The sequence below is a fragment of the Suncus etruscus genome, chromosome 15 (assembly GCF_024139225.1).
Source record: "Suncus etruscus isolate mSunEtr1 chromosome 15, mSunEtr1.pri.cur, whole genome shotgun sequence".
NCBI lineage: Eukaryota > Metazoa > Chordata > Mammalia > Eulipotyphla > Soricidae > Suncus > Suncus etruscus.
Genome location: NC_064862.1, coordinates 45,348,629 through 45,636,986, shown reverse-complemented (window position 1 = coordinate 45,636,986; position 288,358 = coordinate 45,348,629). Strand labels below are relative to the sequence as shown.

The following is a 288,358-nucleotide window of genomic DNA, read 5'->3' as shown; positions in this document are numbered from 1 at the left end:
TTCCTGGACATATATTCTCGAGACTAAGACCCAGTCATCCTGTCTCAAAAAACTGGGCAGCCCTCCACATCATCAGAGGACATTCTCATCTGTGTCTCCTCCTAGCCCAGTCCAACAAGACTGAGATCAATAGATTCACTGAAACCTGGTACATGGAAATTGTACTATAGATATCCCCTGCCCTGAGACAGAGACCCTAACAATGGTCCAGTGCCCCTAAAATTAAAATCTGTCAAAAAGAGGCTAAACCTACCAGGTATTATAAATCTGCTAATAGAGAGAAACATCCTAATTAGTAAGGAACTTGTTCATGTAGTGATAATAGATTTTGAATATGTTGAAGAAATAATAACTGTAATTTCTTTCTTTTTTTTTTTTTTTTTTTTGGTTACACCCAGCAGTGCTCAGGGGTTACTCCTGGCTCTATGCTCAGAAACCACTCCTGGAAGGCTCGGGGGACCATTTGGGATGTTGGGATTCTAACCATCATCCTTCTGCATGCATGGCAAATGCCTTACCCCATGCTATCTCTCCGGCCCCAATAACTGTAATTTTCGTGCCAACTGTTTATACTATTAAAAAGGAAGAGTGCATTACCCAGCTTCTTTTACTCCTCTTTGTAATTACCTGGCCAATCTGATTGCCCTAGGATTGGAAGCTTCAGTAGCATCAACTCCTTATAATCTTTTTATGGCATTTTTTCTCTAAGCTTAGGCCAAGTGGCCATTTATAACCCTTGATATTCAAGGGAAGAAATTTAAAGTTCTGTTTGGCATTGATGCTGATGTTCTTGTCACTTCTTCACAGCTCTGACTCTGTAATTGGGCCATGCAAAAAATACTTTATGATCTACAAGAAATAGGTTAATTTCCTTTTTTCTCTGTCCAACAGAATGCTAGATGGCTGAAATGCTTTGGTCCAAAAGAACAGGTGGCAACCTTCCAACCATATGTAGCTCTCCTGTCCTGAAACTATGGGGTCGAGGCCTACATAATCAGTGCCATGATAATTATCATATTCCTCCACCAGCTCCCTCTCTAGCCACTAATTAAGGAGCCACATCTTTTTAATTGGGGCCGCTGTAGTTCAGCACCCTTCACCTTTCTAGGATTCAGTGAAAAGTATATGATCCTTAGTGGATGCTGCAGTAGCCCTTTAAAAACACAAACTTAAAGGTGTTAATATACTTTATAGTGAAACATCTTAAACTGGGACATATTAAATCCTCATTTTTAGAATGGAACTTTCCTATTTTTGTTATACAAAAAAGTAGGACAAATGACAGTTGTTAATTGGCTTAAAGAATGTTAATTCTGGGGCTGAGCAGTGCCTTGTGCACTCTAGTCTAGGATGGAACACAGTTCCATCCCCCAGCATCTCATATGGTCCCCCAGGCCAGGGGCGATTTCTGAGCATAAAGCCAGGAGTAACCCCTGAGCATCACTGGGTTACCAAAACCAAACAAACGAAGAATATTAATTCTATTATGGTTCCCATGGGCTCATTACAAACAGCCTTCCAAACCCACTGGTTATTCCTAAAGATTGGATATTGATTGTAATAGACCTAAAACACTGCTTTTATAACATATCTATACACCCAGAGGACTGTAACTATTTTGCATTTTCCATCCCTTTCTTAAGTACTGGCTTCTTCTGTGTAAATTCAGGTGGACAGTTTTATCTCAGGGAATGACCAGCTCACCTACCATATGCCAATATTTTGTTGATATTGTTTTACAGCTTGCTCGTGCAAGGTTTACCCATTCTTATATTATTCACTATATAAATAATATCTTAATTGCCTGTTATAATGACAGGCAGCTTCAGATATAACTTGAGGCTATGATGACTTGCCTGGCAGAATCTGGTTTACAGAGTGCAACAGAGAAAATTCAGAAAATGCCACTGTTGAATATTTGGGCTTTGTTCTGGAATGCACTACAGTGCCTCCACATTTAATCTCCACTTATCAGAAAGATATCAAAACTTTTAATGACTTTCAACTGTTGCAAACATTAATAGATACCTCCAAACCTTTGGAATCCCCAATTCTAAGCTCATCATTCTATTCCTCACCATGAGGGGACTCCACACTGTATAGGCAAGGAACATAGACCTCAAAGCTCAAAAGGAATTAGACTTTTTTCATGGACCAGCTCCAAAAGTCCTCTCTTTCCAGATTCACCTTGGAGATAAAGTATAGTTATTGATCATTCCAATCGCCAAATCTGCAACTGTTCTCCCCATAGCTCAATTATTGTCACATTAGAATGGCTCTGTTTAAGTAACAAACAAGGTCTGCAGACAAATGAATTATGGCAAATGGATGTTATATATGTTAAACTTTTCCCAAACATACCATATATTCATGTAATTGTTGGCACTCATTATTGGTTCATATGGGCTAGCCCTATTACTGGTTGCTTATTCCTTTTTCCTAACATCATTTTTATGTCATTGGTGTTCTCCATACCATCAATTCTGATAATGGCACAAGCTACAATATTGAAACTTTTCAATTATTTTACAACAAATGGCAAATCAAAAATGTTACTGACATCCTTTACAATCCTTAAGAACCAGAATTGTTGAATGTACTTACAGAACTATCAAAACTCATTATTAAAATATAGGAAAGAAGACATTACACCACTTGACTGTATATCATTAACACTATTTTTACTAAGCTTCTTGAATCTATGCCAAGGAAAGCCCACACAGCTACTGAAAGACATTTTTAAGAAACAGGTTCACAAATAGTTAATTCGCCTTGACTAAGAATAAATAGCTGGAAGTCTACCCACTTGAGGGAAAGTATATGCTTATATTTCTACAGATGGCAGCCCCACGAAGAAATTATGGATCCTATTATGCCTTGTCAGAAGCAGAACACTTACAAAAAATGAAACCAAGTCACAGATTTCTGCTGAATGGGATAAGGAACCCTATAACATAAAGAGTTCCTGCTCCTCCCCAGATCTAGCGCAAGAGAACAAGAAAAGGAAACCAGTAGTGACTTTAACAGTTAATAAGGCCAACTAGCCAACATGTCACCCTAAAGCAGAGATCACTGGGATTAGGAGTAATCAGTTTCAAAATTTTAGTTCTGTTTTTTGGGGAACTAGCCCAGCTCTCAATGGACTTCATATCTTCAGAAACACTTGTTCAAGATTATAATGTCTGTGTAACGCTCCATGTTTGGTTGATTATTTTATCCAAAACCATTATCAAGATGATATTAACAGGCCAAATCTGTTGAGTCATAAATTTAAAGTGGCAAAAGAATGTGGCCTCATTTTGAAAGCACTGGGCAGGAGAGCACAGGCATACTAGCCCAAAATACTTTAAGATAACTATGGGAAGGTCAATGACAAATTTGCAGGGCATAGCCAACAAGATTCACATGAACTACTTCTATTTCTGCAGAATGATCCCATGAAGACTTGAACAAAGCAGATAGGCAGAAGAGACACACACACACAACAAAATAATGAACATCTTTATGCAGAGTATGCTTGGCAGAGATACAAGCAGCTCAATCAACTTATTATTTTTACACTTTTCAATGTCAATTCAAACCCAGAATCCAGTGCCTTACCTGTCACAAAAAGTCTCAGACATTTGAGACTGTTATTCTTCTATAACTGCCATTAGTGCCCACAAGCAAATGTTCACTCCAGAATTGCCTCAAGTTATTTTCCAAAGAAATAAAACTGACAGAGAACAGGTTTTTTTTTAAATTTATTTAAACACCTTAATTACATACATGATTGTGTTTGGGTTTCAGTCATGTAAAGAACACCACCCATCACCAGTGCAACATTCCCATCACCAATGTCCCAAGTCTCCCTCCTCCCCACCCGACCCCCGCCTGTACTCTAGACAGGCTCTCCATTTTCCTCATACATTCTCGTTATTAGGACAGTTCAAAATGTAGTTATTTCCCTAACTAAACTCATCACTCTTTGTGGTGAGCTTCCTGAGGTGAGCTGGAACTTCCAGCTCTTTTCTCTTTTGTGTCTGAAAATTATTATTACAAGGGTGTCTTTCATTTTTCTTAAAACCCATAGATGAGTGAGACCATTCTGCGTTTTTCTCTCTCTCTCTGACTTATTTCACTCAGCATAATAGATTCCGTGTACGTCCATGTATAGGAAAATTTCATGACTTCATCTCTCCTGACAGCTGCATAATATTCCATTGTGTATATGTACCACAGTTTCTTTAGCCATTCGTCTGTTGAAGGGCATCTTGGTTGTTTCCAGAGTCTTGCTATGGTAAATAGTGCTGCAATGAATATAGGTGTAAGGAAGGGGTTTTTGTATTGTATTTTTGTGTTCCTAGGGTATATTCCTAGGAGTGGTATAGCTGGATCATATGGGAGCTCGATTTCCAGTTTTTGGAGGAATCTCCATATCGCTTTCCATAAAGGTTGAACTAGACGGCATTCCCACCAGCAGTGGATAAGAGTTCCTTTTTCTCCACATCCCCGCCAACACTGTTTATTTTCATTCTTTGTGATGTGTACCATTCTCTGGGGTGTGAGGTGGTACAGAGAACAGGTTTTATTTTTTTCAGTCACTGAAGAAAGCAGTCTAAAAAAGATAAATTTTGGAAATTACACCTAATACATTTTAAATGCTTTTCCTATGAGGGAAGATGAATACAAAAATTATAGACCTATATGGACTTCCTCTTGGAAAACCTTGACTTGTCACAGTGTTATTGATTCTAGGAACAACTCCATAAAATATAACTTATTTTCTGCTTGAATCATTATTGTGAAATAGACAGGTCATTACAATGCTTACTGTAAAAATGAAGTGAGATTAGGCTGGTTTACGTTGGCATCCCCACCTCTTCTTTGAAATCTTCAGCAGCTTATATTTCTCTTTTATGTTTCAATGGGGCCTACAGGAACATATTTAAAAGAAGTCTGTAATAATGTTTGAATGCTTTTGTCCACAGAATTTTCTGGAGAAGATATTTGGATACCATAAACTCTCATTATGGTGTTCATTATAAGAATGTTTTAGTAACTTATTTTCAAACTAGTATTTCTGCAATAACATTCTAATGTTTTTATTCACAGAAGTCTCTGTACAAGGAAGTTGGAGGGCCCAGATGCACATTACACTGTCTACACTCTAAACTTACATTACATTGATTATTATAAGAATATTTTAGCAATGCTCTTTCAATTCAATACATCCACTAAAATGTACTAATATTTTTACAGAAATATATGGGAAAGGAACTGAGTACTGTACTCACACTACAGTGCTGAATGCACTTAACTACAGTTCTCATTTTAAGAATGCTTTAACAAATTATTTTCAATAATTATGAAATTAATTATGTCATCAAAATGTTCTGTTTTATTTTCCAAATAAATCTATGAATAAGGAACTTGAATGCTATAGGCTCTTATTACAGTGCTTATTATAAGAATGTTTTGGCAACTTATTTTTAATTTAAATATGTCTGCAAAAATGTTCTAATGCTTATGTTCACAGAACTTTATGAAAAAGGAATCCCTGAATTCACACTACAGTACTCTTAACTCTTATTACAGTGATCAGTATAATAATGTCTTAACTAATTATTTTCTATTTAATTATGCAAAAATAATATTTAATTATTCAAAAATATTCCGTTTTTGTCTACAGAAATTTATGGACAAGGAACTTGGATGCCATAGACTCTTATTACAGTGCTGATTTTAATAATATTTTGGAACTTATTTTCAAATTAAGTATGTCTGCAATTATGTCCTAATGCTTTGTTCACAAAATTTTATGCAAAAGGAACTTGGATACTCTAGACTCATAATACAGTACTCATTGTTCTAGACACATGTTACAATTATTAGTATAAGATAGTTTTACAACTTTGAAAAAAAATGACTGTGATATTCTTAAGACAGGATATGAAAAAGCTGATTGGTTTGAGAATGATGTATGTATAGTCTAACCTATAACACTTTTACAACCAAGTCCATGAGCAGTGATTCCCAGGAATTAGCTATGACAGTAACTGGCTTAAAATTTTCTCACCACTTTACTTGATAACTTTATATTTATGAAACGCTTGGTCTCATCCCCATTTACCACCCTAGATGGGTCAGTCTTATGGATTAACATATTGATTGATCTTCTATGTATGTGTGCACATGTGCGTGTATATGGTGGCTACCTTTGTCCGTTTAATGTCTGTGTTGCACATAGTTCTTCTATTTGCCTTTTCCCCTGCCTTTCACTCTGCAAAACCTTTTTCATTGTTTCCCTATGCTCATATATCCTAGATTTGTTGCTTTCCCCAACTAAATCTCCACAGCTCTACACCCCTTATGTCTGGAGCACTGCCCCACCTGAACCCTTTCCACTTCTCATCACCACGGACTGCTGCCCATGACCAGAATCCCGCGACCAGAATTGGCTTTTTGAGTGCCTTGGCTCAAGGACTTATCTCGGCTCATGACTCCACCCAGCAGCTGCAGAACATTTCCATCGCCTCCCTGACTGACATCAACCGACAAATCACCTCATTGACTGATGCAATAATCCAGATTCTATCCATCTTGGATATATTCAGCAGACAAAGGAGAAATACGTGTGTTTCTTTATGTGTATTTCTGTATTGGAATGCAGTATTGCTCCTTTGGACTTGTTCAGTAGAAAATATTAGAGGATAAGTGTACTTATTTGTGTTTTTCCAGAAGGTGTTGTTATTACTCTTATGTATCAGGAATTATAGAGCCTGACATCAACTGAGGGATAGAGATACTACAACCTAGCCTTTATAGTTCCCTGGCTACTACTGTAGCATTATCCATTTTTCTTTTTGCCTAGACCCAGAAAAGTGTGGGAAATCTTATATAAAAGAGAAGTTCCTGTCTATTAGGGATAGAACTTCACAATGTGTATGCTGCACATGGGCCTTTAACCCTGAACATTTGTCATACTGTCATTTGTCAGACTTAAGCTTCAGTTTTCTGAGATCAGCTGCACACTCCCAAACTTTGGGTTCAATCACCAGAACCTAGGATAAGTTTCAAGCCATCCTGGCAACAAAGAATCCAGGGCATGCTTTGTGACTCCTGGCAACAACTGGAAAACTAGGGCATGCTTTGTGACACCCCAGCAATGACATAGGACTTATGAAGAACCCAAGGAGTTTAATTATAGAGCCTGATTACAGCCACCACCATGAGAACTTTTTCCAGGACCTAGAGAAATATTCTTTGAGGTTAGACAAACTTAGACTGCCTGAAGCCTGCAACTGGAAATATGATCAAATGCTTCCTGAGAAAGGTTATCCTGCTTTTTTGGCTAAAAGGTTTTTTTCTCTTTTATTTTCCCAGTTTTTAATGTGCCTATGCAAAATACAGTCACCCTTTCAGTTACTCTCTCATATTTTTGCATTTTAGTAAAGGGGAGATGTTGGATAAACCAGGCTCACACTTAAATATGATGTCTTTTACATGTTAAAGACCCACCTGGGTGAGAAGAACTTCTAGCAAGGTTCTCACCCTTACCCATTTCACATCCATGGGGGTGACCTGATCTTCCCAAAAATACTGCAATTCTTGCTGGCCTCTCTCATTCCACCTGGTGGAAAGTTCTTCTGGCATGTGTTTTATCTGTCTTCACCCTCATTTGTATTTTTTCCTTTGGTGGCCCTGCTCCAGATCTGCTTACCCCATCCCCATAGGATTATGGTTTGTTTATTTATTTATTTATTTACAGATTATAAATTTTGTTTGTGAGCTATTAATCTAAAAATCTTCATTATTTTGTAACATTATGTCTACAGTCTCCCTCTTCTCAATATTAATCTTATTATTAAGGCTATTTCATTGGTAAATCAAGCTCTCTCCCATTTTAATGTTTTTGAAGGTTTTTAAATATATAAATAAATTGAATATTTTGAACTCTGAAGGTATCATATCTTTGGAAACTAAAAACATGTTCTTGGGGCTGGCAAGGTGGCGCTAGAGGTAAGGTGTCTGCTTTGCAAGTGCTAGCCAAGGAAAGGACCATGGTTCGATCCCTGGCGTCCCATATGGTTCCCCCCAAGCCAGGGGCAATTTCTGAGCACTTAGCCAGGAGTAACCCCTGAGCATCAAACGGGTGTGGCCCGAAAAAAAAATTGTTCTGGGAAGCCCATCTTAAGTAACCTGGCTATTTCATCCATTCTTTGGTATGCCATTCAATGGCTGTGTGGAGCTATTCATAAGGGACCAGAGGCATTACTTCTATACATGCACTTTGACCTAGTAGTGGCCCTCCAGGGCATGTAACTGTTGATATAACAGAGAGGAAACAGGCTCTTAAAGTGTATTGACTTAACCTGGTTCCCACAGAGCTGCAGAGGAAAAGAGTCCATGCTTGAACTTGTATCTTTGATTACAAATCGAGTGCTCTTGTTCTCCTGCAACAAATCCAGCCTGTGACTACTGTTTATATTCATTATTGTTTCTTCCAACTTGTTAAAGGAAATAGCTCAAAGAACAGTACATTCTAGACTGTGGTGGTTTCCTCCCAGCCCTCTGTCAGCCATGCAGAATGTTCCCAGTGTTGCCACCAGTCATGAGCAGCTGCCAGCCTGGTTCCCTTGTGAATGATCAGCTTCTGGGCAAAGTCCTGCTGAGATTGGCTGTCTGAGGCCTCTAAACCAGGTGGCCCATTTCCCAGCTCTGTTGTTAGCCAATTCCAAGAGTTTCCCCTGAAGTCATGAGTTCTGACTATAGCTTTTTCTAGATCTTTTTCTCATTAACATTTTTCACATACTTGTAGCTTTTAATTGTCATTGAAAAGCATTGTGGTCAAATAGTTTCTCACTGTTCTCCCAACTGGGGTAGGCAAGGACACATCTGAGCAAAGGCAAAGTTTCACTATTTTTTGCTGCTGAGCCTGGGTCTTAGCCTCATGGCAAAGGAGAATTTTGTGGAATTGTAACAGGGTGGGTGCTTGTCTGAATGGATCAACAGAAAACCCAGAGGGATACCTAGAAGGATATAGTCTTGCATCCTACTTCCTTGGTTCACTTCCCAGCATTTCAGAAGCCCACAACATGGCAACAAGAAAGGTTATTAGCAATACTGAAATAATACAATAAATCCAATAAAATAATATAACAAATAAAACAAATAAAGTAACACTTTATAGAATTTTATTCAATCCTTCTGAATATAAAATAATAATTAAAACACAAGTTATGGAGCCGAGATAGTAACTGGGGTAAAGCATATGGTAGACTCAGCTTTGATTCTCAGCACTCCTGAGTTGTTCTAGGAGTAATTCTTGAGAACTTCTCAGGGTGGCACCAAAGAAAACAACCCAAAACTAAGAAACAATAGCCCTACACCAATAATTTAAAGTTGCTACTAGTAGACATATTCTATTCAATTTTATTTATATTTAACATGATAAATGCTACACATATTCTATATATTTTTATGAGCTTGTAAATATGTACACACTTTGGATACCATTACTACAACTTCAAAGCTATCCACCAGGCTCTATGTGTCCCCTGCTTACCTTAAGAGATAAGAAGTTTGGTCATGAAAGCACCTCCTATATTTTTTTCAGAGCATAGTACTGTAAAAAACAAGAACTAAGTTGTCTGGCGTATAGCTAATACTTTTTCTCCTTGGAGCTGTGACTTTATACCTTTTTAGTAGTTTCCCTTCTCCATTATTTTCCTCTACTTCTCATAATGTATAATCAAGCAGTACTTATCCTCATCAAATGCTACTACCTTTAGATGCTTCTATTTTGTAAATGACAAGATCTCCCTTCACGAAGGCCGAATAATATCTAGTTGTTACCTACATAGTCAATATATGTTTATCAGATATGGTCACATTTTCTTTATCCTTACATTAGTTTGTGGACATTTGAGTTTGTTTTAATCTTTTAACTATGGTAGATGAACACATGAACATTGAGTGAAGGTATCTCTTTAGGATCCTGCTTGAATTCTTTTGGACAACTGATATAAGGGTTAAAATAAACAGAATAAGGAGATAAGATTTAATATATATTAAATTATAGGTCTAGAAGATAATAGAGTAAATAAAGATATATCACAATATTCAATAAAATAATGGTCAAATATCTCTGGATAAAATATTCTTATATTTGCAAAGTCTAAATAATCCTAAGCAAAATTGAAAACAAAGTGCAACACTGTTTTATGGTGAAAGAGCCAACCATTAAACCACAAGTAAAACAATATAGGAACAAAGATAGGCATTCATAGAAATCGATGGAATTATTGATAAAGTTCAACATAGTAATAGACTTGATGCTGTAACTAATCAGAAGATAAGCATGAACACTGGATAAGGGCTCGAAGAACTTATCAGCACAGTTTTTTGTGTGTACTGACTGAAACTTTATTATGAAAAAAAAACACTTTGGATTCACTGTCCACTCAACTGTACCTAAAATACTTATAGTATTTATTTAAGTATTGGTATAATGTTCTTTCTGAATTGGAATGTCCTAATAGCTGTTTTTTATGTTGAACTCAACTCAGTGACCCAAAGTCATAAAAGATGTGCCAAGGAACATGAGAGATTCCACCATTTTAGAAACTTTAAAATCAATCCCAAATCCAACATTTATGTTGGACTTTCTTAAAGTTGGACTGAATTTTAAATAAAATAGCAACAGCCAAGACAATGGGCATTTTCCCCTCTGGCAGTAGCACAATGAGAGCACAGTTGATACTCAGCCCAGAACATTCCAAGTGAAGTAACAGCAGGAAGGAAACACTCAAGCTGAGATAATTTTCATTTACTATATGACAGGTTGTTCTAACCTTCAAAAGTTAACCTCTTCAGTATGATCTGGATAGATTGGAATAAGGAGAGCATTACAAGTCATTTGAGCCAGATTCTGCAATATTGGATATTCTTTGACAGTTTTGGAATATGACCCACATTATATAGTCTTTTTATATAGGCTCAGGTTGTTAGATCCTGAGCAAGTTCTGGACCTCAGTCAGGCTGGCCAGAGGTTATCTGGTTGCTGGGGTCCGTTGTGACATGCCAGGTGTTTGCTTGAACAAATGCTCATATATCTCTCTTTCTTCTGGTGGGGGAGGGGTGCCCCAGCCTACAGGGTATCTCTTTGCAGGGGATCCATTTGGTGGGTACCCTGCTAGGGTGGCAATCTCAATGGGGTCCAAATCTGTCTCTGAGAGGCCCCTGTTACATGTCTCATTTCACCCCCAGCAGCAGGATTCCAGCAATTCACTGATGGGAGTCTTTGGACAGCTCAGAAAGTGGCAGAGCAGTTTTTTATACACTATTTTCTTTTACCCTCCTATTTAAAAATATTTCATCACCAGGAAATACAAAGTTATTCACGATTGTGTTTCAGTTGTACAATGTTCCAGCACCTATCCCTTCACGTGCCAACTTTCCTCCAGCAATGTCTGCAGTTTCCCCACCCCACCAGCCCTGTTCCCAGCCTGCCTCCTCTCCCCCCCCCCCCGCCTCCCCTCCTCCCATCTTAGACTCTATGGTTTGCAGCACTGTTACTGAAGGGACATCATGCCTCCTTTCAATACTCAGTTCTTGTCCAGAATGATCCCTTCCCACTATCGTTGTCATAGTTATATTTATTATGTAATAATTTTCCTACAACATGGATGTTGCTTGTATTAGTGATTTTTTGAGTTTGTTTTTGGACCACACACAGCAGTGATCAGAGCTTACTCCTGGATTTATGCTGGATTTATGACTCTGCTGGTGTGGGATCCTATGTGGCACAGAGTATTGAACCCATTGCTACATGTCATATCTACTTGTGCTATCTCTACAGTCTGATATTATTGTTTTAATAGAAGAGGAAACAGGTATTAGAAAACTCCCCTGAGGGCTGTGGTGATAAAGAAGAAACAATGCAGATGAGCAGATGAAGTGGCCAATTTAGGTGCAGATGCAGTGATTATTCCATCAGGGCTAATTGGCAGAGTTAATTGGAAGGAAGTCCCTGCTCATATACCTGGAAGGAGAGAAGAGCTTTAGAATGTCCACAACTCCTATCCTCCTTTCTTCGAGACTAGGGGGTGAGACTAGTGAAGACAAATTCATACAAGCCTTTTAGGGCAGATGCAAAGAACACTTCAAAGATCAGAGAGATTGAAAAGAAAACTCCACAGGAAGAAAGAAGGGAGAACAGGAGAGATGGAGAGGATGCTTCCCTTAGAAAAAGGACAGGAAAGCTGGCAGATAAGCAGATAACTAAGTCCTGGGGCGGAAGAACAATAGAACCAAGACACCCAATGGGTCCAGCTTCTATCCTCTACTCAATTCCTTTGACCTGTCTGTTGAGACCACATACGCATCATCACCTCCAACTGATTTTTCCTTCAGTTCTCTCAACCTCGCTGTCTTCCACTCATATCCATGTCTCAACAAGTCTGTGTTTAGAATAGGAAGGAATTTTATGAGACTCAGACAATCTAGTTAAATTTGTTGCTTATGTTCTTTTCAGAATGTTTCCTTCCCATTGTGATCCACACAATAAGTAATAATTAAATGGTGGCATGTGTCCAGAGTCCTCAACTTTTGCCCTACATTTTAGAGAAAAGTACCCCAGGGATTTCTGTAATCTGTGGGAGGCAAACAACTGATCTTGGATCTTTGTGTAAATTATAACGTCTTTGGCAAGTACACAACTGCAAGAAAATGGTTCTTATTCTTTGCCCTTCCCAAAATATCCTCTGTAAAATAAAACCATAGTCTACACTATAATAAAATTGACCCTACATAGTAGAGAATTAAGAGAGGAGAACTATGTGATTTCATGAGAATAATGTTTTTAAAGAAGTTAGGGGAATATTTCAGAATATTTGGGCCAAGTTCCTTGCTTTTGATATTATGCTGATCAAGATACATATCATATGGTTATTATAAGATATGAATGTATGCTGATAAATTTGATTTATTTAATTGTTCATTTAATTAACTCTAATTGGTTTCTTTGTAAAGTTTTACAAGTAAGTACACAGGAGTAATTTACATATAATAAGAAATGCAAAAAATAAAAAATAAAAGCTGTTAGAAAAGCCACTTATTTCCATTCAAATATTTCTCCTACTTTGTTCTCCAGGTAGAAGTTCCTTTATTTTGTAGAAGACCTATCATTATCCTTGTGGTATTTAAAGTTTTTAAACTGTATTATACTTTAAGTAGTTACAATGCTGCTATAATTTATGGTATCAATATTTAAAATTGACACAACCCACCATTATCAAATTTTCCAGGACCTTCCATTACCATGTGTCATCTCCAACCTAGTCCTCTTCTTTTCTCTCTCCTCTTCTACTTGGTAATTGGTTCTGTATTCCAGTGCCAAGGGCTTGCTTGGCATTGTACATTCTTTTGTATTGTCTCTATGTTCCATAGACAACCAAGATCACTTCATATTTGTCCTTTGCCATCTGAGAAATTTCACTTAACATGATCCCCTGCAATTCTGTCCAAGTTGTAGCAAACTGCCAGATTTTATCATTTCTTGTAACTACTTAATATTAAATGTGTACAAATTTCACTTTTTTATTCAGACATTTGTCATTGGACACTTAGGTTCTTTCCTTACCTTGGCTATTGTACTCAGTGCTGCAGAGAACGTAGGTGTAAAATATATCTTTTTGAACTGATGCTTTTGGGGAGAAGGTGGTGAATGTTAAGTGGAATCACTGGGTCCTCTGTACTTCCATTACTGTTTTGATCTCTGTACTGTACTTCAACATTCCTGCTAGTAATGACTAGAACTGTTTTTGATACATTCCTGCTAATACAGGATATTTCTAGTTTATATATAAGTACATATATATGTATATATGCCATTCTCACTGTTGTGTGATGATATCTCACTATTGTTTTGATGTGCATTTCCCTAGTAGAGACACTAAGTATCTTTACATATTCCTATGGTATTTTGTGTATCTTTTATGGAAAAATGTCTATTCATTCTCTCTCCAGTTTTTGATAGAATTATAAACTTTTTTGTTTTTGAGCTTTGTAAGTGTTTTATATATCTTGAATATTAGTCCATTATCTCATGTACTATGCACAAATATTTTCCCAGTCAGTAGGGTGTTATTTAATTTTAGCCAGTTTATTTTACCATACAAAATCTTTTTGATTTGATGTATTTCCATTTTTTATTTTTTGTAATCTTTGCCAATATTCATATCATTAAAAGCATATTTGAAATTCAGATCTGAAGTTTTTGGCTGGAGTTTATTTCTCAATTTATTTTATATATTCTGCTATAATCTTGAAGTCTTTGAAACACTATGAATTGACTTTTGTGTAAGGTGTGAGATTAAATGATTCTTTCATTTTTAACTCTTTTTTTTTTTTTGCATATGACCATATGACTCTAAAGTTTTCCCAGCACCATTTGTTGAAGAGGCTGCCCTTACTTGACTTCATGCACACAACTAACTTTTCATAAGTCATTGTCTGTAGGTATAAAGAGTTATCTCTAGAATCCCAATTCAAATCCATTACCCAGACAGTCCATCCATATTTCAACAATGTGCTACTTTGGTTACTTTAGTTTTATAGCATTGCTTCAGGCCAGAAGAGAAAATACCTCCCAATTTCTATTTTTATCACAATGGCTTTGTATACTTGGGAGTTTTCTGATTTTACTCAATATAATTAGTGATCATTCTAAGCCCTTGAACAATGTCACTAGAATTTAGATGGAGATTGAACTAAATCTGTGTAATAATTTTGGTCAAATGTTGATTTTGATGATACTTAATGCCTCAAAAGTTCCTCAAAAAGTTGAACAGGCATCTTTCGTAATAGCTTCTATACAGCCAATTTTATATTAATACCAAAATAAAATATTTATCACTAAAAATTTCCAAAACAAATTCTCTAATGAATATTGATACAAAAAGTCCTTAACATGGGGGTGGAGTGGTGGCACAAGCGGTAGGGCATCTGCACGCACTAACCTAGGACAGGCCGCAGTTCAATCCCCTTGGCACACCCACATAGTCCCCCAAGCCAGGAGCGATTTCTGAGCACATAGCCAGGAGTAACCTCTAAGCCTCACTGCATGTGATCCAAATCCCCCCCAAATCCTTAACATATTGTTAGTAAACTGATCCAAAATATGATCATATCAATCAATATTAAAAAAATACCTTTTGATGAAATCCAATATCCATTCATGATAAAAAACCATAATAAAATATACTATTTTACATTTTATTATTATTCTATTTACTATTAGAGGTTATAACTGCAGCAACTTTGGTTTTGGTCTTTTGGGTCATACTTGGTAGTATTTTGGACTTAGTCCTGGTTTTGTGCTCAGGGATCACTCAGGGTGGTACTCAGGGTAGTCAGTGGAGGGATCATATCGGATCAGCCACATGAAAGAAAAAAATACTTTAATCCCCATACTATCTCTCCAGCATAAATTTTCTTTTTTATGCTTGAGTTCCATCTTTATGGCTTTGTGTTATAAAAATATTTTATGGAATTTATATCTTTGTGAGTATTGATACTTGAATTGTGAACCAGCATATAATCTATCTATAGAACATCCTGTGTGTGAAGGAGAAGAATATTTTTGGGAGAGTAGAGGGTCTGATTCTTTCAATTCCTCACTAAGGTTTTGTTTCTTTTATTGATGCTCTGTCTTATTGTTTTGTTCAATGAAGAGAATGGGGGCAGTAAAGGCTCCCATTACCATGTGTTGTCATGTGTATATTTCCTTTGATCAATTGGCTATTGATCTGTAAACTTTGCTGCCCTTTCATTGGTGCATGTTAATGAGAGTTAAGTTCTTTTGTACTATTATTCCCTTAGCCAGTATATAATATGATTTTCAAGCTCTTGTTGTTTTTTTTAGTTTGAATGTCCTTTGGTTTAGCATCAGTATTTCTATCCCTGTTTTAATTTGGTCTCCCATCATTCTTTCACATAATCTGTGCTTATTCTGAGAGTGTAAATTTGACTCATGTAAGCAACAGAGTTTGGATCAGTTTCCAGATCCATCCAGTCACTTTGTCATCTTATGGGACTCCAATTGCTGTCTTTTCTTGGGAGATAATTCTTTGTTGGAGGTCGTTTTTATTCACTTCTTTATCTTTTTGCTTAGAGATATTTGCTGAAGCTCATATTTCTTCCTTTTTCTGTGAGATTTTTGTCTCCCTCTCACTACTTTAAGAAGACTGTCTCTGCCTTTGATTCTTGCTGTTTTGATTACTATGTATCTTGGTGTTTTTCTGTTTGGAATTACTTTAGTTGACAATCTTTGGAACTCCTGGATCACTGCTCTAATCTCTCTTCAGGTTGGTAAACTTCTCACCTATTATTTCCTCAATTAACCTTTTTTATTTTTACCACTTTTCCCCCTCTGAATTCCAGATTCCATGGTTGTTCCTCATTGTTACTTCAATAATATTTCTCATATTCTCTTTTATTTTTCTGATTGTATTTTTTACCCCTCCTTTCTTGATTACCGTATGTTCAAGGCCATTGATTTCAATTTTAGTTTTCTAAATTTTGCTGCTGCAACTTGTTAGTAAACTAAATTATTTCATTTAAACTCATTTATTTCTATTTCAATGAGTCTTTTTTAAAGACTTTTATAACCAGGTACACTTCAGAAAAGAGAGGACACCTATCATTATTGACAGACAAAATATCTAGTGACCAATGGAGGCACACAATGTGATAATTTATTTTATTTTATTTTATTATTATTTTTTTAAATATACCCAGCACGGTGCCCACTGGTCCAGCTTTTCGAAGCTCTCCTTGTTCGCCTTGGCTGGCTGCAGGAGCTTCCCTGGGAGGGGGTCCATGCCTCCTGGCCAGCACAGGTGCACCAGGGACCCGAACTTGGAGAGCAGCATCTCCGAGGAGCGGCGCCTTGCCTCTATTCGGATCGAAGACACTGACTGAGCAAAGGATCAAGCGAGCAACCAATGCCTCCCTCCACATGGCGCCCACAGTGGCCCCAGTGGAGCCCCGCATGGACGACCCGGACACGCAGCACACTCCACAGGCCTAGCCGCTCTCTATTTTATTTTTTATCTTTTAGTAAGATGATTAGAATTTTTATTTATTTTTTTCAAGTTTTACATGTCAGTAGTCTGACATTATTACTATAATATCATTTATCTTTATCATTTCCTCTTTGTAGGAATATTTTATTCTTAAGATATAGAACTATTTTCCTCTGACTTAGAAAGGAGACCAGAATCAGTAGAATAACTCAAAACTTTATTCCACTTCAAATATCTATTTCCTAATTTTTAAAAAGAGCACAAAAAGAAACAATAAAAATCAATGACTATTCCTTTCCCTCTCCTCAAAAACAATTTGAGGAATGTTTTTGATTTGGCTTCCATTTGTGAAATTTCCCCAAGTAATCAAGACTTACACAATGACACACATGCTAATGCCTACAAGGGTCATCCAGGGTCTCATCTGTGAGCATCTCATGGTCATAGGGCTGTCAGAAGGGAAATGGCACTACCAAGATGCTATAACTTGAACTTGTCTTTGAGTTGACAACAAAAGGAAACAGCCAATTTTAATCCTTAAGAATATGTATATTCAAAAAGAAGATAGACATGAAATTGATTTTGAGGGTTCTTCCAAGGATAAACAGAGACTTAAAGATCACTCCTGACAGTACTCATTCAGCTATCTTGGAGGAATCAAAGTGTAGGTGATGTGTTGCTTCTCAAGTACCAGTAAGGACCACTTGGTAGTGATTGTGGTCCAGAGTTCTAACTTGAACCCTGATGTAAACAAAATAAACTCTCCTGACCACAGAGCTATCTCATGTACTGAATTAGCTTTTAAAAAGTTACTTCTTTGTTAGGGTGCCTTACACTTGATCCTATGATCTTCGTTGTACCTAATAAGGAAGAAAGATTTTTTGTTTTGTTTTGTTTTGTTTTTGTTTGTGTTTGTGTTTTTGTTTTTGTTTTTTTGGCCACACTCACTTGACACTCAGGGGCTACTCCTGGCTATGCGCTCAGAAATCGCCCCTGGCTTGGGGGGACCATATGGGATGCCAGGGGATCAAACCGCGGTCTATCCTACACTAGCACTTGCAAGGCAGACACCTTACGTCTAGCACCACCTTCCAGGCCCTGGAAAAAAGATTTTTTATCTCAATTTTCCATCTCCACAGAGGTGGAAAATACAAATTTGTTGAGTGTCATTGTCTTAACATTCTGAGTGCATGTTCCCCGTTCAGTCAACATGAAGGTGGTTTGTCCAGGATAGTAGGGCTCCATTGCCTTTAAATGGACCTCTACACCCTCATGTCCAGTGTGTGGCCCAACAAAGAGTTTTTATTATAGTTACTCATCTCTGCTCAGGTTTTAGGGGTAATATTTTATTATTTTAATGTTAATACTCTTTAGAAGAGTTTTGAAAATAATTGCCATGTGTTTCTTTCCCCAAATACCCACATCCCTCTACTGTGTAAATCTACAGCTGTTCCTTTGGCAGACTCTTTTATAAGTTTCATTTTGAAAAGATTCCAGAAAGAGAATTATTGCCAAGACCAGTTATAAAAGTTATTCTCACTACAAAGTAAAAACATTATAATAAAAGTCCACAAATACAGATATTTTATTCAACCTTCCCACTTTGTGTGTATTTTATTTGTTTTATATACTTTTCTTTTCCAATTGGGAAAGACTTTCAGACAATCAATACTCATGAATACAAAGCTTGTTATCTGAGTATTTTGCCATTAGTGGGTTTCAAAATGACTCATTTTTCTATCAGAAGATTTAATGAAGTAAAAAAGCTATTAACTGCTGCACTTCTGGAGTTTTTTCATTTATGTTTAAATTCATGAGAGTTTTCTCCTTTAAATTGAAAGTCCAAGATTGTAAAAGAGCATGAATATTCTGAATAAGTAAAATTTATCTATATAGCACCTAATATTTAATTAGTTGGAAATTTTGAAAAAATTACACATATTATGAAAATAATACCAAATAAATGATGGCTAAAAATTGTAGATAACACAGATGAGGCTATCCTGCTTTCATGTTTTCTTGCATGAGACAACTGAGAAAGATCGCAGCAAACATAATCTGCTCAGGAATCATAAGCAAGGTAGGCTGTCTCAACCAAAAAATGGTGGAGCCTGACCCATGTCTTGTGCTTGGGCACAAGGAAACATAAAAGGCTACTGCTTCCTCCCTGTCTTTTTTCTGTTTTCCTTCATAATACAACTGATAAATAGCCCAGCAAACATAATCTTCTCATGGCTCATAAGAAGATAGGCTGTCTCCACCTGAGAAGGGTGGGACCAGAGGAATGCAGTCACTCCACTTGGCTTTGCAACCAAGCCCATGAACCTCACCCTTATACATAGTAAAAACCACATCACAAGAGTGTCAATGGGGAAACAATTCAGGACAACGCCATGCATAAAAAATAAAGATGGGAGCTCTGGTGACCTAAAAAATACCAACAAGCTAGTTAGCTTCTCAGATAAGGAGTTTAGAGAAGAAATATGGATGATGTTCATAAAACTCAAAGAAAGAATAGAACGAGCTGAACAGAACACAAAGTTAGCAATCAGAAAACTCCAAACTGAAATAACAGGACTGAAAACTCAGTAGATGAAATGAAAATCTCAATGGAAAGCCTCTCCAACAGCAGCTGAGGACAGAATCAGTGAGCTGGAAGATGAGATGCAGAACAATTCCATACAGCAGAAGAGATTGGAAAAGAACCTTAAAGCAAATTGTCAGATAGTGGGAAAAATACTTAAATAATGGGAACAGATTAATATAGACGTCTTTGATAAACTCAACATAAACAACAACATAAGAATCATTGGAGTCCCAGAGACCCAAGAAGAAAATTCCCATGAAAAATCAAAGTCAAAACATTATTACAGAGAAATTCCCAGAGCTAAAGACTGCATGCAATGAAAATACTGCATGTCCAAAGAGTATCATCTAAAAGAGACCCAAAGAAAAGCACCCCAAGACACATCCTAGTCACAATGATGAATCACACAGATAGAGATAGAATACTAAAAGCAGCAAGATCAAAAAGGGAAATTATACTCAAAAAAGCATCCATAAGATAAACAGCAGAAATACCCCACACAAAAAAGCCCTCAAGGTCAGAGGCAGTGGTGAGACATAGTGACAAAACCCAATAAAATAAATGCTTTGCATAGAATACAGCACCCAGCCAGACTCACTTTCAGGTTTGAAGAAAGTATACATAACTTCACAGATTAAAAACAGCTCAGAAAATTTAAGACTCAACACCAGCCTAAAAAGATAAACTGAAAGGTCTACTTTAAGACAAAACAGATCAATAGACACACCAAACTTCTACACTAAGATGGCAATTATTTCTCTCAATGTCAAAGGACTAATTTCACCAGATAAGAGATACAGAGTGACAAAATTGATAAAAAGCTGAGAAAAATTCTGCTGCCTATAAGAAACATCTGAATAGTCAGAACAAATACAGACTCAAACTCAAAGGTTGGAGGAAAATTATCCAAGAAAACAAGTCCCTTAAAAAAGCTGGAGTGGACTACCAATTCTGGCCAGGCTCTTTCATGAAATTAAAAAAACGGGTACACTTCCAAATAGTTTTTATGAAGTCAATATCACCTTGATACCAAAACCAGACAGAGCTGCTGCCAAAAAAGAAAATTACAGACCAATATCCCTGATGAACACAGATGCAAAGATCCTCAAAAAAAATCTGGGCAAATAGAATCAAATGCCTCATCAAGAAGATCATTCAGGGCCAGAGAAATAGCATGGAGGTAAGGCATTTGCCTTGCATGCAGAATGTCAGAGTTTGAATCTCGGCATCCATATGGTCCCCTAAGCCTACCAGGAGCAATTTCTGAGTGTAGAGCCAGGAATAAGACCTGAGCACTGCCAGGTGGAACCCAAAAACAAATATAAAAAAAAAAAAAGGAAAAGATCATTCACTATGATCAAGTAGATTTAATCACAGGAATGCAAGGATGGTTTAACATTTGTAAATTTATCAACATTATACACAACATCAACAACAACAACAAAAAAATAAAAATCAATAGACGCAGAGAAAAAATTTGTTATGGTCCAACATCCATTTTTGATAAAAAAAAAACTCTCAGCAAGATGAAAATTAAAGGAATTTTTCTCAATCTAGTAAAGGCCATCTATCACAAGTCAATAGCAAATATCATCTTCAATAGAGAAAAACTAAAAGTCTTTCCTCTAAATTCTGGTATAAGACAGGGCTGTCCTCTCTCATCACTACCATTCAACATAGTACTGGAAGTACTTGCTATAGCAATTAGACAAGAAAAAGATATCAAAATAATCCAGATAGGAAAGGAAGAAGTCAAACTCTCACTGTTTGTAGATGACATGATACTCTACTTAGAAAACCCTAAAGACTCTACCAAAAAGATTCTAGAAACAATAGATTCCTTTGCAAGTGGCAGGCTACAAAATTAACATGCAAAAATCAATGCTCCTTTTATACAACAATAATGACAGGGAATAAATGGACAATAAGAAAACAACCCCATTCACATTAGTGCCACACAAACTCAAATACCTTGGAGTCAACTTGACCAAAGATGTGAAGGACCTATACAAAGAAAACTATAAAACCCTGCTCTAAGAAATAAAAGAGGACATAAGAAAATGGAAACACATACCCTGCTCATGTATTGTCAGGATTAACATCATTAAAATGGCAATATTCCCCAAAGCATTGTACAGATTTAATGCTATTCCTCTAAAGATACTCATGACATTATTCAAAGAAGTGGTTCAAACACTTCTGAAATTCATCTGGAAAAATAGCTAAAGCACTTCTTGGGAAAATAAATATGGGAGGCATCACCTTCCCCAACTTTAGACTGTATTACAAAGCAATAGTTATCTAAACAACATGGTATTGAAATAAAGGCAGACCCTCAGATCAGTGGACTAGGATTGAGTACTCAGAGAATGTTCTCCAGACATACAATCACCTAATTTTTGATAAAGGAGTAAGAAACCCTAAATGGAGCAGGGAAAGCCTCTTCAACAAGTGATGCTGGCACAATTGGTTAGCCACTTGCAAAAAAATCGAACTTAGACCCCCAGCTAACATCATGTATGAAGGTAAAATCCAAATGGATTAAAGACCTTGATATCAGACCTGAAACCATAAGGTATATATAACAACATGTAGGTAAAACACTTCATGACATTGAGACTAAAGGCATCTTCAATGAGAAAATTGCAAACAAGTGTAAGCAAAGATAAACAGATGGGAATATATTAAGCTGAGAAGCTTCTGCACCTCAAAGGAAACTGTGTCCAGGATACAATAGCCAAACACTGAGTTGGAGAAACTATTCACCCAATACCCATCAGATAAGGGGCTAATATCCAAAATATACAAGGCACTGCCAGAACTTTACAAGAAAAAAATCTAACCCCATCAAAAAATGGGGAGAAGAAATGAAAAATGGAAAAATGGGAAGAAGAAATGAACACACTTTGATAAAGAAGAAATGGCCAAAAGGCACATAAAAATGCTCCATATCACTAATCATCAGGGAGATGCAAATCAAAACAACTATGAGGTACCATCTCACACCACAGAGATAGGTGCACATCACAATCACAAAGAATGAGAACAAGCATTGCTGGCGGGGATGTGGAGAGAAAAGAACTCTTATTCACTGCTGGTGAGAATGTCATCTAATCCAACATTTATGGAAAGCGATAATGAGATTTCTCCAAACCCTGGAAATCAAGCTCCCATATGATCCACTATACCATTCTTAGGATGATACCCTAGGAACACAAAAATACAGTACTAAAATCCCTTTCTCACACCTATATTCATTGTCGTGCTATTTACAGTAGCCAGACTCTGGAAACAACCAAGATGCCCTTCAACAGATGAATGGCTATAGAAACTGTGGTACATATACATAATGGAATATTATGCAGTCATCAGGAGAGATGAAGTCATGAAATTTCTCTATACATGGATGTACATGGAATCTATTATGTTGAGTGAAATAAATCAGAGGGAGAAAGATAGCCTCAGAATAGTCTCACTCATCTATGTGTTTTAAGAAAAATAAAAGACAGTTTTGAAATAATTTTCAGAGACAAAGAGAGGAGGGCTGGAAAGTCCAGTTCACAACATGAAGCTCACCACAAAGAGTGATGAGTGCAGTTAGAGAAATAACTACACTGAGAACTATCATAACAATGTGCATGAATGAGGGAAGTGGAAAGCCTGTCTAGGGTACAGGCGAGGGTGGGGTGGGGAAGGGGGATATTTGGGAATTTGGTGGTATAAATGTTGCACTGGTAAAGGGGGTTGTTCTTTACATGACTGAAATCCAACTACAATCATATTTGTAATCAAGGTGTTTAATTAAAAATATTACTAAAAAGAAATTAATAAAAAGTTATTAGGTTAAAAAAACAGCTGGAGTGAAGGCCGGAGTGGTGGTCCAGTAGCAAGGCATTTGCCTGGCATATGGCTGACCTAGAATGAACCACAGTTCAATCCACCTACATCCCATATGATCTTCCAAGCCAAAAGTGATTTCTGAAGGCATAGCCAGGAGTAACCCCTGAGTGTCACAAGTGTGGCCCAAAAACCAACAAACAAAAAAAGATGGAATGGCCATATTAATATCGGATGACTTTACCTTTAGACTCAGAAAAGTTATATGGGGCAGAGATTGACATTTCCTAATAATCAAGGGTATGTATAACAAAGAAATCACACTCCTAAATATATACACACCGAGTGACCAGCAAAATATTTAATACAATTGTTGACAAATCTAAAAGAAGACATCAATAGCAACACAATAATAGTGAGAGACCTCAACACTGCCCTGTCACCCCTTGATAGGTCAACCAGACTATGAAAAGAGAAATGAAAGAAAGTGGACTAGTAGATATATATAGCGCATTCCTTACCCAGAAAACTTGATACACATTCTTCTCAATGCACATAGGTCATGCCCCAGGATAGAACACATTCTGGCCATAAAACACACCTTCATAAAAATCAAGAGAATATAAATTGTACAGACTCCCTACTCAGATAAAAAGGTACTAAAATTAGAACTGAACTACAAGGCAACACATAAGAAAAAATTTAACACCTGGTAATTAAAAGCTTACTACTGAACAACCAGTGGATCAGAGATGAAAATGAAAAGGAAATAAAAAAATTTTCCTAGAAACAAATGACAATGAAGACACAAATTGTCAGAATTTAAGGAACAAAGCAAAAGTAATAATAAAAGAAAATTTATAACTTTGCAAGCACACATCAAGAAGCAAGAAGTGGCCTACATAAATAACTTAATGACACAGCTTAAAAATTAGAAATTGATCAACAAAAGGAACCAAAAATAGGTAGGCAGAAGTAAATAAATAACAAAGTTTAGAGCAGAAATCAATGTAACAGAAATTTAAAAGAACAATCAGAAAGATCAACAAAAGCAAAAGTTGGTTCTTGGGAAAAATAAACAAGAATGAAAAATTAATAGCAAAATCATGAAGAAAAGGAGAAAGGGAAATTTAATGAACTGAGTTAGAAATAAAAAGGGAGAGATCACTACAGATATTGCAGAGATTCAAAGGGTAATCAGAGAGACTACTTTGAGAAACTCAATGCCACAAAAACACAAGAACCTGAAAGAAATGGATAAATTCTTGGACTCTTATAATATTCCATGGTTAAACCAGAATGATCTAGCATATCTAAACAGACCATCACTCCTGGGGAGATTAAAATGGTAATCAAAAGTTTTCCCAAAAAGAAAAGCCCAAGGTCAGATGGATTCACTAACAAATTCTTTCAAACCTTTCAAGAGAAACTATTACCAATCTTTTTCAGGATCCTTTATGAAATTAAAGAAACAGAAACACTCTAAAAAAGGTTTTATGAAGCTAACATCACCCTGATATCAAAACCTGACAAGAATGTTTCATTAAAAGAAAAATACAGACCAATATCCCTGAAGAACACAGATGCAAAGATCCTCAAGAAAATCCTGGCAAATAGGATCCAAAGCCTCATCAAGAAGGTCATACACCACGACTCATAGATTTTATTCCAGGAATGCAAGAATAGTTTAACATGCATAAATTAATCAACATAACACATCATATCAAAAAAAGAAAAATCATATGATCATAACAATAGTTGCAGAGAAAGCATTCGATAAGGTCCAAAGTCCATTCTTATAAAAAAAAAAAACCTCTTATCAAGATAGGAATGGAAGGAACTTTTCTCAATATAGTCAAGGCCATCTACCACATGTCAATGGCAAGTATTATCCTCAATGGAGATAAACTAAAAGACTTTTCCCTAAAATCTGGTACAAGACAAAGCTACCCTCTCTCACCACTCCTATTCAACATAGATCTGGAAGTTCTTGCCATAGTGATAAGATATCAAGGGCATCCAGAAAGGAAAGGAATAAGTCAAGCTCTAATTGTTTGCATATGATGTGATATTATATTTAGAAAACCTTAGGGGCTGGAGAGATAGTATGGAGGTAGGGCATTTACCTTGCATGCAGAAGGATGGTGGTTCAAGTCCTGGCATCCCATATTGTCCCTCGAGGCTGCCAGGAGCTATTTATTTATTTATAGAGCCAGGAATAATCTCTGAGTGCTGCTGGTGTTATTCAAAAAGAAAAAAGAAATGAAAAGAAAACCCTAAAGACTCTAACTAAAAGTTTCTAGAAACAATAGATTCATATAGCAAAGTGTCATGCTACAAAGTTAATACCCAAAAATCAATGGCCTTCTTATACACCAATAATGATAGAGAAGACATGGACATTAAAAAATCAATCACATTCACATCAATGTTGCACAAACTCAAATATTTTGGAGTCAACCTAACTAAAGATGTCAAGAACCTATATAAAGAAAACTACAAAACACTACTTGAAGAATTAAAAGAGTACACAAGTAAATGAAGTCACATACCCTGCTCTTGGATTGAGAGGATTATCATAATTAAAATGGCAATATTATCCAACGAATTGTACTAATTTAACTCAGGATACCTATTCTTCAAAGAAGAATATCAAACACTCCTGAAATTCATTTGTATCAATAAACACTTACGAATAGCTAGAATAGCCATTGGGAAAAAAATATGGGAGGCATCACTTTCCCCAACTTTAAATTGTATTACAAAGCAATAGTCATTAAAACAGCATGGTATTGGAATAAAGACAAACCCTCAAATTGGTGGAATAGACTTGAATATTCAGAGAATGGTCCCCGGACATACAACCAATTAATCTTTGATAAAGGTGCAAGAAATGCAAAATGGAGCAAGAAAAGCCTCTTAAACAAGTGGTGCTGGGACAACTTCCCAGCCACATGTAAAAAGAAAACTTGGACCTACATCTAACATCATGCAAAAAGGTCGATCCTAAACCATAAGGAATATAGAGGAACACATAGGTAAAACACTGATGACATTGAGACTAAGGGCATCTTCAAAAAGGAAATAGCACTGTCCAAACAAGTAGAAGCAGGGATAAATAGATGGGACTATATTAAGCTGAGAAGCTTCTGCACCTCATAGGAAATAGTGACAAGGATACTAAAGCCACCCACAGAATGGGAGAAACTATTCACTCAATAACTATCAGATAAGGGGCTAATATCTAAGATGTACAAGGTATGGACAGAACTTAATCAGAAAAAAATCTAACTCTATCAAAAAGTGGGGAGAAGAATGAACAGACAATTCCTCAAAGAAGAAATACAAATGGCCAAAAGACACATGAAAAATGCTTCACATCATTAATTATCAGGAAGATGCAAATCAAAACAACATTGAGGTACCATCTCATGCCACAGAGACTGGCACACATCACAAAGAACAAGAATAGTCAGTGTTTTCATGGATGTGGGGAGAAAGAAACTCTCATTTACTGCAGGTGAAAATGCTGTCTTGTTCAGTCTTTATGGAAAACAATATGGATATTTCTAAAAAAAAAAAAAAAGAACTGGAAATCAAGCTCCCATATAATCCAGCAAAACCACTCCTATGAATATATTCTAGGATCACAAAAACACAACACAAAAATGCCTTCTGCTCACCTATATTCATTGCATCACTATTTACAATAGCTAAAATCTGGAAACAACCCAGATGCCCGACAACAGATGAGTGGCTAAAGAAACTGTGGTACATATCCACAATAGAATACTATGCAGCCATCAGAAGAGATGAGGTAATGACATTTTCCTATACATGGTAGACATGGAATCTATTATTCTGAATAAAATAAGTCAGAAGGAGAGAGATAGACACAGAATAGTTTCTCTCATCTATGGGTTATAAGAAAAGTAAAATACATTATTGTAATAATACACAGAGATAATACAAATGAGGTCTCAAAGATTCAACCCACAATATGAAGCTTGCCACAAAGAATGGTGAGTTTAGTTGGAGAAATGACTATACTTATGACCATAATTATGGTCGTAAGTGACAGAAATAGAATGCCTGTCTTGAATGCAGGGTAGGGGTGGGGCAGGAGAGAGAATGGAGGGCATTGGTGGTGGGAATATTGCACTGATAAAGAGAGGTGTTCTTTTTTTGTTATTTATATAATTGAAACCCAACTATGAACATGTTTATAATAATGGTTCTTAAATAAAGATATAAGAAAAGAAATACAGATGACAATAATAGTTGGACATGTTCACTCTGGTCAAAATTGGGAACTGAAAGGGAATAAAGTGATATGCATGATATACCTTCAGTGACAGTATTGCAAACCATGGTACCAAAAAGAAAAGAGAAAAAAAAGAAAAAAAAAGAAATTTAGGAGGAAATGAAAGAAGAAAGGAAGAAAAAGAGAGAGGGGGGGGGGGGGGGGGGGAAGGGGGGGGGGGGAAGGAAGGAAGAAGGAAGGAAGGAAGGAAGGAAGGAAGGAAGGAAGGAAGGAAGGAAGGAAGGAAGGAAGGAAGGAAGGAAGGAAGGAAGGAAGGAAGGAAGGAAGGAAGGAGAAAGAAAAAATGCTATAGAGGCAGGCTGAAGGGCCAGAAGGAAACTGGGAACACTGGTGGTAGGAAGTATACACTGGTGAAGAGAAGAGTGTTGGAACACTGCATAACTAATATTCAATTATCAACAAATTTAACTTTACATCTCCCAGTGATTCAATTAAAAGATACTCAAAATGTAAAAACAAATTAGATAAAAATTTCACCTGATACCTATGGTCCATAGAATATTTTGTAAATATTTAACACTGAAAAATTTTTTTGCATTCTGGGGCTATTAGAAACATCTGGATTAACTAAAATTTCAATTGAATTGAGCATACTGTATTTTTGCCTGGTGAGCAGCCCTAAAGAGAAAGAGAGCTTATTCGGAATACAGGTGAGACTGGTATGAATAGTATTGAACTTGCTGCACACTGTCGTGTTGATGGCCAAACTCCTCCAGACTTAGTTACTCAGAGATACACCTGTTTCACGAGCTGCCAGAACATGAACGGATGGAAGGGATGTCACTTGTTCTGGAGCCCCTCCTCTCTCAAGTGGTGTCTGCCCCCCTCACACACTTTGATCTCACTGACATCCTTCCTCTAGCAGGCTTAACTGAGTTCTACATTATATAGAAATGGTGCTATTCATGCAGGCAATATTTACTGCATACATATTCTTCCATCTCCACTATGGAGGAAAGCGTGCAAATTAGAAACAGGCTCTTGACCTCTTGCCACCGCAAAAACAATGTTTCATGAATAGAAGATTTAAGGCAGATGAAAGATGTGCTCTGAATTCTAGTGGGAATTTGCTTTTATTAAACTGTAGTTTGGGTCTGATTTCACTGCTCAGCTTCAAGAGCAAAATAATAATAATAAAACAAGAGATTTTAACTTAAGTAATTTTCTACAATTAAAGTCTTCTGGAATTTTTTGAAAGTCCTATTATATTAAAATTGGCCAAATATAAATGCATTTTCCACTGACCCAGCCAAGAGGAGTATATTTGCCATCAGAACCTTGAGGGCTGGATTCTCTAGGACAGGAATCAGGATTTTCATTCTGGTTCATTCTGGCTGAAAGTTGAACAAAAGGGGCCTTCTTCAGGAGTTCTGCGGATACAAAAGTCCTTCTGGTCCCTTTCTCATCTTCAAAAATAAAAAATTTAAAAGTAGAATAAGAATCATGGAATATGTAATTTTACAAAGGTAGAAGTGATACTTGCTGTCCAGGTGATTCTCACACACAGAGCCCATCTTTGATGTCTGGAACTGGTTGAACAACTGCATCTACAGCCTCAGCTCCAGGGAGTATCTGTTCCTTCCATATTGGTTGCCAAGTTCCCTCTCCTGTTTTCCCGCCTTACCAATGCCAGGCTTCCTAGTGAATGCCAGTCTTAGTTTTGGTGGGCTTGGTGGATTAGATAGTCCCTGACTCTGTTTTATATCCCACATAGAAGAGAGATAATTCCTTCTGTCTCTCTTCTTAAGACAAACTTCACTCAGCATTCGTACTCTCCGAAGCTATCCATAAAGCAACAAATTGCATGATTTCATCTATATTATAGACAAGTAGTATTTCAGTGTGTGTGTATATATATATATATATTTATATACACACACATAACATAGTTTATTTATTCAGTCATTGGGTTTTGAATACTTTGTTTCCAAATTTAAATTACTGTGAAAAGTGCTAAGATAAATATAGGAACATAAATGTATTCCTTAAAAATTTAAGTACTGAGCATCTGGTTAACAAAAGAGGTGAAAGACTTATACAAATTAAATTATAAAATAAACACTAAGATAAATAAAATAAATAAATAAATAAAAAGATTATCAAAAAAGTGAAAACATTACTCCCATTTCTGGATTTAAAGACAATGTTGTCAAAAATGGCAATCTTGGGCTGGGCGGTGGCGCTAAAGGTAAGGTGCCTGCCTTGCCTGCGCTAGCCTTGGACGGACCGTGGTTCGATCCCCCGGTGTCCCATATGGTCCCCCAAGCCAGGAGCAACTTTTGAGCACATAGCCAGGAGTAACCCCTGAGCGTTACCGGGTGTGGCCCAAAAACCAAAAAAAAAAAAAAAAAAAAAAGGCAATCTTTCTCAAAGCATTGTACATATTTAATGAAGTTCCTGCAAAAGTTCCCATGAAAAATTTAAAGACATTGAACAAATCTTGTTAAAATTTATGTAGAGTAATACCCCTTGTACCCAAAGAAATATTAGGAAAAAAAATGGGAAGCTTCTCATTCTCTAACTTCAAACTGTATATAAAGCTGTAGTTATCAGAACCATGTGGTACTTGAATAAGGACAAACTCTAATAAAATAGAACTGAAAGTCCAGAGACAGCATATTGACTGTTAATCTTTGAAAATGGGAGAAAAGTGAAGTAGAGTAATAAAATCCTCGATAACAAGGGGTGTTGGGAAAACTGGTCAGTACTTGTAAAAATAATAATTCAGACTCTTCTAACATCATGCACAAAAAATGAAATAAAAACTTATTAAATACCTTAACATATAACCTAAATCTATATTGAGGAAATATCAGAAGAACACTTTGTGTCATTGAATCTACATGTATCTGCAATAGGTGAACACTAATGGTCAATAAAAGCAGGAAAGATAAACAAAGTCGAATCCATCAAACACAGTAGCTTGTGCACCATCAAAGTAATTTTACTCAGAATATAAAGACATGGAAAAAATATTTGTCCACCACACATCTGACAAACCTTAATATGCAATTTATATAAAACACTATCAAAATTTTATAAGAAAAACCCAACTATCCTATAAAACATGGGGTTTCCCCTGCACTCACACCAACACTTGTTTTCTTTTATGTGTATCAGTGTCTCTGGTGTGAGATGATATTTCATTGTTGTCTTGATTTTCATTTTCTCGATGATTCAGAGCATTTTTATCAAAATCTTTTTGGCCATTTATATATCTTTGAGAAAGTTTCTGTTCATATCTTTTTAGTTTTTGATGAAGTTTTTTTTAAATAGTTCTTAGTGCTTTATATATCTTAGATGCCAACCAAGATTGGTGAGGGTCAAATAATTTCTCCCAGTCTCTAGAGTGTCTTTGTATTTTGGTCATCACTTCCTCTGAGGTGATTTTTTTCTAATTTAAAGTATCCCAATTTGTTCATCTTTGCTTCTGTTCCTTTGTTCAATAGTGTTGACTGGTTAAAAATGCTTCTAACTTTAATGTCATGAAGTGTTCTACCTATATTTTCCTCAGTGCACTTTATGGAATGTGGTCTGATATAAATGTCATTTAATCCTTTTGATTTGATTTGAAGCATAACTTTTTGTGGTGTTAGAAAGATGTGTTCATTGTTTGACCATGGCCAAATTTTCCAATAAGATTTTTTGAAATGATATTTCACCACCTCAAAATATTTTGCCCTTCATTAAAGATTTTCTGTGCAAATACCTAAAGATCTGTCTCTTGGTTTTCGATTCAATTCTATGAATAATTCCTATGCTATAATCTCATGGGTAAAGGGAAAGTGGATCTAGAGCAGGGCTGCTGCAGGAAATAATCCAAAACAGGCTAAAGAGAGATGAAACATGGGTCTAGGGAATTTTCCACCACGTGTAGCTAGAGGCAGAGGCTGTATGGGACCACAGTATTTATTGAAAAAATGGGTAGAGAGAACCTGTCTAGAAGTTTTTTCCATCCAAGTGGATCTTGGACTAGTAAAAGAGGATGCCATTATTGTTAAGGGTAATGGTCAATACACCATAACAGTTTAGGGTAAAGGCTGGTTTATCCAACATCTCTCTATACTGTGTTTACTAAAATGCAAAAATATGAGAGAGGGACTGAAAGGATGACTGTATTTTGCATAGGCACATTAAAAATGGGGGAAATAAAAGAGAAAAATCTTTTAGCCAAAAAGCAGGGTGGCCTTTCTCAGGAAGCATTTGATCATATTTCTAATTGCAGGCTTCAGACAGTCTAAGTTTGTCTAACCTCAGAGAATATTTTTCTAGTTCCCAGAAAAAGTTCTCATGGTGTTGGCTGTAACCAGGCTCTATAATTAAAGCCCTTGGGTTCTTCATAAGTCCTATGTCATTGCCAGGGTGTCACAAAGCATGCCCTAGTTTTCCAGTTGTTGCCAGGCGTCACAAAGCATGCCCTGATTTCTTTGTCACCAGGATGGCTAAAAACTTAGTCTAAATTCTGGTGATGGGTACAAAAGTTTGAGGGTGGGCAGCTGATCTCAGAAAACTGAAGCTTAAGTCAAATCAGTATGACAAATGTTCAGGGTTAAGGGCCCATCTGCAACATACAAGTTGTGAAATTCCTATTCCTAATAGACAGGAACTCCTCTTTTATATAAGATTTCCCACACTTTTCTGGGCCTATGCAAAAAGAAAAAAGGATAATGCCACACAGTAGTATTGGGGAGCCAGGGGACAGGCTAGGTTGTACTATCTCTATCCCTCAGTTGATGTCAGGCTCTTAATTCATGATAAATAAGAATAGTAACAACACATTTCCCCCAGAAAATACAAATACATTTATCCTCTAATATTTTCTACTGAACAAGTTCAAAGGAGCAATACTGCATCCCAATACAGAAATATAGATAAAGAAACACACATATCCTCCCATTGTCTGCTGAATATATCTGAGGTAGATAGAACCTGGATTATTGCATTAGTCAACGAGGTAGTTAGTCAGCTGATGTCAGTCAGGAAGGCGGTGGAAATGTTCTTCAGCTGCTGGGTGGAGTCACAGGCCAAGATAATTTCTTGAACCAAGGCCTACTCAAAAAGCCAATTCTGGTCACGGGATTCTGGTCGTGGGCAGCAGTCCATGGTGCTGGAGAGGGTGTGTGTGTAGTGGTGCTCCAGCACATAAGGGATGTTGAGCTATGGGGGTTTAATTAGGGAAAGCAACAAATCTGGGATATATGAGCATAGGGAAACAATAGAAACGGTTTTGTAGAGTGGAAGGCAGAAGAAGGGAAAAGTAGAAGTATGTGCAACACAGACAGACATTAAACTGACAAAGGTAGCCACCATACACACACACACACACACACACACACACACACACACACACACACACACACAACATAGAGGGTCAATCAATATGTTAAGCTGTAAGATTGACCCATCTAGGGTGGTAAATGGGAATGGGACCAAACACTTTATAAATATAAAGCTGGCAAGTAAATGGTGAGTAAATTTTAAGCCAGTTACTGTAATAGATAATTCCTGGAAATCACTGCTGGTGAGGGTAGACTTGCCTGTCAAAGCATCATAGTTTAGATTGTGCATATATCATTCTCAAACCAATCAGCTTCTGCATATCCTGTCTTAAGCATATCACAAAAGCTTTTTTTTTTCACAAGTTGTTAAACAATCTTATACTGAACATTGTAACAAGAGTCTCTAGATCAATGAGCACTGTTTTTTTTCCTGTAGAATTTTGTGAACTAAAACATTAGGACATAATTGCAGGCATATTTAAATGGAAAATACATTGTCAAAATATTCTTATAATGAGCACTGTTTCAGATTGAAGTTAAATTGCTAAAACATTCTTTTGATGAGCACTTGCTGTAGTAAGAATCTAAAACATCCAAGATCCTTGCCCATAGATTTCTGTGGACAAAACATTAGAACATTTTTGAAGACATAATCAAATTGAAAATTGAGAATTAAATGTACTGAACACTATGAGGTTAGTGCAGGGAATATGTTTCTGTAGACTGCTGTGAGCACAAACATTTGAGAAATTTTGTAGACATATTTAAATTGAAAGTAAGTGGCTAAACATTCTTAATGAATTTGAATAAATTGAAGTTGATTTGCTAAAACATTGTTATAATGAGCACTGTAATAAGATGGCATCTAAGTTCATTCTCCATAGATTCCTGTGAACAAAACAGTAGAAGATTTTTACAGACATAATTAAATTGAAAATAATTTGTTAAATCATTCTTATAATGAGCACTATAATAAGAGTTAAGTGCACTGAGCACTATAATGTGAGCAAAGTATTTAGTTTCTTACCCATAGGCTTCTGTAAACAAAAATATTTGTGGATGTACTTAAATTGAAATGTATTGCTAAAACATTCTTATAATTAAAACTGTGAATTTAGTGTATATAGAACACTATAATGTGCATCTGGGGCCTCCAACTTCTTTTTCCATAGACTTCTGTGAGCAAAAACATTAGAATGTTATTGCATACTAGTTTGAAACATACTAGTTTGAAAACAAGTTACTAAACATTCTTACAATGAGCACCATAATGGGAGTCCATACCACACAAATTTCTTCTCCAGAGATTTCTCCGGACAAAATATTAAAGCATTATTGGAAACTTCTTTGAAAAGACAATTAGGTGATCATCTGCTTTAATTTATGAATCTGTATCCATTGCTTTGGGCCCATTGAAGTATAAAAGAGACTATAAGCTGCTGAAGATTACACAGAATAGATAGGGATATCCAAAACTTTGATGATCATCGATCTTAAACCAGGTTAGTCTCACTGCATATTTACAGTAGGCAATGTAATGACCTATTTCACCACAATGATTCAAAACAAAAAATGAGTTATGTCTTTGGTATTTTCTTAGAATCACTAACAATGTGACGAATAAAGGGTTTTTAAAGGTTTAAAGGAGAAGACCATATAGATCTGTAATTTTTGCTCACACCTGCCCTCATAGGAAAAGCGTTTTAGATTTATTAAAAGTACAGGTGGTTGTTTCCAAATTTCTATTATTTTTAGAGAATTCTATTGCACTATGCAGTGACTGAAATAAAACTTGTCTGTCAGCTTTTGTTTTTTGGAAAATAAATTGAGGCAATTTTGGAGCGTACATTTGCTTGTGGATGATAGCGGCAGAGATAAAAGCATAAAAGTCTCAGAAGTCCAAGATTTTTTGTGATAGATGAGGCACTAGACTCTACCAAGGGTTTGAACTGACCTTGAAAATGTATAATAATAATAGACTCATCGAGCTGCTTGTATCTCTGCCAAGCATGCTCCATAGCTTTTAAGTCATAAAGACGATAATTATTTTCCTTTTTATGTCTTTTCTGCCTATCAGTTTTATTCAGTTCTTCATGAAGACAATTCAACCATCGTTCATGAGAATCTTGTTTGCTATCCCCTAAAAACTGATCATTGATCTTCCATGGTTATCTTAAAGTATTTTGAGCTAGTACGCCTATGCTCTCCTGCCAAGTGCTTTCAAAATAAGGCCAAATTCTTCTGATACTTTACCTTTATGCCCCAACATAGTAGACCTATTAATATCCTGGTAATGGTTTTAGTTAAGTAATCAGCCAAACATGGAGCATTACACAGGCACTGGAATATTGACTTTATGTAACAAGTGTTTTCTAGTTATGAAGTCCAGTGGGAGCTGGACAAGTTCCCCAAAAATCAGAACTGAAATTTTGAATCTCATTACTCCTAATTTCTGTAATCTCTGCTTTATGGTGATATGTTGGCTTGTTGGCCTGATTAACTTAGAGTTACTACTGGTTTTATTTTCTCTTTCTCTTAAGTAGTCTATGTTGGATCTGGGAATTAGCAGAAACTTTTCATATTGGAGGGTTTCTTATTCCATTTAGCAGAAATCTGTGGCTTGGTTTCATCCTTTGTAAAAGTTCTGCTTTTATCAATGCATAATGGGACCTAGAATTTATTGGTGAGGCTGCCATCTGTAGGAATAAAAGCATATACTTTTCCTCAAGTGGGTAGATTAACAGCTATTTATTCTTTGTCAATTTTTTTTACCTAAGTAGGTGAGACAGCTATTTTTGAACCTGTACATTTTCTTGAAAGTGTCTTTCAGCAGCTGTGTAGGGCTCTCCTTGGTGTAGAATCAAGAATTTTAGTGAAAATAATGTTAACTATACAATCAAGTGATGTCATACCTTCTTTTATATATTTTAATAACTGAGTTTTGAGGGTTTTATAAGTACATTCAACCATGCTAGTCCCGAAGGATTGTAAAGGATGCCAATAACATGTTTGATTTACCATTTGTTGTGGAATAATTGAAAAGTTTCACTAGTGTATGTTGTGCCATTATCAGAATTTATGGTGTGGGAAACACCCATGACAGAAAAAGATATTAGAAAAAAAGAACAAACAGCTGTAGCTTTTTCAGAAATAATAGGGACAGCCCACATAAACCAATACTAAGTGTCAACAACTACATGAAGATATGGTATATTTGGGGAAAGTTTAATATATGTGTATATATATGTATATATATAAAACATCCATTTGCCATAATTTATTTGTTTGCAAACCTCAGGGGTTAGCTCTGGCTAAATGTGAAGTATAATTAATGGTGTAGAAATCTGACATGCCCTGGTAATTTGTCTGACTTTCTCTATACAATGTGATAATACACATAAAGGCAGTATACTTCTGTAGGGTTTGGTGCTCTTCTATAAAGAATGTAATAACAGCTGCCACCAGGTGATTGGCAGTTTCATTTTCTTGGGGAATTGTCCTGGGGATGCCAGAATAAGATAAAATATGAGGAATGAAAATAGGCTATGAGCATTTAAAAAAAAAGATCTTGTAATTACTGAAGCAAATTCTGAAATACATGGTTATGGGCTTTTAAGAAGGCTGTAACATCATGTAAGAGGCTATGAGCATTTTTGCAAAAGATCTTGTAACTGCTGAAGCAAATCCTGAAATACATGGTATGGGCTTTTAAAAAGGCTGTAACATCATGTTATACCCATCCCCCATTCTTCCTTTGTAACCTTACCTACTAGTAAGACCACCCCATTTCTGAGAGGGGTCTTTGATAAGTAACAAAAAGGTTTGCCTCAGAGGCAGGAGAAAGATTTGGAGGGGAGATTGAGAGAGATGCAGCAAGGGAGAAGCAGCAGGAGGAGATATGGCTAAAAGAGGTTGATTGCTTAGCTGATTATGAATCTGGCTTGAAAGGTTATGATAGGCCACACATGTTGGCTAGGGCCTTGAATAAAGCTGATGTCTCCTGAAACCTGACTGCCTGTGAGTTTTTTCCCCGTTGCTATTCTGAACCCTCAGACCCACTGACTGAAGGAGTTGCAGACGCATGGTCCAAGCTGGAGGAGAAAGGCCTCTCACCCTCCATCTCCATCCCATCACCATCCAGCCCCATTCGGGCTGTTATTCTACATAATGGCACTCAAACTTTTATTTGAACCCTGGACCAAGACATCATGGTGAAATTCCTGTTCTTGTGTTTAATTTTGGCTCTATTCGGCTGAAGTGAGCCCAAAATATTGGGATATTGGGCCACATGGTGTTTTATTCAAAGATGGCCAAGACCCCTTCTGGGGGGGCAGAAAGGCCAGTGATACAGGGGAGGTAAAAGCTTGGATCACCCCCATCTGAGGCCCAGGACTGCGATTTTGCTGCAAAAAAGTTCTTTTTCCAAAGACCTCAGCCTACTAAGAGACTGATGGAGAGCCTTGATTGGAAAATGACAAGAAAAAAGACTTTTTTGAAAGCAGACTGATCTCTAGTATGACCTTCAGCTCAGGCATGGATTTTGACTTTGGATATTTTGGACTCTCAGCTCAGATCACCTGGACCTTTGAACACCCAGATACGCTCACAGCAGCTGCCCGAGCATCGGCAGCAGAAGTGGCAACAGGCAGCAGATCACTCTCAGCAGAAAGCACTGGACTGCTCCCTCCTCCTGGCGCAGGGCTGTTTTGCTCTGGCCGCAGCCATGTGGCTGGGTGGGGCAGAGTAGTGGCTGAGATGCGTGTCTGAGTGTCCTGACAAGCTACAACTTCAGAGTAGGTTCAAACCAGGCAAGAAGCTCATGAGCATGCCAGAGATAGCAGGAACGTGTGGCTCCCAACTGGGACCACCCGTGTGTTGCTAAAGCCTGGGGTTCTCCAGGGTCCGGGTTCCATGGAAGTGAAGCCACATGGTGAGCAGCCTGGGAGAGCCCACAGACATTTTACATCTGGACAATTTGGTAATGGAATAAATGAAACTTTTCACGTTTCAACAATTTGGTGATGGTATATAAAAAAAGGAGACAACAGATAAGCCCAACTGAAAAATCTGTTTTAGAACTACCTGCATCTAACTGTTTCGGGTGTATCTCTTGATCTAAGTCATTTTCTTGCTGATTTAAAGGTGCTTTATGGTTTTCCATAATTAATGTTTCTAATTGTATAATGTTTTACTGTGTATTTTGATGTACTAGCCGGTTTTCAAAATGTATTTTCTGTATGAATGTTCTTGTAATTTGGTTTAGGGAAAGGTTGATAGGGACAAAGTTCCAGGAAAAAATGCTCAGTTAAATAGCATTAAGAAGAATAGTAACAAGAAAGTTCCAGGATAGTGCTTGGTAAATAAGCATTAAGAAAATTTCAAGTTACAGGTATATTTTGCAGAAATGTTATGTTTATGGAAAAGGCTGATATGTTAATTTTCATTTTAAACTTTGTTGCTATGGAAATATTAAGGCTCCAGGCAGAAGCCAGGAAAACAAAGGACAACCTATGCTCTTTTGCTTTTATTTGTTTTAAGAAAGGGGCAGATGTTACCCCATCTCCCATTCTTCCTTTGTAACCTTACCTGCTAGTAAGACCAGTTCATTTCTTGGAGGGATGTTTGGTAGGTAACAAAAAGGTTTGCTTCAGGGTCAGGAGAGAGATTTGGAGGGGAGATTGGGAGAGATGCAGCAAGGAAGAAGCAGCAGGAGGAGAAATGACTGAAAGAGGTTGATTGTAGGGCTGATTATGAATCTGGCTTGAAAGGTTATGATAAGCCACATATGTTGGCTAGGGCCTTGAATAAAGCTGATGTCTCCTGAAACCTGTCTGCAGAGCACATCCTTGCCACTGTCCTGAACCATCAGACCCACCAGCTGAAGGAAGTTGCAGACACGTGGCCTGGGCCAGCATAGAAAGAACTCTCCATCCATCACCATCCACCCCCTCCAGAGCTGTTATTCAACAGCCTACCACATATGCTGAGTAATGCCCCATGTTGCATGGGCCTGACACATGAGAAAGTAGGTAAATTAATGTGGTGAGCCATTTGTTGCATTTGTTGGGAGGACTTAAAATTTTTAGAAACTGTTGTGGTCAGCAATGGGTAGCGATACTACCAGTCCCTAAAAATATGTAGTCTATGTAAAAAGGGACATGTTAGCGATGGGAAAGAATGAATTACTAAAAAAAATTGCAAAAAGTGTTCCTCTTAAAAGATACCAGGTTATTCCAGCTAGGTAATGGAAAGAAATTTATCCTGAGAAACCAGCTAATGCTCTTGAAGAGCCTCACTAGCTCATGAAAAATTATAATTCTTTTCGAGATTCTACTCTCCAGGGAGGGATCCCTTCCAGGGTAGATTAATGGGTTGATGAGCTCAGAGTTAGAAATTCTAAGGGAGGAGAAGACCCCTTTAATGTCTCCCAACAGTTTTTAAGAATCATTAAGTGTTCTGAGATTTTTTTTGATAGATGGAAATAATCTAGGGATGCACTGTAGTATGTTCTAGAACATAGCCCAAATATTCATATGAGGCAATGTCTGAATTTTCATTGTGGCATTCTGTAAAGCAGCTTCTGGCAGGTATGTATTCAAATCCTTATATCATTTCTGAAGCTCCAGGTCATTAGAAAACACAACGTCCATATATTGAATAATATAAGTATGGGAAAACCTTGCATGAGGTGAGTAGGTAGATGAGTTGGTCATTTTCTGAGGTAAAACTGTCCACTGAAATCTACACATCGATGTCCTATAATGAGAGGAAATGGAAAATGGAAAGCATTTATACTACACTGGGTATATAGGTATGTTATAAAAGCAGTGTTTAGGTCTATCACAACCAATAGCAAGTCTTTAGGAATAGCCACAGGAGCGGGGAGGTTTAGTTGTGATGAGCCCATGGGAACCATAGTAGAATTAACATTCTTTTTTTTTTAATTATGACAACAAAGATGCAAAGAAAGAGGACAGGGTAAAGTTACAGTGGAAGCCCAATCACCCATAAACAGGATTCTCGGTAGTCCCATCGATGATATACCAGCCTTGAACTTTCAGCCAAAGAACATTAAGGAAAACAAAACTGAACCCATGTACAATACAATTACTTTGTCCCTCAAATCCCCAGTTGTAGTACATATTATTTCTTAGCAGCACACCATATAATCTAAAGACATTAGACTTATGTAACTCCTTAAACATTGAGGGCAAAGTACATTTATCTAGTTCCATGCACATGCTTACTAGTTTAAGTTAACCTCAAAAGTTTTAGTCGGTTGTTTTTCTTAAGGATTGGAGTCAAGGGAACATAGTAAAAAATGGTATTAAAGTGGCATTTGTTTGCATAGGCCCACCAAAACATAAGGGACATGGAAAGAAAAATTATGGTCTAAATACAAGGAGACCCTACCCCTGAAGTTTCCTGGCACAGGACTGACTCTAGGCTCCAGGCAAACTAGTTTGTCCAATTCAAGTCATCGTCTGTAGTGGCAATACACCTCCATTCCTCACATAGTCTCTGTTGTTGGTATCATGCTTCTGTATTAAAGATCCTGGTGTCTGCATATCCCATATTGCAGTCAGGATGGTGCAGATCACTTAAGGGGCAATAGAGAGAACCATGTCCTGTAGAGCAGGTCATTGTTGTTGTCACATCTTCTCAGTGTAAACGGAAGTCTCTTTTTAGGAGGTCGATGTCAGACCCTTGGTAGTGTCTTTCCTGGTAGAGGACTGCTTCCAGCTGTTGCTATAAAAGACCTTGGATGTTTCGTAGATAGCTTGCCTGGTTCTGGCGTGAATGGAGGATGCCCATTCATCTGAGGCCTGTGCCAGGTCATTATATCAATGTTCAGGGTGTAAGGTACATTGTACTGAAATTTATTAGATAAGAACTTATCTGTATGTATAGTGTTTTCCCATTTTAATGTGTCTATGCAAACAAGGATCAATGCCATAAAGCATTATTGGTGCATCTGGAGGCAATAGGAACAAGACCAGCAATTTCCATGACATAGTTCAATCATAGGCATCAAACTGAGGGACAGTTCCACCAACAATCCTTACTGAACAGCTTACAAAGAAAAGACAAGATGAAAAGTGGATAGAAACATCATGGTAGAAGAATATAGAGAGAGTTACAGCCATTAAAGAAAATACCCATAAAATATTCAAAAGATATATGTGTTCAATATGTGTTCAATTTGTGTCCTTCTAAATAATTCTGGGATTTGTTAGATCTACTGTATGTCTTTGGTCAGAGATTAGAACTGTATGTTACTGAAGTTAAGAAGGGTAAATCTGGGGTACTGATGGTTAGGAGGAGCATATGTTCGCGCTGGGGCACTAGCCCCCGCGCGGTTTTCAAAATGTAGACTGGTATGAAATTGCCAGTGACAGCCTGAGTATAGCTGAGTAGTTATCTGCCACCCCCCAAATCAAACTCCACCCCCTAAGCCAACCTCTGGAGCTTTGCTTTAAACCCCTGGATCTGATTTGGTTGATGCATTTCACAACAACAGACATCACATTGTCATACGGCAGGCATTTACTACAAAGGGCCTGCTGATGGATAATGCAGTGAAGAGCAATGGCCTTCTCTACACCCTCCTCTTCAAGTTTTTTTTGAACATGTGCCACCAGTCCATTTTTCTTCCCTGTCATCAATGGCGCTCCAACGGTTATTATTCCAACAAACCTCTTTCATGGCAAACCTGCATTCTCAATGGCATCACACAGATGCTGAAATATCTCATTAGCGGTGGTCTGGCCATGCATTGGAATTATTGTGAGCAGCTCCTCTGTCAATTCAAAATTGCAATCAACACCACGGACATAAATTATTAGCTGCGCAGTGTCTGTTATATCTGTGCCCTCATCAAGAACAACTGAGTATGCATCAAAACATTTGGCTTTCTCACACAGTTGATGATAAATGTCACTTGACATGTCAGAAATGCGCTCTGCCACAGTGATTGGCAGAAAGGCTGATTTTGCTAAACTGACCTTTCTTTTCCAGACAGATAATACTTGCAGCCTGTAACATGCATTTTTTAACAAACTCTCCTTCTGTGAATGGTTTCCCTGCCTTAGCAATCATCTCATTAACCATGTAACTAGCTTTGACTGATGCAACATTCTCTTTGGTTGCTTTCTTGAAGAAATCTTGTTGCCTCATTAGACATGCTTTAAGACTGGCAACCCGCTTGGCTCTCTTATTTCCTTGATATTTTGCACATTCCTCAGCATGTTTAGTTGAATAATGACGTTTCAAGTTGTATTCCTTGTGCACTGCCACTTTCTCTGAGCAAATAAGACATGTGGGGATGCCCCTGTGCTCAACAAAGAAATACTGCATCTCCCACTTTTCCTGAAATTGTCTGTGCTCATCATCAATCTTTCTCTTTACTGTAGGCTTTGATGAAGTCATGATGAAGGTATGATAAAATCTAATTCTGTAATAAACTTCTCTCCCTTCTCCCCTTTCTCCCTTAGGCCTCTGATAATGCAAGGGACAGCGCGCAGGAGCAGCAGAAATGACGTCTGCGCTAGGTGCAAAGTATTTGCGATTATTCGCTTACCAAATATTCGCAATAAAAAATTGCATTAGTAAGAAAAAAATCGCAAAAAATCGCATTAAACATTCGCATACCCCAAATGGAACTGCTCAGGGTATGCGAATGTTTAATGTGATTTTTTTCTTACTAATACAATTTTTACTGTGATTATTTAGTAAGTGAATAATCGCGAATACTGCAATATTTGAAGGCCGGCCACAAAATGTTGTATGGAGGGCCTCAAACGGCCCGTGGGCCGCGAGTTTGAGTCCCCTGCTCAAGGGGATCATTACCTAATCCACCAGAGGGTCATCTCACCTGCTATTATTGAGGCCCTCTCTAGTCCCTGTCCAAGCACCACGTGTAATTAAATCCACGTGTCATGATCCCACACGGGAGAACGTAGATCTGGTGCAGGAAATAATCCAAACCAGGCTGAAGAAAATTTATACATGAAGCATAGATCTGGGGACCTTTCCACTGCATTGAGTGAGAAAGACTCAGCAGGACCACCCCAAGAGCAGGGTGTCTAAGAATACAACTTAGTTTTAGCCAAGTCTATCAAAAAAGCATCTTAACTTACAGGCAAAGTTTCAGCCTCACAACACTCTCTTTTGCTGTCTATTGCAGCACCAGGCTGCTTCTGACCAATCAGCCATAAATCAGAAGTTTCTAGTGAGCTTCATGGAGGATGATTCGCAGAACTCAAGGAATACATTCATTCAATCAGTATTTTATAAATTTGCCTTCCAGTGTACTAACAGATACTAATCAACAAAGTGGAGATTCACAGAGCAGGTCCCAAAACAATGGAGACTCTGTCCTTTTGGAGCCTGGGTTCTAACAAAGCAGCAGCACCAAAAGCATTCTGGTTTTCCAGCTTGAAAAATCTGCAAAGTCTCTAGTCCTGGTCTTGTATGAAGAAGTTAGTAAATGCATAGGCATGATTGATTCAATCACTGACATTCCAGTTCCATCAAGACTCTTCTCCTGAGGACCAATGAGCTAATCTTTTACCCTGCTGACTCTGGCAATCAGACCTATTCTAGAGTTAATTCCCTACAGCTACAAATTCTACAAAAATCCATTGAGAGTAACAAGACACCCATTTACATTTGATTAAAGTTTAGGTAGTTATTATGGTGTTAAAGTTGTGGTATAGCCACAGACATCACTAAAACACCTGTTTCTGTCCCAAATCTTCTCTGAGGATCACATTAGAAAGTTACATGATGAGAACCCAGAATTTGTCCACACACTGTCAACTGTTGTTAATTTCTCATTTTCATATTAAATTATCCCTTTTCCTACTAGTTCTTATGCTCCTCAACACAGGAAACTCAGAGTGGGTGTCAAACTACTAAGTGCCACTTTTCACCCAGAATCTCTTTTCTCCATGGTCAAGCATTTTGTCATGACACCACATTTTCCCCTCCAAAAGTTTTCTGAAGAAAGCTGAAGGCAGCTCTGTGGAACACTGATTCTTTCAGCCTAGAATTCCAGCCAGCCTGAGTTAAGATAAACTCTTAGAAGACATTTGAAAAGAAAAATATTTTGACCATTAAAATAACTTCTAAATAATAAATCTCAAAAGGCCTGGATTGTGTTAGGCAACTTTACTTATCTCCTGGCTTACAGGGCACTTTTCCTTGTGCTTAAGTTCACTTAGCAATGACAGTCTCATGGGGATCTTGGACAAGAGGTGGTCTGTAAACAGATACTGAAAGCATGTCTTAAATAGAGATACTTTCTAGCTTTATTATAGCCCCCTTTTACTCTGTTTTCTTCTAGATACCAGACACAGAGTTGGGAGAAAGGTGAGCATGGGAGGGACCAATAATATGCACGTACAATAATATGCATGTCATTTAATCCTGGGCATAATTTTCTTCTCTATCATTAATAATCATATTTGTAGAGTTATGACTGGTCCATCAGCTGATTCGGTACTAATTTCTTTCACAATAAAATATGTATTAATTTCTTTCACAACACATATATATGTATATTCATATACACACAGAGAGAGAATCTCATATTACAGATGAGGAAGAAAATGGGCCACACTCACCCATATCAGCCTTCAGATATTCCACCACATATCTATACTTGTTCTGTACCTTAGAAAATACAGGTGCTGATTAAAGTTGTTTTCTTCTTCTAGTAGTTTTGTGAAATTGATATAAATTAACTTTCTTCAAAACTTTTCTCAGTTTCTGGTAGCTTACATGATTCATTCTCCATATCGTTTTACAAAATAAACTTTTTTTTACAAAAAAAAATGTTGTTGTTCTCTTTTGTTCACTTTTTAAGGACACACCATATGGTCCTCATGACTTACTCCTGGATCTGTGATTATAGAAGCTATTTCTGGTGATGCCCAGGGAACCATATTATATGCAGAAAGAGCATAGCAAAAGAGATAAAATATCAAACTTAATCATTATATATTCCTATGTTATTTATTCTGTAGTTCATACTAAAAACTCAAGTTTAATTTCTTTATTTTGGGTATGGAGTACACTTGCTATGCTTAGGGATTATTTCTGCTTAGGGATTATTTCTGGAAATATTCAGGAGACCATATTCCATGCTTGGTATTGAACCAAGGTCAGCCACTTGCAAGGCCAGCTCCTTACCTGCTATACATCCTGCTCTGCAATGAAATTTTTATAGTCTGTTAATTCTTGCTTTTTTACCTTTACCTGTTTCTTTTATTTACCTTAAAAATAAGAATATCCCTCAAAAAAAACTAGAAATTGAGCTTCCATATGACCCAGCAATACCATTTCTAAGAATATATAATTGGGGCCCAAAAACACAATGTGAAAAAGCCCTCTCCTCCAGAGACTGCCAGTTTTCAGCTGCATGGTCAGCGTACCTGTAATTTTTTTATGTATTGGTTAACAATTATGTAGAGAATAGAGTGAATCTATGGACCAGGCCAAATGCACACTTGGCCACTGTGTTTGTCAATAATGCATTTTTTTTTTACTGATTCCTCCTATGTTATACCATTGAGCACTTTGAATTTAGATTTATAATTAAGAAGGTTTTATCTCCCTCCATAAGATGGCCAGAAGAAGAAAAATGGAGAAAGACTCCAGGCTGATTCACTTGAAAGCCATTTGATCCCAACTTGAAGAGTCCTCTCAAGTCAGGAGCCACTTCTCTCCAGCTCCAGACCAAACAGATTAGAAAGAATATAAGCAAAACATTCAGATGCACCACTAAAGTTTAGGGAAGGAAAACCCTTACTTGACAAACATTCAACTCCTTGAATGTTTATTTAGTTTTACAGCATTGGTGGCACCAAGCTAGGCAGACAGATGGATGGGGCTTTTCTGAATTTTTCTGTTTCTCAAGAAGAAACTCACCAAACTATTTTAATTACATTTCTAAGAGGGAACTACGTTTTCTCATCAAAGACCTTTGGTGCCATATTAAAATTAAAATACCTTTTTAAAATAAAAAAATTATGTTGTAACTAAAATTAAATATTTCTTAATAGTTTTTATTTAGACAGACATGAAAATGTCACTTTCACATACATTTAATAGTAGGATCTAAATGAATACTTTTTGTTCATGCCTTTAGCATCTTGTTGCTGAGTGTCCACTACACAGCAATATCTGAGCTGCAACTCAGAAGTTTTTGTGCCCTGTTCCTCAAGTAGCTCTCTTATTATTGTGGGGCTGAACACTACAACTCTGAGCACTGCCATTATGTGGAGAGAGAAAATGAAGAAAAAAGAATAAAACTAGAGAGATAGTAAGAAAGAAAGCAGAATAAAGAGATATAAAGAAATAAGAAATAAAAGAAATGAAGGGAAAGAAAGACAGAAAAGGAAGGAAGGATAGAAGGGAGAAAAAAGAGAGAAAAGAAGATAAAGGAATAAAGAAAGAACAAAAGAAAAGAGAAAGGAAGTAGGAAATGAAGAAAAAACGGAAACAAGATATATAAAAACAGAAAAGAGAAAACTTTAAAGAGAAATGACAGAACTGAAGAATTTGGTGGGCAAAATGAAGAACTCACTCCACCCCTGTTCCCAGCATGCATCCCATATTCCCTTTCTTTGCTCCCCAGGCTGCTAGTATAAGTGGTCCCCTCTGTGTCTAGCTTGTTGTAGATTGGGTATCGATTCATTGTCGCTGGCTTTGGATTTGGTGTTTAAGTCTGATCATCTTTTATTTCTACTCAATGTTCATATAACTGTTTGGCCTTGGTACATTGCCCCTGATTCAATGTCATTATGTACCTAAAATATTACTGTGAAAGATTTGTAATCCACTTTGGTCAAAAATAAAAATTACTTAAAAAAAATGAAGAACTCACTGGAAGGCAGCAGCAGCAGATTATCAGTAGCTGAGGACAAAATCAGTGAGTTCTAAGACAAGATGCAAGCAGCTGATCCATAATCTCCGGTGGACGTTAGAAACAGAACGGGGTTTGTTTGACTTAACAGACTCCGGGCTCTTTTTAAGAAAGTCAGATTCGGGGCCAGCGAAGTGGTGCTAGAGATAAGGTGTCTGCCTTGCAAGCGCTAGCCAAGGAAGGACCGCAGTTCGATCCCCCGGCGACCCATATGGTCTCCCCAAGCCGGGGCAATTTCTGAGCGCTTAGCCAGGAGTTACCCCTGAGCATCAAACGGGTGTGGCCGGAAAACAACAACAACAACAACAACAAAAAGTCAGATTCAAGGTAGATTGACTCTGGTAACAGTGTGAATGTACAGACTCCTTTCTCATTATGATGATGATGATGACTTTTAATCTGCAGCAATATTACAAACTAAATATAATGCCTGTAGCCAGAAAAATATTTCTAGCATTTCTGGCAATCAACTAAAGATATGTAATAAACAAACCTAAGGGACTCTCAACCCAATTCCCAGCAGACACATGGAATTAAGTATTTCAGACACCCAATATTTAGAGTCAACAGACATTGAGGAGGAAATGTTATCTGATGGGTATGGAGTGGGAACTTTCATGCATGCTTAATTCTACATAATTTCTCTCTAGCCATGGTATTCTTCCACAAGAATTCCCATGGCTGTGAGCATAAAAGCCAGTCAGGTACCAAAACCCAAAAAAGCATATCTAATTCCAGGAATTAAATTATCAGCTTAGCCAATATCACTTTTCCAATACAAGGAAAGTGTTGACAGATTTGCAGCAGAAAAAAAATGCAATTTACTTAGAATAAAAATATTTGGTGCAAATACAAAAAGGGGGGTATCTAGAAGAGTCAGATTCATTGTGAAACTGATGAAGCTCATGTTTCAGGACCACTTACATGTGTGAGTTCATGCCCAGGTTATGATGGGGGCTGATAATGAACATTCACATCCTTATCTAATTCTGTATTATTTTTCTTAATCCTCCACATTTTATAACTTTCACCAAATATGAAACCTACATATGTTTTAGATTTCTAGAGTTAAGATAAACTATAAATCGACAAGAAAAAAGGCAGAAATAATGGTGGGAAATGTAGCTCAGTGGTAAAATGCATGCCTTGCGTGCAGAACTAAAGTCAATTCTAGGCATAGCCAAAGAAAAGAAAAATATAAAAAGCACAATAGAAAGACAGGAGAATTTTTAAAAAAAAAATTAATAGAAGAGTAAAGGCAATCATGTGTGAGACATGTCCCATGTAAATGTAATTAGGAATATGTAGGCTAAATTAAAATGAAATATTTTCTCAAGAAATTAATGAATTTCTTTTCTTTTTTTGGTTTTTGGACCACACCCAGTGATGCACAGGGGCCATTCCTGGCTAATCTCTCAGAAATCACTCCTATCTTGGGGGTTCATACGGGATGCCGGGGGATCAATCCGCAGTCCTTCCTTGGCTAATGCATGCAAGGCACTATACCTCTACTTCGGCCCCAAAATTAATGAATTTCAAAAAATCCTTGGAAGATATTTTAAAGATACTACCTTTAAATCATCATTCAGCTTCTAGAAATATGTCCAACAAATCTAAAGGTCCTTGTCAGTACTTTTTGAAAGTCAAATTATAAGAAACCTCTATGTCCAGCATTTGTATGGGTATTTCTTTTTTGGGAGTTGGTTTTTTTGGGGGGTCACAGCTGGTGGCGCTCAGGGTTTACTCCTGACTTTGTGCTCAGAAATCTCACCATGCAGGCTCAGGGCACCATATGGGATACCGGGATTCAAACCACTGTTCGTCCTGGGTTGGCTGTGTGCAAGGCAAATGCCCTACCACTGTGCTATCTCTCTGGCCCCTTGTATAGATATTTCTATATTCTGCTTTTAAGAGAAAGACATGTATATGATTATTAAGGAAAAGTCTACCAGTGAAGAACATAGCTTACTTGTGAAATTTAACATTTTAAATAATATAATATAGATAGCCAACTATTCTCTTCTACATTAAGACTCTCTAGAAGAAAACTTGAACCAGATAGAATTGCCAAATTTATCCATTATTAGAGGTAAAAAGATGAGGCAGTGATGGGAAAGTTGAAGCTGGAGGGCAGTTTTCTGTATCTTGTTGCACAGGTCTTTTCTAACCTGAGGGATTCAACTACCGTGGAAGACAGTAAGTCAGTACAAACACTAGGAGAGAAGAGGAAAATACATTCTTTTCTTGAATCTGTGGTGCCTGGATATCTTTTATTTACTTAAGAGATCTTCCCTATTCCAGTGCTCCCACATAGACACTTGCCAATCTGAGCCTACAAGCTCATGCAGTGCATACATTTACTAGAGCTCTGCACTCAAGGGGGGCAGGACTCTTTCTGCCAACCCTCTACCTAGACCCCCAGTTTCTTCAAAATACTTCTGTCATGATGCACTGCTACAGCCCAAAATGGAGTATCGCCATGGGTGTGAGATAGATTCTTGGGTGTGTGTAGCCACTTCCGATTTCAGAACTCAGAAGATGGTCCTGTCCAGAACTCACTGAGTCAGCAGCAAGACTTTCCTGGGTTTCTGATACAGAGTCCATCAATGAGGCAACCAAGCTACGCCTCCAGGCTGAGTGGACAGTCACAAGGGTAGAGCTCAATATAGAAAGATTGGCAGAGACTGCAGCAGGGCTAAGGTTGTCCTTCAATGGAAGAGGCTGTGCAGGTGTGTGGTGGACAAGCAGAGAAGTGAGGAAAGCATCAGGAAGGACTTGCATGGGGAGAGGAGCTATAGGCTGATGACAGCCCATATACACTGGTTCCCAGAGGGCTGGGTTTCCATAGACAGAGCATAGTCCGTATACCAGCAGCTCTGCTTGACTGTGCTACACATTCTGAGAACTATTTTGAGGATTCTTCATACAGGGCATGCAGAGAGTCAAGAAATAGGTATGGACAAATAGGGGACATTATGTGTCTGTGGTTTTTCTGGCATGAGGGATGCTGCTGAGTAGTCTAACAAAGATGAACAGAAAAGGAGTTGAGTTTCAAGGATGCTTGAACAGTCTCTGAAGCTCAAACTCTCGGGCTTATATTCCAGTGTAAAGAAACTTGATGATGGGAGGAGGGGACTTTCCAGGATGCATCCCGGGTCTGGCTGTGGTAGGCGCTCACTACCAGGACTCAGCACTCACACATCACCACCTAGTGGTGAGAAGAGTGAGTAGCACTGGCTTCCCAATAGATAAAGCAAAATTATTCATAAAGGGGCCGGAGAGCTAGCACAGCAGTAGGGCAGCTTGCCTTGCATGCAGAAGGACGGTGGTTCAAATCCCGGCATCCCATATGGTCCCCCGAGCCTGTCGGGGGAGATTTCTGAGCTTAGAGTAAGGAGTAGCCCCTGAACACTGCAGGGTGTGACCCCCCCCCCAAAAAAAAAAGAATTATCCATAAAGAAACATTTCTCCAACCACTCAAATTAAAAATACATTGTTACCTATTTTTAAAAAAAATCACAGTGAGTATTCTATCTTTCTCTGGTCCTGGCTTGGTGACCCATCTATCTTCTGTGTGGATGGAGATTCTCTTGGTCCCCTTCCTTATCTGAGAGCTGTGCCATTCAAGCAAATATTTTTCCTGAGATAGAAAAGGGTGTCCTCTCTTCACCTATAGAACTGGCCTTTGTTCAATGAGAATTGAGAACTTATCATTCTGGAAAGAACACTTCCATTTATACCTCATTGATCCTAAGGTTTAGTATGAAGTGAAAGTGTCTAGTGAGACACTTTTAGAATTATAAACTCATTAAATATTTGATGATAAATTAAGTAAAATGCATGTATTTTATGGTAAATTATGATATGTACTTACCTTTTTAAATATTTTTATTAGAGACATGTAATAATAGAGATTTGATTTTGAATTCCTGGGTAATATCTCTTCCCATTCTGTAGTAGCATTTTACTATTGACAGACCTTTGAATATGTTATGCCTTTACCTTCCATAATACCACTGAAAATAATATTATAGGTACCATATGAAACCAATATAACAAAACAGAGAACTGAGCTTTGTAATAACTAATGGACTTGGTTAGGAGAGACAGTACAAGGGTTAAGTCACTGTCTTTGTATGTAGTTCAATACTGTGCTATATCTCCCAAGCTTTACTAGGAATGATTCTTGAGTATAGAACCAGGAGTAAAACCTAAGCACAGCCATATGTGACTCTATTACCCAACCCCCAAAATAGCAACCAAAATTATTGAACCTGCTTTTTGTCCTCTTTTCCCAATTGATTGATGCCTATAATGATCTCTACCAGATAATAATTTAATGAATCTCATAGAATCTTTATTAGACTTCTGCTTTAACTGTTCAATTACCCAGTTACATTCCTCTGTCTATAAGTGGCAACGGTTTTTGGAACAATCAAGAATTTAATTGAAATATCTGTTAAAACTGTAATTTATAATTACTTATAAAAGGCTATTCAAACGTGGCTGGTACTTCTTGCAGGGTCTTCCCCTACCCACTTCCACATCTTACCACTAGCCTTGACTCCCTGCTGTCCTGTGCAACATCTCAGATCTGTGTGTGTGCAGAGAAAAGGACCCTCTGAACCTTCCCAGCAACCTTTCTCTTCCCAAATAGCACAGACGTGGTTGAAGACATTTCAATATATATTATATATTTCCAGAAATATTGACATTAGCACTTTCTTCTCCAAGAAAATATACAACTCAAAATATACAACTCAGTTGAACAAACCAATGAATTAGTTTGAAATATTTTTATCATACTTAGATGACCTTTCTAGTTTAGGAAAATAATCTCTAAAGCAGATATACCTCTAACCACCTTTTATCAGTTCAATACATAACTTTCTTAAACACCCAGAAATTCCAGCATTCCAATTCACCAAATACAAAGAACAATGGGGAAACTAAGGAAAACACCTGTAGTTGGGGATATGGAGAGAAACTCTGGCAAATTTCCAAGTCCACCAAAATTCCTGAGCCTTATAGATGAAGACCTAAAATCAACACATAAGGTTTTAGCAACAGAAGAAATCTAGGAGTAACTAGCCTGAAAAATTAGTCAATTTATAGATGTACAATTCAACCAACTCAAAGAAGAATGCTTTCAGAAGATGATAGAATTCATACAAATGGAACTGAAGGATAATAAAACATGTTAGCAAAACATAGGTAGCAGAATTACACAGATGGAAAATCATATAGACAAACTTGAAGACAAATTACAAGCTAGCATTGATAAAGAAGTCTAAAAGGAAAGGAGAGACAAAACAACGGAAGAAAATGTAAGGTACTTAATGAAAAAGACAAAATAAATAATTTCTGAATTATAGGAATTCCAGAAGGTAAAGAAAAGGGGAAAGAAAAAGAACACTGGTAGGTAGATAATAGTAGAGAATATTCCCACTCTGAAAAGAGGCTGCTGTACAAATCCAAAAGGCAAAAAGAATGCCAAACAAAATAAATCCTAACAGAACAAAACCAAGACATAGTAATCCAAATGGCAGAAAGAAAAAAAAGAGAGAATTGGACTTTTTCTTAAAGTAGTAAAGGAGAAGAAAACCCTCAAGTATAAAAAAATAACATAGAATTAAACCAGATCTTCCATTTAAAACAATCTAGGCAAGAAAATAGTGAAAAGACATTCAAACTACTGAAAGAAACAAACTTGCAACCTAGAGTATTACCCAGCAAACCAATCATTTACATGGGAGGGGGAATAAAAACATTCTCAGACACAAAAGAACTTGCAATTCATGCTAACCAAATCAACTCTAAATGGACCACTCAAAGATAAATTATATAAAACAAATACCAATTATAACATCAAAAACCTTACACAATATAATGGCACAACAGTTCTTTCTGTCAGTTGTTCCTTTAAATGCCAATGGACTAAAACTTTCCCATCAAAAGGTATAGATCAGTGGATTGGGTCAGTAAACAAAACCCAGCCATCTTCTGCCTGCAGGAAACACTTAAAATTTCAGGATAGACACAGGCTCAGAGTAAAAGGTTGGAAAACAATTGTACAAACTACTGTGAAAAAAAGGCGGGGCAGCCATAATTTTATCAGACCAAATGCCACAGCATGAACTTTTATGGGAGCTCAGTCCACCAGATGTAGTCTCAGATATTCCTGGTGGGGTTAACTGAAATAATCCCCACGGGGTTCCTCAAAAAACCCACTGAGGATGCCTTTTTCCCTCTGCATGGATGGTTGAGTAATTTCCAAAGAAATGCTTGGCATTACATTTTCGGTCATTTTGGCTATCTCTCCTTTGTAAATCTCAGGCAAAATTGTGGCACCTATCAAATAATTTGGCTTAGAAATTCCAGCACCAAAGATTTCAAGAGAACCCCTTTTCTGGATATTATTTATAACTTATAAGTAAAGACAATGTTTTTTCTCCTTTTTAAAAATGTCCTTGCAGCTGATGTTTCTGGTAATCAATGGCAAAGCCAAATTACAGACTCTGCACTATAATAGAGCCCAGTCCAGTGAAGATCAAGTTTCTAGATATTTCCTACTTTTTCCTAACCTTTGTTTTGCATTTGAGGTTAATTGTTAAAAACTGTCCTGATTGTTACCTTTCCTTTTACAATTAACCTTGCCTTGTTAAGGTAATCATCCTTCTCTGCACCTCTGACTGTTTTATCCTATAAAAACCTCTGTTTGGAAAATAAATTAGTCACACTCCTGCCAGAAGATGTGTTGATCCTACATACTTTGTATGTGGTCATCATTTTTTCGACATTATCCCGTTCTGCCACTTGTGCTCCCGCTTTTTTCTCATGAAGGACTTCACCCCATTAGAACTGCAGCACCAAATTGTATTCAACATCAAGAAAGTACTTAGAGACAATGATGGACACTACATATTGATCAGGGGAACAATAGAGCAAAAAGCATTTATCTGATCAACATGTATGCAACAAATGTAGAGTCAGCAAAATATGTAAGGCTCAACATCAGTAAAAAAAAAAAAGATAAACACTACATGATCATATCATTTGATGCAGAGAAAGCATTTGACAAAATCCAGCACCCATTCATATTAAAATCCTCAACAAAACAGATGTTTTTAAGATAGTAGCAGCTATCTATAAAAATCTCACAACCAACATTATTCTTAATGGTAAAAGACTGAAAGTATTTTCACTAAGTACAGGCACTAGGCAGGGATGTCGACTGTCTACAGTCTTATTCAACATAGTATTAGAAGTCCTAGCAAGAGCAATCACACAAGAAAAGGAAATCAAAGGAATCCAAAGATAAGAGGAAGTCAAACTATCTCTATTTGTAGGTGAAATGAAGATACACATAGAAGAGCTTAAAAAGACCACAGAGAAGCTCCTAGAAATAATAAACCAGGCCCGGAGAGATAGCACAGCGGCGTTTGCCTTGCAAGCAGCCGATCCAGGACCAAAGGTGGTTGGTTCGAATCCCGGTGTCCCATATGGTCCCCCGTGCCTGCCAGGAGCTATTTCTAAGCATACAGCCAGGAGTAACCCCTGAGCAATGCAGGGTGTGGCCCAAAAAAAGAAAAGAAAAAAAAAGGAAATAATAAACCAACGCAGCAAAATGGCAGGCTACCAGGTCAATACACAAAAGACAATGGCATTCCTTTATATAAGTAATGACTCAGAGGAGAAAGAGATCAAAGAGTCTATCACATTTAAAATAGTTTCCAAAATTAACAAGTACCTAAGAATCAACCTAACAAGAGAGGTGAGAAACCTGTACCATAAAAACTTCAAAATGAGACCAGCACAGTGGCGCTAGAGGTAAGGTGTCTGCCTTGCCAGCACTAGTCTAGGACAGACTGCGGTTCGATCCCTCATCATCCTATATGGTCCCCCAAGCCAGGAGCAACTTCTGAGCGCGTAGCCAGGAGTAGTAACCCCTGAGCATCACCAGGTGTGGCCCAAAAAACAACAACAACAACAAAAAAAAAACTTCAAAATACTTCAGAAAAAAATTGAAGAATACCTATGGAAATGGAAAAACATTCCATGCTCAGAATTAGAAGAATAAATATCATCAAAATAATCATATTACCTACACTGCTATATAGATACAATGCAATTCCTATTCAAATTCAGACAACATTCTTAAATAACATAGAACAATCAATTATAAAGTTCTGTGGAACTATAAAGGACTTAGGACTGCCAAATGAATATTGAAAAACAAGAAACTGGGAGTCTTCTTATTCTCTAATTTGAAGCTTTACTACAAAGTCATAGTGACTAAAACAGCATGGTATTGGAACAAAGACAGATAAGAAAGGGTATTTTAAGACCCCCATTTCAAGAAGGATTCCAACTTATTTTAGATTCTTTTGCCTGGTACAGAACATTTTGTCAAAGTTGCTTTGGCTATTTTTTATACAAAAGTTTGGTAAACAATAAAACCCCAAAAGAACATAGAAAGACCAACACATTATGTTTACACAAACTAGACCACCTAGCAATCACCAAATTAGCTACCCATAAGTTCTACAAAGCCCAGGCAAATGCAATAACTAGAGGAGGTTGCAAATTGAGGGAGAAAAGAACCCAAGATCAGAAAAATATCACCCAATGTAGTCTATTGCATTTACCTCAACATAGTGAGGTAGAGAATTACAGCAAGTAAACGACTCCCCTCCTTTTCTCCTTTGGTTACCATGACATGAGTCATCAATACAGCAGGGCAGGACACTGGCTCTGGGTCCACAAAGGAAAACATCTGGAAGCCAAAAAGTTCAATGTTCTGGATTTTGGTCCCTATTTTATATTATCTATACCTGGGCATCTCAAAGTAGATACAGAGATATCCTCTGAAAACTAGTGAACTCAAACTTAAAAAATTTTTAAACATACAAACACCCTGTTGTGCATAGTAGGGCTAGCCCAATCCAGAAGGATGGATCTGGGATGTAAAGAGTGCTGAACCCCTGAGCCCTGGCATTAGAGGTCTGGTAATATTCATCACACACAGACCTCACTTGATATTGGCTTCCTCTTGGTGCCTTTAAAATGGCCCAGCCTCCCCTAACTTCTCAGCACCACCTTTTCTGTTCAAACCAATTTCCAATCTTGGGAAATCAAGTTATAGAATCTATGGGAAAGCCCAGGGAATACCTTGCCCCCAATGAAAACTTAGGGTTTCCAAATGATTTAACAGCAGAAAATCCAGCTTAAAAAATGAGGTAGTTCAATAGTCTATCCACTTCAAATATTTTATTCTCCATGATGATCAAACAAAAGTATTCCTGCTGTGCAGACCAGGAGCTACTGTTGATTTATTCCTGTGATTACTCATGTACCTGAGAACACAGTGCAGGAATGAGGGCCTTAGATTAAAATACACAAAATACAAAACCAGAATATTTATATTACAAAAAAATTAAAATGCACATGATAGATCATTCACACAGAGCTAGTGCAGTTAGCATCCTGGAGAAGGTAGGACACACACGGTGCAAAATAAATTCATAGATAAATTTAATATCTCAGAAGTCAAACTTCTTTATTATCTCCAATCTGACATTTCTAGTCATTCTTTTGTGATTCTGCTTAAGTGCAAAATGCCTCTGGGATGAGGGATCTAAAACACTTGAGACATAATTAGATGCTTTTACTCCCATCACACAAGAAATATTTATGCATTTTCTATGTTCTGCCAAAATAATGTTTTGTTTTCCATTTATGGAGTCACAAGATTTGGGAACAGGAATCAAGTCAGCCTACAAAGTTGCATGCCTTGCTGACACACACTATCAGAATGTCTTCTACAAACCAGAATGCCTTCAAATAACTACCATCGTATGCATTGCCAAATAATAATTATTGATTTTTGTACATAGCCTTGCAAACATACCAAAATTATAGAGATTTAAAGACAAAATGGAAATATATTACTTATGAAAAGAGCAACAAGGTTCTCTGGGTCTTTGAGTGTATGTTCTGAAGAGATTGAGGTTCTGGGAAGAACAGCAACTCATTCAATATCACTTAAAATCAACACAGCAACACAGAGTTGCAACCTTCTGTCTTGTCACACTCCCTTCACCTGCTCAACTTTCATTTTATATCCACCACTTGGAATTGAGACAACAACTTGTTTCATCGTCTTGGAGACACTTTTAAAAGAGCCGTACCACTGCTCATCCACATGGGCTATCACCTGGATTACTTCGGTTTCTCATGAGAAACTATCCCTCTCCTTCCAATGTCACTGCCAAAGCTTATTCTGTATTCTTATGAATATTCCAGGACACATGACTTCTATCCAAAAAATGCAGTTGTGTTCAAGAAGAGAAAAGAAAATGCTTACACAAAGAAGAATTGGTCCATTTTCCAAATACTACTAATTTCCACAAGTAAACTTGCCAAGGCATTGTAAGACTGTCATATTAAGCTCAGAAAATGACTGAAAGTTGCACTTGAGTCTAAATAGCCCAATTTTCTTTCAAAAGATGCTCTCTGAACAAAAATAAATCTGAAGAAAATGTAACAATGTTTGATATGTAAGAATTCTCCAAGAACTAAAGGCTGCACCTTTGTTCCTTTGTTCTAGCAATGACATGTCTTACGTGAGAATTATGTATCTGCAAAATGTAAAGACTAAACGTTTCAAAGAACTGTCAGTTCACTTCCAGAAATCCCATGCAGTTGAGTTTTAAATGAGCTTGTTTTCTCTATTACTTCAAGGTGTTTGGAGGAAATTTATTATTCATCACACCATTTATATGTTCTATATCTCCACTTATATTTTAGGTTCCAAATACTTAACCCAAAAACCTTACAAGTAGATCACAAATTTTAAAATGTGATTTGGTGAAAGTTATATTAATGTGTAGTGATTAAAGTAAATTTCTCAAGATTATTATTACATTAAATTTCTCAAGATTATTTATAAAAAATATAAAAATATAATAGAGGTCTGGAACAATTTTACAGTGGGTAGGGCACTTTTTTATGTAGCTAACCTGGAGTCAGTCCCAAATTACCATATGGTCCCCACCAGGACTAATTCCTGAGTGCAGAGCAAAAAATAACCCCTGAGCACCACTGAGTGTGGCCCCAAAACCAAAGGAGGAGAAAATTTTAATGAGCTGCTAATAAATAAATTTAACAAATTCACTTCATTGCCAGCTACTTTCTAATTTTGTAAGAAAATTTTATAAAAAGTACATAAAGTTTGCTGACTAAATTAATAAAACATTTAAAATACAGAAAAAAAAACTGCTGCTCTAAAGAATTGGAAGCAATGGTGCTTCCTGCTGGCAGGTCAACTTAGCATAAACTCTTAAAAGTATTTTGTTAATAATTATCAAGAATTGCACCTTTGAGCAAGCATTTAACTCTTGGGGTGTGAAATATGCATATGCAAAATGATTGTATTTTATGTGCAGACATGGGAATTTCTTGCAAAATAACTTTAAGGAATACTGGCTTTTATTACTTCCATTCAGTATTCTATTGACATAAGAATCCCTATGGCTTTGCTTAACAATGCTGTATAACAAAATTAAAAAGTGTTCTATATTACGTGTTCATGTTAAATAATATCCGTTGTTTTCAGGGTAATCTTTTTTTCTGAAACTCTTCAATGGTCAGATGATTTTATGATGTCCCATCTTCTTTGCACACAAGAAAAGTTAAAAAGTGTCAAGAGTGTTTTACTTAAGAGAATAGTTTGCAATTCCAGAAATCCAAGAATATCCCAAATCAGTATTTGAACTAAACTCAAACCACAGTATTACTATGTCCCAGGATCTTTGAGGTCCTTAAATAAGTCAGTTTAAGAGGTTTTAGTTTTACTAGAAAGGCAGATAAATGAAGAGAAGGATGTGACATTTCTAGAAAAGTAAGAATATAAGTAGTGTGATGAAAGGCAAAATGCCCCACAAGTTAGATTATTTTCCTGAGGAAAGTAATTTGTATGCACTCACGAACAAACTTAAAAAATAATTTGTGTTGGCACCACATATTACAGTAACAGAGAGCCAGAGAGGAAGATTATTAGGGCTTTTTCTATTTAAGATATTTAATAAAGGCAATTGAAAGGTTCATCTGAAAAACTTTTTAGGCGAAAACATTTTAGGAATGCTATAGATGAAAAGAGGAATATATAGAGTAATGATAATGCACAGGGAAGTATATAAAACTGGAGATGTATCAAAAATAAAATGAGACAGAAAAGTTGTGTTGAAAAGAAGTTTTTAGCTGTTGACTGAGATATAATTATATTATGTCCTAAGGAGGGCATTGTTCCATTTGGAGCCTTGCTGGGATATCTTAAAAATGCCACATAGGCAGATGGAAGTTTCAAACAAGAGGTTAGGTGAGAGATACATATTTTCAGCATGAAATGAAATTGAAACTTGAAATCAAGACTAAGGGATCAGAGAGATAGTACAGGCTGGCAATTGCACTTCACACGGCAGACCCAGGTTCAATCACCAGCACTGAATGTGGTCTTCCAAGCATAATCAGCAAGATCCCTGAGCACTGAGTCAGAGATAAGACCTGAGCACTACTGGGTGTAGTCTCCAAATTAAAAATATATATATTTAAAATAAAATTTTAAAATAAAGATTAAGATTACTATATTAAATGTACATGGTATATGCTAGTATGTTATATGCATGTGCCAAACAGTGGGTGGGCTGATAAATATAATAAATTTATTTTAATGCTTTGGAAGGTTGAAATCATGATGATGATATATTAACCATCTGGAATCATCTCACTTCCTCATAGACACATGGTTCTTATGTCTTCCCAAGGGCAAAAAGTCCTATAGCTTTCTTAAGGACACTAATTAAATCCTAAGGCATCAATACTCAAGACCTAATCACCTTCCAAAGGCCTCATCTCCCAATACCATCATATTAGGTGTTATGGTCTAATACATTATTAATTTGATGAGGACACAACTTTCTGTCTAAAGCAATATCCTATATATATACTAGATAATGTTGAAAGATAAAAAACTGGAAATCTAAGGACAATGCTATGTGGGTGGAAGAAGAGGCAAAAGTTAGAACTGATTGAACTCAAAACCGGAATTTCAGATAACAAGTTCAGGAGATGTGCAACTTCCCATTTGATACAGAGAAGTTTTACTGTGATAAAGGATAAGGAAAAAGGATAAAATATAAACAGGATGGGGGATTAAGCAATAGCACAGTAATAAGGTGTTTGCCTTGCACTCAACCAATACAGGACAGATCCCAGTTCGAATCCCAGAATCCCATATGGTCCCCCAAGCCTTTCAAGAGTGGTTTCTGAGTGCAGAGCTAGGAGTAACCCCTGAGTGTTGCCGGGTGTGACCCCAAAACCAAAAATAAATAAATAAATAAAAATAAATAGGATAATGGAAAAGCTTCCTATTACCTTGAAGAAGCCTTCCAGCCTCATGAGAATGTGACAAAGTTTAGAGACCTGACTCAGTTTCCTTTGTTTTCTGGAGGCTATAAGTTAGTTAGACTTGGTGCAAGAAAATGATACCAAATACAGAGACCAGCATATAAAAAGCAATGGCAGGTCATCATGAAATGCCAAGTTAAATTAGAGGAAACAGGCTGACACTCCCTGTATATGTTCTTCGAAAAATATTCTAAGCTTATTATACTTCCCTAGGCACCAGCTCAGACAGCCAGAAGTGGGTTCAGGCAGACCCTTAGGGGTCCTCAGGCTTCCCCCCTCCCTCCTTACTCCAGGGGGGAGGTACATGGGGAGGAGGGCAGGCAGATATCTGGCTTCTGGTTTCCCCTTTGATTCTGAAGACCAGCTCTTGCCAGGTATGGGGTTAGGGGATGCCCCATGCCGGAGGCCTTCTCCCTAGCCTGGGGAGTTATGGGATGCTTGGCAGGCCCCCAGCTGTCCCCCACTTTCTTCCCTGGACTCCAGGCCTTTCCTGGGTGCCAGCTCAGATGGCCAGAAGTGGGTTTAGGTGGACTCCTAGGGGGCCTCAGGCTTCCCCCATCCCTCTATACTCCAGGGGGGAGGTGCATGGGGAGGAGGGCAGGCAGATATCTGGCTTCCTGTTTCCCCTTTGATTCTGGAGGACTGCTCTTGCCAGGTATGGGGTTTGGGGAGTCCCCATGATGGAGGCCTTCTCCCTAGCCTGGGGCATCCTGGGATGCTTGGCAGGCCCCCAGATGTCCCCCTCTTTCTCCCCTGGATGCCAGGCCTTCCCTGGGAGCTGGTCCAGGTGGATTCTTAGGGGTCATCAGGCTTTCCTCCTACCTCTCCCTACACTAATGGGAATGCACTTTGGGAGGAGGGAGGGCCATTCTAGCACTGGTTTATGTTGGGACAGTCACTGGAAATTTTTTCTCCTTGGTCTCCTTTTGATAGTATTGTATGCATATAGTTTATATATGCATAATATCCATCTTGTATTGTGACCTTGATACTGCCCTACAAAGCTCATTTCTAATATTTTACTACCTCAGTCCCAATCCTTATTTACCCCCATCTACCCATGTAGGTGCAGCTCATGACATGAAGCTCACCACATAGAGTGATGAGTGCAGTTAGAGAAATAACTACACTGAAAACTATCATAACAATGTGAATGAATGAGGGAAATAGAAAGCCTGTCTCAGGTACAGGTGTGGGTGAAGTGGGGAGGAGGAAGATATGGGAAATTGGTGATGGGAACCTTGCACTGTTCTTTACATGACTGTAAACATACAACTATAATCATATTTGTAATCACAGTGTTTAAATAAAGATAATTTATAAAAAATATTCCAAGCATATTATACTATTAAAATTGTATTATAAACATGTCAAGATGGGTGCCATCCTGATCTACCAGCAGCACCCAGACCCACATTACCCCCAAAGAATGGAGCCAATGGAACACATGCCAATGAAGGTGAGCTGATACAACACCAAAGTGTGGAGCGTGTTATGCTCTACTGGCACACACACATTATTGTGGCTGCCATCTAGACCCGCCAGAGTGCCTGAACCAATATTGCCTCAAAGAGAGGAGCTCACAGAAGCAAAGCAATGGACATGAACTCACCCCACACAGAAGGGTGGAGCCTGATCCCCTATTCAGCCATGTACTTCTCCTAATCAGTTAACTCCAGCACAACATGTAGAAAACACCACACTACAAGTGTGACTATGGGAAAATAATCAAGTACCACCATATAGAGAGAATGAAGTAATTTAATGCCATCTTTTAGTTGGAGTTTGTGTCTCTGTTGATCTGTCTTGTCTTAAGATAGACCTTTCAGTTTGTCCTTTATGGCTGGCTTTGAGTCTGAAGTTTCTAAGTTGTTGTTTATCCGTAAAGCTGTTTATCCTTCCTTCAAACCTGAATGTGAGTCTGACTGAGGAAGTACTCTTGGTAAAGTATTCATTTCATTGAGAATTTGTCACTATGTCTCACCACTGCCTTTGGACCTTGAGGGTTTCTTTTCTTTTCTTTTTTTCTTTCTTTTCTTTTCTTTTCTTTTCTTTTTCTTTTCTTTCTTTCTTTCTTTCTCTTCTTTCTTTTTCTTTCTTTCTTTCTTTCTTTTTCTTTCTCTCTTTATTTTTCTTTCTTCCTTTCTTCTTTCGTTCTTTCTCTTTCTTTTTTCTTTCTTTCTTCTTTCTTTCTTCTTTCTCTTTCTCTTTCTTTCTCTCTCTTTTCTCTTCTCTCTTTCTTTCTTCTCTCTCTCTTTCTTTCTTTCTTTTCTCTTCTCTCTCTTTTTCTTTCTTTCTTTTCTTTTTTTCTTTCTTTTTCTTTCTTTTTTTTTCTTTCTTTCTTTTTTTTTTTTTTTCTTTCTTTCTTTCTTTCTTTCTTTTTCTTTTCTCTTTCTTCTTCTTTCTTTCCTTTCTTTCTTTCTTTCTTTCTTTCTCTCTCTCTCTCTCTCTCTCTTCTCTTTCTTTCTTTCTTTCTCTCTCTTCTTTCTTTCTTTCTTTCTTTTTCTTCTTTCTTCTTCTCTCTCTCTCTCTCTCTTCTTTCTTTTCCTTCTTCTTTCTTTCTTTTCTTTCTTTCTTTCTTTCTTTCTTTCTTTCTTTCTTTCCTTCTTTCTTTCTTTCTTTCTTTCTTTCTTTCTTTCTTTCTCTTTTTCTTTCTTGTTTTTGTTTTTGGGTTACACCCGGCAGCACTCAGGGGTTACTCCTGGCTCCACGCTCAGAAGTCACTCCTGGCAGACTCAGGGGACTATATGGGATGCCGGGATTTGAACCATCATTCTTCTGCATGCAAGGCAAAAGCTGTACCTCTATGCTATCTCTCTGGCCCCCCCTTGAGGGTTTCTTATGACCAATATGCTGTGTAAGGGATGTTTCTTTGAATGCAATTTCTCTTTTTGATTTTGCACCTTTCAGTATCTATTCCTATCTGTGGGATTCATCACTGTGACTAAGATGTGTCTTTGGGAGCATTTCTTTGTACCTCTTTTAGCTGTACTCTTTGGGCATGCAGAATTTAGTTGCATGTAGCTCTGGAAGTTTCTCTGCAATGATGTCCTTGACTGTAGATTCTTCATGGGGATTTTCTTCCTGGGTCTCTGGGATCCAATTATTTTTGTGTTGTTTTTGCTGAATTTATCAAAAACTTCTATTGTTTCACATTATTTGTGAAACAAATTATTTGTTTCACATTATTTTAGGATTTTTTCCATTGTCTGATAGTTTTATTTATGAGTCTTTTCTAACCACTTCTGTTGTATGCAGTTTTTATGCATTTCATCATCCAGTTCACTGCTTCTCTCTTCAATTACTGTTACTCTATTGGAGAGGCTTTCTAGTGAACTGGTTTTCATTTCACTACCATATTTTTCAGTCCTGTCATTTCAGTTTGAAGTTTTCACATTTCTATTCCCATATCTTCTTGATTTTTAATTGTGGCGTGTTTCATTCATTCCATGATTTCTTTGAGTTCTATGATCACCATTTATATTTCTTCTCTAAAGTCCTTATTTGAGAGGCTAAATAAGTGGTTGGTACTTTTTGAGTCATTAGAATGACCATCTTCATTCTGTAACAATTGCTATAGTTGCTGTGTGTTGTTTTCTATATCCTGTGCTGGGGTTCACTAACTAGGAGGAGTGTGCAGCCACTCTGCTCCAGTCCATGGCAGTACCCTTCTGGCTCTTTCCCTTAAGCCCTGTCCATTCACTTGGGGTGCATTGACTTGTCTTCCAGGCACCAACATCTTGGCCACTGCTGCTGTCACCAGAAATTAGGCTTTGCTCCTCTGGCTCTTTCCCTCCAGTTGTGTCCCTATTCCTTCCTTATGTCATCATCTATGTCATACAACAGTTCTCCACACTCTGATGGTTTGACTCTCAAGTATACTCTTTGACAAAATATGATGTTCCTTATATCCAAGTGGCCACACAAAGTGGGAAGGATTCATGAGAGGAGCCAACTTCTTAGCCCTAATGTCAACAAAAGGCAGCTTAGAGTTAGGCAATACAGAGGTTGGTGTATTTGATAGTGTATATGACCCCTCTTAGATTGTGCATAATAAAAATTAACCCATAAAGGATTCATCCAAATAGCTAATTGGTATATATATATACATACATACATACATATATGTGTGTATGTGTGTGATGCCATAAATCATGATAAAGAACTTCATAAAATACATGAGTCACTGTAGGCCACAAAAATAAAATTGAGTATTATCTTTTTTTCTCATAATCCACATTATTTTAGTCCCAAGTAAGTGATTATTTTTTTTAGTTCACACTGTCATCACAACATTTTACAGATGTTTAAACAGTTGCTGGGGTATTTTTTTGTTTGTTTCTCTTATTTAAAGAGAAACTCATTTACCCCATTATAATGTAAATAATGACAAAAGAAAATTTAAAAACATTCTAAATTGCTTTCTTTATAGAATACTGCTTTGAACTTCACTTATCCTTGGTTCTATGATTGCATGGCACATTAGAGATTTTGATATTGCAATAACATATAGAGCAAAACAGAAACTGCTGTTTCAGAGTTGTGGCAATTCCTCTAGAAAATATGATGACTAATAATTTGCTGATTCATCAAAGCATATTTTATTCCTGATATTTCCTTCTGACCCTCTTTTGACATTTTACTAACAAGCTAATTCTGGTCTCAACAAAGTCTTCACTGAATTACACAGAACACAAAGGAAGCGATTGTCAAAGAATACAGTAAGGGAACAGCAAATGGTTAAATGGATCAAAACTAACATTGGGGCCCGGAGAGATAGCCCAGTCGCGTTTGCCTTACAAGCAGCCGATCCAGGACCAAAGGTGGTTGGTTCGAATCCCGGTGTCCCATATGGTCCCCCGTGCCTGCCAGGAGCTATTTCTGAGCAGACAGCCAGGAGTAACGCCTGAGCACTGCCGGGTGTGGCCCAAAAACCAAAACAAACAAACAAACAAACAAAAACTAACATTGGACTACAGAACTGAGATTACCTTGGTGAGCAAGGAAAGGTGGCAGTTGTCCTTGAGACATTGGTGAAGACAAGCCAGCATTCAAGTGGTGGGTTTGGTGTTGGGAAGACCTATGCAATAAACTATCACTTATACAGCATCGAATCCTGATAAAAAATGTCAACAAATATGAGATTTGTTGCAGGCAGAGAGAGGGGAAGACCCTGATAATGTATATTGAGAAAAACATGTGTCTAAACCCTAACCCAGCCCAAAAGTACAAAAGGTTTTTGGACAAAAGACTCATTTTATGATCCTGGAAAACCAGCAAGAAGCAGAATCCCAGGCCCAAAGCACAGAAGGCTCCCAGAGAGGAGAGGGGTCAAGAATGCAAGAACAAAGCAACAATGGGAACTCAAGAATGAACCCCAAAATTCAATGCTTTTCCCAGGAGAAGCCCAATGAACTCCTAACGATGTAGATAATTTGGGACAAGATAGATACAGAAAATATCCATACTTAACTTTTCTCATAAAACCACTTTTGTGTTTCCACTCTGGAGGAGTCTTGATCTTGGGTGAAATCTCTCTTTCCCTCCCCTTGTTTCACAAATAAACTTACTTTATTATTCCTCTCCTGAAATTATTCTCTGTGGGAAGGTGACAGATCTTAAAAGCCTCAATGTCCAATCACATGATTATGTGGTGTATGTATATATATATATATATATATATATATATATATATATATATATACACCCAATGGGATACTACATAGCTATGAAGAATTATGAAGCCATGCAATTTACTGCAACATATGGAGCTGAAAATATCATGTAAATGTATAAGAAGGATAACACTTATACATGGTATTTAGAACAACTGTATGAAGTAATGCAATGGTTTAAGAGGGGATGTCCCAAAGTATAGGGAAAAGGAGAGAAATAAAGTAGATAGGAGAGAGAAAAAGATAGATGAGAAATAATGATGGCTTTCAGAGTCCACTGTTCTTCTTACTATCGATCTTTCACTGTTTCATGTAGATCCTGTATTAACTTGGAAATTTCAAGATAAAAATCCCATAAAAGGTACCAGGACTCACTTCCAACAGTCCATTTTCTATAATGTCTATACACCCACCGTCTCAAAGTAATTTATATTTCAAACTGTGGGTTACCACCTCATGTGGGTCTCATCTCTGAACATGAAGTTTCTGAAACATGTTTTTTCGTTGTGATTTGGTACCATGGTTATGATAATGTTAAAGTTATGGTATTGGATATAAAAAGTTACCCTATCCACCACCGAAGTGCCTGTGCATCTCCCTGCCATAACCTCCTGCACCATCTTCACTCCCCTCCTCATGAGTGTAAAAATTCAAGCAGCCCTACTTCAGGTCACAGAACAGGGGTGCTCAATGTTAGCTGGAGGAACACCAGGCTGTCCTATAGCCTTGCTGGCAGAAAGAGATGGATTCCAACATGACTCCAGAATGACTCAGCCTAGACTTGGGAAAATTTTCTCAGGGTAGGAATACCATGTTGAGTGCCTTTGTCTGAAGTAGCTACATGCTTGATCCTGCAACTGGCAGATTGAACACATTCCTGGGTGTCTGCCTACATGACTGTGGAAGGAAGGGTCTTTGGAAGATGGACAAGCTTTGTCCTTCTTTCCTCCCCAAAACTGGATTTGGTAGATGTAAAGTCTCCCCAAGACAAGAGTGGTTGTAATTAGAGTGGGTTAAATCTGAGAATGGCTGGAATAAAGCATGTCAGAAACCCCCATAGCATAGCTCCTGTGAGCTGTGATTCCTAGATCTTGTGAATCCTGTGATTCCTAGACCCAGATACTCAGGGATAGCAGGAAACAGAGAAGTGGTAAAGAAGCAAGAATCCAGTGCCTGGTGATCAGTTTCCTATCACTGATACCAGGAGCGTTGCCACAGCTTAAAGGAGAGAGAGCATATTTAGCATACAACTAAAATTTCATGTTTTGTCCCAAACACAAAGAGAGCTGTGGCATTGCATTTTTTAAATTTACTCATCAATCAATTATGAAATAATCCTTATACAGGTTGACAACAACAACTTATTTGTCATCTCCAGATGTTTTCCTTTGGTTGATTTTTAATAGTTATTCTGAAATAGTTATTACAATTGACCTCTTTTTGTTGATTTTCAGAGGATCCTTGTTAAAAAATAATAGCCATTGGAAAAAATGCATGTGTCCTAAACTAAAATGATCTGTTATTTCCAAGTTTGTTATTTGTAAATATGTGGGGGTTTTTCCCTTTCTAAGCCTTTCTCAAGGGGTTACTTTGTCTCAGATCTTTCCAGCATTTGGAATAGAGTGGAGTTGCACACTTAACATTCTTCTTTAATCACAAAGTTGAAATAAACATTACTCGATGCCAGATCCAATTGTTGATGGGGACAAAAGGGCACGAGCCAATAGTGAAAGGAGTGTCTGCCTTCTGTGATTGCTCACCATGCTGAAATAAAAATGATGGATAGTCACATTATCTTACTTTGAAGGAAGGACAAGGGAGGGTTTCCATCTTGGCAGCTTCTTTGTTTACAGAAATGGGAAGGTAGGAGAAGCCAGGATTCCCAAAAGCATCTAATGTTTTGCAACTCCTTTGACAAGCTACTAGGAAATCAAGGCCCCCATTGAATAATGCACAAGATGCTGATGCTCCTCTAGTACCACATGATGCTCTGTCAAGGTCTGCCTGCAGCCACAGAGAACATTGTAAGGGGATGTCAACTTGAATGTTGCATGTCCAATCTAAGGAACATGAGAAAACAAATTGTTGTTTTAGCTGCTAGCCAGTGGTTTTATGATTGGTGACATAATGACTCATTTTTTATCATGGTTCTTCTTTATGGAGAAAGACCATAATTTAAAATAAAAGAAATACAAAGTTCTTATCACAGAGGCAGACTGTGGGTGTCGGTGTCAGGAGGGTTACTGATAGAGGTTGGTAGAGGTTAATGGACACTGGGGAGGAATAAATGTTAGCATACTGAATGCTCATGAATAACTTTGTAACTATCACTCATGGTGATAAAATAAAAAATAAATTAAAATAATTAGTATAGCATTTGTTCTCTCTAAGCCCTTCCACTCTAGATAAAAATAGGACAGAAGTCGTGGAAGCTATCTTTCTTATTATACCATCAAGAAAAAAAGAAAAAAAATCTTCTTTTTTAATAAGAGGCACTTGCCTAGTGTAGTCAATTCCTAGCACCTCCAGGTGTAATTCCTGAGTGTAGAGCCAGAAATAAACCCTGAGCATTACTGAATATGCCCACCTCTCCCCCATCTCACCCCCAAAAAAGGAGAAAGAGAGACAGAGAAATGGATTTTTAAGGCAACTTTCTGGAAGTCTTAGCTCACTACTGTTGCAGAGTGCATGGATAGAAGTCAGTAACTAGAATGACATGGAAAAGTTCACATCAGACCCAGCAAAAAGGAAAATACTCCCCCTATGAGGGCTCATACCTGCCATGCCCTTTATGTCATTCATAACAGGACAAGATATTCAATACTCTTTGTGCTCTTTGAACCACATGTCAGCAAGGGTCCAATTTGGAAACAGTTGGGGAAAGCCCAGGAGCAAGCCAAGTCCTTAAAATTTAAATTTCTTGCAGGGGCAACAAGACAAGAACAGGCAGAATCCAACAGACAGATAATAAACTGACAGTTAAACGGACATAATCTAAATACTAGAAGTGAAAAGTACTAGAAAGTTCTGGTGTGATGTGGGTTCTATTTCACACATCTTTATCCCAATATTCATCTGCTGTCCTCTATGAACCAGGTATCATACTGTGTATCAGAAAAACAACAATTAAAAAATGACTTCTCTAAAAGATACAGGTCATGGAGAGATGGGGAAGTCCAACTCACTGTTTTAATTAGGAAATTTTGAAAATGACCACACACAAGGCCCTAAATGAGATTCTTGTTGAAACTACAACTCTATAGTACCTTGATTAAGATGGCTGCATTCATCACTATGTATATTTTTTTAAAAAAGCTTTGCTCATATTTTCTTCCTCCATAATTGAGTGACCTAGGATTTCTGTTATCTCTGACAATTTTTAGGTGTAGGGCTGGAAAATAGGGTGGAAAAAATAAACTTCAAAATCAAAGGAACCAAATAAAAAAAAAAAAACAGAAATTTCTGTACATTTGTAGAGACTTCTTTCTCTTACTTTTTAGCGCATCTGACTAGCTTGAGAAAATATCCAAAGGAAAAAGGAAAAAGTTATTTGATTTTGTTCTCAAAGTAACATGAATCTTTTTATTAGTATCTTTATTTAAACACCTTGATTACAAATATGGTTGTAGTTGGGTTTCAGTCATATAAAGAACACCCCCTTCACCAGTGCAACATTCCCACCACCAATGTCCCAAATCTTCTTCCTCCCCACCCCATCCTCACTTATACTCTAGTCAGGCTTTCCACTTCCCTCATTCATTCACATTGTTGTGACAGTTCTCACTGTAGCTATTTCTCTAACTGCACTCACCACTCTTTGTGTGATGTGTGCCAATCTCTGTGGCATGATATTGTACCTCATAGTTGTTTTGATTTGCATCTCCCTGATGATTAGTGATGTGGAGCATTTTTTCATGTGCCTTTTGGCCATTTGTATTTCTTCTTTATCAAAGTGTCTGTTCATTTCTTCTCCCCATTTTTTGATGGGGTTGGATTTTTTTCTTGTAAAGTTCTGGCAGTGCTTTGTATATTGATATTAGCCCCTTATCTGATGGGTATTGGGTGAATAGTTTCTCCCACTCAGTGGGTGGTTCTTGTATCCTGGGCACTATGTCCTTTGAGGTGTAGAAGCTTCTCAGCTTAATATATTCCCATTTGTTTATCTCTGCTTCCACTTGTTTGGAGAGTGCTGTTTCCTCCTTGAAGATGCCTTTAGTCTCAATGCCATGGAATGTTTTACCTACATGTTGTTCTATATACTTTATGGTTTCAGGTCTGATATCAAGGTCTTTAATCTATTTGGATTTTACCTTCGTACATAATGTTAGCTGGGGTTCTCAGTTCACTTTTTTGCAAGTGACTAACCAGTTGTGCCAACACTACTTGTTGAAGAGGCTTTCCCTGCTCCATTTAGGATTTCCTGCTCCTTTATCAAAAATTAGGTGATTATATGTCTGGGGACCATTTTCTGAGTATACAAGCCTATTCCACTGATCTGAGGGTCTGTCTTTATTCCAATATCATGCTGTTTCAATAGTTATTGCTTTGTAATACAGTTTAAAATTGGGGAAAGTAATGCCTCCCATATTCCTTTTCCTAAGAATTGCTTTAATTGTCAAGGGTGTTTATTGTTCCAGATGAATTTCAGAAATGTTTCATCTACTTCTTTGAAGAATGTCATGAGTATCTTTAGAGGGATCGCATTAAATCTGTACAATGCCTTGGGGAGTATTGCAATTTTGATGATGTTAATCCTGCCAATCCATGAGCAGGGTATGTGTTTCCATTTCCACGTGTCCTCTCTTATTTCTTGGAGCAGAGTTTTATAATTTTCTTTGTATAGGTCCTTCATGTCTTTAGTCAAGTTGACTCCAAGATATTTGAGTTTGTGTGGCACTAATGTGAATGGGGTTGTTTTCTTAATGTCCATTTCTTCCCTATCATTATTGGTGTATAAAAAGGCCATTGATTTTTGTGTGTTAATTTTGTAGCCTGCCACCTTGCTATATGAATCTAATGTTTCTAGAAGCTTTTTGGTAGAGTCTTCATAATACACAACATCAACAAGAAAAAAAATTAAAATGAAAGACATGTTTCAACAATTTTCAGAGACAAAATAGAGGAGGGCTGGACATTACAGATGACCTCATGAACCTCACCACAAAGAGTGATGAGTTTAGTTAGAGAAATAACTACATTGCGAACTATCCTAACAATGAGAATATATGAGGGAAGTGGAAAGCCTGTCTAGAGACAGGTAGGGGCGGGGAGGGGAGAAAAAAAATTAAAATCACATAATCATATCAATAGATGCAGAGAAAGCATTTGATAAGGTTCAACACCCATTCTTGATAAAAACTCTCAGCAAGATGGGAATGAAAGGAACATTTCTTAATATAGTAAAGGCCATCTACCACAAGCCAATGGCAAATATCATCCTCAATGGAGAAAAAACTAAAAGCCTTTCCTCTAAAATTCTGGTACATGACAGGACTGTCCTCTCTCACTACTGTTATTTAACATAACTGGAAGTACTTGCTATAGCTATTAGGCAAAGAAAAGATATCAATTAAATCTAGATAGGAAAGGAAGAAGTCAAATTATCACTGTTTGCAGATGACATGATACTCTACTTAGCAAAACATAACATGAATCTTTATGAGGCCCTTTCAGATACAATAATAACTGAGATTCATAGGGTGAATATTAGGAAGTACACAAAAAAACCTAAGTTAACATAAGCTCTATAAAAGCTGTGCAGAAATTTCAGCTTCAGAAAGAATTCAAGATCAATTGGAGGAGAAATATTTCTGAGCTTCTTAGTGTGTATGTATATGCATATGCATGTATATTATGTATGTGTGTATATGTATATATGTAGAGGATAAACAATCATTTGTGAAAGGAGTGATCTGACTGATCTTAATTGTTGACTACAGAAACTAGGTTTTTCAGGTTTTATTCTAATTATCAAAACCCTTTTCATTTCTAAGTTTCCTCTGCAAGCAGTTTTTCTCCTCCATTCTGATGCATCTCCCAGACCTACGAACCTTCCCCTAAGCACAAAAAGGATCCCAGAAACTTGTGTGCCTCTCAAAATAATCTGAAGCAAAGATATGTAGGGCATTTCATGCCTTCAGAAAGCTCCACAGAGAAAGAACATGCTTGGAACTGCAAACTGCTGTGTCTTTGGAGTCCCATAGTGGAAGGTCTGAGTGAAAAGATGATGAGAGGAAAAGGGATGCCAGAACAAGGCATGTCACAAAAGGAATGATGTGAAGGTTGACCTTTAGATAGACTAGAGAATGACTTGAGTTGGAAGAGCCTCAGTTTCTTCCTCCCTATTTTTTTTTCCTTTGCATTGTCTCAGGCCACTTGGGCTGAATTTCTGAGATTCACTCCTAAAAAATGATTCTTTCTAGAAGAAGACTGTCTAAAGTACTGAGAACCCCCTTGCTAGCACAGTAGATGATACCACCCTGCCTATGGCTGTGTGCAGGACAGAACCTCTGCTTCCTGCCCCAGCACTGTCAATCACCCTGTGATCTGTCACAATCTGTGTGAGAATAACATGGTCTTATCCAGTCCAAGTCATTGACCTCATTGTTCTGGGGTTGTCTTTCTTCTTCGCTTTTAGCCTGGCAATCGCAAATAAAGAAGAGTCCACTTGATCTCAGCATCAGGGTTCAAAGTTGGAACAAATGGGGACAGGAGGAAGGGCCCTCACCAAGAAGAACAAAGGTAGTCACATGAGACAGAGCCTGAACAGTGGGGACTTTGCTGAGTCACTGCGGGACAAAGTAAGCTCTGACTCCTAGAAGTTCTTGGCCCACACAGGTCAGAACAAAAAGGAGACTTCTGGCAGTCACATTCACACAGTGGTTTGAGCTGTCCTTGAATGCCTCCTGTCTTGGCAGAGGGGACATGGTCCCAGGAAGCAGCCACCTTCAGATCCACCTCATTGGCTGCAACCCCTGTCAACACTCACCAGAAACAGATCATGAAAACAAAAACTGCTCACTTTCCCACCCTTTGTCCAACTCTGCTTTCATCACATGACCAAAAGTTGTACCAAGTCAAAATATGAACTTGTTCAGAAAAATACCGAAAACTGGGAAAACTGGTGCCTTAAAGAAATATCCATCTGTACACTGGTGATGATGGTGTGGTATTGGAATTATGCCCATGAAAAATATTATTAATAACATTGTAAATTAAAAACACTTAAAAATAAATAAATAACAGATATTGTTGAAGAGAAAAATCTCTGGAAACCAGAGCGATAATACAACAGGTAGGGTACTTGCCTTACACATAGGTGAACTTAGGTTTGATCCCTGGCACCACATATGGTACTCTGAGCACAGAGCCAGGAAACCCTGAGTACCGCCAGATGTGACCCAAAAATCATAAGAAAAAAATAGAAAAATAAGTATCTGTTCTCTGAGGAAGAGGATAGGAAACAATGATAATGATCTAAAATAAAAGTTATATGGTGAAGAAATATAGGCTTCATCTCTTTCTATGGGTCTCTGTACACTTGATTTTGAAAAGTTGCCAAGTTCTGTACCCAAGCAGCCATATTTTACAGAATTTGGTTCACTGGAAGAAAAATGGCTCACAGTTAAAAGTGAGAAAAATGGCTTTAAAATAGAATTGGAGGCATTAGAGAGTTCCAGGGACGTTTTTGGGTGATCTGCCCAGAGGCTACGCCAACATCACGAATGTCCCACTTCATCTGCCATCCCAGAACTGTGTGGCAATCCAATTTACTGTTCTTGGCAAGAAGGACTAAAAACTTGGAATCCCGGGGCCGGGCGGTGGCGCTGGAGGTAAGGTGCCTGCCTTGCCTGCGCTAGCCTAGGACGGACCGCGGTTCGATCCCCCGGCGTCCCATATGGTCCCCCAAGAAGCCAGGAGCAACTTCTGAGCGCATAGCCAGGAGTAACCCCTGAGCGTCACAGGGTGTGGCCCAAAAACCAAAAAAAAAAAAAAAAAAAAAAAAAAAAAAAAAAACTTGGAATCCCATATGAAATGAGAGCAATAGAAGAATCTTTGGTTATGTTAATGAGGTGGTTTGGAACCTTGGAGGTCTTTCAGGAGAACCAGTCATTGACTGAGGATCACAACTTTCAGTCCCAACCCTCTAATAGCAGGAAGGGCGAAGGACTGAACACCTGATCAATCACCAAGGTTGACTGAATTAATCACATTCATGCATGAATCCTCCATAAGGCCCCCAGAGGGCGGATTGAGAGAGCTTCCTGACTGGGAGGAAATATGGAGATTTGGGGAGAATATCATGCTGCAGAGAACAGAGAAGCCCCAGGATCCTTCTCACACACCTTCCCCAATACATCTCTTTCATCTGGCTGCTCCTGAAATCCATCCTTTTATAATAAATCCATAAACTGGTGAGCAAAAATATTTCTCTGAGTTATTTAAGGAAGGGTCTTGGGGAACTCTGCAGGTTGGGCAGTTGGAACCATAAGAGCCCCTCTGGATCTGCAATTAGTGTATAAAATGAGAGCAGGACAGTCAGGGCCAATGTGGGCTCTGATACGTAGTGAGGGCAGAGGATCAGAGATGACACAGGGTCCGATGCTACTCCAGATAGAAACAGTCAGAGCAGAACTGAGTTCATTGCACAACACTATTAAAGAGTTGCCTGGTGACATGGAAGAAAATCCTGCCCTCAGTATAGGAACTGAGTGCAGAACTTCGAGTTGTGGTTCACACCGTCATAAATTCTTCTTTCCTCTATGAAATTAGAAAGGATCACCTTTCAGTCTGTTTGCCTAGGTTTTGCTTCCAACAAATGAGGGTGAGAAGTCATATACATTCTTAAAGTGAGTGATCTCAAAGGGCCCATATGTCCATAACACCATTCTTTGCAACTGCAGGAAAGTGAAAACCAAACTAAAACAGAGCCCACAGAAAATATCTCTGAGATTCCAACCCTGGGCACAATTCTCAATCATCTGAAGGTGCTGGTGACTTCAAGATGAGAAGGCAAAGACTTTAGCCTCTTTCCTATTCCTGCCTTTCACTGCAACTACCACTACCACAAACAATTCAACTAAAGTCATTTACATATGGGGCTAGAGAGGTAGTACAGTGGGTAGCACACCTGCCTTGCAAGCACCCATCAGGGTTTGATCCCCAGCACCCCATCTGCTTCCCTGAGTACCCCAGGAGTGATTCCTGAGTGAGTCTTAAGCAACGTCAGGTATGCTTCCCCCCAAAAAAACCCCAAATAAATAAAATAATTTTCATTAACCAAATACTATTAACATTTGCATGGAATAAAGGGACTCCCTAAATAATGAAAGAAACTGGGAGACAAAGATTAGTGGCATTTCTTTCCCCAGCTTTAAATGGTGCTATAACGGCTATAGTAATCAATCCTTGTGGTTCTAGGATAAAGACAGACTCTCAGACCACGGAATAAAATTCAGAACCCAGATATTGGTTCTCAGGTACATAGACAGCCAACCTTTGACAAAGGATCTTATTCAGAAAAAAGAAAATGAGATAATAAGTAGGATGCTTGCCTGGTATTTGCAAATACAATCCCCAGCAATGAGATTTCACCCCATGCCAGTGAAACTGGCACATCAGAGTAGAAACAACTGGTGTTTGCAGAGATGTGTAGGAAAAAGAATCCTCTGCTGTTGGGGGCAATGCTGCCTGGTTCAGCCTCTAAAGAAAACAGTACAGAGACTTCTCAAATGATTGATAATTGAACCCCCATTTAACCCAGGTATTTCACTTCTTGGTATCAACCCCAATAGCCACCCAAAATTTTTTCAAATACATGTTTTCACTAGTGTCCATTGTAGCACTAGTCATAGATTTGGAAACAAACCAACTGCTCATGAACAGATGAGTGAATAAGGAAATTGTAGCATTAGAGCACAAATAAATTTTAAAGTATAAGAAAAGATGAAATGTACATTTGCTGCTATATGGGTGAAACTAAAGGGAATCCTGCTAAGCCAAGTTAGTGAGAGGTGGAGGGACTGATCTCTCCTGCACAATGTAGAAAGAAAACTTAGGAACAGAATAGCAAATGGTCAGTGGTAAGATCCCTGAGAGCTGACCTACATGTCTGCTTCTCTGAGATGTGCTACAGAAAGGTTGAGGGATGTGGGTAATCTCATGGGGTTGTGATGCTGGGATACTGTAAGCACAAAACTGCAACTACTAACCAGTATAAATCATAATGCTGGAATGTGATATGCATGAAATTCCACTGTTACCCAGTATAGTGTTTGATTTTTTAAATTTAATTTAATTCTTGCCATGAAAGACAACTCAGGGACCCACTTAGGTTCTTTCTTCCTTGTGCTTCTTACCTTGTAACTGCTAGCACATCCCAGAGAAGCCCATGAATATAATTGGTTGAAAGGCATCTGGGGACAATACCTGGGAGGAAAAGGTGGTCAAGGAAGTGAGAGTATCTTCTATGGAGGAGACAGAATCCTATTTAGTGGTATTCACCCCACTCCTGTGTTTCCAGTCCCAGTAACCTTGAAGAGGTTTCTCTATGCCATTTCTGCCAGACACATTTCTAATTTCCTAGTGCTTGCTCCTACTCACTAGAGCAAAGCCCTTCTTCTCCTTTAAATTCTTCTGAATAATCCCAATGACATATTTCCAGTGAGCTGGATGCACCCAACATCCATGAGCATGCTGGGCTGTCTACCTGCCTCCATGCCTCTGGGGTGCAGAACCCCCCTCCCCCGAGACACTGAGATCAGTATTATAACAAATGCACTGGACCAAGACCAGGAATGCACTTGATTGCTGGTGCAGAAATGGATTTTTGTTTTTTCACTTTCTGTGTGTGACTCTTAGTTATCCATCACCTAGGGATTTAAGCTACAGAGTTCTGAAATCACAAATGGGCCTCCCTGTCTAGACCAACTGCTGTTCTTCCTTAAACATACCAAGCACACAAGGGCACAATTTGGTTACTTTAGTAGCTTCAAAGGGAAAAAGTGAGCGGTGAGGGCACTTAATTTGCACACAGGTGAGCCAGGATCAATCTCTTGATCCACATCTGAGTCCCAGAGCTCCAACAGGAGTGACCCCTGGAAGCAGAGCCAGGAGTAAGCCCTGAGCACAAGTGTGTGTGCACCCTCAAAATAAAACAAACAAACAAACAAACAAAAACCAACAGGCAAAAGTATCCATAACAAGGAGAATAAATGTGTAGAGTCACCATCCACTACACCCCAGAGCCCTTTCTTCAGGAATTTGGCAAAAGACCCATCCTCACAATTTCCAAGCAGTCAGAGAAACGGACCCCCGCCTTTCTGAAGTATGTCCTTAAAAACAAGGCCATTGATTACCCAAATTAGGAAGACCTGTGTTTCCTGCTCATCCATATTAAGTCAATCTCTGCCCATAGAGCATGACTTAATATCAGTTGCTTGCAGAAATGCTGTGAGGCCTGCTGATGTGAGATTGGACCAGGGGGTGAAAAATAGCTGAGAGCTTGCCCATGTGGAGTACAGCTAGGAAAACCCATCCTGGAGAGAGGGAAAGAGGGGAGAGGAGAGAGGGGAAAGGGAAGAAGAGGGGAGAGGAGGGGAGAGGAGGGGAGAGGCATGGAGAAGAGGGCAGAGGGAAGAGGAGGGGAGAGGGGAGAGAAGAGAGGAGAGATTTTCACATGGGCATTGAGCTCAGACTGGACACAGTTCCACTGACCCAGAGGGGCCCAGCCACAAACTACCCCAGACTCCAGCTTAGCCCTCTGAGGGCTCCCCTGCAAGTTCATGAGGGAACAGCCATTGCATTTTGAACGACATCCTTCTATAGATAAAGGCCAGAGGCCAGAGGGATTGTACAGTGGGTAGGGGTTTTGCTTTGAATGCAGCCATACAGGGTTTGATCCTCAGCAAACCTATATGGTTCCCCGAAGATATAGGGGGTCCACCAGGAGTACAGAGTCAGGAGTAACCCCTGAGTACTTTGGGTGGAGCCCCAAAACAAAAAAATTATTGTATATTGGGTCCCGTTTACTCCTTTATTGGTTATTTGTGTATCCTCAAAGAGCTCCCAGAATGAGAAATTGATTCCCATTCTCTTATCCCCTTGTGGGGGGAGATCTTGGTAATATTTATCCACAGCAGCTGGGCCCAGAGAGATAGCACAGCGGTGTTTGCCTTACAAGCAGCCGATGCAGGACCAAAGGTGGTTGGTTCGAATCCCGGTGTCCCATATGGTTCCCCGTGCCTGCCAGGAGCTATTTCTAAGCAGACAGCCAGGAGTAACCCCTGAGCACTGCCGGGTGTGGCCCAAAATCCAAAAAAAAAAAAAAAAATTTATCCACAGCAAATAATGCACACGGACAGGAGGGTAAAGGGGTAAAAGGTTGGGTGCAGAGAGTCCTTTGTCAGCCTACTACCAGCTCCAAAAAAACACCTAGAGCCAGCCAGTAAACTCTGCCAAAAGACTCTGAACACCTCGCTCCTCAACTATTTACTCGGCTCTCAACAGCGCCCCCACTTGGCAAAGAATAATCTTATGGAAATGTTTTCATATACAACAATTGTAGAGTGGATCTACACTACAGTCACTGGACCAAATGGGGTCAGAGCTGGTCCTCTGTGTCGTGGTCTCAGCGAAGCAGTTCCGCGCAGAATGCATGGGAAGCCCAGAAATACCAGGAACGTGAGGACCAAGTGGACGCCCGCAGTCACCCCGCGCCCCCATCAGTCTGAATTTGGAACCGATAACCAAGTCGGCTCTCAGCATCTTACTGTTACTCGGGCGCCAAGCTGGACCATCCGCTAGGCCGCGCGCGCCCTCTGCTGGCAGAGTTGGGAACCTGCATACACAGGCTCAAGCGCCCTTCCCTGCGAATTGAGGCATTTTTATATCTGAAAACACATTAAACAGAGATAAAGGGATGGAGGATCCCACCAGCCTGGCGCAGATGCGTTCTCTATCTTGTGTGTTTCTCTCAAACGTTCCTTCCACCGTATCTAAATATCCAATAATCAGGGAAACAGTTTCTGGGAAACAGTAAGGTCCCAGGTCAATGGGCCAAGACTGACCACCTCTCAGCAGGAACCCACGGACCTGCAGCCACGATCCAGTTGCGCAAAGAACTGGTCCTGGTCCCTCTGAAATTGCTATAGACTCGGGTTTGTCAGCTCACGACCTACTGGGCACTGTAAGGAGCAAGCACCGTTTTTTTTCTTCTCTTGTTCCCCTTCCTTCTAGGACCTGGGTTCCCAGAGACCCTCCTCAGGAGCTGAGACCAAGAGGTCCTGAAGTTATGCGCTATGATCCAGACCCCCAGCTCAGCAGCGTTGACTCTAACTTTGGGGTGGGGTGACAAGGATTCTCTCTCTCCTCTTCTATCTCTCTCCTCAAACACACACAAAATTTGTTGCAGGTGTTTATAGACTTGATGGACTTCCCTTTGGCGACTTCCAAACATGATGTACAAAGTTATTATGTTATGCTTATATTGATTTTCTTCTTTAATTCGTTGTAGAATAGTGACTGATCTAAAAACATATTGAGCGATGGAATGTTTCTTGCACACTAAGAAGTACAGATTTTTCTTTTCTTTTTTTTTTTTTGGGTCACACCCGGCAGTGCTCAGGGGTTACTCCTGGCTCCATGCTCAGAAATTGCTCCTGGCAGGTACGGGGGACCATATGGGACGCCGGGATTCGAACCGATGACCTTCTGCATGAAAGGCAAACGCCTTACCTCCATGCTATCTCTCCGGCCCCTGAAGTACAGATTTTTCTATTGAATTTGTGGAAGATCAAGAACAGACAAAACTGGTTTGGGGTATGGAAATTCAGGTCATCGATTTTCATGAAGATTGGGAAGGAAACAGACTTGAATGTAATGAAAACGAATAGTTTAAGATGATGATAGTGTCCTATAACTTGGCCATTTGTTACATGGGTGCAAAGTTTTGCTACAGTTCATCTACATAGACATTGAAAATGTGTTTTCTGTTTTCTTGGGAAGAAACTTTACAATTCCTGACCTACAATTGTTAATATCACTTTTTGTATAGTGGGTCCCAATTTTCTAGCATTTAAAATAATATATGCCAATAAATTTAGCCTGAAGCACTAGTCCAGCTCCCATTAGAAAAGAATAACTGAGACCTAGAGAACCCCATCAGAGTAATAGTGAATGCATGCAGGAATCAAAATTAAAGCCAAGTGCAGTAACTCTCGTTTCCATGCTCCTCCCTTGAAAAAACTCCATATATTTTCTATTTCACTAGCTCTCTATCAGCTGTGGCTGACATACATATTTCAGGTCTTTGTCCTGCACTATGACACATTGTCCACTGGGGGGCAGTGCTGCTCCATGGCGCACTCAGCCACCAACAGTGTCACAGCTCAGTCCATATGGGCTCAAGGAGAAATTCATAGGACATTGCTCACTAGGTGGAGAGGACCTCTGCGTGTCATAGTGAAAACGCATGCAGAACCCACCCACTAAATTCAAGTCCTTGGGATATCTGGCTGGGGCACCTGACAGAAAAACACTGAACCCCTTTTAAAAAGGGCTGAACTAGAGTGAATGTTTTCATGTTTCTCTAGGTTTCTGTCCTGATTATAGCTGCTTCTATGTTGTTCTGACTTTGAGCTGTTATCTGTCATAGGGTCAAGGATCACAGCGCCTCAGCCAGCTTCTGTTCGTCCTCAGCCTCCTTCTGTCCTCAGCCTGTTGTTCGTTTCTTCACAAGCAGCTGAGATCAACAGGCTTCCAAGTGTAATTGCTGCCATTGAATCAAAACCCCAATTCCTGGGTTCTCTTGGAGTAAGATTATTTTTGCCTACATGTCAACTTGCATGGTTACGTGAGTCAGGTACAGGAGAGTTGCTCTGGTTCATTTGGTTAGCGGTGAGTGGGAGGTTACTGGGCTGATTTGAATGAAAGGGAGCTAGAATCCATAAATCAGTTTAACTAGCCAGTGTGTGCATTGTACTGGGCCAACAGTAAACACCAATATCTGCCTTAGAGACCAACAGACTTGTCTGAATGCCAGTGTGTGTGTGTGGGGGGTGGATTCCTATGTGCAGCATCTGTTGAAGTAGGTGACACTATCAAACTCTTTGGGTAAGTCAGTTCTAACTCAGCAGACAGCCCATAGGGCCTTAAAAGGAAACAGACACTTATGGCTTCTGTCAGTCATAAGTGTTACTATCCCTTTAAGGGTGAAGATGTCAGTTACCTAAAATCTGTTCCTTGTAACTGCCACAAGATGGCAGTTGGTCTGGAAGTTATATAAAGCCCCAGGTTGAAGTACTAGGTGTGGATAAGGAGACTTGCTGCTGCCACTGCCACCCTTGCCAGATTGCTCCTGCTCACTGTTGAACTGATGGAGAAATTGTTTACCGGACTCCTAACTCCTGCTGCCTTCTGCTGCCTCTCTCTTACTTATCTGGGCCCAACAGGGGTCTCAAACTCAATTTACCTGCGGGCCACAGGAGGTAAAGTCGGGGTGATTCTTGAGTGCAAAGTCAGTAGTAAGCCTTGAACATTGGGGGGGTGTGAACCAAACAACTAAAACAAAACAAAACAAAAAAAGATTCCTCTAGGGCAGGGCCACAAAATGTTGTACGGAGGGCCGTTTGCAGCCTGCAGGCCACGAGTTTGAGACTCCTGGAACTAACAGGGCTGAGCAGCAAAAACATGGCAGTATTGACAATCACTGTACACTATAAAATATTTAGTTTTTATTTTATCAAGACTCTGTGATTTATGGAGCCTTGGTTATAGGTGGGTTTTCATGTGCATAATTGACAGCTGGCTGTCAAGAATGAAAGTGACTTCCTGAAGCCCCAACAAGAACATAAGTGGGCTAGGCCCAGAGTCCTGGGTGGAGATGCAAGCAGCTTGTCCTCCATCTCACTCTGTGATTTATGGAGCCTTGGTTATTGGTGGGTTTTCATGTGCATAATTGACAGCTGGCTGTCAATGAAAGTGGCTTCCTGAAGCCCCAACATCAGTGGGCTAGGCCCAGAGTCCTGGGTGGAGATGCAAGCAGCTTGTCCTCCATCTCACTCCACTTCCCCATCAATGCAAATACCTCCTTCTCCAATGACCCCTCCTTTTCAAAGCAACCCACCACCACCAATTCAGGAGACACCCATGCTGTCTCCTATTGTGTTGTACTTGACCTTTTGTTGAAATTTTTGCTGTGTAACAGGAGAACATACAGGAGGGGAATCTAAGTTTTTATTATAGGGGCCAGAGATAGTACAGAGGTATGGTGCTTGGCCTGCTGCACATGGCCTATCCCAGATTAATCCCTGGTATGACTAACACATGTTCCCCCAACCAAGCACCACCAAGAGTTCTCCCTAAGCACAGAGTCAGGTGTAAGTCCTGAGCACTGTTGAGTTTGGGTCTCTGAACCCCCTCACAAAATACAAGTATTTTCCAAAGTCTGGAAAAAATACTTTAAAATATTCCTAAGTGCAAAATGCATGCAAATGTTAACTGAATCCTCAACACAGAATTAAACCCCTCTGAACTCTCAAATAAACACACACTTAAACATACAGCACACACAGGTATAAACATACACATGATATACTCAAGACAGACATGTGTAACCAGGCACACCAACACATGTACACTAACATCTGTACACACTCATGTATCACATGGACACACAAGAGCACTTTCATCTAGCATAGCAAGTACTGCCACAGTTTACCAAGATTATGATTTTATTATACTCTGGATAAAGATTATATTTAGAAAGTAAAGAAATGACTATACAAAGACTTTATAGAACATACATTTACATACTGGATATATTTTTACAATACAAGAAGAGTAAAAATATCCACTAATATAAGGCAGCTCAGGGGACTTGGCAAGATGCTGAGGAGACACACAGAGAACGTTAGATGTGGGAATTTCAGTTTAGTGTGTTTGTAAGTTAACACTGGAACAATGCAGCGTAGTTAGTGAGCAAGTTACCAGGGCCCTGGCTATGGCACTGAGCTCCCCAGGACAGTGCTCCTATTCCTACTGACTGGCACCCAGATGCCTGGATAAAGCATCCTTTGCAGTTACCTAAGATGAAATGAGCACCTGGGCTTATGGACTAAAAACAAGTTCATGAACTCTAGAGTATCTTGTGGAAGATGGTTGATAGAGCCCGGGAACTTGTTTGGCTTCCTTGGATTCTGAAGGGGGAGCTATCTGCTTAAGCAAATTGCCTGGTGTCATGGATATGTGGTATGGATGTCCCAGCTGGCTGTCAAGAATGAAAGTCACTTTCTGAAGCCTCAACAAGACTATCAGTGGGCTAGGCACAGAGTCCTGGGTGGAGCTGCAAGCAGCTTTGTCCTCCATCTCACCCCCCTTCTGCTTTGATTCCACAGGATCCCTTTCTTCTTCTTCAGAAGGGTTAGGACCAGCCTTTAACCTTTGGACCAAACTTGGGTACAAGCCATGATGAAGTGCCTCTAATCGGCAGTACACTTTCCCTTCACCAGGCCCTGGCAGTGAATGACCGACTGTAATAGAAACAGCCTCTCTGTGAACCAGGACATCAGGACCTCTGGATAAGCCCTGGGCATCTCTTTAACAGCCATACAGGTGGATGCTGGGAGGACCACAGTGACTAAGGCAAATGTTTGGCACAGAAGTGAGGCACTTGTGTTTGGTACATTAGCAAAAGCTGCTGCTTCTTGACACTTTTTTTTTTATAGTATCTCACTCACACAGCCTCACTTGTCTCTGTCCCGCCCTAAATCAGAATCCACCAAGAATAGCTCCAAATCCCAGTGTGAGTCTCTACTGGTGATTCCTGGTGATCTAAGAACTATAGTACTTGTTATAGAAAACAAAAATGACCAGTCAATGATGCATCAAATGCTGGAGCACACTTCAGCCAAAACTTGATTTTACGGACACAGCCAGCTTGCTGAGAACAGTTACAGGCACTAAATGGTCACCTCAACAGAAGCTGATTTAGCTAGAGCATAAAAGTGCGCTCAAAAAGGGCCCAAAGAGACTAAGATTTCATCTTAGCCTTTCTCCAAGAGTGACAGTGACAGCATGCCAACGGGAGCCCAAGGGTGCAGATTAAAAGGACAAACTCTTACAAAGGTCCTCTGCTAGTCCTGAGTTGATCAGTAAAAGCAATGCAGACACATGCTGGGTTTAAATTAAAAAAACGTTCTACCCCTCTGCAACTTGGAAACAAATATGGGTGAGTAAGGCACTGGGTGAGCTGCTTGGGACAAACCACCTTGTAAATGGTAAAGGACCAAGCACAGCCAAGGCAGCAGTTGGCAAGGATTTGGGGCAAATTCTCTGGACCAGAATCTCTCCCAGGAGCCCTGGTAGAGTGGCAAGCCACTACAGGACACAGGGATAGGCTAGCAGAGGAGACATAAATAATTTGGCATGGTAAGTGAGACATTCTCTAGAAATGTCTCCTCATTTTGGCTCTGCATCTTCTCTCTTCTATGCCCAGAAAATTACTCAGAGCCAGGGTGGACAGAAGCCAGGGATGCATCACTGCATTGATGGGCTCCGGGCACAATGTTGTCCCTTCTGGTCCTCATAGGTCCTCCTCACTCTCATCCTTAAAGCTTCATGCCTGGAATCCTTCCTCAAACATGCCTCCCCCTCAGAAGTGCATTAGCTTCTGTGTCTGGTGGCCAGATTCCTGGGATGTTGGCTGCAGACTCCACAGTCTTCGGCTCACCGTAGAATGGCTAGACGTCTCCTCCCACCAACACTGGCTTGCCGGGGACACCTCACCCTGGAGGTTCCTTTTGTGATTCCTTCCTTTAGTTCCTTCCAACCCTGAAGCCTGGTACCTGGCTCCTTCTGCCCAGAAAGATCTGGGAGACCCCCAGGATTGGAGAATGTTCTTTCAGATCAGGTCGAAGGGGGAACATGTGTTGGTTCCATTTGTCACAATGAAGAAGCCCTTTCCCTGCTGGGCCCAGAGTCAAGAGTGACATTCCAGCGTCCCTGGGGTCCGCAGACCATCAGGGGCTCAGATCTTCTTCGGGGAGCCGATCATGACCTTTGACACAAAGTTGACAATGGCACTAGCAGGCTGTTCAGGGTCATGTTCTGCAAACAGGTGGCACACATTGTCTGTGGCACTGCCCTGCTTTCGCGCCACAAATCCAAAGACTCTGCAAAAAAGAGAGAAGAAGTCAGGGGTGTTCAGCAGATGAGCACTGGAGAGACTGCTTCCTACACCAAGCCTTCACCAGCACCTGCAACAGCTCCTTCCCACCTCACAGCCTGCAGAACAGAGACAGAAACAGAAGGGAGGCAGCTCATAGGCAGCCTGAAGGTGGAGTCACTATGCCCTGACATACATGCTGGAGGCCCTTCTGTGGCGTAGGAATGGCACCTCCAATCCACTGTCCTTGATACATTGGGGTAGTAACAGGCATCCTCTTCTCCAGCCGGCCTGACACACCAGGTCAGACAAAAGCAGTCCCAGAAGGTTGATGTCTGGGCAGGGAGTGAGGGATGGCCCAGTGAACATACGAGACCTTCCCTCACTCATCTGGTGCTAGAGAGTATGACAATACCCAGGGCTTTCTTTCTTCCAGAGACCAGAAACCCAAGTTACAGACCACAGACAGTTGCAGAAATGATTTCAGGGTCTGTCTGTTTCTCTCATAAGGAATAAAGCCAGTCTGGATAAGCTTTCAGGAGTCTAAACTCCATCACAACCACTATTCTCTTTACCCAGATTCCAAGCGAAGTCAGAGAAATGATGTGCTGTTTCCATTCTGGCCTGGAAGTTTCCAGCCCACAGAAAGGATTAACCTGACAGGAGAAACATTCCACTATGTTGAGATCAAGAGCATCACCGCTGCTGTGGGGGCAGCTGCTGGACACTCTACCCAATGGAGGGACAAATGAGGCATCAGGATTCTTGAAGGATGCACCTGCATCCATTTTTGAACTGAGGAGAGGAAGACAGGAGGTGTAAATGAGCCTTTCTGGAATTTTCAAAGGCCTCTATGCCTGGCCACACCAGCCTAGCTACAAAAGCAGCATGGGTAGAACCTGGCAGCTTTTGTTTCTGGTAAATCTTGGTAAGTCCTTTGTTCTGGTAAATCTTGTAAGAACCATTTCACATACAGGTAAAGCCTCCTAATGCCATGCCAGGCTGCTAGAAGAGTTGTACATTGTACTGTGTGCAGTTTTTATTGATCAGGTATGAGTCCTGCGCCAGAAGAACAACACAGGAACCAACCAGATCAAAATGCTCTGGCACATAGGACACAAAACCAAAACCCACTGTCAAGACTTAGTCTTGCCCTACTGAGAAGCATTTGTGGGAAACCTGGAACAGAAAACTATGCTGGGCTGAAACTGCAATCAAGACACATCCTGCCAACTTACTTTGAGCAAGGACCATCTGTGATCCACCTTGAGAATTAAAGAAAAGAGAAGAGTCATGTTAATTTTATAAGCTTAACAGGCAAAAGGAAGTACACGCATTGCCTAGGAAAAAAAAAGAGATTCTTACTTCCGGTCTTGTGGGTCCAGGGCACAGAAGATCACACTGCTCACGGGGTAGTGCCTTCGGAAGAAGAGTCTGTGGACAAGAGAGGAGCCTGTTATAGGTTCGAGAGAGAAGCCACTTCACTGCTCCCTTATGCCACCAGTTTAGAATGAGGCCTCTCTCTTCCCCAGGCCCCATTATCCCTAAGTAATTCAGGCTCAGCATCTCAGCACTGCTACATGATGCCTGGGACTGGCCAAGTCCTATGAGAGCCTGAGAATGTCCTCATGCTCCAGGGCTGGGTTCATTACCAACCACACCAGGGATTCTCTCTAGCAAATAAATAATAATTGCTTTGAAAATAGGCTTTACCCTCCCTGCTGAGCATACTCCTCGTGAGCACCTGCTTGCTGAGAACCACAGCAGAGATCATGTAATATACTGTAATATAGTGAATATATGTAGCAATATAATATAGTGCCTTAAATACTCTAAATACCCTCAGTTGAAAATGGGCTCCCACAAGTTAGAGACAGTGAAGGTCACACAAAGACAGATGCATTCTATCCTCATGTTGTGTCTTAAGTATTTCCATTTATTTTTTTTGGCCTGCGGGCCACACCTGGCGGTACTCAGAGTTACTCAGGGTGATTTCAGGAGAACATATTGGGTGCTGAGGAATGAAATTAGGCTGGGCATATGCAAGGCCAGCAAGTGCCATATCTGCTTATACTATCTCTCCAGCCCAACTCTAAGAGGTTTTGCACTAACAACTTCAGAAGTTTTTTGCCTTTTCAAATAATAGCAGTGTGTGTACGTGTTTATATAATGTTCAAAACTCTTTAAGTATTTCTCATTTTCTGGTTTCTATGTAAGAAGCCTTTGGATGAATATTGTATTAACATTACTAACATTTTTACATGACTGTTGGAATACATATAACACAGGGTGACGTGTAAACAAATGCTAGTTGCTGATGCCTCCTCTGGTGAATTGCTCCCCTTGCCCCATCCGAGACTTGACAAAAGTTGAGCTGCTCTCGAGACCACAGGCCCAGCTTACTCACTTCCGCTGGTTGTCTGTCAGGGTGATGCCCTGGGCTGACACCTTGAAATGTACGATGGTGGACAAGGGTGGTGGTTCCTGGACCAGAGTGACACTCAGGGCCTTCTGGATGGCTTGGAGGCCTGTAAGGGACTCCAACTCCACAGAATTCAGGTACCACACATTGCAGGCTATAAAACAGTAGAGGAAACAGCTTATTAGGACAGTTGGGCAGGCACCAAGGACAGCTCTGGCATCCATGACCTCAGCTCCAGCATTCATGACCTTGGCTCCAGAATATATTAATACTGGACCATGGGGCTATAGTGGGAGTCAATGCAGAGAGAATAAAAAAATGAGTGGAGCCAAGAAGACGTGTCCCTGTCCTCACACTCACCCAGATGAAATTCTACCCCTCTGCATAACTACTATCAGGTATCTGAGGTGGGCAAGGAACACCATGTGGAATTTGGTGAGATAAGAGTCTACCAGAACTATAGATAAGGAAATGTGCAGAGAAGAAATGTAGTCTTGAACCCTGTTCACTACCCTAAAGAATACTGAAGAGAAAAGATGCTCAAAAAAGAAAATATTTGGCTGTCACAACCCAGATATGAAGATGCTATCTTTCCTGTCCCTGCTCCCAGCTTACCAGGTTACCAGGTGGGCTCAGGGACTTGTCTCAGAAGCCCCCCTAAGGGAACCAACAGCTGAAGGCGAAGGAGATTCATAGACATTAGCCCTGATTCAGGGTGGCCACAGTTCAAGCAAAAAATGACTTGTGACTTGGGGAGGGGGGCAGGTATGAGGCCACTGTGGCCCTTGACACAGTCTGACTGGCTGAATTTCACTAAGACCTGATCTAATTGGTTCAAGAATGGTAAGAGGCTATTAACATGAGCAGGTCTATGCCACTGGGCTGGAGAAACAGAAGAAGTAGACAAAATCTTAGAATTACACACCTTCAAAGACCAAATCAGGAGGAAGTTAAAAACTTGAACAGATCAATCATTGGCAAAGAAATCAAAACTATAATTAAAAATCCAGATCTAGACATGTAGACACATAGGCTACTGAGTTATACCTTCAAAGACTTAGTGAATCTCCCCCTCAAGGTCTTCAAAAACTCTCAACAAATATTGAGTTTTTTAAATATAATGTCATGTCATCTTCATATAGTGAAAGCCTGACCTTTTCTCTTCTTATCTGGATGCCCCTGATAACCTTTTCTTCCAGCACTATATTGAATAATAAGTGGTGATTTTTCTTGTGCCTGATCTCAGAGAAAAAGGCTTTTAGTTTTTCCCCATTGAACATAATGCTTGCTGTGGGCTTGTGGTAAAAGGCTTTGACTCCGTTGATGAAAATTTCTTTGGTGCTGGAGTAGTGGTGCAGCAGTTAGGCATGCTCATGCGCTAACATAGACAAACTGCGGTTTAATCCTCTGGTGTTCCATATGCTCCCCCAAGCCAGGAGCTATTTCTGAGCCCATAGCCACGAATAACCCCTGAGCATCACCAAGTATGACCCAAAACAGAAATAAATAAGAAAATTTCTTTGATTCCCACTTGCGTATAAAGAAGTTGCAAAACAACAAAACAATCTACCCTATTTGAAAACAGACAAAACACTTCAACAGATAGCTCACAAAGACATACAGACTACAAATATGAATATTAAAAGATATTCCACTCATTAACAGGGACCTGGAAATTAAAATAACATGGAGACACCACTACATACCTACTAAAAAGACAAAATTACAGAACACAGACAACCCTAATGCTGATGAGATATGGAACAGGAACAATGCTGACAGGCATGAAAAATTATTCAGCCACTGTGGAAGACTAAGTAGATTTGTATTACAATATTAAAACATACTTTTAATGTGAGCCAGCAATCATTTCTTTGTACATAATAATGGAAGAAGTTGTGCACATGTAGAGACAGAGAAACTTCACATAATTGATGTTAACTTTAAGCTATTCTAAAAAATATACTCCACTGATGTTTTTTCAAAATGTCATAGAGAGCTGTTTTCTGGTATCCATGTCATTCTGAGTTGGTGGTCAAATTGTTATTCACACAGAGGAACTTGTGAATCACCTCCCTTCCACACTCATACGTTTATATATGGAATGGCAATCATCCACATCCTGTCTTAAAACATTCCTTCCAAACAACACGGAATTGATTTTTCTTAAACTGAATTTGGTCTTATTTGAGTCAGCCAGCTATTTCCAGTCTGGAGAGTCTGGATTTCGGTCCTACCCAATACGTGGTGCTCCACCCAACCCTGGGCGAGTGTTCTATAAAAAGGAGCCTCCTTCAAATGCTCAGCCAGGAAAAGAAACCCAAGAGATTGGAGGTGAAGGAGAAAGAAACTGTGGCAGGCTAGTCACTACCTTGAAACTAGGAGAGAATAAAGAAAACTATAGAAGACATACCTGCTCCCTGCTTTAGCAGCTCAGCTGCTGAATTGGCCGCTGTTTGTGGTGAACTTTCCGCTATCTCCTCTAAAGGGTCTGTAAGAAGGAGCAAGAAAACACAGAGATGAGTCTAGCTCGAAGGGAAGGAACTTTGACAACAAAGAGAAGTCCATAATGGGTTCAGAAGGCGGGAAACGCTGGACTGCAGAGCCAGGAGCACTGTCCAAACACCGTCCAACCAGAGACAAATAGTCACCACTGCCTAAGCAAAAGTGGGGAAATATGCAGCAAAATATCATTCTGCTCTGAATTTATTTGCAATAAAAATCAAATTTTACAAGATAGATAACATTTCTCTGATTAATCATCTTTCTGGGATATGATACAATCATGTAAAACTGAGGCCGCCTGGAAAATCTGCAACATCAGTTCAATCACACTGTTATGTTGTAGCCTTGCTTTATAATGGATATTGTCAAACAGGAAGACAACAGTTCGTGGGACACCAAAACACAAATTACAATTTGCACATTTGGTAGAATCCTTACAATAGTAGGAAAGTGGCCTCAAAGATCTCTTGGTGAAGGATTCTGCTCTTCCGTTTGTTGTTTTTGTTTTTGCCACACCAGGTAGTGCACAGGATCTACTCCTGACTCTATGCTCAGGATGTACTCTTGGCTCTATACTAAGAAGCCACACCCGGCAGTGTTGGAGGCCAGACATGCTGCCAGGATTCAAGCCATTGTTGAGTCCAGTCTAGTGAAAGGCCTTAATCTTTGTATTAGCACTATGTCTCCTTAATTTTGATTTACAGAAATTCTATTTCATGGAAACCATGCAGCAAAGCCGCTGATGTAAATATTATGGCCCTAGGACTCCTTTCCTTGACTTGAGGAATCAAGTTGCATCATCCCCTAGGGTAGTTTACCTAAAGGGTATGATAGAAAAAACTTGGGACCCAGTATTTCTCAGTCAATCTGAGGCACTGCAGAGCCAGGTGCATGAGGACATGGCTATGTTACATACCTCTGTCTGGAATGAGCAGTTTGCAGGGCAAAGCCAATGATGTGATGGAATGCTGGCAGACCAAAGCTGTCAGGCTGCCTGCAAAGTGGTAAACAGCAAACAAGTATTAACAAGGCTCCAAGTACTGTGCTGCTAAGCTATTTACCTGTGAAGGAAGCTATGCAGAAGGTGATTCTCATTTCCAGTAACTAACATGCTTCTCTGATGTAGGAATTTTAGCAAAATACCAGGGAAACAAGTTCAATAAACTAGTTAAGGAATAGATAAAAGGGACTTCAGAGATCTTAGTAAAAACATATAATTTATAATGTGTAAGGACTTTCTGCTAAATCTGAAATTTAGTAAACTGAGAGGAGCAGAACAGTTCCAACTTCTACCACATAGTCAGTCTTTGCAAAGTGCTCACAAAGGTTTAAGTATAAGATAACAAATGCAGGGGACAAAGCAATAGCATGCACTAAGGCATTTGCTATGCACGCGGCCAACACAGGAAGAATCCTGGTTTGAATCCGGCATCCCATATGGTCCCCAAAACTGGAAGGAGTAACTTCTGAGCGCAGAGCCAGGAGTAACCCCTGAGCACCGCCGGGTGTGACCCAAAAACTAGAAATCAAAAGAAGAAAACAAATGTCTTAGTCCTGTCTTATCTGATATTAGTACTTGCCTCCTCTGATGAGGTCATAGAAACTTCTAGCTAAACATGGAAGGACAAAAAGATCCATGCTCAGGGGGAACAGGAGGAGAGAGGAGAAAATATTGGGAGGTCTTCCAGGAGGGAAAAACCTAGACTGTAGTTAAATTTCCAGCATGAAACTTTTAGTATTTTAGTTTTTAAAACACTTTTCAGAACAAAATCAGACCCGGTTCATTTTAAATCACTGATAACCTAGGTGAGCAGAATCTCTGAGTGGGGAACTAGAAGAAGCAGGAAACAACACAAACACTTGCCACTCACCAAAATAGGGTTCATTGGAACACCCTTTCAACCGCACTCCCTTTGGTGTGCACTCAATCAAAAAGTGCCGAACAAGTTCATTGGCCAAATCTCCACCTGCAGTAAGAAATTTCACAGTGAGAACAAAAAGAACATTGGGAGAAGAAAGAAAGGGATGGGCAGTGAGAAATCTCCCTAGAAAACCGGAACAGCTGACACAGAAGATAGTTCTGGCATAGCACACCTGAGGGAAAGGAGCTGAATCATTAGGCAATAAAGTGACATACTTCTCACAGACATTCACAGGAAATTTTCTGTGAAGAGGAGTTGGCAGGTGAGTTGGATATGGTCCCCCAGCTCTATCCCCTCTTAAGAACAAAAATCAAAAAGGCTGAGACTGAGGAATGCCAGTAGCCAGCCATATAACCTCCTCCAGAAAGCCAGCCCTGGGTTCTGAGGCACATAATAACACTGTACTGTGCCTAGGAATCTAGAGAAAGTGTCACACAGAAGACCACAAGCAGGTGCTGTCATGGCAAAAAACTACAAATAACCTCAACTGGAGAGAGGAAAAGACTGCTATGTGATGAGTCAGTAAACTAAAGCCCAAATCCTTCACCCCAAAACATACACAATGACACACTTCTAGATACTAACTGTAAATGAATTTCTAAAGAATGCATAATATATTCCTTTTCTTACATAAAGTGGAAAATAGTCAAAACTATGCAGTTTTGGTGCTTAATATAAAAACAAAACAAAACTAAACTAAACTAAGCCTACCATTCACTGGGTAGGCACCTTGTCTTCACTGGGAATGGGAGAGTAACCAAGCATATTTTGTGTCTACTTTACAGGAAATGTCCCCCAACACTGGTGTTATTAGGGACAAAGCTTGTTACTGTGACAGGATATGGTGAGACAATGTTTGAATGGATGATGTCAGCATAAGCTCCAGATTTTTCTCTTTTACCCTTGTCTAGGTAACATATTTATGAGACTTTCAACCCTGATGGCTCTGATGTATGCAATTATAGCACCTCATCTCTACACAGTGCCCTGGTCCCTTATCACCAGCCCCACATCATCTTCAGTCTGACTCAGCCTTTGAACAATGATGTTCTCACTGCAGAAAAGGAGCAACCCAGGGGGCAAAGAGAACCTTTCACCACTACAGTCTCCTTCAAGACATCCATTCTTAGGAAAAAAAAAAAAAAAGACCAGGGTTTTAGGGAAAGGGTTGGTCCAGAGAAAATACAAAGTGACCCTAAGAGGACTTTCTGGATTTCTGCCTCAGAAATCCATCAATGCTGCTAGGGAAAGGTCAGGAGACTCCAGAAGGCCAGCAGACAGGACCTCAGGTGGACAAACCCGGGACTCCTTGAACTCAATGAAGTAACATTTAGTTCCAGGGATCTGAGTGGTGAAACCCAACACATGAAAACATTAGACAGCAATCCCTTGGAGATGGCTGTGGTGAACATGCACGTTTGCTTCAGAACTGTGATGACTTGCTCATATAGGCAATGCAAAATGTGCTGTATTATTGCTCGATTTCATGATAAAAAGTGTTTAGAATCATTGAGTTGGAGTACAGTGGGTCCGGCTTTTGCCTTGTACTCAGCTGACCTAGGTTCGATTCTCTACACCCCATTTGGTCTGCAAATCTGCTAGGAGTGATTACTGAGTTCAGAGCTCAGAGTAACACCTGAACACCATTTGTGGCCCCAAACCCCAAATCATTAAGTAGATGAGTGGAATGCATCTCTATATGATCCAGTTACCATCTGCTTAATACTCTGCATAGTGGTGGAGTGGAGGAGGCAGCCCTGTCACTTGAGAGACACCACACTCAAACCCAGACTCTCCTGCCTTTCTGGTCTCTAAACTGCTGTGTGGTCACACCGTGGCATGGGGGGTGGGGGGGGGGTTCGCCTTGGAGCTAGGCACGAACCCAGGTCTCACATGTGCTCACCTATCCAAGCCACATCCCCAAACTCCAAGTCTATGGATGTGTGTGAAGTAACCTGAGATTATACTGAAGAAATGAAAACTAAGTATCTGCATTAGAGAGATATATGAAAAAACAGGGATTTGTTAGGGTTGGAAAATCGAGGAAGCCAAGGGTCAGGGTCTTGGAGGAAGACTGATTACTAGTAGGATGGGTTAATTAATAACTCAACATAATTAAATTCACAAATAACTAATATTCTTTCTTGAACCAGAAAAATACACCTCAAAAAAACAAAAACGGAGAGAAAATGAATAGAGACCGTTTAGTCAAAGTCACCTGATAGTACCTGGGCCTAGACACCAGCTACCAGGCACCTGGCCACTAGCCCAAGAGAGCACCCGGCCTACCTTTCTTGTTCATCTGCAGGACCGAAGGGGGCGGTGTAGCCACCTTCATGGCCAGGCCATAGGCACCGCGAAAGGAGTGGCTGTCCCTGACGATGAACGAGCCGGGCTCCTTGTCCTTCAACATGGCAATGGCTGGAAGGGAAGGCAAGGTGTGAGAGTCTGCCAGGTGGAGGCCTCAGTGGGCCAGTGGCACAGCTGGGCATCTTCTTCCTTTATCACCAGTTCAGAACTGTCCAGGGTTCACAATGCAGCTGAGAAGCTATTTTGGATGAAGAATCCTCTCACCTGCGCACTATGAGGTCCAGAGGGTGAGGGGAAAGGGAGCTGCATGGCCAAGACAAAGAAAAGCCCTTCCTTTCAAACCCAAGGGATACTAGGCTCTCCTTAGCTCTGCCTTCATTGAAAAACACCCATGGGACTCCGATAGTGACACCCCAGGCCCAGCCCCTAGTGCAGAGCCTGGGAGCACAGTGAGGAACGAGCTGCCCCTGGGCATCCCAGGCACTGCCCCATTCTACGGGAATACTGTGGGCATTTTCTTAAATTTTAGATTATGCACTTTCAAAGTGTGGCTGAGATGAGGCAAAGAACAATGGGGGCCTGTAGTGCCCGCTGTGGGCCCCAGCAGTGGCATGGAGACCAGCCACTGTTCCAGCTTGAACCCTGAAGCCAACTTGCCACTTGCACCATCACCAAGCGTCTCCAACCAGCCAGCCTGCCTCAGTGGCAAGCAACAACTCAAGTTGTATCCTGAGAGCAAGGGTGCCCTGCCAAGCCCAGCTCCAACTCAGAGTCCCACGACTGAACAGGAGTGTCATACAGAAAGTTCTGGCTCTGCATCTGCCCAGTAGGATGAGGATGCAGGCTAACAGCCACAGTTACTAGGGTTCTGTGACTAGAGCAGAAGGCGGAAGAGCAGCATCTGGCAGCTCAGAGCCCTCCACGTGGCCAAGGGCATAGCCACAAAGGCCGATTCAGCTAGGTCCAAGTCTTCCCAGGCAGGGCTCCCCCTTCTCGCCCCCATGGGTGATGACAAGGGGCTCATTGAATTCATGGGAAGAAAAGCACATTCTTGCCATTTTTATTATTTGCATTTATTTCAAGAGGAAGCTGGCAGAGCTGCTTTCCTGCTGGTGAACAAGACTGCACCCAGGCACTTTTTTGGGGGGTAAAGAACTGGACAATTTTCTACCCAATTTAAACTGAGAAGGCCCCAGAGTGGCCAGAGGGCTATATGTGTATCACAACTAGTGCACAGCTTCATTCTTTTCCAAGGTGTTTATGTCAGAGGCTGTGACCCAGGTATGCTGGTCCCCTGCCAACTGTTTGCCAACCTTTCTACAGGGAATCACATGAGTAAGGAGCCCCATATATTGCCAATGCTGCTGCAGAGAATGACTTTGGCAGCTACATTGGTTTCTATGAGGATAATCTGTCCTTATAAGAGGGGACCCTCAGTCTGTCAAGGAATCCCATGGATTTAGCTCAAGGGAAAATGGTGGTGACCAAGGGGCTGTCCCCAGAGGAGATGGGCCATTTAAATGTCCCACCAGCTTTCCTCCAATCAATCATCACTTTCACTCAACTCTTGGTTCCTGTAGCTCAAGGGTGGCTGCTTATCAGTGTCAGCTGTTTTGCTTGTGATAAAGCCTGGTAGATGGGATATGTCTAACAACTACATACATGCACAAAATCGTTGATGTATGGCAGTTAGACTTGACATGCTCTCTGGATACTGTAATGACAGCTGAATCTGGACATGTGGACAGGCAGTGGTTGCAGGCCTCAGATTCCCAGGCAGGCAGAATAAAAAGTGTACTTGGTTTCTACTTCTGTCTTCTCTCAGTTTTAGGCTGGCGATCACTAAATACTGGCAACACCCTGGAAAGGCACAGGCCCCACTAGGCAGCTGGACCTCACAGCGAGCCTTGCAGCACCAGGCCCTGACAGCCTTGGGTCTCTACAGTATACAGTCCTGCAGCCCTGGCAGCCTTTACACAAGGTCATGACTGGTGGATGTGATATGTCTAAAAACCACACACATGCACAAGGTCATGGCTGCTGGATGGAATATGTCTAACAAACCATAAATGGCACAAGGTAACTACTAATTGCCATGACTGGTCACATTTGGTGTTTTGACCATCAGGACACAGTGTGCCTCTCGCTTTTGAAGATCATAGCATTTCCCCAGAAACAGGCAATAAGGCTAGTTCTACCCCATCCTCAGATGCTCCCCACCAGGATCCAGCCCACTTACCTTGTTCTCTGGAGATATCTGCTTTGTACCAGAATTTGGAAGTATCTTGTACAAAACTCACAGATGGATGTTTGTCATTTGGACTCTCTGCAAGAGAGAATTTAGAAACTTTACCTGTGCAGCTGTTCAGTTTCTACCTCTCTCTCCTCAGAAACATGGTTTATAGGCCCACCCCAAGAGAGGAGGATGCTCTGGAAAGGGCACAGCAGCCATGATACTGGGAAACACAAAGCAAAACAATAGGGAAGAAGGTGTTCAGGACAAGTGGAATTACAAGCAAACACAAGAAATGATGGGATGCTGTGTGACCAGGGCCCATTTTTCGTGCATCCAAGATCATTTGTGATTAAATTTTAAAGTGAATTTCTTTTTTAAAGTCACTTTCAAAGAAAGTTTCTGAGTAAAACACAAATTAGCGTAATCTGCATTTTCTGCTTCTGTAATGATCTGACTGATGTGAGGAAATGAAGAAGCCAAGATGCACAAGCAAGAAACTCTAGGCTTGGATTTTGCTCTGGACTCATTGGTGAAAGCCCTTGTTGCTTCCAGATTCTCCATCTTGGGGTCCAACCCAGCAGGGCATGTGACCCTTGCTGACCCAGATGCTTAATCCCTCGAATCCTTTGAACAGCTGAACTTCTTCCCCACCACCTACCTGAAGAAGGAACTGCTGCTTCTGGGCCCTTGGAAAAGTCTGGAAGGATGTTCGGGAAGGGGATACTCATGGTGCTCCCACTGTGGGGGCTGGAGAAGCCGCTCGAAGAAGGGGACACAGAGCCCAGGGACCGGTCTCCCTCTGACGCCCGCTTCTTCTCGGGTAGAGGCGGCTGCCCAGGCAGAGCTGAGCCATGCTGGCCACCATGTGTGGGCGCCACCCCAAGGAAGTTGTGGGGCAGGAAGCCATTGTCTGCCACAGCTGCTGGAGGCCTCGAGGGGCCAGGGGGCAGGCAGGCCTGGTGGGAATTAGCCATCAGTGCCCCTGGGTCCTCCCTGGAGGAGAGGCCACTGCTCAGAGTAGCAGAACCAAAGCAGCGGGGGGCCTGGCCACTCTGCACACTCAGCACTCCTGGCAGCTCAGCCAGGGGCAGCTCATGACTGTGGAAAGAGCCTGGGAGATCTGTAGGTGGAAAATGAGGGTGCCCTGGGCCTGTTTTGTCCAGGTTAGTGAAGTCGTTCGCACCAACGAGGCCTCCTGCAGGACGGCTGGTTCCCAGCAGGGTCAGAGTGGTTTTGGGGGTGCTGTCAACCCATGGGTGCTCAGCTGAGGGAGAACTGTGTAAGAGACAAGATGATCATGAGAGAGGCAGAGCCCAAGGAGACACCTTGAGTCAGCAGCATAGATCCCAGGGCACCCCTGTGGACCTGTGTCCTCTGGGAGACTCGATGTGAGGCTGGGCTTGTCACATGTGAGGCTGGGCTTGTCACATGTGAGGCTGTAACTGACAGGAGGGGACCCTCCACAGGCCTCTACTTTTTATAGACTTTCACCATGCCACACTACTTCCTTCCCTGCTCTTACTTAGAAAAGGCACTTCCACCCTTCCATCTTTCTAACATTTGACCCTTCCATTCTTCAATCCTTTCACCTTTCCATCCTTCTATCCATCTATCCTTCCACCCTGCCACCCTTTGGCCTTTTGACCCTTCCATCCTTTTACCCTTCTGACCTTCCATTATTCAGAACAAAGTTCACCAACATCTTCACTTCCATTTCCCAACCCTGTGCCTAGTACACCCAACCCTGGCCCAGTCAGAACCCTGGTGAGCCTCCAGCTCCTTTTCCAGTGCCAGTTCAAGCATTACTTTCATGATGCCCTGATCTTGGCTGGCCAACTCAGGATTTTATTGTCACTCAATTAAGTGCAGGGTCATGCTGGGGCTACTAACAATGAGAGAGCACTGTGAGGAACTTTATGTTTTGTTCAATGGGAGGGAGGGCATACCCTGAAGTGCTCAGGGGTTTCTCCTGGCTCTGGTTTCATCGGAATCATTCCTGGTGGGCTCAGGACACCATATGGGATGCTGGGATCAAAGTCAGGTCAGCTGTGTACAAGGTAGCACCCTCTCCACTATGCTAATACTCCAGCTCCTGATGAACTTGTATTTGCACATTGAGGAGCATCTTTTCCATCCTTGGGGCAGTTGAGGGACATCTTAAACAGGAGCCTCCACCCTCTGACTGCCCTTTCTGGACTCCCCATCCTTTGACTGCCCTTTCTAGAGCTCCCATTCTCCACCTTACAAGGAGCTTGAGTGAAGTTCTGAAGCCCAACTCCTACCTGTCCCTGCACTGGCTGGGGCTGCTGCTGGAGATGGCACAGGAGGTTGCAAAGGTCTGCTGGAAGGAGGCCACTGACGGTAAGTCAGCCCGGAGTGTGATGTGGTTGGGTCCCATAGGGCTTTCTGACATCCCCACAGTGTTGCTGAGACTCTCAGGACAGCCTCGTTGCTCTGGAGTAAGGAAACAAGAGTAGAGAGACCTTGGTCATAGGAGCCAGGAGACTATCTTTTAGGTAAGCTGTCAATCTCAGAGCTTTCTGCTCTCCACTCTGCCACCCTATTCTGCTAAATTGGAACTACCAAATCCCATGGCACTAAGAACAGAATTGGCCTGAGGCACTGACCTGAGCATCCCTTGTCTCCATGCAAACCCATAGATAACTGACAACCAAGGAGGAAGTATATTGTCCCAAGTGACACTCCATAAGGTCCTCTATGCACCACCAGGAGTGACCCCTAAGTGCAGATTCAGGAGTAAACCCTGAGCATCTCCAGGTGTGGCTCCCAAAGCAAAATAATAATCACAATCATAAAACAAAAAATTTTAATAAAAAAATAAAAATTAGAATTTTAAAACAAAACTAATGAAATTAAGAATTAGAACATGATTTAACTAGAAGGAGTAAAGAGTAACCCAGAAACTGAAAGAACTAATGGAAAATCTAGCGAAAAACATGAAAACATAAAAAAAAATACGTTACAAATCAACCAAAAAAGACCAATGTTTTGGGCAGGGGTAGGGAGTGGCACAACCAGGAGTGCTCAAATGTTCCACACATTCTGGTGTTTAGGGATTGCTCATAGTATGTAATAGATATTGAACTCAGGCTTTTGGCATGCCAAATCCTTAGCTCAGCCCTTTGACCTCTAGCCTGACAAGCATAGTATATTCAAGAAGACATGGAGAAATTCAATGAGGCTGAAGCACCATTAAAAAGACAATTACTGAGGGCCCGGAGAGATAGCACAGTGGCGTTTGCCTTGCAAGCAGCCGATCCAAGACCAAAGGTGGTTGGTTCGAATCCTGGTGTCCCATATAGTCCCCCATGCCTGCCAGGAGCTATTTCTGAGCAGACAGCCAGGAGTAACCCCTGAGCAATGCCAGGTGTGGCCCAAAAACCAAAAAAAAAAAAAAAAAAAAAAGACAATTACTGAGAATTTCCCAAAACAGACTAACAAGTTTTCTTTAATCCATGAAAATTAAATAAACAAACTACAATCACTTAAAATTTTATTCATAACAATCAAATACTTATATTTTTACTTTCAAAAACCAAAGACCGAGGTCAGAGAGATAGTACAGTGAGTAAAATCATAGCTTCACTTACAGTGGCCTATATTTCTCTCTCATTTTGAATGTGTTGGCTAAGGCTTAGCTACCTGCCACCACACTGCCAGGTGCTTCCAAAGGCAGAAAACATGCTCTAATGAGCATCAAATCTAGAAGTATGGATGGAAAACAAGCCTGTGAGCTTCAAAGACCCCTGGGAGGAAGGGAACAGGCTTTGAGCAGCCAGGAGAGGGGAGCACTGGGCAATTGCAGAGGGACTGGATAAAACATGATGCAGAAATTCAGCTCCAGCTGGTCTTTGAGGAATGAGGATGGAGTCTTAGTCTTTTGTGTGTAGGCAAGAGACTGCATAGAACTGGAAACACAGAAACATTTTCTCAGTAGTCTAATGTGCCTGCTGCTTCTGGATTCCTTGAACCCTAGACAATGCTCAGGTACCAGTACAACACCAACTTTCAGACTCAGCTGATCCCTTACAATAATGAAGCTTTTAGGAGCCAAGAGATAGCATAGAGGTAGGGCGTTTGCCTTGCAATTGGTTGACCCAAGACCAAAGGTGGTTCGAATCCCAGTATCCCATATAATCAATCCCCCGTGCCTGCCAGGGGTGACTTCTGAGTGCAGAGCCAGGAGTAACCCCTGTGCACAGCCAGATGTGGACCCCCAAAAAAAAGAATGAAATTTTTAGATTCCATACAAGTTGGTGCTCCAAGCTTGTTTAAACAAGCACCAAACAGGCATGTTTGTCATGTACCAACACCCCAGCAAAGCCTCCCTTCATCCATCTTTTCTCTATCTGCTGTTTCCCTTTCCTGCTGATAATCAGAGACAGAGGAGGCGTGCACTCTCCTATCTGGGAGTCCGACCCTTTGCCCTCTCCCACTTTCCCCTGTGCCATCTGGAAGCATTGGGTTGGAAGAGGGACCCTCCTCCTCCTGCCTCCCTTTCCTTCACTTCCTCTTTCCAGATCAGGGTGAATGTGGGTCACAGGCTCTCCACCAGAAAATCTATTTATATGTTCTCTGGAGCCACTGCAGGAGGGTCTTGTGGGAAGCTGAAAACATTTGCTCTCTGCTATGCTACTGTGCATATTTACATCATGTGTAATAGAGAGGAAGTTGGGCTGCTCGTGGGTTCGATCGTGGACTTATTGTTCTCCAAACCCCAGTCACCAGCCCATCCCGAGACCTTCATGATGAACCCACCACATACAAAGTGGAGAAGGATCCATGAGTGAGAGAGTAAGGGGATGGGCATGAGCTCTTACCTGAACACATGAATCAAAATGAAAATGCTAATGAAACAAAAGTCAGTTCTAGTTTCTACAAAGGCACCAGAGAAATCATACAGGGTTAAGAAACAAGCCTTAGGGGTGATGTGGCCAACCCAGTTCAATCCTGGAACTGTACAGTTCTCCAAGCATTGTGGATGCAGAGGTAGAGATGTCCAGTACTGTTGGATGACCCAGCAGTAACACTACAACTGGGCCCAAGCACTGAGCCCTAGTGCAGTGAGTTGAGAATCTCATGTGAGGCCTCAGGCCTCCTGAGTACCACTTGGAAGATCTTTTCACCATGTAAAATTTAAAATATTATATAGGTTCAAAATGATTGAGTTTACCAATCAATGTTAGTAATTACTAATTTCCTTTCAACTTTTAATTAAAACCTATAAATTTAGTTGAAATCATGATTATTTACTTTCCTACCTAGGTGGAAAAATTCATTTTGTTATTTAACTACCTATCTATTTTGAACCCTCCAAAATATATTCATAAGAATTGTTAGGAGTGATAATATCTATGTCTCCTATCTATTACTTCTTGTATATCACTCATCTATTTCCATATCTGATATTTTTATCTGTCCACTGTCTTCTACCTATCATTCATTTACATATTTATCAATCACCTACCCTCCATATCTACCTCCCTATCTATCCTCCACCCTGGACAAATTCAGGGGTTAAATAGTTAAAGTTAGCTAGGAAGCTTCCTTGGTCACCATTTGTGAGAGTCCTACAAAATGGAATGTTGATTTTTCTTGGTCTTTTCTGCCATTGTGTTCCTAAGGGTGAGTGGTTTGTAGCATTAAAAGGGACATCAGAGCTCTTCCAGAAAGGTCTTGCAAGACCTTTCTGGAAGAGCTCTGATGTCCCTTTTAAAAAAAACAATAAGCACCTTCTCAGTTCTGGATCTCAGGATCTTATCTCTAGAATCCCTTCCTGGAAGGTAGAACTCAATATTTTCTAGGGCCTACTGAACCCTAAATTTTAAAGTAAGAGACTTGAGAAGTAGTATAGGGGTTTTATCCCAGGCACATCATATGGTTTCCCAAGCACCACCAAGAGTGATCCCTGAACAAAGAGCCAGGAGTAAAGTGAAAAACCTAAGCATAGTCAGGTATGATTTAAAATGAAAGAAAAAAGGGGGCCAGAGAGACAGCACAGCAGTATGGCATTTGCCTTGCACACAGCTGACCCAGGACATACAGTGATTTGAATCCCAGCATCCCATTTGGTCACCCAAGCCTGCAAGGATCCATTTCTGAGCACAGAGACAGGAGTAACCTTGAGTGCCATTGGGTGTGACCTAAAGACAAAAACAAAAAAAAAGAAAAAGAAAAAGGAGAGAGACAAAAGAAGGATGAAGAGGAGGTAAAAGAGAGGACGATGGAGAAGAAGAAATAAAAGGAAAATATGAAGAAAAGAGAGAAGGAAAAGAAGGAGAAGTAGGAGGAGAAAAAGAAAAGGAAAAGGATAACTTTGTAGGGAAGTTTATCAACAGTAAGATTTTTTAAGGGGTCTTGTCTTATAATTCTGTTATTTGTTCACAAAATACTAGCATTCATTAACCAACCTATTTGAAAGGAAGGAAAAATGGACAGCTAGCTGGATATAAAAATTAGCAAAGAGCCTTGAAAGACTGAGAAAGAAAATGCCATTAGGTAAGTTTTTCTTGATGAAAATCCAATTCCTTAGCCAACATATGGACTGTAAGCACAGAAGTGGCAGTGAGCCCACTCTGCCATCCCCAAGAGAATCAACATTTCTGGACTTGAGGTTTTTTTCTTCTGTAAATTAACTGGTAAGAATCACATAAAATGAATGTACTCATGATTCTCAATAAGTTCCAGGCAAGCTCTCGAAGGGATGAACTGTGTCTCTTCTAGAAGTTTGCAAGTTCTTGTCACACCCCTCCCCCGCCAATACTGGAGTACTGCCAGTGTTCCCCACTCCTGTTGGGGACCCCTGTAATCCAAACTGGAGTTACACCCTTTTAAAAAGCTTAGTATATAGCATTCCTCCCACCCACCAGAACAAAAAGAAGCAAAAAATACAGATAAAAAGACTTATTATTATCAGGCCCTTTTTTCTCTTTGTCTTTGTAGATGTCCTAGTATCATTCAGAGGTTTAGATTCAAACATGCTGAAAAGAAAACAGATTCCCCATTTAGCTGATTCTGTGTAGAGAATCTTAATGGAGAAACAGTGACAACAGGCTTTTTCTTCACAATGTTTCCAAAGCAGAAACATCACTTAAGATGCACAATGCCCCTTAGCAACCAATGAAGGAGAAAAAGGAATTTGGGGATTGAGATTTCAGGGGGGGAAAGGCAAAAATAAATCTGTTTTCCCATCAGCATTTAAGAAGAATGACCCAAGGGCTATATCTTCCAAGGATCTGTCACCATCCCAAATCCAAGGACAAGAAGATCCATTCAGAGCTAAGAAAGCTGGAGAGAATGAGGCCCCATAAAACAAAACCTGGGGCCTGTAGCCCCTTACACTGCCATCTTAGAATATGTGTAACATTTCTAAAGGGTATAATATGTATACCATCAAATGAACTGTGCCATTAAGTATATCGCACTCCCTGCAGTCATCCATCTACCTCCCCAACCTGTCATTTTGCTAAATAGAAAGATCCCCATTGAATACTCCCTCATCTTTCCATGTCCCCAAGCCCCTGGCACTCACTGTTCTTCTTTCTAGCTCTATAAACTTGACTATTGTGTGTCTTTAAGAGGATAGGAATCATACATAATTAGTCTTCCTGCGACTGGCTATGCCTCAAGATTTATTCACATGAACTAGGTATATTACATAAGAAATACCAATAATCAGGCAGGCAATTTACACAGGAGAAACGTAGTATCCCACAGTCCTGGGGAATGGAAATCCAAGATAATGGTGTCCAGAGGGCTGCTTTCTCCTGGGACCTAGCTCCTTGCTGTGTAGACGGCATGTTCTCTCTGTGCCCTTGTAACATCATCCTTCTGTGTATCTGGGCCCTGGTCTCCTTTTTCTTACAAGGGCATCAGGCATATCAGACTAGAACACACTCCCATGTCACTTTTCCTGAATCACCTCTTTAAGATCCATATTTAACTTCCCAGTCACTTGTTTAGTTGCTAGGATATGAAGCTAACCATAGGGACTTTGGGGGAAGAATATGATTGTCAGCAAATGGAGAACTAAAATTACAAACGGAGAACTTGAATTACTTAGTCTAGTTCTAGATTAAATTAAATTAAACTAGATTTAAATCTAGTCTTAGAACTAAAGTTGGGGGTACATGAGCAAATTCTCTGTAAAATGCAAGATAATGAAGATTTAATAAAGCAGGACATAAAAATGCTCAGAGGGGTCGGTAGTTTGCACATTTACCTGGCAAGCACCGAAAGTTATATGGTAGCTAAGGCAATTCTATGGCTCAGCTGTCTAGGAACCCAGGAGAAGATATCTACTTCAGGATGCATCTGGGATAGGTGTGAAGCCCTAATTCAGTCCTCATGACCATAAATGTACCAAGGCAATCCTGATGGTCACACCCCTCCCTACAGTCTACAATCGCAGGTTCAAGTAATACTTGTAAAGACCAATGATAAGAAAGAAGATATGCAAATAGGCAGCAGTACAGTTGGGTAGATCATAAATGTCCATCTTCCCTCTGGGCCTGGGAGATTTGAGCTTAAGGGGAAACTTCAAGAACTAGCTGACTTGAAAACTAGGAGCCTGTTCATAGAGCCTGAGTCACTCAGATATCTGTGAAACTCTATAGACCCTGATCTTGTCACCAGCCCTGCAGCTAGTGGTCTACCAGGAGACTAGCTAGAGGGATGAGTTCAGCATTTACACCACTGCTATTTACTTTTCCAGTTTCCTATTCACAATATTTTTAACAACTAGACTAATTTCACTGGCTCATGCAAAGGGTCTTATTAATTCCAGACTCTGATTCTCTGCTCACTTGTGTTGATCTCTTTTTCTTCTGGGTCTGTGGCTCACAGTATGACAGCATCATTCCACCCTCATATGAACTTCAGGCCATGATAGGCAAATGTACAAGACTCAACTTCTACTATTCACCTAAATGCCACAGTCCATAAAAAATAGTCCAACCCTCAGGAACATGAGCCTGCAGACCAGCCACCCAGCAGGAACTGGTACTTGGCTAGATTTTAAGGAAAATTATTAGTGTGCCTCCAAATACAATAACTTACATACTAATTAATCATATAATTCACAGTCTCCTACAGTTTCAATGATGACAACTCTCTCTAAGAGTGGTCATCCTAATATTGACTCCATTAGGATTGATTATTCCCTCTCTCAGAATGACCTTTTCCTCCATAACAATTAAATAATTTTAATTTGGATGAAAGGAAAGGAGGAAGCCAAAAATCTAGAAATTAGAATTTCCCCTTAAATAGATTCAATATATTTTATTTTAATCTACTTTTTCTTTCCAAAAAATAAAGCTAGTAATCAGAATTCTCACTGGAGTGAAGTGGCAGAGCACTTGCTTTGCACGTAAGAGACACTGGCTTCAAACTCTAACTCTTTCCCCAAAAAGGTCCTCCTTTGTGTAGAGTCCCCGTCCATTCCCTGGCCCCTCCAGGGTGGTTCTAAGTGACCCGTAGCTTGTCCTTATGTGAAAGGACAGTTGTAGCATTCCTAACTAGCACAGAATCTGTCATAATGATCCAGAAGGCTTGTCACCATGTGGGATCCACAACCCAACCACCCCACCTATGATCATTAAGCCTACTCTTAGCTCCGCCCAGAAGATAGGGTTGTGTCTTCCAGAAACTTCCAAGTGTGTCTTACTTTTTTTTTTCTCAACAATTCCTTTAGTGATTTGATAGGTGGCAAAAAATACTCTTTCAATATATTAAGTTTTTGTTTGTTTGTTTTGCTTGTGTTTTGAGTTTTGGAGCAACACTCAGCAGTGCTCAAGTGCTACTGGCTATGCTCAGAAACGTCCCTTTACAGTATTCAGGAGAACATATATGCTATTGGGAATCAAATCAGGATGGATAATGCAAAGAAGTGCCTGACCTCCCAGTCCTGTTTTCATTCTTATACCTTTTTTTAAAGATAAAAATGCCCATGCCCTACCTTAATCCTATCTGCTCCAGGAACAAGTCATAGTCCCAAGCAAAGAACATCACATTCTCCAGAAGTTAGTTGTAGAAGGCCTTACTAAGTATCTCCTCATTACTGTTATTATTTTTCTGCTTGACTTTGGGGGCTGTTTTCAGGTTTCTAATGATTTATCAGCAAGATGATTTTTGAAACAAAAAAAGTCAATCGAAAATCAGGGGTCGTCTTATATGCTGAATATATCCCGAAAAATGTTTCAATATGCCACTAAACGAAAATTGTCTGTATATTGCCACAAAACAAATTTTCTAACTAGATCCTGCACCAATCACTGCAAGGCTGCTCGGACCACCTCTCTAACTCAGCCAATCCAAGCTGGCTTTTGATGCATGCAAATTAGACAATGTTCTGGACCCGAATCTACACTGTAAAAAGCCTGCTCAGATTGGCCAGAGTCACGGAGGAAATCTATTACAGTATAACCTTTGAACCTTTGCTTGTTGTGATTGGCTCACTGTGGTACATACAGTTGCAGCACAGGAACGTTTTGTCTGATACAGCGAATATAGGCCTAAACCTATGTTTTAACTGCAAAATTAGGGGGTCGTCTTATATGCCGAAAATATGGTAAGTTCCTGCCATCAGAACTTGTACCTGGCACAATGACCCCCTCTGAATAGGCATAAACTTAATAAAAGTTTACCAAATTAGCAATACTAAAAATAATCTGAGGGAGCTTGTGGTTTAGGCCAGGATGGAATCACTCTATTCCTTTCTCATCCTTTCTCCTAGCAATTCAAACTTGGGCACAACCAAGCCTCTAAACCTGGGTCTAGGATGTGTAGAGGAAAAGAAGAGAGGAGAGGAGTGGGGAAGGAAGGTAAGATGAGATTGGAGAAGGGGATGGGAGGGGAGCCAAAGAGAAGGACAAGCAACTGTTCTTGCCTAGAACTTACAGCGATTGTCAGCCTAGCTCTCACGCCCCACCCTGATCAAACTGTTATAGCAATGTTCTCCCTATTCATGGCATTTAAACCACATATTTCTCTAAAATATTTAAAAATCCTGGCTATGTTGCAAATATCAACTTTCTTTATAAAGAGAATAATCATGGAGACCAGAATAGTAACTGTGTTTTACAAAGTTTATATCTAGCCTTGGAATAAACTCCATAAAAACATCCAATATAATCTTCATAAAAAAGGTTTCCAGGTATAAATTAAGGACTTAATTATAAACTCCATCCTGTGGATGAAGGAACATTCTGAAAGATGAGGTTAAGAAGCACAGTGGGTAGAGTACATCCAAGTTCAACCCCAGGCACCCTGCCTGGAGTGACTCCTGAGCACAGAGCCAGGAGTAAGCCCTGAGCACAGCTGGATGTGGCCAAAAATAATAAAACTAAAAATCAAAACTCAAACAAATCCTATATCCTATTTCATGGGTAAGGAGCCAGTATAGAATGCTTTTCCTGAAGTCCAATCTCCAGCACCACATTAAAGTAACCAACTGAGCCAGGCAAGGAATGATCCCTGAGCACTGCTGGCTGTAGACTCCCAAACAAAAGAAACATCTTCAAAGGCGTGTATTCATTTCTGTGTTTTCAGAAGCCACAAGACATTCTTGCCTCCCCTTTTGAGGTCCAAAGGCAGCATCTTTAAAATGCTGTCCAAAGGCATCATCATAAAATGGTCCTATCCTGGACTGACGGGAACTGAGTTTAGATAGCAAAGATGCATATGAGAAAAGCATTAAAGCTGACACCACTGTCCCCATGCTACATCAACAGCAATAATAATATCTATAAAAAAAATAAAATCAACAGTTCTACGATCAAGTGCCTGTTTCTTTCCTCCAAATTCAAGAATACCTATCTCAGAGGGTGATAAACCTGCTCTGATTCACCTCAGAGACAAGCTGGTTTTCTAAGTGGCCAAAGGCTCCATAAGTGCAGAAGAACCCTGGGAAAGCTGGGCCCAAAAGCCCAAAACCAAACATTCAGTCCAGAGCAGGAAACAGCTCCTGGGACCCAACCACCAGCATTGCTGAAGAAAAGGAAGATCCACTCCCTAAAATAAACAAACTCTCTTAATATTAATTCACCAAATTTAACAAACATACCTGTCAAGACAACAGGCCAGGGAGGGAGGGGGTATGAGGGAGTGGGAGAGAACCTACAGACACTGGTGGTGGGATCCATGCTGCAACATTCTCTGCCTGAAACTCAACTATAAGTAACTGTAAATCATGGCATCTTAATAAAAAAAAAAACTTTAATTTAAAAAATGTTAATAATAAAAGAATTCGGGCCGGAGAGATAGCATGGAGGTAAGGCGCTTGCCTTTCATGCAGGAGGTCATCGGTTCGAATCCCGGTGTCCCATATGGTCCCCCGTGGCTGCCAGGAGCAATTTCTGAGCCTGGAGCCAGGAATAACCCCTGAGCACTGCCGGGTGTGACCCCAAAACCACACACACCAAAAAAATAATAATAATAAAAAAAGAATCCTAATTGACCATATTTTCTCCATATCTGTCAGCTCTTTACTTGTTAAGCACAGTATTGGGTATTTTTTGGGGGAGGGGTGTTTTGGTTTTTTGATCACACCTAGTGACACTCAGGGGTTACTCCTGGCTTTGTGCTCAGAAATCTCTCCTGGCTTGGGACATTAGGGATCAACTAAGGTCCTTCCTAAGTCAGCCAAGTGCAAGGCAAATGCCCTACCTACTAATTGTTTTTAGTTAGAATCATCTTTTGTTGTTTATTTTAGTTACATGTTTCATATATGAGACTGTTTCCTTCTTCTATCTTAGATTTTCCAAATTTTGACATAAAAATTTTAATTCACTAAGAAAGCATGATTTACAAAGTTACTGATAGTTAGATTTTAGGGATACAATATGATAATACCAATCCCACCCCCAGTGCCCACTCCCCACCCCTAGTGTCCCATGCTCCTTCCCACACACACAGCCCTTGCCACATTGATAGGCACTTTTTATAGTACGGAGGTTATAGTTTTGAATTTATGTTTTTTTAATATTTTGTTTATTTCTTTTCTAATCAAGCTTTTGTTTTATTTTGCTTTGGGGCCACACCCAGCAGCATTCAGGGATTATTCATGGCTCTGAGGTCAGAAATAGCTCCTGGTCAGGCTGGGGGAAATGTAGGGGATGCCAGGGATCAAACCCAGGCCTGTTCTACTGTGTGCAAAGCAAATGACCTACAGCTGCGCTATCGCTCTGGCCTCAATGTAATCAAGCTTTTAAATAATAAAAACTATTTAAAGAAAACTTATATTTTAAAAATATTTCTATCCTAACCAATTTTAACATATTATGGTATAAATGAAATTCACAAAAAATTTCACCTGTGTGTAAATTATATCCAAACAACAAAATTCCTATGACCAGACATTATCTTCCATCAACTACAGAGAAATCTCCTGACACTGGAAAAGAAACCATGCATGTCTGGTCTCTGTTTTAGACTAGAAAGAAATGACAGACACAACCCACTTGGTTTGTGTCTTCCCTGTAGACCCAACAGGGCTGGGTCTTCTCTTGGTTTATCTCAGTGAAGCTGTAACTGCATCGTCCTTTCACAATGACATAAGCAATGTTTCTCTGTCTCCAACGTTTTTACCTTCCTCCAGCTAAAAACATGCACATTAACCACAGCACTCTGGCATTAAAAAAGCCCATAGCACTGAACCCAAACTGTACCATGATCCTGATCCTGCCCAGGCCACCCCCTGAGCTTATCAGGCCCCCAGGCAGACATAGCTCTGCACCCCAAACTTCAGAGCAAGAAACAGGAAAGGAAAGAACCTGCCCAGGGAATGAGGTACACACTCCTCCAGTGAATGCACATCTGGATTGGAAGGCAGAAAGACTCCTTGTGATTACTCCAACAGTGAAGAGACAGCAGCAGTCATCACTACACAACCCAATGTTGCATCTTGGCTGAATTCCTCCCATCTCCACCCCGCCTAGTTTTCTGAATCCAGTCTAGACGCAGCATGGGGTGCTGTGGAGGTGCTCAGGACCCTCCAGAAATCTGGAAGCAGACAGTGACTATCTGAAATTGAACCAAGCGCTTCCCTGGTTTTAGCCAAAGAATGTGCTGTACTGGGAAGCAGCCTCCACTCCGGAAAAACCTCACATCTGTACACCAGGCTTTTGTCTGCCCCAGCGAATCTCTGCAAGACAAAGCATGGCTTTCTTCTGGATGTAGCTCCATAGTCCAGATCTGGGGGTCTCCACCCCACCCCCGAGCCTTGAGGACTGCAGGGCTGCATCCGAGGAACATGGCACCCTGGGGACAGACCCTCCTCAGACCCCTGCTAATTCCTTTCCTTTCTGCCCTCCTTTCCCCTCCTCCACTGCAGAAGGATCAGGTTTCAGCCTGGTCAAGAGAAGTACAGCCTGAGTGTCCACTTACCTGGGCACCTCAGCACACCAGTCGGTCCATAGAAAGGCCCTGAGGGATGAGACCAGAACAGAAGCTGCTAAGTGGCTTGTCCCTGGTGGCCCTGTGTGGTGAGCAGCTAGGCAGGGTGACTGTTCTTGGCAGTCCCCGGGGAGTCAGGGCGGGCCCAGGGCGGCCACCTCCAGAGGACGGCAGGAGGGCTCATCACAGAGAGGGATCTGGATTGCTGAGCGGCCACGGCTGTCCGGCCGCCCGCCCAGTCAATGCCTTCAGACATGGCCCCGCCTCACTACACTAAGCTTCCTTTGCCTTTCCAGTCCTCTCTGTCATCCCATGTCCCTCCCTTCCTGCCCCCGGCAAAGGCTCAGGAAAGGCTCAGGAACCTGCACACAGTGTGCTTTAGCTAGGGCACAAGCTGGGGCAGAGTCAGAATAGAGGACACCAGACCCTGGACAGGCAGCTGCTGTCCTCCTCCGCCTCCTCTCCTCTCAGCAGAAGAGACTCCAGTCACCCTGGGGCCCTATTCCCCCACCCCATCATGTCCAGAACTAGCACAGCCTGGCAACCCCCACTGTATCTCATCTAGTCTGGGTACCAGCTGGGAGCCCCACAAAAATGCCGGCAGCTTGGGAGACTGTTGGTCCCAGCCGAACACTCTCCTGCTCCTGCAGGTTTTCTGGAACCCAGGGAGGGCCGAGTCCCTAACAGCCTCTTAGTTCCTGAGAAAGGACCAGACTGCTGCAAGTCTAAACACTAGTATTTTCCTTCTTTCTTCTCTGTTTTTCCCTCTTCCAAGCCCTCCCCTTCAGGTGGAGAAGCCTGTACATTCTTCCAAGTCCCTTTCAAGAGAATCCAACATTTTTACAGAACCTGGGACACTCCCTGCCTTAGTCAGATGGAATCATTTATGCTCACACTTGTGGCCTGAAATCAGATCATCATGCATCTACATGGCAGGGCAGTGGGGGCTTTGAGATGGGAGATTTCCCAGGCTGAAACCCACCAACGCAGCATGGAATGGACACTCCACCCTGGTCACTCTGCCGCCTGAGAATGAGGCACAGTCCCTCACACTCCTCACACCCCCTCATGACCTCCCTGGAAAGAGAATGCCCCTTTATTACAGGGTCTGGGCATGCCTCCAGCAGGCGCCACTGGAACTGGGGTCATGTAGTAAAATTCCATGCCCTGCTTGTTGACCATGTTCCCAACTTGACTCTAAGCCATGCACAGCCCAAGGCAGTAGGCAGACAAGCCTCTTACAGGAGAGATGCTTGTGGAGGGCCTTGTCACCCCCGAGGTCTCAGGCCAGGATGACCCAAGACCCTCCACCCAATTAGGCACTTCCTCTGAGTTGTTTATGTACATCCCGGGCAGCAGGAGCTGTCGGAAATGTCTGGTCACAGCCCGGACAGCTCTGCCAGAGGATGGATCAGCAGATGGATAGCCCTTCCCAGGGAGGAAGGGGTTGTCCTCCCACCAGGGTGGGTCCTTCTCTCCATGCCCTAGGAACTCCTAAACCTGAGATCCACAGGGAGGTAGAGGGGACAGAGGAAGGTCCATGCCATGGAGTGAAAGCCACTCTAACCAGGGTGACTTTGATCGGTGTACAGACATTCCAGAACCTTCCGTCCTTTCTCCTCTCCTGCACTCCACCCAACGTGACTAAATGAGTGTATGGTTGTGTTCCAGAATTGCCCTCAGAAAATTGCTCTCTGAAGCCTCAGTCCCTCCCTCATCAAACTACTAGGGACTGTGTGGGGGGAGGAGGGTCCACACAGGGCAGCATTCCCACCTCCTGGAGTCACAAACTCAGGGCAGCCAGTCTACTGTGGGCACTGCAAGGCTTTCACAGGCATACGTGTGTAGGACATACATTTCTTGACAGTAGAGTACAAACTCCTGGACTCCCCATCAGAGCAACCCTCCCTCTCTCATACTCCTTTATGCACTTCACTTAGTAGAAAAGAAAGCAAAACCAACTTTTATCCAAAACCATCTCTACACTTCATGGCAGGAATAAGATAATGACTAAGAATAAACAACAAAGTGTCCTGGAGGTTCCACCTCCAACACTGAATATGGTACCATGAGCAACACCAGGAGTGAGTATTGAACACAGAGTCAGGAGTAAGGCCTGAGCATAGCTAGATGTGGCCCCCAGACAAATTAATTAATTCATAAGTAAAACCTGCTTTTTCTTTCAAAGCTGTCCACAGTATCCCAACACCCCTTACATCCCGTCCTCACTCAGAAGGACATATCACATGCACTAGTCTAAGATCCATCTGCAGATACCAGGACTTGATTTTTTTTTAACATAGTCCAGAGTGACATATCCTAAGGTTTTTAATCAAAGCATTGATGGAAAAAGCTGTGATTTTTTTTTTTGTTTTTAAACACCAAATCAAATCAAATCATAAGGACGAGATCTACCTACTCCTCCAATTCCAGACAAAACACAATGTTCATTCACAATGCAGCCTTGGGAACTCTCTTTAAGAGGAGGAAGTGTACTGCAAGGGGCCGGAACGATAGCACAGTGGTAGGGTGTTTGCCTTGCATGTGGCCGATCCAGAACGGACCTTGGTTCGATCCCCAGCATCCCATATGATCCAACAGGCCAGGAGTTACCCCTGAGCGTCACCAGGCATAGCCCCAAAACCAAAAAATAAATACTTTTTTTTTTAAATTTTTTTTTTTAAAAAGAGGAAATACATTTGGAATTTAAAAACCACCTTGCAGGATATCTTTTTTTTTTTTTTTTTTTTGGTACATTCTATACACTAAAGTTAAGTCCTACCTTCCTTTTCTGGAGACTTCCAGCAACCTCTGGGATCAACTTATATGATTTTGCTTATGTTTAAAGGGAATCCAGAGAGACTCTGCAAAGCATATAAGAGAGAGGGCTACAGGTAACAGCTCCAGACTCACATGGTCTGCACCAATTCTACTGGGTCAAAGACTGCACTTCTGGCTTAAAGGACTTAGAATTGTGATAAAAGCTAAAACCTTGTTGTCAACACAGAATAAGTCAGTGCTGAGGCTCAAAAACAGTCTACTAGAAGGGAGCTGGGGATAAATGAGCTAAGGAATAAATAGAGAAAAACAAAGACCTCTAAACCCAAAGCAAGCAAACAAAGAGAGCATTCATCACAGTTGGGAAATCACTGGCTCATGCGAGGACACTTCCAGGCCAGCCTGTTTCACAGATGAAGCACTGGGACAAAATGCCAACTTCTTTGGGGGGAGCTCCCCATCAATGCTGAGGACCCTGTCATCAGTGATCATATACAGGGCTACAGTGTGGATCTGATAGTTCATTGCTAGGGCCTGAAGATACCTCTCTGGTCACACACAATTATACTCAGAAATGCTCAATGGTTCCAGGGGTTATACCCAGGGATGTTCGGGGACCATTCGACACCAGGAATCAAACTAGGGGCCTCACTCATACAAGACATGTACTTTAATTCTTTCAGTTTTCTCCTTGGCCTCAACATCCTGTTTGTCTCTGAGCTTCAATTCATTCAAGTGAATCAATATTCTAAACCCAAAGCAACTGCTAAGTAAGCATTCACAAGCCAGGCCTGTATGGTCTCCTAGAACCCACCAACATTACCATTATGCATATTTTTAAATATATTTTGTTGAACTTTCTGTTGACACAGGGTGGAGGTTGCAATGCTTGCTAATCCAAACCAGCAATTTTCACCAGTATAAATTCTTTTGCACAAATTGATACAGGAAGCATTGTCTACCTATATATAGATGAATTATATCCACATGTACTGACACAGACCTAAATGCAAACACATTATGAACACACAGAAATGTACTAGCTTTTTAGGCTGCCACACACATTCATTTTCAGCACACTTGAATTCCTATTACATTCTCACTGAAATGTTCACACAGGGTTCACAAAAACTGAGTTGAGTGCTGGAAAGAAAGTGGAATCTGAGTAGAAGTGATTCAGAATTTGTTTTTTGTTTTTGTTTTTGTTTTTTGTTTTTGGGCCACACCCATTTGACGCTCAGGGGTTACTCCTGGCTATGTGCTCAGAAATCGCCCCTGGCTTGGGGGGGACCATATGGGACGCCGGGGGATCGAACCACTGTCCATCCTATGCTAGCGCTTGCAAGGCAGACACCTTACCTCTAGTGCCACCTTCCCGGCCCCGATTCAGAAGTTGTTAAACTGATGAATAACATTCTTTTAAAAACTCAAAACCTAAATGAAAGCATTGCCTCTCAAGACATTCCTGGATACTCTTTTTAATCCTCCCATTGGGAAACTGTGTCCCATTTTTCCCTTTGAAATTCAATCGAGGGGGACCTCACTTCTGCTATCCAAAACTCTGAATGCTCTTAGGCCAGCAGTGAACCCCAGAATTCTATGTATTCCCATCTGGCAAACAGACCCTTGGAGCACCAGCCATGACTGGATCCCTGCTCTCCAGAATGATGAACACGAAAGATCCCAACATTTTGTCACATTCACTGCTAATGCAGCAAACTGTACAAAACAGCTACAAAACCATCCAGGAGTAGTGGTGCAAGGAATTTAGATAACTAAAACCAGAGAATGTTTATAGATATGGAATGTACAAATTGTTCACTTTGACATGATTAATTTGGGCTGGGGGGAAGGTCAAGGGCCTGCATGGTCCTGAGGATTACCAGGAGCACAGATATGAGATTAGCCCCTGAACATGGCTGTTTGCCCCTCAGCCCCAAATAAAACTCAAAGTTAAGTTACATGATACAAACTTTCCCTCTAATTTACAGAAAAGAAGTTATCTATTTGAAAGTTGAGGTACACCAGAAACATACATTTTTTAACCAAATTTCCCTCATGCTTTTTTAAAATGTAATTTGAAAATATAAACCAAGCTAGGTTGGATCAGAAACCAGAGTTATCTATATCTTACACTGTGGTTAAATAATCAATCCCTCCTGGGTTTCCATTGTCAGAAGAGCACCTCACACTTCACACCTCACACCTACAAGTCTTGGTCAGACGCTGAATGTGGTCACTCATAGGAGGGATATGAAGAAACACAGTAAAGGAATAACAAATGCCCAAAAGAAATAGAAAAGAAGAGCAAGAGAGCTGGTGCTTAGAGGGAATAGTGCCACAGTGTGGGAGGGAGAAAGGCCAGGAAAGACACCACTACAACAAAGAGAGGGAAGTGGTCACTCTGGATGAGGACTGGATGCTGAAAGGAAGTAATGTGACTTGCATGATCCTCTCTTGATAACAGCACTGTAAACTACAGTGCCTAACCAGCAAAAATAAGAAGCTAAAAATAAAGAGTCCATAGAGGCAGGCTGTGGGGCGGGAGGGAAGCTGGGGACATGGGTGAAGGGAATGGTGCTAGAACATTGGATGCTGGAACTTCAAAACTCAATCATGAGTAACTTTGTAATTCAGCAATTCAATTTGTAAAAAGTGGGGATGGCAATTGCCTTAGGTAGGCCATTCATCCCAGAAATGGTTACTACCAGAGGGTGGATGAGTCCCAGGAAATCACTGAGTCTGGCCTGCCAAGTCAACCCCATCTCAGCAACTGAATGTCTGAATAAATGGAGCAGCCTTATTTCTAAGCTGATATATATTTGCATGGCCCATGAATATTATAAATATCCACATGGCCCTCAACCGAACAAAAGTTCCCTATCCTTGACATACCAGAGATCATGAATGCAGAGGAGAGAAGAAATCAGGACAAATATGCATGAATGGGCAACAGGTTGCCACACAGCACACACAGGAAATTCACTGCTCGATTCCTCTCCACAGTTTTCTAGCATTCAAAGGCTTCCTTTTTTCAAGTCCAGACAGTGCCATAAGCATCGGAGCTCAGCTATCAGAGTGCCTTCCACCTGTTCATAAGTGCTGTCTCAGCAGACACAGGGAGGGGCTCAAACATATGTACACCTCTTAGACACAGTCACTCCCATGCTGCTGACCTCAATTTGGCTTCACTGCCCTCTTCACACCTTCCCTAGAAAAAACCATCCTTTTTGATGTGACTTTGAAATATTTCAGCATGAAAAGACACCTAAAGCAGAGGAATGTGAGAAGGTTTCTTACCATGTTCGCCTTTGTACAGACTACTGGTGCTGCACATGGGCGGTCCAGGAGGGCTGAACTGGGAGTACTGTGGAGATGTCGTCACTAGAAAAGGATACAGAGCGAGAACCACATCAGTCATCTCCTGGATGTAGAGGAGCTACCCAGGCGAAAGTTCCCTATGTTCTTACCATATGGTGTCCCTGGAGACACGGGAAATGCTGGTGTGGAGGACAGGGACTCACTGCTGCTTTTGGTGGAAGAGAAAACCCTGCCATCTGTGACATCAAGATCGGGAGGGTAGGTAGTGATGGCTGTCTGAAATCAGCATAAAGAAGAAAGTGGGACCCCACACCCTTCTGAGGAAAGTCTAAGAGGTCAAGTGCTGGCCCCAAGACAAGTTGCCCCAACCACCAGTTACAGATGGAAAAAAAAACTAAGCTCATGGAGAGGAATGAAGAGAGAATTTTGTGATCCAAACTTTCTTTCCTGCCTTAAACACTGGTGAGTAGTCTTGACGAAATCTGTACTGAATGGGGTGAGTGAGCAATAGCGTACTGGGTGAACAAAGCTCAATAAAATCATCCTGACTAGCAGCATCTTTACAAGTATGTTCTGTAAAAATACACAACACAAAACTAAACACACAGCACAGAAAAGGTTTGCAGGGTAGATCCCAAATATGAACACTAGGTTTCTATTTGTGTTAGTAAGGACTAAATTCAAGAGGTTTCTGTTTCTTGCCTCTTTCAGATTCCAACTTTGCAACCATCTAGAGAACAAGAGGAGGGTTGAAAATATGGAAGCATCCCAAACTGACCTCTAGGACCTCATCAGGGACTCATATCCACATGCCTACTACCTCCCTATGCCCCTCCCAGGAGCCTCAGAAGGTCTTGGGTGGAAGACATGTACCCCTTAGCAAAACTCAAGCAATTTCTTCTAACTGTTCTCACCCTTTAGGAAGGGCGGGCATAAAAGGGGTCAGAGAGCAAAGCTACCGGGGTGTGTTTTAAGGACCCACAACTGGAAGGTTAGGACAGGTGGGGAAGAACTTGTGATGTGTGATGGACAGTCTGGCCTGTGTACCTCTTTGGTGTCTGCTGGAGAGAGGAAAGATGCTAGGCTGGGAGCTTGGTCCACACTGGTGTTCTTCGCCCACCCATACTTGCAGAAGGCAGGCTGCTCACTGGCACTGTTGTCATACTGCCCGAAACTGCACTTCCGGAACCTTCCAGTCAGGGGCTCATCAACGGACGAGCCTATTAAGAAAGAGATCAGGGAGCTGACAGTGCTTCCTACACAGTGGAATGTTCAGCTCAGACACTTCAATAAAATCTGAGCAACAGCACTATGGGGAGTGTGCTTGCCTTGCTTGTGATCAACCTGAATTGGATCCTCAGCACCATATAAGTTTCCCTGAACCCCTGAGAGCAGAGCCAGGATAAGCCCTAAATACCACTGGGTGTGGCCCCAATTCCAAGCCCCCCCCCCACATCACCAAAAATACAAATAACAAAAACCCGCCCACAATTTAAAACTCGTTGAAGACATTTCTTCATAAGTAGATAGCAGTTAGGGGAAAGTCACATGATTTTACTGAATCAAGCATGCAACCCAGGGTATTCTCCCGAGTTCACAGGATATCCAGGGAACCCTTAGCCCCAGAAAGCCTTACTCAGGATGAAACCTGCAGAGTGGCAGGACAGTGCTCTATGCCCAGTATGGAAGGAAGGAACCTGCAAGTGCAGGGCTGTGTGCAGCTGAGGCATGTGCCTTGCACCTCACCTGCCATAAGGGGCTCTGGGCTGCAGTGGCCCCTGTGTGAGAACTGAATCCTAACAATGAGGAAATCTAAACAGATGGTTGAAGTTCCTTGCCCTAAGCACTGCAGGAAATGCCAGAGATTTGCTGTTGATACGAAGTTCATCGGTCAGATCTGCTTTATGGAAGGGGGGTGGGGAACAGACCTTCTGGATTTAGCCTCTTCCCAAGGGAACTTCATAATGGGCAGCTTGGGAAATTAGCAGCAGGTTATTGAAATAACAATATTTTTCTTGAGAATATATTTGGAAGACTTAGCCTAACAGGAACTCTCCTACAGTTCATATTTAATTATAAATATTAATTCTCACAACTGTAAATATCAGAATATTACATTGAATGATGGGGTCTAATTATCAGTCTAATGGCTCATCTTTGAAACAGGAATTCTAATGGCTTTATTTATGCCAAAATTATCTTGATGCCATTAAAAAAAACTATGGCACATCTACACAATGGAATAATACACAGCTGTTAGGAAAATATAATCATGAAATTTGCTGATATGAGGATAGACATGGAGAGTGAAATGAGTGAAATGAGCCAGGGGGAGAAGGATAGACATAGAATGATCACACTTATTTGTGGGATATTAAAAGAAAGTACATTATATTCAAAGACAATAAAACAAGGGCTAGGATGTCCAGTCCATGCTAGGAAGCTTGTCACAGATAGCGGGAGAGTGAAGTTAGGGCAAAGAAGGGACCTCTATGATGATGAAAACTGGAAATCACTCTGGACAAGAACTAGGTGCTGACAAGAGATAAAGTGATAGGCATCATACCCCTCTGGGAACAATATTGCAAGCCACAGAAAGGAAATGGAGAGAGAAGAAAGAAGGAAGAAGAAGAAGGAGGAGGAGGAGGAGGAGGAGGAAGAAGAAGAAGAAGAAGAAGAAGAAGAAGAAGAAGAAGAAGAAGAAGAAGAAGAAGAAGAAGAAGAAGAAGAAGAAGAAGAAGAAGAAGGAGAAAATGCAGGCAAGGCGTGAGTGGGAGGGAAACTGGTGGCATAAACTGTGCACTGGTGAAGGGTGTTGTACATCTTATGACAAACTCAATTATGAACAACTTTGTAACTTTGTATATCACAGTGATTCAATTAAAGAATTTATTTTTAAGAACTACCCTTATGCTTAAGATAAAAAAAAAACAATTGTAGACCAATATCCCTGGTGAAGATTGTTGTAAAAATCCTCAACAAGGGGCCGGTGAGGTGGCGCTAGAGGTAAGTTGTCTGCCTTGCAAGCGCTAGCCAAGGAAGGATCACGGTTCGATCTCCCCACGTCCCATATGGTCCCCCCAAGCCAGGGGCAATTTCTGAGCACTTAGCCAGGAGTAACCCCTGAGCATCAAACGGGTGTGGCCTGAAAAAAAAAACAACAACAAAAAATCCTCAACAAAATCTTCGCCAACTGTATCCAATCAAATCAAAAGGCTTAAACACCATAATCCAGTGGTTTTCATCCAGGAATGTAAAGATAATTTAATATATAAATCAATTGAGGGAAAACAACATATCAACAAAGGAAAGATAAAAATTACATATTTATATTAACTGACATGAGGATATATTTTATTTTAGTCCTACATTAAATATTACTGCAACAACAGTCCAGCACAGCCAGCCACAAAAGGGGTCTGCCCTTTGAGAAAAGAAAGACCCTAATTATGACTGGCTGACTGAGTCTATAAATCCCCACCAAGGGAAAGAGTTGGGGTGGAAGGTGTTGGCAATTAGAAGAGACAGTTGAAACGGACAGAATTGTTCCTACTCCTGGCTACAGCTTTTCCCTAGTTTTGACAGACCTTTGGCTACCATCGCCTGTATCCTTTTGGACTACTTATCCCCTTTACAGTGTATGCCTGTTCCTTTAACCTGGCCCTCTATCTAACTCTGGTCTCAAATACATCTCTCTCTTCCTCTTTCTCTCTCTCCTGACCTAGTGGGTTTGTCATAGGCCCTTGGGCTTCTCTATTAAAAAGGATTGAAATATTTTGTCAGAGTCTTGCCTGCAAGGCCTCTGTGGACACCAGCAATACAGGCCCATTTCTGGCAGCTCAGCTGATACTTTATAAGACCTACTACTCAAATAAAAACCTTTTGAAGTGGGGAAGTGGAGATAGAAGGAACATGCTTCAAAATAGTAATGGCCAAATACAGCAAATTTGCAGCCAATATCATATTCAATAGTGGAAAAACTACCTACCTTTCCTGAGATCAGGCACAAAGCAAGGATGCCTACTTTCACCACTCTTATTCAATATAGTTTGGAATTCTTTGCCACAGCAGACAAGAAAAAGATATTAAAGGGATCCAAAATGGAAATAAAATTAAACTTTCACTATTTGCTTATGGCATAACATTATATATGAAAAAGTCTTCAGAGTTTTTCATATATAATGTTATAAAAAACTTTAGAAACATAAGGAAATATTGCAAGGTAGCAGCTTACAAAAACTGACATTTTATATATAAATAATATTATAGCAGAAAAAGAAATATAAGTGAACTTTCAAAATAGTGTCTAAAAATATCAAATATCTAAGAAACACAACAAAGGAGGTCAAAGATTCCTATCGTGAAAATTATGTTACTGCTGAATAAAACAATCAGAACTGGAAAATTATTTCCTATTTATAGACTGGAAGAATCAACACTGTCAAAATGACCTTCCGATATAGTGAATAGAGCATCAAATGTGCTCAGAGTGTTGTAAATCATCACAGCAGCTTCATCATTTCCCATCACCATCATCTGATCAACTCTCTACTGGCATCACCATAAACACCAGAATCATGATCTTCATCACTGATGAAGGTTTTCATACACCAAATAGCTGGTATGCTGCCACATGACTGTTGTATAAGACAAAATTCTCCAGGAAGACCTCCAAATAATGCCATTTCTCCCTTCCTAACAACAAGTAAAATCAGAACCCACTCTGCAGAGTAAAGGATGGTAGGAACTTCCGGATAGTGGGGTATTATCTATAGTCTGAAATGACAACATGAAAAAGGGAGATGGTGCTGGGGTTAAGGCATGTGCCTGGCCTAAACCAAGTATATCTCTAGCACAGCACTGGCCTCCTGGGCATCACCTAGTAGATCCCTGGAGGACTCTGAGCACCTCCCAGGTAGCCCTAGAGGTCCCTGTCACTGCAGGTCCTAGCAGCACTCTGATTTCTGAACCCAGCACTCAGCCATGGGCTCTGTTGGAGAGTATCTCTGGGAATGACCTCTGGGCTCCCCAAAGCACTACTCAGAGCATTCACACCCTTGCCCTGGATGTCCAGGAGCAAGAAGCAAAGCACAGCAAAGATGGTATCTTAGAAGCCTGGGATTCTCATTATAGAGCACAAAGTAGAAGTGGGTCAAGAGGATAATCCTAGGCAGCAAACATGGAACTGTTCCTCTAGAGGACACTGGCACACTCACACCATGAAGCCTGTTTGTCCTTTTCTGGGGCACTGGCACACTCACATCATGAATCCTGTAACTCTAGGGTGCACTGGCACACTCACAAATGAGGCCTGGCCATGGTGCTGGTCCTTCCCACTCAGCAGTTGTACTGAGAACTATGAGCCAGCCAACACAGCTCCCCGTACTTCATGGACAGATATAATCCTGGGACATGCAATATCTTCAAATCCTGGATTTCCAGCAGTCAGAATCTGGTAAAGTGCCAACACTCCAACCAATTGTTGGTATCACATTCTAGAATACTCAGCTTCAGTGATTTATCTCCCCCTCAGACTAGCTGATCTGATAATTGAATTTTAGTTTGGGGGAGGCACACCACAAGGTGGTCAGGGGCCATTCCTGACCCTGTGGTTGGCCATTGCTTTCAGCAGTGCTGGACTCACACATGCAAGCTTGTGTATTCCACCATCTAAGTTATCTCATTGGCCTTGTACACAAGCATTCTTGTGATGGGATTTCAATCAAGACAAGATAATGCCAAAGGAAAGCCAACAGCCTGCCCTGGAGAGCTGTGCTATATACCCTGCCTAGCTTCTCTCCATTACATGAGTGCATGCTTTTAAGCCTGTTGCATTCTTGGTGTGATGCTTCCCTAAGTAGGAGGCGAGGCCAGGCCAAGAAGAAGGCAATAGAAGGCAATGGCTTTGGGCCAGAGCATTAACACAGTGGGTAGGGCATTTGCAGCTGACCCACATTCAATCCCTGACATCCCAAATGGTCCCCAAGCCTGCCAGGAATGATTTCTGAGAAGAGAGCCAGAGCACCTAAGTGCTGCCAGATGTGGTCCAAAAGCCAAAGGCCAAAACAAAAGAAAAAAAAATGAATAAGGCAGTGGCTTATTTTGCTTAGGCCTCAGTGTTACAAGCCACCTTTAGTACCTGGTTGCCAAAGGTCTTTGAAGTACAGTTGTTTAATATCATATTAAACAGACTAATGGATCTAAAAGAGTTGAATAAAATAACAAAAGTTGATCAGTCAGCACTGAATTCTGCCAGCTAGAAAAACTTCTGAACAGTGGTTGAGGCCATGGATCTCAAATCCCTCTCTCTATGAATATTGATACACTTCCAAATCTCAAAAGAAAAGGATTCTGACTTCCAAATTAATTACTTAAACTTAGTGAAGTAAGATAAAACAGACAGTTTTTCTTCCTCTAAAACTTCTACCCCAAATGACAGGTTCAAGAAACCAGTAACAACCTAAACTGAGATCAGTCAGTACTGAATTCTAGCAGCTAGAAAAACTTCTGAACAGTGGCTAGGGCCATGGATCTCTCCCCACGATCACTGATGCACTTCCAAATCTCAGAAGGATTCTGACTTTAACTTTTTTTTAATTATTTAAACTCAGTGAAGTAAGATAAAACAGGCAGTTTTTCTCCCTCTTTTAAATTCGAGTTCTCCTAAATATACTCAAATAAACAAGCTCATACATTCTTACAATCCAAAGATACAGAAGATAATATCTCTAAAACTCCGCTATCAATAAGTTTATAATTCATGGTTCTTTAGTAAAATTTTAACCCTTTATCAATGAGTGCAAATTATTTCTCCCAGTCTATGTGCTATCTTTAAAAACTGGTAGAACTTGGGGCTGGAGTGGTGGCGCAATGGTAGGGCATTTACTTTGCATGCGACTGACCTAGGATGGATCACAGTTAGATGCCCGGCTTCCCATATGGTCTCCCAAGCCAGGAGTGCATAGCCAGGAGTAACCCCTGTCAGTGGGTGTGCCCCCCCCAAATAAAAAAACTGGTAGGACATTACAAAACAAGAGCCAGACAAACCGATCAAAAAATGGGCAGCAGAGATGAACAGAAACTTCCTCAAAGAAGAAATAGAAATGACCAAAAGGCACATGAGCAAATAAATGCTCTATTTCACTAATCATCATCAAGGAAATGAACATCAAAACAACAAGATATCACTTAACACCAAGGAGACTGGCATTCATCACAGAGAGCAACCAGTGCTGGAGAAATATGGAGAAAAGAGACTCTCATTCACTGCTGGTGAGAATGCCAATTGGTCCAGCCTTTTTAGAAAATAATATGGACACACTCATAAAAAAAAAAACCTAGAAATTGAGCTTCCATAAGGCCCAGCAATTCCACTCCTGGAATTTTCCTGCAGAAAATGCTTCTGCAACCCTATGTTCACAGGAGCACTATCACAATGGCCAGTACCTGGAAACAATCCAAGTGCCCGAAAATACATGAGTGAATACAGAAACCATGGTACATCTATCAAATGCTAGAAAAACTACACAGATGTTAGGAAAAAATGAAGTCATAAAATTTCAGTACATAGATGAACATGGAATCACACTGAGTGAAATGAGTCAAAGGGAAAAGGAAAGACATAGGGTCCAATCCCAGGACCAGAGCTTTTTGCTGCTGGGAGGCAACTCTCACTAATACTATTTGTTAGCATCTATTAAAATTCAATATGGGGCCAGAGTAGCAGAACAGCTGGGAGGGTGATTGCCTTGCATGAGGATGGCCAGGGTTCAATATCCAGCATATCCCTGAGCACAGAGTCATGAGTAAGGCCTAAACACCACCAGTTGTTGCCAAACTCACCCTCCTCAAAAATAAGGAGAAAGTTTTTGGAGGCCCAGAAGCCACATCTACAGCATCCATGTGAAAGGACAGAATCCAAGGTGGGAACCCAGAACAGCAGAATCAACTTCTGGGCAATAGCAGTGGTGGTGGCAATGGCAGCAGAAGCTGCAGCTTTGAGGCCAGGAAGCCACATCAGAGGTGTCCAAGTGAAGGGACAGAATCTGAGGCAGGGACCTAGAATTATAAAACCCGCTTCCCAGCAACAGCAGCCATAGAAGTGGCCTCGGCTTTGAGACCCAGTAGCCACATCAGCAGTGCCCAGGTGAAGGGATAGAATTCAAGATAGCTCCACTTCAAGGCTGTGCACTTGACCTAGTCAAGGAATGTCAGCACAGGAGATAGAAAACACCACACTACAACTGCAACAATAGGGAAACAACACAGGCCTCCACCATGCTTAGATAATGAAAATGGTAGCTCTGATGACCAGAAAAGTACCAATCACCTATTTAGCCTCTCAGATAAGAACATTAGAGAAGAAATATGGAGGATATTCATAGAACTCAAAGAAAGCATGGAATGAACAGAATGTGCCACAAATAAGAATCAAAAATATAAGACTATAAATTAGAAAACTTCAAAATGAAATAATAGGGCTGAAACACTTGGTAGGCTAAAAGTAAATCCCACTAGAAAGCCACTCCAATAGGTAACAGTGGCTGAAGACACCAGTGATTTGGTGATGATCTGAAGATGAGATGCATAACAACTCCATACAAGAAAAGAGATTGGGCCCAGAGAGATAGCACAGCAGCGTTTGCCTTGCAAGTAGCCGATCCAGGACCAAAGGTGGTTGGTTCAAATCCCGGTGTCCCATATGGTCCCCCGTGCCTGCCAGGAGCAGACAGCCAGGAGTGACCCCTGAGCACTGCTGGGTGTGGCCCAAAAATCAAAAAAAGAAAAGAAAAGAAAAGAGATTGGAAAAGAGCCTCAAAACAAACAATTAGACAATAGAATAGTCCTCAAAAAATGTGAACTGATAAAAATAGAAGTCTTGATAAACTCAACAGAAACAACTTAAGAATCACTGGAGTCCCAGACACACACAAACACACACACACACACACACACACACACACACAAAACACATGAAGTATCAACAATCAAGAACATCATTGCAGATAAACTCCCAGAGCTAAAGAGTGCAAGCAACCAAGTCCTACAATGCCTGCAGAGTACTAGTCAAAAGAGATTCAAAGAAAAGCACCACAAGACACATCCTAATCATGATGACAAACCCCACAGATAGGGATGAAATACTAAAAGCAGCAAAATCAAAAAGGACAATTACATTTAGTGGAACATCCCTAAGAGTTACTGCAAATTTGTCAAGGCCCTAAGGCAGTGGTGGAATATAGTGATAAAACTCAACAAAATTAATTCATTGGCAACAGTGCTTCACCCAGCCAGACTTACATTCAGGAATGAAGGATTAACAGCTATAAAAATACTTAACAGCTTAAAAACTTTACAGACTCAAAACCAGCCTTCAAGTATGACTTGAAAGATTTACTTTAAGATAAGACAGACCACAAGACACAACAAAGTCCTACTAAAAGATGACACGAAATTCCATGACAAACATTTCTCTCAATGTCAATGGACTAAATGCACCAGTAAAGAGACACAGAGTGGCAAAATGGAACAAAAGGCTGAATTCAACATCTTGCTGCCTATCAGAAACACATCTGAATACTTAGGAAAAAAACATTCAAATTCAATGGTTGGAGGACAATCTTTCAAGAAAAAATTCCCTTAAAAGAGTTGGAGTGGCCATACTAATATTAGATGACATAGGCTTTAAACTTTAAAAAGTCATAAGGGACAGACATAGACATTTCTTAATAATCAAGAAATATGTAAAACAGGAAGAAATCACACTCCTAAACATATACACATCCAATGAGTGACCAGCATAATATTTAAAACAACCGCTGACAAACATGAAGGAAGACAATAACAACAACACAATAATAGTGGGAAACTTCAACATTGCTTTGTCACCACTTGATAGGTAAACCAAGCCGAAAACTAACACAAATACAGTAGCACTGAAAGGAGCAATAAAAGAAAGTGGTCTAGTAGATGATAGATAGATAGATAGATAGATAGATAGATAGATAGATAGATAGATAGATAGATAGATAGATAGATAGATAGATATTATAATTAGATAGGTTATTCTGCAATAAAAGAAAGTGGTCTAGTAGATGATAGATTAGATAGACAGACAGACAGACAGACAGACAGATAGATAGATAGATAGACATTATAATTAGATAGGTTATTCTGTACATATAACCTATCTATATAATCTATACATTAGGCTCTCCATCCCCAGAAAACTGGATACACATTCTTCTCCAATACACATGGGTCATTCTCCAAAACAAACCAGATGCTAGCCCATAAAATATACCTTGATAAAATAAAGAGGATAGAAATTATATGTACTACCTTCTTAGATCATAATGCTCTAAAATTAGAAGTAAATAACAAGCAGATACAGAGAAAAATTTTAAGATCTGGAAATTAAAGAGTTCACTACTGAACAACTGGTGAATCGGAGAATGAATAAATGAGGAAATTAGAAAATTCCTGGAAACAAAGAACAAAAACAAAATTATCAGAATTTGTGGGACACAGCTAAAGTGATACTGAGCGAAAAATTTATAGCTTTGCAAGCATTCATCAGGAAGGAAGAAAAGGGCCTACATTAATAACTCAATACACAGTTTATAAAATTTGAAATAATCAACAAAATAAATCAAAATTAAAGACATAGAAGGAAATAATAAAGCTTAGAGCAAAAAAATCAATGAACAGTTAATCCAAAAAAATCTGAAAATTCAATAAAAGCAAGAGTTGATTCTTTGAAAAGATAAACATGATTGATAAACACTAACGAAACTCACAAAGAAACAAAGAGAAACTTAATAAACTGAATTAGAAATGAGAAAGGGAAGATTACTACAGATATTACAAAAATTCAAAGGGTAATCAGAGACTACTTTGAGAAACATGCCACAACACAAGAGAACCTAATGGAAATGGAAAAATTATTGGACTCATAATCTCCAAAGTTTGAACCAAGATGATCTAGCATTTTTGTAACACAAATATGAATAGACCCACCTAGATCTAGCATATTTGTAACACACTACTGAAGAGATTAAAATGGTAATCAAAAGTTTTCCCCAAAACAAAAGCCCAGGCTCAGAAGGATTCACTAATCAATTCTTTCAAACAGTTTAAGAAGACCTACTGCCAATTCTTTCCAGGCTCTCTCAAGAAACTGAAGAACCAGAAACATGTCCAAATAGTTTTTAGTGAAGCAAACATCACATGATAGAAAAGCAGACAGAAATGCCACAAACAAAAAACACTACAGACCAATATCCCAATATTCCTAATGAACACAGACACAAAAATCCTCAATAAAATCACAACAAATAGAATCCAAGAAAGTCATACACCATGACCATGTAGGATTCATTCCAGAGATGCAAGGATGGTTCAACTTATGCATGTCAATCAAAAACGCCACATTAACAAAAGAAAAAATAAAAACCACATGTTCATATCAATAGATGCAGAGAAAGTATTTGATAAGGTCAAACATCCATTTATGATAAAATTCTCAACAAGATGGGAATAGAAGGAACTTTTCTCAATATAGTCAAGGTCATTTACCACAAGTCCATGGTGAATATGATACTCAATGGAGAAAAACTGCTAGTGTTTCACCTAAGATCTGGTACAAGGCAAGGCTGTCCCTCTCACCATTCCTTTGAAACATAGTACTGGAAGTACTTATCATAACAATTAGGCAAGAAAAAGATATCAAGGGCATCCAGATAGCAAAGGAAGAAGTCAAGCTCTCATTGTTTGTAAATGACATGCTACCATATTTAGAAAATGCTAAAGACTCTGCCAAGAAGTTCCTAGAAACAATAGATTCATATAGCAAAGTGGCAAACTACAAAATTAATACACATAAATCAATGGTCTTCCTATACACAAATAATAATAATAAAGAAATAGACATTAAAAAACAATCCCATTCACAATAGCACCACAGAAATTCAAATACCTTGGAGTCAACTTAACCAAAGAGGTGAAGGACCTATACAAAACTATAAAACACCACTTCAAGAAACAGAAGAGGACACAAAAAAATGGAGTCATATACCCCATTCATGATTGGGAGGTTTAACATCACTAAAATGACAACACTCCCCAAAGCATTATACAGATTTTATGCAAACTCTCTAAAGATCTCAGATCAAACACTCCTGAAATTCATGTGGAGCAATAAATGACCATGAATAGCTAAAGCAACCCTTAAAACAAAAAAAAAACGGGAGGCATCTCTTACCCCAATTTTAAATTGTGTTACAAAACAGTCATTTAAACAGCATAGTATTAGAATAGAGACAGAGTCTCAGATCAACGGAATAGTCTTGAGTATTCAGAGAATGTCTTTCAGACATACAATCAACTAATTCTTGATAAAGGAGCTAGAAAGGCAATATAGAGCAGAAAAGCCTCTTCAACAAGTCGTGTTGGGACAACTGGTCTGTCACATGCAAAAAAGTGAACTCAAATATAGTTCAAGAAAATAAGCATACCTTGTGGGAGGGAGGCAAACTCAGACTTCCATCTAACACTACGCACAAAGGTCAAATCAAAATAAATTAAAGACCTTGATATCAGACCTGAAACTATAAAGTATATTAAAAAAAAAAGCCCTAAGCAAAACACTCCATGACACTGAGGCTAAAGGCATCTTCAAGGATGAAACACCACTGTCCACGCAAGTGGAAACAGAGATAAATAATGGGACTACATTAAACTGAGAAGTTTCTGCACTTCAAAGGAAACGGTGACTAGGATACAAAAGTCACCCACAGATTCGGAGATATTATTCATTCAATATCCATCTGATAAGGGGCTAATTTCTAAAATACACAACATACTTACAGAACTTAACATGAGAAAAATCATCTAACCCTATCAAAAATGGGGAGAAGAAATGAATAAACATTTCCTCAAAGAAAATACAGATGGCTGGGTCGGAGAGATAGCACAATGGTGAGGCAGTTGCCTTGCACACAGATGATCCTAGACAGGCGCTGGTTCAAATCCCAGCATTCCATATGGTGGAGCGATTTCTGAGCGCAGGGCCAGATCTCATATCCTGAGTGCCACCAGGTGTGATTCACAAACAAACAAATAAAAATACAGATGGCGAAGATGTACTTGGGGAAATGCTGCATATCATTTTTAGTCAGAGAGATGCAAATCCAAACAATAATGAGATACATCATGCCACAGAGACTGGCACACATCAAAAAGTCCAAGAACAGCTACTGCTGGTGTGGATATGCAAGAAACGAACTCTCATTCACTGCTGGTGGGAATGCCGTCTAGTCCAACCTTTTAAAAAACAATACAAATGGGCCCGGAGAGATAGCACAGCGGTGTTTGCCTTGCAAGCAGCCGATCCAGGACCAAAGGTGGTTGGTTCGAATCCCGGTGTCCCATATGGTCCCCCGTGCCTGCCAGGAGCTATTTCTGAGCAGACAGCCAGGATTAACCCCTGAGCAACGCCGGGTGTGGCCCAAAAACCAAAAAACAACAACAACAACAAAAAAAAAAAACAAATATTCCTCAAACAAATAAAAATTGAGTTCCCATATGATCCAGCAATACCACTCCTAGGGATATAACCTCGAACTACAAAAACCAATATAATAATGTCCTCTACACTCCATTGTTCATTGCAGCATTATTTATATTAGCCAGAATCTAGAAACCCAGATGCCTGACAGCAGATGAGTGGCTAAAGAAACTGTGATATATCTATACAATGAAATACTATGCAGCTATTAGGAAAAAATGAAGTCATGATATTTGTCTGTACATGGATGGACATGGAGACTATTATGCTGAGTGAAATAAGTCAGAGGGAGAGAGGTAAATACAGAATAGTCTCACTCATCTCTGAGATTTAAGAAAAATAAAAGACAGTATAGTAATAATACCCAGAGACAATAAAGATAAAGGCTGGAAGGATCAGCCCATGGTATGAAGCTTACCACAGAGTGGTAAGAGCAGTTAGAGAAATAACTACAGTAACAACTACCATGACAATGATAGAGCAAGAAATATAATGCCTGTCTCAAAAACAAGGAGAGGGTGTGGGAGGAGAGGAATGGGGGACATTGTTTGTGGGAAAGATGCACTGGTAAAGGTATATTTTATGATTGAAACTCAACTACGAATATATTTGTAACTACGGTGCATAAATTATTTAAAAAATAAAATAAAAAATAAAAATATATAGATGAACATTCTTTCAACTTCCTTAGCTTCCAGTGATTGATAGTCTGACCCCAGAAAATCTGGAAGGTCACATCTGTGCTCACTTTGACCCATGCATAGAAAAGGGCTGGATAGCAGCTGGTAGGCAGCATTTCCATTCCATTGTGAAGGAAAAACCAGAAAGTCAGGTTACGTCCTTTACTCCAAAGTTTTCTTTACTCCAGGCAATTCCAACCTGAGAAGGTCCAAATTCAAACTCACAGGGTAGGAGCCCTGGGTGTGGAGGATGAGGAAGTGGGGAGTAGGTGAGCCTGGGGAGCAGCAATTCCTGCTTACTCCATAAGATCTGTGTCACTTGAACAGGCTACTTCCCTAACATCTGAAAATAGCTTAAAGAGAACATCCATCCCCATGAAGATGGAAGGATAGCCTAGAGCAATGCCAATATTTATCAACAAAATATGGCAGGTAAGGAGCATTCAGGGCCTCACCACAGTTATATCAAAGCAACAATAGAAATAGTTTGATGGTTGTATCTAAGCAACAATGGGAATAGGATGATGAAGAGCCAGTGTTCTTACTGCACAACTTGTATGTATAGACTTTTAGGAGAGAGGCAAGGAGGACAGATGATATCCCAGTTGCATGAACAGCCAACAAACAAACAGGGTGTAGAACTTTGCTCTGCATCCTGGTCTGTGCTTCCTTGAAGCTAAGTTTCTGAAACAGCTCATAATACACTCACTTCTTGCAAGGTTTCAGAATGACCATCTATGTTTAACTAGCCTGGCGTGGTCTTCTCTGTGTAGAAGATTCTATATGCACATTTCCTCTAAGGTCTTTGCACATTAAGTCCCTGCCTCAAATGCCCCCATGCCCCAGTAGCCCTCTGCCAGGTTTACCCTGACTGCTCCAGGTGACAAGTAACCTCACTTGTCTTTGGATCACAGTCAGGGTGCCTCAGATTTAATCCCCAAATTGGTGCCCCCACATTCATTCAGGTAGCAGTCACATAGTCTGTCCAAGTCTCCAAGCTATACAAAAAGCCATTTTCCAGTGTAGACCCTCACCCACACTACCCAGGATAAAGGGTCAGGCATATCCAGCCTCCACATTAGTATAGCATTGCCTGCTGGGCACCCAGCCTCCCATAACCCAATTCCTCCCCGCCCCTCAGCCCAGATCTCCTGAACCTAACCCTGTAAGCAGTTGCCCCTGGACCATAACTCACATCCCACCTGTGCAGCATCTACCTATAGGCATCACAAGATCTTCTGCCTCTGGGAACAGTCTCCCCACACCGTAGGACAGGCTAAGGTCACCTCAGAGCAGGACTCACTTATCCTACTCCTCACCCAGGCTCCAGTAGCCTCATGCTGTTTCAGCAGACATGGTGTGAAGGAGGATGCCTTCCAGAATCTTTCACTGCCTCATTGAGAAGCCCACTCTGCCGAAGGGCCAGAATTGCATTGCAAACAGTCAGGATTCACCACCCACTGCTCCTGCTTTTCACTGGACACTGTACAATTTAATAGAATTTCCTCTAAAGAAGCAGGAAGGAGGCCAGGCAGTGTGGAGGACCCATTCCCACCCCAGCACGAACAGAGGGCTCCTTGTACAGCCTATATACTCCCTATTTATGCTCTCAAACAGCAATGAGGACATGTAGCCTGCTCGTCCAGAGGAACCGCCCCTGCAGATGGATTTTTTGGGAAGCTGCCTTCCCAACAGACTGTTCTTACGAGCATCAGCAACACTGGCTCACCTGGTCTCACAGGGGCTCTTCTGGGGTCTTCCGTGTCCCGCAGACCACTGCCCAGGCCTTCTGGGGGCATAAGGCCATTGGCCTGGCCACTCGAGGTATTTATGTGAGTGGGGACAGGCTCAAAAGTGGGGTCCAGTTCCAAGATCAGTCTGTTAAGCTGCTCAATAGACTGGTCAATATCCAGGGTAGGTGAGCCCAGAGAGGGGTCAGTGCTCAGCTCCATGCCAGTCCCATTCACAGCCGCTGTGTCTGAGAACCTGGGTCTGCATGGCCTGGCTGGAGGGGGCCGCTGTGTGTCCTGGGGTGGTAAGCTAGGGCCGCCCCTATGCACAGTCGCCCTGCTGTTGCCCCCTTGCACAGGTGTGACGTGAATACTGGGCTGGGCCTGTACCACGCCAGAGCTGTCGACTTGGCCCCGACTAACCAGCCTGCCCTCTGCATCGGGGGCAAAGCTATAATGATGAGCAGCCACCATCTGCTGCTGGCGAACCCATGTTTGCGTGGAGTAGTTGCTCTGGCCATAACCCTGTGTCTGGGCGGACACTGATGGCTGCCTCAGAACGGGCTGGGCCTGCTTGGGCTCCTGACCCCCAAAAACCTGCTCTCGCTCAAAGGTCTCCACACCAAGGCCCAGGCCTGGGGCAATCGGTCCACGTGGGTCTTCCCCAGGGCTACTGCCAAACCCTTCAGACAGAAGAGAGTTCTGGCTACTCTGGTGGCAGGTAAGTGGTCCCAGGTGAGCTGACGGGTGTCCCTCTGAGGAAGACAGTGTCCCGATGCTGTCCACGCTATGTAGGTCATGACCAGGCACCTCATCGTCCAGGATGTCCGTCTCCCGGTCCTTGGGCATGGTGTCACCATTCACATGGACCTGAACGGGCACAATGTGGCGGGTCCCACTGTACTTGCTGTGAGCATCGCTCATATCCTTCAGGGGGCTTCCAGGATCTTCTAAGCCAAAGCCACTAAGGAGTTGGTCCAATTCTGCCTTCTCCTGGGGGCTTAGGCCCCTCTTAGATCCAGGTAGTCGTTCCTCTGTTCGGTCTGTTCTGGTGGAGGCGGTGGAGTGGCCAGAGTCACTGCTAACTGACAGCGTGTGGTCTCCGTGGTCTGGGCTGCTGGCAGGAGCAGTGGCTGAGGGACCCCCTGGGTCTGAAGTGCTCTTCTTCCTCACCTTGGCATACAAACTGCCATCTACAGGGCCCTGTGTGTGCAGAACTGGGAGCGAAAAAATAAGAGGGAGACTGATCAGTGGAGGGAATGGCAGGACTCAGGGCAAATGATTCACAACAAACCAGCAACAAAAGCCACATCCAAATACAGCTCTACTATCCTCAAGGTAAACACCAGGATGGCATGGAAACCATCTGAATATTCTGACACTCAGAAGCTAGAATTCTTCTGTTATTGTGATGTAAAAAAAACTGCCACTTAGAAGTAGATTCCCTCACACTTGGAATCCTGATGAGAGAGGACTGTGCTCATGTTAGCATCTACTGCACTATAGAGCTCAACTTCACCTTTCCAAGAACGCACATGCGTGAGACAGTTTGTAGTCATCGATCTAGCCACAGTCTCTTAAGCCATAGAATCAAGGAGCACATTCTTATTAAACACAGTATCTGTGTTTGTTGTTTGTTTTGGGGCCACACCTGGCAGTGCTCCGGGATTACCCCTGGATCTGTGCTTGTGATAACTCAGAGGGGATTCAGGAGACCCCGTAAGGTGTGGAGATCAAACCCAGATTGAATGCTTGTAAGGCAAGAGGCTTTCCTCTGTCCTATCTCACCAGTTCCTTTGTGTGTATGTGTTCAGCACCAACATTCTGTGCCCAGTGAGTGTATAGTACTACTACAGGGCTCCAGAGCTGCTCTGCCTTCTGATCTAAATGTACTTGAGCACCGCAGGCAAACCTGAAATTCAATTATGCTGGGCAGACTGGAACATACATAGCACAGAGGACAGGGCACTTTCCTTGCACATGGCTGACCCAAGTTCAATCCCCAGCATTCTATGTAGTACCCACGGCATGACAAGCATGATTCCTGAGCACAGAGCTAGGAGTAAGTCCTGAGTATTCTCACACCCCCCAAAATAACAAGCTGATCTGTAACTAGAGCAATAGCACAGCGGGTGTGGTGCTTATTTTACATGGACTGACCAGGGCTATATCCCCAGTATCCCATAAGTCCCCTGACCACTGCCAGAAGTGATTTCTGAGCATAGAGCCAGGAGTAACTGCTGAAAACAGCCAGGTATGGCCCCAAAACAAAACAAAAACAATAAGCTACATTAAAATTCTCACTTAAACTGGAACACAGCCCAAAAGTGCTAGTGAATCATTTTCGAGAAGATTTCCTTGACCAGATCCATAGTAAAAGTCCAAAGGAAGGATACTGTGGAGATGAGGAAGATGGTCCTTTCATCAAGGTGAATTTGCCCTTGTATGGTAATGAAGGGCCCACACTACTCTATTTTTATTAGTGGCAGAAATCTGAAAATAATAAGTGTTTTCAGAAAAGCACATACATACAATTAGCAGGAAAGCACCAGCTTTACCTGGGCCCAGCACTGCCCTTACGATAAAGAAGACAATTGAGAAGAAGCCCTGGAAGTTAAAGCTCTCTCACTTCCCACCCTACTCAGGGCCTTTCAAACTGAAACAAGAAAATTCCAAACCCAGCCAACCAAGTCATGAGCAGTTAACTTCATTATGGAAAGAAACAGGCTGAGTGTTTTCTCTCAATCTCACTAATATGTGCTCAGACAGACCCTTGATCCGGGAATCCCACATAAACAGATGGATCCTTCTTGCTCTGGAAATGTATCTTTCTTTGGCTGTGAGGCAATTGAGTCCCATTCCCAGGCTGCAGAGGCAGCTGTGCTCCTCTGCCTGAAAATCATGGAAACTGGAGTCCTGACTCCATGCCCAAGCACATTAGTAGCTCTAAGTAGAGGAGGTGCCTGACACTGTCCCACCATGGTGACCCGCCTTATCTCTAGAGGCAGCTTCCTTTCCTTCCTGCAGAGCTCTGCCAGGTAAGTTGCGCAGGACACCCAGGATTCCAATTCCCAACATCTTCAGTGCTCATAACAATCCACAGGCCTTCTGGGGACAACCTGACAAACACAAACTCCCTGAGAAAGTGTCCTGAGAAGAGGCATCACCTCTCCAGCCAACCACAAGGTGGAAGCAGCTACTGGTAGAGACTCCAACTGGGGGTCTGCAGGAGGGAGTGAGATGGGAAATGGGGGACTGTGGGGGGGGGACAGGCAGGGAGTGAGCAAAACAACATCAGTGAGTGATGGTCACACCCTGTGAATATGCACCTATCTGGTGAATTTACCGTAAATTAAACCCAAAGCCAAGATGATGAAATCAAAACAGTAAGGTCACTGTGTGACCCACATCACCATCACCTTCTCCCAACCCTGTGCCTCTCCCTCCCTCCTTCCCTGCCACTCTCCCTCTCTGGGCTCTCTCCAGGCTCTTGCTTCTCCTGAGACCCCATCAGATGACAGAATTTTCCTCTCCTTTGTCTGCCATCCTGACCTCTTCATGCCTCACTGACACTGTAAAAGCTTGTTGACTTTTCCATCCCTTCATGGATTTTTCTGGTATTATTTTCCGGCTTGATTCCTACTTAGCCAGAGCTGTGTGGCCTTGGTGAGTCATGCACCATCTCTGTGCCTCACTTTCACTCTCCAGGAGAATGAGCCTATGTGAGGGTCCTGGTAGAGTCAAGGACCCAAAGCCTGAAAAGTTGTGTCCTGTAAGTCCAGTGAGTTTCTAAAATCCAGCCCAACTGATATACATGATATAATTGCTTTTGAATCCAGAGCTAAAGAAAAAGGTAAATTCCTTTTTGTTTGCTAATTTGTTTTTTTATGGGCCACACCTGAGGGACCTCAGGAGGCTTACAGGCACTCCCAGTGATGTTTGGGTCCCAAGTGTTAGGAAGGTGGGTGGGTGTGCAGCGGTGCTGCTTAGGGGCAAAAAAATGCCAACCAATCCTTACTCAGGGATCACTCTCTTAGGCAAATGTTCTTCCACTTAAGCAATCATTTCAGGCCTGAATTTGTTGGTTTTTGTTTTTATCTTCTAGAAAGTTCCAGGAGCCATTGTTTGTAACTGACTCACACAACCCAGGTGACAGTTGTCACAATGTCCACCAGGGCAGGGCCATGTCCCCAATCCCCACCTAAGCTCTTACACATGTCCAAGTCACATCCTTTCCTCTGCCTCTTGGATCTCGCGGGTGACTGAATGAGCCAGAATAAAACCACAGCTGAGTAGTCCCACACTGCTTCCTTCAGCTCACCCCACAGCCCCAAGGACACAAGACTCCACCCAGGAGGTCAGTGGAGTGTGGACTGTCCCCAGAACTCAGCCACAGGGTGAGTGAACCTGTCTGTCATAAAGACCTGAGGAGAATTTCTGCTGGGGTTGACATCAACTCTGACCAGACTGAATTGAGACTTTCCAGGTTTCTCCTTGTGAATTACCCAAATGGGAACATCCACTGCTGAGCACTCTACAGTGTTTATTCATCTCTGCCCTATGAAGTTGAGAGAACTCTATTGTATCATCATGGACTAGTAAAGCTGGAAGAACTCTCCAGTCTATATTCATCTCAGTCCTGTGGAGCTGAGCAAACTACAGTGTGTATTCATCTCAAAGGGGAGCTGAGAACTCTAAATGTACTCATCTCAGCCCTGTGAAGCTGAGAGAACTCTACAGTGTATCATCTGAGTGTGTGTGTGTGTATGTGTGTGCGTGTGCGTGCACGCATGCCCATGTCCTATACCAGAGCTGTCTCTTTTCCATATGTCCGTTTATAATTATGGCATTTATAACCTCTCACAAAACAAGCTTTATTGCATTTCTACCAGACTCTGCCTCTGTGCTAAGGAACTCCCCTGCATTTTATTGAATCACTTTCTATTCCAGAGAAAATGAAAAGATAAGGAATAGTGACTACAACAGGCTCTTTGAGAATGTGTCCTCTGATCTATAAAATCAGAGACTTGGTGACTGGATATATTGAGGAGTTATTACATTATTTTAACAAAAACATAAGATGCCATAAACCAGTGGTCCTCAAACTATGGCCCGAGGGCCACATATTGTATTTGTATCTGTTTGTTTCTTCATTGCAAAATAAGATATATGCAGTGTGCATAAGAATTCATTCATATGGGCCCAGAGAGATAGCACAGCGGTATTTGCCTTGCAAGCAGCCGATCCAGGACCAAAGGTGGTTGGTTCGAATCCCGGTGTCCCATATGGTCCCCCGTGCCTGCCAGGAGCTATTTCTGAGCAGACAGCCAGGAGTAACCCCTGAGCAATGTCGGGTGTGGCCCAACAACCAAAAACACAAACAAAAAAGAATTCGTTCATAGGTTTTGTTTTTACTATAGTCAGACCTTCCAATGGTCTGAGGGACAGTGAACTGGCCTGGCCCCCTGTTTAAAAAGTTTGAGAACCCCTGCTAAACCAAAAGGCAGAAAAATGTGGCCTGGGAGAGACACTAGTTCTGTGCTTGGTGGAGTTCACGAATAGCATGTGCACTTGGGGATGTGGCTTCCCTTGGTCTGCCTCACACGGAGAGTACAACCTGCCTACACCCCTAAACTCAAGCCAGCCTCTTGAACCGTGAAGCCTGAAGTTACCTAAAGCAGGAAGGAGACTTCTTAGAAGAGGTGGAGCAGGTCCTCTCACCTTGAGAGGCCTATTAAGGGACCAGCTGGAAACTGCTCCCTCTGGAGTCTAGTGAACTCAATGCAAGTTTTCCTGCAAGAGCTCAGCTAAGAATTCTTGAGAAACATAGAATAAGAAAATGTCGGAGAATAGAAGTGGGGTTCGAAGGGAAAAAGTATTCTGCAGAGAGCTGAGAAAGACCCTCCAGGGAAAAGACCACCCACAGCACTTCTCCCTTCTCTGCCAAGGCGTGGGCTTCCTCACACCCATCTGTCCTCCCTCCCTAGGCGAGGCTCTGGAATGCTGTGATAAGTAGCATTGGGTCCAGAGAGCCCACAGCAAACACTGGGGAGCAGGACCACTCCCTTGGGCCAGCACCAAACTGTCCCACACCCAGCTCAGGTTAGTAGTGTCAAAGTTTGTATTTTGGCAACTCTGACCAAGTAGCCTTTTCCCTGTGGGGTGCTTTGGAATAAGAAGATACGGCCAGCCAGGAACACAGGAAGGCCTCTTGGTGGGGTCAGAGCCAGCCCCAGAGATGCTGGAGAGTGGCAAGACACAAATTTCTCTTCTGGTCATCAGGACCAGGAGGAGAAACAGACACACGTGTAGGTTGTAAACAAATCATCTTCCTGAAAAACCAAAGGCTGTGCCTTCTCACAGGGGAGAAATATCAGTTCTATTTCACTACAGATGTCCTTTCCCTAGGGACACCTTATTCTTCTCTCTCTCTCTCTCTCTCTCTCTCTCTCTCTCTCTCTCTCTCACTTTCTCTCACTCTCACTTTCTCTCTCACTCTCACTTTCTCTCACTCTCTCCTCTTTCCTCTCTCCCCGCTTCTCTCACACCCCTCTCTCCTCTCTCCTCTCTCCTCTCTCTCCCCCTCTCTTTGTCTATGTGCCTCTATGTACTCTCTCCCTGTGTTCTCTGTCTCCCCCACCATAAATCCCTGCTTACCTTCCTTCCAAACCGCCCAGCAGCTTATTCATTCCATGACTGGGAAACCCACTTTTCCTTGCAGAATTCCTTCCTTTCACCTCAAAGTAGCAGCATCCCGGGTGGGGATGTGCACCGCATGAACACCAGCTCGCCTCTTGCTAGTACAGAAGTGGACAGGGCTAAAGAGAGAACTTTGCTTCCACCAAAAAGGCCAGCTCAATGTAAACAGGAGGGCGGGACTCCTGCAATCAGGTTTAGTGAAATTTGAACCCTGGAGCCTGCCCAGGAGGCGGGGAAAGGCCTCTAGGAGAGGCTCAGCTGGAGCCTCTGAGCTCCACACAGAATGCCTGGCAGTCACCTGCTTTTACAAAACCGATTCCTGCACTATTTGCATTCCTCAAATTGGAAGCCAGAAAAAAATCCCTGTCTGGGGGAGTAGTTCTGCCTCTCAGGCAAAATGTGGCCAAGTCTGTGGTCAGCGTTAATTGCACATGGCACATCTTGCCCATTTTCCTTCCCAGCACAGATTTCTGCATTGTGCCCATCAACCTAGCCGAGACTCACGCATCATTAAGACCAACTCGCATTTAAGACCATCCAGACCACATTTGACCCCTCTGCCTGTGCTGCTTGTCAGTTACAGCAAGACCACTTGTTTTCACTCTTTCCATAGCAGAACACAGCACAACAAACCAGCAAAGCCCATTCTGATGCCATGTGGTTCCCATAACACAACTCAGACACATAAGTTTGTCGCTTCCCAATTAGCTTGAAAGGGCAACAGCTGAATCCAGGTCAGTCACGTATGTCAAAAAATAACCAACAATAGGCACAAAGCACAGCATCTATAGGACAGAGTGAAGCGTCCCACTGGGAAGAAAGATTTTTATTATTATTAAGGAATTCAATGCACTTCTTGTGCAAGAAGATTTTGTTTAATGTGGAATTTGGTCAAAGGTATTGACTAATCCACCTTCCTATAATGAGAATCAGCACCACAGTTCCAACTTTGCAAATAACACTGTCTCTGTAAGAGAGAGAGTGAATAACTTATTACATAATGTTTTTTCAAAATATTCACATTTATAAAAAGAGATTAGAAGTCTGGTCTGAGAACCACAAAAAATGTCTGGGTCTCTCCAGAATATCTGAGGCCTTGCCAAGTCACACTCCAACTGTCCAGGTATCTTTTCCTGAACACAAATATGAAAATAGAACTTTGGTATCATACAGTTGATAAGTATGCACCCCCCAAAAAATGTTAAGGGGTTGGGGATATATAGCTCAAAGAACTGAAGAGCATGTTCTGTGTGAGAGAGCCCCAGGTTCAACTATACCTGGACTAATCCCCAAGAAGCAGACATGGCTCAAAAAAGGAAAAAAAAAAAAACAAAACAGCCAAGCTACTAAAAGAAGAGACAGATATGTACGCATGGTTTCATTGCTTCATTCCTAAAAGAAAGAAACTATGAGATCTATTTTATGCACAGTGTCAAACTCTAAGTTCAGATCTGCCAGGTTTCTCAGATATCTTTGAAGTGACTGGCAAAGTAGTACACAAAGTGGGAGGTAGATCTTCATATTCAGAGTCCAGGCAAGACCAGAATAGCTGGATCAGAACCCCAACCAGACCACACAAAGAAAAGTGCCTTTCCTTTCACTGAGTCCTTAAGTGAGTGACCCCAAATCCTGTCAGAATTCCCATCATCAATCCCCAAACCCAAAACTGCCTCTACTGCTCCAATTGCTTGGCCCAACTGCAGTGCATTCTGGTAATATAGTCATGACACTCAATGATGATTAAAATAAAAATTTCTAAACCACTACTGAATTTTCGTCATATTATTTTCCCTTTAAATGCTCAACCACAAACCCTAATCATTTCCATTTTCCATAATGAGCCCTCAAAGAACATAAAGTCAGTTCACTTCCACAATCCTCTTTTGCATCTAAACAGAATGTTTTTGTGGAACATAATTGGCACCAAATAAGTCTCTGCCTTGTGGTGTGTGGAAGAAAACTTCCCTGGGGGTGAGGGGGGACACACAGTTGTCTACTCAGCAATTGACTGTACTGCTGACCCGCCACAGAGAGCCAGGCAGGGTATACAGAGGCCTGAATGTCTGTCAGACTCCACCTCTCATCACTGACAGCTGTTTTCCTAGGACATAGCTAACAGCTGGCTGCCACTGGCTCTCCCAGGATCTCTGTTCAACCCCTCAGGTTTCTACTCTTCAAAGCTCAGCTGCCAAGTTCCAGTTGAGTCTTGTCTCCATACAGGACATCCACGTCCCATTAGACCCTGACATCTACTCCTCTCAGATAGGCTCATGCACACTTTGCTACCCTATACCACAGGCCTTCCTGTGTACCTTCCCTGCCAAGAACAGCATGTTCCCTCCAATTCAGGAGCAATATTTCTCCTGGAAGAGCCTACTTTGCAATAAAGATATGTGATAGTCTTGGAGTTGCAATCTGAAATATCTTCCCAGGTACCTGTTAAATCTGAGGAGAAGGGAAAGAAATAGAGATTGGATCTTACTCTTTTTTCATCCTAGCAACTCTAATAAGCCAGAGGAAGGAAAGAATGTGTTGGTGGGGAAAGGATAGAAAAGGGGCACACCTGGGTATGTGTAGCTAGCCCTCTTCTCAATTCTGTTTATTCAGTGATATTTTTTTATTGATTTTACTCACTGTTTGATTAGCTGACATTATATAATTTAGGTAACATGAATATAGCAGTGTTAACATTGGTGGTACACAAATTCACTGCTTTCCACCACCACCAAAATGACCAATACCCACCAACTGTCCCTATAGCGCCTCTTGTCTACCTCTTGAGGCCCTCACCCATACTACAGTTTGGTAACATGAGTTTTGTAACCCAAGGCAATGGTTCGTCACTGCTCAGTACTGTGGGGCAAATGTTTTACTTCTCTAAATACCAAATGAGTGAGATCATCCAGTATTCACCCTTCTCCCTCTGACTTACTGCACTTGATAGAATTTCCAGTTCCATCTACATTACATTTGGAAACTTCTAGCTGATACTATATCACATCTTACTCCATTCAGAACATTTTGAACGTTTTCATACCCTGGCCTTTCAAATTATATGCTGCAATGAACATATGTAACCGCATATCTTTTCAGATTAATGTCTGGGACTGGAACAATACTACAGTACCTTACAGTGGATAAGGTAATTGCATTGTATTCAGCTGACCCATGTTCAATCCCCAATATCCCATACATCTTTAAGCCCATCAGGAATGATTCCTGGGTACATAGCCAGGAGTAACCCCTGGTATTGCCATGCATGGTCCACAAACAAACAAAAAATCAAATTAATGTTTTTGTGCTGAGATAGAGGCCAAGATGTAGAATGTCTGGATTATATGGAAATTCTATTCTTACTATTTTGAGAAATCTTCATACTGTTTTCCACAGAGATTAATCCCGATGACATTTCTCCTAGCAGAAAATGAGGTTCCTTTTTAAGCACATCCCTACCAACATTGGTAGTTTCCAATCTTTGATTTAAGCCATATTCATTGGTGTGAGATAATTAATAATAATATGTAATTTGATAGTTATTTCCCTGATAACGAATGATGAAGAACACTTTGTCAGATGTCTACTGACTATCATACACGTTCAGGAAAGTGTCCGTCTTCTCCCTCTTTAATGGGATTACTGAGAAGACTCCAGGGTGGCACCTCACTTTGAAGGTCCCAAAAAATCCAAACTCTCTCAGAACAGAGTTGCCACCAGTCATTGAGAGCCCAGAAATCAAGTCCTGGAAGCCACATCTCAATTTGAGCACGTTCCTTTATTTACTTAGTTATTTTGGTTTTTGAGCCGAACTGTGCCACAGTCCTCAGAGTCATTCCTCGCAGTACCAGGGACTGAATCCAAGCCTCTAGCCAAGCACATGCTCAACCAGATGCATTCTCTGAGGGCCCCAACTGCAATATTCAGACTTAAAATGGCAGCGCCCAGACCCAGCTGTGGGAGGCCCCAGCACACACATCACTGGGTTGGTAAATGCTTGACTATAGCTAGAAACTCATCAGTAAAGGTCAAGGGTTACAGGAATGGGAGGCACAGCCTAACTCCAAGTCCACCATGGCTGTTTCCTGCTCATGGTTCCTGAGTTACATCTGGCCTGGAGTCTGAATATCCAACCATGAAGCACAAAATCACCTACAATCCTCCACAGCCACAACACCCAGCCTCAGAAGCTCCCTTCAAGGGTCCTGTAGGCACCTCTCACTGTGCCCCTCCCTGCCAGGTGCCCTCCTGACACCCACTCTACCCACCTGTCATCCTCCAGAATGCTGGCCAGCTTACTTGGGAATCCTCATGGCCCATCAGCAAAGAACCAACAGAGAAGTGCCTCTTGCTTCCTCATCCAAATTCTGGCAAGCTGATGACACACACACATCCTGGCCTGTGCCCTGGCCCTGTCCTGCCATCTTGCTGCCTCTGAGAAACAACCTCCTCTCTGTGAGCTGACCCAGAACTTGGCAGGCTGAGGGCCTGTTTGTCTTTAACATGATCCTAATTACTGGTACAGTCTATGTATGGCACACCCCTCTGATGAGGCAGGCAGATAGACAGATCTACGTATACAGAGACTCACACACTACACATGGATACAAACATGCATATACATGCATACAAATTATACACATAAAAGCACACATGGCATACTTGAATTTTCCCCTTTTGGGGGAGTCATATCCAGAGTGCTCAGGGTTATCCCTGAATCTGTGCTCAGGGATCATTTCTGGTGGGTCACAGGGTACGGGGACTGAATATAAGTTGGCCACATGTAAGGCAAGCTCTTTACCCATTATGCTATCTCTCAGCCCACACAGGATGTAATCATACACAAATACACTTAAATTTATATAGTGTATATATACATATTTACACATATATGTATATATGTACTTATGTGTATATGCATAATACATATATATTTATATGTATAGACCTGCACACACCACAGCTAAGCACAAAAAGTGTGTCCTTCTCTGGGCCATAGACGAGTGACTTTCTTTTTGCATTTCTACATGTCTGCCACTGTGAAGTACTTCAGGAGAAAACCTTGAGAAAAGCCTTGTATGTATAAAAGTCTTGCATGGACCTGACTGTTGCTGATCACTGAGAAGGCCAACAACAATCTTTACTTTGCTATCTTGCATAGAGGCACATAGAAAGCCAGTGCATATTTGAACAGTTCATGAAGATATAGGGAGCAGAGACCGAAGGAGCTAGAGCCATATATTCCTCCAGACGCACAGACTAGAATTTCTAGGGTTTTCGGAGTCAGTGTCCAGAACCCCAAGAATGATGAGGCTCTGTCCTTGCTTCAGTTGCCTCATCACCAGACACTGGGAATCCCCCTCCCGGCTAGTACTCTCCTATCCAGGAAGGTCTGGAAGGAGAAAGGAGATGCAAGGGTGTGGAGTGCAGCATTCCCAAACTGGGCAACACACCTCAGGGATTGCTGGAAAGGTTCAGGGGGCAATAGCAGCAGTTGTAATGGAGGGGGATCATTTATTCACCAAAAAGTAGTAGTTGGGGCGTTGCTTATTTTTTCCCTGATAAGAAAGCAGCAACCAAGAAGTGTGGGAATCTCTGGTCTACAGGCTGTGGCACTGGCAGAGGGGATAGATACAGCCTATTAGGGACATCCCTCACCTGGGGGCCTGCAGTAGATCAGATATGCCCAGACTCAAATCCCAGGTCCACTGTGTCTTCCCTACAAGATCCAGACAGCACTACTCACCTATTTTCCCATTCTCACCAGCAGGATGTAGTTCTGGAAACCAGCATAACCCAGAGTAGCTGAAGTTTCTCCTTCGTTCCTTCTAGGTCTCTGGGTTCACAGCACCCATGAGGCCTGAGAAATATGCAGCAGTCCAAAATTCTCTGCCATCTATTTCTCATGGTTTCTCTCACCAGCCTTACACCCCAGAACCCCTCTAACATTACTGTGTGCTATGACAACATCTTATGTATTTCCTGTGGGTGAGCAAAGGGTAGATTTGGGGGGAATGAACACACCAAACACAGGTCCAGAAAAAATGAGTATGTGTTCTGCATGGAGAGCCCAGGATGGCAAAGTCCCTGAGCACATGGGAAGAGGTACCTGAATACTACCTCCAGAACAGCATCTGAGAACATCAGGTGCCCCTCCAAAAAAAAAAATGCCAGACAGAAAAGAAAACAAGAACTCCATAGTGTACAACAGAAATAAAACTCAAATGTTGATTGCCCAAGAGACTGCATAATACACGCAGGATATTCAAAGAGTGATGAAACACAACTCAAACCATGTGAATTTACTAACAGCCACCACCTGCTCCTGCTAAACATCTGTGCTCACACTATGGAAGGCCTGAGACTCCTGGCTGGGCTCTGAGTTCTGAGCAAACGCTGCCCCCCAGCCTCACTGCAGCTCTAATGAGACTTGCAGGCTTGGGCCATCCCCCAAATAAAGGGTACCAGGGACCTATACGCACCTTCTCCATCTGCATTCAGGTTCTCGTATGAATCCCATCGGATCAGCGCGTCAGCCGTGTTGAAGTCCACAGTCACGCTGTGGTCATTGCGCAGGTGTTCAGAACCTGCAGGAAACAGAGGTGGTGTGTCTGCATCCACACAAACACCAAAGCCTGAACATAACCTTCTCCCAACACACTTTCAAACACACTGAAGATGAGCTGAAGTCTCGCTGCAGAAGGGAAAGGTGAGGAATGTTCCTCTCCCTGCTGCAACATAGGCTCATCAGTCCATTCATAGATTAGTACCCAAGTGTTCTAAAGCTAAAAATGCAAGGGTGGAGGCAGAGTTGAACCCCACTTCTGAACTCACACATTCGCTCTCCTTCCTCTAGTAGTTCTATAAACAAAAGACACTATTTATAAAGAAATAAATAACACTGCACATGGAAGGATGGTGCTTATCTTATATAGCTCTTAAAAACAATAAACATTCACAATGTGGGTCTTGGTGATGGGAATGAACCAGTCATCTTGACATTAGGGGATGATTCTTCTTTCAAGGGATATTTATAAGAAAGGGGGTTTTATTTTATGAATTTTATGGAATACATTCAGTTTAGCACGCATAAGACTCTTGAGTTTGATCCCTGGCCAAAAGAGGTGGCTACTATAAAAATATACCAAGGGTGGGCTGGAGTGGTGGTACAGTGGTAGGATGTTTACCCTGCACATGGCCGACCTAGGACAGACCGTGGTTCAATCCCCGGTGTCCCATGTGGTCCCCCAAGCCAGGATCTATTTCTGAGTTCAGAGCCAGGAGTAACCTCTGAACACATCACCGGATGTGGCCCAAAAACCAAATATATATTCAGAGGGGGTTATTTATTGAGAGAAGTAAACTGGAACCACAGCATTACATCCTTCCTCTGGAAAGTCAGGTATCTCTGGGGTTGCACTGACCAATCGGTTTTTATTACCTCTAAATCACCTACTTCCATCAGTGAATGCTTAATTTTTATTATGTAAATTCTCAAATGCATGCAAAGATGGGTGAGTGCACAGAAATGGATCATCCAATACAAGTCACCAGCCCGCCTTCGCATCTCTTTTCCACATACCTTGAATCTTCTCAGGAGTGGCGGAGAATATTAATTCAATCTTCCCATTACCAGGAAACCGATCATCTAAAAATCAAAACAAACCAACAAGTCTGGAGATCAGAGTCTACAAAAGGAATCTCGTCCCTTTCCCCACCTGTACCACTCCAGAGCCTGCCACTGTAGATGGATAACCTCAGAACATCTCAGACTGGCCAGGGGATTTTCTCAGGCTAATTTATAATTGAGGAGGGAAGAACAGTGAATGAATCGGTGGCAGAGCATCACTAAGGTTCAGTGGGGTAGTAGGACCTCACCTCTGCAAGCCCCATCCAAATCCTCCTTCCCAAACAGAAGTCTGTAGTCGTGAACTGCCCCAGTGTGGAATTGCAGGCGGAAGATGACATCGCGGGTAGCTGATCGGAACCTCTTGTGGTAGCACTTGATCTGAGGGCAGGAGAAAGAGAGTGCTGAGTGGTGCCAGTGCTCAGGGAAGCAGGGATGAGGCTCCATGAGGTCCCTCCATGACCCCTCCCAGGAAGACCCATGTGTGCCACAGCAGGGCCATAGGCATCGGTGTCACATGCAACCACCAATCTAAATTATTTCTCCTGGAAGGCAGCGTGGTTCCTAAGAAACCAGAAATCTCTGTATCTTAAGGGTTCCAGAAGACTTTGTGGACTGAAATCTCTGGTCCCATTATCTCAAACTGATGTTGTTGTTTTGTTTTGAGACACTTGGCAATGCAGGGTGGGGGGGACTATTCTCCATGGTGTTCAGAGGACCAGGTAGTACTAGGGATCAAAAATGGGGGCTCCTACAAACTGCAAACTGTGCTTGCTCACTAAGCACCTCTCACCATCATTTTCCTCTATTTTATTAATTTGTTGTGAGGACTTTTTTTTTAATCTAAACCCTTGTGTTTCAACTAAAAACCTTTCTATTTCACACACAAAAAAGTACTGATTACTACTGTCCATTAAATGCTCAGGGCATACAGGAACAAGAGACAGGGAGGGAAAGAGAGAGGTATGAGGTGAGAAGATAGAGAAGGAGTGAGGGGGTGAAATCCAGCGGTGATTGAGGAGATGAAGGATTAGGAAGGAAAAAAAAGAAAAGTGCTTCATCTCCATGGCCCAGCTCCTAGGACAGTCCTTTCAGACCAGCCCCCGAGATCACACTCAGCTCTTGTGCTGTGGTTTGGGCTATAAACCAAGGCTGAATGCAGGATCCTAGCAAGCCTCCAGACCTTGTCCACAAGGTAAGGGCAGGCTGAACAGGGGTCCTGGGGTGTCCTCCAACCCCTAAGCCAGATACAGACTGGCTTTGCTCTCAGTTGGGCTCCACAGAGAGAGACAACGCTACATGCCAGGAATTTCACAGGTTCCTGTGCTCCACAAGACTGAAAGGGAGAGAGGCTTCCACAGTGAGGTGAAGGTTGCGCCTGCACTGGCTGTCTCAGGACAAATGCCGGGAACCATGTGAGCTGGGACTGTGTCCTCTGGGACAGACTCCGAGGGCATTTACTTCTGTGCTATCTACCAGGAAACAGCCTAATAAATAAGCAGAAAAAGTAAACAAAGTCAGAGGAGTGCTCCATGTTGACAAACATGCCGAGCATTCCCCTCGCTCCTGGCGCCAGGCGGGGCTGGGTTGGGGTAGCCCATGGGGCACAACTGGAACCAGCCCAGATTCTGGAGAAAGGTGAACATTTAAATCTGCTCTTCTGCTGCAAATGACAGTCCTCAGGGCACCCTAACATTCAACTCTGGGGCGGTCGACTCTTCAGCACATCATTAGAGGCTACAATCTTTCATGAGACATGACCACTGAACACCAAGCACCATCCACAGAGACTGTGGTGAAACTCTGTGGTTGCCTCAACACAAATATGTACAGAAGCAATCCCAAATGTGTACAGAAAAACCCCAAGAGACCCTGAAAAATGGGAGGATCACTAACCCTCCTCCCTGCCCCGAAAAATGGGCTCCAATTCAGGGTAAGAGCTCCATGCTTGGCTAGGTTTCTACTCAAGATTCAAAGAACTGGGCCAGGAGATATAGGGTTAAGGCACTAGCCTTGCACGTAACCTACCTTGGTCTTGATCCCAGAGCCCAATATGATCCCTGAGCACTGCCAAGAGTAAACTCCAAGCACTGACTAATGTGAGCCCCAAATCACTGGGGATACATAACGGACACATAAAGGTCACATGGGCTCCAGAAATGTGGGGGAGATACCTGCCTTACATGCAGACCTGCTGAGAGCCTAGAGTGAGCCTAAGAGGCAGCAGCTGCTCTCTGAGGCACATCTATGGCCAATGGGAAATGCCAACAGGCTCAGGATGGGGTGGAATGACAGGGCTGTGGGAAGCCTTGCAAGCAGTCAATCCAGTTGTATCCCTAGCATCTCTGTGGTCTTTCAGCACTGCCTGGAGCCATTCCTGAGTGCAGAGCCAGTAGTAATCCCTGAACTTCACCAGGTGTGAGTCCACTTTCCCTCCAAAAAATACAAAGAAAAATACTGACAAACAGGTGATAGAGCATTGGCTTGCCTGGGGATGGCAGGGAAGATGCACACACAGTCTTGGGAGTAGAGACTGACACCCACACACCTCACATTCTTGGGAAGACCTTCTGCAGCTTTGAGTCAGACTTTTCCTCAGATGTTTTTCACCAGCAACTTCCAATTCAAAGGGACCAGAGCAAAAGATAGTACAGCTAGGAGGATAATTGCCTTGCATACAGCCAACTGAACCAGGTTCATACCTGACATCCCATATGTCCCCCAAGCCGGCTAAGAGTGATCCCTGAGCATGGAGACAGGAGCAACCCTGAGCACTGTCAGTGTGATTCAACAAACAAAAACAAAGCCCAACCTCGAACCACGTAGCTTGGCTGCCAACTTGCCCAATCCCCCAAACTGGCTCTTCTAATCTCCCTCTGCTCCTCCTCATAAATCAGCCCCACCCGCTCCTAGCACACAGTGGGAAGCTGGGGATGAGAAATGAACATTGCCCTCTGCAGGCTGACCACTTGCAGCCATTCAAGACTAGACACAGACCCCAGACACTATTCTCACACAGCTTCCTGAATTTCCTGCTGGGTTTCTCCTTGGCTGAACAGTCTATCACTACTTCTCCAATCTCTCACTCTCTCAGGAACAGACTCCTGAACACAGAGTTTCCCTCACCCAGACTCCAACCACCAATGCCAACAGAGCGGCTCCAAGACTGTCCACCTGCTCCAGACCTGGTCTTGAGCATCCAAGCATCCTCCATAAGTCAGAGACTCAGCAAAGTTGGAATGTCTAATCAATAGATCTGAGGTCAGCAACCTCAGCAGAATAAATGCCCTGGGTGAGCACATTTGGAGAAATGAGTAATGATAGACATTCATGAAGATTAATGTGACTGGCAATCTATCTGTCATCCTTCTGGCATTAATAGTTTTATTTTTTAACTCTTTTCAAAAAGTGTCTAGAATATAAAGTGCTGGCTGCACTGGAAATATTTCAAAGACCAGAGCAGTCTTTGCTTAGTAATTTGAGAAAATAAAAGAAATAGCAAGCACAGCATCACAGGTATCCTGTCACATGCTGTCCTCAAAATACACAAGGACCACGCAAGGCAGAGACCCTCACGCAGCTGACTGGGAACTCAGTCAGAACTGGGTTTTCTAAGAGAGAAGACATAAGGCAATCATTCAGGAATTTGCTACAGGAATAGATTGGCTCTTGATATTAATAAAATTAACAAATCCAAAAACATGTTATTGGGGCTAGAGAGGCAGTAGTGTGTGTAAGGCACACACTTAAGCTTTGATTCCCTGAGATGGTTCCCTGAGCACATGATATCTGAGCACCCAGCTTGGAGTAGGCCCAGAGCACTGTTATGTAAGGCCCATAAAATCAAAGAAATACATCAAATTGAAACATACTCTCATAGTCACATTCTTGTGTATCCAGAATTAAAGCCTATCGCTATTGGAGGAAGGGTCCTCAGCATGCAAAAACATTGCTGTTAGGAATAATAGTGAGAACCCAGAGAGTTACAGTTTGCAAGGTCTGAAGTGGCCGTCCTGGATAGAAAATTCAGGTAAGGAGTCAATGTGTACAGTCATCATTTCTCTCCTCTCCTGGGTGCCAGTTTTACCAAATGCAGCCCCTATATGGATTCATTTTTCCCTGTTATCCCACATAACTAACAAACAAACAAAAGAAGAAACTTCAGTCCAAGCAGAAAAGAGAGTAGTAACAAGTTCCAACCTACTTTTGCTGGTAGCCGCAGGCTGTCTAGACAAGCTTTAAGGATTTGTGTGCAGAGAATGAGCTAGAATCACACACTTAAGGTATTAGAAGTTTGGGAACTAATCCTCTTTAAGTCAAAACCTACAACATACAAGACGAGCTCTCGCCTTGGTTTCACCTAGAATTGAAAGTTACTTTAAATGGTCATATTCCGTGTGATTCATTGTAAAAACATTTAAAGCTTGTAAATAAAAACAAAACAAAGTCTACTGTGCTCAGACTACAAAATACATGCACAGCCCTGTATACACTATGGAAAAAAGATGGACCTATAAAAAATCACAGGATAATAATATATATAACATATATATATACATATACATATAAAACTTGCCCTGAGAGCAAATTGTGGAGAAGGACCAAGGATGCTTCATTTTCCCTGATTGTGCAATGTAACCTTGATAGGAAAGAATATAATAAAACAATAATACAATAAAAGAATATAATAAAAATGTTACTTGTATTGGATTCACAGGGAGGCGGCCGTCCTGTTGAGATTCGGGTCGTCAGAGCAAAATCACCAAGTTCTAGTGCCACGAAGACAAAACCTAAGTGGTCGCAGGATTTGTGCTAGCAGGACGAGGCACGCCAGCCTGCTGAGTGTTTACAAGCCCATCAGCACTGGAGCCTGGCCAGGCTGCCATGGGCCTGCTGCCCACATGAATTCCTCAGCACGGTTACTTAACAACTTGCTGCACTCACAAAGGCTCTGCCCTCCTACCTGACAACAGCACAGTTATTGCACGGGAAGGCCTTGCCCTTTGGGAAGGAGAGGACCTGGGAACTTGATCTTTGATAAATGCATGCACAGAGACTGGTGCAATGAGGCGGGGCATGTACACACAATCGGCCTCTCAGCACTACCTGCTGACCTGTAATGACAAGCTTTCCAAAAAAATTTTTCCAGAACACTAGAGTTCACATAACCATGGCCTATGGAGTTGAACACAGGATATCAGTAAGCATGCCTTCTGCAAAATACCTCACGGAGAAAAGCAAACTGATACAGGAGCGAACACTTCAAAATCAAGGAGGGAAAACCCAAAGCAGTCAAGGTGCCTTCAGGAATGATGACCCAGGATTATGAACCAGTTTTAGAGCCACATCCTCCCTTTCTGCCACCCCTCACCCCCCATACCCCCCCCCCACACACACACACCAGCACTGGAGCAGGCTCAGAAACACCAGGCAGACACTGAGGCTACAGCAATGCAGCCAATCTAGAAGCATTTTCTGCTTCTTAGGATATCTTTTAAGTCAACAGAAGGCCAACAGTCTTCTAGAAGTTACTCTGCTTCTCAGGGTGCCTTCCAAGTCACCAATACCCTTCTAGAAGTTTCTCTGCTTCTTAGTATGCCTTCCATCAACAACACTGCCAAATTCTTAATGGCAAAGGAAAGTACCTGCATATTGAATCTTTACCTAGAAAGTGGGGCCCCCACTGTGAGTCCACTATATCTGTAAAGATGATATCTGAGACAGGGAGAGATGAAGGCATATGCTTTCAGCAGTCTCTTGCTTTCCAGAAACTAGAAGCTCAGGTTTTTCCTGCACAGGAGAAAGGGAGAGAACACAGCTGCTCTCCAGGGACAGGTCCACGTCTGGGAAGAGCCTATTCAAGCCTGAAGGCCATATTCTGGTGGGACCAACAGCCTAGAATCCTGAGCTATAGGGCACGGGGAATCCCAGAGATTAGGATCTGAGTGTGGGCGCAACACCCCATGCTCATTCTCAAAGCCAACATCATTGTTCCTGCTGACAAATTTCACCACCTTTCCTGGACACTGGACTAGGTTCTCCCACCAAGAAATTTGAACTTGTCTTTCTGTGCACAACGCAGCACACCAAGTTTCCCTTACATGAGAGCTATCACCACTCTGTCGCTCAAAGGCTCAAGCTGTCTCCACTCAAGTCAATGGCTTGGACCTAAATTCAATGATACTGTGTTTGGCATTACCTACTTCAGGACAAAGACTGTGGATAGGGAATATAAATGAAAGAAAGCTGCTAACAAGTCAAACCAAAGGGCCTCAGAGCACAGTTGATCTGGCTAGAATAAGTGTATTTAATGAACACAGATATTATCAGCAGAATTGTTTCTTCCAGCATTTAAATTTAGATCCTTAACCCCCAGGTCCTCAGAAAATGACTATATATAAAGATAAGGACTTTAAAGGAGGTGAGGGGGGAAAAAATGAGTAGATCCTGGTTTACTCTAAAGGAAGAAGTAGTTAGGACCCAGCACAAAAAGGTCAATCACAGGAGGATCATGGAGACAGGTCTGGTGGGAAACAGCCTACCACGCCATGGTATAAAGTTGCCAGCTCTTGGGGTAACATGTTTCTGCTATCTAAGGCACCGTGTTGGTATTTCATTACAGTTGTCCTTGGAAACAAATAGATCAATAATTTTAAAAAAAAACTACTTTTTGGGCCCGGAGAGATAGCACAGCGGTGCTTGCCTTGCAAGCAGCTGATCCAGGACCAAAGGTGGTTGGTTCGAATCCCGGTGTCCCATATGGTCCCCTGTGCCTGCCAGGAGCTATTTCTGAGCAGACAGCCAGGAGTAACCCCTGAGCACCGCCGGGTGTGGCCCAAAAACCAAAAAAAAAAACCAACTACTTTTCACTTATAGAGGTGACTAAACTGAGCCTCTTGGGTCTTCATTTCTGTGAGTAGGCAGGACAATGGTACCGTGTGATGGAAAATTACCCCTTCTTGGCCATAAACAACATTTCCCTCCTTCCATCTGATAACATTAAGAAAATAAGTGGAGTGTTCAAAAATAAATGGCAAATACAGGAAGCAGAAATAAATTCTAAAAATACTCTGTTAGGAATTCAGAAAGGAGCAGCAAGAGCTGGTTTCAAGGTACTGCCAGTGAAAAGATCAGAGAATGATGTGACCAGATATTTTCGGGAAACCAAGGTAGATCCACAACTAGAAATATTCACCTCATTGCCCCGCAGATAACAAGCATAGGAACCCTAATTCTCTCAAACTCCCAGATCTCCTGCATATCTGCTATGTTTCCCTGCAAATGGGCCTGAGTGTAAGGCTGCCCTGTCCACAACTACCCAGGGGGACAGCCCCCAGGCATGGCCTTCCAAGGAAAGCCCAGCTGAGCTGCTTTGCAGAATTCTTTCCTCAGCCTGAGCTTGAATTAATTACAACCAGATGAAAGGGCAGTAACTGGCAGAAACAATGAAGATGAAGCAGTGAGAGCAGAGACAGGATTCTGCCTGATCATAGTCCTGCCTTATCAGACTCAAAGCAGGAATTCAGATAAATCTCTGGGGCTTGAGGCCTTCCTCAGGAACTCAGCATCGGCTGGAGAAATGACCGCTCTTTGCTAACCACATGCCACCTCTTCAACTTTCCACAAATGCTGGGAGCACCACAGCTCAGAGTCCATATATCTGTTCATGATGACAGGTACCCGCAGGCTGGAGATGGGAGTTTGCTAAGAAAAGGCTGAATTGTGCCCTCTCAGGATCCCTGCATAGACAGAAGATAGACAAGGGTTCCAACACCAAGAGAGGATGTGCAGAGCCAACGGATTGGATCCATTTTGAACATAATTTAAGATAACCATGGCCACCTACGCATGGTGACAGGCCCCTTTCATGTGGCCAGGACAGGCTGGGGGTGGGGGGCAGATGCCTTCATGCCGAGATCACACATAGCCCCGCGCCTCCCTGCCCCAGAGGTATGTGGCTCTGGCAAACATGCCACCTGCCAACGGCCTGTTCCCGCGCCAGTACACAGGGCCAAGTCCAAGCACGTCCTGAATGATACGTCCACCCACTCCAGCTCCTCTCTCACCCCACCCCATTCCTGACCATCTCTCAATCACCAAAGGTCAAAAGCCAACAACACCTTCTAGTCACAGCCCCTCCAAATGGCCCTATGACACCTGGTCAAAAAGAAAGATTCCAGCAGCCCAACATGCAGTCCTCCGACCCTGCACCCAGCCCTGACAGCCACAAGAAAGGCAGTGTATAGGCATGCAGATGGGGCTGTGAGGACTGGGCAGGTGGTCCAGGAGATGTGAGTTCCCCAGACCAAATCACTGTTGGCCTAAACATCTGTAATGCTTTCTCCCAGCCAGCAGGACAGGTCCCACAAGCTCTGTGTGGTACTTGGTTCTTCTCAGGGCTGGCCTCACTCTCAAGGTGGTATAGCCATGTAGAACCACTCAGGTTGGACAGAGCCAGACCCATACATAGACTGTGGAGGGGCATATCATGTGCCAACTGTGGGTGTGGAGAAGACCAAGGCTTCCAGTTGATTGTCATTTGTGTGTTTGTGAACAGTGTATTGTCCCTCTGGGCTTTCTTCGTTCAGTCTCTACAGACTGCATCCTATCTCCTCCATGCTGACCACTCCACTCAAACTCCAAGTGTCACAAAGCCTGTACTCAGAATCAATTCTAGGCCATTTTAAAGATGCCCAGAAGACCTTCCCAGCATATTTCCCAGCAGAAACTGGCAAAGATTCTGGCTCTTTATGGTCTTGGTCTGCCAGGTCACCTTCCCTCAGGAGGACTTTCTGATAAATGTGTTGTCTTGTGGTGCCCACGGCCAGCACTGCTGAGTCCTCTGTACAACTGGGCTCTGCCCAGTTCCATGTCACTCTACCTGAGCTCTCCTCACCCGACTCTCATCCACACAATCAGAACCATGCAGAATGTTCAGCCAACAGAAGTTCACCTTATGCCTCAGGGGTCCTGCTAGGACAAAGAGGTTACTCACCCTTCCCCTTTTTACCTAAGTTGGGCCCAGCACAGACTCTCAGAAAGTTCCCACCATTAAAAGGGATAAGATACCTAAACCCAAGATGTGACAGAGGAAGAGACAGATATGAAGGGAGTAAAAGGGAGAAAAGGGGGAGTAGAGGAAACATGGCACCTCTCTGAGACTCTGGCCCAACCATTCCATTGACCCTGTGACCACTAACTAAGGGGCTGGCTGAATCCCCTGTGTCCTCAGGGGAAAGCTGGGCCACATCCAGCGTGTATCACCATCATCAGACTTTCAATCCCACCCAGGAGCCATCACAACGGACTGGCTGTAGTTATTCACCACTGACCCAGAGAATGGACATGCTGACCTATTTCACCTCCACATCAGAGGCAATGCCCTGGTGCCTTCCCCCAAGTCTGGCTCTCCAGCTCTCTTGTCCTCCTGAAAGGTGGACTAAGGCCCACCACACAGGCTGGGTGCACAATAAAGCACTATGAAGCCAGGGCTGGTGCCTGACAACTGCACTGTCATTGCGCCAGGGAGATGAGCTCGCAGGCAACTTAGCAGAATGCCAACAAAAATCAACTCATACCCCAGCCCTACTTCCCAGGGGACAGCACATTCCAGAGGCCAGAAATGCATCAGCAATCTTTTACCTGAGCTTTCTATGCACAGAATGAAAGCACTTTCTTTCCTGTGAGAACTCAGAGAGGTGGAAGAAGGTGAGTTCTGTCAAGTGTTCGGCGTGAAGCTTGAATATGGCAAGGTCCATTCACTTTACTGATGGTATTGCTTGTTATTTGGGCCTATCCTGAAGACCTGCAGATGCCTCCCTCTCTCTGGAGAGCACAGGGACACAGATCTCTAATATTGGGGGCTAGGATGAGGTCCTCAGAAGTTTGTACAATGTAAATACAAATGTGCCAGAGCCTCTAACTCCAAGCTCCATGAGCTTCCATTGACTTTTGTGTGAGTTAAGGATGAGGCAGGATCACTAGCAAGTAGAAAGGCTGTAAAAACACCCATTTCTAGGAAGAATTAAACGTCAATCCTCAAGAATGTTTGAAAACCCATTTCGAAAAGTAAACATTTTGAATGACTTCCTGTCTTGTTACATGCAGAATTGTGTACCTAGATCTGTGCCAATTGAGAGCATATGAATGCTATTCTATGCATGTTGGAAACTACAAGCAGTCCTTAAAAGTTTTCCATATGTGAGTCTAGATTCTTGAAAATTATTTTAGATATTTCAAGATTATAGATAACAGTAAAACTAACACACTTAGGAGCCAAATACCTGCTGAAATAGCTATTTTTGATCATCAGCTAGGTTGCAAGAGGCCTTTAATATTTCATACTTCAGTGCCTACATAGCAATTCGTGCTTGTTGTCTATAATTACCGTATTTGCCGGCATATAAGACGACCCCCTAATTTTGCAGTTAAAACATAGGTTTAGGCCTATATTCACTGTATCAGACAGAACGTTCCTGTGCTGCAACTGTATGTACCACAGTGAGCCAATCACAACAAGCAAAAGTTCAAAGGTTAAACTGTAATAGACTTCCTCTCTGACTCTGGCCAATCTGAGCAGGCTTTTTACAGTGTAGATTCAGGTCCAGAACATTGTCTAATTTGCATGCATAAAAAGCCTGCTTGGATTGGCTGAGCTAGAGAGGCGGTTTGAGCAGCCTTGCAGTGGTTGGTGCAAGATCTAGTTGGAAAATTCGTTTTGTGGCAATTTTCCGACAATTTTTGTTTAGCGGTATATTGAAACATTTTTCGGGATATACTCGGCGTATAAGACGACCCCCAATTTTCGGTTGACTTTTTTTTTGTTTCAAAAGTCATCTTATACGCCGGAAAATACGGTATATCCTGGAAGCCTATGGTACTGTTAAGATTTGTACTATGGTCAGAGAAAGAGAAGCAACAGCAGGTATTGAGGCTCAGTTAAATTATTTTTAAATTATTTCAAATTAAGTAGCTATGACAATTGTTCCGTTTCCTTTACTAAAATAGACTAATTCAGAAAATCACCTATTACCTACTTTTTCATTCTTCCTTCTGGATTTGTCTTTTGAGTGACATTATTTTGAGAGGATTCTGCATTTTCCCTGTGATCAAGCTTCTGGAGAACAGAGACAAGACATAACCACTTACCATGATGTCCCCTTTCAGAAGCTGGGCTGGCTCTATGGTGATAAAGATCCGGTTCTGGTGTTCTGGGCCAACATTGCTTGGGATAAACAAGAATGGAGATTATTAAGTAACTGTCATTCAATGGACAGAACATAATTTCAGAAAATAATCTAACAAAAGCTCAGAAATTCCACAAACTATCCCACTGACTCAGAATCCTAATTCCTGAGATGAATAATATAGAAATGAATTCTAAAGGTACATAAAGATCCCAGGGACAGGAAAGGTCTTGAAGCCACATCAAGGTGAACAGCCAGCCCAAGATGAGCCAAGGGCTAGACCAGATTCTGTGCATGGCCGCTTAGCACAAAGGTACCATATGCCATAGCCTCAGTCTCTGTGATAAACCAAGGTCCATGAGTGTTAGATCATTATGAGATAGCATGTCTTTGTCTCTTGGGGGCTCTGTCACCAAACACTGATCATTTTCCAATAATGCTTGTAAAGCACTCATCCAGAACTTCATACAAATTCTAAAGATGTGTGTCTGCCTCTAAAACGAAGGAAAAATAGGGGCTGGACAGACTGAGCAGGAGACAGGGAGCTTGTCTGTCATGTGGCTGATCTGGTTTCAATCCCTGACACAACATAAGATCCCTTGAGCCCACCCAAAGTGATTCCTGAGTGCAGAGTTGGGCGTAAGCCCTGATCACAGCTGAGTATGGCCCTAAAATCAGAAAAAAAAATCACCATCACTATACTTTTGACACAATCCCTGCCAGCACTGGGGCCAGCATTCACACCTCTGATGGCTACCACATGGGCAGAAACAGTCTAGTGCTGGGCAGGTGAACACTGCTGTGAAAGGAACCCATTTTCTTGCTCCCCGGAGCCTCACAAAAGCCACCACTTACTAGATCCCCGACGTGTACACAGGCTGCATGGCTTGGTAGAGCTTCAGGAAGGGCTGGCAAACTGCAAGACAGCAGGGGTGAGAAATGCTGGGCACAGAAAGAGGCCTTGAGAGCAATATGCCCATGCAAGGGAGGCAGCAGCAGTGAGGCCACAGATCCCTGAATGGCTGCAAGACCCTCACTAACCCCTCATTGCATCTCAGGCCACCCTACCACCAATGATGGCTCATTAGTAACCAAGCAGGCTGAGACTGAGGAAGCAGTAATTAGTGAATTTCAAGACTCACCTCCCCCTGTGTCAAAGTTGGGGATGCCGTGGAGGATCACAAAGTGAAGGAACAGGGGCGAGGCATTCATCTTCACTGTGCCTGACAGGAGCCCACTGAGAAACTGGACATACCTGCAGAAGACAGTGAAGACAGTCTGCTGAGGGCCACTATACCCGCTGGTCCCCTGAGCCTGATCCTGGCATGGAAGACATAAGGGAACAGCCTTGCACCCATGACTGTGGCCCACCCATAGGCAAGTCACCCATCAAGAATATCTGTGCTTTGCACCTTGAATGGAGGCCAGAGATGATGCAGGATGAAGGTAGTCATCCAGGTAAGGACTCCCTGCTCACACTCTGTACCCTATGCTCAGAGAGTCACCTCTGAGCAAACCCTAGTAATGCGAGACAGTCACAGAACTGCCCATCTCCAGATGGTAAGAGACAGCAAATCAGAAGTCTCACCATGCCTGGAAGGGCCCAAGTAGACAGGCCTACTTGCTTGGCCTAAAGGCCAAGTGAAGCCTGTGCCCTTCTGCTCTGCACTAGGCCCTGAGAGCCTCAGCCACTGCTCTAGACCCAGCCACTAACTTAACAGCAGCGAAATCTGTAACAAATCAACTCAACAGTACAACATGTGGGGGTAAACTTTCTATTAGTTTCTATTAGTTTCTATTAGTTGAAAACCCAATTTTCTGTTATTTAGGGAATTGTTGGAGAGAAGAAACCAGCCACAGTGACTCCATTTTTCTGCTGGCAAACTGTTACTCCTGTGTTTCACAAGGGGACTACAGGAGACAGAAGCCTGAGTGTCCAGAGTAACAGAGCTGGGCCAGGTTCAGGGCCTGACCACTAGATGGTGCCACATGCTCCCCATCCTGCATCTCAAGGACTCCTGCCACTCAGGGTAGACCAGGGCATCTCCCTTGTTATTTCCAGTCACTACTGAAGCACAACAGATGTCCTGAGGCTTTTATTTTCTGGTTTAGAGCAGAGGAAAAGAATTCAGGACAGTGAGAAAAGAGCCCTTACTGTCCCCATGCATGAGGCAGTCAGGGTCACTCACACTACTATCTATGCCTGTGCTGGCCATGCCTAGCAATGTGGACTCCGTGGGTCAGAAAGAGCCTGGCAAGCATTGCTTATTCAGATAGGAAGGTCAAGGTGGCCACAGTTTCTTCTCAGCAAGTTCCAAAGACCAGGATATCAGGGCCAACCACTCACTGGAAGCAAGGACAGGAAGAAAAAGGGCTTTCAGGGAAGGAAGAGGGTACCCCAGGAAGGGGGATATTCTAGGAAGGAAAGGGATGCTCTGGGATGGAAAGGGGTACCCCTCTGCATGGGGCCCTTCCCTCCTGACCCAGCAATCACTGCTTTCCAGGCTGCTCTGAATAGACCAATCAGTTCCTTCTCCTTCAGAGAAGTCCTACTCTGGAAGGAAACACTGGCACAAAACTCTCTCCATCTGGGAAACTCAGATACCTTTTTTGTTTGGTTTTCTTATTTTGGGGCCACACCCAGCTCTACTCAGAACTCCTGGCTCTGCACACGAGAATTACTCCTGGCAGGCTCAGGGATACCATGGATCAAATCCAGGTTGGCCTTGTGCAAGGGAACCTACCCACTGTGCTATCGCTCAGGCCCGTCACCATATGTCACCATCAGATACGCTTATCTCATACATTTTCACCACACAACTAACTGGCTGTTATGCAATTTTACCATTAAAAAGAAGAAAAGTCATGAAAAATTTATTTGTTAAAGGGACATTGATGTAAAGCATGTAAAGACAAATTTTCTTTTTCATTTATATTTCTTCCTTCATCATATCATTATGAGAGATACTAGTTTACTCGGATGTACGTGTGTAACTGAACTTTGGTACGGGCAGTGTACCATACCAACTGCCAAGGACCGGCACTGCTTCCCATGTTAAATTTAGTGTATATAACTTATTCTGTGCATCTGGACCGCAATAATATGTGTCATCCAATTCTTATATTTTTAACCAGGTTCTGTGCCAGACATAAACTCTCTTTATGTCCTGTTCTCCACTATCAAACAGCAAAACATTTTCATCCATTTCAAAATAAGCATCAGAAATAATGCAATACTTTCTGTCAGAGAAACTTGCCTCTACATTCTAATATATCACATTATAAATTTATTAAAGATGGAAGAACAAGGAGTCATCCCGAGAGTAGATTGAAAACTGATAAATCAATTGCTATTTGCCAGATTGGCAAACTTGCCACTTGAGTTATGCTTACATAAGGATTTTAAAGTTGATGCCTTGTTAATTAGAGTAAAATACACTATCTGGGTTGACACTGTCTAGTTTGCCACTTCCAACTAGGAATACTGCTGTGACGTTCATCAAGAATGTAATTGTGGGCCCGGAGAGATAGCACAGCGGCGTTTGCCTTGAAAGCAGACGATCCAGGACCTAAGGTGGTTGGTTCAAATCCCGGTGTCCCATATGGTCCCCCGTGCCTGCCAGGACCTATTTCTGAGCAGACAGCCAGGAGTAACCCCTGAGCACTGCCGGGTGTGGCCCAAAAACCAAAAAAAAAATGTAATTGTTATTATTTCTCGTTTTAAGATACCACACCTACTCACCACTCATTAGAACATTAAGAGCACTACAAGTTGTTTAATATAAAAAATGGAGAATCCTGAACAGCTGAAAGCCAGACCAATGGTGAAAACAGATAGGAAGCCAGGGCAAAATAATCAAATTCAAGATCATTACACAGCAAATCATGGGAGGGATTGATTTTAACCTTGTACACAAGGCATTTCACCATAACACTGAAAGTAGACAGAAGTGAATGAATCAATAAAACCACAAAAAAATGAGTGACTATTAAGACAACGCTAGACTCTTCCAACAGTCTTGGCCAAAAGAAAACAATCTGACTCGGTTAATACAGGCCTCAGAGCTGCAAGACTGGAAGCAGCTTTTTGAACAGCAGCACTATTTTCCCACAGCTCTCTTGTTCCTTCTTTGGAGGAAAATAAATCCCCTGAGATGATGTTTTCCATGTTTCATCTCAACGATCAAATAAATTTTCAATATCAAGCATCAGCTGGCAAGGACTCAATACATACCATTTGTGTTTCTAATCACCAGACCTGTGCAGTTGTTCACTGCATTATTTATAGCCATCTACCAAGGCAAAATTTTACATCTGTAGTTTCCCTAAAAGTCCCTGCATGTGAACATTTTCCTTGGGATAAGCTTCAATCTCCCAAATTCCTGACTATTCAAAGATGCGTATGAAAACATGACTATGGTAAGTCAAAGGAGCCTTTATAAAGGCTCATCCTATCCTACAATGCCATAACTTCATCTTTGTAATCCTTGTGGTAATGGGTGGGTGCTCTCCGACCCTCATCAACTGCACTATTGGAAAGACAAGGTTTGCCAGTGACCTACAATTCTTCAACACCCCTGTCCTGGTCTGTGACAGGACAATGACAACACAGTGGCAGCTCACTAGAGGGACATAAGGGACATTAAAGGAATCTGTGGAAACGGTCACCACCAGCACTATAGTAGGTTCCGCCAAAGATCAGACCACAGCAACATCATATGCCATGGCTCTGAGGTTCCCTTAATGAGAAAAAAATCCTGCTCCTCATGTCCACGTGCAGGCTGGCCAGAGGACATGCAGAAGGACCACTGTGTCAGTATACAGGACACCCACTCCCAAGATAGCCTCCTGGTCATGTGTTAGAGGGTTTTTTCAGAAACTAGGGACATCATGTCAAAAATGACAAAAATATTGAAAACAAGTATTGTTACAGTGTTAGGGAATTTCTAGTGCTAAGAAACACCCAGGTTTTCATGCAATAAAAGGAATGAGCCAGACCATTCCTACATATGAATTCCTGGCCGTTCCTTCCCAGACTTTTAGTCTCGTAGTTGCTGGAGTGACTCCCACCTTTGCTCTGAACTCGTGGGAGAGGTTTGACAGAACCAAAGAAAAAGCCATTGCCTTTCAATCACTCAAAGTAATGAGCCTCATAATACATGCTGTTGTGTCAGCTCCTTGGAGAAAAAAAGCAAATGTAGAGAAGAAAAGGGGGTCCATATCCGACTAGCGTTACTAATTACTTCCATGATGCTGATGTCAAACTAAGACTACAAAAGGATTTTGTTCTCATTACTTTCCAAAGTTAAAGGGTTTCCAAATTCACAGTACTGCTAACATTGCTGTAAAGGCAGCGCCTGGGTGACCTTGAACTGCAATTCAGGGCTTATTCAGGGCAAAGGAGCCAGTATCTAGCCCTTGCCACAGTTCCACCCACTATAAGATAGCCGCTGCTAACGGAACAACTGTTGTGTGGCTTAAAGAGTTAGGAGGCACATGAGAACGTACCTTCTGCTGGGCTGTATCAGTGGAAATCAAGGATTAATAGCATGAAGCCACAGAAGAGTGTCATTGTTCAACTCAGCCTCTGAGGCCACATACCCCAGGTTAATTAATTCACTCTTAGTACAAGATAATTTTTGAAATAACTTCTGAGTCTTAGTCCTAAAATAGCCCAAAGATCTCCCCTTGAGAGCATTTAGGACACAGTGACAGCTGCTATCAGACTCACTGTATCTGTCCCCAAAGAAGTACTCATGCAGACTGCCCTGATCTCAACTACTCTTCTAGTCTAGACTATATATATATATATATATATATATATATATATATATATATATATATATATGATCAGTCACCCGAGGGCCATTCAGTGAAAACCTGGTAAGTGTCTCACTGTTATTGCAGAGAGATCAGCCCTGGAATAAAGCACTGAACTCATGTCACCATCACCCCAAATATGGGAGCTTTTGAGTGTGTGGTGATTGGAAGTAGACATGAAAGCTAGAAAATGGAAGCTCACTGAGAAGCTTCAATCCTCGTTTTCAATTTGTGAATTCTATAAAAAGCTGCAGGAAGTAACAACAAACCCTCAAAGCAATACAGATGCATCAGTACTATGGTTGAATACCTCAAATTCTCTAGTTTCTGTCGATCCCAGCAGGAATAAGACAGAAAATTGCTATTTTGGAAGCTGCTCAAAAAAAACAAAATTTTTTGTTTGTTTGTTTGTTTTTGGGTCACACCCGGTGACGCTCAGGGGTTACTCCTGGCTATGCACTCAGAAATCGCTCCTGGCTTGTGGGGGGGCCATATGGGATGCCAGGGGATCGAACTACAGTCCGTCCTAGGTTAGCACGTGCAAGGTGCCTTACTGCTTGTGCCACCACTCTGGCCCAATACTTAATTCCAAAGAGATTCCAAAAAGAACAAGGAGCTGTTCAATTGTAATACACAGAAAATGCTGGATATTTTTCCATAAGTGACTCACATGCCAAAGAGGTCTGTTGCTCTGACAAGGGTCAAGGCTGGGCTCAGATACACAGTCCCACATCAACACATTCCATCAAAAGGCAAACAGACAGACCAGAAGAAGGAATCTGGGCTGGTTCTTGAAATCACTTACTGGTTAGCAGATCTAGTTCCTAACCCAAGAACACTCTTATTCCACTTTCCAGATTCAGGCTCTACTGGCTTAGGCCCCTGGCATGTGAGAAACCAGTAGAACCTGGCCTAATTTCTGTGTCTCTAATATGGAAAACCACCTTTCTCAGCATCTTCAGTTTAATGCAGGCAGAAGGGAAGGAGAGGAAGGGACAAGAGGTCAAAGTGAATGAAGGACTCCGGTCAGAGGTGACCAGACTCATCTCATCAAGTCCCAGAGATGATACCAGATGCAGCAGATGATCAACCAGAAACCTGTGTGTCTGACACACTTTACAGGATGAAGAGACTTTCTAAGGTCTGGAGTATTAGCTTCACATGGAGTCAGCCTCAGGGTTGATTCCTGACACTGAACAGCCCCAACACTAAATTAGGAGGAAAGGACCATATCTAAATCCCCTGCTGCCAGTGATGAGGGACAGAGATCCCCTGCAGTGTCTGCAGAGCCCAAAACACTTGTTCAAAGTCATTATGGGCACAGTTCATTGGACCCTGTCAGGCAGACAAATCAGTTTGACAAATAATGGAAAGTGCCATTTTTATATTATATTGTAATGTTATGTTATGTTAGTTATGCTATGTGTGTGATGTGATGTGATGTGATGTTATAATATCAGGGAGTTATGGGTCCCCTCTCTAAGTCAGAAGGAGTGAAGGTACCACCCATACAAAATGCCTCTGGACACATCCCTATTTTAGAGCCAAAGAGAGGCCTTGCCTTTGACCAAATTTTTAAGTTCTCAGTTTTTAAAATTGAGGTAATACTGATTTAAAAGACTGATTTACAGGTACAAGTTCACTCTAAGAATGTATATTGCAACACCACAACCACCCTCTCAATTCCTTCCACAACCCCCGGGGACTTGCACTGTCCCTGTTTGAATCTCATGGGCCTCTGCTTACTCTTCCTGGAGATAGATACATACCGTTTCTGGGAAGGCTGCATCAGAGAGGAAACTTTGTCATCATAAAACTTCTTCATTGCAAATCTGTCCAGGGCTTGGTCAGCACTGGAGAGGCAGAAAAAAAGAAGAAGAGAGAAATGAGAGACAGAAAGACAGAAGACAGAGAGTTAATTCTGCACAAGCCTCAGAGACCTCTCCTGTGACTATGTTGAGTGCCCATTGCCCTTTCCTTTCCCACATGTGCAACATTCCCAACAGCACCGATTCTGGGTCTCACTTACCCGAAATCCAGAGTGCAAGTAAGGCTTGTCACATCGGAAATAACACACACACAAACACAAACTCCTCTCTCTCTCCCTCTCTCTCTCCTCCCTCCCTCTCTCTCTTCTCTCTCTCTCCTCTCTCTCCTCTTTCCTCTCTCTCACTCTCTCTCTCTCTCCCCCCTTTTCTTCCCCCCCTCTCTCCCATATCCCTGAAATCTTTCCCAGACATTCCCTTGAAGTGTCCACCAAACTCCCAGGAGAATGGACCCTGTGGCATTCCAGAGGCTGGCTCAATCTGGTGATGCTCCCAGTAAAGGTGGCTGCTGTAGGACTAATATGGCAGGATCCCCAGGAACTGAATATTCATCGACCAGAACTGTCCAGAAACAGTTCATCCTCAGGAACTGTCATTAATGGCCAGCCCAAGAAGTCTCAAGAGACAAAGCAGGGACCTTGGGAGAGAACACGGCTGCCTCAGAGTGAAGAGAGGACCCTGGTCAGGCCTGAGGGTCTTGCCTGTCTCTGAAGGATCAGCCACACAGACAGCCTGGCTTTCCAAATACCTTTGGGATGCTGACTTAGCTCTGCAGCACCCTCCATTGTCTCCAGCAGAATCTTTAGGAGAACACACAGCACTGAGGGCTTTTCTGACCTGGCCTCAGACAGAGAGAGGGCAAGAAGGGCTAAATATACAATCCCTATTAAGAATACCCATGACATTTTTGAACAGAGTAGATCAGATGTTCCTGAAATTCATATGGAGCAATAAATGTCCATGAATACCTAAAACAATCATTGGCAAAAAAAAAAGAAGATGGGAGAAATCACTTTCCCCAACTTTAAACTCCTACAAAGTAGTAGTTATTAAAACAGCATGGAATTGGAATGAAGACATATCTTCAGATCAAATGAATAGACTTGAATATCTAGAGATGGACCCACAGATTTACAATCAATTAATTTTTTATAAAGGAGCAAGAAATACAATGTAGAACAAGAAAAGCCTCTTCAACAAGTGGTGCTGGGGGAACTGGTCAACGACATGCAAAAAGAAAATAATAAAATTTAACTCAGACCTCTCCTTAACACTATGCACAAAGAACAAATGAAAATGGATTAAAGACCTTGATATCAGGCATGAAACCATAGGATACAACAAGGAAAACAGAGAGAACAATCATGACACATGAAGCTAAAAACATCTTCAAGGAGGAAACACCACTGTCCTGGCCAGTGACAGCAAAGATAAATAGGACTATATTAAACTGTGAAACTTCTGCACTTCAAAGAAAGTAGTGACCAGAATATAAAGGCTACCCACAGAAAGGAGAAACTACTCCAATATTCATCAAATAAGTGATTATTATCTAAGATATCAAGGCACTAATGGAATTTTGCAAGGAAAAAAAAGCTAAGCCCGGCCCAGAGAGATAGCACAGCGGTGCTTGCCTTGCAAGCAGCCGATCCAGAACCTAAGGTGGTTGGTTCGAATCCCGGTGTCCCATAAGGTCCCCCGTGCCTGCCAGGAGCTATTTCTGAGCAGACAGCCAGGAGTAACCCCTGAGCACCACCGGGTGTGGCCCAAAAACCAAAAAAAAAAAAAAAAAAAAAAAAAAGCTAAGCCCATAAAAAAATGAAGAGATGAAATAAAGAGACATTTCCTCAAAGAAAAAATACAAATGGACAAAAGGCACATGAAAAAAAATGCATTCCATCACTAATAATCAAAGAGGTCAATGCAAATCAAAACAACGAGGTATCATCTCACACCATAGAGACTGGCACGTATCACAAAGAATAAAAACAACCAACCAGTGCTGATTGATGTTAATGAGAGAAAGAATAATCACTGCTGAGGGAATGCAGACTGGCCCAGCCTCTTTGGAAAACAATATAGTCATTCCCCCGAAAAATAAAAACTGAGTTCCCGTATGATCCAGCAATACCACTCCTAGGGATAGACCCCAGGAACACAATATAAAAATGCCCTCAGCATGTCTATGTTCAGCACAGAACTATTTACAATAGTCAGAATCTGGTAACAACTCAGGTGCCTGACAACAGATGAGCAGCTAAAAATACTGTGGTATGTATACACATGGAATACTATGCAACCAGTGGGAAAAATGAAGTCATGAAGTTTGCCTACACATGGATAGATATGGAGATTATTGTGCTGAGTGAAATGAGTCAAAAGGAGAGAGAGGGGCCAGTGTGATGATGCAGAGGTGGGGCTTTTGTCTTACACGCAGCTGACCCAGGAGGGACCAAGGTTTGATCCTCTGGCATCCCATATGGTCCCCCAAGCCAGGAGTGATTTCTGAGTGCATAGCCAGGAGTAACCCCTGAGCATCACCAGGAGTAGCCCAAAATCAGAGGGGGGACATAAAGTAAGCTCACTCATTTACGGTATATAAGAAAAACAAGAGTTAGTATAGGAATAATATTCAAAGACAAAAGACATAAGGGTCAGGAAGATCAACCTAGGGTCAGAAGCTTGCCACAAAGAGTGGCGAGTGCAGTTAAAGTAGAGAAGGGTCTATTATAACAATGATATTTGAAACTGATATCTCTGGACAAGAACTTGGTGCTGAAAGGGAATAAAGTGACATGCAGGGCATCCCATTAACAATAACAATAGTGCACACCACAGTGTCAAAAATGAAAGAGAGAAAATTTACCTGCCACAGACAGGAGGGGGGGTGGGGTGGAGGGTGGGAGGAAAATAAAAAACATCGATGGTGAGAAGGGTGCACTGGTGAAGGGTGGTATACATTCTATGACTGAAGCCCAACAATGAACAATTTTATAACCTTGGTGCTTAAATAAAGCAATTAATGAGGGCCCGGAGAGATAGCACAGCGGCGTTTGCCTTGCAAGCAACCAATCCAGGACCAAAGGTGGTTGGTTCGAATCCCGGTGTCCCATATGGTCCCCCGTGCCTGCCAGGACCTATTTCTGAGCAGACAGCCAGGAGTAACTCCTGAGCACCGCCGGGTGTGGCCCAAAAACAAAACAAAAAATAAATAAATAAATAAAGCAATTAATGAGAAGAAAAAAAGAAGAGCTAAATAAGACTTGTCCTAAGCCCCAGACTACCTTGGAAATTGGACATGGGAGTAGAACTCCTTGGAATGAGTATGTCCCCTCCAGAAAAGGAAAAGTGTGTATTCTACACCCTTCTAGGGTGGTAATTTCTTGATGGCATCTGTCTGAAGAGGGTCTAATGAGAACTGTCACACACCAAGAATTGCATCACTAATGGTAGCCGTTTTAGTGCTCATGGTTTTCTGCTGAAAACTAAGAGTATGCTTAGGAGGACCATCACAGGAGCTGAGGGGAAATGATGGACAATGTTTCTCTGAGAACATCACCACTCCCTGAAAGGCTCATAGGAGAGAATCACGAGGAGAAAGCATCCAAACTTCTAAAGACTTGGGGCCCAGACAGAAAACTTAACAGGCAAAAGAATCATCATGTTCACTTTTATAAGAGACCCTAACAGTCACAGAAATCATGTTGGGAAAACATCTAGAAAGGCATGTAGTGAATTTAGAGAATCAGGTTGCCAAATTCACATTTTATGAAAAGTACTTCTTATGTTACTCTTCAGTACCAGAAACAATGCAGCTAAATAAATACTCAGAGGAACAGTACTTTTCTAAGTGGCTTCCCAGCAATGCTACACTGAATTGTTACCAAACTGTCATTCCCCTTCCCAGAAGGGAAATCTAAAGCTGAGAAAGTGCATGTAACTGCCAACTGGGACCCGGGCAGATCAGTTCTGACTATTCAGCAAAGTAGGGTTAAATGCCAGGACTTCACCAAATGCCAGGACTTTCCAAGCGTCAGAATTGGGGTTTCATACAAAGCTACACAGTCACGTGCAGAAATGGGAAGGTGCTGTCTTTGCAGACTCCGCAGGCCAAATCTGCTATCTGAACAAATGTCTTTCAGTTGACTGAGGAACTCGATGTGACCAGGAGTCCCAATGTGTCTGGCACATACACAGATGCTTATTATCGCTAAGCAGGATTTGATTTGTATGGGGTGTTTGGTTTCCTCCCTGGCAGGCAAATGAACCCCAATTTGTTTCCAGAGAAAACACTGAGAAAGTCAAATTTCACTCCTTAATGATAGAAAGGAAAGAACTTATCGACGAATATGAATACGCTTGTCTTTCCTCAGAATGGAGTGTTTCATAACTCACAAAGTAACCATTGAAACAAGAAGGCCAATGTGAACGAAGGCACATAAAGAGTGATATTTTCACAGCACTCAGCATGCATGGAGAAGTGTGCTTGGAAGTGCAATGAGGCAAACACACCCTTTGCTGTCTGGTGCCGGAAAAGGCTGGCAATGCAGCTTGACTTCTCCATGGTCTCCTGTGCCAGCCTTTACTGCCCATGGGCACTCTTTATGCTGGTGGCCTCATCGGCAGTGGTGACCCTCTCCCACCACCTACAAACTGAAGGCCTCACTTTCAGAGCTACAGGAAATGGCCTGACACTGAGAGTCTCAGTCGCCTTGTCTGGAAAGTGGGAGCTGGAAACTGATACTGCCTCCATGGAGGGACTGAGTTAAGAGAAAGTGACGAGTAAGGTGCTTCCAAAGGCCCCAAGAACACTGAGTGCAGCCATCCCTAGTAAGTATTGTGACAGATTCAGGGGCACACAGAGCTTCTACCTTTAAGAAAGCTGCCATTTGTGTTTGAGCCTCAGTACTCACTCTGTTGGCAAGCCTCCTTAGGATTCTTTAACATAAATCATGCATATTGGCACAAGAAAAATGTCTTTCTCAGGAGGAAAAAACCTGGGCTGGAGTTGGGATCCCAACACCCAGGAGCCGAGTTCCATTCCCAGACTTGCACCAGGCTACAGCTTCCCTCCACCAGGCAGTGTCTCAGTTACCTGGCTGAGACATTGGTGAAATGCATATAGGATGAGATGACCACTCCGATGCGGCCCTTTCCACCCTGTAGGAGAAAAGAAGGAAGCAATTTTTCAGGAATGTCACAATGAAGATGCAATCAGAACAGGAAGTACTCAGTTATTGGGGGTGTGACCCAGAAGACAAACACAAAATAAAATTCACAGTAAATGTCCACAGCAAGGGCACAGCTACCTGGAGTGACCCCAGACACTCCTGGGAGGATTTGCACAAAAACTGGGGTCATTTAGGTGACCGTTGACCAGATCAGTGAGATCATAAATCAGTGCAGAGGCATTAGCATAAATAGCATAATAGCCCAGGTAAGACTGTGTGATCCTCACAGGCTAATGACCAGGGGTTGGTCCACAGCTCCAAGAAATGCAAAGTATTAGGTCGGTTACATGCTCGCTAACCTTTAAGCTCAGATACTCTTGGCTCAGACAGTGAGGACATTGAGTGCCCTGTCACTAATAAAAGCTTTTTCTGGAGCCTAGAAGACAATTCACAGGCCAGGGATATTTGTCTTATTCTATCCCTAGCATCTTGTGTCTCCCTGAGCATTGCCCAGAGCAACACTTCTGGGGTGGCCTGAGTGGCCCCAGGACTGCACCCTTGGACTTCAAACAGAACCCTTCAGCCTGCTGGCCAAATTTCACCAGAAGTGGCCCCTGGAATCCCAGAACATTGGGAGTTATCCTCAAAATGTAAAAAGTACCTTCTGTAGAAAACAAATAAACAAAACCACTGGCAAGAATCCACTTTGAGCAGTCCCCTTCCTTGCCTAAATGCAGTTCACAAAACTCAGTCATCTCAGCTCTGCAGCTGGATTTGGGAGATGGGAAGACACATATAAACATTATCGCAAAGTGCCAGAGGAACTAGAACTCTGAGGTACACATGTCGCAGGGTACTTACTGGGGACAGAAACTCACCCTGCAGTGAATGACCACCACATGCTGGGGGTCACTGTTCAGCCAGGACTCCTGGGCCTTGCAGATGCTGCACACTTTGTCCAGGAGTGGTGCATGCAGTTCAGGCCAGCCCACGTCCAGAATCTGCTGAGACAGGAGAGGCTGTTCCCATCTCTGAGGTTACATGCAATATTCTTTTTCAATTTATAAAGACAATTCTTTTGATATTTATTTTATCCTGTTCCTTTATTAGAATTAAATGCAAGTTGTATCAAGATTCTTTACAGGCAATAAAAGTATGGGATGTTTTCTAATCCTTGGTGAGAGACTGATTCCTGGCCTTTTTTGATAAGATAAAATTCCAGAAAACTGTCAAAAAGCAGAAGTCATTCAGATTCCCTTTTACCACCCAGAAATAATAGCTCAGGTTGACATTGCTTGAATACCTTCAAATCATTTCTAGTCTGAATTTTGCACAGCTGATCCACATGACACATAAGGCCCAGCTTTCTGCTCGCATTAAAGCAGGGAACTTGTTGCTTGTTTCTTGAGGGGTTTTAATTTGGAGGAGGCACACCAAGTGGTTCTTGGGCTTACTCCTGGCTCTGTGCTTAGGGATCACTCCAGGGGGTCAGAGAACTGCAGGGAATCAAACCTAGATTGGCCACATGCAAGGAAGGCAAGCACCCTACCAGCTGTATTATCTCTCTAGTCCCTGTTTTCTGTTTTTTTTTTTTTGTTTTTTTTTTTTGGTTTTTGGGTCACACCCGGCGGTGCTCAGGGGTTACTCCTGGCTGTCTGCTCAGAAATAGCTCCTGGCAGGCACAGGGGACCATATGGGACACCGGGATTCCAACCAACCACCTTTGGTCCTGGATCGGCTGTTTGCAAGGCAAACGCCGCTGTGCTATCTCTCCGGGCCCATAGTCCCTGTTTTCTTATTTGCTTTATCCTAATGACTGAACAATATTTCAACATATAGAATATATGTTGAAGATATTTTTAAACATGTGACTCTTAACCAATTTGGGGATCATTAAGAGCTGATTGACAAGCATTTTTGTATAATAGGCAGTATGAGATTATTGTACTTATACAATAAAGTAAGCTACAGAAATGTCATTAAGAAAATCATAATGCATATACATTTGCAGTTCTGTCCTCTGTTTATCAATATCTTAAGTTTATGTCATCTGCTTATAAGCTCCCATAGACATGGATCCATATAGTTCACACACTTGAAGTACAAGGATCATCTATATGTCAACAGATATGCATAATAACTTGTCCTGCTTTAAATTTTTCCTAAAGCTTTGTTTTTATAAATAATGAATAAAAGATGTTGGGGTATCATTACAGGAGAGAGATCCTTATGCAGAAAAGCCTGTGGTGGTGCCCACGAACTTTTTCCTCCCTCTCCTCTCTCTCTTTCTCTCCTCTCTCTCTCTCTCTCTCTCTCTCTCTCTCTCTCTCTCTCTCTCTCTCTCTCTCTCTCTCTCTCTCTCACACACACACACAGAGCTATATGTAAATCCAGTGGCTGAATGTAAACTATGGTGGTCACAATGTTGACTTCCACATATTGCTCTTTGATTACTAAACATGCAAGATGTGCCCACGAACTTTTTCCTCCCTCTCCTCTCTCTCTTTCTCTCCTCTCTCTCTCTCTCTCTCTCTCTCTCTCTCTCTCTCTCTCTCTCTCTCTCTCTCTCTCACACACACACACACACACACACACACAGAGCTATATGTAAATCCAGTGGCTGAATGTAAACTATGGTGGTCACAATGTTGACTTCCACATATTGCTCTTTGATTACTAAACATGCAAGATGTGACCATGGTGGGGGGCAGGGGCATGAAGAAATCCCTCTATACAGATACTCCTCACTTAACGACCAAGTTCTGTTTCACTGACTTGGTCATTAAGCAAATTGGTCGTTAAGTGAGTAACTGCATGTACTGTATACAGTAGTACAGTATATGCATAGTACTTGACAATACAGTATTTTGAATAAGTAAAATAACAAGAAAGATCAAACTGAAAACTTCCACTTGTTTTAATTTGCATAGGTTGTATAATTTACACACAGTACTGCAATGTATTACAGAACATGAAGTTATTAAAGTAGGGACATTAAAGCACCAAAAACCGCACTGTAGAGTGTACAAGATGAAAAAAGGATATTTAAAATAAAATAACTGTGAAGAGATGGTCATAAGTGCGAGCATTCGCTAAACAGGTAGGTCGTTAAGCGAGGAGTATCTGTACTAATTTTTCAAATTCTTGTGAATTTAAAATTATTTCAAACTAAAAACCAATGTTTAATTTAAACAAGAACCCATGTGAGGAACCATCCAAAACCATTACCAAGTCATAGTTCATAAAATTTGAAGCTTCTGCAGAAAAAGCAGTGACTATGGACAGTTTATAAAACATGGAACAAAAATGCAGGAACCATACCTTCGGGTTAAGCTTTGTCAGGTCATACCTCTTTTCTGAAAGGTTTAATACCTGCAAAAGATTGACATGCAGAAGACTGTAATCTGTAAATACATATAAAGGAAATCTGCATTTATAGACATATATGGGCCTTGCCCAGAGCATAGGTTTCTGCAGGGGGGAATGGGGCATAATGGCTGAGTGCCCAGTATTCCACCATGCGGGGTACATGTGCTGGACCCAGGACAAAGCAGTGCTGTGGGCAGATCTTAAGCACAACCTCAGTAACTGAGAGAAAAGTACATGAGAGTAAACGAGAGAGTAAATGAGAGAGAGAATGAGGGGGCTCCAAAATCCAGCCCCGGACTTCAGAGCCCAGGCACTGAGCAGAGTAGACAGAAGGTCCTCAGTCACACCACACAGGGTGGGGTCTGTGCCTAGCCAGGGCTCATGCAGACCCAGCCACAAGGACCTGGCACATCCTGTGGGGCCACAAGAACAAGATCCCCAGACCCCCAGACACCTTGGTAACAGCTCATGTGCTCAGTGCATTTCATATCCACGTCACAGGGATCAAGAATGGTGCAGTACATACGTCCTTCCTTTCAAGCAGGGCTGGTCCTGCTCCTCACATTGTAGTCCCATTGTGGTCCTGCCCTGCCCTAGCCTAGTGCCTACCAGGCTGGGCCCTGAGGTTCATAAAAAGGATTTGTTTTCTAGAAAAAAAAAGGATTTGTGGAGTGTGGGGGATCTAACCACCCTGAAAGGCAGTGTAGAGCAAAGGACCTCAGAGTAGACATCCGCCCAGGCCACAGGAATTCCCAGACAGGACTGGAACCCACAGCCTTCTCTCTCCTTCCTCCCTGTCCCCAGGGTTATTCCTGGACACCTGCTCAGGGTCCCAGCAATTGGTTTCCAGTGAGGTGCAATTTAAAAGAGACCCCAGGCTTCCTTGTTCCTGCAAGGGGCTGGGAGGGGTCTGCTGAACTTTCAACTTCCAGCAATTAGGAAGCAAAAGCCTCTCGGGGAGTCGGAAGCTTCAGCAGGCAGGGATGGGAAGGGGGAAGGAGTAATGTTACACTGGTGAAGGGGGGGGGGGGGTATTCTGGTTATGACTGTAACCCAAATATGATCATGTTACTTAAATAATATTTAAAAAAACAAATAAATAAAAATAAAAATAAAAAGGATGGATGGTCACACCTCCACCCCAAGGGGAGGCCAATCAGGGCCAGAAGTGGCTGAAGTAAGACAGGGCTCACGTGGGCTGAGCCCTACAGCCCTACAGACTGGTTGGTCATCAGAGATGGCTGATAAGAGCACAGTAACAGCCTTGTTGTGCAGGGTAAAGATTAGCTGCTGTGACAGAGATAAAGGCTTACAGGGAGGTTGAGAGGTGTGAGGGCTGTAATTCAGCCCCATGGGGGGTCATCAGAGAAAAGTATTTAGCTCTGTACCAGCTGCACAGCCAGGGCAGGGCAGAGTGAAGGTGCTGTCCACACTGCTGCTCAAACTCATGCAAGTCTGCATGTATGAAAAATGAGGTTCTCTTCCTCATGGGCTTGGTGAGAAAATATAATGTGGTAAAAGGGGTGCCTAGATCACCCCTGACAGCAGAGCTCAGGCAGGAAAAGAAGAGAAGGAAAACAATTGATAGGGAAGAAGATGAGAAAGGGAAGTAATGGAACAGGGGTTGGGGCTTCTGTTCTGTTGGAGCAGTAGGCCACTGGAACAGCTCCAAAGCATAGACTCAGCAACACTGAAACATGGATCTAAGCTGCAATGATCCTACTTTAATGTCACTTTTAAGGGGACAGGCAGGGAGAATGAGTATGAGAGCACTATAGAGGGAGTTGACTCTAGATATGAGATTGGTGCTGAAACATGACATGCCTAATACTTAACTTATCAATAACTTTGCAAATCAAGGTTCTTCAATTAAATTTAAAAAATATTAAAATCAAAGAAAAGAAAATGGAGCCCTCCCCTGTACAGGCTCCTGGGAGATTCAGATGATTCTGATGTTCTAGGGGAGACAGAATTATGCCTACAAGTCATAGTGACACTGTGAGAGAGGGTTGCTGAAGCCACATACTGGTGCTAGGAAAGTGGTACTCAGAGGGGAGACCCCAAGTGGTAACAGCAGGACAGCTATATCCCAAACAGCAACATTTCCTGTCATCCCTGAGGGTGTGTGACAGACCAAGGTCCAGACCACTGAACCAGGTATGCAGCAGATACGAGCTGCACTAGAGCCGCCCAGACACGGCGCCTCCTGAAGAAGGGCAGAGATGTCCCCACCCAGTGTCTCATGTCCTCATGGCCAATGCCTGCCTCTCTTCACACCCAGTGTTCCTTGTCCTCATGTCCAACATCCCTCCCCACCTCAGGCAGTCCCTGTCCCTCCACCGCAGATGCTCACCAGGTAGTTGTCCCCATGCTTAGACCTCAGCATACGCGTCACCTCCTGCAAGCTGTGCAGATAGGAGTCCTCAGAGCAGCCCGCAGGAAAGGACACAGCAATGATGCGCTCAGTGATGTAGGTGAGGTCCAGCTCATGGCTGTTTTCCATGGTGGTGCTCGGAGCCGGCAACCTGAGGAGAGGGGCTCTGTGAGCCCCAATGGAAGAAGGGGCCACCACCTCTGGTCTCAGGAAAGGGGACCAGTGCCATGGACTAACTGGGTTCCTGTCTCAGACATCCTTTCTCTAGAAAACTGAAGTGTCCTTTTCCTTTAAGACACAGCTGCTCAGCCACGTGCTAGCAACAGGAAACAGAAGGAAGCTCAGCCATGTGTGGGCTCCTGGGTCAGCCCTACAGAAACCAGCTGGGAAACGCCTGTCCCGTCTCTCAAGAGTCCATCAGCAGCTTCGAGAAGCAATATGGGACAAGAAAATGTGCCGAGACAGGAGACTGGTGAGAGGATGGACAGGAAACAAATTACCATGTCCACCTGGGACTGGTGGGCAGGTGTTGAGATAGCCACGAGAAAGGAGAAGGCTGAGTTGAGCCAAGCTGAGCAGGGGAAGGAAGTTTCTTTCCTAAGGTCACCGGCACCCTGTGAGAAATGCTGAGTGTTATGCCAGGAGGCTGCGTGCAGGAACTGCAGGAGGGGGACAGATCAGGAGAGCAGTAGGTAAGGGCAGGAAGGCTGCCTGGTGCAATGGTTGGGCCCTGCACACAATTCCCACCTTCACAAGGAGGATCCTGGGGCTGCAGGGGCTGCAGGGGTAGCAGGGCAAACAGAAAAGTCCACACCCAGACAGTTCCAGGCCCTGCAAGCCCAGAGGGATGGTTGGGCTCTCAAGAAATGGGCCCCTGCATTTCGGTTTTCTCTCTGCAGGCACCAGACACGGAAGCAAGCCCAGTCGATGGTAACTTTAAAGAACCAGATCACATCTCTGCACATGTATAAACATAAATCAATGATATGCTGTCAGTGGTAATCAAAGCTCTCCAAATTTACATTCCTCATGTGACAATAAGCTAGAACAAGCTAGAACTTCGTCCCCTTCGCAATCAACCTATGGCAACCAAGGTGTTGAAAGGCAACCATCTTTCTTTTTATGATATGGGCTCATAAGGGCTGAAAGAAAAGGGACCAGGAAGCTTGGTACATATTGCTTTCAGTTTTCTTTATTTCATTTTAGGGCCTGAACTTAAGGCCTCATACAAGCAAAAGCCAAGTACTCTACTGATAAGCTTCGTCCCAATTAATTTCTGAGATAAAAAGAGCACAGGACATCCACATAACACAATTTCACTTTACGGTTAAGCCCCAAACCAGAAAGACAGACTCACCTGGATGGTTTGTCACAGCAGAGAGACACAGGTGGCAAGGGAAGTCCAGGAACCTGCGAACAGCAAACAAGGTCACTCAGGTGTCCCCATCTCCTGCCAGTCACACACAACAGAGCCCATTGAGAGGGAACAAAAGCAGCTGCTGCTGGTTTAATCATAAATGGAACTCAAATACTCTGGCTACTGCCCACCTTCATCACCTGCCAGGGGCCAGAGCAGATGAGGATATCCAGTCAAGGGCCTCAGCTCACAAGTGACCTGATGCCATTAACCAACGGCTCTGAAGAGGAGTGGTGGGAAGTCTATAAGGGCGTCGCTCCCTCAGTATGTGTGATGTCTGTCTTGGACATAGGATATGTCTGGTCGAGCACTGTCACTGTGGCTATTGTGTGGCTATTCATATTGCACTATGGTCTTCATATGAAGAACCAAGTCATGGTTCAAGGGTTCTCCTTCATATCTACTCATTCTTTTTAAGACCTTGTCTAACAGAAGACTGTAATAACAGGGCACACAACCCTCTGCTCACACACAGGTAAACGAGGATGTGTCTGAGTGTAAGTGTAAGGTTACACACACATAAGACTAGGCCTCTGCAGTTATACACTCTCAGGAGGTCATCAGCACTTTGGAGCAACCACTTTTCCATGTCAGAGGATGATATAAAGTCTTGAAGAATGGGGCAGGTTCTGAAAAGAGGACAGAGCAGAGGAGGCCACCCTGACCTACCTCATAAGGGCTCCATGCCCTTCTGGCCACCTGGCTGCCCTTCTTTATGGAAGTCCCTCTGCCTGCTTCAGTCTATGGGCCCTATACTCTTTGGACCAGTCCAACTCCACACTGGTGGGTGAACCAAATTACATATAAACAGGACATGGGATCTCCTTTCTGCACAACTTCTCAGACATGACCAAGCAGCCTGGACTGCACCTAGTGTCCCTGAGGGGACAGACAGACTGAGGCTGTTTGGGGAGCAACAAAACATATCCTGAAATCACATCAACACAATTCAACCCAGACAGATTCAGGTCTCATCCGGCCCTACATGGCAAGGCCCAGCGAATGAGTCTTCTATAAACAAACCTACTCAGAAACCCATCTGGGCCATAGACATGCCCCCTAGGCATACATGGTCCCCAGTGCCTGTCAAAGGAGGGAGGAGGTGTCTCAGGACTGCAGAATCATGTCCCTTGTGTGGACCCACACTGGACAGGTGTTGCCCATCAGAGGGACATTGACCATAACCTCTGAAGGCTCAAGATCCAAGATCCCCATGGCCACTGTCACTGTGGCAGACAGATACCCCGAAAAGTCTGTGCTATGAAGGGGGCCTCACAATTCTGCTGACCTTCTCAAAGTCCTGTTTCAAATCTTCAGTAGTTCAGACCAGACAATGAACAACAGGCCTGGATGCAGCTCTTGGAAGAGCAAAGATCAGAACATACAAAGGTTTTCTGTTGTTTTCTTCTTTAAATAACTTGTGAGATATGGATATGAGGTGACCTGGGTATAACACCTGTCACTCCACTGATCCCCAAGGCTGATCCAGCGAGTCTGACTGGCAAGGTGATGTCTGCTCTGCACCAACCAGTCCAGGTATGACTCTCCCAAAGCTGTGACTCAGTCAAAGTGCACTGAGCACTGAGCACCTTCTTAGGAAGAATTTCTGAGACATGAACCAATGTAAAATTCTAAAGGATGGTCTGGCATTTCCTAGAAAAATTGAAAATGTGTGAGGCATAGAGCTTGGCAGTGCCACAAACAGAACCTGGAAAAATTACTCAGAAAATCCATCCGTCTGTTCATATGTCTGTATTCCAGGGTCCTCCCTAGAGACACTGGGACAAAGTGCTTACGTTCCTGCTGAAAGATTTCACAGCAAGGAACATGCTTGCCGTGTGCTCAATCAGCCAGAATTAGAACACCTATACCACAGCATATGGCCACAAAGTACCACTGAAAATGACCTGAGTACAGAATCCTAAGCATCACTGGGTGAGGCCCAAAAATCAGGGGGCGGGGAAGGAAGGTAGATTTCCAGAGAGGTTGGGAGTAATTCTTCTCCTTTTTTTCCTTTATTAGGGGGGTTTGTTTGTTTGTTTGTTTGTTTGAAGGTCACACCCAGCAGTTCTCAGGTGTTGCTTCAGGCTCTGTGCTCAGAATTCACTCCTGTCAAACTCAGGGCACCATATGGGATGCCAAGAATCAAACCTGGGTCTACTGTGTACAAGGCAAACATCCTATCGAAAGGGATCCGTAGGTCAAAGCAGTTTGTCTGGGAGCCCCTGGTCCATGTAGACAGCCCTGCACACTGCACTACTGTCCATGTAATCAAACGAGCAGCCACAACCTGAGAGTCCCATTAAAGACCTGGAGTAATGAGGAAAAGTCCCAATAGGAATAGTCACAGGTCTGCAGAGGATAAGAAGTTGCAAAAAACAAGTTTGGAGGCTCGCCAAAAGTAAATTATTCAAAAGATGAGGGCAGACTGGAGAAAAGAACCTACCTCAAGAGTTTACTCTGAAGGAGCCAGTGAGGGGGAACACTGGGTATCTGGAAACTAGCCTACACCTGACCCTTTGAGGACCACCAGGCTCTTCAGGGGCTCCCACCCAACCCCGGAAGGCTTAGGGTCCTGGCCATCCTTCCTCTGATAACTGGCTTCCTCCTTGACTCAACCAACCACCATGACCAACCACCCTGACGGCACGGCCCACCCAGTGTTTGAGAAGCAAGGTCTCTGGCACAGAATCAACCGTGAGCTCCATTAGCTCCTCCTGCTTCCCACTCCATCACGTATGCAATATATTCACAAGATGGGACACACATGACCTACAAAGAAGCACACTATGCCACTGCAGTTCAATGAACCCAAGAGCTCTCTTCAGCTACTCACTAGCGCAAAGGAACTTTATTCCATAATTTAAGGCTTTCCAAATCCTCCCCTATCCAGGAAGAAAATGCAAGCATGGGCCTACCAAGATGTGCATACATGAAGTGGCAAAGCCCAGCAGGAGAAGCCAGAAGTCAGCCATCTTTTGCAGGATGTGAAGGAACAACAAGTTCGACCACTCCTGCTCACACCAGCACTAATATGACAGCAGCCAGAACCAGAAGGACGAGATGTGATCTCAAGAGGGGTTTCCCAGTCACGCCTGACATACTACTTTTGATGTAAGGGCAGAGCAGAGTCATCTCCAAAAGGCCTGACTGACCAGCCATGCTCCCTCTCATTCCACATCCTGATGGCCCACTGGAGCCACAGGACATATTTTAGTTTTTATAACTCTCCCATCATAGCACATAGACAAGAAGCTCAGCTGCCTTAAAAGGCAGAGTGCTAGGCAGTCTCTGGACCCTGGAAATGCCACACCCAGGAGACCAGTGAAGAGGGTCGGCCAGGGCAGCACATGTCCTGAAACCTCACAGAATCCCTAGAGTCCCTCACCCCCTCACCCCAGAAAGGCCCTGGCTCTGTCTGTCCAGAATGGGTGGATGCAGTTCGACAGACAGATGATCAAGCAAATACATAATGCATTTACAAAATATACCCAGAAAGCCAGGCCTGAGTTGCCCACCCCTTTCTCATTTTTATTCTCCTGCAGCCACTCCACCATACCCTCAGCAGCTCCAGACCATACAAACATGTCCTGACTTCAAAACAAGCAGACATGAACTAAGGGAGTGTTTACCACGAGGGGGTGATTCTTTGGTCCATCAAACCTTTCAGCTCCATTTCCCACACTCCACAGACTAACCAGCACAAATGCCTGTTCTACTTGTGGCAAGGACTCGCAGTCCTGAAGTTAAAGTGAAGGGGCTTACAGGCCAATAGGGCATTTGGGGCAGGGCATGTGCAGATGCCCTGAGGTGGAACTGTTTACTTGTTAGGAAACAGTTCATCTGTAGGGCCTTTGTAACTAGAGTAAGCCCTGGAGAGTGAGGGGAGGGATGAAGAGAGGTCCCCACTACCCCAAGGCTGGAAGAAAACATGCATGCACCTTGGTCTCCTCCCCTTATTCCTCAGGCAAAAGGGCCTGGGTCCCTACAGCCATGCTCACTCTCCCCCAGGGTTTTGTGAAGGTAACCCCATTCTCATCACACCACTGTAAGAAGCTTGTTGAGGTGTCAGTCAGCAAGAAGGCCTTCCCACTTGTTCTGCAAGACACCAGTGAACATGTCTATGCTAAACCCAGTTTGAGAAAGATCACTCAGAAAGACTGAGTGTCACATTAAAGCATGTTAACAGTTCCTGATGCTGAAATCATGGACACTTTCTACTCCCAGCGTGGGGTGTGCTGGGTCGGGCCAAGTCAGTAATGTCAGAATTCATAAAGAAACAGGTCAGCCCTAAGTCAATGTGGCATTTATGAGTCCCTTGGGGCCATAACTGGAACCCGTGGATGCTACAGTGCTGACAGGAGTAAGAGTATGGACTAACCTCCTCTCCAAGGAGGTTGTCTCCTAGGAATGACAAGAGGCAATTTACAAGCCCCTGCTTCTAGGGAACTGATATTTCTGTTCACCTTCACTTCAACACACAGAGCAGGGGCCAGAGCGGGAAGGTGCATATAGCCAACTCTGGGTTTGATTCCCGACATCTCATATAGTTCCCTAAACAGTACCAGGAATGATTCACCAGGAGTAAGCCCTAAGCCCCACTGGGGTGGGGAGACAAAAAGGAGAGAGAGGGAGAGAGGGGGGGACGGAGGGAGAGAGAGGGAGGGAGAGAGGGGGAGGGACAGAGGGGGAGGGACAGAGGGGGAGGGACAGAAGGGGAGGGAGAGAGAGAGAACAGGAATGAGTCTGTAGGTAAAAGCCCTGATGCATGACAGCACATTTCAGGAGCCAACTTACTCCAAGTTTGGCAATAAAAACCTTGCATCCTACCCTCATGTGAGGAGTCCAGGATAGATCTACTGTGAGCACCTGCCATGTGGGGGCCTAGGAAGGGGCTTGCCCATCCACCTGGCCAGGAGATCCCCAGTGAACCCCAGAACATGCTTCTCTTCAATGACCATCCCAAAACAGCTCAATGCCTCTGTGGGTGGAGCAGCAGCACTGGCGCCCAAGTCTGCCCAGATTAACTTCCCTCACCTGTATCCTCTTTGGCACAGGCTTATCACACCTGCACTCTCAGGAGGTGCCAGAATAAAAGGGAGAAAGGAGAAAGGCAACTCTAGGTCAAGTCTACCCAGATGAAACCCAGACACTGCTCTTCCGCAGGGTCTTAGTGGTACTGCTAACAGGCGGTCCCAGGTTCCAGTGTGGTTGCAGCCCACTGCCCAGCTATCAGATGTAATGCCTTCTTGGTTCCTGAGGCCACCCACCAGTGAACCGTGGATTGCCAGAGGGACTCTCTACACAGCTCTGAAATCCATTCTTCCTGTTCATGTACAAAGTGATAATTGTGCCAATTCATAAATAGATCAGAAAAAGACCAATTGGTTTTTGGGTAGTCTTCCATGCACTCATGAGGTAGGTAGAAACCCCACCCTTTAATGACACAATTCTATATTACTGACAAATGTTTGCCCACCAGACACTCTTCAATGGTCCTCTGGGCCTCTATGGTCAAAAGACCTTCCTATAGTCCGTCTTTAGAATCTCTTAGGAAGGTAACACATCATTGGCTGAAGTATGGTTGGAGCTCTCTATGAAAATTTGGAGTCTGAATAAACCCAGCACACTGTATTCACTGAGCCTCACTCCATGGCTGAACTCATCACTCAGACCACCCATATTTATTTTCCAAAATCATTCACTTCACTTAGACCTTTCTCCTACCAAATAAGGATCCTAGAGCATCGAGTCAATTGCCAAGGTTGGGGAAGGGGGTATGTCCTCTTTTCTCCCTCTAAATAAGTTACCATAAATTTTGGGTAAAATCGTATGAAAAAAGAGTGACAAAAGCTTCAAAATACTTCATAATACTCATACATACTCATACTCATACAAACTCAGCTTCAAAATACTCACACATGTTACTCTTGATAATGGAGCTGCTTTCATACACTTGGCAGAAACAATAGAATCCTGCAGCAATAGCTACCCCATCACACACAATTTAGCCATTATGGTAATACAGACCCTCAGACCTTTCTTTCTTTCTTTTTTCTTTTTTTTTTTTTTGTTTTTGTTTTTGGGTCACACCTGGCTGTGCTCAGAGGTTACTCCTGGCCGTCTGCTCAGAAATAGCGCCTGGCAGGCATGGGGGACCATATGGGACACCGGGATTCGAACCAACAACCTTTGGTCCTGGATTGGCTGCTTGCAAGGCAAACGCCACTGTGCTATCTCTCCGGGCCCAAACCTTCAGACCTTTCAGAAAACAAAGTGACTGACCATCAGGAGATTCTGCATGTTGACAGCACAAGTTTATCTTATTAAGAGATCTTGCCAGAGAGAAAGATATTACAGCAGGTAAGGCACTAACCTTGGTTCAATCCCCAGCACCACACATAGTCTCCTACATAACAGTAGGAGTGGTCCCTCAGCACAAAGCCCCCATACCAAAACAAGAGACAAAACAAGAAGAAGCAAGGTACTTGCTGATCTAAGCTCAAGGTCAAAAAACATTTGCAGCATATCCAGGGCAGGGGCATCCAGCTCTGTGCAAACAAGGCTGCCAGACCCATTTGGGCTGGAGCCAACATAGGGACCCGTGCATGTCACATAAGACACAAGTGGGGAGCAATCAAGCTGGGTGTTATCCCTCTGCAACAAAACATCTCCAAGGTCCAAACACCTCTCAGCAGATAATGGAGACACACTTTTTGATCTACCTCTCCCTAAATTCAAGATTAGTGGGATCTAGGTATAAGGCCTCTCTGTCGGTCTAAATTGATGATTCTTTATTTTTCCTTTATAAATTATATTTTAGGCACCGTGGTTTTCAAAACTGTTACTGGTAGGTTTTTTTTTACACAAATCATTGCAACACCATACCCTCCAGCAGTGTCTCTGTTTCTCTCCACCACTGTTCAAATGTGGCCCTTTCACCCCGTGAATCTTTATAATACTGGCCAATTCTCACATTGTGGCCTGGTTGCAGGTTATTCAATACCATGTTTCTTCATACCCTGCATATGAAAGCTCATTCTACCTGTCCATCTCCCTCTGACTAACTTATTCTGCATCAGATTCTTCAGGTCCTTCCACGTAGCAGCAAATTGAAAGATTTTGTCTTTTCTTATAAACCAAGTAGTATTCTTGTGTAGCTGCACCAGAGCTTCTTCATCCAATTGTCTGTTCTTGGAATTTGGTTTGTTTCCAGAGTTTGACTACTGTGAATCATGCTGCAATGAACACTGGTGACTTGTTTACATACAATTCCACAGACTTGGCATTTGGCTGAGACTAAATAAATTAGTAAACTCACACAAGTTCCACCTCCCAACTACTGAGGTTGTGTCAGGAAATCCACAAACTTCGGTGCAGTGGCACCAAAATGTGCCTCTTGAAGGTCTTCCATGGCCTATGGAAGAAATCATCACAGGTCTGCATCTTGCAGACGATGGGCCAGCTAGGACCAAGGACTCTTCCCTTGGCAGGGTCCTGGTGCCAGTGGCTGCCTCCCTGGCACACTGGGCAGCATGTCCCTACCCCAGGAGAGCCCACTGCCCGGGCCTATACTCCAGGGCAGGGCAGGAAAGACATCATGAACTCTGAGAGCCAAGCACAGTTAAAATAGAAAGTTCAAGAACACAAGGCAGCTGGGCCCCAAATCTGCTCTAGAATGACCCAGGGACTAGGGAAGCTGGGCTGACCACATGGTCCTCTCGGACAGTGGCCGCCTGCTCCTGAACAGTCCTACTGCGATCTCCTGTGACAAGAGGCTCAGATGTCCTGGGAATCACACTGGAAGCCACTGCTGAGACTTGGTCCTTAAAGGAGCTGCAACTCTTGGGCTTCTTTGAGACCCACTCAGCCCCGTCTGTCACACCTTTTAGATCCTAATTCTGCACCATGACAGGTAGCAGCTGGATGGCTAGAGACTGATCTGGTCAGCAGGAGAGCAGAGAACTCCTGCCAGCCTAATCACTCTCCCAGTGGCTGCCCTTAGCCTCTTGCAATGGATGCCGTCCGTCACCCCTTTTCTGCCATCTGCTGCAGTAGTGGTTTGGCCCTACTCCTAAGCTGCAGAACTCAGGCCGTGCCCAGAGACAGTATAAACAAGTAGGGCAGTGCCAGAAGCAGGCCCAGCTGCCTCAACCATGTCTTCTGCAAACTTCCTACATGGTCTTAAATCCAGACCTGAACCTCTTTCTGTACTACACATTGAGGCCACTTGATTACCAACTTCACAATGAAAACAAGGCTCTCAAGCCTCACATAAGTTTCACATAAGCCTGGGGGACTAAACACACACTTACCATACACACACCACACATATCACACCCCACACATATTCACACACACCCCACACATGCACGCCACTACCACACAAACACCACACACACCCTACACACACCCTCCTATCACTCAGCAGCAGGGAAAGCCAACGGAAGTCAAGGTTAATGCCCCAGGTGAGGCCCATGCACAGACCCATCCAGTTGGGCGACCTTGAACTCAATTTTTGTGGCTCATCCAGTAAGATGAGCTGGTAGCTCCATTTCTGCAACATTTACTCACATTTACATCTTAGCCTGTTTTTAGAAAGAACTGTATGACCCTAGAAAAGAGCAGCAGGGTGAAAAGAAATCACTCTAGAGATCTTGGCAGGGTGGGAGAATGTGGGAGCAATGAAGTTGGGAGCAAAGTTGGGAGAATATCACCCTAGTTGGGGGCAGCTCTGCTAGAAAGCAGCCTCTATTTATTCCCTCATGCTGTGCCTACTCAGGCAAGTACTACACGCATCACCCTAATGCTTTCTCTTGCTGCCCCATAATGCAAAGAATTTCATGGATACCGTCATTCCCCCCCCCACCCCGGCCAAACACTCACAGGGAACCTAGAACAGAAGCATGTCCTGTGCTTCCCTCTTCTACTTCAGGCAGTCACTGGCCACTGCCTGGGAGCTGGACACAGTCCTCCTGAGACTGGCTCACCTTGACTTGTGCCCAGCAGAAGGTGGCATTGGGACCCCTGAGTACACTAATGCTGGCCCCTACTCTCCACCACTCCTTGGGGTACCACACCAGGAACCTCAAAAAAGGCTGAAGTACAGGGAGGACAACAGACTTTATTCCAGCTGTGCTCACCAGACTTGCACCCCCATCATCATTGCACAACATGATTAATTCTTCAAAGAGAAACAAAAGGAGTATTCGCATAATTGGGGTCAGAGTCATCAAGAAAGATAAAAAAGGAAAAGAAGTGGTGCCGGGGGTCAGATGAAGGTAGAGCTCACAACTGCCAGGCTTTTGACTTGGAGGACTCAATGAGATCAGCAAAAAACACCTCTGCAGGTGTGATTTTGTTTCCCTAGAAAAAGTCCAGAAAACAAACTTAAAAATTTTTTTTGTTTAGGAGGCTAGAGCAATAGTACAGCAGGTAGGGTGTTTGCCTTGCACATGGCCACCCCACTTTGGTTCCTGACACTCTATATGTATCTCCAGCACCATCAAGAATAAATTCATGAGTACATTGCCAGGAGTAACCCCTGTGACCCCAAAACAAACAAAACCTTTATTTATTTTGGGTTTGTAATGCTCAAGGATTACTCCTGGCAGGATTCAGAAGACCATATGCGATGCACAGAATCAAATCCAGGGTGGCTGCATGCAGGGAAAACATCCTACCTACTGCACTATCACTCTGGCCCTTAAAACTTTTTTTAAACCAATAACAACAACAACAATATTTTTAATTATAAGATAATAAACAGCCACATTCAAGTGACAGCCTAAAGGAGTGCATTTGTTCATCCTTTCATTCTTTTTTTTTTTTGCCACACAACACAATACAAGAGCTCAGTGCTCCAGAGTGGAACCTAACACTGAGCCAGAAGCCAACTTAACCCGTTTCCTAACTGCCTGACCTTGGGAAACTGACTCAAGCTCTTTGGGACTCAGTTTCCCCAACTGGAAAGTGCAGGTGTTGGGACTGGGTAGGAAAACATAACGTGAAGCACATGGTAAGTCTGAGAACAGTGCCTGGTGGTGAGAAGTATGAGAAATTATCAGCTATGCTGTCAATATTGGGTGCCAGGCAGAGCCCAGGCCTTGAAATGTGTTTCGTTTTTCCAGCACGCACACACTAAATCAGGAACTGGGCAGAACAGATGAAACAATATTCAGAGAGGAAAATCAGACTGCTTAGCAAGACCCTTTCCTCTTAGAATGAGAGTGCCAGAAACAAAATCATTGTCAGAACAGTCTACCTTGAATTTACTAAATGTTCTTCAAGGTGAGCACTTAATTAACATAAACTGCCAGAACAAATATACATGCTGAAATCAAGTAAAAAAAAAAAAAATCACACTGCCCCAACATTCAACTATGAAAAAGAAGCAAAGGCTTTCTTTGCTCAGAATTTGTGCTTTTGTGTCACCTAACAGACATATATATATATATATATATATATATATATATATATATATATATATATATATATATATATATATTTATATATATATATAACCCAGAGGGCTGCCTGAACCACATGGAATGAGAACAGTGCTAAAGGTTTGCACACAAGCAGAATGGCATGGAAAAAAAGTCTCCAGAAAGGCAGCAGGGAGCCTGAATTGTCATGAAGCCCCTGGTCCCAGCAGTTCTGAAACTCAGCAGTCACAGAAAAGACAGGTCAGGGCCGGAGCTCAAGGAACCTCGCTGCTCCTTCCTGCAGAGCCAGAGCAGAGGCGGGAGGACGGGCAGCCTCAGCCAAGTGCGCAGAAGCCCGGGGAGGTCATTCAGGGAACTTACTGTGAGGGAAAAGAAGGGTCTCCAGCCAGGGCTGTTTCTCCCGAAGCAGCTCCCGCCTGTCACGTGGTCCGTCCCGGATTCAGCCCAGTGCACCCCTCCAGGCCACCGGCGGCGAACGTGGCAGCAGGAGCTATGAGCAGGGGAGAATCTTGGGGCAGTGGCACTGGGAGCCAGCAGGCAGCGTGAGCAGCCCAGGTGCGGCACACAGGCCTGTCTCACAGGACAGCGCTTGCCTGGGGCTGAGGGTGGCCCTGCCAAGGCCCTGCCAAGGCCCTGCAGCGCAGGAAACCAGGGCCAGTCAAGACTGCACAGAGCAGGAGCCTGCCCGCTCACAGACTCAGCAGAGCATCTCCTGCCCCCAGATGGCCCAGGGACAAGAGCCCAGGGTGGGCAGGCTCGAGGGCTCTGCCCCACCAGCCGTTCTGCCTGCTCCCAACCCTCTCCTGCCACCCTCAGCCCCAGTTTCCTTCCTTCTTCCATTCCAATGGGAATTTGTGGAAGCCAATCAGAAGTCAATGAAAACGATAAAAATATAATTGGAGATGCCTCATCAATGAATGAAAGACAATTAACCACAAGGCTAACCTGACTCAAAATCCAAACACCAGGTCAAAGCCCTCAGCAAGAGCAGAGAGAAGTATCAAGCTGTGGTGGCAGTGAACCCCAAAAAATACCTACTCTGTGTTTCTAAGAACAAAAGCCAGAGGAAGCAAAAATTATAGACACATGGGAAGGCCAGACCCCTGAGAGAGCAGCAAGTGTGACAGTCTCTAGAATTGGACACTCAGCCAAGGAAGGAAGGGAAGGGCAGGCCAGAAGTCCCTGTAAAGACTGGGACTCACTGCTGGTAGGAGTAGGTTTGATTATTATGTAAATTAATATTTTATTAAAGACAGGGCCAGACTGATAGGACAATGGGGAGTGCTTGCTCTGTATACAACCAACCTGGGATCAATCTCTAGCATCAAATAGGGTCGGCCCCCCAAGCACCCCAAAAGTGCATAGCCAGGAGTAACGCCTTAGAATCATGAGATGTGACCAAAATAGGAAAAAAAAAGAAGACATTAGTCAATGATGTTCCCAGAAGAAGAGGGAGTACCATGGAGCTGATTTTGAAGCTGGGCCTTACACATGCTCGTTCTTTTCCTTTTCTCACTTATTCCATAAGAAACACATTTCTTTCTGCAGGGGCCACAGAAAGATGGTGGGCAGACAGGTTTGCCCTCGGTAACCTTCCCAGGCAGGTACACAGTCACTCAGCTGTACAGGCTCTGCGCTGAAAGACAGAACAGGGTCCTGAGTTTGTAGAAGGACAAGCATCACCCTGCTGCAGAGTGTGTGCTGATGGGAGACCTTACAGGTGTCTCATGTAACCCTCACCCTCTGTGGGGTGTCGGTGAAGTGCATGGGTCAGCTGGCCAAGTACAGTGAAGAAGAGGGTTCACAGACTAACACAATATCTGCCCTTCCCTACAGAGATGGGAAGGGCAGAGCCTGGGCTTTAGCATAAACTGAATGAGCTTGGCTTGGAAAATTAAGGGTCACAAAGAAGACAAGGTCCCTGCCAACCCAGTGCCCTGCACAGCCATGTTTCAATTATCACACAGATTCACCAGTGTCCTGTGAGCATCTATTCTGTCCAGCATCAGACAAGTGGCGTCAAATCAAAACCAGGCAGGCTAGAATTAAGGCTACCCATGTTGCAAGCTTCCCCTAGCAGCACTCAGCTTCTGGGATAGTAAGTAAAGGGCAGATCAGGTCCAAGAGATTGGGGGCACACCTTGAGCCAACAGAGGAAGGCCTTTCTCTGCCCAGTTTTTCCCTGAGAAGGGAAGAGGCCATGGCACACCATAGGGAAGAAAAAGCAGGTCCTCTTCCTGGGACTACTCCTTAAGGGTAGGGGAGGGCAGAGGGCAAGACAGGGCTGTTGAGCACAGTCCCTTGTCCTCCAGTCTTAAACTCAACTATGTTTGCTCATGTCTTAACCAATCCCATGAGCACAATACCAAATGAGTGTTTCTCAGAAGAGGATCAGCTACCCTGTTGGAATTACTATTCTTCACTCTATTCAGGGTAATTCTTTTTGGTGGTGCTTGTCACTCTTTGAATGGAAACACTTTTAGATTGAAGCATCTTTTGGATTGGTCCCTTACCCGACCTGTTCTTTACCCCCAGGGTGTGGTCTTTAGCTTCCCAATAAAGACTCCAGGTCTCAGGAAGAAACCGCTTGCTGTTTTGGTTTTTCAAGACCGATCTATCTGCTTGTTGGGGGTGAAGGCTTGTATGTGGAAGTTCCTGAATCCGTTTTATCTCCTTAACCATGTGTGGATTATTTCCTGTGTCAGCGTTTGCTTCTAGATCCACATCAGCATTTGTTTCCAGACTCCTGGGATTGCTCCATGAGGCTTCTGCTATACTACCCCAGATGCCAAGACAACACCAACTAAATCAGACAAGAATCTGTCCTTGAGGAGCAGAAAACACAAAGAGTCCAGACCCTCAGGAGTTCAGTTAACTCCTTAGCACTAAACTTAAGACGTACAGCGTCTTAATATAAACAGGAGAGGACAGGTGAGCAGAAGGAGCAGCTTGCAGGGCAGTGAGCCACGTGGAGAAGCCCAGAGTGAGCACAGTCCAATGTGCAAGGCTCATGCCTGCAGAACATGCTTGGAGCAGCAGAAGGGGATGTTCAGTCAGGCCCTGGGAAGCCTGACACCCAGGAAGGAGTCGAGTCACATCTGGGGAGAAAGGTGTGCTACCCTGCCTCATCAGGGAACTGGAGTGAAGTGGGACAACTCAGTGACCCAGTTGCATTCCCTGGAACAAGTCTGTGGGTGAGGCTGTCACTGGTGCAGCTCGGCAAGGTGTGTGCACCCATTCACTGTCAGCCCTAAAATCAAACTGATAGGGTGAGAAGAGCATCAAGAAACATGACCAGGAACAGAGATGGCACAGGAGTTAAGGCACTTGCCTGTCCCAGTTCCAGCAGCCTATATGGTCCCTGAGCACCACTGTGCATGCCCACCCACTATAGAAATGAAGGAAGGAAGGAAGGAAGGAAGGAAGGAAGGAAGGAAGGAAGGAAGGAAGGAAGGAAGGAAGGAAGGAAGGAAGGAGGGAGGGAGGGAGGGAGGGAGGGAGGGAGGGAGGGAGGAAGGAAGGAAGGAAGGAAGGAAGGAAGGAAGGAAGGAAGGAAGGAAGGAAGGAAGGAAGGAAGGAAGGAAGGAAGGAGGGAGGGAGGGAGGGAAGAAGGAAGGAAGGAAGGAAGGAAGGAAGGAAGGAAGGAAGGAAGGAAGGAAGGAAGGAAGGAAGGAAGGAGGGAGGGAGGGAGGAAGGAAGGAAGGAAGGAAGGAGGGAGGGAGAGAAGCAAGGAGGGAAGGAAGGAGGGAGGGAGGGAAGGAAGGAAGGAAGGGAGGGAAGGAGGAAAGGAAGGAAGGAGGGAAGGAAGGAGGAAGGGAGTGATGGAAGGAAGGAAGGAGGGAGGGAGGGAGGGAAGGAAGAAGAGAGGGAGGGAAGGTGGGAAGGAAGGAGGGAAGGAAGGAAGGGGGGAGTGATAGAAGGAAGGAGGGAGGGAGGAAAGGAAGGAAGGAGGGAGGGGGGAAGGTGGGAAGGAGGAAAGGAAGGAGGGAAGGAGAAAAGGAGGGAGGGAAGGAAGGAGGGAGGGATGATGGAAGGAAGGAAGGAGGGAAGGAAGGAAGGAGGGAAGGAAGGAAGGAGGGAGGGAGGGAAGGAGGAAGAAAGGAAGGAGGGAAGGATGAAGGGAGGGAAGGGAGGAGGGAGGGAGTGATAGAAGGAAGGAAGGAAGGAGGGAAGGAAGGAAGGAAGGAGGGAAGGAAGGAAGGAAGGAAGGAAGGAGGGAGGGAGGGAGGGAATGATGAAAGGAAAGAAGGAAGGAAGGAGGGAAGGAAGGAAGGAGGGAGGGAGTGATGGAAGGAAGGAAGGAAGGAAGGAGGGAAGGAAGGAAGGAAGGAAGGAAGGAAGGAAGGAAGGAAGGAAGGAAGGAAGAAAGGAAGGAAGGAAGGAAGGAAAGAAGGAGGGAGGGAAGGAGGGAAGGAAGGAAGGAGGGAAGGATGGAGGGAGGGAAGGAAGGAGGGAGGGAGTGATAGAAGGAAGGAAGGAGGGAAGGAAGGAAGGAGGGAGGGAGGGAGGGAGGGAGGGAATGATGAAAGGAAAGAAGGAAGGAAGGAGGGAAGGAAGGAAGGAGGGAGGGAGTGATGGAAGGAAGGAAGGAAGGAAGGAAGGAAGGAAGGAAGGAAGGAAGGAAGGAAGGAAGGAAGGAAATTTACATAGCATAACTTATCTATAACTAGATAAGGGCCTATTTTTTCCAGAACACCTCTGTCAAATCAAATATATGTTGGCATACCCAGAGTCCTGATGAACATTGGGCAACTAACTTCTTTGATGAACTATGCAAGCAAACCTATCAACACATTGATTCTTATCCAAAACAATAAGTTTATTACTGCAATATGTATAAATGGACAAAAAATTCACTTGTGTAACCTTCCTAAAAAAGTCACAAAAACTGGGAGCTACTGAAGAACTCATGGTATCAACTCTGGAACATGCTAATTGCCAGATATACTGGCACTGCAGAGTTTAACAAATTATTGTGCAAATCATCAAAATGTGACCCTGAAAACAAAGCCACCTGTTGCCACTACTAAGGCAGGTGTGCCTTTCTGGGAAAGGGCAAAGTCAACGGTCTGACTTAACTGGGGTCTGTAAAACATAAGAGTAACATTATCTCAGAAGTAGTTTTAAGCTTTCATGAACTGAATGGCCCAATAGATGATTTGGGGGAATTCGTGTTAAGTAAACATTATGCATAAAAGCAGGCTGAGGATACTCCAGTCTCTCCACTGAACTTAAAAGGCAGATCAGAACATAAAACAGTGACTTTTGCCTATTTTTAGACATGAGTAAATACTAAAGTAAATAATACAGCATTCTTTGATGGATCTACTGCTTTTTCATTCAATACTACCTACAAATTCTTTTTTTTTTTTTGCCTTAAGTGAAGATTTAACCAGCTGTGAAAGTAAACGGTACAAAACTTGCAAGCGACTGACAACCTCTTGACATATGAAGAAACACTCAAGTTATAGCAACATCGTCCATACTGACGTCAGAGCATCCAGATATAATGCTTTCTTGTACTCGTTCATAGTTCTTAGAGCAGTTGTCTCAGCTGATACCTCCCCATTCCTGTGTGAGAAAAGGGAGCCAAGAAAGCCCCCAGAAAGAACAAGCTCAAAGCTGAAGCAGCTCTTCACAAGCAGCATGACAGAGCAGGAGTCCGAGTCGTAGTCTGAGTTCTTGCCCCATCACCAACTTCATAATTTCTCTAGCACCTCAAAAAAAGTACACACACACACACACACACACACACACACACACACACACACGATACCTCCCTGCATGGCCTCCTGAGTTTATACAAGAATAGCGCTAGACAAGTTCTTAGGAAGACAAAAAGTGGCCTGAGTGATCCTTCCTGATAAGCAAATCAGAAGAAAATGTGGTTCTTGGGAGATAATGACAACAACAATCTGAAGATCCTGTAGTTTATACTTTTTAATGTCCTTCAATACAGCCTATGATCAGAGGACTATACTTCTAGGCCAATTCAGAAAATGTCATTGCCATGAAAAAGCATAAATACAGAATTGATGCAGTACAAAATGCACTTTGAAAATGACATTTGTTTCCTATGCCAAGAGTTAAAACAAGAAGGATGAGTGGTGGCCACATTCAACTTAGTGGTCAGGGAAAGGTGGCAGCTCAAATGTTCTTCATTTTGCACCTGAAACTATCTGCTAAAGCAACTGAACACTGATTTGGGAAGTGTACATTCAACAATAGGCAAATATGTAAATACAAAATCTGTGGTGTGTGCATAATTTATATAAATGTGATATTATCACATCTTATTTCCTTGGGACATCTCAGTGATTCCCAAGATTATAGTACTCCCAGTTCCAAATGGCATCTTCTCCATTCCCAACTGGGTCATTTATATCTAACCCCAGACATCACCGCATTTGGTCAATTAAATGCTTAAGTGTATTAACACTTTCCAGAGACAGCTTTTTGGTTTCGTTTATTTTGTTTTGCTTTGATTTGGTTTGGTTTTGGAGGCCACAATTTACAGTGTTCAGGGATTACTCCAGGATCTGCACTCAGAAATCACTCTTAGTGGGCCGGTTTAGGGAACTTTATGGAATGCCGAGGATTGAACCCCAGTTGGCCATGTGCAAGGCAAGAGCCCTACTCACTGAACTATTGCTCTAACACAGAGTACAGATTCTTAAATTTTATTTTTGTTGTTTGGGGACCACACTCGAGATGCTCAGGGGTTACTCCTAGCTCTGTGCTCAGAGATCACTCCTGGTGGATCTCTTCCTGGTGGAAGGGGCCGGAAAGATAACATAGAGGTAGGGCATTTGCCTTCATGCAGAAGGACGGTGGTTTGAAACCTGACATTCCATAAGGTCTCCTGAGCCTGCCAGGAGTGATTTCTGAGCATAGAGCCAGGAGTAACCCCTGAGCACACTGCTGGGGGTGACCCAAAAACCAAAAAAGAAAAAAGAAAAGAAACTATATGGGATGCTTGGGAGAGAACCTGGGGTGGCTGCATGCAAGGAAAACACCTTCCCACTATATTGTACTATTTTGCCAGCCAAAGAACACAGAATTTTAATATAACAAAACATCAATATTGTTAATACTAATTCCTTAATATCACGAACTATCTAACCCAGTGTTTCCGCCTTTTCCCCAGCTGTGTCTCTTCCTGTTTCTCTGTGGCTCCCTAGTATGCTATCAGTTGCTTGGATCATCTCATGAAATGGACCCAGATTTACATGATTTTCACCTGTCTCCTGGAAGACCTTCCCCAGGTTGAAAAACACTGACCTCACTCACATTCCAATGTCTCTCTTCAATACTGTTTCTGTGTTCTTGTTGGGATCTTTTTTTTTTTTTTTTTTTTTTTTTGATTTTTGGGCCACACCCAGCAGTGCTCAGGGGTTACTCCTGGCTGTCTGCTCAGAAATAGCTCCTGGCAGGCACGGGGGACCATATGGGACACTGGGATTCAAACCAACCACCTTTGGTCCTGGATCGGCTGCTTGCAAGGCAAACACCGCTGTGCTATCTCTCCGGGGCCCTGTTGGGATCTTTTTAATGTGATGGTTTGGGTCAGGATATCAAGGACTGCAGTGTCCTTTTAATGTGGGTCAGTTTCCTTGCAACAGAGGTTCTTCCTCCTGTTACGACTAATCTGAAAACTTCAGCAGTTCTTTGTGCCCATCAGAATTTCTTGTTCTGGGTTTCACTGACCCAGTAGCAATGACATAGCAGATTGTTCCCCCAGTGTTTCCTGTAAACCATACGTAGGTCTGAGCTTTGTATGGTTCGGGTTTGATTTCTGGCAGGCAGCCTTGCCCTTTCCTTGGAGGCACATGACTGCTAGCTTCCCTACATACCAGCAAAGGTTACTGAGGTTCATGGCTATTCCCCTCAGCGATTAGCTGTCTATAACCTGGCTCTATTCTATCACTATCACAAGATCTGTTAACCAGAACTCCTCAATACATGAACTATTCCCCCTTTAGCTGTGGATTTGGGAATCCTAAGGTACAATGCATAAAAAAAGTTCACTGCTTAATTGCTTTTCTGAATTTCCAGAATGAGTTGGCTCCTGGCATTCCCCTAAGGAAACCCCATTTAGCTCTCTTTTTTTTTAAGTCTGTGATACATATGAAAAAAGACATCTCAATGTCACAAAACTAAAGGGTTGCTTCAATATGAGTCAAGTCCTAGTGGCACTAGGAAATTCCAACCCTGAATGCTTTCCAGCTCTTTCCAGAAACAGGCCACCATGTGTTCTTATCTCTAAGCACCTAGGAGAGCTAGGAGGATAAACTCAGCACTGCTGGAAAACAATCTGCCATTTGGGGACCTCCCCTTAATGCCAAAGAACCCAAGCAACCAAGCCTGGTTTCTAAATTTGGAGTCTTTAAATATGAAATGGCTTCCAGTAAGGACAAAATTGCTGCTCCTTATTTTTACAGACATTATCTCCTAATTCTCCAGGGAAAGTACCTATTATCAGCAAACCTGTTATAAAGGAGAATCAGAGGCTGAGACAGTAAGTCCTACGGCCATGAACTGCTGATGCTTCTGGGTTTCAGAATGTGTTGCTCTGCAGCCCATGGGCTCAAACCCAGAGTGGGTACAAGCAGACAGGTGGAGGTAAATGCCAGACACTCAGTCTGGGAAAGGAACTTCCTGAGGCCTCTTGTTCTCTGAGTGAACTGCTGTGTAAGCCATTGCTCAAATATTCCTGCACTTAAGAAGAGAAGACAGAATATTAAAAACCTAGTCAACAGAGAACCTGGAAGTTACCTAAAACTAGATCCTTGGCTCCAAATCTCTCAGCAACAGCCACTCCCACCCATACCTTTGCTCCTGATCAGAAACATCCTTGGTTTCCGGGGTGGAAAGGTGTCTACTGCACCTTTAACGGGGTACCCTCCTGTAAGTAAAACATATTGACTTAAATGTTAGAACAATATCTTGCCTCTGCTGATCCAAGAATGGAATTATCATGTTTTCAGATACTATTTGCCACAATTCAAGACCAAAAATAATTATTAACATTTCATTTTTCATTTCTACTAACTGTTGCAATTTTTATCATCACTCACACACAACCACTACTACCAACTCCATATTCTTAGCATGTATGATTGCTAAATAGTCTGTACCTTATAAAGAGAGTCTTTACCCAGCATTTCCATACATCAAAGATTTTTAGCCTTTGGCCCTTGGGACCATCATTCACTGAAAACATTTCCTACGGCTCTTGGATCAGGACAGCTATAGAACCAGAGTGGTCAGAGTGAATTCAATGGCATATCCAAAAGCAATAACATCACACCAGAGGGCCCAGGCATGAGCGGGATTCCAAGTGGCCACAGTGAGAAGCTCCGCAAGACCTGCAAGACCACAACAGTTGGTAACTAGAACAGAGGATTCTGCTCAGAAACCACCACATGGTCATGGATCTGCTGGAACACCAGTGACTGGCAAGGATGGGGCTGGACAAGGTGGTGCTGTTGCTAGAATAGGATGGATATGGCTCATCTTGGATGAGAAGTCAATGAATATTCACTAATGAGTTGCCTTCACTGTCGCTCTAGCTGCAGCAAGTCTAAATAAGGGGATTGGCTTATGATGAGGTCAAGTGGTTTCATTCTGCTTAATTTGTAAAGGAATTTCCTTTTTCCATGTAAGGAAAGGCTCAAACATAAGGACAGAAACTTACTGGCAGGAAGTTACCTGGGTGTAAACAAAAATGTTGCCAGAGTTCAAAACAAGGTGCCTTTTCCAGAAATCAGGTGACTCCTCTGCAGCAGCGGTGGTAAAATTTCGAACACATAATCTTGGCTGTGACAGGAACGGCGAATTTAAAGAAAGATGTGGACCATTGTAAAGGGATGGAGGCAGATGCTATAACTTCCTGACAACTCTAAGCTTTCTAGCCCACCTAGTATGAAGGTAGCCCATTGACACCAGAGTGGGCTGAAGTCTTCAAGGAAAGTTATCAGACAAGTTAGCACAAGGCCTGAAATCAATGCATGTCCCTTTACATGGATAACAACACAATGTTGGGCAAATAGAAGGCGTAAAATGAGTTGTTGGTACCAAATTTTACAACAACAAAATTAAGGAACAGCATTATAGGAGATTCTTTTTCATTCATCTCAAACTTCTGAGTATCCAAGTTGGTAAGCATTCTTGTTTTTGTTTTGTTTTTTGTTTTTTGGGGCCACACCCGGCGTTGCTCAGGGGTTACTCCTGGCTGTCTGCTCAGAAATAGCTCCTGGCAGGCACGGGGGACCATATGGGACACCGGGATTCGAACCAACCACCTTTGGTCCTGGATCGGCTGCTTGCAAGGCAAACACCGCTGTGCTATCTCTCCGGGCCCGTTGGTAAGCATTCTTTCTAAAATGGCCTAATACTTTTGAGACAATCTCATGAACCATGAGTAAAATGTAATGATGACATTAGCTCACAAGCTGTGTCCTGAAGAGTCACAGCTCCAGGTTGGAGAGAGAGCACCGTGGGGAGAGAGTTTGCCTTACATGTGGCCAACCTGGGTTTGATCCCTGGTATTTCACATGGTTTCCCCAGGCACTGCCAGAAGTGCAGAGAAGATTTCTGAGATCGGAGCCAGAAGTAACCTGAGCACTGCCAGATGGACCCGAAATATTTCTTTTAGTTTAAAAAAACAATCACAGCTATCATTGGGTACCCTCGTAAATCAATCAATTCCTTCAATTTTGTCAATTTATGAATTTACATATGAAGTCACATATGAAGTCCCAACACACTCATCTACATTTACATGTGCACTATTAATGCAAATATACACAGAGAGGCTGGCACAGGGGCAACAACTACAGTACATGCATTTAGACACATGCATTGAGTAAAGCAGTCACACACCTGAACACACAATGCACAGGTAAACAGTGAAAATGTGCACACATTGGCATACACACCATGAATACTTGTACATTCTCAGACATTAAGAACATACAAAGGTAAAGCTCACAGAACCGTGGAAGCTCAAATCTCAGACTGTGTAATCTGACTCCAAATGTGACCTCTGACAGGTTTCAAAACATCCACTATCTTCACTTTTATTAAACCACGAGAAACAAAGCCACGAGTTCAGTAATAGTGACTCAGATTTCAAAACTAGTCTACAACCTCTGCAGCACTGAAAGCCACCACAGTGGCTAGGCATAAGCCACCTGTGTGAGTGAGCATAGGGATCCAGGTGACAGGTGACCTTGTGCCCTGAAAGCCTGTCCCAGATGTCCACAGGAAGGCAGGATATAACCTCTGGCAAGCAAAGTGAGCAAGCAAAGTGTAAGGAGTGGACTTCTCAGACCAGAGGAGTAAGGTGTATTCTCCACAATGACTACCCTGGCTGGCCAGGGGCAGAAATGACTACAGCATCCTGCAACCTGGCCAGGCGTGTCTCACTCATGTGCATTGAACAGTAACCTTGCAAAAGACAGAGCTGCACCTGCAAGCCCCTGGGTTGCTGTATGAAAGGTACCATTAGGGGGTTGAAAACAAGCCTTGCCTCAGTAGCAATAAAGACCCGAGTTATGGTAAAGACCCTGCAAAGAGAGTCTCACCCAGAGGCACCTGCTCTAGTGGGACCACCACACGTCTCCACATGTTGCCTTTCACTCATGATCACCAAGTAAGGTCTTATGAGGATTTGCCATAATGCCCCCACTGACACGTGGCAGATGGCATGCTCTGTGACCAACCAGACTGGTTCTCTCCCACCACATGGCAAGAGAACAAAGATCAAGAACAAAAAGCAGCAAACGCTAACAAACTGAAAGGCCCGTATTGTCCGCCTTCCTGGAGTCAGCAAACAATGAACAAGGCTCTCCCATAACACACTTCCTGGGTGCTGTGGCCAGAGCTGGGAAATTTCATATATTTACTTTTATCTGTACTTGTGAGGTAAAGGGCGAATCCCCACTTTACAGAACTAGGGGCAGAGTAGAGCTCAGAAAAGGAAGATCCAGCCCAGGATCACACAGCTCTTCTTCCTAAGGAGGACCCTGAACTCTGCACAACCATTTGGAGCACTGCGGCTGGTGTGCACCTATAGGGTTATGAGAACAGCTGGAACTAAGCATAACTCAATGTCATAGCACCTAACCACCTCTCTGATCTTCAAAGATCTCCAAAGATTCTATAACAGCAGAGAAGCATCAAATTAGCAAACCACATTCTACAAAGTGATGCAATGGAGGTCACAATACACTTGCCCCATCACTGACACCTGCCTTCGTCTTTAAATGCCGTATCAGTAGTAGCAGCCATATAAAGCCAGAGTCACCGTGGCTGTACCTCGAAGTCTGTTTGTGACCCAGAACAGAGAGCACCTGCTGTGTGTCCCGGCACATGTCAGCATCCCGCACAGCTTCCACACAGCACACAGCATTGAGTCGTTTCTCTCTTCTTGCTGATAAAATCCAGCCAATCGCTCTGGTACCCTTATCATTTTGGCTCCCAGGAAACTCAGAGCCTTCCTGCAAGTTCTATGAGCTAAGTTAATGTTTACAAAGAGAGTCTGTCTGCCACATCTTCCTCCCAGTCTCACTGCCTGCCATTCCAGTCTAACAGTACATTCACTGAACCTCAAGACCTTCCTTTGTAAATCACTGCAATAAACAAGACAAGGCACATGTGTTACCAGGAAAGTCAGGGAAAGATCAAACTCTCATAATGTGCACCCAAGGATCAAATAACACCACAAGATAGTTTCTTCCCTCGAGGGTCCCAAACTCCCTGGGGGGAGGGAAGGCATCCTGCCTGGCAAAAACCAGAGCAGAGCAGAGCCCAGTGTTGCTCTGGAACCTGGTCAAATACCACAGCCAGGCCCGGGACAATGAAATTGAACTATATTCCTGGAAAAGGCACATACATTTTGCCAGAGCCAGCCCTGCAAGGAAGGCGGAATTGCCATTCCCAGAGAAGTGTTGAGACAAAACTTTTCCAGAACTTCTTGGAAGTTGCAAAGCAAGTGAATATCACGTGGTGGAGGCGCCTGTGGTAAAGGTTAGAACAACACACTGACCAGACACAGAGGTGGGAGTCACAGTGACCTGGGCTCAGATGTGACACAAAAAGGGACCAGTACCTGCTCCAAAAGGGACCAGTACCTGCTCCAAATCTGGTAAACTGGTGAGCTGCTGTAACCTCAGCAACACAGGGTAAGTTGGCAAGAAAGGGGTACAGGGTACAGAGCTGCTTTACAGATCTCTCTGCATGACCACTACCATCCCCACCCCAACTCAACAACTGGTTATTTCAGTGTTATCATGGAGAAGTGGCTGTTATTACAATTCATAATTTCTTCTGAGGATAACTGTCCCTTCTGAAAACAACTGAAAGACAGACGGTCAGAAACACCAAGCCACTGATTTCTTCCAAAGGGGTCTTTCCACACAAGTTACCCTCGACTTTTAAATGTGGCACAACAGAGCCTGAAGCAAAGCCAACAATGCTGTCTAATCTCTAACACTCCAGGAAGTATATAGCTATGGGCACATCAGAGGAGCCAGAGCTGCCAGTAACTGTCTCTAGGCATTTGGTGATCTTGGCATCTGACCTTGAGAGCTCCTTTGCTTTCTCAACACCAAGTTCTTCATGTCTCAAGGAGGTGACCTTGAGAAATGAAGAGATTCGTCTCAGAAGATGATAGGGGGGTGGCCAGTGGGCACATAAAAAAGTGCTCAGTGTCACTTACCATAAGGAAAATACAAATCAAGGTGATAATGAGATAGCATCCCATACCACTGAGAAGGACACCTATTAACAATAGTAGGAACAATCTATGTTGGCAGGGACATGCTGTAAAACTCTCATCCACTGCAGATGGGAATGTTGTCTGGTTCAACCACTGTGAAAAACAGCATGGAGAGATCTCGGTGAATTTAGAATTAAGCTACTATTTGATCCAGTAATTCCAGAACAAAAACATTCATTCACAAGGACACCATTATTCACTACATTATGTAGGACAATAGCTAAGATAAGGAATCAACCTAAATGTCCAACAACAGATAAATGGATTATAAAGATGAGGTAAATATACATAAAAGAATACTATGCAGCTACAACCCTAGAGTATAGGAAGGAGAAGGACAGAGAAGGAAAGAAATTGAGGGGAGAAGGAAGAAGATGAGAAAGAGAAGTAATGGGGTTACAGGAGTCAGGAGCCTTAGGAATATTGGTGATATGAAATTTAAAATGTGCCTGCCAAGGTGGGGGAAAGGGTGAGAATGGTATTAGAATATGAATGCCTATGAGTCAACTATCAATAATTTTAAATAATTGTTCTTTAATTGAATAAAAATTAAAATAAATATAATAATAATCAATATAAAAATAAATTTTAAATATTATTTTAGAAGCATGATCTGTTTGTTTGCAAATGTGCAATTGAGCTACAGACCAAGAGTAGGCAGGGAATCACTGGTAATCAAGAAAAAAATTAGACAATAGGTACAAATGTTCCAGACAAGACAGACAAAAGCCCATGTAATTCACAAGGGGACACCTGAACTATTAGTGTCATCTAGGGCAAGTGTCATTATGCCTATCCTCTCAAGCTCAAATATACAATGCTAGGGAGTTTCAGTCAATGCAGGGTCTGCAGAAAGGATCTGAAGGTCTCTGCTGTCTGCTCCAAGAAGTAAGAATGGTGGAAGCTCTTCACAAGAGTCCCCAGCTGAAACAGGGCCCTTGACAACATGTCTTTAGTCATATGGCAGCTCAAAGGAAACAAGATAGGTTGTCCTTATCTGCTCCATGCCCTATTTCAGGAAGGAAGTCCCACAGGAGGCCCCCAAGAGCGTCCCCAAAGCTGCGGGAGGAAGATCAGTGCTGGGCTGAGAGTCACTGTCTCTGAAGTCAGACACGCTGTGTGTAGGAAGAAAGGAAACTTCTGAGCAGAACTTTGGAGCCAATGTACAGCAGGGCCAAGGGCCTGGATTACATCCTGTTTGAGAAGAGTGAGGAAGCACCTACCACACTTCTGAAGTAGGGGCATAACTACCTCCTTCTACAGGTAAGACTGTGGGAAGGTGTCTGCTTCCTCACCGTGGCTCACCTCTGATTTACAGTAAAAAAAGTCCTCTGGGCAAGAAACAGTGTTACAGGCCATGTTTTGCACAAAGGGCTCTGGTTTATCCCTTGAGCTACATGGTCTACCAGGCACCACCAAGAGTAGCCCTCTTGCACTACTGGGTGTTCACATCCCACCCACCCCACCACCAAAAACAATCCTTATACCCGGACATCCTGCAAACCAAAAAGTCATCAGAAGAAAGACAAGACTCACCTGTCTCAGGATGGACAGCTAGAAAATGCAGCAAGCCATAATATTCACAGGGAATTTCATTGACAGAGCAGACAACAAATTTGCAAACCAAAGCAAAGGAAGGCTGCTATCATATTTACCTTCAATCTGAAATAAAGCCGTGTGTTTCCGATGTGTACACAGCTCTGCACCACAATTATTTCCCAACACCTTTATTACTACAATACACGGACCTTAGAGCAAAGCAAACCTGGACTCCAGGAACTCAACCCCTGCTGGTAACTGATGCGAAAGGAAGTTCTTACCAACTGTCCTGATAAGGAGAGCAGGTGAAGAGCTGGAATCAAGGAGACCAGCGGTGCCCTGGAGAGCTCTGAGTGAAACTACTGCTCAGATAGAGGGAGCCAACCTTACAGGGGCTGAAACTGTCCCTAAGAGGTTGCTGCAAATGGAAAAAAACTTGAGTTCACCATGACAGGACAGTGGATCCAAAGACTTGACAAGAAATTTGGTTCCTCATGGTCATGGAGTAAGAAGTGAATCACTACCTCAAGAAGAAGGGCCATGGGGCCAGAGAGATAGTGAAACTGGTAGTATGTTTGCCTCACTCGTGACCAACCCAGGTTCAATCCCTGGTACCCCATTATAGTCCCCCAACACCAAAAGTGACCCTTGAGCACAGAGTCTGGAGTAAGCCCTGCCAGGCGTAGCCCCAAAGAAAACAGAAAAAAAAATGAGAGGTCACATTTTTATTCCCTTTTGGAAGACCCAGGCTATTGGTACAGAAGATCACACTTGCTTCATGAGTAGATCAATACCTGGGTGCCTGTCGATGTTGAGCTCCCCTCAGTTGCCTCCTGGTGCTTCTTTCTAAAATATGCAGAGGAAGGAGAAGCCTCAGGGTATCTGACTAACTGTCTCTATAAGCTGACTTGGATATCACCATGGCCTTGTGACCACTTATCTATCTCACTTCTCTTAGTGAGAAGTTCCTCGAGGAACATGACACATTCACTAGTCTGGGACATATTAGTCTAGTACATCAGGGTTTGACTCACAAAGTCATCTGGGCAAGGCCCTCTTCTGGCACATGTTCTCTCCCCACCTAGCAGCCCTTTCACCACCAGAATCACAGACCTGATGGTTGACTTTCTCTACCCAGAGAATCCCAGAAAGCATCTTTTCCTTTCGTTTGTCCTCAAAATAATATATATTTATATTTACACCTGTGTGTGTAAGTTTAATGAATGATGAAGGAATAAGTAAACATACACACATAAAACCAAACCATTTCAAAATGGCTCAGAAATTACATGGAGTCACAAAATGGTAGTGGTGACCAGAGAATGGTTGTGATGTTCTTGTAGGCCACAGTGTATACACATGGTTCCTGGGGTGACACTGATTGTCTCTGACACTGTCAAGAAATGTGCCAGGAATCAAAGTTCCTGTTCTTAAAACCTATCTGCTCTACATGCAATGAGGCATTACTAAGCATTGAAGGGAAATGAGCCATCAGACCATAAAAAGTCATGGAAGAACCTTAACCTCATAAGCCTAAGAATCACACCACCAAGTAGAAAGATCATTGGCTGTCAGGGCTTGGTTTGTTACTGCTGGTGTATATTTGTGTGCATGTGTGTACTCGCACGACTGGGAGTAAACAATGATGTGTGTTGGTGGAACACAGGTTTTTAGGGCAGTGAAAATTCTTGGTATGATACTCTAATGGCAAATACATGCCATTTTATATGTCCAAACCCACAGAAGAAAAAAAGCACTAGAAGTGAATGCTGATATAAAATGGGTTTTGCTTCATAAATGTAACAAAATATAGAGGCAAACCATAATGTTCCTAACGCGAATGTGGATGCAGGAAACCCAGTGTACTACCTATTCAATGTATAAATTGAAAATATCCTAAAATATAACACCTAATTTATGATTTCTAAAATAAGACAATTGTCTGCAGGCTTGTGTCTGAAGGGAAACTCCAGCAATACATGTTGCTAAAATGTGAGTTTTATAAACATCAATGAAGAGGAGTCAAGTCAGAGCCAGGGACACCTCACACACCCTGAATTCCAAGTAAAGATGGGGACTGTGACCTTCCTTATCTGGCCCAGGGACAACCTCCAAAAAATCAGATGTTTGTCCCATTCCCACATCTCAACACAGTAAAGCCCCTTCTGAGAAACAACAAAAAAAAGCTTCACAATTTGCACTCACGATCTTGTCTAAGTCACTAACTAAAATCTCATGGGCACATTTTCCTGAGAGGCACGGGAGGGTCTTCACAATACTTTAGTAAACACAACAGGTGTGTCCTAAATGGAGACCCTCAGTGGGCTAAACCATAGAATTGTCTGCTCTTAATAAAGTCACTGCAAGAGACTCAAGTCTGCAAATCCCCATCTGCTCTGTGCTCAGTGATTCAACTACAACCCCCTGCTGGACTTTAACTCCTGTTACTAAGTACAGTGTCTGAGAAAAGACCTCTGGCGAATTCTAGTAGAATTTGCAATGGAATTTGCAATGGAAAGCACACAAACTGCAACTCAGAGAACTACGGTAAAGTCACCTACTGGGAAGAAATATTAATATTTCCATTGAGACCTGCAAAGATCTGACCTAATTAAAACCCTTCTTAAGGAGCACATGACCCAGGGCTGGAGTGGTGGCATGGCGGTAGGGCGTTTGCCTTGCACGTGGCTGACCTAGGATGGACCGAGGTTCGATCCCCTGGAGTCCCATATGGTCTGCTAAGCCAGAGTGATTTCTGAGTGCAAAGCCAGGAACAACTCCTGAGCGTCACCGGGTGTGCCCCCCCCAAATAAAACCAATAAAAAACAAAAAAGGACCACATGTCCCTTCAAAATGATACCCACCAGACTCATGGGACCAAATGACAGTTACTCTGGACATGAAGCCCTAACAACCTCCCCACTGCCCACCATGCTTCATTGCAACCTCTCCCCTGTCACATACTCCTGCTTGAGGGGAGGCCTCGCCTCCCACTCTACAGATGGCCATTGGAGCCCCAGTCAGCAGTCCCAATATGGCATACTCACCTGCTTTGTTCCGTCTCCAGGGCCACGTGGTCACTTGTACCATATAGTGCTATCCTGTTCTTCTACTACTTTCATTTGACAAGAGGAAATGCCAGGCTCCTGGATCATTCCTGGGAGCCCTGGCCTTCCTACACAGGCAGGAGCAACACCTCCTGTTTCCAGGTTCTGCAGGTTCTAGTGCTTGCCCTCGATCACATGAAAACCAAGGGCGTTGACTACAGTCTGAGCTGTGTAAAGGATGAGTGCTACTCCTGCCCTAACAATCCTGACCAAGGATCCTCAAGAATATGGTCAGGTTTCAGAGAGAAGTGGCAGTGCTCTGGAGTCCGGGCAGCCTCTTCTCTCACCAAAAACCTTCCTTGCTCCATAAAGTGGGCCAAGTACTCAAGAGTGCCCAGCTCACTCACCATGCCAGCAGGGCCAACCACTGTGATCAGGTAAGTCCTTATTGGTCCCAGAAAACTAGTGGACTCCAGAAATGTGGAGATTCCCACAGAGGGGGAGGTGCTGACAAGTCCAAATTCCACGATTTCTCCCAATGGAATCTCTCCCTTTCTGACTAGAGAGCACCAGGAAGGTAAATGTACAGGAAACGGTGTGAGTGCCCACTTGTGGCCAACGTAGTGTGAGAGGCTGGAAGAGGTGAACACATGTAGACAGACTTTATGACTCTACTGGCTCATGACCAAACCCTGTTTCCAGGACAACCACAAACAAACATACTGCACCCAATCCTGCCTGCTACGTGGCACCTGCAGCTGGTATTATCCACCTGTTCCCAGGCCAACAGGTGGGAATGAATAAAACAGAGCGAGGATAGAAGTGGGGAGGAGAGAAATCCACCTGAGATGATTATGCCCCGGAAGTGCAAGTGTGGCTGTGAACTTTAGTGTATTAGTTAGGTGAGCAGGCGTGTAGAAGTTAGTGAATGATGATTATGTGACAGTGAGCATAAGAAGCATGTGAGGGGGCCCGGAGAGATAGCACAGCGCCGTTCGCCTTGCTAGCAGCCGATCCAGGACCAAAGGTGGTTGGTTCGAATCCCAGTGTCCCATATGGTCCTCCGTGCCTGCCAGGAGCTATTTCTGAGCAGACAGCCAGGAGTAACCCCTGAGCAATGCTGGGTGTGGCCCAAAAACCAAAAAAAAAAAAAAAAAAAGCATGTGAGGGTGTGTGAAAAAGTGATTGCTGGTGATTGCAAGGGTGAGTCACAGTTGGGCGTGAGTACATAAGAGTGTGAGTGTGCAAATATGAGCATATGTGTCTAGGTATGGGAATATGCAAATCTGAGCACGTGACATCTGCATGTGAGTGAGCATCTGTGCATAATTGAGAACAAGTATGAAGAAGTGTGTGAGTGTACACATTAGTGTGTGTTGTTTTAATATAAATTAATTAGTCCTAGTTTTGGTAGGGGGATGGTGAGGCCTTTTTTGGCTGGCTGGGCCCAGCTCCCACAGTCTCTATGGCCTGGCAGCTTTGAAGGTTTCAGCATGACGGCAGAAAATTTCACAAAGAAGTCAGATGAAGTTCCAAGAGTCGGCCAGTTTTATTTCACAGTCCTAACCTAACATATACATTTCCTCACATGGCTCCTATGCTAGCCTTTTCCAAGCAGCCACTTCTCTGCTCCTTCTCTGGTTCTCTCTGCCTCTCTCTCCCTTTCAGCTCCTTTTCCAGGCTTCCTTGCTGACTGACTCCCTTTGCTGATGCTACTGCTGATGCCTCTTTACTGTTGCTGCTGAATTCTTTGCTGACTCTAACTCTCCTCCTTATCCCCTATCTCCCCCACCTCAGTCAGCCTCCTCTACCTGCCCATTCCAGATGTGGATGATTCTGATCATTCAGTTGGGATAAATAAGAAGTTGGTGGGGGAGATACCCACAAGTGTGTACATATGAGAAGTGAGTTTATATGAATGTGTACAAATGAGTGATGTTATGAGTGTAAAAGTACCATATTTTCCAGTGTATATGATGACTGGGCATATAAGACGACCCCCTACTTTTCCTGTTAAAATATAGGGTTTGGGCTATATTTGCCATAAGACTACCTCTCTTTTAACGCACACCCAATGAAAATTTAAAAAGTAAGAGAAAAAGAGTAGAATCCTCAAAGTTTAACAATATGTTTAATAAAGCTAGACTTTGGAGTGCCAATAATCTTTCGACATTTGTCATTTGTAGTGAGTAACTGTGATTTTTTTAATTGTGATCTACATTGAGAGCAGGGAGAGGGGAGTCCTCCAAGAGCAGCTGCCTGGGGTGCAGTGATTAATAGGACAGCTAGAGAGAGACAGAGCACCTCCTCTGTGTCCCATAAAAGCTAAACAGAGGAAGCCAGAGAGATAGCATGGAGGTAGGGCATTTGTCTTGCATGCAGAAAGACGGTGGTTCAAGTCCCAGCATCCCATATGGTACCCCAAGCCTGCCAGGAGCTATTTCTGAGCATAGAGCCAGGAGTAAAACCCCTGAGCACTGCCGGGTATGACCCAAAACAAACAAACAAAAAGCTGAACAGAGTATTGAGCACTGGAAAGTCGCATATCAGCAATGACACCCAGCAGCTGGATGGGACGCAGTGCTCAGAAACTCAGCTCCTCTGTGTGCCCTGAAAGATTCATCAGGACAAGCAGAAGACTGAGTGATGATGCCTGGCAGCTGGATGGGATGTAGCAGTAAGAGTGGGGCGGATCAATGGTCCCTGAAGCTGGAGTAAGTTTCAGCATGCTGTATACTGGTGTATAAGATGACCCCCGACATTTAAAAAGTTTTTCATGGGTTAAAAAGTCATCTTATATGCTGGAAAATATGATAAGTGTACTATGTGATTGTGTGTGACCCTTAGTGTGTGAATTCCATAAGCATGTTTGTGACTGAATTGTGAACATTCAAGAGTCTGTACATGTAGGCACAAATGAGTAAATATGTGAGTGTTTATGAGAATAAGTAAAAGTATATGTGTGGGAGTTCTGTGAAAATATGAGTTATGTAGTATATGTGAGAAAGTGTGAAAGATGACTGTCATTGAATTACATTGTATAAGGGCTAAATATATGTGTGAGTGGGGGTAGGAGTGAGTTTACATGTAAAACATTCATGTGCACACACATAATACAAGCCCACTCTGCAGCTTTGTCCCCTAAAGTAAATGATGGTGTTTCACCTCTATTTCGAAAGATGTTTGCACCAATATTCAAGACCTCAGAGGGGCGACGCCCCTGGCTGAACAGGGCTTTTTCTCCGACAAGAACCATCAATGCCTATAGCTGGGGATTCGTTTGGCCTGAAGATAGAAGTTTGATTACTAATGAAAGCATCATTATACCTCAGTTCTCTGAGGACATTATCTAACTTATTTCCAATTATCAGTACTACCCAAAATGAACTCAGTTGTTTGTTGTTTTTTGTGTGTGTGTAGTTTTTGGGTCACAACTGGCAGTGCTCAGGGGTTATTCCTGGCTCCAGGCTCAGAAATTGCTCCTGGCAGGTGGGGGACCATACGGGATTCAAACAGATGACCTCCTGCATGAAAGGTAAACGCCTTACTTCCATGCTATCTCTCCGGCCCCTGAACTCAGTTTTTGCCATCACTTCTTACAAAGTTTCACTTTGGATAAAACAACAAAAAATGACATTTCCCACAATCATCTCTGGAAGCATATGTTTATAACACAGATACTGAATAAGCCTGCTATCTTAGAGTAAAAGGAAATTACAGTTCAATAAATTTGAATAGCCACAAATTGTAATTGTGAATGAACTCTACAGAGTTCCACAGAATTGCACCTACCTGACATAGCATGCTTCAAATGTTCAGCAGTACAATGACTGATAGCTCAGACCCTATGCCTGCCTTTTCTTTCCTCTTCTGATTTTCCAGGTAATTGTGAATAATCCAGGTAATTGTGTGTAGAGTTGACCTGTCCCTGTGTCTTTATCACCTGTAAATGCCCGTACACTGATGATCTCCTCTTATGAGGATGACAGTCAGCCTATCCTAGTGACTTCATCACCTTTTTCAAGATCAGCCTTCAAATGGTCTTATTCTGAAGTCTTGAATGTTCTAACTTTACCCATGTGATTGGGGTGTGAGCTATATTCAACCCAAAGGACCCATGCCCATGGTCAATGCAAAGCCAAGTCAGGGCTGAATGCTCTAGTAAGGAAAGTAGTTAACAGGGTCCTCTGGGCATGACCCACAAGTACTGTGACAGATGAAGCCAGGCACCCATAAAGCTTGTCCCATTATGTTGATCTGAGAGGAAAAGAGAAAGGTCCAAAGACAAACTTCGAACTCAAAACAACAGCAAAATCTCTACTAGGGCTGCACAAAATACAGACTTTCAAAACTTAATTAAGTCATCTACTTCCTGCCAGAGATTTTCTTTACCTTTCCTCCTGAGTGCTCTTTATCAGGCTTGACTCTGAAAGCCAAATGAGGCTCACAGTCTCCACTCTCCAGCAAATTCTGTTCCCCCACTGAACTCTGAGCCCAATTAAGCCTTCCTAATGCCCCTGAGAAAACACATGCTCTACAGAAACAATCAAACATTCTGGGTCCTGCCTGCCTTGTCTGAGAGGGGGCCTCTGAAGAGAGGGAAGGGGAGGAAGAGGTAGAGAGAGGGAAGGAGAGGGAGGGAGAGAGAGAGAGAGAGAGAGAGAGAGAGAGAGAGAGAGAGAGAGAGAGAGAGAGAGAGACTGATTTAATAGCCAATAGCAAGAGAACAATCTCCAACTCATGGCATTCCAGGAGAGGTTAGAAAATATCTGGCTGAAAATGTAATAGCTAAGAATAGATCCAAGGGAACCAAAGAGTCAACAAAATAAACTCCAACAGAAAACTAACAAGATACATTGAAATCAAAATGGCAAGAAAAATAGTTAAGTAAATACAGAATCAAGCCACTCTCTCAAATGAAACTTTTCAAGAATGAAATAGAACAAAACAAAGCACTGAATGAAAAGATCCTTTAGCCAAGAGTTCTCTAACTCTGCAAGGCTGTCACTCAGATTAAAGGGAAATACAAAAACAGTATCTGATGATCAATAGATGATGGCATTTGTTGGATCAAACCAAGCCCTGCAAAGAACTGTGTTGCTCCCTATCTCCCTCTCCCCTCCCCCCAAATAAATCCAAAATAACATTCAACAGCCAACATGCTGTTGAACAATATCCTCCTAGAAAAATGACAGCAAACTCCTTCAAACTCCTCTCAATGTCATGGGCTGGACTCAAGAAACAAAATCCAACTTTCCACGATTTACAAAAGATACCTTTGAACAAGAAACTCGGGCTCAGAATGAAAAAAATGGAAAATAATCACACAAGCCAGTGGTAGATTGAAAAACACAGGGACAACCATACTTGTATTAGACCAATAACGTTAGATCAATAAAGAAAGTACTAAGAGATAGGGGTGGGCATTACATTTAAGTTTAGGAGTCAATAAATAGATCAATAGGATGCAATACAGATCAATACAGATACACAAAATGTGGGAAAATGTTTATAAAGCAACAGGTAATAGAACTGTAAGATGTCCAAGGCAACACAATAGGGAGAGACACAGATGCCATATGGAATGACTAGGTAGATTAACTGGACAAAAAAAACAGTAAAGAGGAGCCGGAGAGAGAGCATGGAAGCAAGGCATTTGCTTTGCAAGCAGAAGGACAGTGGTTCAAATCCTGGTATCCCATATGGTCCCCAAGCCTGCCAGGAGGAATTTCTGAGCACAGAGCCAGTAATAACCCCTGAGCACTGCCAGGTGTGACCCCAAAACAAAACAAACAAACAAACAAAAAATCAGCAAGGATGGGTAGGAGTGATAACAGCGCTAGGATGTTTGCCTTGTACGCAGCTAACTCAGGACAGACCTGGGTTCTATCCCTGGCATCCCATATGGTCCCCTACGCCAGGAGCGATTTCTGAGTGCATAGCCAGGAATAACTCGAGTGTTACCGGGTGTGGCCCAAGATCTCTAAATGAGGAACTGGAAGAGCTGGGAAGGAGAGGCGGGTAATATGCTTTCCACATCCGAAACGCCAAATACATGTTCTTCTCCAGGACACATGAAAATGTTCTAGATAAACCATGGTAAGAAACAACTCGAGTATCCAGAAAGTCCCAAAACTAGAAATTATATCAAATATATTTTTATAACACAAGGAAGACAGATAATAATCATCAAAACAGGAAATTTTCCAACATTTGGAAACTGGAACAACATATCTTTAAATAAATCATTTGGTCACAAAAAGCAAATTAAAGAAGAAATAGAACACACATAAACACTATGCAACCATAAGAAAAGATTAAATCAAAAGTAGATTAAGAACTAAAACACACACACACACACACACAATGCGACCATAAGAAAAGATTAAATCATGTGACTTGTTGCAGCCTGGATGGAGCAGAAGTGGAGGGAACCATGGTAAGCAAGGGAAGTCAGAGGAAGGACAAATACCAGATGTTCTCATTTACTTGTAGTACATAGTAACAAGAAAGGGGAATGGAGGTATCAGATTACAGCCCTCATTATAGAAATGAGAATCTGAAGGAGAAGCTAAGGGTGGGGAGAAAGGAAGTGGGTAACAGCAGAAAGGGTATTTCTGAAAGGCTAAAGTAAGGCAACCATGTACATCAGAACTGGTAAGAGTCAACATTCTAAAAATATACCCAAGTACAATAAGTTGGTTAGTTAGTTGTTTTAGTGAGGCAAGGTAGTTTTGTTTTGGTTTGTTGGGTTTGTTTTTTGGGCCATACCTGCAATGCTCATTGGTTACTCCTAGCTCTGCACAGGCCAATCAGAGTTCCATCCCTGGGAGCCCATTGATCACAGTTGGGTATAGGAGGGAGGAAAAGAAGGAGGGAGGAAAAGAGGGAGGGAGGGAGGGAGGGAGGGAGGGAGGTACGGAAGGTAGGAGGGAGGGAGGGAGGCTGGAAGGGAGAGAGGGAGAAAAGGGAGAGAGGGAATGAGGGGGGAGAGAGAGAGAAAGGCCAGAAGGGAGAGAGGGAGAAAAGGGAGAGAGGGAATGAGGGGGGAGAGAGAGAGAGAAAGGCCGGAAGGGAGAGAGGGAGAAAAGGGAGAGAGGGAATGAGGGGGGAGAGAGGGAGAAAGGGAATGAGGGAGGGAGGGAATAACGGAGGGAGGGAGTGAAGAAGGGCAGAAGGGAGGGAGGGAGGGAGGGAGGGAGGAAGGAAGGAAGGAAGGAAGGAAGGAAGGAAGGAAGGAAGGAAGGAAGGAAGGAAGGAAGGAAGGAAGGAAGGAAGGGAGGAAGGAAGGGAGAAAGAAAAAGATTAGAAAAAGAGAAAGAAAAAGAGGCATCAAAACCAATACATATATCACTGAAGAAACTAAAACCTTTTGTCTCCTAAAATAAGTTTTGTTCCTGTTTGCATTTGGATGACTGAGTCCCAGGCAGTCTGGTTCTGCCCATCACCCTGGGATGTGTACAGGTGTCCAATACTCTGCTTGGCCACCAGCTACTCTCGTCATGAGAGGGACATGTATTGTGAGACTTTCCTATTAGCAAATGCACCACAGTACAGCTGAGGAGGTGGGGTAGATGGCACCTTCCACCTCAGATTCACCATGCCAGCCCCATTCTACCCTGTCCCCCTCCCCAGCCTCACAGAACTGCATGTGATCACATCCCAGGCAATGATTACACCAGTGAATGCAATAATAAACACTTTTTCTAAAAATACTTCAAACCATTCCTCCCCCGAATGTGAAAACATAGAACATTTGTCACATCAGTCTCACAGAATATGACTATACAGGAAACTAAAAGACTTCGAAAGTGTCACTTTCTGAAGCCGAAGAGAGAGTACAGCAGCTACAACACTTGCCTTAGAAGTGACTGACCCAGGTTCAACCTCCTGCACCCTATAGGATCACCTGAGACCTACCAGGAGTAAGCCCTGAGCACAATTGGATATAATCCAGAAACAATAATAACAACAACAACAAAAAAAGTGTCACGTTATGCCACTATGCACACATGTTGATATTTTTGCTGCAAATGAAACCAAACACGTCTTGGAGCCGAAGTCAGTCTGTTTCAGCCTCTGATGAGGCTGTGTGGGAAGTCAGGCGCTGCATGTGCAGCCCTGGGGTAACTGACAATCCTCACCTGCATTTTCCAGAATCACAGCCAATGCCCGTTCAGGGCACAGAGCAGTAGGGGCATCTCCTGTGCAATGAAGCTGCGCTCCTGAATACGCTGCTGACCGAATAGCATCTCAGAACCAGACAAACTTCAATATACGATGCTCATCCCAAATTTTGGGCCTAGGAGCTCTTGACAGCTAAATACCATGAAAGGGGCCTTTCTTGTTATATGTGGAAAGTGACTCTTTTACTGACTGCTTAAATCCAAAAGAGATTAGTAAGGGCAATCTACTAGGAAAGAGATCTTCAGGAAATGTGGGGCAAGGGAGCGCACAGGGATGCCCTAAAATGTGGGATTTAAAAATACTTACTAGTTCTTTCAGCTCATGAAAAACAGAAGCTACCACTCAGCTGTCCTTCAGTTAGTGGGTCACTAAACTGCTCTCTTCAGACAGCTGCATACCATGAGCACTAAAAAAGAAATGTTCGGGGCCAGAGCAATAACACAGCAGGGAGAGTGTCTTGTGCATGCAACCAACCTGGGTTCGATCCCCAGCATCCCATATGGTCCCCCAAACATCACCATGAGTAATTTGAGTGCAGAGCCAGAAGTAACTCATGAGCACTGCCAGTGTGGCCCAAAAACCAAAAAATAAATTAAAATTTTAAATAAATTAAAATAATTGTTCACTGGGGCCAGAGTGATATAGCACAGCCATAGGCATTTGCCTTGCATGCGGCTGACCCCAGATGGACCCCGGTTTGATCCCCAGCATCCCATATAGTCCCCCGAGCCTGACAGGAGCTATTTCTGAGTGCAATACTGAGAGTAACCCCTGAGCACTGCTGAGTGTGGCCCAAAAACAAAAAAGAAAAGAATAATTGTTCGGGTCATGAAAAGACATAAATTTGTATTACTAAGTAAAACAAATTCATTTGAAAAGACTATATAGTGTATGATTCTAAGTCTCTGACATTCTGGAAAAATAAAACTTTGGAAAGAGTGGTTGCCACTTAAGAGTGGAGGGGACAACTGGATGGACTGGTAGAAATGAGGAATTTTAGAGCAGCAAGATACTCTGAATGGTGATATAAGGGTGGACATGGGGGCCAAGTAATAGCACAACTCGGGTGTTTGCCTTGCATGGGGCCCAACCTGGTTCCAACCCCAACGTCTCATAGGATCCCCTGAGCCTACCAGGAGTGATTCCTGAATGCAGAGGCAGGAAGAACCCAAGTACCACCAGGTGTAGCCCAAAAAACAAACAGAAAATAGTGAACACATACCAAAGGCAGAGAATGTACCCCAAGGTGAATCCCAGTGAAACCATGAGCATCAGTTAGTGATCTATCAATACTGGCTCATGCTCCTACGTGGGAGCTGATGCTGGAAGCGCTTCCTGCCAAGTATCTGCCAATTTTATGTGCTTCCTCAACTTTGTTCTGAACCTAAAACTGCTCTATTAGTTCTTCAAAGCAAACTAACACAGTAGTCAAGCATTAAGTCCCTAAAAGTATCTATAAGGGTCCCCAGCCAGGCTCAGCTCCCCTATCCCAGAGAAGCCACACAGCGCACAGAATAGAATTATACTGAGGGGACTTATTAGGCCCGCCACAATTCCATGCTGGCCTAGATGACCTCAGAAAAACATTAGATAAACTAGCCAGTTTAAAAATTAACTGGCTTCTCCCTTTGTGCAAGGAGTGGAGAGGAAGGAGGAAGCAGGCCACGTAAACATTTACTGAGATGGCCAAAGAGGCAGGCAGGCCGGCCACAGGTCACAGCCCACGCTACTATCACAAGGCAGTCAGACCCTGTCCCCAGTCATGATGAATCTTTGAGTCTTTGCCATCACCTCTGAGAATGGAGCAAGAGAGTGACTGCTGGGACGTAAAGTTTTGGCAAATGATGGATAATCCTGGTCACTGAGCTAAGACATGATTTCTCACAACTCCCCTGTACTCCAGGAGAGGCCAATGATGCTGCCCAGTAAGGGTAGACATGAGAGACAATGACAGACATCCCTGTCCTTCCGCCCAACCAGCACTCTCCAGCCACTGGTTCCAGTGAGGCCTGAGTCCCGTCAGAACAGAAGCAACTACCGGACTGTGGGGTAAGGTACCACCTGCATCGGAACTTGGCTTTGAGCAACACAGATTAGTGGCTACATGTGTCCTTTCCCCTGTGCCGAGCCACTGAGACAGGGGTCAGGCATAGTAGGCACAGGCACAGAGGGTCCTGAGCAGCAGAAAGGACAAAGCACTGAATTGCAAAGGCAGACACCAGCTCCGACACCTGTGGGGACTGAGAGTCTGAGGGCCTCATAGAATAGTAAACTAAGACATGAAGATGGAGTTGGAGGAGCAGAGTGACAGTATAGTGGAGAGGCAACTAGCCTTGCATACGTTGATTCAGGATTGATCCCCAGCATCCCATAGAGTTCCCCCGAGCCCACAAGGAGAGATTCCTGAGTGCAGAGCCAGGTAAGCCCTGAGTGCTGCCAGGTGTGACCCAAAACTAAAGCAAAACAAAGGATAGGGGGGCCAGAATGATAGCACAGTGGTACGGCGTTTGCCTTGCATGCAGCTGATCCAGGATGGACAGTGGTTCGAATCCCAGCATCCCATATGGTCCCCCAAGCCAGGAGCGATTTCTGAGCACAGAGCCAGGAGTAACCCCTGAGCATCACCAGGTGTGGCCCAAAAACTCAAAAAACAAACAAACAAAAAAGGATATGAATATGGGCCAACACAGAACCATCATAGCCAGAACACAATGGGGCCCCAATCACCTCTATATCACAGCATTTTAGCTACAGTCTGGGGGTTCTGTACTTACAACCATACTTGCCATGGGTTCAGCTCATGCACGAGGATGCAGGACTCTGGGGAAAGACATCACTGTCCAAATCTCTGGGAAAAGCTGGGGCTCAGAGATGTTACCGCAGCCTGAGGGATAGAGTAACACAAAGCCCACCGGGGTTCTATCCCCAATACTGCTGAGAGTCTTCCAAGGCCTAGTAGGAGTGCTTCCAAGTGCAGGACCATGAAGGAGTAAGCCCTGAGCACTGCCACGTATGCCTCCCAAAAAGTATCTAAGATGTCACAGAAAATGAGAATAAACTTTTGGGAGTCAGCAAGACCTGATGTAAGTATGGGAGGGCCTGGTGGACAGTGAATTCCTGGGTAAATAGATAGGAGGTGTGGACAGAAGCAGATGCTGCTGTCATGCACAAACCCTGTATTTCATCAGAGGAACTGGCAACAGGATTCAAGTTCCCTCAGAGGGTTCACAGAATGGAGCCCAGATAATTCAGTGGCTGGGCCACTGAGGAACAGAAACAGAAGATCCTGATGCCCAAAAGCCCGGCACTGTCAAAAACCAGTCCTCCCATGCCTGCCTCTCTGTGGGATGCTCACGGGTAGCAATCAAGGACACTGCTGGCTTCCTACAGTAAGTGATAAGTCAACTGGACTCGGAAAAAGGAGCATCTAGAGATAAAGGTTCTGACTCAGGAGCTAATGATTAGGTGAGCAAGGCTGTGCTGATGTCTGACCCACCACTGCACTGGTGCAGAGGAAGTTCAGCTTGGACTTGGGACTTCTCGCAGAGTGATACCATCTGGAGCAGAGTCCATGCATAGAGAGGACAGAGGCTTGTCTTGCAAAGCCACTGCACTTCCTGAATAGATCAGAACTATAGCTCATGCCACAGACAAGGACAGGAAAGACTGTGAACAAGCAGGCCCCACACAGAGCTGAGGGAAGAGAAGTCCCGAGCTCTGTTCTTTTTTTTTTTTTTTGGTTTTTGGGCCACACCCTGTGACACTCAGGGGTTACTCCTGGCTATGCGCTCAGAAGTTGCTCCTGGCTTCTTGGGGGACCATATGGGAGCCGGGGGATCGAACCGCGGTCCGTCCTAGGCTAGCGCAGGCAAGGCAGGCACCTTACCTCCAGCGCCACCGCCCGGCCCCCCCCGAGCTCTGTTCTTAACGAAGCAAGAGTCTAGGCAGAGCAGGCCTCGTTACTATGTCATCCAGGTGGGCAAATGTGATCGACACAGTGCCCGGGAACACCTTGGGAGTTGTGTCCTCTCTGAAGCAACTGCAGCAGGAAGGGAAGATGTGAAGAAGCCATGGCTGGGGTATCAGTGACAAGGCTGGGGTTTCTCTCTGCATAGTGCTCCAGTTAGTTCCATGCAGAACAGAAACTGCTGCTCTCTGGGGACTCCACAAGGAACTGCAACTACCTCTCCTTTGTTGCCTCATCATCACCTGCTTCTGAAATCAGCTTTATTTCTATTTTTTTCTTTTTAGATTTTTTTTTTTTTTGGTTTCACATCTGGCAGCCCTCAGGGGCCACTCCTGGCTTTGCGCTCAGAAATCGCTCCTGGCTGGCTCTGGGAACCATATGGGATGGCAGGAATCTAACCACCATCCATCCATCCTGGGTCAACATGCAAGGCAAACATCCCACTGCTATGCCATCTCTATACTGCCCCCAAGCTTTATTTCTTAAACTTCCTTTTTCTCCTCTTGCCAGTGAAACTACCCGCAATCAGGAAATTCCAGCATCCAGACACAAGTTCCCACAATCTGGAATCTCAAGCATCCAACAATCAGACATTATATGACTTTCCTAAATCCTAAGTAATCAATACTAACAAATTGAAAGCTAGGAGCAACTGTCATGTGAGCACAAGGGTATTTACCCATTGTGAAAGGGAGGCTCTGGGGACTGAACTTACTCCAACAGACACAGAACCCACTAGATACACAGCAAGTCTCTACTGGGTCAGCCCACACCCTACAGAGCCTCATTCTCCAACACCTAGGAAGAGATGGTGCTGGGCTGGGCCAAGCTGACAATTCATTTTCACTGCCTGGCCTCTCCACTCACTTGGCTCCATCTGCAGGATGACCTCCACTCAGCTTCTAGTCTCAAAGCAGTCTGGGTAGTGGGGGCCACTGATAGAGGCTCTGACAAAAGGGTGAACTAGTAATAACTTCATAGACATACACACACACACACTTTCATGTCTACAAGGTGCACTAATAATAATTCCATGGACACACACATATACGCACACACTTGTGTGGAGAAAGTTCACTAATACTTGTACTAATAATACCTTGAATACACACACATACATGCACACACTCATGTAGACAAGGTTCACTAATAATAACTCCATAGACACACACACGCACACACAGGTCTACAAGGTGTACTAGAAACAACTCCATGGACACACACTCGTGCATACAAGGTCCCCTAATAATAACTCTTTGGACATATAAACACACTCATGTCTTCAAGGTTCACTAATCATAACCCCATGGACACATATGCACACAGACCTGTGTTCACTAATAACTGTATGAACATACACTCGTGTGTAGAAGGTTAAGGTATACTAATAATAACTCCATGCTGGCCAGAGCATCTGCATATTTCAATTAAATTAATTTCTAAATTTATTCCATCTTGACTGTAAAAAGAAAATAAAACCAGGCCTGGAAAATATGTAGTTTCTGTGTGTGTGTGTGTGTGTGTGTGTGTGTGTGTGTGTGTGTGTGTGAATGGCTGTGTGCCTATGATAGTTTATACATCTGACTGTGACTTGTGCACACGAGCATGTGTGCATAGACATGTGCCCAGACATGTGCACATGTGCGAGTGCAAGTGTAAGAAGTGTGCCTGCAGGTCTGCAGTTCCCAGGTCCCACGGTTAGAACATGCCCACTGAAGACATCTCAGAGCACACTGAGGTCTGCTTTCTTTTCTTTTTTTTTTTTTTTTTTTTTTGGTTTTTGGTTTTTGGGCCACACCCAGAGGTGCTCAGGGGTTACTCCTGGCTATCTGCTCAGAAGTAGCCCCTGGCAGGCACGGGGGACCATATGGGACCCCGGGATTTGAACCAATGACCTTCTTCATGAAAGGCAAACGCCTTACCTCCATGCTATCTCTCCGGCCTCTGAGGTCTGCTTTCACTCAGTTCCCCTGACCCAAGAATCTGCTGAAACTCTAAGGACACTCAGAGGCACAAAATTCCAGATTTTCTACACAGAAGTTTCCCATCTTCTCCATCCACACAGTGCCAGGCCACTATAAGAGCCATTGGGCCAGAATCCCATCTCTTCAACCTCCTGTTTTAAAGAAACCCCACAGATCGTTGGCACAGCACCCAGCCAGCAGGGCAGGGTGCCTGTATTCTGGCCCCACTGACACTGAGGGCAACCTCAAGTCCAGACTGTGTGGGAGTCACAGACCCCAGAATCCTGGAAGAAAACCAGAGCCCATTCAAGATCTGTCTGCATGTCCTCCCCATGGGCTATTCCCAGGCCTCTTCAGCAAGGAGTCCCCCCAATCAGTCAAACCCAGCAGCTTTCCAGTGCTTCCACAAACCCATGTGACAAGAGAACTTCCCCCAGAGAATTTACATACTGAAAAATGAAACCTTGAGCCATTGCCCAGATTCTGGCTACAGGCTGGAACCCATGATCAGTCTACAAACAGCCTCTCCACGAAGGTTAAATCCAGGCTGAACCCAATGTTGAACCCAGGCTGCTGCCTGATGCCTCTATTCCTACCCCTCACACACCAAGAAGCAGCCTGTCCAGTAATTAGAAACAAGAGATCATCTGTCATGGGGAAAGGACTATGACGCGGTCAGAAGAAAACTGTTTCTTCAGCTGAAACCAAATGCTCACCAGTTATTTTCTATAATGAAAAACATGGATTTCATAGCTCCGCAGCCTATTCCCCAGCTGAAACATATACATCCTCAGGGACAGAACCCAGCAGTCATTTCTTAAGAAGCTTCATTTCTAAGGTTATGGCTGAAGGCTGTCCCCTTCTGTGCTTATCATTTATCAAAGACCAATTCAACTATAAAAAGCCCCATGGGAAAGTAATTCGACCCTTACCTTGGCTTCACATTTCTTGTGGCAGGAATTCTTGCAGGCTGGAAAAAAGAAAAAAAGAATGTAGGAGTTGGCCTGTCTCTACAATTTTTTTGCGTCACCAAACTCAATCCTTGCAGAAGTGCATATTTAGGAAGGGGCCAGGGCTGGCTAGAACACAGTGCCAGTAACAACAGACTTAGCATGGATATGAAAAACAACCACCCCCATTGCATGCACAATCCCATTGATTGGGGGTTGGGAGGCAAGAGGAGATTCTACCAAACTTGCAGACATCAATTTCTCCAGGGAACATACAACTGATTCAAATCCCTGACATAGAAATGTGATGGTCCTGAGCAGCAAAAAGCATCAGCACATTCTGCAATTGTAGTTTCTTCCAGAAGGACAAAAAATAAAAAATAAAAACAAATAAACATAAATACTAAAAAATGCCCCCATGGCCCCCATGAGAATCAGAGCTGGTGCCTTTAAACAGAGCACTGTCCTTCCACTTACAGACAGTCTAAGAATGGCTGTATGAATAAGTCTACATCTAAATTCCTCGGGGGAATCCTCCAATTGGGCCCATTGTGTAATTCAGAGAAGCATATGTAAGTCCAAGGCCCAACAATGCAGCTGAGGGCCAGAACCAATGAGATTTCACAGGCCCAGCCCACCAGAGATGCCACTGGGCTGACCCCAGAGACTTTGCTCGACCCCCAGCCACCCCCATGCCAATGCAGCCCTCCAGGGATGGAGAGCAAGACTGGAAGACACTGGAAAATCAAGCAATTGCACCCTGTTGTGGGCTCCCCTAATGGACTCCAGTAGCACCTGGAGCATTTTCCCCAAGATCAACCCAGGGTCAGCAGTGTCAGAGAAAAGAAACCTGGACCTTGGAGAAAGTGACCTGGGGGACTGCCCTCTGAGCTGCTCTGCCTATGGCTCCCAGTTTCTTCTTTAATACAAAGCCAAAAGGAAGCAACTCAGGGAGGATTCTTTGAAATGCTAAATATTTGGAAGTCTGCAGTATCCAAACAAGGCTGAGACCAGGAAATGGGCGCCTCAGGACCCAAACTTTCACTCCCCACACCCACCTCTCCTATCCCTAAGAAGGGATAAAAGAACAGACTAAACAACTAGCCTGTGGTTCATTCATGGCCACCAAGATTGGAAGTAGAAGCTGTCACCAGTCTTGGGTATCAAGAAGAGAATAACCAGGTCTTTTACCCTTCTGCAAGATCCTGTGTTTTCAATTGTCTTTTTAAGCGTCTGAAGTTTGTGAAGTTATTTACAATAACAAACATTTATTTTAAAGACAGTCAATGATTTTTGAAATCAAAATGGGTTTGCCTTTGGTATAAAAGTAGAAATAAAAAGGGCTTGTTTGGGGCCGAAGCAATAGTACAGCAATAGGGCATTTGTCTTACACACAGCCAATCCAGGACTAATGGTGGTTCGAATCCTGACGTCTCATATGGTCCCCCAAGCCAGGAGAGATTTCTGAGCGCATAGCCAGAAGTAACCCCTGAGTATCACAGGGTGTGGCCCAAAAAACAAACAAAAAAAAATAAAAAAGAAAAGGCAATTCTTTGGGCCACATCAATAGTACAACAGGGAGGGCTCTTGCCTTGTACTCAGACAACCTCCTAGGTCCTATGCCCAGCACCTCATATGATATGGTCCCCAGACACCACCAGAAGTGATCCCTGAGTGCAGAAGTAAGGCCTGAGCATTACCAGGTGTGGCGCCAAAGCCAGGAGAACAGGTTTCCTATGCTGATTTAAGTACACTGACGAAAAAACAAACCTGGGTAAAGAAGAACTGGGTTGGGAACCCTCTTAACTGACTAGGCCAGGCCACACTTCAGAGCAAAGTATATCATACGGAGACTCATGGTACCTTTGCCTAGTGTTCAGAGCTGCTCAACAGGGCAACACAGGTTGGCAGAGGACAGGGGGTTCTGCCCTGACTTCATAGGCCCCTTCAGAGGAGAGCCAGGGTCCTACTGTGAAAAACTTCGAGAACTCTTGTCCTACCTTACCTATTGCCCAGCAGAAGTCCAGCAGCAGTGATAAAAGGGGTCTGCCCCTTTAAGAAAGACTTTGATCATTATTGGCTAACTGAGTCTATAAATGTCCTCCGCCCGCCCCCCCCCACACCCCAATGTAGCCGGATGGAGTGTCAGTGTGAAGTCTGTGGAAGTTTGAAAAGGCATCAGGAGCAGCAGCAATTTACTGAACTGTTTCTACTCCTGGCTACGGCTTTTCTCCCTGATGTCCAATGCATCTTTTCAACTGGCTACCCTTTACTTTGAACACTTGTTTCCCCTTTACCTGCCCTCAATCTGACCTTACCCTGGTCCCAAACCCAGCTTTCTCTCCCTCTTTCTCTTTTTCTCCCTCTCCCAGCCTAGGGGGTTGTCATAGGCTCCTGGACTTCTCTGTTAAAAAAGGCTTAAAGTAGGGCCAGAGAAATAGCATGGAGGTAAGGCATTTGCCTTGCATGCAGAAGGATGGTGGTTCAAATCCAGGCATCCCATATGGTCCCCCAAGCCTGCCAGGAGCGATTTCTGAGTGTAGAGCCAGGAGTAACCCGAGCGCTGCCGGGTGTGTCTTCAAAACCAAAAAACAAAACAAAAAAAAAAACACAAAAAAAATTAAATAATTAAAATTTAAATGAAAATAAGGCTTAAAGTGGGGCCAGAGTGATAGCACAGCTGTAGAGCATTTGCCTTGCACGCAGACAACCCAGGATGAGCCCAGGTTCGATACCAAGCATAGCATATGGTCCTCTGATCCTGTCAGGTGCAATTTCTAAGGGCAGAGCCAGAAGTAACCTCTGGGTGTGGCACAAAGGACAAAACAAACATAAAAAGGGTTTAAAATATTTTGTCAGAGCCCTGTCTGCAAGCCCACCCCACCCCCCATGGACTCCAATAGAGCAGGCCCATCTCTAGCATCTTGGATCTCTGGCAGAGAACTGGCCAACAATCAGCACTAATATGCAGCCACTTCACAGAAGTGACTGCAGACCTTGAGAAGGCACTGCCCCTAACACCTCATTCTCACACACAACAGAGAAATAACAAAAGCAATTGTTCTTGTTGAGGTACTCTTCAAGCAATTAGATATCTAAAGTAATTAGATAATTGTTAATGGGACAGCTCCCCCTGAAGTCCTCTATTCCCTAGAAGTGCAATGGCAGTGGTGTGACTCACACCTCTAGGCAGATAGTGGTCTGAAACCTATGGCAGACAGTGCCAGTGCCAGTTACCTACTGAAATCACAGAAGCCATCTGACTACCACCAAAAGATCCTGCTCAAATACAGGATGGTCCCTTGGTCTGCATAGGAAACCCATCAAAGCCACATGGAGAAGTAAATGTGGGTAAGTGGATCAAGTCCCAATCTCCAACTCCAGACAGTATTTCATTCAGCTACACACTTCTGATAGTTTCCACACAAGTCACAGTGTCCAGAGGTTTGGTGGGTCCATCCTTACTACAAGCTGTATAAAGTCTGGCTATTATGGGCCTGATATCCTCAGACAGCTGTTCATAGTCCCTGAATCCAAATCATCTTCAATCTGCTGTTTATCTCAAAGCCTGGAAAGCCACCCACCCTTCTATGTCACTTTTTTTTTTTTTTTAAAAACTGAAGAGAGGAGGCACCACCTCCACCAGGAAGCTCTCTGGCCTGCCCATCCTGGCAGTTCAAGGTAGCCAAATGAATTTTGGAAACAACGTTTTCATGACTACTTATCATCTCCAAGTAAGCTGTATCCATTTCTCTTGACCAGCCCAGGCTTATCCAGAAATAACACCACCAGCTTACTAGAACAGAACACAAGTAGGAGAAATAATAGGTAAAGAACAGAGCATCCACATATAGAGACTTTCTTCACCAGAATCAGTTTCCTTTGTACAGACTGTCAGTTGTCACTGTGCACCAGGAAGGACTCCAGAGATTCTGCCTGTTTAATTGGTTAAATGGAGGTTTCTGAGGGCTTCCTCCCAGGAAATTGGTGTTTATTGTTCCCCGTTGTAAGGCTGCTTTAAGAGTCTGGGTCCAATTATATGGGCACAGGGGAACCCCTGTATCGAATCACCATGCTGGGTAGCAAAGTTGCCAAGAGAAAGGGAAGCCACAGAAGGCTCCACAACTTGCCCAACAAAATGCAGCTTCAAATTGTAAGGTCCTACAAAGACAAATTTGCACACTGACTTGAACTTCCATCTCTCTAATTCACTGCCTTTCTCAGAAGCCAAAATACCTATTTTGTTTTCTTCTCGCTTCGTTGAAGTATAATTGACAAAACTGTATGATTTAAAACTTACAATATAATGATTTGATGATGATACTCTGGGACATTCCCACAATCAAGTTAATTAACACCTCACAAAGTGACTGTACATGATGAAAAGATCTAAAGGTCTACCTCCTAACAATGCCATATGAACTACAGTGCCCATCCTGTGCCCTCCATCTCTGGGATGTACTCATGATAGGAATAAAAGTATGTACCTTTGACCAGCTGAGCTCCCATTTAGCCCTCACTACCTTGCAACTACCTTTTTACTATCTGTGTCTATTAATTTGACTTTCTATCCTTTTCTGAGGGGAGGAGGTGGTATATAGGGCACATCTAAATACTTGGGAACTACTCTTGGTTCTGGATGGCCCAGGGGTACTCAGGGTACCATGACCCTTCTTTTGGAGGCAGGGAATCAACAGTGATATCTTAAATTTCTATTCTATTACTGATACCTTTTTTTACCCTCTGTCTTTCTTGATAGAAACAGGTCAACTTTACTGACTATTTCAAAAAAAATTTTTTTTGAGTTCATTGATTTACTCTTTAGTGTTTGAAAATTTTATTTCTACTCTTTCCATTTTCTGCTCCAATGAAGTATACTAAGCTCTTCATTTTCTAGACTGCTTTTACTATTTAAAAAATAGTGATCATGAATTACAGCAGTATTAACACTTTTAGATTTACAGTGTTACTGCACCTCACTCATCAATCAGAGTGATAACATATCTTTTCATACCTGCCCCTGCCTCCTTCACTTCTGATCAGGAGGCAAAATCTTGGGGTTTAATGCCACTGGCCAGTGTCCACTCTTTGACTCTGTTTCTGCATATTCTATCTAAGAGTGAAATCCTCTAGTATTTGTCCTTCTCCTTTTAATTCAATTCACTAGGCATGAGATCCTCTACTTTCATTTCATCTTTTCTTAATGCCAAGTAGTGTACCCAAGTGTAAATATTTACAACAACTTCTTTCTCCACTCATCTGTCATTGGGCATCTGAGTTATTTCCAGATATTTATAGGAGCCAGAGTGATAGTACAGAGGGTAGGCCTACTTGCCTTGTACATAGCCAACCCAGGTTCAATCCCTGGCATCCCCTATGGCCCAAACTGTAATAAAGGTGATCTACCAATTTGCAAAAATGAACTCTGGCAAAGTGTCAGGTAGAAAAGTCATTGGGGAGCAATACTCCAGGCTTACTCCTCTCCTGACTCCCGCCAGGTGTCTATCCTCAGTGCAGTGCTGAGTGTGTCTGAGAGGGAGGAGGGGTACTATGTTCTCCTGCATTTTCCCAGCATCAGCACTGCAGATCCTGCCTGCCTAAGCAGTGTCTTCATGTGAGTATGTACATTACTCATATCAGCTCTCTTGTCACAAGTAGATTTCCAAGTTCAGCGCTAAGATTTCTCCTGCTGCAGCAGAAATTGCCCAGTGTCTGGCTCTGAAATCCCGACTTTATTAATTGTCTTAGACTTGCTATTATACACGTGTCTCCAGGAGTATTAGAATTCAGGCCACTGCTTTACTGCTTTGTCAGACAGAACTTTTTTAAACCACAGTCTAGACTTACTGACCAAGTCAGAAGTGGACCCTGGAGATCTCTCCTGCTTTTCTCTCTTTTCCCCTCAGTTTACCAGTCTCTCCATATCCCTGGAGACTGAAGGCCACAGCAGAGTAGGTTGCCCAATATCATATTCACTACCGGGCACCTTTGTGTCCTTTGTTACTTCAAGAGTCCCAACTGCCATCATTGTCTGAGGTTCAAATATAGCTTGAGGGATGAAGCACTAGGAAACAACATGAATTCTGACCTGCCCATCTACTTTAATGCTCATTATAACTATACTTGTGGGGTATGATGGTCACAAGACAGGCAAAGACAGGGTTCTTCTCTTCAGAACATGAGCTCAGTCAGGACTCAGGACTGGTAAACTAAATGTTCCTCAGAGACTGGACACAGCCCAAAGACAGCGAGCTGCTCACATACAGGGCTCTCACAAAGACCAATAATGCTCCAAAAACAAAAATGGTCTTTCCCATTGCTTTATTCTCACACATATTTAACATGCATATTGGTCATCAAAATCATTAACTAATTCTTAGTACAAAAATTCCTCCATTCAATTTTTCTCTGTCTTGTTTTTCTTTCCCTTTTAAAACAAATTTTAGACTATGCACAGCTGTGCTCATGGCTTACTTCTGACTCTACACTCAGGGGTATCAGGGATCAAAATCTGTATCAGCTACACGCAAGATAAGCATCCTACCCAAAGCCCCTCTCTTGTCTCTTTTCTTCCTTCCTTCCTTCCTCAACTTTAATTTCCCTTGGGCTTTCTCCTTTTTTCCCCTTTTGAAACATTATATTATTCTGTTCCAATCATTTCTCTTCCAGTCAATTTTTTCTCACTCAAACACATGAGCAAACCATCTCCTCTAGGAGAATCAAGTCCACCTGGCTTGACTCTGACTCCTCCCTGGGTCCATCTTGTCCTTGGGGTCAAATCCCCCATAACTCTCAATTCTTAACACCCACTAAGTGCCATCCACTGATTCATCTACTCATGAACAAGGTAGGGTTTGTTAAAAAACTTTCTGGGGAAGCTGGATCATTTAAGTAACCAGAAGAAACTCAGTGAAGCAATATACCCAAGATTCACTTAGAGAGAAGACAAGGGAAAATGACCCTTCAAACAAGACTGTGTATAACTGCAACCCAGCTCATAATCATGGCCTTCGGGACAAAGATCTTGTCTGAGCTTCCTTTTGGCCATTTGGCCAATACTCATAACCTACTTATGTGAACAGCAGCGAACTCAGGACATGGCCATCACCATGTGGGAATGGCTTTTAGCATATTCACTGGGCACATCAGAAAGAGTAATTGAGTAATTGCTAAAAAAAAAAAAAAAAAAGAGTAATTGCTGGGTCAGAGAGTAGCATGGAGGCTGGGAGTTTGCCTTGCATGCAGGAGGACAGTGGTTCGAATCTGGGCATCCCATATTGCTGCCAGGTGTTACCCAAAAACAGAAAAAGAGAGAGGAAGGAAGGAAGGAAGGAAGGAAGGAAGGAAGGAAGGAAGGAAGGAAGGAAGGAAGGAAGGAAGGAAGGAAGGAAGGAAGGAAGGAAGGAAGGAAGGAAGGAAGGAAGGAAGGAAGGAAGGAAGGAATTGCCACAGTAGCCTAAGAAATGCAGCCCATATCACTGCCCTCTGGTCTGGTCTGGCCTTGTTAGAGTGATTGTTAGCCCATGTCAAGGATTTCCAAGACAGGACATGACTATGGCTGCCACTCACAGGGACCCTCACTGATGAGCCAGTTCCTATAATACCACCAGAAAAGGAGAAATTAAACCAAGAACACACAGGCTGGTGTCCCACTGAGGCTGCTCAGGACAAACTACATAGACTAGAAGCATCCTGTGCCCAGAACTACATCAGTCCTTCTCTCAAGTGCAGGAGGAACCAGCTACGGTTAAACCAAAGTTCACATCATGTATTTCCATGGCTTCATTCCACTATGACTCATTCCTTTTGTTTTCACACTTGAGCCAAACTTGACAACATGAACACAGCTCAAAACATGAAGACATTTCATTAGACCTCATCCCCCTCTGTTCCTAGCCCAAGGGTGGAGAGTTATATAGAACAGAGTTAAAGCAAGTGGCTTCTGCTTTATCCACAGATATTCTGTGTGTTCTGGGTTGAACAGGGTGACACTCAGAATTCAGGATCCCGCAGTTTTTGCAATTCCTCAGGTGACTGCACTTCGAATTTTGATCCTGTCTCCATGGCTGAATGGGACAAGGAGTGCCACGGACACATGGTAGCAGTGACAGGCCACAGCTCACATATAGGTCAGGACAGCTTCCAATGAAGTACCTCCTACAAACACAGACTTAACAATATTCTAGATTTGAGAGAGTTAGTTCAAGGGAAGAGTACATGTCTAGAATTTGCACATCCTGACTTTGTTCTCCAAGCATGACCAGACTAAGCACCTCCAACCCACACGGGGTCAAATTCTGCAGAAGTAGTGAGGGCAGGAGGAGGAAAGGGAAGAAGAGAGGGAAGGAGGCAGGGAGGGAGAGAGGGGTGGAGAGAGGAAAGAAGGGAGGGAAGGAGGGTGGGAAGGAAGGAGAGAGGGAAGGAGGCAGGGAAGAAGGGAGGGGAGGAGGGAGGGATGGAGGGAGATTCTGAATCCTACAAATGTGCTAGAGTAAATCACCAGCTTGTCAGAGTAAGTAGATTTGCTACACCCTGCTACCCACCCTCAATGACTTCCTTCTAGCTTCCTCTAGCTTCTGACTTGTTTAGGCCATGAGGAACCCAAGAAAAGGTGAAGGACAGAGAAGAGTAGACTCACTCCCTAGTGATCTGTTTGTCCTAACTTCACTTATGAGGCCTCAATCTTGAGAAGGAGCAGCCTTGTAGGAGGGTTGATGCCTTACTCCAGATGAAGGGGCACTAAAATGATGTGCCCTGACCCTAAAGAAGGGAAAGAGTTCACTTTGCCAACTGTGGTGAGAGGTCAGAAAGAAAGACAGAACCACCTGTGTTCCCAACACTGCAGAGATGACACAGAGTAAGTCATGAATATCCTTTAACCTCCAGTGTGACTAACTGCTCTTTCTGGAACAAATTCCTCAGGATCACATTCTGCGAAAATGCAGTCTCTCTCTGTTCAGTGAGACTAGCAAGGGATAAACACGGGTTGTGGAGGGGAATTCCAGGATTTAACTTTTGGAAAGTCCTGAAAGAGTTTTTTTATTTTTGGTTTTTATTTGCTAACTTGTTTGGTTCTAGCTGAATGAGACAAGAAACTGATGAACTTGGACTCACCTTGACATGAAATCCCTTGACCGTCAAAAATCTGCTTGCAAACCCCACAAACTTTGGCTTTTTTAAAAGTCTTGACTTTAAAGCTGTGCAAACTTGAAATAAATTCTTCTGGCTGAAAAAAAATAAAATAAAATAAAGGAAGAAACCATCAGCACTTGAATTCAGTTTGATTTCCACTTTTCCCTGTCAAGAGATAATAGCAGTTGTGAAGATCTAAAATATGAACAGTCAGAGCTGGAGTGAATGTACAGTGGGGAGGGTGCTTCCTTGCACCACTGAGTTCAACCCCCAGTGTTCCATGTGGTCCCTGGAGTAAGCCAGGAGTGATTCCTGAGTGTACAGCCAAGTGTAACCCCTGATACCCACCTAATATTGCCCCCAAAGCAAGACAAAACAAAAAAGGAAACTTCACCAGCAGGCGTAGAAGAGGAAACCACCCAGCAGCACAGGGACTTCAGGAGCCTATCAGGCCCTATTGGTGTTCTCTATGCCAGAGCCTAAGTGGGAGCTGAGACTTGCCCCAATTTCAGGGACCATATGTAATGATGCATTTACTCCAGATTAGAGGCTAAAAAGTACCACTTCTGTCCTTGACAAAAGTATCTGGTCACTCTAGGGTTCTAGATTTTCCCCCTAAAAGAAATGACTAAGTGGACCTATCCTACTGCCTCAATCTCCCTGGCCTACCAGCTCACTATAGTCTGGCCCCCTTGTTCTCCATAATTTGAGTGTACTCTGTGGATGGAGAGGCAGTTCGTTATGGAACCCAGGATAAGTCTCTCCTTAAATCTAAAAGAACTTCAAATTACACACATTAGAACTAGGAAATGTGTCATTCATCTAATTGATGTCAAGCATATTCAACAATCTTATAAAAAATTCAGATTGCCTTAGAAAGAAAGTAAATACCCATTAATATACCCATTTGCAAATAGGTGACAATAATAGATTTCTATAACAATCCATATAGATTCAGTGAGCCTGTAATGTGCTACCAAAGAGAGGGTGAAATGTTATCAAGAAAGTGAAATGGGCTGGCGAGGTGGCGCTAGAGGTAAGGTGTCTGCCTTGTAAGTGCTAGCCAAGGATCAGGACCATGGTTCGATCCCCCGGCATCCCATATGGTTCCCCCAAGCCCGGGGCAATTTCTGAGCGCTTAGCCAGGAGTAAACCCTGAGCATCTAATGGGTGTGGCCCGAAAAACCAAAAAAAAGTGAAACGAATGGTACAAAATGGAAAATGGTTGACAATTTCTTATAAATATGTCGTCTGGGCTGGAGCAATCGCATAGCAGGTAGTGTTTGCCTTGCACATGGCCAACTCAGGCTCAATCCCAGGCATCCCATATAGTCTCGAGTGCCTGCCAGGAGTAATTTCTGAGCACAGAGCCAGGAGTAACCCCTGAGTGCCATTAGGTGTGGTCCAAAAACCAAAACCAAATATATATCATATACATACATATATGTTATCAGCAATTACATCCCTGAAGATAATAAAGCCAACAAAGCATTTAAGTAAAAATAATCACATCCAACTCACTTAAAAGCATTCCAAACAGAAAGTAATCCAAATATCCATCAGAAGATTGAGTGACCAAACCATGGCATTCGTACAATGGAATGTACTAATTCTGTTCCAGAATACAGAATACAGAGCATATGTAATAATAAGAGCATATGTAACAATAAGGGGGAGCATCAAAAGCATTATCATGCTGTGCGAAGAAGTCAAGCCCAGGAGCACACAGTAAATGATTCCCTTTATAGCACAGGGATGAGCAGGCTTGTGTTTGTAGAGTAAATAACGGTTACCTCTAGAGATTTATTGGCTGAAAGGGCATGAGAAAAATTTCTGGGGTGAAGGCAATTTGCTACATGAAGTTACCCAGGAAGTTTATCTCTTTAAAGTCATTACGATCTGTTTTATATTTTATATTTTCTGTATAAAGATATTTTCTGTATAAAAATCTATATAAAGAAAAAACATCTAGCAATAATGAAATAATAATGGAAATATATTGATAATCTAGCACAAAAATAAAACAATGTTAATGAAATAGTATTTTTGTCTTTAGGAACTTCCACTTCTGAAGAAGATTCTGAAGAAGATGGAGGAACTAGATTTGTCCTCACATCTGAAATTTTAAAAATGCACAAATTTGTGAAACATTTTTTAAAATACAATATATGAAAAAATAAATAAGTGATATAGCAGCAAGGGAGGAGATAAGATGACCTCTGTTATCCCATATTCCTTATTTAAAAATAAATCAAATATGGAGAGAATGAAACTTCTTCAACATGATTAATATCTAAAGATGACACCTAGCTATTAACCCAAAGCAAAGGTTTCTCCCATCTTCCTCTGTCCTTTAAACCTATCCCTTTGATATGTAAAAGTCTAGTTGGATATCACTTTACCCTCCCTCAACTGGTTGAATTTGTAACTAGGAGAATAAAGAAAAGTCAGTTTGGCTTAGGTACACAGAGACCACGAGATGATAAGAAAACTGACTCCAAGATTCTCTCCTGACTGGCTTGGTTTATTCTTTGCAGCTACCCTACCTGATTTAGACCCATCTGCCCAGGGTTGGAAATATAGAAGACCACGGGAATAGATTTTACAAATATCCATGTAAATTTTCCAGCAAAAACTTATATGTTTAATTATGAAATAAGCAAGAAAACTAGATCAACGGCACCCATTTTGGAAAAGAGGAAGTAAAACTGTCCAGTCAATGTCAATGTCTTCAGTCACTATTATCTATGTAGAAGACAAATACAAGTATTTTAAATGCATCTATTTATATGCAAATAATGAAGTAGTAAAGAAATATTTTTTAAATGTTCTATCCACAATTGTGCCTCAAACAATCAAGTACCTAGGAATCAGCTTAACCCAAAAAATGAAATTGTTTGTGGGAATGTCAACTTGGTCAGTCTTTTTGGAAAACAACGTGAACATTCCTAAAAACTAAGAAACTGAGCTTCCATATTACCCAGAAATTTCCTTCCTGGGGATAAACTTTAAGAGCCCAAAAACAATGCATGAAAGATATCTGTATGTTCATGGTACACAGTAGTCACAATACTTATAGTCACAATACTCAAAATACTCTTGAAAACAACCCAAGAATAGATGGCTGGATAAAGAAGCTATGTTCCATATAATTGATAAAGACTACACAGCCATTAGAAAAAACGAAGTCATGAAATCTGCTGCAAAGTGGATAGATCTGGAGAGTATTGTGCCAAGTGAAATAAGTCAGTGGAAGAGGGACAGACACAGAATGGCCTCAATTATTTGCAGACTATAAAGAAACCCAGTAGGAGAATATGCCCAAAAACAGGACAGGAGAATTGGTCCTTAGAAGGATGCTTACTCCCATAGAGGGGAGGCTTAGATAAAAATTATGGGGAATGAATCATTCCTTCTGGATCTTTCTGGTTACTAAAAGGAGGTATAGTGACAGGTCTGATCCCCTTTCAGTAAAATACTGCAAATGACAGTGACAAAAATGAAAAAGTGTTGGTGTTGGTAGGGGCATTATGAGGGAAACTGGGGACATTTGTGGAGGAATTGGTGCTAGGACATTGTTGCCTGAAAACTCTTTGTAATTCAATAAATTTTATGCCTAAATAACTTTGTAATTCAGATTGAGTAATTTTTTAAAACTATTTCAAATGCATCTAAAAGAAATGAGTTTATAGCAAAGTAAACACAAGATTAATATGAAAACTCCATTTCTATATAAGCATTTAGAAGTTGAAGCCCTATTGATTACCATTTACAGCAGCATACAAAATGTTAATTAAGAAGAATCTAAAAAGTAATATGCGGATCTAAAAACCAAAACACAGTGGGAAAAAGTCAAGTACGATATCAATAAAGAGATATATACCATGTCCATGAACTGGCAAAGTCAATATAACTAATATGCAAATTTTCCCAACAAAATCTCAATAATATCTCAGCAGGCTTGTCTTAGTTTGCAAGATTAAGATGCTCAGCACCAAAGATTACCAAATAACTTGGAAGAGTGCATATGTTTTTGTGTGAAATTTAATATTTGTCCATTACATCTGTTTTCAGTGTAAAAACACTAAACTACAACTAAGACAGGATTTTGAAAGAACACATTAAGCTCAAATTTTCAACAAAGCAATTTCTCCCATAATCTATTCAAAGGAAGGGCAAATATTCAGCACACACACAATAACTCCTTACACCCTCACCTATAGGACAGACATAATCTATCATGGCTTTTATCCTCAATAAACTTTCCAATAGAGAACTACCAATAGGCTGAATTAGCAGAACTGATTCTGACCAAGAATCTGGTAAGACATTCCAACTTAATTTTTTGTTTGTTTTGTTTTGGGCAGGGGTTACTCCTGGCTATGCGCTCAGAATTCACTCCTGGCTTGGGGGACCTATGGGTCACCGGGGGAATCAAACCTCAGTCCATCCTAGGTCAGCCACGTGCAAGGCAAAGTCCCTACCGCTGTGCCACTGCTCCGGCCCCATGACACTTCAACTTTAAAGCTTTACACTAAACAGTCTTTGTGGAACACCGAAAAATTGTAGTTTTCTATCAAAATCATTGTCTTTCCTGACCCATTTCATTTACTTCCAAAAGCCAGAACTCCTCTTTCTTTATTCAACCAATTCCCAATACCAGGAGGGGGAAGGTTGAGTAATCCAGGTGGGCTTTTACATATCAAAAGAGAGATTTAGGAGAAAAGGGAAGATGGGGGACCGCCTTTGTTTTGTGTTAATTGCTGGGTGTCATCTTACAAGAAGACCTACAGTTGTCTAGTGACTTTTAATCACATGTCTCCTGGCATATTTGCTGTTCTTGTCAAGCTGTCCATCTATCAAAATGAAGAAGGCATCTGCGGTGGGCCAAAGCCCTTCAACAGGTTCTTTTACCTGAAGAACAAGCTCTGTATGTGACCTTGAACAAATCAAACTCTCTTCAAAGAAAAAAAAAAACTCCCCCCTCCTGCTTATTAAGGAACTATTATAAATCATCAAATGTTCTAACATGTACTAACTGCAAGCATTTGGGCACAATTTTTATAACAGTCCACCCAAAATTTACTGAGTCAGTTTATCTGAAGGTGGGGCCAGACACATGATTTTCTCAAAGGAACCCCCCATGACTTGAATATGCAGCTAAGACTAGGCCACTGCTGCATACTAAATAATGCCTTATGTTCTATAGACAGATTAGGTGCTGTTGTTATAAGCTGTATTCATTCACATCCAGTATACTCCCAAGCAATTGTACGCATTTTGATAGCGACCGCTCTGTAGTCAATGCCAGCAAAAAAGTGAGTGTGCTACTGTGAAGAAGTTCTCAGTAGTGGCAGACCCTTCAGTGCCACAACCATGACCATCACTGTTTTATATATTTATGGAATGATTGCAAGGCCAAGACCAAGACCACACAGTGAACAAATGAAAGAATAGAGATCCAGTCAATACCCAGTCTCATACCCAGACAGAGTCTGCACTCAAGGTCTGACATACATGCCCTCTATCTTAACTCCAGCTGGCAGAGACCTCCTCCACTCCTTTCTGTAGTTACTTGTCTGTGAGATTTCTCTCCTATGCTAGATTGTAATTTTCCACAGGGAAAGACATAGGATTCTTTCCCCACCCCCCAATCTGGCCCACTGAGACCCTGAAAAACACCCGGCATACATTGAACAGTGAACTCTCAATTAATATTTGTTGAACAAGTAAAATGGTCCTGGTCTGTGAGTCAATGAGGGATACTGTGACCTTGTATTCCTTACAAATCTCTTTATTTCAACCAGGGAGAAAGGGGCACTGTGTTCTGAGGTTTTTCTTGCTCTTGGCCACGGCTAGACTGGCGGGAGAAAAGAGCAAAGGGGCTGTTGAGAGGCTGAAGCCATTTCAACTGCTACATCCCAAAGGAATTCATTTCAGATAGTGTAATAACATCTGCTCCAACTGCATCTGTACATAACATCTCCATTGTGAAATGAGCCGAGACAGGATTAGCCTGCCTTAGTTTTCACCTGGTTCTGTGCTTTCATTTCTCTTGAAGAAGGGAGCCAAGAGTGCGCGGGGGAAGGGAGGTCTCCAAACTGAAGTTTAGCAGGCTTTTAGATTCAGGAATCTAAATTGCATTTAATTGTTAGCAGGCCAGAGTTGGGAGAGGGGAGTAGAGCCACTGGGTCCACGGGAATCCCTGAGGGTACAGGGTAATTAGCGCTGGGCATATATTGTGAAGACTCTTTTAGAGAGAGAAAAAATCAATGGAAAATCCAGCAAGGAAGTGCTCCCCAAGAGAGCCAAAGGGTAGCCTTCGGCTCAGCTCTGTGAAAATGCAAAACCTCACAGACCCCTGTGCAAGGCTCCCCAGATAAATGCTGCAGTAGCAAAACAGTTTCCCACACAAAGGCAGGAGGCCACATCAGCACAATCCAGCTCTGTGCGTCTCCGGAGAGGAATCCAGGCGTGTGTACATTCCAACAGAGGAAACCTTCAGAGCTGAGCAAACACAGCTCGCCTCTGAAATTAAACAGCTAAAACTTGGGTGTGATCCTGCCAGAACATTCTCCCACTCCAGGGGCCCTTGACCAGGCAGCGTCCCCAACACATACTGTCTGGAACCTTCCAGCAATAGAAGCAGTAGGCCATCAAACTCAACAGCAGAATCGACACAACTCAATAAAAAGGCCTATGCTGCTCTCCCTAGAACTCAAAAACATTTCCAGGAGCTGAGCTGTAGAAATGCCTGATCACTGGAAGCTAGCACGGGGCACAAAATGAGAAGAATTTCTCAGCAGTGTGTAAAGGGTCCAATGTGCTGCCTCCATTCAGAAGAAGTCCCCAAAGTTGCTTGTGCAAGAAGAAGGTATTAAGCCTCAACTGTCCCAGCTACTTGGCCTCCCATCGGCTAAAAAGGACACAGGGACAAGAAGCAAAAAGTGCACAACCAGACTGAAGTCATAGGAGGTGAGGGCATGGACCTTGCATGGGGCTTACCTGGGTTTGTCCCCTGGACACTACAAATGGTCCGAAAGCCCCCCCCCAGTATGATCTAGAATGGTCTAGAAAGCCCACCCCAGTACCACTGGGATCTGGCACAAAAAAAACAAAAAAACAAAATTAAACAGACTTAAAACAATGAAAGTGCATAAGCACATAGCGATTCAGAGGCCTACATGCACAAGGTCACAGGCAGTGACGAATGCACGTGCAGCCCCATTAGAACACTGAGCTCGCACACACATGCACTGGTGCACACAAACGGGCGTGGCAACAAAGGAGCCCCCCAGGTTCCCAATGCCCTGTGTGCCAAAGACCCTATCTTGCGCGCTGAGCCAAATTCCCACTTACCTGGCGGCGGTGCCGATGTGCCCGAACTCCGAGCACGCAACCTCCAGGAGGCCCCGAGGTCAAAGCACGCAACCTCATGGCTACCCAGAGGACAAGCACGGTCAGCTATGTGGGGTGCTGACCCTCCCCTGCTGTGACCTGCACCCCTGCGTCCGGGAGCCTGCAGAAGATCCGCCCAGGAGGCCCAAAGGACTCGGCAGCTCCGTCCAAGTTCACTCCGCCTTCAGAAGTCGGATGCAGGAACAAAAAACAAGCAAGCAGGCACCGGGTACCCCCCTCGTCCCTCCATCTGACATGAATTAGCCCTTCCTCCCCGCCCCACGCCGCAGCTCCAAAGGCTTCTGAGCCAAATGCAGGGAAATAGGGGGAGAGACGCCTCCTTGTGCAGGGGGTTGGGGATGAGGGGAGACCTCCTGCCGCCTCATCCAAGGGGCTTACCCAGAACTGTAGCTCAGGGATAGTTTTACTGGGATTTCAGACCCCTGAAAAATGCAGACCGGATTGAAAATCAAAAACGATCTGGACTGTTGACTAGTAAGCGTGACTAGTAATCTGTGATGGTCGATTTCCCTGGTAGTCTACACTGTAAGCAGTAGGCTTGAACAGGAGAAAAGATCAGTGTGAAAGAGCAGTATTTCCATTTGCCTCCTTGACCAAGAGACAGCAAGGGGGATCATCACCAGGAGGTTCTAGTACTCTAAGAGCCAATGACTGAAGCCCTTCCTTGGGGGTGAGGACCCTGCACCCATCTGCCTCCAAACCCCATCCTGTGGACGCCAGCTCCTCTCATATCATTTCCATTTACTGAATCCCGTATTCCTTCCTGGGCTGTAATTCTAGAAGGAAATTGGAAACTTGAATGTGGGAGGTGAAACTGAACAGGCTTGTGGGAGGTAGGTAAAAGCCAAAGGCAGGAAGGGTCACTGGGATGCTAACAGCCGGGAAGGAAGAGGCCAAGATCCTTTGTAGGATGCCAGCCAGTGCCCATCAAACTGCACAAGCCTGACTTGTCCTGACTGACTACTGAACTCCACCAGGAGGCTCACTTGTAACTCTGACCTGAGACATGAAGATAAATCTGGCTTGGGCATGTTGGGATAAGGCCACCTTCCTCCATGGGTTGCAACAAAGGGACCCTACACATTAACAGATGGAGCCTTCTCTCCTTGGGCTGCTCGCCTACTGTGCACTGCCAGGGCCCTGCCCTTCTAGGCACCCAGCATAACAACCTTGGCCTGAAGACCTGAGACCCACCCCCAGCTCAAGGCTGTTCAACATTGGCTTCAAATCCGCAGCTCCATGAGCAACTAAAATGTCTTAGCTCTGGAGGCTCCAGAGAGCAATCTGGGTGGGCTGGACCAGAGCCTTTATGGTTAACACATGTGCAAATTCCTGTCATTGATTCCACATCAGCATTAACCTCTCAGGTCCTGGCACTCAGCATACAACTTTCCGTTCTGCAGTGGAACAAGAAAGCTGTGTTTCAACTTCTAGCCACAAAGAAGCCAGGAAGACGCCATGTGGGCAGATACCTTTTCAGTTCTTGTTTCATCTGCCCAAAAATTAGATCATTACCTTTGTTTTTCTATACTTACTTATTTTCATCGATAGTCACTTTTTTCTGTAGTATATTCAGACTTAAGTTGTTTCTTCCAAACATCTCTGCCCTATTTCTACATACACATATGAGTACACACTACCCAACTGCCCCAATGTGATACTGTGATCATTGAGGGGAAAAAAATCAGTATCGCATTCATTTCTAGTTCCCGGCATCTAACCAAGACTGGGCTCTGAGTAGCGTGTACATGGAGAGAAGAATGCACTACCCCAAGACATACACTATAACACTCCTCACAAATCATCCAAATCTGCCTTCAGGTTAACCAAGGAACTGGAGTAGAGAGGACCCAAGTTCAAAGAGAGAAGAGAGAAACCTCAATTGATGATGCTCCCTGAACTTTAAAAGCAGGTTCCACACTGGATTGGGATTATCCAAAATGATGGGTCATGAATATAGGTCAGAATCTCAGTTCCTACCAGAATGGAAGGCAGTTTATCTCCTCTTCCTTGGAAGTCATGTCACATGGAAAATTCCCTCATGGTATTCCTAGTAATAAGTCACATTGCATGATACACCTCTCAAATAATAACAATCCAAATCACCATCAAGGATCACATCTCAAAAGGACTGAAATCAAAGTACAGAATACCAGAGCCCAAGTGAATTATGGTCTAAAGCTCTGAAAATCCACTTTCCAGCTTTTGACCTCCACACTTTCCCCACCATGCTTCCAGTCCATGCACCATGCATATCCTCTGGTCATTCCTCAGGTCTCACCAAGGCCTTCTCCAGAGGAGTGGGAAATTGTTCCCATTCTCCCTTTGAAGTGGAAACAGGGGATTTCCTGAACTCTGCTAAAGACCCAGCTTCTGTAATCACCACACACCAGGGCAGCCCACAGTGTTGCTGTGGAGCTTACACCACAGTGTGGTCACTATCGCCCGTAGAGTTTACACCACAGTGTGGTCACTATCTTGCCTTGATCTGCAAGGCCTTAAGCTCTAGGGTTTCTCATGGAACCCAAAGCATCAACACCACATGCTAAGGAGGGAATGAAAACACTCTCTCCAAACTCAGGCTGTCCAACTGTCACTCTGACCACTCAGAACCTAACTGAAGCATGTAGGTAAAGGGGCAACACCCAGAAGATCCCCAGAAGAACCCCGAAACTAGGATGGATATGAGCCAGCCATGTGCTCCAAGGGCAGAAAGTACTGCCCTTGCTGAACTGCCACCTGCTGAAGTAAATGACCTTGCAAGGGACACTTCTCAGTGAGGGCACTGCTATGATCTGGTGGCTTCTGCAGACATGCCACCTTTTCTCTCCAAAGCATGTCACAGATGTCACTGAATCCAGCACCATGTGCTTGAATTGGAGTCAGGACCCTTCTCTGTCTGCATCAACCTTATAGTCCTTCTGTGATGGGGTCCCCAGATGATTCCTGTTTTTTCACCTCTCCACTCTGCATCTCCACCCAGCAGGCGAAAGAGCCACTGCAGGCCAGCCACATTTGTCAAAGGCTCTGTAAGCAAGAGCCAGGGAAAGTCCAAAATTCAGCTACAGAACTTTTCAAGCATTTTGTCTCAGATATTGAAAGATCCTTTTGTTGAAAGTGTTCCCAGCACCAGGGATCTATGTCATGAGCTCTCAACTTTAGAAATCTCCCCAATCTGGCTTAGCCCTTCATCCAAAGACAGGGAAGCCAGTCTCACTAACTTAAGGTACCCAGTATCTGGTTCTGGGCTGGGGCTAGTCTCTGACCCTGGCCTTGCTCCAGCTAATCCTAACTCTAGACCTTCCTCTCTTCCCCTCTCTCACCTCAAGAAGAGGCTGCAAGACCCAAAAGACCTCAAACAACTTTCACCACATTTCAACATTTCCTGACTCCATCCCCAAAGGAAGCCCTGAATATCCATGTCATGCTGGGTATCAGGGCCTGCTCAAAGGTAATACTGCACAGGAGTGACAAGGAGAGAAGGGAGGGGTAAAGACTGGCACTCTGGGGCCTAAATGCACCCCAACTGCAGCTCTTTCTTCTACCCTCACAAAACAAAGTCGCTGGTGGACAAAACCAAGCAGTACATACTGCTGCCCATACTCCAGTAGGGAGCACTTCATCGGCCAATTTACTCAACAGCAGCCAATGCACAGAATCGAAGACAGAGAGCCCTGCCCATGACGAGGGTTTTTCTGGAAGCACACACACAACCATGCCACATGCCCTTGTGAGGGTCTCCTCTATTGGAAGGGGCAGTCAGTGTCTTCTAAGTCTGTGACTCAGCAAAAAAATACGTACCTCCCAAGTAATGAGGTCCTGGGTTTGATGTCCAGCACCACACAAACCTGCCTTGATCTTCTTAGCAGACCTTTTTGCCAACACTAAGAAAACGGGCATTTAGTGCTCATTTCCCTTCTCTCTCCCCTTTCTGCATTTTCCCCATCCTTCCTTTAAGAAGTACAGGAAGAAAATAAATTTTTATTTACAAAATTGGCCTCCAATATGTGCTCTTTCCACTTGCCTGCTCAAAACAGTAAGTCTTTTCTTACACAATACTCAGAGATGAGCAAAACAGAAAAGATCTGATTAAAAGGTCACCATCCCAGGAGGGCCAGTTAGCAGATGAGGGTCTCAAGGAAAGGCTTCTGCTTCTGAAACTGGAGACGGAGACACACTGCAGACCAAGTTCCTGGCCCAAGCTATGTGAGCTGAGGAATCTGTCCTGGCCCGTCCTGGGCCCTGAGCTGTGTGGGCTCTGTCATAGCTCTTCAGCTGTGTAAGCTATGTGGTCTCTGTCCTGGCCCCTTTCTGCCCCCTGAGCTGTGTCCTAAACTGTGTGGCCTCTAAACTGTGTGTGCACTCTGTCCTGGTTCCTGACAAAAGGACACCAGGACCAAAGTTCCTCTGAGCCAAAAAAACAAAACAAAACAAAACCAAACCATAGTACTGTTGTCTTTGCCATGAGATGTCCTTGCCTTGGCCCTCATTCACCCTCTATTGGGGTCAACGTGGACCTCCTCCCTACCCACCACAATCCCATGCTTTAAGAGAATACAACAATGAAGGTGCTTACCTTGCACATGGCTGGCCCACGTTTGTTCCCCATTATCCCTAGGAGCACAGAGCCAGAAGTAACCCCTGAGCACTGCCAGATGTGTCCCAAAAAAACAAAACAGGGAGTGGGATGGATAGTATAAGTAGTAGGAGACAGTATAGACAGTAGGAGACAATCTAGACAGTATAGACCTTAGGAAACAGTATTTACACAGTATGGGACAGTAAGACAGGAGACAGTATCGACAGTATGTGGACAATATAGACAACATAAGATAGTATAGAAAGGAGACAATATAGACCATGGGACAGTATAGAAAGTATGCAAGTGAGTTTATCAGGAACACCCAGAACCTAGGTCCATTGCCACTCTCATCAGCCTGTATCAAGGAAGATAAACTGTGACTCTCTAAACAGCCTACACACAGCTGAGTGCCCACAGTATACAGGAAGGCACAAACCTGCACTCACAGAATACAGTTTCACCATTTGTGTCAGGTTCTGAATACTCGACAATCTGTGCCCACAGGAAGGCGCAGGAAGGTGGTGGCACGGAGCCCTCTCAGCTGCCTTGGTTCATTTCATGCTGTGCATTCCAGATCTGTTGTTCCTGCACCAGACTGGGAGCTCATGATGAAGCAGCACAATTTACTTCTTTACCCACTTTCCAGGTAAGGTCAGTCCTGGACATCTAAGGACTTTCAGACTCATGTGGTTCAAGTGGCAGAGCAGAGCCAGGGAGGCACAGACCCCAGGTTTGATCCCTGGTACATGCAAATGCCAGATTTGATCTCTGGTACATGCAGGCCCCAGGTCTGATGGATCCCTGATAAATGTAGACTCAGGTTTCACCCCGAATCCTAATAGGGCCCTCCTAACCCTGCAGATGTGGCTCTGGGAGCCACTGGGCATTGCTGAACCCACATGTCACTGGGAATGTCCCATCATATGCAATAACATTTTTAATTCAAATTAGTAAAATGTTCACAAATTTTAAAAATAAAAGTATATAAAACTATAACCATGGCTATTTTGTTGGTTTGGTTTTGTGGGATTTTTTTTTTGAGGCCCTATCTGCTGATGCTCAGGAGTTATACCTCACTCTGTACTTGAGAATTACTCCTAGCAGAATTTAGGGGGCCATATGCGGTATAGAAGGTAGAATTGTGTCAGCCACGTGCAAGACAAGTGCCCTCCCTGTTGTATTATCTCTCCAAACTCTATCCATAAGTTTTGAAGATCCTATTACTCTTAATTCTTCGAGCTTTTTTAATTTGGGGTTATTTCTTTGGAGGAGAGCAAAGGGGTAGAATGCAAGTGCTCAGAGTTTACTTCTGGCTCTGCACTCAGGAATCACTCTGTGTGAAAAGGTGGTTGGGGGAACATATGGTGGGTTTGGGATAAAATCCAGGTAAGCCACATGCAAGGAAAGTGCCCTACCCAGGTGCCTTGTTTATTTCTTCAAAGTTTTCCCAATTCCGTTTCTGCACCACACTGGGGGCTTCTCAAGCGAAATCTGAAATAGCAGCTGTCAATACCCATCAATGGCAGGTGGGCCACCAGGCCCCTGGCCATGGGCTGCGTGTCTCTAAACCCTATTCAGACCATCAGCACTGGAGGGAGAGCACAGCACTTAGACCTGGTGGAATGCAAGGCTGTAAATCAGTAATGACCTAGCCAGGCTTTAAGGAGACTGAATGGAGGCCACGCCCTGCAATCACATCTGGACCAGCCTTGGGACTCTGGTAATCTCTATCTGCTGCCCTTTGATTTCGAATTGGTGACTGTGATGATTCACAGGACCTATTCCTCCCCTCCAACTACTGCGTGGGAGAACTCAAGAGGATGAAATCCTGACCAAGAGGTAGTCCCACAGATGAAAGAGGGAGAGCTCTAGTTGACTTGGTTCAATCAGACACAGGAAGTGAAAGGTTTATAAGGGGGGTGGGGTGCAAAGAAGCTGGCAGACCTCCAGAGTGGGGGCTGAGTACTTCAGCCTGGTGGTGATGGCCACGCTGAAAGGAGATCAGAGAGGGGGAATGGAGTCAAGCTGGAGCAGTAGGGCGGGGGTGGGAGCTTAGGTCAGTTTTAAATGGACTAGGAATCAAAGAAAAAAATCACTTTAGTGGGGAAGAAAAGGGGCCCACTTGGGCCAGACACCCATTATATCCAGAGCTCAAGAAGGCCTGGGTTTGGATCTGACATTGAACAGCTGCTTCTGCTGAAAGCACAGCCTACTGGGAAGTTAGTGCACACAGGATGTGCAGAGGCCTGTGTGCAGGAGCTGGAACACCACCTAGTTCACACCAAATACTGAGTGTGAGTCAGGAAGGCAAGGCTACGGGCATAAGATCAGGGACACTAAGTCAGGGGCACAAGACAAGGTTATGGACATGAAGCAATGTTAGGGGGACAAAGTTAAAGACATGTGAAGGTTAGAGACACAAGGCAGGGTCACACATGATGGCCAGGGACAAAAGTTTAGGTTAGGGACATAAGTCAAGGTCACTTTCTGGGAGGAGGGAAGCTCTTTCCTGGCAAGTGCAGCCATACACTGCCCTCCACGGTACACCCATGAGTCAGAGATGTCTGCACTCATTGCCACAGCTCAGTGCTTCTGAACTTGGAGAATGCTGTGAAGTGCAGGCTGCAGACTAAGGGGCACATGTGCCAGTTGGAACCCTAAGCATAAACAGGCCCTTCCTGCCTCCAGGTCCCCAAAATCACCCCACTCTTGCTCTGCTCCTCTTAAGAGTTGCCTATTTTATCCCCCAGATAAAGGCTGCAATTCATTCCATTTTTGTGCAACAACATTTCTGTTCACCCACCTCTCTCCGATCACTGGCCCATTTCCTGCTGCCTTCCTGGAAATCTCCTTTAGGGGAGGCCAGACTCCATGTCATCTACCTAGTACCCATTCATTGTAGGGCCAACAACAAAACCACTTTCTCAGGTCCCTAATCCTTGTCTAATATAGAAAGTTCTTGTCTCCCTGGGCACCAGATTCTCTCCTACACATGAACAACTATCCCCTCTGGCCTTCCTTTCTCACCTATTGAGTCTTCATCTCACTTACTTGGGTCTCACCTGTCCCACACCAGTACCAGGCAGGTTAGCTCCCAATATCACGCTGGCTGTCCTTCAAGTCAAGAGTACAGGAGTCTTCCTTGGGGAGAGTTCTTCCTTGTTTTCTTCTCCATTCACTCTCTCTGTAACTCACACACAACCAACCTGTCCACAAGTCCTGCAAAGCAAAGCAAAACCAAGCCTAGACTCTTCTCAACCCTGCACTGCACCCTCTACCACAGGACCACCTCAACAGTCTCTGTACCCACACATTGGACACATTTACTTCAAACGTGAATAAGAACACAATACCACTGAGGCACAGAAACCATCCTGCTCTTACAACTGATGTTCTAAAATAAATTCTCAGAGACAGAAAAAGAAGACTCCAAAATCTAGATACAGGGGCTGAGAAATATCACAGTGGGGAGGGCTCTTGCCTTTCATACAACCAACCCAGGTTTGATTCCCTGCATTCCATAAGGTCCCCTGAGCACCACTAGGATTCCTGAGCGCAGAGCCAGGAGTAACCTCTGCACATCACTCAGTGTGATTCAAAAAGAAAAACTGTAAGTCTGAGCACAGGCTTTGCATGTACCACTTGGTTCCCTAACCACTATCAGATGTAGAAACAACCATAAAATTTCAAAATAAAAGTGAAACTCTTATCCTTGAGCCAAGTAAGTTGGACCAGCCCATGTCCACCTGGGTCCTGCTCGCCTCCCTGCTTGTCTCTGATCTACAAGCTGCTGCAGGCCTGGGACAGTTGTATATACTGATTCCTCATGACACTCTCTAGTGAGTCTTCCTCCTCTCTTCCTTACATTTCTGCCAGAAGGTCAGGCGAGGCTTTGCCCGACACTCTTTGGAAAATCACCACTCATCTCTACCAATACCTGCATGTCCTAAAGTTACTTTGTTTTCCTCCAGTATCTTTATTGCTACCTGATATCCTCCCAGGATGACTGTCTGGATCTATTGCCCATCCATCAGCCTGGAAAGTCATCTCAGAGAGGGCGGGAACCCAGGACATCTGACATGCATAGGGATCATCATGACTAAACCAGTGATAAGAATGACAGACAGAGAGAGTGAGTGAGTGAGTGAGTGAGTGAGTGAGTGAGTGAGTGAGTGAGTGAGTGAATGAGTGAATGAGTAAATGAAAGAGTGAGTGAGTGAATGAGTGAGTTAAGCTGCTTTTTCAATCCATCAGGATTCTTCATACAGGTTGTAAAGCCCTTTATTTGGAGTATTTTATCCCAAAACCCCAGCATAATTCTTCCCCCCAAGAGTCCTCTTAAGACAATACAGATGAGAATTGCTGGACTCAGAATCCTGAAAGTGTGCCCCATGTACACTCTACTCGGGGTCCCTGTGGGCCAATCCTTACAGGGTACTCTCTGGGGAAAACACGCCTGTGGACTCAATTTAAGAGAAAATGAGTGGAAGGAATGAGCAGGGATGCTACCCTAGGCTTTTGGCCAGTGAAGCCCACAGGAAAGCTAGGAAAGTGCAGAAGGTTGGATCCTTCCCTGACTTTGTACAGACCATGCCAGCAGCAAACAGACCTCAGGAGCAGCAGGAATCGATGAGAGCCAGGGCCATGAGCAAAAGCCTCAGCAAAAAGCAATCTACTGTTGTGGAAAACATGATATACCCAAGAAACATTTGTACAAGGAGATATCTCCACAGAACAATCTCTTCATAAAACTATGCAGCTGCAGAAAAAATATGGAGCAATTTTAATATTCAGCTCAGGTGATTTTACCCACTTACAAAGGAATGTATACTAATACCAGACAGTTATTAAAATAATAATCAGATATATATTCACTGGCATGGAAAGCATAATACATTAGAAAAATTATTAGACTCAAGCTTCCATCATTTCCAGCTGATTTTTCCTTGCCCCCAAGACATCATATCACCCCAAAAAAGTACTTGATGAGGCCTGATTTGAATGGACTCTTGTCCATTCCTAGGCCAGGGGTGCAAATGTGCTTAGCTAAGAAGACATCATAGGCTCAGCCTTCCACACTGGCCCTGGAAAAGCAATCCTATTGCAGAAACTTCTCATTACAGTACTCCACTTGTCTTCTTGATAGCAAGAAGGTTTGAGCAAGGAGTGCAATGGCTTACAATATATATTTTTCTATTGATGCCCAAGGCCTCTCACATGCAAGGCAAATATTCTATCACTTAGTTATATTGAATAAAATGTCTTTTAAAAGTGTCCTGAACTTGGATCAAAGAGTTAATACAGCGGGCAGGACTCTTGCCTAGCAAGCAGCTGGCCTGGCACAATCCCTGGTATTCCATACAGTTCCCCAAGCCCTCCAGGAGTGGTTTCTGAGCACAGAGCCAGATGTAAGCTCCTAAGCACTATCGAGTGTGACCATAAAAAAGTTCACTCTTGGACAGATCGAGGTTCGATTCCCCCCTCCCCTCATCCCATACGGTCCCTGAAACCAGGAGCGATTTCTGACCGCATAGCCAGGAGTAACCCCTAAGCATCACCAGGTGTGGCCCCAAAACAAAACAAAACAAGTTCACTCTTAAGGCAATGTAATGTAGTGGAGGTCTGGAGGTCGGGGGTGCTAGATTACCCTTGACCCTGGATTATAGGGAAGAGAAGGACAGAGAAGGAAGAAATCAAGGGGGGAAGGAAGAAGAGAAAGGGAAGTAATGGGGGAGTAGGGATCAGGGGCCTTGGTGTACGGGGGTTGTGGGAGAGCAATACAGCTTTATATACAAAGCACAGACTAAACAACAATGAAAAGAAGATCTAAACTATCAGCAGCGAATGTTAAAGTGTGTCCATCATGTCCAGGTAGCGGGGAAGAGGGAGGATCATGGGATACTGGTGAAGGTAACACTGTTGGTGGGATTGTTGCTGGAATACTATCTACTGCATTCCTAAGATTCAACTATCAATAACTTTTCTAATCACGATTCTTTAAATATAAAAATAATTTTTGTTTTGGTTTTTTTTTGGGGGGGTCACACCCGGCAGCGCTCAGGAGTTACTCCTGGCTCTATGCTCAGAAATCGCTCCTGGCAGGCTCGGAGTAACCCCTGAGCATTGCCGGGTGTAACCCAAAAACCAAATAATAACAATAATAATAATAATTTTTAAGATTCACTCTTATTGGATATTCCACATCTGGGAATTAGAATTCAGAGTAGCACAAAGACGAGGGTTCCCATCTGAGTGAAACAGTGGAACCTTCAGTCACGCCAGGGGCATGTTCAGCAACCAGGAAGTTGACATAAATAAACTGACAATGCAGCCTCTCTGGCACACAGACATGACCAAATGAGCTGGTCTGCAAATCTATACATTGGAAATATTATAGCAAATTAGTCCTTATATTCGCAGAGTCTGTGGAGTAACAAACAGATCAGTTACTGCTATGGCACATTAAAAAGAGAAAAACACAAATTGTTATGTCCTGGAGTTTCCAAAGGAATCTGACACCGTTTCTCAGTCCAGAAAGACAATTGATGGTATGGGGAGAGTTCTTTTCTTTACAACTCCACTTCAAGCTCCTGGAATATTTTTATGATTTTTTTTAAAAGGAAAACTTTAAATAGGCATTGTTAGCCTTTAATAGGCTGTTATCCTTGCTTATTTGTTTGTATAACCCCCCAACCCTACACATTTTTCTGACACATCTAATCCATTTCCTTCTGCATTATTTCCCCCCTGAGGCTATTTTGGCTGCAAGACAGATTCTCACAAAATAACAGGGATTTGACAAATAAGAGGATTCCTTAAAGATAATTTTGCAGGCAAGCTCCTCCACTAGGATCTTGTCAAACAGGGAAACAGTTCAGAGTCCCCCAAGTTAGGTGAGAAACAGCCTTCTGGAGGGAAATAAACAACAGCAATGGCAATCATTGCCTCCATTTGGGAAGTCAGCAAAGACAGATATAGTTTTTCAGAGGTACATACATACGAATTTCTTACAACAGTAACCATATATAGAAGCATCTATGTTCTAAGTGTAGCAAGGAGTAAGTCCTGAGAAGTGCCAGGTATAGTACAAAACAAACAAACAAACAAAAAAAACAATCCACTGCATGTATAGAGATGTGGGAGCATGTCCAAACAACTGCATACTAATGCATTCTGTACAAGCATACACACACACACGCACACACAAATATTACAACGTGTGTAAAGACATATGTAGACTGCATGTGTGTTCTCAGGCAAATAATGCAAGTTCACATACTCATGTACATACGTGCAGACACATGGGTAATTGCACAGTTGGTACCTGCATATAAACAAGCACAGGCAAGCAGAGAAAGTGCTGGGCATGGAGTTCATGTTCAGATTCTCTTGACCTCTGACCCTTTTGTATTAAATGAAACCTACTTATTACTGAGCAGAAAGATTCTGCTTAAAACACCAACCAAAGGGCTGGGCATTAGTATAGCATCAAGGATGCTCACCTTGCACAAAGCCAACCCAAATTAGATAATTAGATCCCTGCATCCACAGGATCTCTTCCTCCTCCTCCTCCTCCTCCTCCTCCTCCCTTCTTCTTCTTCTTCTTCTCTTCTCTTCTCTCCTTCTTCTCCTCCTCCTTCTTCTCCTCCTTCTTCTTCTCCTCCTTCTTCTTCTCCTCCTCCTTCTTCTTCTCTTCTTCTTCTTCTTCTTCTTCTTCTTCTTCTTCTTCCTCCTCTTTTTTTTTTTGGTTTTTGGTTTTTGGGTTACACCCAGCAATGCTCAGGGGTTACTCCTGGCTCTACACTCAGAAATCATTCCTGGCAGGCTCAGGAGACCATATGGGATGCCGGGATTCGAACCACCGTCCTTCTGCATGCAAGGCAAATGCACTCTGCACTACCTCCATGCTATCTCTCCAGCTCCCCACAGGGTCTTCAAACCATACGAGGAGTGATCCCTAAGCTGAGAGCCAGGAGAGTCTTGAGCACTCTCGGGCGTGGCCCCAACACAGATAAAAACATTGACCCCAGAATACTCTGAAACACTTAAACCACAGCATACTCCAGTGAAAACTTCCTGTTCCAAGGACCAGGAAGCTCCAAAGACCAGGAGCTCTCTTGGGCCCCAGAAGATGGAAGTTTTGTCCTAACCCCTCCTGAATCCTTGGGGGTCATATCAAGGCTACTCTGTGAGCTGGAGAGCAAAATAATAATTTTGCTTGTCCTTTGCTTGCTTTTCTTCTTTTAGACCTAATATTTAGTGACTGCTTCAAACATCTTTCCCTTCTCAGTGGGGTTTTCTACTACATCTCTTCCTGAAAGAGATCCTGCTATCCCGACAGAATCATCAGTGATGCAGGGAGGTTTCCAAGGGGCTTGCAGTGCAGACCTACCACACCTCCCTGCACGCTGAAATAAATGCCACCTCCCCCAGAACAAAAGGCCTGCTCACCCCCAAGATGGGGTTCCTTGTGGGGACCACAGCTCAGCCTGGAGATGCTCTCCCCTGCTTCCTACTCCTCCAGGAAAACTCCCAAAGAGTTAGGAAGGAGGAGGTGGAAGGGAAACCTGGGAAATGTGTAGAGAAAATAGCAAGTGCTCTTGCCTTGAAAACGGCCGACCTGATTTGGTCCCAAATATGGTAGTAAAATGCTACTAAGAGAGATCCCAAGCACAGAGACAGAAGTAAGCCCTGAGCACTACTAATGGGTGGATCAAAAGCAAAGAAAAGTCTGGGAAGGGTTGTTCTTATCCCGGAGGCTCAGCTTCCTGGAGCAGTTCTTCCCTACATGAAGAACTGGAATGACCCTGGGTCCATAGCAGTCTGTGTGCAATTGTAGACACTTTCTGTGAATTTGCTTAAAGGAGGTAGATTTCCAGAGGAAAAAAACTTTCTGAAGTTGGAGTCAATGAGTAAAATTAATTTGGCAGCTTATATTCAGCTGTATTGCCTGAATCAGACAAGGCTACAAGGAGTTTACCAAAACCTATACAGCCTGTGGGAAATGTCTCATAACTTTCTCTTTCCTGGTCTCCTCAACAGGCACAGAAGCTCAAATGTCCCTGGTCAGAAAGTGCTATCTGCCACATGAACCATGACCATGAACTCTGCCCATGCTGAGTTCAAGAAAGAGAACTTTTGGGGCAGGGGGGTAGTATAGCTAGGAAGGTACTTGCCTTACACACAAGTTCCATCCCCAGCATCCATATGGTCCTCAAAGCCCCACCTGAAGTGATCTTACAGCATTGAACCAGCAGTAAGGATTGCTGGGTATAAATACCAAATAAATAAATAATTTGATAAAAAGTTTTGAAAAATAGGGGCCGGGCGGTGGCGCTAAAGGTAAGGTGCCTGCCTTGCCTGTGCTAGCCTTGGACGGACCGTGGTTCGATCCCCCGGTGTCCCATATGGTCCCCCAAGCCAGGAGCAACTTCTGAGCACATAGCCAGGAGTAACCCCTGAGCGTTACCGGGTGTGGCCCAAAAACCAAAAAAAAAAAAAAAGAAAAATAAACAAAATGCTTTTAGCCATTTCAACCAAATTCTGTACCCTCCATTCAGTTTTCTCTTATTTAATCTTCCAAATACAAAGAAATCTACTCAGTGACCCCAAAACACCTGTCACTTACATAGTTTTTTTTCAAGTCTTTAGGTATTACACCCAGCAAATAGACTTCAATAAGTGACCAAGTAAAAATGCTTACATGGGGGCCAGAGCAATAGCACAACAGGGAGAGCCTTTGTCTTGCATGCAGGTGACCCAGGACCAACCAGGGTTCAATCCCTGGCATCCCATGGTCCCCCAAGGCTACCAGGAGTGATTTAACAGTGCAGAGTTCAGGAGTAACCCCTGAATGCTGCCAGGTGTGGCCCAAAAACCCACAAATAAATAAATAATAAAAACAAAAACACATATTATTAACTACAGGTTTTGACATAAGTTTACTAACAATTTGTAGGACACTCTTTTTTGTTTTGTTTTGGGGATGTATCCCGCAGTGCTCTAGGAGTCCTCCTGACTCTGCACTCAGAAATCACTCCTGGCAGGTTCACATTCTATAGAATTCCAAGTCGGAACACTCTTGGTTTTTATTTTAGCCTAGTTCACTTTTTAAAGAACGAGTACAGTCCTCAAAGGAGATGTTGAGGGTATTTGGAAACGCAATCATTTTTAGTTTGTGTTTCTTTATTGTGATTGCTGTAATCCAATAAGCCAAACACATTCGTTGTGGTGCTCACACACCTTGTTCACATGTACTGGGCATGGCACACTTAAACTGTGGTGCCATGTGTCACCACAGGCTTTGTCTCAGAACGTGGGGCAATCCCAACATCATGGCTGCGGTCCCATTGAGCCACATCCCCAGTGCCATTTCAGTCACTGTGCAGGTCGAGTGTGTTAGCAGATCTCCCACCACAGTTATGGTCCGCAAGTTCTTGGGCAAAAATTCCTACAAAAATAATTTTACCCAAAATGCTAAAAAGTTGTGAGCTAAGAGATCACAGCCACTGCACAGAGGGTGTCCCTTGAAATTCCCACAGAAATTCTAGCCTGAAAGACACTATGAGACAGAGTCCAAGTAAGAGGCATGATAAGAAGGTGCCTCTGCACCCCAATCATGAGGCTGCAGCAGGTAGGGCTACCCCGGGCCTGCTCTCTACTGTCTTCCCCTACACATGGGCCAGCTTCCTGCAGACAGACAAGAGAAGCACATCTATTTTCCCAGCATCCGTCTGTGCGGGTTCTGACATAAAAGTAGAAAGGGAATTTGCTGTCATGATACCAGCAGGCCGAGGCAAGCCCAGCCCACCTGGATCAAAGGGGCTTCACCACCACCCAGGTAATCCCCTCCAGGAATGCTTCCTCTGCTCACAGCTTTTCTTTCCTTTTCTTAGCCTAGGGCAAAAAGCAAAGCTGCTAGTCTGCACACCTCCTTCAGGGGGACTTGATACTCTCAGGATCCCCCTCCCTGACCTCGGAGGCACTCCTAGACTGAAGGTCCTGCCTCCCTGAGGTGCCTATCAGCTCAGACTTCAAAGGCTAGTGGGTACCTCCTTCTGCAGAGACAAAGCAGGTAGGTGGAAAGGACACCGGGTTTTCACCCTAATACTCAGTCACCCCCAATAATGCACTTTCCATGTACACACAGCAAGAATATTTACCAAGCTCAGGCCCCAACTATGTCTCCTGTAGACAACCAGAGTACAGGAAAACAGGCAGACACTTCCTAGCACAAACCCACAGAAGGTGGTAGGGGACAGAAATAAACAATTAAATCCACACAACTCCTCACTTTTTCCATTCAAGTGCCAGGGTAAGTATTTCCTTCCAAATAAATACACAGATTTAAATTAATACAGATTTAAATTCCACCACCAACCCTAGCAGGTCCTAAATTTATGTAGCTACTACATAAATGTAGCTTTTTCAGGGGAATAAAAAGTTACTCAACAATCTACAAAAAGAACAAAACATCCAAGTGCACCCAAACTTAACACTAACTCTCTTGCACCAGTGTTATTCCCCATGCTGCACCCACAAGGAAGGTACAGTATGGCCTCAGAGAAACTCAGAGAAACTCTGGAAATGCATACTCAGATTTTTAATAACAAGGGCAGAAAATTGGCTTTCAGGCATACACCACTGTGTGATAAAGAGCCGCTCAGCTGGGAATCCCGGGCTGCAGATACCTGGTGCTCCAATAAACATTGGAGTCTAAGAGACAAGGCATGTCAGGAAAGATGCACAGATGTACGCTAGACAAACATGGGGGGAAAGGGTTTTTAAAGCCTATGTTCCCGAAAAAGAACAATCCTGCTCCTGCTTTCTTGTCCTGAAGGCCTTTGTCAAAGTAAAGGCATTCTCCCTACCCTGCTCCCAATAAATACCACATCACAGAGGCTGAGAAGGATGGGGACACTAGCCCCACCAATATTTGCCCTGTTTTGGCTTCTAAGGCCCTACACACACACACACACACACACACACACATGCATGCACGCATGCACGCGTGCACGCATGTTAGACATCAGAGAGGTTTTCATCTCAAAAACTCTGATCCTCAAGTTTGGAAGTAATGGACCTCTGATTATCTAACGAAAATACAAACTCTTGTAAATGACAGAACTTCATGTTGGGTTTATTCGCTGATTTCAGCACATACCACTGATAGCTCAAACTTGAATGTGGCTTAATTAACACAAATCATAGCACTAGAGTCAATGTGTTAAAATAACTCACAGCTCCACATAGGCCAACAGCTGATGCTAGCTTCAAAACCCTCACACCTTATCTCCTTTGAGACACCACATTTTCTAGCCAAAGTGAAATGCAGTCCTACCAATATAAAGTTACTCTCAAAGACAACAAATATTTTCACTGCTATTGCTATTATTTAAGTAAACTATTACTGTAAAATCATTTGGAATTCTGGGCCCAGAGAGATAGCACAGCGGCGTTTGCCTTGCAAGCAGCCGATCCAGGACCAAAGGTGGTTGGTTCGAATCCCGGTGTCCCATATGGTCCCCCGTGCCTGCCAGGAGCTATTTCTGAGCAGACAGCCAGGAGTAACCCCTGAGCAACGCTGGGTGTAGCCCAAAAAAACAAAAACAAAAACAAATCATTTGGAATTCCCTTCCCCAAGTGAACCAATCACAAATCAGACACACAATGAATATCCAGGTATATGCCTATAGCTCCCAGCTCTGAAACATAGGCTTTCTGAACCATATCATGTTCAGAAATAGTGCATGAAACACAGAATGAACAATACAAACACATTCCATGAAGATTTGCTAAATTAGCAGAGCTTGAACACCATTAGGGGAGTAAGTATAGAGCTAAGAATAGCCACTGAGTGTAGCCCCCAAAACCCCAAAACTGAATAAATACATGCATACATAAAGTTTTAAAATAATAAAATAAAATAGTATCATTTGAAGACTATTTTCAAATTCATCTGAAGACCATTCCTACCTAGTCACTGGAAACGTGGGTCCCCAACATAGCTTTGTGTGGAAACAGTGTGGGCAAACACCACTCAGATCTAAATGCCTCTGGGCCCTGAGTCTGAGAGTTCCTTCCTGTGTAGCATCAGGGCAGCAGGGTTCAGCATTCTTCTCTGTAGCAGGGTGCCTACTAAGAGCAGGATGAGGTCTGTTATAATGATCTTTGCCACCACTGAAGGATGTTGAGAGATAGACGCATTTTGTTGTCCTGTTGTGTCAGGTGTGGGAAGTGTCTGAAATCCATACATAGTAGAACCACTTTCCTCGAAATTCAGCTTAATATTTCTGCTCTGTGAAATTATTTGTTCATTTCTCTTTATCTATGTTTAAACTTATTTGTTGTTTTTTGTTTGTTTGTTTTTGGTTTTTCGGGCCACACCCGTTTGATGCTCAGGGGTTACTCCTGGCTAAGCGCTCAGAAATTGCCCCTGGCTTGGGGGGACCATATGGGACGCCGGGGGATCGAACCGTGGTCGCGATCTTTCCTTGGCTAGCGCTTGCAAAGCAGACACCTTGCCTCTAGCGCCACCTCACCGGCCCCTGTTTTTTATCCCATGAACACCATGAAAACAGTTGTAGACAAATTTTTCTTATCATTTTGGCTTCCAGGAAGCTCACAGTCAGATCATGCAGTACCCAGGACTTTTTGACATGCTGATGAGTTGCTGACATCTTCGGGGCCTCAGAGGCCTCTCAGATCCTTATTTTCCCTTTGTCATGCATTCTTCTGAATTTTTGTTCCTGTTATGGATACTTTCGCAAGATCTTAAAATAATTTTTGGAATTTGGCAGAATATTAAGCTATAAAAACAATTAAAATTCTGTGGGTCGCACGAATTTGGAGATTCCAGGGAGAAACTTAGCAAGCACATTTACATCTGCCGCTGAAAAGCATCTGCCCAGATGTCCCAATGCTCCTATGAGCTGCTGTACACATTCCTCCCTTAAACAGCCAGCTCTGGATTTTTCCAAAAAACACTAAACAGCATGGATATCCTACCAGAGAGTCAGCCTCTGTGGAGTCATGCAAGTTCTGGATTTCTACTCCTCTTTATTTCTGTATCATAGAAGACCAAAATCATCTACACAAACCTCACAGACTGCTCTTTTCTTATAGAAGAGAGGTAAGCAACTGTTTCTGAGCTACACACCACTATATGTGGTCCCTATTTAAAAAAAAAAAAAGAAGAAGAAGGGCTGGAGCGATATCACAGTAGTAAAGCATTTGCCTTGCATGCAGCCAGCACAGGACGAACCCAGGTTCGAATCTTGGTCCCCGAGCCTGCAGGAACAACACCGCCGAGTGTGACCCAAAAACCAAAAACCAAAAAAAAAAAAGTATATATATATATATATATATATATATATATATAACATAAATCAACATATGCAAGGCTAATGTGAAACTACACAATGTTAATGAAAGATATCAATGAAGGCACAAACAACTAGAAAGACACACCATGTTCATGGACTGAAAACTTAATACAGATGTTCTTTCAAAGACGTAGATAAATTATTTTCTTTTGTTGTTGTTGTTGATTTTTTTGTTTGTTTGGGTTTTTTGGGGGGGTCACATCTGGCAGTGCTCAGGGGTTACTCCTGGCTCTGTGCTCAGTAATTGCCCCTGACAGGCTCAGGATTCCAATTGCCATCGTCTTGTGCTGGTTTTGTGCAAGGCAAATGCCTTACCACTGTGCTGTCTCTCTGGCCCCCAATAAATGATTTTCTATCCACACCCTGGAATAATAGCTGGCAAAAAAGGAAAAGGACAGAAGCAACCTAATGGACCTCCATGGAATTATGCTTCCATTCATATTATATTCTGTAAATAACAAAACTACAGAGATGAAGAACAAATAAGTTGATAATAGGGTGGAGATACAATCTAAGTAGAATGACCTCAAGGGGTGGTATAATGTTTACATCTTGACTCTATCAATGTTAACACCACAGTTGTCATTTCTCATAATATTTTCAAGACAATCCCATAGAAGGAAGCTCGGTCAAGAACACGGAGTCTCTCTGTATGATTTTTTAACTAAGAATTATCTAAGAGATTACCAGATGACTTCATATTTTTGCTAATTATAAAAAAAAATAAATAAAGCAAAGAAAGTGGAGAGCTTATCTCTATTTAGAGCATGAAGGACATGGTAACCCACACAGCATGCAAAACTATTACAGATTTTGAAGACTAATCAGGCATCACAAGAAATCACTTTGTGAGTTAAAAATGATTCTTGGATCTAATCCCAACATGTGTATGGCAACTCCTCACACCAATCAGCAATTCAACTCAGGGAAAATATCATTAGAATTCATAGCTAAGTTTCCTAAAACCAGTCCCCTAAACCCCCACCGCCTTCAGAGAAAGCTCACACTGCTGCCTTTATTTCTAACCAACCAGCCAGATTTGAGTCCTTCTTAAGATTTAACGTATATGTTAGTACAACTCAGAACTTAAGAGAACATTTTATTTCCTAGATCACTGGTTTATTGTTAATGAACAACCACATGAAAGAGACAAAGCGTAAACTATGGGGAAAGGGCATGAAGCATCTATCCATAGAGCCAGGTGCTCCATTCTCTCCAAAATTCCACGTATTCATCAACCCATAAGCTCTCTAAAACTTTCTTCCCAAGTTTTTATTAAGCATTTATTACATAGGCAAGATCAATTACCTCAATGTCCACTAGAAATTGAACCCACTCTAGTCCCTCGCTGTTCCCCCAGAGGTCAGAGGATAGAACTCCAAGTTCAGCCTCTGATCACAGTGTGGATTTTCCAAGCAACCAGTCCAAGTCCTTAGGCTCTTCCAAATCACCTTACCAATATAAACAAAAGAGAATGACTTTATTACTCACAGTCTTTAGGAGATTGCAAATGTTTTAGAAGCTGTGGAAGAGGAATTGTGGACCAACAACAAATATATTTAAGAATACATTTAGATCAACTGAATGACCAAATACATATTTCCTATAAAACATATTACAGGGGCCAATTGCAGTATTACAAGATCAACTTCCTACCTGTTGTGACTCAATATTGAATCTCTTAGATATTGAGATCAAAGATGTGGAAAAATGTCTTTCTTCTTAGACAATGCTGACTAAAGCTTTTGTAAGTAAAGTTCATAATGTGTACTGTGTACAACTTATACAGAAAAAGATAAAATAAATGTAGTGAATGGCTTTAAAAAAAAACCCACAAATTTCCATGAAAGGCAAATAAGTAATAGTTACACTGTTCTTTCAACATCACTGAATGTTAAAATTCTTCTCAAAATGTTTTTAAAATGTCTTTCCTTGGGCTATAGAGCTATGTAAAATGCTTAAGATCACATTTGGCATGCAGAGGCCCAAGTTCTGTCCCTGGAAACATTAGGCTTCTCAAGCACTGCCAGGTACAAGGGACACAGATATCACATCTACACAAGGGAAGCATAAAAAAGGATTTTAATTACAATGAACATTTGTGAAGTGTTTTTTTAAGTTCAATAACCATCATTTATATTTCATTATATGCTAAAGCATATACAACCAATGCTAGCTTCTTGGGACCCCCAATCATTACAAAGTAGCTTTCATCATACTCAATGAAGAAGGGCTGGCGACTTTGTTGTGATATGTCCTACTGGCTGACATGCATGCCTCTACCACCCACTGCCTACCAGTGAGAAACTGGTCCTGATTCTAGCTGTGTGCTTGACGTTATTAAGGAGCCAAGTTTCATTGCTATATGCAACATTGGGGTCCTCTGCATAGCCTCAGAGACCTCCAAGACCTGGGGTGCTAAGGTTTGAAGGGAAGGAAGGGAAGAAGTCCAGTCAGGAACAGGAATCTTCAAGTGGGGTCCATGAAAAGGAAGATGATGCAACAGGGTCTCATAGGAAGCGCACTAAGGAAAGGAGGATACTGGGACCCCTCTCTATCAAGTCCACACTGAGAGACTGGAAAACAATACTACCATGTCTCATTTCCTTCTGTTCAAGAAAGGTGACTAGCTGGAACACAGTTGGCACTCAATATATGTTGCTGTTGAAAGCAGTAAGTGAATGAGTGAAAGAACGAACAAAGGCATCTCCCTCTGCTCAGGCATCGCCCATGGTCAATAATTAATGTTAGTTCCTGCCCCTCTGCCTGCCTCCTCCACCCTCGGGGCTGTACCTTCTATTCTCAGCAATGCGCCTGCAGTTTATGAACCAACACATCCAACAGCACATTCATTCAACAGGTAACAGAGCCTGAAGGTAGGAAACGAGGTAAGGGAAGAGGGACTGGGTGTTGCAGGTCTGTGTGTTCAAGCAGGGCCAAGGCCAGATGCCAACTGGCTCACACCTGGATCTCAAGTAGGTAGTTCTGGAGAGGGAAGGACAGAGAGCAGAATTCACATTGCTCCCATTCAACAAGCTGCATACTTCAAAGGTACTTTATAGCAGATCAAAACAGGTTTCCAAAGTTCAACTCATTCTTTAAAAAGCATTCAGTGTCCCCAAAAGGAATTTGTCAACATATCTGGGCAGCCCTAGCAGCAAACAGGTGAGAATGATGATTCTTTTCCCAACAAGAATTTGCTGGAAGTCCAACATTTTTATAAGAACAAAACCTTCATTTGAATATTAGATTGCTCATTGCTCCTGGATCTAAACACTTCTTGCCATTTGCCATCGACTTCAAGAAAACTCCAGAACACACTCAATCAAAAATATTCTTTGGAACTACAAGAATAATAAAGTAACAGCTTTGTGTTTGCAGTCTTGACAGGGAGTCCCCAAGGATTCTGAGCAGGCATTTACCATCGACTTTCCATAATATGACAACTTGAATCCTGGCTGTTTTCCAAGAAAATAACAGTGTGCTAGCTCCTCAATTCTGTAAGAAAAATGTAAACTGCCCCCATGAGAGTTTGCAAAGCCTGACACCAAGAAAGCAGACAGTGCCTTTCCTTCCTCCCTTTCTCCCTCCATTCCAGGACTAAAAGAAGTTAATGAAACCCTGGGAAAATGTACAAGCACTCCCTCCCTTCTAGTAAATAATCAACTTCTATAATGTTTCCATGTGGTGTGGAATTGTCTCCCCCACTGAGAAACATGCCAGATAGGACTTTGATTAGAAGTCCAGCCCTCCCACTTTCCAGAGCAGAATGGAAGCTGCAGTGATGTAATGCCTTGCCGAAGGCCACATGACTAACTGGATCATACATCTTCCAAAGCTCTTATCGTTCAAAATACAAGCAGCAGCCTTGGTTCTTGTCCTTGGAAGAGCTCAAATTTGATAAAAGTGAGCTTTGATAAAAGGAACAAAACACAAAATCCCTGAAGATGAAGGACACGACAAACTAGATAACCATTGGTCTATGATTGCTGGAATCCCATTCAGTCCATAGAGCAGTCCCAGACCCTACAATCCCACCTCCTTTCTTCCTAGGGCATCTCCAAGTATGGGGTTAGCCTGGGTTAAAACTAACTTTAAAGATGAAAGAAACAGAGAGAGAATAACACCCAAGAAGACCTAAATTGCTGGATGTCACAGTGTACTAGTTACCCAGTGAAGTCTTCAACATTAACCCTAAACTCAACAACACTTCAGACAGAGACACTTAGGAACTATTTCCGTGTTTCTCAGCCACTGAGCACCTCACTGGTTACCACAAAACTGCCTCCTTCCACCCACCTCTGAGTCAGCAGGGAAACAGGCAGAGCCTCATTGGTCCAGCAGCACTCAGTCAAGACCCTAAAATTTCTTCTACATTGCAGAATGAAGAGATAAAGCCTGTGTGTGTGAGCACAGAGGGACAGAGCAAACAGACAAACAAATTTATAGCCTACTGGAAAAGAGTAACCAAATAGGTCAAAGCAAAAGAAGAAAAAGAGAGATCAATTACTTCCAAACCATCATTTGCTCCAGCCCATGGCTCAGCACTTCTTGGCACGGAGAGCCAAAAGCTGGGGCCATTTCGATGCCATGAGAACCCTACTAGGGCTGGTGACAGAATTGAATTATGTCCTAACAAGTCCTAGCTAGATCCTGGAAGAAGTTTCCATCCCAACTTCACACACAGCCAAGGTCTGAAGCAGCTCATGCGGTGCCATCAGCCAGCTGTCCACCACAGGCAGTGACCCAGGAGACACTGAAGAAACACCAAACAAGTTTGAGAAGCCCTAATCCAGCACATCCCACCAGCTCGAACAAAGCAGGTCTTGGCAGCTAGTGAGGAAACTTGGCCCCTCAGGACAGGACAAGACAGTCAGGATAGGCAATAAGAGCTGTGTCACTGCCAAGCATAAGGTTGCAGAAAATTCCCTATGTGAAACTATGTAAATAAAGAAAGCCATCCTGAGCCAACTAGAAGTTGCTGAGGCAAGTTACTGAAGAAAAACTCTTGACCCAAGACACTTGATCACAAATGGCCTGCCCAGTGGTTGAATGTGCACTGAGAGGGTCTAGTTGTTTTCCTAGAATAAGAAGAGGTTACTGAGGCCGGAGAGATATTGAGGTAGAGCATTTGCCTTGCATGCAGAAGGACAGTGGTTCAAATCCCGGCATCCCATATGGTCCCCTGAGCCTGCCAGGTGCAATTTCTGAGCACAGAGTCAGGAATAACCCCTGAATGCCGCTGGATATGACCCAAAAACAAAACAAAGAAAAAAGTTATTATCATCAGGGATGTAGCTCAGCTATACAGCCCTTGTCATGCAAGCACTTGTCCACTTGCTCTGGACTCCAGCTCTGGCAAACACACACACACACACACACACATGCACAAATACACACAAAAAAGTATTGCTGTTTCCCAGTCAGCCAGGAAGGTCGCTAAGTATAACTGTTGTTCCCAGTTTTAAACAGCTTAGAAACTCGGGGCCTGAGACAAAACTCATGAAGGATGGAACTGCCCAGTCAGTGTCTGCATCCCCTCTCCCTTCAGAGGTCCCTTCGTTGCTCAAGGATATGTCAGGTTCCTGCCCTCTGTAACTGCCCTCACTGACCTAAGCCAATTCCTTTTAGAGACTTCATAATCCACTCCTCCATGCTTCAACCCACACTCCCTTCAAGGAATTCCCATCAGTCCGCCTGCAGAAAGCAAACTCCCTCTCCATGTCAGAGTCTACAAAAGTCCTACCTGGGAACCCCTATGAAGTAAGGCCATCCTCACCTGAACCCACAATTTTCCAGACACCCGCAATGATCAAAATGTCCAAAGGTTTTCCAAAGGTTCCAGGAGGAGGAAGGCCTGATTCCTAACATTACTGACTTGGACTTGGGAACACATTCTTGAACAGTAAAATTAATTGGGTCCGTCAAGCTGTGCCTCAGGCCTCTTACTTTCTAGACCTCCACTGGCTCCCTGGGGTCCAGATACTAACAAGAAATTCTGCCTCCATTGAGGGGACAGCACCTTCATGGACATTCCCCCTGGGGCCAAAATGAAAGCAGGGATTGGTCTGTGTTGCTTCCTCTAAAAAAGCAGCTAAGGAAACCCTGAGTAATTACACTCATAGATCATGGACTCTGGCATGTGGTTCCCAGACTGAAACATTTATCCAAATTAAAACCATTCTCCAGAAACAAAATCAGACCCTTCTAATTGAAAATAAAACCAAGCAACCCCAAAGATTTTTGGGGGTACTAATGAAAGACATTCTTCCTGCTTTCTCATCCCATTAATCACTGAGTTTACACAATCTGTCAAAATAGCTCAGTTAGAAGGCTCCCTCTTCCCTCCCTTCAGGCCTAGATTTTTACCCTGTGGGCACAACCCAGTTCACTCAGAGATACTCCTGGATACTAAGAAGATCCAATGAACAAGCTGCAATTTTACCACATATATTAAGGAACTTCAAAAAAAAAAAATCTTTGCTTAGTTCTGGTAAAATGGAAGGAAGGACTTAAACAGGTCCTTTTGGTACACCTTTGTTCATAGTCATATTATTCACTATGGCCACAAGATAAAGAAGAAGCAGTACAAATATCCATCAGTACAACATGAATAAACAAACAGTGATTTATCAAAAAAACTGAATATATTCAGACTTTAAATTTACATTAGAAAGAAAATTCTGACACATTCTACAACACAGATGAATGAACCAATCAACAATAACAAAAATTACATTAGAAAATTACATTAGAAAGAAAATTCTGACACATTCTACAACACAGATGAATGAACCAATCAACAATAACAAAAAAAAACTGCACTGGAGAGCTGAGGAAAAGTAAATTGATTCAATTACCAGGACCACTTGGTCCCCAGAGCGGTACCAGGTAAAATCCTAGTGATACCGAGCACTGCCAAGGTGACTCCAGTGTAGCTCCTGCCATTATAAGGCCTGAGCAGAATCACACCTTCAGGATCCAGCACTGAATCACTTGATCAGAGTATTACAGGGTCTCCTACACACCTGTGGCTGCAGGGACCCTGAAACATTGCTTGGAACACACTTCATAGTTTTTCCAAAAATATAATACCCAACACAATAAAGATGTGGGTTGGAAGAACCAGCCCATGATATGATGCTTACTACAAAGAGTAGTGATCGCAGTTTAAAAAAATAACTGCATTAGCAACTAACTACCATGACAGTGATAGTGAGAGAGAGAAATAAAATGCCAGTCTCGAAGACAGGCGGAGGTGGGGCAGGAGAAAAATGGGGAACATTGGTGGCGGGAAAGTTACACTGGGGAAGGGTGGTGTACATTCGATGACTGAAACTCAACTACGAACATATTTGTAACCACAGTGCTAAGAGAAATTATTTAGGGAGCCGGAGAAACAGCATAGAAGTCGGGTGTTTGCCTTGCACTTGGCCAACCAAGATGGACCTGGGTTCAATTCCCGGCATCCCATATGGTCCCCCGAGCCTGCAAGAGTGATTTCTGAGCACAGAGCAGAATTAATCTCTGAGTGTTCCCATATGGTCCCCCGAGCCTGCAAGAGTGATTTCTGAGCACAGAGCAGAATTAATCCCTGAGTGTTCCCAGGTGTGGCCCAAAACCCAAAAAACAAACAAAAAACCCCAAAACAATAAAGAAATTATTCTAAAAAACATAGCTGTAATATAAAGAATTCATTGGTATACTATCCCATGTATTTTCAAATGAATATCTCCCTTATCTTTTTTTACCCTCCATTAAGTATTTTATGTAATTAGTCAATAAAACTTCATTTAAGCCAATATATATACACTCATTGGTGAAGGAATGAGTGAACATTGTAGGACTGAAACTCAATCATGAACAACTTTGTAACTTTGTATGTCCTGGTGACTCAAAAACAAAATTTTTTTAAATTAAAAAGTATATATACTTAAAGTATATTCTTATATTAGTCAAAATCATTAAGCAAAACAAGGGTTTGCAGGGGCTGAAGGAACAGGAATGGGAAGTTAGTATTAAGTGGGGGGGGGGGGAATCATGAGTTTTGCAAGACTAAGAATTCTGTTCTACAGGATTATCTCATTGATCTGTGGCATCTAGAATAACAGAATGCGGGAATGTAAGGCATTAAAGGGTGGATACCTAAGTCACTCCTGACCCCAGAATATATTGAGAAGAGCAGGCAAGGAAATTGAGGAAGAGAGTAAGACAAAAACAGGAAATAAGTAACAGGGTCAAGGTCCTTGGGTACATAAGTAATGTGGAGTATACAAACTAGAGTCAACAACACTGAAAGAATGAATTATAAAATCAACAATAAAACTTTAAAATGTACCTGTCAAAGAAGGGGGTAGGGGAAGAGAGACATAATACAACAGGTACTTGCCTTCCATGCAGCTGATGGGGGTGGGGTGGGGGGTGAGGGGTGGAAGGGAGGGAGGGAGGGAGGGAGGGAGGGAGGAAGGAAGGAAGGAAGGAAGGAAGGAAGGAAGGAAGGAAGGAAGGAAGGAAGGAAGGAAGGAAGGAAGGAAGGAAGGAAGGAAGGAAGGAAGGAAGGAAGGAAGGAAGGAAGGAAGGAAGGAAGGAAGGAAGGAAGGAAGGAAGGAAGGAGAAAGAAGCTGGGTGTGGGGCAGGGATGGGAACTTGGGGACATTAGTGGAGGAAATTTGACCACTGGTAGGATTATCACTGAAACAACATGGCAAGTCTGAAAAAACTCAACCATGTATAACTTTGAAAAACAGTGTTGGAATAAAACGATTTTTCTTTTACAAAAAGAGCTGTTCTATATACAGAAGGTTACAGTAATGGCTGCACAGCAATGTGAAGATTATATTGAACTGGTTATGTTTGAGTGGCTAAAATGATCAATTTTAGGTTACATAAGTGTTAGCACACTCACCAACAAGACACGCGTGTTCTTTGGCCTTGAACAGTTTTATAAGTAATTTTCAGAACTTGAAGATCTAAATCTTGCCCAATGATCTCAGAGCTAGAATATACAGAGGTGAAGTGTGGCCCGAGGACATGTCACTGATGCAGCATCGCACGTCCACATACCCCGAAGCGGGCTGTCATTGGCACTATGTATGTGCAATATTAACAGATGAGGAAATGCTTCTGCCATTTGGGTGTTAAAGTGCAGAATAATCCATAGGGTTTCAATTCAGTAAAATAAATAAATAAATAAATAAATAAATAAACAAACAAACAATTAAGTCCTGGGGCCGAAGCAGTGGTGGCAAGCAGTAGGGCATTTGCATTGCACTCGCTAACCTACGACGGACCGCGGTTCGATCTCCCCGCGTCCCATTGGTCCCCCAAGTCAGGAGCAATTTCTGAGCAAATAGCCAGGAGTAATCCCTGAGCATCATCGGGTGTGACCCTAAAACCAAAACAAAGGTCCTAACTACAAGTAGTGAGAACAATCTCTCTGAGGTGACAATGTCAGAAAAAAATTATCCTGTGTCCTTAGACTCCAAATTTACAATGACCACATAGTACATTTCAATAATTCTTTGTTTTATTTTAAAGACAGACCCAAGGGATGTTTAGGAGCTACTCCTTGCCCAGTTGCCCAGGGGTTGCTCCTAGGAGCGCTCCAGGGAACATAAGGTGCCAGAAATTGAATTGGACACTCTAATATACAAATAAAATACTATAAGCTAGAGAACAAAATTTTTGTTTTGTTTTGTTTTTGGGCCACACCCGGTGGTGCTCAAGGGTTACTCCTGGCTGTCTGCTCAGAAATAGCCCCTGGCAGGCATGGGGGACCATATGGGACACCGGGATTCGAACCAACCACCTTAGGTCCTGGATCAGCTGCTTGCAAGGCAAACACCGCTGTTCTATCTCTCTGGGCCTGAGAACAAAATTTTTAATAATGTATTTAAACACCATGATTACAAACATGTTTGAAATAAGGTTTCAGTCATAAAAAAGCACACCTTCACCAGTGCAACCTTCCAGACACCAATGCCCCCCATCTTCCTTCTTCCCCAGCCCTTGCCTGTTTTCGAGACATTCTATTTCTCTCACTCATTACCATTGTTATGATAGTTGGTACTGTCATTATTTCTCTAACTGCATTCACCACTCTGTCTCTTTGTGGTAAGCTTCATATCGAGGCCCTCATTCCTACTGTCTCCGGGTATTATTACCATACTGTCTTTAATTTTTTTTAAATCCCACAGATGAGTGGGGATTTAAGTATGTCTACCTTTCTCCCTCTGACTTATTTCACTCAGCGTAATAGTTTCCAGGTCCATCCATGTTTAGAAAAATTTCATGACTTCATTTTTCCTGACAACTGCATAGTATTTCATTGTATAGTTGTACCACAGTTTCTTTAGTTACTACACATTTGTTGTCAGGCATTCTGCATTGTTTCTGTATTCTGGCTACTGTAAATAGCACTGCAATGAATATAAGTGTGCAGAGGGCATTTTAGTATATACGGGTATGTCCCGTATTGCGTTTGTGTTCCTAGGGTATATCCCTAGGAGTGGGCTATGGGAGTTCAATTTCCAATTTTTTGAGGAATCATCATATTGTTTTCCATAAAGGTTGGACTAGACAGCATTCCCACCACCAGTGAATATCCTCACATCCTCGCCAGCACTGATTGTTCTTGTTTTTTTTTGTGACATGTGCCCATCTGTGTGGCGTGAGATCGTACTTCATTGTTGAGAAATATTTACCTTTTGTTTTTTATTTTGGGGCCAGTCTGGCAGTGCTCTTGGTATATACTCAGCCATCAATCCTGACGGGCTCAGGGAACCAGACAGGGTGCTGGGAATAAACCAGGTTGGCCACTATTACTCCAGCCCAGAAACTTCTTGTTTTTAAAAATATTATTAATTGAATCACCATGAGATACAATTACAAAGTTCTTCCTAAACAACAGAGATATTAATTGTCCCTACCAGACAGCAGGAACAACTGCATTTCTCATCATTCCTTTTAGTCAGCCCGTTCCCTCCAGCCTCAGTGACACCCCACCATTCACCAACCACCCCTCCCTGCAGTAACACTCCAGTGGAGAGATGCCACAAATATGGATATGTCCCATTTGCTATATCCTCAGTCACTGGGCAATGAGATCTTCTTAATACACAGAAACACACTTGTCCCTATAGAACTAATTCAAAGCCAAATGAGTTTATCACACTGGCTAGCCCAAAGGGGCATCAAACCGATCTCCCAGAATAGGAAAGTAGGGCTCCTGAGATGGAAATTCTGCAAACACATTCTGGCATTCCCTCAATCAGACAAATTTTATCCAAGAGGAGCTAGACTGACCCCCACTAGGCACAGAGATGACCCCAAGCTACAGGTAGGTAACCCAGGGAATAATCTCAACAAAGGGCAGTTTTATCCACCCTCCCTCTGTGCCCCCCAGAGTCTCTCTCCTCCCAGCACAAGTTGAACTGTACCTTTGATCTGCATCCAAAAATCACCAGTGGTGAGGGGTGAACACTCAGGAAACCTCTGAGAAAAGTGATGGATTACGAGGCGAGAGAGGAACGCCAGAACCAAGTCAATGGAGCCCTTTTGTTCTGGAGCAGGGAGGAATGTGTACAGAACACAGACACCCAGCCTAATGGCCCAGCCTGGCCCCAGGGTGACTCACAGGGCCAGATGCAGACCCACTCCCCCACTCCTGTATATTCAGCTCTACAATGAGTGTAAAGCAACATACTGCAGCTGTGTTCCAGGGTTAATGGGGAAAGATCAGATTCCTGAACCCTCAAGTGTGAAATAACCAGCTCTTGACACCAGCCTCAGCTGGAAAAGAAAAGCAACTTCAGGCACATATCACAGAGCCTGTGGTTCAGCAGACACTTGTCTTCTTACTCTGTTGCATAGCTTTCATTTCTGCACATTCAGAACCTAAAGAACTGGTCTGCACTGTGCACAACCAGCTTCAGAAAAAAGATATTCAAGATGCACCAAGTCAGGGACTGGATGAATGGAACAGTGGATAGTGTACTGCCCTGAACACAGCCAACCTGGATTCCATCCCAAACACCACATAAGGTTCCCTGAGCACAGAGCACAAAGCCAGGAGAAAGCCCTGAGCACTGCTGGGTGTGGCCCAAAACCAAGATTTAAAAAGATGCACTGGAGATGGGCTGGAGAGATAGTACACAAGACAGTGCTTGCCTTGCAGATGGTCAATCCAAATTCAATCCCCAGTGACCCATATGTTCCCCCGAAACCGCCAGGAATGATTCCTGAGCTGGATATGGTCCAAAAACCAAAGAAAAGTATAAGATGCACCAGGTCGGTGTGGGATGCAGTGAAAGGAGTATACAGGCTGCCCCATGTGGCCTGAGACCGCCTGGGATGCAGCACCTTGGAGAAAGGATTTGACAAATTTTTCCCAAATCTTGAAAACAAAGGTGGACCTGCAAAGGGGAATCAAGTACAATTATCTCCTCCAGAGAGAAGAGGAAGAGGAAGGGCAGCTTTCCACAGGCCATAATTAGAGCAGAAGGAGGAAGGAAGAAGGGAAAGAAAGACCCACAATCCACCTCCGAGGAAGCAGCTGCGGCTGGAAGCAGGGCCAGCTGGGTGGCATGAGTGCCACAGTCTTCATGGGTGAGACTGGCAAAGGAATCCTAGAGGGCCCTGAGCTGGGTAAGATGTCCCAAGATCCCAGTCCAGGACCTAGTCCCTCAGTGACCAAGAGAACATTGACCTCCTATTAACCAAGAGACATGATCCCTGGCTCCTGCAGGCCCCATAATAGAGGCAAGTCACTCAAGTCTACATACTGAGCCTCATACCTAATTCTGTAAAAGGGAGGCCAAAATTATGCCTTGCAGGGTCAGACAATAATCAGGTCCAGATGACAAAGTACTCTGCTCATCTGAACCTGCATAAGTTAGGAGATGAATGCTCTTGTGAGGTGACCAGGCCAATAACCAAGGGAATACTGGGGAAGGCTAAATGAGTATAAACAAGGAAAAAGTGATGGGCTATACAGAGCACCCCCTTGGCTAGATCAGATCAGGGAGCATTCCACAGGAGTCTTCCTCTTCACGGGCTGACAATGGCTCTTGAGACATCTTCCAGCATGAAGATGACTCAGAAAAGAAGCATGTGCTTTATACACATACAGCCCAACTTCAATCCACTATGTTACAGCCCTCACCCCATCTCAACCCTAGAGCACTGAGCTGAGAGTAGCTACACCCAAACACTGCAAAAGGTAGCCCAAAAATCAAGGGCTGGAGCAATTGTACAGTGGGTTGTGTACTTGCCTTGCATGTAGCCAACCCAGGTTCAATTTCCAGTATCCCATACTACCTTGAGCACTACCAAGCTTCTTGAATCCTGATCACTCAGAAATCCCTAACATCTCCAGGGTAACCCCCCCCCAAAAAAAAAACCAGTGTCAACATGTCTTTTTTTTTTCATCAAATACACCCATCACAGCTATCAATTCTATATCATTTATCTTTTTATTTATCTGCTTCATTTTGGTTTGGGTGCCACACCCTGGTGTGTTTAGGGGCTACTCCTGGCTCTGTGTTCAGAATTTATTCTTCACAGGTTCAGGAGACTATCTGGGGTCCCAGGATCAAACAGTAGTCAGCAGCCTACAAGGTCAACGCCCTCCACTCTAAACTTCACTCCAGTTCACCTTTCTCTCTTCAAAAGCAACATGACAACCTTTATAGGCCGGTGTCTCTAAATGACGGCTGACCATGAGACCTTCAATTTGGGACATTGCTGGCTTAGACTTCACAGGTTTTTCTTTACTCCTTCGTTAATGAGACACGGAGCCAGGGGGCCCATCGCAGGGCCACACAACGCCAGCAGGATCTTCTAGTCCTGTGTGTGACCTTTAGCTACCAGAGTGCATTTGTAAACAGCTTCATTTAAAACAATTAGGTGCCAGAGCTGCTCTAGTACAGTCAGTCCATTTCCAGGTAGAGCATATGGTTCCTGAAGGTGCAGGGAGCCCTGTTACCCTCCCGGAGGGCCTGATTGCGGAACTGGGAACAGGCTGAGGCAACAGCAGCAGGAGCGAAGCGCTTCCACATTTCTGCAGTCAGCCCCTGGGTTCACACCTCTGGAAGGTGAAGCAATTAGCCTCGTCCCTGTAAGGTTGCTACTTGCACCCATCACGCTTGAGCGAATGCGTGCAAAGCATTTAGCAGGAACAAACCCGGCTAACACCGGCTATTACCGCGCGATCACTTTTTCTCTAAGTCCGTCATACTTTGTAATATTTCGATGTTTTTGTCTCGGAGGTCGGGAGCCTGGCCTCCCGCCAGATTCCAAAGCACCTTTGCTCCGCACTCTTTAAAGCACCTCCCGGCTCCGCCCAGCACCCGCAGGAATGCTTTTCTTAATACTAGTGGATTGATTTGCAAATAGAACCTCCCCTACAGTCCCCAAGGAGGGCAGAATCTGGAGCCCAAGAAAGTCTCTTTGGAAAGGAGACTGACTGCAGCCTTCCCTCCAAAAGGTGCGCGGGCGAAAACCCCAAAGGAAACACCAAAACGTTTGCCCAGTGATGCCTTCGGAAGGGCCCAGCCGCCGCCACTTTTCACCCGACTTCCACGTTCACATTTCCAGTGTTTTAAGCCTCCTGGGGCGATCCAGCTCCTGCACGAGGGCGGAGTGGGGAAAGAAATAGGATCAAAGCGCGCGTGGGTTCGTCTCCCCGCGCCTGCAATGTGGGCGGCTCGGCCCCAGGAGCAGGATCTGCCGCGTGCGCCTGAGCGCAGCGCAGGTCCCAGTCCCTTCCCGCCACGAAGTTTCAAATCTCCGGGGCCCGGTCCAGCTCCTTGCACTTGTCAGGGACCCCAAGGCCCCTGTCAGGCTCCAGTTCGGCACCCGCCGGGGCCCGGACCCCGCGCGCGCTCGCTCCGAGGCTGCGCGGGGCGGGAAAAGGTCCGCGCTCCGGCCTGGGTCCCGGGCGCCGTCCTGGATGCCCGGAGGAGGGAGCCCGGCCGGGAGCAGGGGTCCCCCGCCGGCCCGTATCCGCCACCCCGATCGGCCGCCCGAGTGCTGTCCCGGGACGTCCGCACGCCCCTGCCCCGCGCGCGCCTGGTCCCCCCCGCACCAACGCCCCGCGCCCCGCGTCCCTGCCCCGCGCCCGGAACAAAGGGAACGGCCACCCACCGCCACGGTACCTGCACGAGCCGCCGCGCCGTCCCGCGGGGCGATGGCCGCAGCGGCTAGGCGCGAGCAGGCGAGCGGCGCGCAGGCCCGTCCTCCTCCTGGCCGGCAGCCGCGCCTGCCGCAGGGCCCCCTCGAGGCAGCCCTCGCAATCGCCACCGTCCACGTCCGGGCCGCGGGTCACCTGGCCTCAGCGCCCGAACAAAGCGGCTCGTTTCCGGGGGTACCAAGGCCAGGAGGTGGGGGCCGGACCTCCCCGAGCGGCCAGGTGGAGCCCTGAACTCGTGGACACCGAGACAGGGGCCCGCTGGCAGGGTCATTGGAGTTTCGTACAAATGGGGTCATTCATTTAGGGCGATGATTTCAGCTCTTGGTGAGCACATATTCGTATTACACACACACACACACACACACACACGCCTGTATGTTCACACATGCACACAGACGAGCACATGTATGCCTACACGCACACACAGGAACACAAACCACACACTTGCAGACACACACACACACACACACACACACACACACACCACACTAGCCCAGAGATATGCCACACACCCTGCCCGCCCACTTGTGAGTCCACCTGTAGCTCCTGGGCACCTGCAGACAGAGCAACACATCAGATGAGGAAAGTTCAAGATGCAGGTCCTGTTAAACCAGGGAGGGACCAGTGAAGCTGGAAGAAAACACGTTTCTTAAAACCTACAGGGAGAGAAATCTGAGCACTGGTTTTGCATGCCGGAGCCCCAGTGTCTGTCCGCAGCACCATATGGACACAGAACGCAGCAGGTAATAAGTTCACCAAATTGCTCAGCAGAACAAACTGGGCTCCTGGGTGCTACTGATGTGAGCCACCCCTACCCACCCAACCCCACCCACCCACATGCGCACAATGTGATTGGTCAGGAGCAGACAAGAAGGAAATTTCCCATCAAAAAGATGCTATGAGTAGGACAAACTGGGACAGCAGCAGACCTGGGGAAGGGGAAGGTCACAGCTGGAGATCCTAACTGGGAATAAGTAGGGGCTAGTACTCTTCCATTAGGGCAGAGATTGTATCTGACTCCCAATCCTAATGACGTGTCCAACATTTGCCCTCAATTGATGAGGACAGAATGTGGGAAGGACCCAGGAGCAAGGGGTCATCAAACTTCATTTCCAGTTGGCCCTACTCTGTTCATCCTTCCTCCACAATAGTATGGCTCTTTCCTTAAATATCTTTCACTAGACAAGAGATTCCAAACTTAAGTAACATACTGCCTCCTCTTCAGAAAAAAAAAAATCTCTCAACACCATCTACCCCCACCCCTAGATATTGACCTTCTTAAAGGAACAAACAGAAAGTGCCTTATTCTGACCATCCAAGCTGCACCAAAGGCTTGTTTTGTCCCACTGGTTACTTCTACACGGCCTCACCTCTGGGCTGTATTTCCCACTTTGAGAAACCCCCAGTAGCCCAGCATTTGTCAACTTTTTTTTACACCTGTGAACAGCTCTTGTCCTGTATACTGGGACATGAACCAATCGTTATAATCAGTGGCTTGTCTGTCAACCTCTATACAATTGCAGCCAGCATGTCCAAAGACCTGTGGTGGAAAAAGATAGCACTATACCATGAAGAATCAACAATATCCATACCTAGACCAGAGTCAGCGATATCTATCCACCTGGCATCACAGAAAGCATCAGGAGAGACAAATCGAATGGCCAAGTGAACTTAACTTTCATAACCAGCAGAAGCCAGCTTTAGTAAACCTGTCCAAGATCTCACAGCTAGAAAACTAGGCCTCTTTAACCTTGTCAGGCAGATTTGTCTGGTGGAACTTGTCAGCTGGAACTAAAATCAAAGCTGGTTTCTCTGAAGTAGACATTCAAGTCTGGCCCAGAGACTCATGTAGACTCCCCACTTCACAGAACACAACTTTGGGTTTTCAAGAATTTGAATAAAAACAGTATGCAGCAATCATCTAGAAAAGGAAATCAATTTTTCCATGCTTACTCATCCAAAAGTATCTCAAATTTTAAAACAATAGTCATAAGCCAATTGAGCTGAAAGAAAAGCAGCCAGAGGCCAAGAAAAACTGTTCCCTTACCAGCATTATTGGTGGGGAGAGACAGGTCTTGGCTGCCCAATTGCTGCCTCTGCTTCTTTATAGAAAGTTCTGGAGGTTTACTCTTGCCGCAGAGCTCTTAGCCATGACAACCCAGATAATTTTGTATCCCTAGATCAGAAAATTACACAGGCAATAACTTGTTTGTTTTTATTTCGATTCCTTGCACTGAAAAAAATTATCTTTCTAAAAAGCCACTTGGAGTTGGAAACAAGTGGGGCTGTGTATGTTCGTTTAGCTCTAAAGTAGTGGGAGAAGACCAAAAAGGTTAGCAAGTCCTTCTGTTGTGCTTTTGAGACCTTGTTGTTCCACACCATCCTCTCCTTTTTTCTCCAAAACTCAAGTTTCAATTCATCATTCAGTCCTCACCTTTTCTGCACCTGAACCATCCATTAATCTAAGAACAGTTGGTACCCTTGTCTCCAAATGCAAAGCAAGTTCAGACAAATTGGGTCCTGGAAGCCTGATCTCTGGAACATGTTGATACTGGGCAGTTCTTTGATATGGAACAATGAGGATTATATCTGAGAAAAAGAAAGTTGGGAAATGTGTAGTGGCAATCCCCAACGATATTAGCAGATCCACCAGGACTGTGGAAGTTGAGTACATAGACTGGACATTTTATGTGGGCCATTACCAGGAGGGAGGGCAATCTTAGGCAAGGCTGTGTCTGCCCTGAAACTATCACCAAAGAAGGCTGATGTTCAAGGCCCAGTGGTCCACCTAAGAAATGTGATTGAACAAGGGTCTTGCCTTGCTCTAGCTGACCAGGTTCAATTCCTGGCATACCGTAGGATTCTCTGATCTCCACTAGGAGTGATTCCTGAGTGCAGAGCCAGAAGTAATTCCTGAGCATCACCAATTGTGGCCCCAAACTTGAAAAGAAAAGAAATGAAAAGGAAAGGAAAGAAAAGAAAAGCAGAGAAAAGAAAAAAGAAGGGTCTGGAGCAATAGCACATTGGGTATGGCTTTTGCCTTACACATGGTAGACCCCAGTTCGATTTCTGGCATCTCATGTGGTCCCATAAGAACCACCATCAATGACCCCTGAGTGCAGAGCCAGGAGAGACACCTGAGCACCATTGGGTGTGGCCCAACCCTTACTCCAAAAAAGAAAAGTAATTGAAGAAGGGTCTGGAGAGCACAATGCAATTTATGGACCCACCATATCCTACTTTGTCCCAAAGTTTTAGAACAATGAAAGAGAGTTACATGTTCAAGAAGGAATACAGGACTCTCCACAGTGAACAAAGCAGAGAATACACATTTCAGAATAAGATGTGGGCAAATCTCCAAGATAGAGACTGTTCCACAAAGTAAATCAAAAGAAACACAATCTGCCAACATTTGTAAATGGTGGAACTAGATGATTTCATGCCAAGTGAAGTCAGTCAGAAGGGACAGATACAGAATGACCTGTTTCATGTTCGGGGCTTAAAGATATACATCAAGGGAGCAACAAGGGGCCAAAGGCAGCTTCATGGGAGAACTAAGCCTCAGGACTTAGTCTCAGGGTCCTGGGGAGAGGGATAAATACACAAGTCATATGTGTGGTTTTGAAATTATGGGCATGAGAAGCCATTATTAATAGCATTGTAAACCACTAAATCTCAATTTTGAAAGAATTTTAAATAGCACATCTCAGGCTGAGATGCAGAAGATTAACCAAGACGGGAAACACAGCTTCAGACTTCACAGACTTACTTTATAGTAGGATTTTCCCCCAAACTGTCCCTGCCTGGGACTTTGTTTATAGCCTGGGTTTTATCAAGGGAAAGAATCTTCTTGATTGTCTTTTCCATAATCTTGTTACAGCCTTTCTATTTTTCTTCTCTTTCTCCTTTTTTTGAGGGAAGGACATGCACCTTCAAGTGGGTGATGCCTCATTTTCTGTATCTCCATAGAACTCTATATTTGTACTTCAAAGGAAATTTGGTCTTCATGCTTTAGGCTACTTCAGGGCTAGTGAGGAGGCAACTTGTTTCAATCACATCTTGCTTTTATTTATTTTCTGAAACATTCAGAGCTAGTCTTTCTGCAGCCCATCCTCCTCTCATGTCTAACTGCCTGCAACAGTAGGACATTAAAAAGACCCAACATTAGGTTTTCTGGAAAGAAAAGGGAGTCAGAGATTTCTGTGCAGGAGCCAGGCCAGTCAGCCTGCTTGCTCTGAAGCACTTGATTCTGTGAGGATTTCTTATGTCCACAGCAAGGGCCTAGAACCAAGGACGAGGGTAAGTGAATCAACTAAAATTAGTAATCTGAGACAAGAGTAGTAGAGTAGTGCACTATGGGATATGTAAACATTCTCTCTCTCTCTCTCTCTCTGTCTCTCTCTACACACACACACACACACACACACACACACACACACACACACACGCACACACACAGAGATACACACAGTCTTTGTAATTTACAATGAACATTGGTAACATTCCTTCTAAACATTCCTTTGAAAATATAATATATGCTTTGTTTATAAAAGAATACAACCTCTCAGGAATTCATTTGTGTTTATGGCAAGATCTAGCCCACCCCTGGCTGAACTCTTGTCAGAGATACCACTAAGCATCTAAGTCAGTATCGAGACACTTGGAAGCCTGCAGTGATGCTTTTCTGACCCCGGGCACTGGGCCTTGCATATTTGGGTTGTGAAGTTTGAGAAATTCCCTGCACTGGAAGAGAGGACATGCATGCCCAGGCAAAAGATAACGGCTAGTGATTTGATTCTTACACCATAAGACTCTAAAGAAATGGAAACCCCTGCACCCCAAGAGGCATGTTCTCCCACCCAGGGCTTCTTCAACCTAACTCAGATGTCCTTCGGAGTATTCTAGGAAGGTAGGTCAGATACAGTCACAGGGAGAGGGCCCAGGAAAATGGCTCAATTTGCTGGAGAGAATCCTTTGACCTGCACAAGGCCCAAGTTTAATTCCCAGCACTGCCTGGTCCCCAGAAGCACCACAGGGAGTGACACTCTCCTCTAGCACTGAGCTGGGAACAGACCCTCGATTCTGCCAGGCATGACTCACAGAGAAACAAATTTAAAATCCTCAGCAAGTTCATTAGTCTCTCTGCCTCAGTTTCTCTTTTGTAAAAAAAAAAATAAAAATAGAGATGATAACAGCAATCTTGTATTGTGAGTACTCAGCCAATTTACCCAAGAGCCATTTAGCACTCAATGGCCCACCCTGGCCATTCTCCAAACCCACCTAGACAGGATATGAGCAACATTCAATTAGGGTGACTGAACACAGCAAGGGTTGTGTTTGGTCATGGACATTTCTCCCATCAAAGACAGCAGCAGACAAAGTGAAACATGGGCAACTTACCCTTTCTTCCAGATGCCAAAATATCTGCCTAAGGTGTAGATTCCAAGCCTGGTTGATCATCAGAATTACCTTGGGGGATGGGAGGTTAAGCAGTCAGATTCCTGAGCCAGCATTCTGAATTCCAGGACTGGATCCTGGAATGTGTCTTTTTAAAAAAAGAACACCTCGGGGTGGAGAGGTAGGGTGTTTGCCTTTCATGATCCAACCTGAGTTCAATCTCTGGCATCCCATATGGTCCCCCAGCACTGCCAAAAGTAATTCCTGAGCACAGAGATAGAAACAACTCTTCAGTATTATTGGGTGTGGCCCAAAAACAAATTTAAAAAATCTCCCTCTTTTTTTGTAATTACTGTCTGAAACAGGAATGTGCTGTGTATTAAGGGGAGTACTTTGTCATCCTGAAGCATTCTTAACCTGTACCTCTTTTCTATTTTAGACTGTCTTTCATTGGGGAAAGCAGTGGTGGGAGGTGGGAGACTATTAATTTTAAACTAGCTTAGGAATTTAGATGGATGCATTCTGGACAGATCTAAAGGAAGAATTTTAGACTTGGATCTGCTAAATTCTTTAGCCCAGGGATCCCAACTCCCAGGAAATAACAAGCCAGATCCCATATTATATGACTCAGAGGGAGGATTTGAAGCAAATGTTTGGCAACCAAAGAGATATTTATAATCTTAGAGGCTGCCTTGGACCTGAGTAAAAGACAGTTTGCTGGCTTTAAAGGAATTCAACTAACCACTCACTTTCTGTCAAAGGGCAGTGTCCAAAATGTGTCCTTTCCAGCCCTCCAGAGGTCTCTGCTGCCCACAAATAACAGCCAGGATCATTTGTGTTGCTCACATTACTCCTGGCCGTGACTACAATAATGATCTTGACTCCCAGTGGGACAAGCAAGGTCTAGAGGTTTGCTTAGAAGTACCAGTAGCAGGGGCCAGAGCAATAGCACAATAGGAGGGTGTTTGCCTTGCATGCAGCTGACCCAGAACAGACCTTTCTTTGATCCCCGGCATTCCATCTGGTCCTCCAAGCCAGGAGTGATTTCTGAGCACAGAGTCAGGAAAGTAACCCCTGACCATCACTGGGTGATGATGATGATGATGATGATGAAGAAGAAAAAGAAGAGGAGGAGGAAGAAGAAGAAGAGGAAGAAGAAGAAGAAGAGGAAGAAGAAAAAGAAGAAGAAGAAGAAGAAGAAGAAGAAGAAGAAGAAGAAGAAGAAGAAGAAGAAGAAGAAGAAGAAGAAGAAGAAGAAGAAGGGGGGGGAGAGATAGCACAGCGGCGTTTGCCTTGCAAGCAGCAGATCCAGGACCAAAGGTGGTTGGTTCAAATCCCGGTGTCCCATATGGTCCCCCGTGCCTGCCAGGAGCTATTTCTGAGCAGACAGCCAGGAGTAACCCCTGAGCAACGCCGGGTGTGGCCCCCGAAGAAGAAGAAGAAGAAGAAGAAGAAGAAGAAGAAGAAGAAGAAGAAGAAGAAGAAGAAGAAGAAGAAGAAGAAGAAGAAGAAGAAGAAGGGGGGGAGAGATAGCACAGCGGCGTTTGCCTTGCAAGCAGCAGATCCAGGACCAAAGGTGGTTGGTTCAAATCCCGGTGTCCCATATGGTCCCCCGTGCCTGCCAGGAGCTATTTCTGAGCAGACAGCCAGGAGTAACCCCTGAGCAACGCCGGGTGTGGCCCCCGAAGAAGAAGAAGAAGAAGAAGAAGAAGAAGAAGAAGAAGAAGAAGAAGAAGAAGAAGAAGAAGAAGAAGAAGAAGAAGAAGAAGAAGAAGAAGAAGAAGAAGAAGAAGAAGAAGAAGAAGAAGAAGAAGAAGAAGAAGAAGAAGAAGAAGAAGAAGAAGAGAAGAAGAAGAAGAAGAAGAAGAAGAAGAAGAAGAAGAAGAAGAAGAAGAAGAAGAAGAAGAAGAAGAAGAAGAAGAAGAAGAAGAAGAAGAAGAAGAAGAAGAAATTGTTCCAGATATACTACCAAGAAACCATAAGGACCCTGTATACACACACCCCCATCTTGCTCCCAATTCCCTGAAGGCTGTACTTCAGAATCCCCTGTGAGGAACCCAGAGAATAGTGCAGAGATTCAGATTAAGGTGCTTGCCTTGCACATGACCAAATCAGGTTCAATACCTTGAGCACCACCAGGAATGATGTCTAAGTGCAGAGCTGGGAGTAGCCCGGAACACCACCTGGTGTGTTTTCCAAACAAAAGCAGACAAATAACTAAAAAGAATTTCTTGTGCAGGAAGAGAGATAGTTCAATGAGGTGCTGTAACACTGGTAGACCAGGGGACTAGAGTTGAAGGTATGGGATACATGCTGGGAATCCTGGTGGAGGGAGGTCAACACTGGTAGTGAGAATGGCTCTAATTCACTGTCACTATGTGCCTGAAATACAACTGTGAAATACTTTTATGTAATTCACAATGATCTCCATAAAAAAATGTTTAAAAAATGCTAGTCTTGGTTGCAATAAAAAGTACATTTAAAAAAATGCTAGCTTGGATGTTTTTCTCATGAAAAATATTTGAAAATTTTTTTCTAGAGAACAGGTAACAATCATCTTTATTTTGGTAGAATTCAATAATAGAATGTTTGGTCATGTATTTTATTTGGGTAAAATATTTTTTATTACTGTTTTAATGTCTCTGCATATATTTTGTATGTTTGTGTTTATTTTCCTCCTTGTATTTTCCATCTTGTAACATGTTTATTAGGCTCAACCATTTTTCTATTTTTAGATATATAATAGCAATCATAAGTTGAATTTTATTGATCTACTTTCTGATAATTCTATTTATCATTTTGTTTTAAAAGTTATATAAAGTAAATTTGTGTAAGCTCATAAATAAATTGTTGATGTTAATTAAAAAAAATGCTAGCTTGGAGCCAGAGGGATAACATGGAGGTAAGACATTTGCCTTGCATGCAGAAGGATGGTGTTTGAATCCTGGCATCCCATATGGTCCCCCGAGCTTGCAAGGCGTTATTTCTAAGCGTAGAGTGTAGAGCTCAGGATTAACCCTGAGCGCTGCCGGGTGTGACCCAAAAACCAAAAAAAAAAAAAAAAATGCTAGCTCGGTGGTTGGAATGATAGTACAATGGGTAGAGTTCTTGCCTTACATGCAACCCACCTGGATTCAACCCAAGACATCTCATATGCTTTCCTGAGCCTACCAGGAGTTATTCCTGAGTGCAGAACTAGGAATAACCCATGAGCACCACTGGTGTGACCCCAAACCCGAAATAAAATAAAAAACTAGCTTGGTAATTCTCTTCTCCCTGGTCTTGTCAAAAGCAAGAGATGTCATCAGCTCAGAGAAGTCATCAGATCTAGCATTCTTAAACATTTGGTCGATTTCTCAACATCAGTTCATCTTTTCTTTATATATATAATTATATATAGTCTATTTTTATTTTGACCAAAGTGGATTACAAATCTTTCACAGTAATTTTTAGGTACATAGTGACATTGAATCAGGGGCATTCCCACCACCAATGTTGTCCTCCCTCCACTCCTGTTCCCAGCATGCATCCCATATCTTCCTCCTTTACCACCCAAGTTGCTAGTATAAGTGGTCCTCTCTGTGTCTAGCATGTTGTAGATTGGGTGTTGATTCTGCTGTCATTGGCTTTGGATTTGGTGTTTAAGTCTGATCTTTTTTTTATTTCTACTTAATGTTCATACGACTGTCTAGTCTTGGTACCCTCCATTATTTCCCCCTCAATTTGTGAGGCGAAATAAGATGGTTCCAATTATGTGGTTTTGTTTGAAGAAAAGAAAAACAAATAAAATAAAATGGGACAAAATAAAAAAAAAAAGCACACAAAAAAGAAAACCCACAAAAAAAAAAACCAACAACAACAATAGCAAAACCAAAAAGTTAATTTGTGCTTCTTTTTTTTTTTTTTTTTTTTTTTTTTTTGCATAGGCACAATAATTAGAAAGGGAACTTCCTTGGCCTAAGAGATACAGGGTTTCTCCACCTTTAAAGTATACTGGCATGGGAATAACTACAGTCTCTATACACGTTCTTTTACTCTCCCCCTTAATCCTTCGGTGGTATCTGGAAACTTTCCGTTCCTTAATCTTTTTTTTTTAATCTTTTTTTAAACACCGTGATTATAAACATGACTGTAGTTGGATTTTAGTTACAAAAAGAACACCTCCCCCACCATTCACCAGTGCAACACTCCCACTACCAGTGCAACATTCCCACCACCAATTCACCCCATATCCCTCCACCCACACCCCCTGCCAGTATTCAACACAGGCATTCTACTTCTCTCACTCATTAAAATTGTCATGGAAGTTGTTAGTGTTTTAACTGCATTCACCCCTCCATGAGGTAAGCTTCATATCATGAGCCAGTCTTCTGGCCCTCATCTTTGGGCATTATTACAATAATGTCTTTTATTTTTCTTAAAACCCATAGATGAGTGAGACTATTCTATGTGTGTGTGTGTGTGTGTGTGTCTCACTCAGCATAATAGTATCCATGTCCCTCCTTGTATAGGAAAATTTTATGACTTCCTCTCTCCTGACAGCTGCATTATATTTCATTGTGTATATGTATCACAGTTTCTTTAGCTATTCATCTGTTGAAGGGCATCTTGGTTGTTTCCAGAGTCTGGCTATTGTAAATAGTGCTACGATGAATATAAGTGTGAGGAAGGGATTTTTGTATTTTGTTTTTGTGTTCCTAGGGTATATCCCTAGGAGTGATATAGCTGGATCATATGGGAGCTCAATTTCCAGTTTTTTGAGTAATCTCCATATTGTTTTCCATAAGGGCTGAACTAGGCAACATTCCCACTAGCAGTGAATGAGAGTTCCTTTCTCCCCACATCCCCGCCAGCACTGATTGTTCTTGTTCTTTGTGATGTGTGCCAGTTTCTGTGGTGTGAGATGATACCTCATTGTTGTTTTGATTTGCATCTCCCTGATGATTAGTGATGTGAAGCATTTTTTCATGTGCCTTTGGGCCATTTGTATTTCTTCTTTGAGAAAATGTCTGTTCATTTCTCCTCATTTTCTGATGGAATTAGATGTTGTATTCTTGTTAAGTTCTGTCAGTAACTTGTATATCTTAGATATTATCCCCTTGTCTGACGGGTGAATAGTTTCTCCCATTCTGTGGGTGGCTTTTGTATTCTAAGCACTATTTCCTTTGAGGTGGAGAAGCTTCTCAGCTTAATACAGTCCATCTGTTTATCTGTTTCCACTTGTATGGAGAGAGTTGTTTCTCAGTTCATCTTTTCTTTTTTTTTTTTTTTTTTTTTTTTTTTTGGTTTTTGGGCCACACCCGCTTGACGCTCAGGGGTTACTCCTGGCTATGTGCTCAGAAATCGCCCCTGGCTTGGGGGGACCATATGGGACGCCGGGGGATCGAACCGCGGTCCTTCCTTGGCTAGCGCTTGCAAGGCAGACACCTTACCTCCAGCGCCACCTACCCGGCCCAGTTCATCTTTTCTTGTATTTTTATTTTGTTTGATTTGGGAATCACTCTCTGCATTGATGTGGTGATGATGAGAAGCCACTCCTCTTTTTTCTCAGTGATCATTTTTGAAGGTTTTTGGAATTCAACAGTCCTCCAGCATGTAAAGAAGGCCCTTACACCTCCAAGTTATCTCTCTGGCCCCCAGTTCTCTACTTGAAGAATGCTTAGCATAAGAAAATACGACTTCAGGGGCCAGAGCAGTGGCACAAGCAGTAGGGTACTTGTTACTCACTAACCTAGGATGGACCTCAGTTCAATCTCCCATCCTCTCATATGGTCCTTCAAGCCAGGAGCGATTTCTGAGTGCATAACCAGGAATAATCCCTGAGTGTCACCATGTGTGGCCCAAAAACCAAAAGAAAAAGAAAAAAGTAAATACGACTTCTGATTTATATTTAAAGGGAATCATAGCACAATGGCTAGGATTGAATTGAATTGAATTATTTTTCAATTCTTTTGATTTGTGGACCACATTCAAAGGTATTTAGGAGCTATTAAAATTCTGTGTTCAGAACCCAGGTATCTAGGAGGCAAAGCATGAACTTCAACCTATTGCATCATTTCTCTGGTCTGCATACTGCTTTTGTTGATAGATTTGGAAGTCATATTCTGCGGATCTCAGAACTATTCCTGCCTCTGTACTCACGATTAGATTCTGCAGACACTCCATAGAATCAAACAGGATTCACATGTAAGGCATACCTTACCCCAGCACCATCTTTTTGACTCCCAGCACTGATTTTTGATTTTGAAATATTATCCATCTTGTGAATTCTGAGTCAGAATATTGAAGAACCAAAAATATTTTTGACACATATTATATTCTGATTTTCTATTCCTTTATATTTATGTCATGAATATCCTAATTTGATTACTTTGGGGGGACCACACCCAGTGACACTCAGGGGTTACTCCTGGCTATGCACTCAGAAATAGCTTCTGACTTGGGGACCATATGGGATGCTGGGGATTGAACCAAACCAAGGTCCATCCTGGGTCAGCTGTGTACAAGGCAAATACCCTACGGCTGCGCTATTGTCCCGGCCCCTATTTCTGCCTTTTTTAAGCCATCTAGTCGATGGGACTTTGTTATAATATCTTTAGCAGACTAATTCAAACATGAAGCATAAAACAACCATTTGACTTCTATTACATTCTTTTTTAATCTTAAATAATTTCTTTATTTAATCACTGTGATTAAAAAATGTGTGTAGTCGGGTTTCAGTCATCAAATGTACAAGACTCTTAACTGGGGTAACTTTCCTGCCACAAATGTTTCACATTTCCCTCCTTCCCCATTCCTTGCCTGCCTCAGGACAGGCATTCTATTTCTCTCTATCGATGTCATGGTAGTTGTAAGTGCAGTTAGTTCTCTAACTGTGCTCACTGCTCTTTTGGTAGATGAGTGAGACTATTATATGTCTATTTCTTTCCCTCTGACTCATTTCACTCAACATAATAATCTCCATGTCCATCAATGTATAGGCAAATTTCATGACTTCATTTTTCCTAACAGCTGCATGATATTCCATTGTATAGATGTAACACAGTTCTTTAGCTATTCACATGTTGTCGGGCACCTGGGTTGTTTTTAGATTCTGGCTATTGCAAAGAGTGCTGCAATGAACATAGAAGTGCAGAAGGCATTTTTTGTATTGTGTTTTTGTGTTCCTTGGGTATATCCCTAGGAGTGCTATTGCTGGATTATATGGGAGCTCAATTTCCAGTTTTTTGAGGAATATCCATATTGTTTTCCAAAAAGGCTGGATTAGATGGCATTCCTACCTGCAGCGAATGAAACTTTCTTTCTCCCTGCACATACACTCATACTTGTTCTGATACTTTGTGATGTATGCCATTCTCCATTGTTATTTTGATTTGCATCTCCCTGATGATTAGTGATGTGGAGCATTATGTTTTCATGTGCTTTTTGGCCATCCGTATTTCTTTGAGGAAATGTCTGTTTATTTCTTCTCCCCATTTTTGATGAGGTTAGCTGATTTTTTTTTGTTGTTGTTGTTAAGTTCTTGTTAAGTCAGAACCTTGTATATTTTGGATAGTAACCTCTTATCCAATAGGTATTAGATGAATAGTTTCTCCCATTACTTGGGTGGTCTTTGTATTCTAGTCACTGTTTCCTTTAAAAAGCAGAAGCATGGGGACGGAGAGATAGCACAGCGGTAAGGTGTTTGCCTTAGATGCAGAACAACAGTGGTTCAAATCCTGGCATCCCATATGGTCCCCCCGTGCCTGCCAGGAGCGATTTCTGAGCATAGAGCCAGGAGTAACCCCTGAGCGCTGCTGGGTGTGACTCAAAAACCAAAGAAAAAAACAAAAATTAAAAAAAAATAAAAAGCAGAAGCACCTCAGTTTAATGTAGTCCCATTTGTTTATGTCTGCTTCCACTTGCTTGGCCAGTTGTATTTCCTTCTTGAAAATGCCTTCAGTCTCATTATCATGGAGTGTTCTGCCTATATTTTTTCAGATATATAGTTTCTTCTATTTATAGTTTCCTGTCTGATATGCAGGGTCTTTAATCCATTTTGATTTGACCTTTGTGCATGGTGTTAGATAGAGATCTAAGTTCACTTTTTTTGTATGTAGCTGACCAGTTGTCAAAACACCAATTGGTTTTTTTAATAACATCTTTAAGCACCTTGATATTTTATAATAATTTTTATTGTGACCAAAAAGTGAATAACAAATCTTTCACAGTAATATTTAAGGTACATAGTGGCAATGAATCAGGGCCATTCCCACCACCAGAGTTGTCTTCCCTCCACCCCTTTTCCCAGCATATCTCCCTCCTTTGCCCCCCTGAAGTGCTAGTGTAACTGTTCCCCTCTGAATATCTTTAAGCACCTTGAATACAGACATAATTGTAGTTGGGTTTCAGTCATATGAAGAACAACCCCCTTCACCAGTGCAACATTCCCATCACCAATGTCCTCCATTTCCCTCCACACCCCACCTGTATTAGACAGGCATTCTTTCACTCATTAACATTGTTATGATAGTTGTCAGTGTAGTTATTTATCTAAATGCACTAACCACTCTTTGTGGTGAGCTTCATATTGTGAGCTGGTCCTGCCAGACCTCATATCTATTGTTTCTGGGCATTATTACAATAATATAGTTTATTTTTCTTAAGAATCCATAGATGAGTAAGAATATTCTGTGTTTATTTCTCTTCCTTTGACTTATTTTACTCAGCATAATAAATTCCATGTACATCCATGCATAGGAAAATTTCATGACTTCATCTCTCCTGACAGCTGTATAATATTCCATTGTGTATATGTACCACAGTTTCTTTAGCCATTCGTCTGTAGAAGGGCATGTTGGTTGTTTTCAGAGTCTGGCTATTGTAAATAGTGCTACAATAAATATAGGTGCAAGGAAGGGATTTTTGTATTGTATTTTTGTGTTTCCAGGGTATATCCCTAGGAGTGGTATAGCTGGATCATATGGGAACTCAAGTTCCAGTTTTTTTTAGGAATCTCCATATTGTTTTCCATAAGGTCTGGACTAGGCGGCATTCCTACAGCACTGAATGAGAGTTCCTTTCTCTCCACATCCTCACCAGTACTGATCTTGTTTTTTGTGATGTATGCCAGGTTCTGTGGCATGAGCTGGTGGTACTTTATTGTTGTTTTGATTTGCATCTCCCTGATGATTAGTGATGTGGAGCATCTTTTCATGTGCCTTTTGGCCATTTGTATTTCTTCTTTGAGAAATTGTCAGTCATTTCTCCTCCCCATTTTTTGATGGGGTTAGATTTTTTCTTGTTAAATTCTGTCGGTACTTTAGATATTAGCCCCATATCTGATGGGTCTCAGGTGAATAGTTTCTTCCATTCTGTGGGTGGCTTTTGTATCCTATGCACTTTTCCTTTGAGGTGGAGAAGACTCTCAGCTTAATATAGTTCAATCTGTTTATTGCTGCTTCCACTTGTTTGGACAGTGTTATATCCTTCTTGAAGATGCCTTTAGTCTCAATGTTATAGAGTGTTTTACACTTTGTTCTACACGTTGTTCTATATACGTTATAGTTTTGGGTCTGATATCAAGCTCTTTAATCCATTTGGATTTGACCTTTGTGCATGTTCAACACCACTTGAAGAGGTCATTGCTCCTTTTTGTGTGTCTTGCCCTTGCCCCTGTATCAAAAATTAATTG

The 288,358-nt window shown here is 42.9% G+C and overlaps 1 protein-coding gene and 1 pseudogene across 2 annotated transcripts; one reads left to right on the top strand and one right to left on the bottom strand.

Annotated features, from left to right (window-relative positions):
• LOC126029833 (ubiquitin carboxyl-terminal hydrolase 8-like) overlaps positions 1-4,774 on the top strand; it is a 9,261-nt pseudogene extending 4,487 nt beyond the window's left edge.
• A 78,106-nt stretch (positions 4,775-82,880) lies between these two features.
• On the bottom strand, positions 82,881-231,803 carry TNS3 (tensin 3). Of its 2 annotated transcripts, XM_049789605.1 has the most exons (30): positions 231,696-231,803; positions 222,564-222,601; positions 178,637-178,689; positions 177,259-177,430; positions 174,858-174,908; positions 172,415-172,537; positions 171,461-171,525; positions 166,309-166,392; positions 159,862-159,974; positions 159,575-159,635; positions 158,682-158,757; positions 147,785-147,914; positions 147,489-147,554; positions 146,389-146,493; positions 133,213-134,430; positions 118,284-118,456; positions 117,386-117,512; positions 117,216-117,299; positions 111,129-111,167; positions 99,008-99,179; positions 97,384-98,000; positions 96,729-96,815; positions 94,469-94,600; positions 92,129-92,224; positions 91,174-91,251; positions 90,166-90,243; positions 87,738-87,906; positions 86,696-86,764; positions 86,569-86,595; positions 82,881-85,337 (listed from the first exon to the last, which is right to left on the bottom strand). In XM_049789605.1, the coding sequence occupies exons 4-30, from the start codon at positions 177,406-177,408 to the stop codon at positions 85,193-85,195; spliced, it is 4,335 nt and encodes a 1,444-aa protein (XP_049645562.1). In that variant the 5' UTR covers positions 177,409-177,430; positions 178,637-178,689; positions 222,564-222,601; positions 231,696-231,803; the 3' UTR covers positions 82,881-85,192. The 2 variants fall into 2 exon arrangements, with proteins under 2 accessions (XP_049645562.1, XP_049645563.1); XM_049789606.1 differs by lacking the exon at positions 111,129-111,167.
• Between the last annotated feature and the right edge of the window lie 56,555 nt (positions 231,804-288,358).

What these genes read in the sequence shown, in the direction of transcription:
- TNS3 (XM_049789605.1), bottom strand. Translation starts at nt 177,408, where the DNA reads ATGGAAAACAGCCATGAGCTGGACCTCACCTACATCACTGAGCGCATC. An exon ending in AGCAGCAGTTCCTTCTTCAG is followed by an intron (nt 96,816 to 97,383) that starts GTAGGTGGTGGG and finishes TCTCTCTTGCAG; the next exon opens with AGAGTCCAAATGACAAACAT. An exon ending in CTGGACCCACAAGACCGGAA is followed by an intron (nt 86,596 to 86,695) that starts GTAAGAATCTCT and finishes TTAATTCTCAAG; the next exon opens with GTGGATCACAGATGGTCCTT.